Source organism: Phalacrocorax aristotelis, chromosome 22 (genome assembly GCF_949628215.1).
Source record: "Phalacrocorax aristotelis chromosome 22, bGulAri2.1, whole genome shotgun sequence".
NCBI lineage: Eukaryota > Metazoa > Chordata > Aves > Suliformes > Phalacrocoracidae > Phalacrocorax > Phalacrocorax aristotelis.
Window position 1 is genome coordinate 2,173,284 of NC_134297.1, and position 280,103 is coordinate 2,453,386.

General features: G+C 45.4%; 16 protein-coding genes and 2 long non-coding RNA genes across 39 annotated transcripts in view; 8 read left to right on the forward strand and 10 right to left on the reverse strand.

Moving 5' to 3' along the window:
• Window positions 1-21,100: 21,100 nt before the first annotated feature.
• On the forward strand, window positions 21,101-25,531 carry LOC142067578 (placenta-expressed transcript 1 protein-like). 3 transcript variants are annotated; one of them, XM_075116345.1, is made up of 5 exons: window positions 21,139-21,343; window positions 22,830-23,040; window positions 23,664-23,722; window positions 23,974-24,063; window positions 24,328-25,525. In XM_075116345.1, the coding sequence occupies exons 1-5, from the start codon at window positions 21,181-21,183 to the stop codon at window positions 24,453-24,455; spliced, it is 651 nt and encodes a 216-aa protein (XP_074972446.1). In that variant the 5' UTR covers window positions 21,139-21,180; the 3' UTR covers window positions 24,456-25,525. The 3 variants fall into 3 exon arrangements, with proteins under 3 accessions (XP_074972448.1, XP_074972446.1, XP_074972447.1); XM_075116346.1 differs by having other exon boundaries at window positions 23,974-24,022; XM_075116347.1 differs by lacking the exon at window positions 23,974-24,063 and having other exon boundaries at window positions 21,101-21,343; window positions 24,328-25,531.
• A 12,094-nt stretch (window positions 25,532-37,625) lies between these two features.
• Window positions 37,626-41,681, reverse strand: PTS (6-pyruvoyltetrahydropterin synthase). The gene is made up of 6 exons (XM_075116348.1): window positions 41,531-41,681; window positions 40,567-40,646; window positions 40,094-40,116; window positions 39,080-39,136; window positions 38,689-38,759; window positions 37,626-38,168 (listed from the first exon to the last, which is right to left on the reverse strand). The coding sequence occupies exons 1-6, from the start codon at window positions 41,602-41,604 to the stop codon at window positions 38,027-38,029; spliced, it is 447 nt and encodes a 148-aa protein (XP_074972449.1). The 5' UTR covers window positions 41,605-41,681; the 3' UTR covers window positions 37,626-38,026.
• A 3,832-nt stretch (window positions 41,682-45,513) lies between these two features.
• LOC142067580 (succinate dehydrogenase [ubiquinone] cytochrome b small subunit, mitochondrial-like) lies at window positions 45,514-100,124 on the reverse strand. Of its 3 annotated transcripts, XM_075116350.1 has the most exons (13): window positions 99,983-100,124; window positions 99,799-99,903; window positions 59,067-59,271; window positions 57,772-57,983; window positions 56,175-56,290; window positions 54,121-54,223; window positions 52,796-52,924; window positions 52,493-52,653; window positions 51,766-51,933; window positions 48,599-48,736; window positions 47,716-47,898; window positions 46,583-46,693; window positions 45,514-46,208 (listed from the first exon to the last, which is right to left on the reverse strand). In XM_075116350.1, exons 1-13 carry the CDS (start codon window positions 100,038-100,040, stop codon window positions 46,095-46,097), a joined length of 1,803 nt encoding a protein of 600 aa, XP_074972451.1. In that variant the 5' UTR covers window positions 100,041-100,124; the 3' UTR covers window positions 45,514-46,094. The 3 variants fall into 3 exon arrangements, with proteins under 3 accessions (XP_074972451.1, XP_074972452.1, XP_074972453.1); XM_075116351.1 differs by lacking the exons at window positions 99,799-99,903; window positions 99,983-100,124 and adding an exon at window positions 67,115-67,242; XM_075116352.1 differs by lacking the exons at window positions 45,514-46,208; window positions 46,583-46,693; window positions 47,716-47,898; ... (6 more) ...; window positions 57,772-57,983; window positions 59,067-59,271 and adding exons at window positions 94,024-94,708; window positions 97,544-97,688.
• TEX12 (testis expressed 12) lies at window positions 72,526-73,709 on the reverse strand. The gene is made up of 5 exons (XM_075116362.1): window positions 73,620-73,709; window positions 73,462-73,527; window positions 73,172-73,283; window positions 73,014-73,065; window positions 72,526-72,760 (listed from the first exon to the last, which is right to left on the reverse strand). Exons 2-5 carry the CDS (start codon window positions 73,519-73,521, stop codon window positions 72,616-72,618), a joined length of 369 nt encoding a protein of 122 aa, XP_074972463.1. The 5' UTR covers window positions 73,522-73,527; window positions 73,620-73,709; the 3' UTR covers window positions 72,526-72,615.
• On the forward strand, window positions 84,837-94,306 carry IL18 (interleukin 18). Its single transcript, XM_075116360.1, has 5 exons — window positions 84,837-84,959; window positions 88,304-88,377; window positions 89,901-90,038; window positions 90,852-90,997; window positions 91,130-94,306. The coding sequence occupies exons 2-5, from the start codon at window positions 88,311-88,313 to the stop codon at window positions 91,343-91,345; spliced, it is 567 nt and encodes a 188-aa protein (XP_074972461.1). The 5' UTR covers window positions 84,837-84,959; window positions 88,304-88,310; the 3' UTR covers window positions 91,346-94,306.
• Window positions 100,125-100,844: 720 nt separating the features above from the next.
• On the reverse strand, window positions 100,845-106,317 carry NKAPD1 (NKAP domain containing 1). The gene is made up of 5 exons (XM_075116361.1): window positions 106,121-106,317; window positions 104,943-105,043; window positions 103,655-103,810; window positions 103,035-103,088; window positions 100,845-102,195 (listed from the first exon to the last, which is right to left on the reverse strand). Exons 1-5 carry the CDS (start codon window positions 106,187-106,189, stop codon window positions 101,679-101,681), a joined length of 897 nt encoding a protein of 298 aa, XP_074972462.1. The 5' UTR covers window positions 106,190-106,317; the 3' UTR covers window positions 100,845-101,678.
• A 14-nt stretch (window positions 106,318-106,331) lies between these two features.
• PIH1D2 (PIH1 domain containing 2) lies at window positions 106,332-108,922 on the forward strand. Of its 5 annotated transcripts, none has more exons than XM_075116355.1 (5): window positions 106,333-106,554; window positions 106,675-106,798; window positions 107,237-107,482; window positions 108,039-108,304; window positions 108,421-108,922. In XM_075116355.1, exons 1-5 carry the CDS (start codon window positions 106,387-106,389, stop codon window positions 108,565-108,567), a joined length of 951 nt encoding a protein of 316 aa, XP_074972456.1. In that variant the 5' UTR covers window positions 106,333-106,386; the 3' UTR covers window positions 108,568-108,922. The 5 variants fall into 5 exon arrangements, with proteins under 5 accessions (XP_074972455.1, XP_074972457.1, XP_074972456.1 ...); XM_075116358.1 differs by having other exon boundaries at window positions 107,405-107,482; XM_075116354.1 differs by having other exon boundaries at window positions 106,332-106,798.
• A 1,273-nt stretch (window positions 108,923-110,195) lies between these two features.
• DLAT (dihydrolipoamide S-acetyltransferase) lies at window positions 110,196-119,353 on the reverse strand. The gene is made up of 14 exons (XM_075116353.1): window positions 119,060-119,353; window positions 118,422-118,523; window positions 117,948-118,072; window positions 117,675-117,831; window positions 116,386-116,512; window positions 115,828-116,015; window positions 115,170-115,332; window positions 114,873-114,940; window positions 114,030-114,122; window positions 113,829-113,936; window positions 113,149-113,264; window positions 112,707-112,869; window positions 112,413-112,549; window positions 110,196-111,658 (listed from the first exon to the last, which is right to left on the reverse strand). The coding sequence occupies exons 1-14, from the start codon at window positions 119,291-119,293 to the stop codon at window positions 111,529-111,531; spliced, it is 1,911 nt and encodes a 636-aa protein (XP_074972454.1). The 5' UTR covers window positions 119,294-119,353; the 3' UTR covers window positions 110,196-111,528.
• A 1,162-nt stretch (window positions 119,354-120,515) lies between these two features.
• DIXDC1 (DIX domain containing 1) lies at window positions 120,516-165,630 on the reverse strand. 4 transcript variants are annotated; one of them, XM_075116232.1, is made up of 21 exons: window positions 165,554-165,630; window positions 164,358-164,484; window positions 147,577-147,706; window positions 146,176-146,301; window positions 144,556-144,805; window positions 143,132-143,239; window positions 137,278-137,390; window positions 135,607-135,755; window positions 132,361-132,450; window positions 132,201-132,254; window positions 131,404-131,454; window positions 130,196-130,300; window positions 129,006-129,059; window positions 128,349-128,441; window positions 128,187-128,258; window positions 127,436-127,522; window positions 127,106-127,267; window positions 126,912-126,978; window positions 125,261-125,369; window positions 124,612-124,720; window positions 120,516-123,693 (listed from the first exon to the last, which is right to left on the reverse strand). In XM_075116232.1, exons 2-21 carry the CDS (start codon window positions 164,430-164,432, stop codon window positions 123,613-123,615), a joined length of 2,085 nt encoding a protein of 694 aa, XP_074972333.1. In that variant the 5' UTR covers window positions 164,433-164,484; window positions 165,554-165,630; the 3' UTR covers window positions 120,516-123,612. The 4 variants fall into 4 exon arrangements, with proteins under 4 accessions (XP_074972333.1, XP_074972335.1, XP_074972334.1 ...); XM_075116234.1 differs by lacking the exons at window positions 164,358-164,484; window positions 165,554-165,630 and adding exons at window positions 151,799-151,935; window positions 160,164-160,225; XM_075116233.1 differs by lacking the exons at window positions 164,358-164,484; window positions 165,554-165,630 and adding an exon at window positions 160,164-160,409.
• Window positions 165,631-165,919: 289 nt separating this feature from the next.
• C22H11orf52 (chromosome 22 C11orf52 homolog) lies at window positions 165,920-174,849 on the reverse strand. 2 transcript variants are annotated; one of them, XM_075116227.1, is made up of 4 exons: window positions 174,478-174,849; window positions 170,073-170,113; window positions 169,239-169,285; window positions 165,920-168,887 (listed from the first exon to the last, which is right to left on the reverse strand). In XM_075116227.1, the coding sequence occupies exons 1-4, from the start codon at window positions 174,507-174,509 to the stop codon at window positions 168,651-168,653; spliced, it is 357 nt and encodes a 118-aa protein (XP_074972328.1). In that variant the 5' UTR covers window positions 174,510-174,849; the 3' UTR covers window positions 165,920-168,650. The 2 variants fall into 2 exon arrangements, with proteins under 2 accessions (XP_074972328.1, XP_074972327.1); XM_075116226.1 differs by lacking the exon at window positions 170,073-170,113 and having other exon boundaries at window positions 174,478-174,748.
• Window positions 174,850-177,415: 2,566 nt separating this feature from the next.
• HSPB2 (heat shock protein family B (small) member 2) lies at window positions 177,416-180,621 on the reverse strand. Its single transcript, XM_075116249.1, has 2 exons — window positions 180,460-180,621; window positions 177,416-179,579 (listed from the first exon to the last, which is right to left on the reverse strand). Exons 1-2 carry the CDS (start codon window positions 180,551-180,553, stop codon window positions 179,128-179,130), a joined length of 546 nt encoding a protein of 181 aa, XP_074972350.1. The 5' UTR covers window positions 180,554-180,621; the 3' UTR covers window positions 177,416-179,127.
• A 1,963-nt stretch (window positions 180,622-182,584) lies between these two features.
• On the forward strand, window positions 182,585-186,194 carry CRYAB (crystallin alpha B). Its single transcript, XM_075116214.1, has 3 exons — window positions 182,585-182,930; window positions 184,525-184,647; window positions 185,866-186,194. The coding sequence occupies exons 1-3, from the start codon at window positions 182,733-182,735 to the stop codon at window positions 186,067-186,069; spliced, it is 525 nt and encodes a 174-aa protein (XP_074972315.1). The 5' UTR covers window positions 182,585-182,732; the 3' UTR covers window positions 186,070-186,194.
• Window positions 186,195-187,209: 1,015 nt separating this feature from the next.
• Window positions 187,210-188,874, reverse strand: CFAP68 (cilia and flagella associated protein 68). Its single transcript, XM_075116038.1, is given in 4 exon segments — window positions 187,210-187,508; window positions 187,511-187,623; window positions 187,856-187,860; window positions 188,580-188,874. Coding segments are annotated over 4 exon segments (543 nt in total). The 5' UTR covers window positions 188,801-188,874; the 3' UTR covers window positions 187,210-187,304.
• An 845-nt stretch (window positions 188,875-189,719) lies between these two features.
• FDXACB1 (ferredoxin-fold anticodon binding domain containing 1) lies at window positions 189,720-193,950 on the forward strand. 2 transcript variants are annotated; one of them, XM_075116211.1, is made up of 5 exons: window positions 189,720-190,018; window positions 190,533-190,689; window positions 190,829-191,032; window positions 191,677-191,835; window positions 192,569-193,950. In XM_075116211.1, exons 1-5 carry the CDS (start codon window positions 189,850-189,852, stop codon window positions 193,755-193,757), a joined length of 1,878 nt encoding a protein of 625 aa, XP_074972312.1. In that variant the 5' UTR covers window positions 189,720-189,849; the 3' UTR covers window positions 193,758-193,950. The 2 variants fall into 2 exon arrangements, with proteins under 2 accessions (XP_074972312.1, XP_074972313.1); XM_075116212.1 differs by lacking the exon at window positions 190,829-191,032 and having other exon boundaries at window positions 189,773-190,018.
• A 4,990-nt stretch (window positions 193,951-198,940) lies between these two features.
• LOC142067620 (uncharacterized) lies at window positions 198,941-200,301 on the forward strand. Its single transcript, XR_012664108.1, has 3 exons — window positions 198,941-199,465; window positions 199,623-199,734; window positions 200,072-200,301. It is a non-coding gene; the product is annotated as an uncharacterized LOC142067620 (long non-coding RNA).
• A 131-nt stretch (window positions 200,302-200,432) lies between these two features.
• ALG9 (ALG9 alpha-1,2-mannosyltransferase) lies at window positions 200,433-235,918 on the forward strand. Of its 3 annotated transcripts, none has more exons than XM_075116437.1 (15): window positions 200,433-200,629; window positions 201,299-201,437; window positions 201,633-201,767; window positions 202,578-202,648; window positions 203,592-203,680; window positions 204,691-204,826; window positions 205,182-205,269; window positions 205,410-205,515; window positions 210,656-210,778; window positions 213,569-213,723; window positions 215,982-216,111; window positions 216,846-216,993; window positions 217,320-217,449; window positions 225,068-225,198; window positions 235,665-235,918. In XM_075116437.1, the coding sequence occupies exons 1-15, from the start codon at window positions 200,529-200,531 to the stop codon at window positions 235,786-235,788; spliced, it is 1,806 nt and encodes a 601-aa protein (XP_074972538.1). In that variant the 5' UTR covers window positions 200,433-200,528; the 3' UTR covers window positions 235,789-235,918. The 3 variants fall into 3 exon arrangements, with proteins under 3 accessions (XP_074972538.1, XP_074972539.1, XP_074972540.1); XM_075116439.1 differs by lacking the exon at window positions 200,433-200,629 and adding an exon at window positions 200,743-200,992; XM_075116438.1 differs by lacking the exon at window positions 225,068-225,198.
• A 7,872-nt stretch (window positions 235,919-243,790) lies between these two features.
• The window catches only part of LOC142067631 (uncharacterized), a 52,310-nt gene continuing 15,997 nt past the window's right edge, over window positions 243,791-280,103 (forward strand). For 3 of the 4 annotated variants that reach the window (XR_012664110.1, XR_012664112.1, XR_012664113.1), the window contains exon 1: window positions 244,132-245,421. This is a non-coding gene — a long non-coding RNA (uncharacterized LOC142067631). Of the gene's footprint in view, window positions 243,902-244,131; window positions 245,422-280,103 lie in introns of those variants that run through there. The other variant, XR_012664111.1, reaches the window with a different exon arrangement.
• SIK2 (salt inducible kinase 2) overlaps window positions 271,576-280,103 on the reverse strand; it is a 57,045-nt gene continuing 48,517 nt past the window's right edge. For 3 of the 4 annotated variants that reach the window (XM_075116446.1, XM_075116443.1, XM_075116444.1), the window contains exons 10-15: window positions 277,433-277,661; window positions 276,445-276,729; window positions 276,099-276,262; window positions 274,915-275,031; window positions 274,154-274,245; window positions 271,576-272,579 (exon numbers count right to left, since the gene is read on the reverse strand). In XM_075116446.1, coding sequence (XP_074972547.1) covers window positions 271,994-272,579; window positions 274,154-274,245; window positions 274,915-275,031; window positions 276,099-276,262; window positions 276,445-276,729; window positions 277,433-277,661 — 1,473 coding nt within the window. In that variant the 3' untranslated portion in view covers window positions 271,576-271,993. The remainder of the gene's footprint in view (window positions 272,580-274,153; window positions 274,246-274,914; window positions 275,032-276,098; window positions 276,263-276,444; window positions 276,730-277,432; window positions 277,662-280,103) is intronic. The other variant, XM_075116445.1, reaches the window with a different exon arrangement.

Genomic DNA, 280,103 nt, shown 5'->3' on the forward strand with positions numbered 1-280,103 from the left:
GTTGATGCAAAAGCTGGAGAAGTCACCTGGCAAGTGGCAGGCAGACCCCATGGCAGGGACTCTCCCTCCTGTTTCTGTAGCTGGTCATCTTCAGCAGCAGAGTGGTCCCTTCTGGCACTATTTCTGTCAGTGCTAAAAAAGAAATCAGTGCATGGGCTTAAATTTTTATTTACCCTGATAGAAATGCAACCTTCTGTGCTTCATGCCAGACCAAAAGTCCTTACCATTCACTATCACATTTTCAGACCATTTACCTCAAATTCCAGTTTTAAGAATCAATGTGGCTCATGAAACTCACAATAGGGTTGATGAGCTGGGCCAGCACCTCAGCTCGTGCAAGCGGCTTCCAAGCATGCATCTGCACTGGTTTTCCCCCAGCACAGACCTAAATTATTAGCTACCAAAGAGGTAACACCAACACCCTGGGTCTCTGTGCAGTACACTAAACTGGCATGCCAGTCTCAGCTTTGCTGGCTTGTTACTTCAGCTTCATGTGCTCCGATTTCCCAAGCTGTACTAAGCCATCGTACACCACCCAAACAACACTAACCCTATCTACAAAGAAGGGGAGACAGACTCTGGGTTATGTTGCCTGAAAAGGTTTGGAGAGACAGAATGGAACTAGCTAAGGTGTAAAATTATACAGATGTTGACTTAAGGGCCTTACCTACCGTAAAGCTAGGCTAAATGCTGTGAGAAAAGAGCTAGCTCCATTATGTGCTACTAAGGAGAAAAAATACCCCAGTTTAGTCTTACATGCTCTTGCTTAGAGTGAACCTTTACTCCCTCTTATGTCAAGATCAGACACGAGTGCAAGCAGGAGTTGGAGGCGGCAGAGGGGAAGATATAGACCTCTGCTGACATCAGACTGCTTTAGGGAACAGTTATAAAGAATAATCTGATTCCACACGGCAGTTCTTATTAGAACGGGGAAAGGAAAAAAGAGTAGATTTTAAAACAAAGAGAGCACTGAGGCTTTCTAACTTCCCTCAGAGAAGGGAAGGCTGTTATCATCATGACTCCAGCTGGAGGAGGTAGGGGGTCTCCTGAGTCATGGCTGTCCAACTGTGAAATTACCTCCTGCTGCCCATTTTGTGCAGATGTTTTTGCTCATGGCAAGGTGGGGAGGTTAAAGTCCAGTAATTGCTTAAAGGCCTTTCATGCCAAGGCAGGAGGAAGATGACTGAGGGAGGCAGCACCTATTGCATAGAACCCATGTTGCTGATGGGAAAGCAGCCTGCCTTTGGGCCATGCTGGCATTAAGATAACTAATCTTTCCTTCAGATCACTCCACCAGCCCATTCTCCAAACTGAATGGCTGCAGCAGGAACACTTCAGAGCTTGGTTTCATAATTGGAGAACTTGCTGAGAGAAATCAGTGATTACTTCTCCCAAGGAAAGGAGGCTTATGCCCATCTCTCACATTGTGCTCAGAGATTACCAGCAGCACAGCTGTGAGCACCCTCTTCTATTTATTGGCCTCTTTCAGGCACAGAATTAACTTCCACGTTTCATCAGCATATGGCTCCCTTTTCACGCTTCCACGGCACACCCAGGCTAAGGATATCTCCCTCGGTACATCTAGCTAGGTTTGGGGAAGGCGGCAGGGACAATTCCCTGTCAGTGAAGAGCAGCATCCCACAAGACGCAATCACTCATACAACTGCTGGTCCAGGGTAGAAGACACTGCAATGCATATACTCAAGAGTAAGCCACGGGCCCAACATGAACAGAGCATGACACAACCCAGATCCTGAATTTGGGTGCGTATACACAACCTTTTGCGCATTTTCCTAAATGGGCTTGAGCAACCCTCTTGGTGGAAGTTATTACAACAGATACATTTCCAGGAAAATCTTCCAGCACATCAAATTGGTATTTACCAACAAAAAAGCCAATGAGGGCTGAAAAATCCCCAAACACTTCTAGCTCCCCTCTGGTCTTTTTAAGCACAGCTCTTCCTGCCTCCCTGATCTCATAATGAAGTTACCATATAAAGTTACCACAGAGAAGACCTGATTGAAGAACGGATGTAAGAAGGGATGTTTGTTATGGTTTTAAAACAAAAAAGGTACGTTTGATAGGTGTGATGAAAACATTTATCCGCAACCTACTTACGTGAGAACAGGGTAAACGTGTCTTCACATCACAGTAATATGTGAACATGCGGACTGTCCCTTGCGTTTGGCAGGATTACAAGGCACACAATTAATCAGCACAGCCAAAAATTGTTCCCCAGCCCATTAAGTCCTTTGTGAGCTGATAAAAAAGAAATGCATGCTAAGGAATAACACAAAAGCTTGTTGAGACGGGACCAAGTATGAGGTCTCTAATGAAATGGGCTTTTGCCAACATCCACTCCCACAGGTTCTCATTCAGCAATACACTGTTTCAAGCTGCATCTGGGCAGATGGATGTGGCTGCACAGCTCAATAGGACAGTGGTTACCAGAAATGTACTCATTTTAAATTATGTAATTTATTTCCATGACAAACGCCTGATAATTTCCAGCAGCTGAAACACATTCTACCATCCCCCACAGCAGAGGCAGCCAAGCATCCCTGCACTGGGGCACCAGCAGTCAACTGGCATGAAGGGAAACTCATCACAGCAGCCCAGGCCTTATAGATGCATGGACAGCTGACTCAAGATGGAGTTTTTGGACAGTCCAAAAGTGTCCAGTGGACTCACAGATGATGTTTGCTCCTGACTTGCTCACTAGGAGGCTATGTACAGGCTGTTCTTCATTATTGGATTTGAGTCCTCTTCCAGTCATCTTTTCCACTGAGACTTCAAGGTCCTTCTATGATGAGTTTATACATGAATTAAAAAAAAAAAATCACACTGATGCCTTTCTTTACTTGGTACATAAAAGGAGGTATCTCAACTAATAACAGTGAAGCTAATGTTCCTGAAAAAAGAAGGTGGTGCCACAAAAGAGCATGAGGTCTGGCCCCAGGTAACAAAGGGACCTAACATAGCATCAGTGTTTTGACATCACCACATTCCAGACTTTCCACTGTTCCCACAAGCTGAGCTGAACTGATCCTGATTATACCACTTAGTAGTAGAAGCAGTGTTGTGCCTTTGGATTAGTCTGTGTCTGGGGAGCTTAACCACCAATTTTATGTGCTTCACTGCTGTAGACCTGATAACAACAACAATAATCATCATCATTTATAGGGGTCTTTGCATTTTCAGAGCTTTTTGCAACCGTTAACTAATTGACACCATTGAAATTTTTGTTTAATTTAGAGTATCTTTAGATGGAAGTCACTCCTCCAGCACATAGCCACTAACATCAGATGCCTCTAGAAGCAGCCCTTTCATTTGATCCATATGCACATCCATGTGTTCCCATTTTAGAAGAGAGAAAGAAGAAAGATGGCCAACAGGTTCAGATACAGCTGAGATGAGAACATACACTGCTTTTTGATGTTTTTCTCTGGACTTCTCTCTAGTGCTCGATGCTCACTGACTAACCATTAAGGTTCTTTTACGGTAAACCAATGCCTTTGCAATGTATTTAGCTGAAGAAATCTCCCAAACAATTCCTCTTGAAGCTGTTCCAAGAAACAGGAGCTAAGCCAGGCTGTTTTATGGGAATGGGGGTTGACTCTCATCTCAGTACAAATGCAGAAACATGCTGATTTCAGCCCTTTACTGCATTAGGAAAGAGTCTTGAGCCAATAAAAAAAAATTACATTCAAGGACCATCCTCATCTGTGCACAGGCCCTCCACAGACAAGCTCTCCTCATACTTCTCCTCTACTACACTTACCACAAAGAGGCTATCAACAGCTTCAAGCTTTCATTACAGCCTTCTGCACACAGGAAAAGCCCCACTTCTCTGCTCTGGTATCTCCTGAGAATACGTGGCTTGGCACTGAATTTGTAGTGGCATCTCATAGCCAGAGCACCTGGCAGGAGCCTACCTCTGCTTTCTGCCTGCCTGGGTGTGAAAAAAGTCAGGAGGAAGGAGTCACTGGATTTGCAAAGGACTTGAAAGGAGGAAGCTTGCCTTAGAAACCTTAGATATAATCCAGGTAAATTTAGCATCTGTTCTTACCAAACAGCATTAGGATAAGTCTTCCAACCATTATAAATAACAGGAGTTATCCCAGGGCATGTGTAGCTTAGCAGATAGTCCAGTATGGTATACAGATAAAAGAAATCATCTGCATAGTATGGGATGTGTATGGACAATAGATGAGGGAGCGTCACAGGAAAATGGGATGGATGAGCAAATTGAGTGGCTTGAAAATTAAGTTTTTTTCAAGAAAGAGAAAGGCACACAAATCCAACGCAGAGACTATAGTGAAAATCCCTACAGGAGGAGCAAGTGGCCTGGAGTTGGGTTACATGTGATGAGTATCATCTCCATTTCAGCCCAGATAGCTAACTGACAAACATCTGAGTGGGACCAGCCATGTTTGTACAAATCCCAGAGCACTTCATCACACATGCTCCACTTTGACTCCATGCCTTGTTTTCCTCCTGCTCAGGCATCATGCCAGCTATTTCCTTCAACATACATTCTCCCCTTTCTCTATCCTGCATGATTTATATGGCATTTAAATATTAAATTGCATTGACATTGTGGCATTTATATCATTCAAAGTAGGTCATAAAATAAATCACTGTATAATTCATATAAATGAACCTGGATCTTGCAGTGGAAGGATTTCATTGGAAAAATCAATCCAGAGAGTTTATAAAATTGAAGAATTGTCAGGGATTTGCAATATTTAAGTACTGTGTATATTTACAGTAAGAATATGAGAGTGATTTATGTAGGATGACACCTTGGTTACACTCACTCAGCTGGACATCTCTGGCCCTGTCCCCCAGCCTTACCTCTGAAGGATTCTCATCTGGGGAAATCAATGCCCTCCGAGGGAAAGAAAATCTTCCTCCCTAAATTCTCCAGCAGGAATCTTACAGTAGGCCTTATTAGACCTGTATCGAATCAGTAAGGCACAGTAAATTAGTGTTTTGACAGAGAGCTAACTCTGGGATGTGACTTCACCATGAGCCCATTGGGTGATAAGCTCCAGAAGACACCACTGAAAAGTCTGGACACTATCCTCAGGAAAGGGTCAGTGCAAGTGCCACAGTAGGCCAGGCCAGGGGCTAGAGACAAATTGCCTTTAATGACACAGAAATGAAGCCACAGAGCACTCAACACAGAAGTTGCACTTAAACATAACTTGCAAGAAACAAGCCTGCATCTAGAAGCAGCTTAGTAAAGGTCACTGAAACACAAAGAAATAGTAAGAGCTAGTTTAAATAAGCACGTCTAGGAAGAAAGAACTGATTTACCTGCCCAAAAGCAACAGGAAAGAAAACCTGAGAAAAGGCAAGCTCTTTACTTTCCTCTAGGACATGACAGCAAGTAAGAAAGATTTGCATCCCAGACAACTAACAGGATCCAACACCTCCACATTGAACGACCAGGCTGTGAGACACTTAACTAAAGCCCTTCATGTTATATTAATATAATTCTTGGTATATAATTAACTCTGGTCCCTCTTCACCTTTGATAAATGGAGCACTGGTGCCCATATGTACTCTCCAAATAGCACTATTCATTAGCTTGTCATTCCTGGATGCTACTATTTCAGAGGAGATGTTAAATCTTACCCACAGGCAGAAGGATCAGGCACAGCCAAATCTGACTGGCCAGAGCTGCTGAACTAGAGCAAAGAAACTGATCACACTAGGCCAGGCAAACAGCAGGAGAGAGACCAGGTTAAATCTCTAAGCTGGGGAATCCCACAGCCCCCAAAAATGAGTGAAAGACAGGAATGCCTCCCCTAATTATTCACCAGGTTTTGAAGTTGCAGAAGTGTCCTTCTCTTGTGCAAAATATGGAGGTATTTATTTATTGGCTTTATGCTCTCAGTTGTTCTTCCTGAGCCAGATCTCCCTTTATTCATGGTTGTTACTGTTGAGGTTAACTGCCAGCTCCCTTTGGTGTGCTTAGAGTTGCTCAGAGCTTAGCTGAAAGTTGGTTGTGCAATTAAAGTACAGGACTGGGAATTAGGAGGCAATTCTTGGCTCTGCTATAGATCCTTTTTATGGCCGTAGCACATTACTTAATCCGTCTGCCCCATGCTTCCATCTCTGAAAAAGGTGAGAATAGACATTTTTTCCTCCTTTGTAACTCTCATATTCAGATGGAAGCACTTAAAGGAAAAGACAAGCCTTGTTTCTTTCAGGACAGCAACTAACAGTGACTTCAGGAGAGACTTTTAATGTTTACCATAATAATAAAAGTAGGTGATGGTGAATGGCAAACCAAGCAACTTCATTTTCCCTGATCAGGACAAGGCAGCTGTGTTCTGTTGATTTCCTCAGTTTGTATGCTGGCACTGGCACAATGCCAGGCATTTGCAGAGCTCACAGAGCAGACTACATTGATCTGGTGGGGGCTCTTGAATAAAAACATTAAAGAAAAGGTTTCTTCATGACAGAGTAGACATTCACAGAATCCACAAAGCCTGCTTATCAGAGTACATGCCATTTTAAGGAACATTAAATTTAAGAGTTAAACCTAAATCACGTTAGGCTCTCCTGAAGCACGGCATTCTTGAAGTACAACACTGCATAATGTCTCACAAGTGGTTTGCCTAGAAAGGGTCAGAAATTTTAGGAGTTCTGATCTCCATAAAGGTCTCGGATCCTGTTCTCACCATTAGCTGGGTCAACCCAGAAGGAAATATGCAAACAGATAAAATTCTTATTCCCGTTAGGAAGCTGAAATGTGAATCGAGCAAGAGGTCCACTGTGCTCTCCTGTAATGTGATGAAAAGCAAGCTCTATGCCCCCCTCCTTACACCCTCCACTCCAGTAAATCTTATGACTACAATTTATGCCTGGATTTGCCCGGCTCAGTCAGTTGTGCCTGGAGTCCTCCTCCATCAGAGCCTTGACAGAGGCTTCATGTTTCTCAAGAGCCTTAGCTTCCCCTCTGAAGATAGCAGAACAGTGGGCATAAGTACTGATCTGTGGATATAAACCTCCTCTTTACTTGCTGCACATGCAGGCTATATTTGAGGAGCTTGGAGACCGGGGATTCACCTGCTGTAGCATATCATCTGCCTCTCACTGCTCATAACTGAGTATCAAGACAGGCTTTTGGATTCATTCTTGGTTGCCCATGCTGCTTCTTTTCAACAGCATTGGACTATGCTGATAGAGGGAGGGAGGGGAAAAGGAGAGAGAATGAATAAATAGAATAAATGAATGCAGAGTAAGTTATTTACCAAAGTACTGGCCCAGGCACAGATCCCAGGGATTAGCACTGAAAAAAGCTTTGTATTGTACCAATAGCTCCCCACCCCCACGGGTGCCCAATTTAAGTAAACACAGCAAGTGAAATAATAGGAGAGGGGCAATGAGTATTTTAACCAGCCTTTACTGCATTTGTGTAACTTTGAAATTACCATTGGAACACAGCACTTTCCTCAAATGAGCCTTTATCAAACATCAGTGTTTAAAGCAAGAGAAAGCAGAGCATCTTACTCATATTCACAGGGTGGTAAAGTATTTTTGTGCCTTTTTTAACGTTAGCACCTAAGAAATAGCAGGTAACTTACATGCATTAACAATGAGCAGAAGTGTTCTCTGGTTGGAGAAGGGAGCGCACATTGTTCTGTTCCAGCAATTTACTCAATCAGTATTGTCAATATGTATGCCAATATGTCAATATGGGCAGTGCCCAAAGAGGAAACAGAAGAGACTCACAGGAGACAGGACAGTTGAGAAATACTGCAGTGATATTGGCTCCCCATGCTGGACTTTCCATTACTGAAGATTGATTTGCTACTCGTGGTTAAAATACAGTTTAAAAAAAATGACTGTGATTTCATCAGCTAAAATGTGTTTAGCCACACCATAAAAGAAGATACATCATTGCACCGTATATTCCATCTTGCCCTGCGTTCAACCCAAAGACAGGCTATGGATCTTCAGGAAGGTAAACCAGGCCTTCCTAACACTGCCAGGGATTGGGCTAATCAGGTTAAAGCTAGCTCTTGTATATCCTGAAGGGTTTATGCTGTTGTGCACTATGAAGAGAACCCCATCCATAACTTTACAATTTGGGTACTCTTTTAACATATTTTGAGTAATCGATATGGTTGTTTTGGGACTCTCCATCCCTGTACCAGAGCCACCTTAGAAGGCCAGATGGAGCAGAGATGGAGTGGACAGTCCATGCAGCATTTACCTTCACTCAGTTGGTTATGCCTTGCCTTTCCTCCCCGGTGCTAATCTGACCTGGGGCTCCTCTCAGCACTGCGCCCGAGAGCTCCTTCTGCTGGCAGCAAAGAGCAGAGGTTTTCCTCTGTGTAGTACCACTGAGAGTATTTTTGTGATGATCGAGGTCTCCCCAGTGCCTGCACCTCTCCAGGCTGCCCCACAACAGATAGGCAGCTGTGGAGGGTCAAGCTTGCCTATATGCTTACTACCCGCAGAAATCAAATTACTCATCCTTTCCATGTACCAATAATGACCTTGTCACATGGTGAGAGGAACATGCTAGCATTCCTCCAAAACAGGTACTGTAACCTGTACTTGGCTTCCTGCCACCCTAGTGGAAAATTGCCGGGTTTTTAATATGAAGAAGTAATGTGTTTCACATAATCAGAGATGCTGGAAAATCCTGTGTCAGAGGGGGTGGAAACAAGCAAGAAAGGATATGAACCTGCTGCATTTTTCCTGAAGAGAATAAACACATCTCTCTAAATCAGGGTCCAAAAGATTACTGGGACAGCAGCTGTAGGAACAGAAACATCCCTGGGGGTGTGTTGTCTCATATGAACAGTCCAGTGTTGATCAGCAGAGATTTACTGAAGAAAAAAGCAGCTCTCTGTTTTCCCCCTGCTGAAGGATTTCTTTCTATGGTGTCTTTCCCACCCTAGGCCTGCATCCATCACTGACAGGTCAGCAGATCTGCCCATACCATTGGCCCATTCTGTAGTCATCCACATCATTCATGCACATTCCAGGCACTTGCACCCTGGTGACAGAGAGCGTGCCCCAGACCTTAGTGCAATCAGACAGGCTGAGATGGGAAAGGCTGACCAGGCTGCATGCAGTGAACCCACCTCAGCCTTCCTGCAGCTGCAGTATGCCAGGAAATCTGTTTTGTCTATGGCTTCATCCCTTCCATTTTCTATTTGTAGATCAGTGTGAGCAGTTCCACATCTGGTTTGACTTTAGGACATTTTCATTAATACCCGTTGCATGTGTTATTAGTCCTGGACTTCCATAGATACAAAAGTCTGAGACAAGACCTGAAGTCTGTGCATCTGTAAATCCTCTTTTTTTTTTTTTCTTACATCTTTCTGAGTATAAAAACAGGCAAGACTGAGACCAGGCCTGTCTATGGATTGATGAGTCTCAGTCATTTAAGAATCCACCTGGTTACATTAGAATAAATCACCAATGTCTACATGATCATATGGACCAGTGAACAGCACATGCCTCACAGTGATTTCTGCTGTCTCAGGTGCTGGATGTCTCTCTGCCTCTGCTTCACCAGATGTAAAATGGGAAGACTCATGCCCACTGCTTTATAAAGCACCTCAAACTCTACAAATGAAAAGTATCACTGCAGCACTGGACAACATTACACAAATGAAGCAAATTAAATGAGGGTTAAGCTTATTTAAGTGTTCCTAACAAAGACCAGCACTGAGGTGAGTGCTGCATCCTATGCAGCTGAAGCAGCATCCCCACATTTCTGTTCCCTCAGCTTGATTGCTCATGCTGGCATCAACTAAGACATTCACCTTACTGAACTCCAGCTCCTCATCATCTTTGGGAGTCTCAACATCAGGGCACCACTGCGGGGCTGACAACTCCTCAAAGGCGGGCCCTTGAGACCCACCCAGACCCTATCCCACTGCACACAGAGAGCAAGGCTGCTTCTGCCAGACAACACAGACTATAGCTCCTGCTGACAATAACTGTTTTGCCACTCTTGCTAAAAGAGATTGGCAGCGATTGTGCTTCCCCTTACAGTCAGCCCTGACCTTGCTGTTCTCCATATCTGGGCAGACATATGTATGTGTAACTGTACACATGTGTAAGCATAATCTGCATCCAAATATGCCCTCACGCACCTCTGGATCAGTTCTGTTCTGGAGCATATTTGTCCCTAAACACAAACAGCTCCACAGCCAGGCAGTCTGCAGGACAATAGGGAGGAGGGGTGGAGGATAAGAAGCTAAGATTGAATAGTGATCTTTTAAGTCAGCTTTTGATATACATTCTCATGTTTAGCTGCATGGTAAGCCTGGGAGTCCAGGAGCCCCTGGCATACTGCAAAGATCTAAGTGCCTTTATTACACCCATTTTAGAAAAATGTTTTATTTGCAATGCCAGCTTGCTTTCATGGCTGTGCTGCTCCTCTGGGACTGAGGTCCTTGCCACTTTGAAGATTCTAGCTATTTGACTGCTTTGAATTCATTTGTTTAATGAACCTCAGGGGCCACTGCACTACAGCATTCCCAAACACGTTCAGAGCTCTTCAGTTTCTCCACTAATTAGGGACTCCTTTGGGGCTAAACACAAGAGGTTCTGCTGCTGTGTTTGAGGCCAGCAGTAAACCAGCCAAGACAGTGCTGAATCTCCATCTCAAGTGAAGCATTTTTAATATTTTTTCATCCTCTATTTTTCTTGTCCCCAATCAGCGCAAAGTTGCCAGCCACAAAAACAAATAACTCAGGCCAAAACGCTCTTAGACAGAACAAAGCATTTTATCAAATCATGAAGAAAACAACCAAAGTTCTTCACTGCGCTTTTTTGCACATGTGCACTTTCTTGCACATGTGCACTTTCCTCAGCAAACATTACACAGCCCTCACTCTTACACAAACCCTTTCCTCAGGGCCTGTTAACCTACTTACTTACTATTAAAGGCTCCTAGCAGCTAAAACTGAAGATGAGATTGCTCATTAGTCACTATTCAGGCACATGTCAACCTCAACATTTGCAAGGTCAGAGCATGGCCCAGGTGGCCAACCTCATACAGCCAAGCAGAGGCCACACACTGCATTACTTACAGCGGCTTAGGGTGGGAAAACAGGGCAAAGATCTCCTTCTATAGTGCCTCAAGGATGTGGGACTGTCATGGCTGAGAGGTGCAAGACAAAATCCACTCATAGCAGGTTTTCTTAGTGCAAGAGCTTTCTCTTTCCCTTCCTTTCTTTGTAGTGCCTGGCCCTTTGCAGCTTGCTTACCTAACAGTGAAATGCACATGTCCTCATTTAAAAAAATAAGGATACATACTTGTCAGAAGGAACCAGGAAAGAAACTGGTATCTTTTGCAATTCAGTACAGCAACTTTATCACTCCTCATTATTTCCCAACAGTAAAAAAGGTTTGCTCAGAACCCACTGCACAGTACTCAGGGCACCAAGAATCCTGCAGAATTAATTGCTAGGACTTTAATTACTGATTAAATAGGAAATCCCCCTTAGAAAGTGATGATTAGACATGTACCACTGATTGGATGCATCCTCTCTCCAGTCTCACTGTAAGTCACCTTCCTGTTGATAAGGTTCAGAAGGACAAAGGTGCAATAGGATGCAGCAGTGGTAAATAAATATAATCTCACCAGAGAGCTGGAAACAACCTTCTTGGAATAAAGTTGCAGATACCTTATTCAGGACTCCACATACCAGCCTGAGTTGATCTGAAGCCAGCAGAATTGCTTATTGCTCACCTTCAGTTTGGCAGCTGTATCAACAGCATCAGGTGATGCCTCCTGTCTCAGGTATCAGCTTTTGGTATGTCTCATCTGCCCTATCAAGCGCTGCCAGAAAACGTAACAAGGCAGAAGGAAACTACTCAGGTTCTTAAAACATCTGTGCCCACAGAGGGCAAATCTGGAGCTGTGAATGGGCTCACAGTTAAGGCTTATGTTTGGGAGGACAAATCCTGCCCCAAGAGCTCACTGTTAGAAGGGAAAGCAGAGCACAACCAAGCCAAGGAGATGTGCTTGCTCACACAGCTCTTCCTAAAGGCAGATACAAGGGGCTACAAAGCAGGATCAGTGGCTTCTACTAGAGCTATTTAACTTGCTCCCCTCCTAAGCAGAGAGTCAGGATCTCAGCATGCGTTTTACACCCAAAAACACAAGGTTGAGCAATGCCCTCCGCAGCAGAGCTTCCTCAGGTCCAGACACTGTCCCCAGACACCTGCAGTCCTCCCCATCTCCCCGTGCTAGCAATCGTGGCATTTCCACAGGCTTCAGCCTGCTGTCCAGCCTGGCAAAGCCTTTGTCAAGCACCAGGCACTAACGGGAGGCCCTCCATTCAGCCACCATCTCCCAGGCTGGAAAGAGCAAGCCTAGGAAGCTGCCAGGGTGGATTGTAATCCTCACAGCTCTCACAAGAGGTCACTGCTGCCTAGTTAAAGCTATTCGCGCAACCGTGCTACTAAGTACAAGACTCTAAGCAGCCTTCCAGGCAGAGCCTGCAAGCCCTTGGACCAATCTTCAAACCTGCCAACTCGTGGGACCTATAACATCTATACAACTGGCCACCGTGGCCTAAACCATCTCCAGCACATTCTGAGACTTCCTTACCACCTCCAGAAATAGCTTCTTTTTAACAAAAAAAACCTGCCAGATCAATACAGCTTCCCACACCATTCTGTCTCCCTGTACATACCCTTCTTTACTCCCTCCACATGAAGTTTGACCATCAAGGACGTTAATAAACTTGGGGATGCACCCTTGGGAGGCAGGAAGGGACCACAATGACTAACAGAGATACTGTCTTCCCCAGACCTTTATAGCAAAGCTAGTTATAGCAGGAGCAGGGGAGCAAGCTAGGCAAATTCCAGCCCAAGATTGCAGTCCCCAGACCACCACATCCACATCCTCTCATTTCAAAGCCCCTCTTGCTTCATCCCCCTTACCTTCAGACCAGATTTCCCCCATATATTTCCCATAACAACACAAAAAACAGTACTTCTAATTCTCCCACTGCCACAGGGGTAGAAACAGCACAGCTGTCCCAGCCCCACTTGTATTCTCAGCAGCACTCACACCTGTGAAGTTCAGCCTCAGCCCTCTTAACCCTTTCAGGCCCTCACCCAACCACAGCACCCTTCAGAGTCTGCAATGATTATGAAATAGAAATCCCCCTTCCCAACTACAGCCTGCACCCAACCCAGCACCCCAGGCATTTGGCCATTGATGGAAATGTGGATATGGATGACATGAGGGCTGTGGACCGCCCATATAAGGAAGAGGGTGCACAAGAAACAGAGCTGGCCGAAGACACATCCTCTCTTTCTCCTTTGCTCCTTCCCGAGGGTTGTTTGTGTGCAGTCATAGCTGGGCTTATCAGAATCCCTGCCTCCTCCAGCCCAATGCTGCCTGCTCCTGCCACCGTGTGACAGGGTGTACGTAAAATGAAAATCAGGCCACAGGTGAAAATGGCTTTCTAGAAGGGGGGAGGCAGTGGGGCTGGATCAGAGCCATGGTGCAACCTGGCACCCAGGTTCCCTGCAGCTTGTCCTGCCCCCCACTCCCTGCCAGCACCCCAACTCCCCCTCCCATGGGACAGAGGGGGAGCAGCCAGTGTGTGGGGAGAAACCTGGGGGCTGGTAGGGTTTCCCTACACCTCCTCTCACTGAGTTGCATCAGACACTCACTATTGGGGTTAGCATTTGCCTTAACAAATTGTGTGAGTTCCCACACAGGCACCAAAGAAAGGAAGATAGTTTCTAGGACCAGCACTGACATGATTCCCCACAGGACAGTGTGGCCCACGTTCCCAGGTGTGCTGTGCCTAGCCAGGGTGGTTGCTGAGCCCCTCTGCAGTGGGGCTGGCAGATGCAGGGCAGGTTTTTACCTGCTATTCTTGGCCTTGTGCCAGCACACACCAGAACCAGGACAGCCAACCCAGGCACAGCTGGTGGAAAGCTGCTGCCATCTCCTGGGCAGCCTGTCCCCATCTGGCTCCCTTTTCCCATCAACTGCTTTTCTCAAGGGCTATTCTCAAGTGCTCCCTCCTGTCCCAGATCCCTAAGCCTGGGGCTACCTGCCTTTCCCTGCAGCTCCCCCACAGCGTAGGAGCCTGATAGCTGCCTGTGCCTGTGGCACTGAGGAAGAAGCCATCACCCCTGCAAAAAGGGTGTACCCTCTGTATTGCGCGATAATGCTTCTGTACAAACATGCTTCCTTCCAAATGCAAATAACCATGTGACACAGTGGCAGGGTGCCAGCTGAGCTCCTGCTATGCTCTGTTTCGACCTGCAGGGCTCAGATCCCACCTAGGGAAACTCCATTCCCCAAGAAGGTGTCACAAATACTTGCACCCCAGTACTGACGTCTGTCGTCACACCAGACCTGCTAGAAACAGCACTGATACACCTGCACTGCTCTGGACAGATTTCTCTCCCTTTGCCATGGACAGGTTTGGGGACAGAAGGGACTGCAGTGGAAGCCCCAGGAAACCATCCAAATGCTGAAACAGGAGGGACTGCAGTAGTGGCACATGGACAGCCAACAAGGCTTTCTTTCCAGAAAGGCTCAGCAGAAGCAGACGTAAAGAGAGGACAGGAACCACTATGGTCCGGAGGGGTTGCAGGCGACAGCAGAGACCTCATCTCCATTTTGGTGAGAGAGGAGATAAAGGAGACAAGTAGACCCAGTCACTGTTCTGTAGACCTTCAGGTCGCAAAGAGAGCAAACTCCTGGCTGCTATTTCTCCTATCTCTTGTGATCAAAGATCGTTTGGGGACCAAACCTTCTGGGGGGTCCACAGTGCAAAACAAGAGATTTGCAGTGACCTGTGCACACCTGCCAGGAGAGCTGCGTCACCTGGGCTGTCTCACCTTTCTGACTTAGGCAAGTTTGCATGAGCAAACAGTGTCCATTTGCATAAGGATATGACAAGCCTATTCCTCCAGAATGGCCAGGCTCCATTTGCCCAAGTGCTTACACGTACCATTCAGCAACAGGCCCTGCCTTCCAGCACGATGGGATGTAACTTCATGCATGTTTTGTCTCATAGGTCAAGACATACTAAAGTCTGCCTATCTTTCCCTGCCACCCAGGCAATCCCACCCTGCACTGCCTCACAGCCTCTCAAAGCAAGCATCTCGTGGGTTCAGGGCAGGAGCAGGGGGAGTTGGCTGAGGAGGTGGCCAGGCTGGCAAATGGTCAACATGATGGGAAGCTGTATCTGTAAAATCCCACAGGAGGAGGGGACAAATAGCTAGAATTTTACATGAGGAAGTACAAACAAACAATGGAGGCCGACCAGGAAAATTCCCTTGTTAAACCGCACACTTCAGGGAAGTACCCTTATGCAAAATGTTTGTCCTTCAAACCAGATTTCTCCTTTGTAAACTGTGAGAGAAAACCTGCCCTCCCTCTCCCTGCAGTGGACAGCCCTTCTCATGTAGACAACAAGGAGGCTTTTAGGACCTTATCCTTCACAGGCAAATGCAGAGAACAATCCACCTTTTCTTATTCAAGCCTGGATAAAGCCCCTACGGGGCTAACATACTAGGATAAAGTGCCTTAAAACTGAAGGTTCTTTCTGCTGTTTGTCTGCTGGAAATCCCATGCCAGTGATACCCTGAAAGCCTAGCTGGCAGAGGACCAGGACTAGGTGTTTCCCTGCAGCAATCCTGGGACATGTGGGGGACTGGCAGCCTCCCAGCTCCCTCCTGATGTTATCCTGAAAAGTGCGTTCGTTCGCCTGGTGTGCAAAACGCCAAACTACACACAGAGTGGAGGTATTTTATTCATCTTTATGCAAAGATTGGTGCTATGTGGTAATCCCACAAAGCTAGCACCCCGCACCAAGAAACTACTCGGAATTTATACATTTAAATGTATCAATCACAGCTAATATTCACATGCCTCAGCTAATAATTGGTTAATTTCCTTCTCACTTCGATGTAACAGTACAGCTCACTTCTAATTTACTACACATGCTCATAGATTAAGGGATTTACTGGGGGGGGGTGCAGTTCCTGGACTCTGGGCCTGATTTTTAGTATTATAATGAGGATAGTTCCCCTACTGGGCACTTTTTTTAGTTCTTATCTACATGCCAATTAGTTGTTCTCTTTGACTATACACTTTTTCACCCCTTTCTCAACGGCTTCTGAGGCAGGATGTTTGCTTTAATCGGTCTCTCAGCTCTTCTCAAGATTATCGTCATAAAACAAGTGCTCCCCTAGCTCTCAGTTTCTGCCTCTGGCCCTCAACTTCTGTTTTGCCAGGCTTCCATACTTCATTGTTATGCCTTTAGCAGACAGTTCCAAAATTTCCATTTTCTTAGGGATATCACTGATGCAAAGCACATTCCTCCTCCAATCTGCAGCTCCAGCAGGCCACAAGGCCTTGCCTGCCCTACTCCCTCCCTCTCTGTTTTTCTCTCCTCTCCTGTATGGAGCAGGAGGTGGTGTGTGGCAGGGCCCTCCATCTGCTTCCTGGAAGCTGTAGAGAACTTCTGTGACACTGGTGGCTCTAAAGCCCCTGGACAGACCAGAGCAGCAGAGTCCATCCCAGCAGTGGTAAATCATGCCACACCACAAGCAGGACAAGGAATCTTTTAAAGCCAGCTCAGCAGTCCACGCAGTGAAAAACATCCTCCATTTACAAAACACATTGTTTACGAAACAGGCCGGTAAATCTCAACTTCCTTCAGTTATTCCCCCAGAGCAAAAAGTCCAATAAACCCAGGTAGCTCAGAGCAAACATACCTCTCCTTGCCCTGAGCTGGGCAGCCGGGTAGAGAGGATGCCTGAGTCACGGAGGGAGTGTTGTGCTGGGGCCAAAGCTGTGCTGCCCTGTTGTACAGGGTAATTGCAGCACAGACCAGAATGACCCATCCAGCACTAGGACAAGGAATATACATATCCCAGTGTTTGCTGCCTCTGTTCCTTTCTTTCCTCAGCACCCTGCCCTGGCCCTAACTTAGCCGCTGCTTGACACAAATAGTTCTGCTTACTGCAACCACAGGGCCAGAGAGACAGTCCAGTTTAGCTGTGACTCATCTTCTCTGCAAGACTGCTGCAGTTTTGCCAAAAAGACAGCCCCTCACTTGCCATCTCCTCCTACTGGGTTGCATGTGGGAGAAGGTTTCGCTTTCCTGGCTTCTGGTCTTCCCCAGACCATTAACTCTCAGCCAATATGCTGAAGGTTTCATCTCCATGCCTGAAGCAGAGCCCTGAATTCAAAGGGCTGCTGTTTGCCTGTGGACTTCTGTCCTCTACCCACAAAAAGGAAGATTCATTTAACTCTGGGGAAGACAAAAAGGAGTGGATTCGCTGCAGGGAAATGGAGAAGGGACCTGACACCCTCTGCACCAATCAGTACAGAAGGCTCTGAGCTTAGCCAAGCTGCAGTGCCTCCACACCCATGCCCAGTGATGCCTGGCACCATGAGGCCCCACTGTTTGAATGACACAGCATCAGGCTTCCAGGCACTCCTAGTCTGTAGAGATGGATGGAGCCTTTTCAGAAGCTCAAAGTGCTGTGTGGACATCCCCCAGAGACCAGCAGACCCAGAAGTCTGGTTGTACATGGCAAGGATGAGTCTGAGACACTTCTCTTCTAACTCCTAGGAGCAAGATCACCATCTCAAGCCTTCAGGAAGCCCTGGAAGACATGAGCCATGGGGGCTGCAGCTTCCAAGTTACTCCCTGGGTCACTTCCCTAGGGAATACAGAGAAGTGCAATGCAGAGTCTGTATCTTCTGTGCTCATACGTTCTCCCTCAGCACGTGAGTGGTGGTGGGGAGTACTGTAGCCTGAGGTCTCCTCACTGCTCCTGTCCACCTCCCCCTGCATGGCATTGACAGGAACACACAGAGGAAGAGTGGAGACTACCCACAAAAACAAGGCAAAGGGCCTTGTTCCAAATGGCTGTCCCTGCTGGTTCTGGGGGACAGAAACCACCTGTTGCAAGGAAGCAGAGAACAGCACAAGTTCTCTTGGAAATGGCCACAACTTGACTTTGAAAGAAGCTTGTGGAAATTATAGCTCTAGCTTAAGTTTTGCCCACAAAAACACAGGATAGGGAAGGAACCATACCACTCGTGCTAGCAAGGAGAAAGCCAAGAGAATAACTTCTGTCTGCTTGCCAAGAGGGAATAAACCCCAAGTCATTCCATATGATGTAACAGCTGTAGTGTGGGTGGGAGACAGGGAAACACCCCTAAATCATTTCCAAATCACCCCTGAGTTTACTAAGGAACTGCATATTTGAACTGTGGCTGGGGAGCGCAGTGGTTGCTTGTTACCTGGAGGCGGTATTTATTTTGGCATCTGAAAAGCAGACTTCTGAGCTGCCAGCCTGGAAGGGGCCAGCTCCTCCTTTCTCCACCCTGGGTCTGTTTCTGTTATAGCCGGAGGAGCCACAAGGTGTGCTAGGCTTCTGCATGCCCCAGTCAGGGTCCTGCAGCTCCTTGGGGACATCTTCCGATGCTGCTCCGAGCACAGCTGAGCAGTCTAGGCCCTGCCCGTTTCTGCTCCATCCATCCTACTGCTCTGTCCAAAGCTCAGACTCCTTCTGAGTCCTGTGATTCCATGCCTCTTTGTAACACATGTGTGAGTCTCCCAGAGTAATTTCAACTCCCTGCCCTTCCTTCATTGGATTTCAGCCCACTTGATTTGCTTCATTACATGGGCTTATCCTTGGCTACATTAATGACTATGAAGTCACATTTTGTCCTAAAAATATGAACCTCCTCCTGACAGAGCTTTCTGGCTATATCCCCTCCCAAAAGCAGGCCTCAGCTCCCGCTTTCCCATGGCAAGTTCAACTTCAAGAACTGATGAGGAACAAAAATGAAAAGCCCCACTGAGTGTACATCATGTAATAAACATTGTAACTTGCAGCATCACTTACAAAGATATCTTTCGCCTTGGGTAAGTTTTTGTGGCAGTCTTCCTTGTTATATATGTGACATGATCCCATCCTGCCTCTTCTTTTCCAAAATTAATTCTCTCTGAGAGGCAAACGTGTCTATTTTCAACTCTGGTTGTTTCAGTGACGTGATGTTGAGTCAATCTCACCGACTGAGAGATGGCACAGAGCTTTTGCAAGGAGACTTCAGATGAAACTGTCAAGGGCAAATAGCGTCAGCAGTGAAGTTGTGCTTGTAAAATCCTCTGCTTCCATTTTTATAAGCTTTTCCCCCATTCCATTTGCTCTCATTTTGCTAACTTACTTTCCATGTTCCTTAAGGTGCTTGCAGAAAAGGTTGTGCAACAGTAGGGGAGAACAGTTCCTATTTCCAGGGGACTTGCAGCCCCACAGTCCCTTTGGAGCGCTCTATGTTGCTTCTCTGCACTTGTGGGGAACATGCAGGGTGTTTCTGAACTCACCACTGTGCTGCCCACTGACCCTGGGCATCAGTGGGGCTGCAGACACCGCCCAGAGAAGCTCCCAGTAGGGCAGAAGGCAAGGAAGAAAGCCACAAGGAAATGAGGGCATGCCAGAGTATTTGATTCTGTGAATTTAACAAGCCAGAAAGCTCAGTTTCTCACTTCCTCCACACTCCCTGCGTTAGGGTCAAGTTTACCTCTGGCCAATGTTAGCAACACTGAACATATATCAGCTCTTCCAACACATCCTCTCTTTCTCTGGCCTCTTTTCTGCCGCTCTCCTTTTACCCTGCTTGTCCTGAGCTCAGCTATTCTTTTTCTTGCACTTGCCCTTCTTCTTCCACTTCAGTTCATCAACTTTTATTTGAAACATTTAACACAACAGCTTCTTTCTAAACCTGTGGGCCACTGGCAGGGTGGTGAGGCCTGCCTGGGCGAGGTGCTTTGGGGATGGAAAAAGGGAAGATGAGCACAGTGAGGCAAATCCAAACCTCCTACTCGCTCAGCCACACGAGTGACTCAGCAGAGCCTGGGACAAAGCGGAGGAGGTGGGGTTGACAAAACTATAGCACAAGGGCATCAAAAACACCTCCAGAAGCTTCCTGTGGGCTACCAATGATACGTCTGCAAATGTAAAGCAGATAGGGGAAAGAAAGGGTATACCCTTCTCCTTTCTGAGGACCCACCTCATCCGGAGTACCTATGCATTCAGCATATTGCTCATTTGACTGCTGGAAATAACTGCCCTCAGTGGAATTAGCTCTGCAAACAGCCTCTGGAGCGATCTCCATTTCAGGCGAACCAGTTCAGGATCATCATAATCTCTAATTACTGGGTGTCACACACATTGGGTTTCACTCTGGACTATACCAGCTGCTCCTTTCCCAACAAGGCAGAAGGCATGCGGGAGGAACCCTTACTGTACACAGAAATGGGGCAATGCTCCATTTCTCACCAGCGTCTATATAACTCACCCCACATCAGCACCACCCCAATGGCTCAAAGAGCACTTGCAAAATCAACTGAAAATGGCAGCCAATGGCCTGCAGGGGAGAATGAGGAAATCCAGGCAAAAGGAAGGAGTGAAAACTCTATTGTTTTTTCATATATTTTTTGAGGGGTACAGCCAAAATGACTTGTCGTGCTCAAGAAGAATCACATAAGTGATCTGCCCCCTAACAAGAATGTGCTGTGTTCATCAGTGAAGTGCTGTGAAAGGGTCAGAGAGACCATCTTTTCACGGGCTGTTGGCCCTTCACCACCCAGCTTTCTCCAAGCAGGAGTAGAGGCTATATTTGAACATCTCTACAAGGATGTACCCCTGATAGGTTTTCCACACTTTCTGGAATTGTTTGACCTTTAAGAAAAGCCTGGACCAGCGCTGGAAACAGGACTGCAGATGCTCCTCCGCATTTTCAGAATGTAGGCTTCTGCAAAAGATTACAGGGACTATAAGTGTGCAAGCACAAATCACAGTGTTCCCCATGCAAAGGGATGTTGTCATGCAGAGGTTTGATTTCCAGCCCATGGGTTCCTGAGTGACATGCACACTGTCCATTTTAATCCCTCACAGCTGGTCACCCCTTTATTTTAATCCATTTACTCAGAGGCTAAGCAGGTAGAAGGAAGTGATCTCTAAAAGCATGAGTGAAACCTCCCATCATGGGTGTGTACATGTGAGCTGGATGGGGAGGAGGAGATATTTGCATGTACCTCATCAAAAAATGGAATATAAATAGTCTGGAAAGTGTGAGGCTTTCTCAGTTCCCAGGTGCAGGTGCGTGAAGCAGAGACATTGAAGTGGATCATGACAACTTTCCTCTTCTTGGTACAACTCCTCTTCATTGGGACACTAATCATCCCAGCATATGCACAGACAGAAAGATGTAATTTGCTCCTGAATGCAACTTCAAGCAATTTCACTGTAATCGTGACACCTGAGGCATACAAGGCAAACACAGCCTACACAGGTAAGCCATCTCTGTCTACATCTCAGAGTTTTCACACTGAACAGGAATGTGTCTCCTCTGCCCCTAACCCAAGCTGGTTTCTTAAGCCTTGTGGTGTTCTTAGATGTGTTTCAAACATGTGAGTTCTAACACTGTTTTGTTGTAAAGAATTTCAGCAGGATATAGGTAAATGGCACTAGTTGTTAACTCTTTGTTCCTATTTCATGTTCATGTCTACAGGGTCAGTCCCAAATTCTCTTTCCTTCCTTATGGTGCTTTTTTCTCCTTTAATCTTTTTGCTTAAACTTGCATAGGAGGACTTGAATGCTCTTGAAAACACAGAATTTGGGGGAATTTGTTTCGTGGTTTTGTTCCCTTTCCTTCTTCCTGAGAATTTGTCCTTCTCAGTGGTAATGGCTATAAAGACAAAGTGAAAAGGTTACTTTGATGCTGACAGATATTCAGCATCAATCATACAACGTGGATTTTAATACTACAAAGTACATAGCTGCAGGGTAAACAGCAGTTTGACCCTGTTTCCCAGACCTGACAAAAATTCTCCCTTTGCCTTGAGGTTGAGCAAAACCTAAGTCCTGAGAAAATAGTGTAGGAGAGACATCCCCATCACTTTCTGCAAGGGTGGAGCTAGTCTGCTGGTGTAAATTGTCACAGATCCTTTCACATCTCACCCAAGGAGCATCCACTGCAGTTCGTTGTTGTTTTTAATAGAGGTGTTTTGTTCACTACTGTTATTTCATTTTTTCAGCACAGAATTCAAGTTTGATGATAGCTACTGTCTCACGTCAGCTCCTGTAGCTTCTGACAGTCTAGGCAGCTTTCATTAGAAACAGTCCTGACCTGAAGGGTGCTAAAAGCCAAGAGGGCCATGGCAGTACAGCACACACAGCAACCTGGGATGGGAGGCACAGCTGGGGAGTCACTTGTTCCTGGCAAGCAGCTCCTCTTGCTTCATTTGCTTGTGTCCAACTTCTGCTTGCAACAAAAGCATGATACATAGCAACGCTGTGCAGACTAGTCACAGTTGTGAAACAGCAACCCAGAGCAGATATGTGGGGGAGAAAGTGTGGCATCTGGCACACTCAGCTATCAGCTGAAGGGAGGAACTGACTGCCCAAAAGCTTGTCCACTTTAGCTTTTCCACCGCTGCCATTTACATGGAATGCAGAAGAGATTTACGCCAAAGGAGCTCAGTTTGGCTTACAGATATGGTACCCACAATAACAGGGGCCGAATCTGGTGACTGAGGAGTTCCTCCTAGTCTATCCCCTATCTGGGGAGGGAGCAGATAAGGGGGTTTTTCTTCCTGTGGATGGGGGAGGACTTAGTACATCACCTTCTCTTTCCAGGCTTCTGGTGCACTCAGGTCACATAGAGAGCACTGTGCGAGCAAATACTTCCTTTGCTGAAAACCCTGAAGTCATGAAGTCTGGAGATGGCTGTCTTAAAGAATAGACAACTTACTTTGTCTAACTTGCTCTGTTTCCAGTTAAAATAGATGACGACAGAAACCTCACCAACAGCAACAATGTGACCAAGTATTTACTGCAAGCCTTATCCCCACAAAATGTCTCTGTGGGAGAATGGGATGTGGTAGACACGGACAACTGCAGTTCTATTGACACAGCAGTATTAAATGCCACTCAGAAAACAGCAAACTGGACATCTCCAGGCAGTAATGTATCTTCTGTGGAAATAAGGTAAGACTATACTCCACCTTTAAGTATTTTGTTGGGACCCTACTTGTCTGTGTAAGCTCTTGGCAATGCCCAGATCAAAAGCCCACCCCTAGCACAGGGGCTGAAACAAACCTCTTGAGCCTTCTCCAGGTTTTGTCTTGATAATACCAAGGAAATATTTTCTGCAAAGCCATAACACACAGACAGTCTCATAGTTTAAAGACTTGCTCACATTAGTAAGGATGTAGATTAATTCTATGGAAATTAATGGATTGAACACCCCTCTTATTTCCATTAACACTAATAGAGTTGCATCAGTGGGAAATATTTGTCAAAGAAAACCATAGCCATTAGCCTGATTGGCCTTATCTGTGGGAAGAATAGTTCATTACAATAGTGATTCTAATTACAAGGAGCAGATGGTCACAGTAACTTGCCACGCTGTTACAAGTTATTCCTATCCCTTGCAGTAAAGCAGCCAAAGCATAATGACGGCGGAAGTGCTTCAGATGTTAAAAAGAAAAAAAAAAAAAGCAACATGGCTGGAGGGCAATATAAGTGAGCTGAGGATGACTTCATAGTTCCTGTCTCTTCATCTGCTCTTAATGTCCCCCTTATATCCTCTCTCTTCCCTCCTTCCACAGGGCATATATCATCTTCGCTGATAAATACGCCACGTTTAAGACCGTGCCTCTGAACAAAGGTAAATAAGCTTCAGTTGGGCAGTTTAAACAGCAGGGTGAATTACACACCAAGCAAGGGCTTCGTTTGTGGTCTGCTGAGCACAATGGGATTGGGGGAAGATGGACTCAGTCTACCTCCAGCTGAAGAATATCTCATCTCTCCAGTAGTCAGGAGACAAGGCAAAGACACTAGAGTGCTAGAGCTAGCTAGAGGTTTTTCAGGTTATAATGTTGAACTAAAACCTTTTCAAGCTTCCTTTTTCCTTTAAAGGGACATTAAACAGCTACAAACAAGAGGACAGGCTTATTTATTTCTGCAGGTATTGCCACAGGCTTCATCCCCCTATTCACTGTCATGCAGGTACAAAGTGGAAACCATGGCTTTACCATCACAGATAATGTTTCTGGTATTCCAAAGAATCCCCTACCACCTGGGAACCTTGAGGCTATACTGATGATGCTCCATTGATATCAGTGGATATATTCAGACATCCCATTCCCCTATCATGGGTTTGAGCCCTCATTTCTGAGAAATCAGAGTTAAATGCAGCCCCTTGGAGTAGATCTGTAGCTCAGCTGGTCCTCTGGACTTCTAATCAACACTGGGGGTTTCCTTCCATTTCAGAATCAGAGACAACCACAGCACCACCGAACACCACCCCCAACTCCGTCCCTGTGGTTCAGAGCAGCTCCTTCTTCATAGCTGTCATTCAGTTGCCACTGCTCCTTGTCACAAGCAAACTACTCTCCTAGAAGTCAGGAAGAGATGACCCAGCTGCCCTGCAACTCTCCTCCTTGCTTGTGATATGCATAGGATGGCAGGCAGCTCATCTACTCAGGAAAACTATTCATTTCTTCTGTGTATTAGGATGGTAATTGCACTTCTACATTAAATTATAAAGGTCTATTTGACCACAGAACTGATGCTCCCCTTACTCCCCTTGCCCAGGGCCATCAATTTCAGCAAGATGAACTGTTTCATAGCAAGTCAGAGATCACTCTGTTCTAGCTTTTCAGCTAGAAAAGCATAACATGGTCAAGAGCAGACCCCGTCTAACAAAGGAACACCACATGAATTAATTCCTTCCTCATCCCCTGGGGTTCTGTGATGCACAAAAAAGCAGGAAAATGCTTGAGGGCAAAAAAGGTCCTCTTCTCATCAGGGTACCAGGGTCTGCTGAGAAGCTCAAGGAGAGGTCTGCTTTTGGCTGTGCAACCTGGAACCTGAACCCACCACATGCGTTTCTGTGTATGCATACGTGCCTCAGTGACAGTTTGACACAGTCCCCCACAGAATATTCACCAAAACTGCTGGACACAGAACTGAGACTGGGAGGAGAAATTATGGGTTTAGGATTCACATGCCTCAGCCAATTTAAAATTTCCAGTGCAAGCACGGAGAAAATAAGTGCCCCCACCAACCCTTCACCTGGGGAGGAGACCTCCTCACCAGGATAAGCTGGAGATCCTGCTGGCAGGGTATCCTCCATAAAGGCCCAGGCATTGGGAATTTATGCTCCATATTGTTGCTTGGCCCAGCATCTCCTAAATTTTGTTATTTCAGTGTATGTCTTATCAAATTTCTCTGGTTTTCATCTGGCTTTCTGGAATGGTGGGGTGGATATTTTTCACTCTCATTTTTTAATCAACAGCTGATTTTGCTGTAGGGCAAGATTGTATGGGCAATTGAATGTCTTGATTTTATTATTATTGTTTGTATTTTTATATGCGTAATGTTTATTTAGGAATTTTCAAACTTCTGGAAAGTAATTTTTTCTTACTAATCTAAATAAATTAAACTACAAAAGTTGGCTCTTGCACTTAACATTATTTCCTGGCTTCATCGTGATGTGGCAGGAGGATTGAAATGAATCTGAATACTGTGAAATATTTGGCTTTGACCCCAGAGATGAGCACATAAAGACACAAATAAAAGTGAGGCCTGTACACTGCAATCCTGTACAGGGTGAGCCAGAAGGCTTTTTGGAGGGAAGAGTCAGAAAGGCATCCTCACCCTCCTAATCCTCTTGCTGTTTCCTCTTCAGAAAACTGAGCTCCAGATCATAACAGTATTTCAATGGTCACAGATGAGAGATCTAACTTTACCTGGCCTTACTAGCCCAGAGTTTGTGATGTCGCTACAAATAGCCCTTATTTCTGTGGAATAAATTCTAACTGCCAAGTGATGAAAGGTTCACTCCAGAGCACCGAGAGCCTGACAGTAGAGGAGCCTTCATATTCTTGAGAACTTAACACAGGAGCTGGGCACAACAGGAAGAAATTGTCCCTGACCATCTGTACTTCTCAGGCATTCAGATGTTAGGTGTGGTTTAAGAGGGATTTTTTTCCTTCCTACAGAATTGTCTGAAAAATTAATAGCTGAAACTGGACAGTTGTGATTAATACCTGGTTCTCATTTGTTACGAACCATGCCAACAAACCTGTCTTGCTTCCTAGATCTGCTTTTGTTACCCCAATTTTTCAATGGATGTTCCATTATCCTCTGTCAGCATCAGACCCCCCCCAGGGCCACCAGCACAAGGGCTGCTCCCCTGTGTCAATCCTTTGCCCTTTTCATTTCTCTGCTCTTTTGGCATCCCATCCTCCCAAACAGTGCTGGGGATGGGATAAATGGATATCTCCTCTCACTCCTGCCTTTCTCTGATAATACTACAGGTTTAAGTGAAACTCTCTACTGTTTAAGTAGGCAAGTTCAACATGCAGGGTGGCTGCTGGCTTTGACCTCACCCTTAGTGCTCCAGGTCTACAGGGTGAGCAGGTGCTACGTGCCTGTATGCCCTGCTCTGAGCAGTGCTTTGGCTGGGAAGCCCTTGGCCACAGCAGACAGCAATGAGGGCAAAAGAAGGCCAGAGTGGTCCTGCCAAGCCCTTCCAGGGTCTCAGCTCCAGGCCAGAGGATTATCTACCCTTTAAAGTTTATGGGAATGACAGGAAGCTTTAAAAGGAAAGCTCCTGCTTTAACACCACGTGCAGACTCTCTGGGTCCGGTTAAGCATATGTACCCAGCAAGGATGACAGGAACCAACCCAGCATATAAACAAGCCTGCAGGGTTTGCATTCAGAGCCCTTCTCCTCCAAAGAGCATTTGCCCACACACAATTCAAAGGGAGGAAGGAGAAAGGACTCAAAACTGTGTCATATTTCATGCTTACCAGAAGAGTCATTAGGAACAGGCCGTCTGTCCCATTAAGTATTGGTGTAAGGCCAACTCAGAACAATATCTGAGGTGCAGCTCCAGTGCTCAGGGTCAGGCTGCCCGCAGAGACTCTGGCCCCAGCATTAGACACATAGATACAGATACACATACCCACAGACACTCTCTCACTCTCTCTTCCTGAACCTCTGCACAGTCTGAGCCAGGAAAAGCAAACAATAAACTGTGAGGTGTAGTTTATTTGGAAATACTAAAAACAACCACTGCATTACCTAATTTTTCCATCTGGTTCGGGCATCTGATCCTTTCTTCAGCACTGTCCTGTTTTCTCAGCGCTTTGCATCTGCCAGGGCAGCTGCTGGGACAGGGACTAGCAGTCTGTACTCAGCCTTACATGGAGGCAGTGGATGCCCTGGTCTGCCTCCTGGGACTCCTCTCTTCAGAAGTCTGCTCTCACAAAAGGCAGGCATGATATCAGATAGCCCTGTCTTTACTACAGCTGTCTTCTTTAGACTGTTTTGTTTTCTGCAGCTGTTCAGAGCTGATGCTACCCATCAGCCTGAGTTGGTTGGCACTCACCAGTTTGGCAACTCAGAGGCACGGATGCAAGCCAGGGCAGGTGCAATCTGCAATAGCTGTGCTCAGCTCTGTTCCAAGAAGGGAGAAGGTATGCAGTAGCAAATTTGCCTACACTTATCCTTGGACCCAATGCAAGATGACTCAAGAGTGGTCTGTGACTGTTGACTCCAGAGATCAGTCCCCTTCACTCTCTCCTGGGAAGAGTACAGGGATGCTGCCCAGTTGTGTAGGGATGGGGTCAGGAGGGCCAAGGCACGGCTGGAGCTGAGTTTGGCAAGGGATGCAAAGAATAACAAGAAGGGATTCCTCAGGTACGTCAACCAGAAAAGGAAAGTCAAAGAAAGCGCACACCCCCAATGAACAAGAATGGTGCCCTAGTATCAACAAATGAGGAGAAGGCTGAGGTGCTCAACAACTTTTTTGCCTCAGCCTTCACTGGTAACCTCTCTCCTCACCCCTCCTGAGTCAATGGACCACAAGATGGGGACCGGGGGGGGGTGGGGGCGGGGGTTAAAGCCCCTCCCACTGTAAGGGAAGATAAGGTTCATGACCACCTGAGGAACCTGGATATACACAAGTCTATGGGACCTGATGAGATGCATCCAAGAGTCCTGAGGGAATTGGCTGATGTAGTGGCCAAGCCATTCTCCATGACATCTGAGAAGTCATGGCTGTCAGGTGAAGTCCCTGGGGACCAGAGAAGGGAAACATTGTGCCAATCTTTAAAAAGGGTAGAAAGGAGGACTCAGGGAACTCCCGTCCTGTCAGCCTCGCCTCCGTGCCGGGGAAGATCACGGAACAGATCCTCCTAGAAGCTATGCTAAGGCACATGGAGTACAGGGAGGTGATCCGAAGCAGCCAGCACAGCTTCACCAAGGGCAAGTCCTCCCTGACCAGCCTAGTGGCCTATGATGGAGTGACCGCATCAGCGGACAAGGGAGGAGCTATGGATGTCATCTATCTGGACTTCTGTAAGGCCTTTGACACGGTCCCCCACAGCATCCTTCTCACTAAACTGGGGAGATACGGATTTGATGGGTGGGCTGTTCGGTGGATAAGGAACTGGTTGGACGGTTGCATCGAGATAGCAGTGGACAACGGCTTGATGTCCAGATGGAGACCAGTGACGAGTGGTGTGCCTCAGGGGTCTGTACTGGGACCAGTACTATTTAATATCTTCATCAATGACATAGTGGGATCAGGTGTACCCTCAGCAAGTTTGCAGATGACGCCAAGCTGAGCAGTACAGTTGACAGACTGTTGTCCAGAGAGACCTGGACAAGCTGGAGAGGTGGGCCTGTGAGAACCTCAAGAGGTTCAACAAGGCCAAATGCACCTGGGTCAGGGCAAGCCCTGTTATCAATACAGGCTGGGGGATGAAGGAATGGAGAGCAGCCCTGCAGAGAAGGGCTTGGGGGTGTTGGTTGAGGAGAAACTCAACATGACCCGGCAATGTGCACTCACAGCCTAGAAGGCCAACCATACCCTGGGCTGCATCAAAAGCAGCGTGGACAGCAGGTCAAGGGAGGTGATTCTGCCCCTCTACTCCGCCCTTGTGGCACCACACATGGGGTGCTGCATCCAGCTCTGGAGCCCCCAGCACAAGAAGGACAGGGACCTGTTGAGGCAGGTCCAGAGGAGGGCCACAAAATTGATACAGGGGCTGGAGAACCTCTCTTATGAAGACAGGCTGAGAGAGTTGGGGTTGTTCAGCCTGGAGAAGAGAAGGCTGCAGGGAGACCTTATTGCAGCCTTCCAGTACTTAAAGAAGGACTATAGGAGGGATGGGGGCAATCTCTTTAACAAGGCCTGCTGTGACAGGACAAGGGGTGATGGTTTTAAACTAAAGGAGGGTAGATTTAGACTAGATATAAGGAAGAAGTGTTTTACTATGAGGGTGGTGAAACACTGGCCCAGGTTGCCCAGAGAGGTGGTAGATGTCCCATCTCTAGAAACATTCAAGGTCAGGTTGGACGGGGCTCTGAGCAACCCGATCTAGCTGAAGATGTCCCTGCGCACTGCAGGGGGGTTGGACTAGATGACCTCTAAAGGCCCCTTGCAACCTAAACCATTCTGTTTTTCTCCCCCTGAGCCATGCCCTTTTTCTCCCTGCTAAGGCTGATTCTGCTTTAAAATGGGAGCATCTTACTCAACTCTGTTGCTTGTTCAAATTTCATCTATCTCAAAAAGCCATGGTTTGCTTCAAAGAAAATTATTCCTCTCTCTCATACTGTTAGGCTTCTGAATACAAGTATAATCTTTCACTTGTTTCATACTAATCTCCACTGCTTTTCCTGTTTCCTGGTGGATTGTAGAGTGATTGATTTGTAAAGTCAGGAGTCCAAAGCACAATTTCACAGATGACATTTTAACCACCTAGTGCCTGGAGTGATGCACTAATGGAGTATTTCTGCAGAATTTAGTATAAATAAATTTTGAGGGTCCAGCTATTAAAATTGGCATCTGTTTCCAGGCAGGGTAATTCGCAAAGGTCTGAATATGTTGTATCTTCTGCTATTGCAGCGCACAACACAGTAAAATTCTAATCAGTGCTATAACTTACTTTCCAATTTTGATCTCACTATTGATAAGTCTATCTTGTAAGATTACAGCTCTTTGCCTTGGATAATATATATGAAATTTATTTTAAATATCTTTGTGGCAACTCCCATTTACGGCATCATCTATGAGTGCAGGGCATTCAGAGCAATGCAGTTCACCTCCTGCTGGCTTTAACTCACTGATAAGCCTTATCAGTGGCATTCTCATTAACTTTCACACTGTTCAGCAGCAAATACTAGCATTTCCTTTTACATCCCTGTCTAATTTCCCTGGTAAAACTTATTTCACACATGTAACAGGAAAAGGAGTGTAAAGGGTACTGCACTGCAACTGGGAATTTGAACCCAACATACTGGAATTCCCTTGCTTTAGCAGGAAGAGAAATAAGGGTGAAGCCTGCAACGCCCAAGAAACTCACATCACTGGGTAAAAGACATTGCTGAGACTAAAACATGTGCAATTGCTGTAGATAATAAAAAAAAAGCCAAACATAGTAGCTGTCAAGAACACTAAGAAAAGAACTAGCATCACCTAGGTTTCCAACCCTGAAGTGCAGGCAAAGTAAGACACTCATTTGATTCAGAGCTAAATGTCCCAAGAGACAAGAACATGCCACATTATCTGGCCCTGCCACCAGGACAGCTGCCTCTGTCTTCCCTTTTTGCCCCAAAGGCAGTCATGGAGCCACTCCACCACAGAATCTGGATCAGGATGTCAAGTATTTTGCTGAACTTGTGAGTTCTGCAGCAGAAACATACAGCAGAGACCAACGAGGTCCTACAGCTGTGTGCATGCATGTAGAGGACAAATGAGTAATTATCACATATGAGACAGCCCTTTTTCCTAGAAAATGCCCCCTTAGCAGCTCTCCAGCCCACCTTCACTTCAGAGAAAGCCGCAATGCTTTCATGCGTGGCCAGGTACACTGATATGAGGAAGGTCCGTGGAAACAAGACAGTTTGTCTCCCTGGCCCATTTCCAACACTTGCCAGAGAGCTGCCAGTAAAGAGCAGCCAGTATTAAAAGCGCATTGCTGGGGTGCTGGGAGGTCAGGACTCATTGGTGCAGTCAGCCAGGTCTGCTAAACCCAGAGCTCTGCGGTCTCTCAGTCCTGGGCTTCCTTCTGCTAACTCTAATTCATCCAGGCCCCAAAATCTGGTCACTTAGTTCAACCTTCATTCCTGTGACAGTCTCTGGGTCTCACACTGGGGAAACTTCAGATCATTGTTTGAAAGACTCCAGAGCCAGCAGCCAATATGGACTGACACTCTGATTCACAGCCTGAAACAAGCCTGGGACAAACATATTTCTTCTTTTCCTTAGTGTTGTAAATCAGTCAGTTCCATTTGCAGCTCAGCATAGAGCCTTGCTCTGCACACACGGAACAACCTCTGGGAGACCCTGCCAGATGGAGGGTGGTACAAAGTCAACAACATGGCATCTGACAGGGACTTCATTGTATACAGAGACAGAGAAGAGTCTCTGAAGTCTATCAGATGAACCCTGAAGCCCGATTCTTCAGGACATACCTATGAAATCTTGAGATAATCACGAGTAGGAATCTGTAACTGAAAGTATTTAGCTTTAAAACAATGGTTAATAATTTAACAGAGTGATTACAGCAAACAGATAAAGCTCCGTTAAAATTTTTCCCACCCTTTCACTGACTTCCAGTAGTTCCTGAACTTTGAATAGCTGTTGGGCTATCCCAGGTGATGCATACTACCTCAAAAAAAAAAAATCAGCAGAACGGCCCCAACCTCCTGGACCACAGATTTCACTTCTCATTAATATATTTTACCACAGATACAGCAGGATGAAGTGCATCGCTCACCCTGGAAGTAACCCAACAATCAGGAATAAACATTATTTTCTTAATTTACATCACTCCAAAATCCCACTGCTGCAGAACAAGATGTAGTTTTAGCCCAGGGTCTCTTATTCACTGTACCCATCCCTTCTGGTGGAAATATGGCAATATTTACTCTCTCAGCAGCTCACTGGGGAGGGATAGGAATAACAGGAGAGAGGCAAGTAATACCTACAAATCTGCAGCAGAAACATTTGGCACAGAGGTGCCTTGTCTTGGGACAGCATTGTTTAGTCCTTTGCCACATCCACAGACATTTCTATGCAACTTTCAGAGCAGCTGTTGAGTCTTCCAAACCAGTGCTTCAGTAGCATCTGAATAAACAAATCCTACCCCGGTACAGTAAAAGCTTGCTTTCCCTCCCATTCTAATGACTCTGTTGTAATTATGGACACCCACACACACACCAATAAAAAGAACATTGGAGTGGGCAAAGCACGCAAACATCCGAAAATGCCCCAACCACAGCTTTGCCATAAAACAGCTCCCCTTTCACTTATATGGTATGATCACACCCTCTTTCACTCAGGCCCTGGCCTCACTGACTACTCAGGAGAAATAATACTCATTGCAGGGGGAGAGCCACAAAATGCCCCTTAACCCCCACAGTTGTTCTTTTCACTAGCACCACTTTCCCTGTGGCTTTATGCTCTACTTCTGATTAGTCCCCCCATTGCTGCTGGGACACGAAGACTGCTGCTAATTAGAGCCAGGGATGGAGCAAACCTCCTAATGAGCTTTAAAGTACAATTTGATTCATTACTGCACAGCCTAAATGACGACTGCCTACAGGAGGAGGGAACTGTGTTTGAGGGCCCCTAGGCTTCCTCTCATTTCCAGCCTGTGCCTCTGCAGACACCCACCCCAGGCAGGGCCCCTGAAAAATGAGGAACGTGCAGTGAGCAGCTAGGAAAATGTTAGCCCTCCTGCCCTCAGCTGCGAACTCTGAGGCAGAGACAGGGATGAGCCCTCTCTCTCGGCAGCTCAGCAGCTCCTACTGACAGCAGCATCTTCTCTCCCAACAGCCCACAGCTCTGTTCACAGTGACCTTCCCAACCTCTTTGCAAGACAAAGCTGGGGACTCCCTGTTGCTTCATTCAACCTCTCATTCCCTCCCAAGGCACTGCCAGTCTGGGGCACCGAAGCAGGCACAGGTCCTGTGAAAACCCCTGCAGCCTTCCTTGCCTTCCAGGCACTGTGCACATACAGAAAGAAGCCACATTACAGGGGCAAACCTCAATTCAGGAATTGTAAGATATTGCCAGTTGCCTGAACTCAGAGGAACAGCTCCTGGTGTGGGCTCCATGTCCCATACACGGTCCCTTATCAGAACTGATGCCTGGATTATTTATTAACTCAGCCATTGTTGGGGCTACAATGAACTATAAATAACAGCCTAGGGAGTGGAACGTAAGACTGAGTGGCAGAACTTGGCTCAGTCCCAGCTGCTGTTTTTCACTTTGCTGATCCTTTCGTAATAGTGCCCCTTTTGCTCTGTGCTGTTTCAAAATTTCAGAAGTCATGGGAAAATTATCAGCTCCCACTCCCCACACTGCAAAAGCAGGGGCTGAACGCACAGTCTTCCTGTGGTCACTGTGTTTCAAGTACAGAAAAGAGAATAAGACTTTTTCTCCTTGCAGTGAGGCAGAATGGGAAAATGTTCCCTAGAAACAATTAATAAAAAAAGAAGAGCTGCTGGTAAACAGCTTTCCTTAGAAACTGGGCAGCTTCAAACTTTGCTTTGCTTCTAGTTGGCAGAACCAAATGATTATGTTAGCTGAAGCACAACATGAGCATAAGTGCAGTGCAGGCAACTGAGCTGGCCAGCTTCTTGCACAGGCTCCCTATTCACTCAGTCCCTGCCTTGGCACTACTCCTCTTCTATATACCCTGGTGATTTATCTTTCCATGTGACAGGAAGGCAGAACTGGGGTTTCCCTCTCAGTCCCTACTAAAACTGCACAGCACTTTCCTGGTCTTGGTGTCACTATACTGCTATTGACTTTTACGGGCACTAAAGCGGGAAGTCTTGCTCCTACAGTAACTCCCCTGGGATCAGCTTTGACCTTTTAATTGCTGCCTTGTACCCCACCATCACCTGAACAGTTCTACTGTGAACAATTTCATCATTCAGTATCGAAGTTACAGCACAGAGATGCTTAACATTTAATTATGAGTTAATTTTCTCCTTATATAACTCTCCCTTCCTAACCTGTGAATCTGAAGGCTGATTCCTACAGAGATTTCCCTACAGGCAGCTCACACGCACCTGCAAAGATCAACACCCTCCTGAGCAAGAAAAGGGACAGAATACACTGTAATTTCTCAGGACGTGAACAATTATGATTCCAGCTCTGATATTGCTGACCCCCTTCACCCAAGTCACTATCCAGTCAACCAGTTTATTTCCAGCTCCCCAGATCTGCTGCCATGTAAACTGGAGAGATCAGAATAAAGGATATGAATACATCTCCAATATGCAAGACAGCAATAAATATAAATGCCCAAGCTATCGTGGGACTTCGTCAGGGTTATGTTGCAATGCAATAAAATATAATAAATTTCGGCTAGTTCTTTCTGGGCTAGCACCTGACTTTATGGTAGTAACAACAATGGGCTGTGCTACATATAACCATTTCTTTGCTTGTTTTTTGTCAACAATGTCAACAGCTAAATTACCTTTCTGGTAAAGACATCACATGATACGTTTTAGTCTCCATGACTCACTGAAGAGACCAAATGCTTTGTGAATCAGCAGCAGCAGCTATCATTCAGTATGATTTATATAACTTAAGCAAACCAGAATGACCTATCAAATTAGTGAAATACAGATGAGCAGGAGCATTCAGATAAGCTGCAAAGCCTCCCTGGCCAGAGCCCACACTGAAAAAAGCTGACTGGTTCCACACCTGGGAGGAGGAAAAAGGTGAGAAGGGGCAACAGTGTGTCAACAGCGCGTTCCTTTTATCCGACGCACTGAGCACTCTCTACTTGCATGACACTGGAATGAACCTTCAGCCAATTATTCACCAAAGCATAGCATCATAGAATCGTTAAGGTTGGAAAAGACCCTTAAGATCATCGAGTCCAAACACTAACCTATCACTGCCCTGTCCACCACTAAACCACATCCTCAAGCACCACATCTGCACGTCTTTTAAATACCTCCAGGGATGGAGACTCCACCACCTCTCTGGACAGCCTGTTCCAATGCTTGAAAACCCTTTTGGTGAAGAATTTTTTCCTAATATCCAACCTAAACTTCCCCTGGCGCACCTTGAGGCCGTTTCCTCTCGTCCTATCGCTTGTTACTTGGGAGAAGAGACCAACCCGCGCCTCGCTACAGCCTCCTTTCAGGCAGTTGCAGAGAGCGATAAGGTCTCCCCTCAGCCTCTTCTCCAGGCTAAACAACCCCAATTCCCTCAGCTGCTCCTCATAAGATTTGTTCTCCAGACCCTTCATCAACTTCACTGCCCATCTCTGGACACGCCCCAGCACCTCGATGTCCTTCTTGTAGTGAGGGGCCCAAAACTACACACAGTGCTTGAGATGGGGCCTCACCAGTGCCGAGTACAGGGGCACTATCACCTCCCTGCTCCTGCTGGCCACACTATTGCTGATACAAGCCAGGATGCCATTGGCCTTCTTGGCCACCTGGGGGCACTGCTGGCTCATGCTGTCAGCCAGCAACCCCAGGGCCTTTTCCTCAAGGCAGCTCTCCAACCACTCCTCCCCAAGCCTGTAGTGTTGCATGGGGTTGTTGTGACCCAAGTGCAGACCCGGCACTTGGCCTTGTTGAATCTCATACCGTTGGCTCCGGCCCAACAATCCAGCCTGTCAAGATCCCTGTGTAGAGCCTTCCTACCCTCAAGCAGATCAACACTCCTGCCCAACTTGGTGTCATCTGCAAACTTACTGAGGGTGGACTCAATCCCCTCATTCAGATCATCAATGAAGATACTGAACAGGACCAGCCCCAACACTGAGCCCTGGGGAACACCACTCATGACTGGTCGCCAACCAGATTTGACTCCATTCACTACTGCTATTTGGGCTCGGCCGACCAGCCAGTTTTTAACCCAGCGCAGCGCCATCTTTAAGAGGGGGGAAAAAACAAAAACCACAATGTTGGAGCTTCCATGACAGTGGTTTTGCTCTGCCAAAGAGACACGGTTGGAATATCCTTCATCTCCAGCCTTTTCTTATTATTCCCTTTCAGAATCTCATCCAGAAAGTTGGAGCAAAGATGGATCAAGGCAGGAGACAGCACAGAATTGTCCTCATATAAAGTAGCCATAGTTTAAAAGAAAGCAGTCAAAGTATTTCTTGGCACTGTAAAAACTAATTTCTAGCAGAACTGGTACCTATAGGAGGATACTTTACCCTCAGCCTGTAGTAGAATGTGGACAAGGTTAACTGTTAGGCAAGCTTCATTAAACCTTTCTAAATGGTGCTGTTTGCTACCATTATTCAGATGCATAATTTCCTTGCAGAGCAAGGGAACTATTACCCTGGATATCATTTTTTTTATAATATGCATTAAGTTGTTCTTTGTGGCCATACCTAATTACTCTTCAAGAAGTTGCTCTTGTGATAAAGAGAATCACCGCACCGCACTATCACTTCTGCCTCTGGCGGACAGGTTGATCTTATAGCTCTTAACCACAGCAATTGTACAATAACTGTTCCCCAACTGTTTTTACATGCATTCCTCTTCCAGTACTTCGCTTCCACAGTATGCATACAATTTCAGAAATCTTCAGAATAATTTGGTTAGTGTTCATTTAAACTCATTCCACAGCCTCACCCTTTGGTAACAACCTCTGGTGAACAGTGCTGCATCTCCTGATCTGCAAGCGACAGCAGGAACCTGCAGCCCTGATGACTGGTGCATACTAAGTGCTTCTTTTGCCTACAAGGCCTTCCCGACATGGGATTCTGATGACTTAAGTACCAAGTAACTGTTGATCATCACAGCAGGAACACAAGCTGACTACATTCTCCAGAAAGATCAGAGAGTTTGATCCTGTTCCTACAGAACTTATAAAAACTTCCCTAAGAAAAACATGCTTGATATGGCTGCTTGTGCTAACAAGCTTTCAGGGGGCTCCAATGGATATGGGACTGAGGTATCACAGGTCCTTCCCTACTATTTTAGCTGTCTATGATCAGATGCAGAATGGAAAATCTCCTGTAGCAGCGATGACTCCTCAGCAAGGTAAGGATTATGTCTACATGTCTGTACTTACTGTGAGTTGACATAGAACCACAGGGTATCTAAAAGTGACTACGTGCACTACAATGAGACAAAATCCACCAGAACTTTCTAAGATGAAAAGCATCTTCTCAGCAAAACTTCACAAGAGTGGTATCTTTGGGACACCAGCTGGATAACCAGTATTTAAGGGTTTATACTCACCTACTTCCACTTTCACCCATGCATCAGGGCACTCTGACACCACTGGGGCTACGATGTTCCAACTTTGCATTTTCCTCAGCTTCCCATGCCAATTCTCAACAATATACTGTTCTCTTTAGCTCTGCAGTTTGGATTGGGAATTGCTTTGCAAACAACTATATTGCTCACTATACCAGTTCCTTATACAGAGAAAGACCTGCTAGCCACAAGAAAAAATGACCCTGTAACATGGGGGGGGGGGAGGGGGGAAGAGAATCGTGTAGTTCTCATTCTCAAGAATGTTCCCCTATTTGATCAAGAACCAAAACAACACCAAAGCCCAGGTTATTGAAAATCATAAATTAATCCAACATTTAATTAGAGAAAAATCAGAACCTTTTGTGACTGGACAGGACATACATTTTGCCAGGCCATCTCCTCTCTAGGAAGCTGCTTTATTTAACAAGGCACAATTGTAAATTTCACATCAGCTTGGTGATTTGGGTTTGCAAAACAGATGATGTTTTGCAAAGAAAATGTCTTGAGAAAAAGCAGAAAATCAACAAATTCTGAGAACCCAAATTGCTAGATTGCTGCAACAATTCATGTGAAACACCTGTATTTGTCCTTACGTAATACATAACCAATGTCTAGATGTAGGAAATACAGTGAGCAGGGTTGAAGTAATCCACTGATTTGATTATACAGCAGACTTTCTGACCAACTGAGCTGAAGCTCATTTCACTTCTCAGAGATTGTTTCTTCTCCTTTATAAATGACAATGTTCTGGTCCGTTTCATACACTTTGACTTTATAAAGGGTTCCCATGGGCAGGAGCTTCTTGAGGTTTTCCCAGATGAATACTGCAACATTCTCTGTGGTGCTAAGAGTGAAACATGAGCAGATTCAGAACTGACAGCAATGATTTGAGGCTGTACCCAGCATCGGCCAGGGGAGATGCTAGAGGCTACAGGGAACCATGCAGCAACTTTCACATGACACCCTGAATGTAAATGGGGCTTGAACCATTTTCAGAAGACATGGGTGAAAAGAGGTCTAATTAACAGGTCATATCTGTCTCCCCAAGCTGTCCACAAAGCAGGCTCATGTGACAAGTGTCAGTCTACAAAGGGCTCCTCAGGTGCAAGCAAGTGGTGCCTTCCTGGGTATGTGGGACAGCAGCTGCCCCAGCAGGCCTGCACCCAGCCCAGCAGAGTGAGGCAGGCTGCATGGCAGCAGGGCTGGAAGGTAGGCAGGGCACCCAGCACCTGACATGCTCAAGTGTGTGTCATAGGTGTGTTACACACACAGGTATCAAGGCTGCTCTTTCAGATGTAGGACTAAGCCTTGAAGACTGTCCCTTGACCCTGCAACCAATGCCACAAGGAGTCCCCATCACCCACCTCACAACCTCAGCAAAGTACGGCACATCCTTATCCAGGTTTTTGTGATCAAGTGGTTCCATGATTGCTTCCTGCAGAAACAAAACAGTGACAATCTTGTCCAGGTTGGTGAGTGGAGTTGGGGTTCAAATTACCACGCAAATGGGATTAAAGCAAGGCAACAGTATGTAAAAAAAGGATAAGAGCCCTACATATACCTGTTAACCTCCTAGCTGGAGACATAGGACTGCTTCACATCACAGTGCTAAAGCATTCTAGCCTTAAATCATTCCTTAATTTCTTCTTTATTTTCTACCATCATCAACTCACCGTGTCTCCACCCTGGTACTAGACAAATTGCTAAGCTCTAACCAATTCTCCCAGAGGATGTGTAGGAAAAGAGTGCTATTACCTGCATATATTCTTTCAGGTCTGTCAGGTTTATAACCATTCCTGAGATTGGGTCAATCTGCAGAAAAAAAAAAAAGGGAGATTAGTAGCCTAGCTACACATCCTTATTACCAAGGCTGCCGTGAGCCTGTACAAATGAGACTGTGGATGTCTCTGCACTCAGGACACCTGAGCCACAAGAAAAACATCTTTCCACCTTCACACACTGAGTTCCAGCTCTACTCCTGTGATGTTCCCATAAGGTAGATACAGCATACAAACAACTCATAAAAGCTGACACCAGGGAGGAAAAACTCACTGAAACACTCAGTGTTCAAACAACAATCTACCATGCATTAAACTGCTGGGTTGAACAACCAGGGGCAAAACAGAGACCAGCCTAAGCTCAGGGTATCCTCCATATGGAGAAGGCACAGCTCCAGGAACAAAATCAGGTTGTGTACTTCACAGCATATTTGGGGAATGTAGAAGGGAGAAGCTTTAAAATTTTAGTTTCAAATCTGAATAGAAACCCCCCTTCCTATGAACTGGGAATCTTCAAAAAGTTGTTTGGAAAACATCAAAACCGAAGTGCTACCTAAAAAACTCTGAAGAATACACCAAACAATGACAGGATGAAGGGTGAAGAAGTGGAAAAGCAGAATTTCCGTTTAGATTTGCAGCAAAGCACCTCAATAAAACACCAGAGAGAATCAGTTACTGGAAGTGCGAAGCCTCCCTGTGGCTCAGCAGTCATCCAAAGGTGCCCCACAGATCTGACCAGAGCCCATACATTCTGCAGGGAGGCTCTGGCAGACTTACATTAAATATGGTCACCTGCAAATCCTTGTTAGACGCAAGGTGAATAGGACAGTGATTACAGAAAACCTTCTTCTATAGTGATCTGTACAGAGTTTCCACAAACACCCTGGGAAACCTAGCAACTGAGCTAGAACTTCAGTACTGTGGAAGAAGGGGACACATCTATCCTGCCACCCTAAGGAACGTAAAAAAAAAAAAGTTAAATCACACTTACCTCTCCACGTACAGTGACTATAACTGAAAAAAAGAAAATATTCGGTCACAATGACACCATGAACCTAACAACAAAGTACACTACTGATTGGGACAGACAAGCCATTCATCACTAATCCACAAGGACTGGTGCAGGCTTCCCAGCACTTAAAAGTGGAACTGTTTTTATAAAATGGGTATCCACTCCATAAAGAATAATGACTCAGAGTCACCCAGCTCATCAGAGAAGTAATTCTCCAAGGTCTGATGCCCAGAGACACAAACTATCCCTGAAGTGCCCCTTGCAGGCAGAGATAAGACTAGATGACCTCTCAAGTACCTACTCCCTGTGGCAGCCTGCACCCTACACTCTCAAGATCAGAGTCTCTTGATCAGCAAAGGCTTCTGGACAATGCAGACACCCTATGTGCCCGTACAAGCACCAAACCCCTGAGATCATAAGATGTGGAGTCAGCTTGTAAGTCAACTCCTTACCTTTATAGTTGTGTCCATGGCCATTTGGATTGTTGCATTTCCCAAACAGCTTCAGGTTTTCTTCATCACTCAATAATTTACTGTGAGAAATACAGACATGGCATTTCAGGATGCATTACAGATGTTCATGGCTTCACTTCAACTGTTACTGCTTTCTAGCTCTTCCATCTCTTCACTCTCCCAAATTTAACCCACTACCTTTTCCTACTCAGGAGGCACAAACAGAACTGGAGAAGTATTTGGCCCATTTAAAAATGTTGTTGACAATGGGGTTTTTTTTTCCCCCTGTGGTTTTGTATTTATACATTCAGGTTTCATAACAACTGCCTAATACCACTGCTGTATAAACACCAACAGCTACTCACTTACTAACGTGGCAAGATCACCTGGGCTCCTAGGAGGAAGTGCCTGGAGCAAACTACTCATATTATTATCAACTAAGAAAGCTTAGGGAGCTTCCCCAGGTAGTATAAAGGACAACCACCCTCTTTGAAGCTTTCCTTTGAAGGAATTCAAGCGCCTACTCCGAGGAGTATTTCAGGTCAAGGCACTCTTTAGGAATACGTAAGTTTTGAGAAAAAGGTGACAGATTGGGGACACGGCAAGTTACTTAAAAGCTGCGAGCTCTAATAACCTGCACCATGTGAAAACAAAACTTCAGTTCTCATTAAACCTAATTAGGCACTGATGTCTAAAATCAGGATCGGCCACCACAGGCTGCAGAAAACGGACTAGAGCAAAGAGGACCGGGAAGCGCCGGACAGCACGCACACCGGCCGAGCTGGGCCCCCGCCTCCGGAGAGGTCACCTGCAACGCGCTAACGCAAACGCCCCGCAGCTCTGCGAGGCCTCTCTGCCTTTCCACCCGGGACGGCTCCCAGGGCCAGGGGGCGAGGTGCAGCCGGGCTGCCGCGGGTGTGCCCGCGTCCCGGGCGGCGGGGCCGGGCGTGCCGCGGCCGCTCACCTGTGCAGCCGGTGGCAGGCGCTAAAGGAGACGGCGCGGGAGAGCCGCGCCAGCCGGGCTGCGGGCGGTGCCATGGCAGGGCCGCGGCGGGCGGCGCTTCCGCGCTGGCGTGGCCGCCTCCATCCGGGCCCCGGGACGGAGCGGCGGCTCGGCAGCGCCGCCCGCGGGAGCCGAGCGCCGGGCCGCGGGCGGTGCCTGAGCCCTGGCCCCGCCCTGCCAGCCGAGGTACCTGCGTGTTCCGTGGGGCGCAGGGCTGAGCTCCTCGGGCTGCTCCCCCGGGGCGCTGCGGCGGGGTCTCCCTTGGGCCCGCCGCATCTTGCCCAGACCCGCAAGCAAAACGCCTTTTGTTCCGTGCCGTAGCGCGGCTGCTCCTCCGTGTCCCCGGCTAATGTCTCACAGAATCACAAAATGGTCTGGGTTGGAAGGGACCTTAAAGACCATCTAGTTCCAACCCCCTGCCGTGGGCAGGGACACCTTCCGCTAGACCAGGTTGCTCAAAGCCCCGTCCAACCTGGCCTTGAACACTTCCAGGGATGGGGCAGCCACAGCCTCTCTGGGCAGCCTGTGCCAGCGCCACACCGCCCTCACAGTGAAGGACTTCCTCCTTACAGCTAATCTGAATCTACCCTCTTCCCGTTTAAAGCCATCACCCCTTGTCCTGTCGCTACATGTCCTTGTAAAAAGCCCCTCTCCGGCTTTCTTGTTGGCCCCATTCAGGTACTGGAAGGCTGCTAAAAGGTCTGCCTGGAGCCTTCTCTTCTCCAGGCTGAACAACCCCAACTCTCTCAGCCCATCTTCATAGGAGAGGGGCTCCAGCCCTCGGATCATCTTCGTGGCCCTCCTCCGGACCCGCCTCAACAGGTCCCTGTCCTTCTTGCGCTGGGGGCTCCAGAGCTGGATGCAGCACCCCATGCGGGGTGCCACTAGAGCGGAGTAGAGGGGAACCATCACTTCCCTCGACCTGCTGGTCACACTTCTTTTGGTGCAGCCCAGGGTATGGTTGGCTTTCTGGGCTGCAAGCGCACATTGCCGGGTCATGTTGAGCTTCTCCTCAACCAACACCCCCAAGTCCTTCTCCTCAGGGCTGCTCTCCATCCATTCGCTTCCCAACCTGTGTTTGTGCTTGGGATTGCCCCGACTCATGTGCAGGACCTTACCCTTGGCCTCCACACATACTACAACATTGTATGAGCCAGTGATACAGAGAGAATATAAAAAAGGCTGTTACGTGCCACTGTGTCAGCTCTACCAAACGCAGGTATGATAACAGCGCCAATGGACCATCAGTGTGATCCGCTGTAGCGAATGCTTTCCTACACCAGCTGTTTACTAGCTCACTTTTCACTAAATCACTGAGTGATGCAGAAAACTGGGAGCTTTCTGAGAACAGCAATCAAAATCATGGGGATCACCATGACGATAAGAAGCAGCTGTTAAAACATTTCTACATGGGCTTCCAGGGGAGAGAAGGATCAGTTCTGAAGGACTGAATGTGAATCTGAAAAATATGCATTGCATTTTCTAGTTCAAATTGCTGTTGTTCATCTGTGTCTAAGTGGGCATGGTACGATGGTACAGGGAGAAGTGATGCTCTGTGTGTGTGTGTGTGTGATGAGCTAACCTTTCAGCTTAGTTCAAATTCTGCTTTAGAGAACATACACAAAAACTCTCTTGGACTACATCAAAGCTCCTCATTTGCATTATCTAGGCTGCTGGGCTGGTAAATGTGAGGCCCAGGAACAGAATGAGCTGAGATGTGCACCAAAAAAAGTGCATCAGTGAAACAAAACAAGCTCAAAAAGCAGGGGAGCTTTCTACAGTGTGGACTGGGGTTTGTTGCAGAACCAGATCAGAGACGTGAAATTTGTGCATCCAAGACAAAAGGTCTTTTCATTGAAGTTCCTCTTTCAAGGCATTTCATCCTCTCATTTGTTATGTAGAAGTAATGCTAGCAATATTTTGGCCTGTGGGCTAACAGTTTGACTTGCTTTTGTTTTCTTATATGACAATTGCAAGAAGTGTGTTTATAAATGCATCAGTAGCCAGCGGCGTGTCTGCCAAAGGAAAGCCCTCAGGCTTTGAATGCACTTGTAAGGTGTTTACACAGTAATCCAAGGAGAAGCAGTTCACAAAGCAATACTCATCTGAAGGTATCTAATTCCTATCTGCCTAAAATAACGGAGCTCTGTCCACTCCATACACTGTGGTATCTGAGGAGCCATTGTTAAAACTTTGAAAATGCCTTGCTCCCTGGTCATATGCCTGATTTGAGGTGGTTTATATAAAGTAAGCATACACAGCAGTCCTTCCCTGCACCAGTCATAGGAAGGGGCTGCCAGGCCTGTAGATTTCCTTTTCTATCCTGGCAAACTAATTTGACTTCTAGGATGGTTATGAACCTGACAGACTTGAGGGAGTGCACTCTGGTAATAGCATTCATGGGTGTTCAAACAGAGGAATCCATAAAGGGTGGTGATTTTCAGAAAGCTTTGGGAGAGGGGGTGGAACTGGGATTTCTCAGTGCTGCAGGCATTTGAATGGATGCAGCTGCATCAGTATATTCCTTTAATTTCTGGAAATCCTTGGTGCCTCAGGAATAACAGAGTGCACCTGCCAGTACATCAGCGTGGGAAAACTCCAAGCCTCAGGGCAGGATATCAAAAGTTCTGTATAACAGGAACAGGAGCAAAAACCAGCTCTTAAGGTAGTGGAGTACAGCCTCTGTGCACACAACAAAGGCCAGGGCTAGGATTGCATGCTGTTGGAGTACAGCTTTATAAACACAGCATGGATTTTGCACTGCAGGGCATCTTTCTCCCCCTGCACTACTGATCTACAGCCCTGCCTTGGTTACTCTGGCTGGTTGCAATTAACACAGGGCTCCACATGAACCTCTGAACCTTCCCCTTTCCCGCCTCACCAAGGAAAAAAGTTTAAAAAAGAACAAAAATGGTGATCAACTCTACCCGCCTTGATTAAGGACTTCCAGAACATCATTCAGCTTCCAGTCCTGGGGATGTGACCTCGCTGGGGGTTGTTTCCTCCCCACGTGGGTGACAGGCTACGGGAGGGCAATTCCACTGGCTGACATGGCAAGTTACAGACAGGGGACCGGCTGCAGCAGAGGAGGCAGCAGGTTGGCAGGGCTGGAGCACCAGCAAAGGGAGGTGTTTGCCATCTAGTGGCTTTGTGAGATAAGCTTTGACATGAGCCTCTTCCTCTGCCTTCTCAGTGCTGCAGCCCTGGTGTGTACAATCCTTATTTCTCCCCCTTGCCTTTTCCCAAGACCTGTAAGGAAGGTGAAGAAAGGTCAGAGAGGAGATAAAGCTGGGTTGCTTGGTTAGAGTGAGTTGGCTTTAATTTGTTCTGTTCTGGCTGCACTGGCCTCCAGAACAGCAGGAGCAAGTTTGCAAATAGGAAGCAAGGGCTTTCCTTCAAACCCTAGCACACAGGGGCTCATTTTTGCTCAAGGAAGTGGTTCAAAACATTCTCCAGGCTCCTCATAATGAAGCAATACAAAAAGTCCTTAATCCAGGAGGGGAATCCATTCACATGGAAGCCTTCAGTTTTCACAGTGGCCTTAAAGGCAGAGCCTGCAAGTGAAATGCCATAGAGGGCTTCTCTCAACACACCTATCCACCTACACCTCAGAGTTCAATAACTTTAAGAGCCTGGATGAGGAAGCAAGCATATAAGAGGGTGTTTGAATTTGATATGCTCAGCCTAACAGCAAAGGGGTATCAAGGCCACAATGGAGTTCAACATGTTTCATACTAATTGAATTAGAAGGAAAGCAGGAAATATTAGCTATCAGAGCTGTATCTAGCTATGCTGTTTAAGCAGGAGCATGGAGAAGATGTGTCATGCATCTCTACAAGACCAGGTAACATAATAAGGTGTGTGTCAGAGTTGCAGCCATTGCCTCTTGCGGCACAGCACAAAGTTGGCCATGGGTCTGGTGAAGGCAGGGAAAGAAAGGAAGATACTTCACAACGTTTTATTTGAGGGCACCATTAGTGTACAGAGAAAAGCACTACAAGGACAGCTTCTGTGAGTGTTTGCATCTGCTTGCTGGGCTTCACTGAAGGCAATCTTTATGCAATGGGGGTGAAATTACATCCCTTCATTGGGCCTACATGTTGCTAGCTGGTTTTACTCCTCTCTTCTGCTTTACACGTTTCAGCCAAAGTCACTGCCCTAAGTACCGATACTCTCTTCCCTTCAGAGCACGTTGCTACCAAGGGAAGGTAATGGTCATCTTAGATTCCATTTTCACCCTTCCAAGACTTATGCATGGCAGCCTTTGTGAACTGCTGCTATTTGGCCTATCAAGATAGTCAGAAAATTAAGATAAAGCAGTGGGCTCTTTGAGTGAGGGGGCTTCTGTCTTTCTCAACCCTTTGCTGTATATTGTTAGGAATATAGCAGGAACTCAGAGGATATGATAGAGAAAAAGTAGTTCCTTCGTCCAGAGCATAATGCAAAGGTGGGAGGTAAAAGAAAGCAGAGTTTTCTTTCTGAGCCTGACCCAGCCCTGAGTTACAGAAGGTGACAAGGTCTTCAGTCAGTGGGAAGTAAAGATGCCATGGAATCCATAAGGCATTTGCACTGCAACTTCCGCTCGCCCCAATTCTCTGAAGGTCTCTGCATCCAAGAGAAGCAGAAAAGCACTTCGGTTCTGCAGGATGAAAAGAAAGCCAGAATGAATGCCCAGCCTGAGCTTCATTCTACTGACCAACCCACTACATCTGTTGCCCACAAGGGAGCCCAAACATACAATCAGGCCATACGGTCAGGTACAACAAGACCACACAGACTAAGCCTGTAAGACAGGTGGCCAGGTGCGCTGATAGTTACAGGTGCCACTCAAGAAACACTGACGTTCCACGGTACACTCCGACTTGAAGTTTACTTGGCTGTGCTTGGCAGTTGCAGAGACACACACCTAGAGGGGCACGGTGCTAGAACTATCTGCCAGAGAGTCTCACACTCATTTTTCTGGTTTAGAAAGTAATACTATGTGACTTTGATGAACTGGTAGCAATAAGTTACCTCAGTCAGGGAGACCACAACAGACAAGATGACTCCACTGTCTTCTGTCATGGCATTAGGCACTGGCACAAACACAGGCTCTGATGGGTAGGATCCATCCTCCTGCCAAATCTAGCAAGCACAGTAACATATGGACGTGTTTCATTTCATTAATACTTGTCACTATATTTAGCAGAGTTGCAAGTTGGAATGCTCCCTGCAAAGATACCTAGGCATACTCTGTGCTCCAAGAAACCTACAGTTCAATGTTTTAATTCATTCTTTTTATTCCAGTAGCATGATGGTGCCAGCATTGTGACAGCATGACCATTGTGCCAGGCATCATGTGAAGAGGGAGTGAAAAGGATTCCTGTTATTCATTTCATCCAACAATTCGCACTGGCACAGGTATAAGCTACAAGCTCAGAAAACACCACCATCCTAGCCAGCACAGCCACCTTCACACCACCCTAGTGCAGACCATGTTGTGCCCTGCAGGCAATGTAGAGAGAGAGGTGCCATGCCAGCAGAGAGGAGATATATCACAATCACCACCTGATGGCATAGCTGCTGTTCCTATTGGAGGCAGAGCCATAGCATCCCAAAGCTGTGCTAAAGGAGGGCATTCTTACTGCAAAATCAGTATCCAGAGCAGAGCAATTAAAATGGATGTCTCTTTCTGAGGATTCCTAACTCTTTCTAGCCTCCAAGAAAGACTCTGGAGATCATTATTCCCTGCTTAATGGAGACACAGGAAAAATCCCAGCTTGTGTTTGCAGTCAGAAATATCCTAAACCTTGTTTCTTGCCTGAGTCATAAATACTTCGGCCATTTATCTCCACCTGCATATGCTACTTGGGTATTTTCTGTACTGTCTGGTAAGAGATTACTTTTCTTTGACCTGGAAGACACATGCATACTTTATCAAACCCTTTCTGTTCTGTCATCTGTCTAGGAACCTGAATGATATCCTCTTCTGTTCAGTAAGTGTGCCACATTCATAAGGTGCTAGGTGAGAGATGAAATTAGGAACCTCTGACCCATTTGAACAAAGACCCCTGAAGAGTAAAGTGCCTAGTAAATTACATATCTTCAAGGCCAGTTCAGTGGAATGACTCCCATTGCTGAAAAAGGATAATCGCACTTCACCTCACCTTGAAATTCTTGGTCTCCACGTCAACCTTGATCAAGGAATCTCCAACCAAATGCCGAAAACCACATCCATAGAAGTAACGGTACCTCCTACCATTGTACCGAGAGTAGTTGATCTGGGGGAACTCCAAGCCCCCTACCTTTTCAAAGCCCTCAGGGTGGAGGTTTTCATGTGTGCACCAGACCTAAAAGTATGCATTACATGTGTGTCAGTTTAGTTTTGACTAGGCAGAAGACCTGACTGGTCCCACAAACCGACTGCACAACCATCGTGGAGAAGAAATGTTTAAAGATGAGCCTGACATTGTGCTGAGGCAGGTGGAAGCACTAATTCTGTCTCCCATATGCGTTTCACCCAAAGAACTGACTCATATTAGCAGACCTTGGAAATGTCAAGGATCAGTCTAATGTGAAAAACAGGAGCAAGTCCATGTAGTCCTGCACTCCTAGCTCAGAAAATCCCAGGTCCAGCACTCAGCAATCTGATGTACCAAGTACACACAGAGATGACTCCACTCATAGTGGACAACGTGTTCAATGCCATACTGTAGAGCTGTTCAGAGCTGGAAGCAAAGAGCAGTTCTGTACCCAGGTGAAAGCATGGAGGATTTTGTCAATGAAGAAGCTGAAGTTTGGCCAATTATCATAAAGGCTCATAATCCACTTGGGCATTTTTTGTAAGTCACAATCTGTCTTTGCTCTCTCATTTAAGGCAACATGGTAGTCTTTTACTAAAACACTATGTCCCATCTTAGTAACAACCAAACTTTGCTTCCTTGCTTGCTTGGTGGACAAGATCTGAGAAGATAACAGCACAGGATGATAACTATTGCAGGCAATCTCACCACAGCCATAAATGCAGTTATGTCGGTTTTTAATACATACCTTGCCATCTGCATCTTTCACAGCCCTTGCCAATGTATAAGACAGTGGGTTCAGATTCTTCCCCACAGGTGTGTCTGAATTCACATTCAGTGGGAGAACAAAGCGACGAGGGAAAGCTCGGGATATTGAGTCATAAACCTATTACGGAGACAGAAAGTTATTGTGGTGGAGAGAGAAGAGTGGCATTTCAGTCTAAGTGCCCTATTTAGGAACAGTTCAGAAGTTTTAGACATAAGTCCCACCCCTGAAATCATCATCTTCTTTCTATTACATGTTTTACCAAGTTCTGGTAAGGGCTCTGTTTGTTTTATTACTTCACTGTAGAAAACAAAAAGACAGCCAATTAAACGGGTCAGTATTGCTTTCACAGTAATTAAAGCTGAGCTGGGTATGCAAATCACCCAGTTATCCTCTAAACCCAGCACTGGGCCATATGCTGCACTATATTTTATTCAGTTACAACAGACTTACATTGATCTTTTTTACAGCCTATCCACATATGCCCCACTGACTGTGTGACTTAGGCCCTTCCTGCCCAGCCAAGATCGTGAGCTAATACGGGGATTACAGAAAATGGGACCTCCATAGCACTGAGCAAGCAGAAGGGATACCCTTGCTGGAAACCCACCCTCTACCTACCCTCTATTAGTGATTAGTGGCAGTCCCACTTTGGAAGCCTGAGGCTGAAAAAAGCACTGAGAAATCTGCCCATTATTTTAAGTAACATGAACCATGCATGGAAAAAGAACTTTATAAGTATATAAGCTGCACGTGGTTACAAAGCTTCAGAAGAAAAACTGCTTGATTGTAGACTGTCTCAGATCTTTGTGGGATGACAGCACAATACAGACATCAACCATACTGCTTGCTGTTAATCTAGGAGTGTAAATGTTGGCTGTCTGTGAAATTAACAGAAGGAGGGTCTTGTCCAGATGATGACTGGAAATATCTGACTAAATGCTCTACATCAGTCTCTGGAGGAGCTTCCCTCTCCCCCGGATGATAAGGAGAGCAGAAGGAGACTACTGTACGTCAGTTCGGTGCTGGAAGTTAGCCTGCATGATCTTCCTCTTCCGTTCTCAGGTACGCATGGACTTCATGTCTGGAAGTCTAGGGTTATGGTGGATTTACTTGGGGAGCAAATTAGCAGCCCCCCGTAAGGCAGACATTCAGCAGGTTGTGTGAGAGGAATAATTCCACCATTGCCACTAAAGTTCTGTTCAAGCCAAGTTTAGAACCAATAATACTTCAAAATATTAGCCTTCTGAGTAAAATAGGTGGCAAGGACCCTGTTTTGGTGGTTTTCAGTTACTTCAATCTGTAACTCACCACCTCAACATGAAACTTCACTTTAATCATATGTGTTAATCTTGAAACCCTATTTTCAAAGTTTTTATGTTTTATGTAGGCACAGTAAACTCATTGGCTGAGGAACTCTGCCAGAAAAAGTATGGTTTAGTCAGCAAGCAAAAGCACTAAGCATGATTTGGGGAAAACAGACAAATCATGCTCAGGCATGCCTTAGTCTTTAGGTGCAGCATAAATTTAAGATTCTGTTTCGAAATGACTCGCACTCATGCGTGTGTATACAGTTTAATGGCTATGCTACTTGTCAGTTAAAGAATGTGGGTATTGGAAACATATGCCTAACGTTGACATAAGGACACCTTCAGATAGATCAAATTATAGCTCTTTTGTGCTCGGAGAAAGCTAAACAAAAGCTGGTCGTATTAATGCTATGCTATATTTGAATTCATGCTCACTGCATCTTTGAAAAAAAAACAGCAAAAGGAAAGCAGAACAAAATGACCCTATGGGGACACAACTATACACTTTTCAGATCGGAATTGACTTGCTTCTAGACAGCTCAGAACACAGACAGAGGAAGTTCAGATTTGTCTGAACATGTTGTAGAAATGCCTGCCCTTCACCCACAGTATGGTGGGTTTCCAATAAACACATCTGCAGTACAAGAAACTGAAAGCACCCCCACTTTTCCAATGTTTGACCTATGCAAAATAATGCCTCTCACATGGCTTTAAACGGTGCTTTGGACAGAGTTGGACCTAAGTGATTTATGAGTACATGCTGTTGTGAGGTGAATGTGAGGAACAGTGTAGGTGTTTCTGTGATGTTTTTATGGGATTTACATAATAAAGGCTGGTTTTCTGAACTATTGCCTTTAAACAACAGCGTTTCTTTCTCTTTTGCCCTTTAAAAGTCATGCAAAAACTTATTTTTGCATACTTGCTCGGGGGAAAGCTCTTATTACACGGGATATGGAAAATGAGTATCATAAAAACGAGATTTTTTTAAAAAAGTACATTCTGCCAGGCTGACGGAGATGTGTGTCACACACCAGTTTTAAAAGTTTCAAGAAATTTAAAAGGAAAGAAAAATACCAACATATCTATAGATCATAATTTCAGTTTTTCCATATAGTCACGGTTCCCTTCCCCAGTTCACATCCTCTGCCTTGTGGTCCCTATCCTGGTTTCGGCTGCGATAGTTACTTTTCTTTCTAGTAGCTGATATAGTGCTGTTGTTTGGATTTAGTATAAAAATAATGTTGATAACACAGCGCTGTTTTAGTTGTTGCTAAGTAGGGCTTACACTAGTCAAGGACTTTTCCAGCTTCCATGCTCTGCCAGGTGCACAAGAAGATGGGAGGGAGCACAGCTAAGAGAGTGGATTCAAACTGGCCAAAGGGATCTTCCATATCATGTGATGTCATGCTTAGTATATTAACTGGGGGGAGCTGGCTGGGGGGCAGTGATTACAGCTCAGGGACTAGTGGGGTGTCAGTTGGCAGGTGGTGACCCAAGAGGTTTTTCCTGGGTTTCGCTTCTCTCTCTTTTTGTTTTCCTTTAATTACATCATCATCATTACTATTATTGTTATTATTACCTTCTATTTTAATTATTAAACTGTTCTTATCTCGACCCATGAGTTTTCTTACTTTTGTCTTTCCGATTCTCTCCCCCATCCCACTGGAGTGGGGAGAGTAAGTGAGCTGCTGTGTGGTGCTTGGTTGCTGACTGGGGCTAAACCATGACAGTCCCCCATTGTGTTTTCCATTCTACCAACCTGAAACTTGCTTCAGAAAAGTAACTAAACTGACATGGGGCCCCATCAGATCCTATGCAATGCAAATGCAGAGACCTTACCTGATCTAGACCTTCCCCACTCCTCCGCAGATTCTGAAGTTTGTAAGTAGCCAGAGTCGTTCCATCATCCTGGCAGCACAGATCAAGGACCACACAGCCATGATCTTCAAAAGCATTGATTTGATGGAAAGTAGCAAAGGGCTTACTGTACCACTGCCCTGGCAGCACCTATAGTGACCAAAAGAGAGGCTAAATTTCCTCTCTAAAGATCCTGGCCACACCTCAAAGAGTCTTCTCTCTCCTCCCCCATTTCATTCCCCACTCATTCCTTGGTATTTGTCTTGTGCCCTGTGTTTCTAGAGAACAGCTGGTTTAAGCCAGTAAGTAGGCAAAAACAGATGAAGAAAAGCCAAAATGTAAAGCACCCCAGGATAGGCCCCTTGCTGTCATGAGTCCATCCCTATAGCATCATTCCCAGGCTATGAGTGACCTTTTTATACTCCATAGTACTTGGGAAATGCATTTCAATCCCTGTGCTGCAGTCCCCAAACTGCTTATTTCTGCCTGTTCTTTTAGGGCTGGCAAAGAAATGAATCAATAGAGAGGAAAATGCATGAAGTAATCCCGTTTTTAATAAACCTACACCTATGCTTATAAAGCCTATGCTGCAAGAAATTCTGGATTGATTCATACAGCTATCTTTAGTTGCTACCCAGCATTCTTCTCTTGCTATCTAAGTTTCCAGCTACAGCTGCACAGCTCCTGGAAAGGCCAAGGATCCGCCTACCTCCCCAGTGTGCTTATTCACCACATGAAAGCAAGTATTGTACTGAGGCTCCCAGCTTATCCCTTCAGAAATGGCTTTCCCACGGAGCTTGGAAGTGATAATCTGCAACAGATTCAGCTTGATGGGTTGCTCAATGAAAATTATGTAGTTTTCACTCATTCCTGAAAAGAGGAGGAAGGAGTTATCATCCGAGGATCAAGCAAATGAGACAACAAAACATCTCGGGGGCAGAAGGCAGTGAACAGCCCTTTCTGCCTTACAGTAGGCTAAATTCACAGAGTTTGAGACAGAAAGTATTCTTACCAAAGCTGTGGTAGTAGGAGGGTTTCATCTTATCCATTGGAGCAATGGAACACAGCACTTTCGCTCCCTCTAACGTGTCACTACAGTTTGACTTTTGTGGAGGGACCTGAATGATATTATACCTAGACCCTGGAAAGGAGAAAGGGTGTTCAACACCACGAAGATGTGAGACTGTCCACATTCATGAAACCAAAGTCAGGCTCTGTTCCTTTCTGTTTCCCTAGAGTAGTAGGAACTATGGTCATAGCTAAATGGAGCAGAAAACAAAAAGCCAGTTATCAAGTCAATAAAACAATCAACAGAGGATTGCCTAGCAAAAAAAAAGAAGCTTGAAAGGAAGTAGGAGGATCTTCTCGGTCTGGTAGACTGCCATTTAATTTTACTATCTGCAATGCATTCCTTATGTTAACTTAGAGTATCCTACAATAACAGGATCAGGAAGAAAACCAAATTCATAGCTTGTATATCAAAGGAAGTGAAAACTTTGAGCCTTAGTGGTGACTGATGCTCATTTAATAAAACTGAAAATCAGAAAAGAATGTCACATTTGAATAAAAATCTGCAGTTTGGTCTCTCCAGCTGAAAACAGCATGTGCTGCAAAGCTAGATATTGTTAAAGCCAAAAGGAAATGAAAACAGCAAGAACAAAAAATTATCAAAACTGGATGACTGTTCAGTGAACTGGAACCAGCCTGAGGTATCATAATAAAGAGCAGAGGCTGTTTTCACAGGCATCAGGAACCTGAAAAAGAAGGCTTTCATGTAACTAACAGTGAAGGCAAGCTCTGAGCAGCCATGTTAATGTAACTACATCCCAACTAGATGCAATGCTTATAGTTTTCGGAAGAATATCCCATAAAATTCAGCTTTGCTGTAAGGTAGCCAGGTCACTGTAATAAATTCCACCATCTCTCCTATATAAAAGCTTACGGTCCTTATCAAACGCAAATTATTCTAAGTGGAAAATGTGTGGCTAATTGTCAAAATTCTTCAGATGAGACTTCAACACTGGATGGCACTTGAAAAATTATTCTCCTGTTTTCCATCAAAGCTTGGGAGAGGAAGAGTGGAATCTGTAGGATATTCACAGGCCAAAGACAGAAACACTTGAAACTAATTGCTGAGAGAAGCCATTTTTATGGGACAGACTGACACCCTGAAATAAGAACTAATCTAGTTTGCCATCATTTTGACACAAAGAGAAACAGCAATTGCAAGATCTCTTTAGACACTGAAGTTTCTTCAACAATTGCTCCTTGAAGCAGCAGCAAGAAGCAGCCTGTACACCCTGGCCACAAGCTAGGCCTGTTCATGGCCAGTCTTACCGTGTTTCCCATAGGAATTGCCCATGTTGTATGCTGTCCCATCAGACTCATAATGAGGATGAGCAGTGGCCCCATTCACTGCAACAAATTTGCTCCAGTCTACCTGCAAATGCCAAAGATTTTCAGTCAGTATAGAAGTTTCCCATTGCTTTGTAGCAAGGCACAGCCTTTCTAAATGCTGGTTTTGTGAAAGTCTGAGGAAGAATAACTTCATGATTTTGGCCCTACAGTGGGATCTGGGCTTAAGCCTTCATTTTGCTGGCAATCTTCCCGAAATCCTTGAAAATTAACAATGTTTCTCTCTGTGTTAGTCCTACCAGTAAAATGGGACTAATAACACTAGCCATTTCTCTGGCTGAGACTATGGCTGATCACGGAGACATGAACATTACTAACGGCAGGAAGTGCTGACACAGTGGGAGTATTGCCCATATAAGCATTTTAGCTAGGATCCCGTGTAATAAACACAGACAGACATGCATGAATAAACAGTAACTGCTCCAAAAAAATCTCCAAGTTTTTTGAAAGTACCCATAGCTAATTAACAGTCAGTATTTATTTTTCTCACAGAGAAAACAGTTTGACTTCACTGCCTACAGCTAGAATGAACAGTTAGGGCAAAGGTGCAATTGTGAGTACTGCTAACATGTATTCCTAGTTCCTGGGTTAGGGTGTAGTTTGGGATCAGGTAGTGGATAGGATGTGTTGGGAAGAAAGTCTGAAGGAAAAAGCTGGAGGAAGAATCAATCCATGCATTGAAGCATGATATGCTTCTTTTCCAAAAGTTTAAAAAATGGCTTTCAGGTATCCAACCTGAGACCCTTTGGAGGGCTCCAGTAGAAAAAGAGTACCATGCCACCGGCAGCTTAGAAAACCATGTCCTTTCAAGGCATCTCAAATCGGAGAGTTTGAATGTGAAATCGTCCCTTCCATTTCTTCACTTAGCCAAAAAAATACCAGTCTGCATCTAAAAAGCAGGTTAAGGGGATTTTTTTTAAATGCAAGATGGCTCAACAGAGCTGAACATTCAAACTAAAAATACACATACATCTTTTCATCACTGCATTATGGTTTACAAAACAGATAAAATAGCAAATCGTCAAACTCTCCATTTCAATATGCAAGCAGCACGCTATACTTCATAAATAGAGTTTCTTCATGACTCACGACTGATCCTGTAGAGCTGAAGGGACTCCTGGAACGGCTCCCTTGAGAACTGAGGGTGTGCTGAGCCTGGTACTTTGTGGTATTAAATAGTCTGTGGCAATATACAGGCACAGTAGTTAATACTGACTCAGGACTGGCAGAATCCTTCCTCAGTCCTTCTCACAGTTGTCCAGCCCAGCAAATACCCAATCCCCTCTAAGGGTGCAGGCAGGGGGACATACAGCTTATGCTGTCATTTCATAAGTCATATTCTTCCCTCAAATACAGCCACACTCCTGTGAGATTATGTACAGGACCTATGGGAAGACTTCTACTCTGACTTTTTGTTCATTTGCTAGCATTGGAAAAAATAAAGTGGCACCTGAACTTCGACTTGACTTCACCACCCATTTGCACCAGAGGTTTTAGTCAAGACTTTGAAAGGCCATTTTGGGGTGTTTAAAGCTGGGGGTGTAAGAAGGAGATAAAGGGAACAGATAAGAACAATGAAGAGACAGGGCAAGAATACAGATCTGAGATCAGTGATGTTAACTTCTTCCTGTATGCACTTTTATTCTTCACACACTAGTAGGTACAGACAAGTCCAGACAAGTAGTGAGTGCACTGGAAGAATGCCAGCTGTACCCAAACGGAAGTGAGTCTACATCTGTCTCTCCCCTTGCTTGCTACAGTGGGCAGTGGCTAAATCTTCACTCATGGGAGCTGCCTTATTGCTAAACAGAGTTTTCAGGGACTCGAGCGCACCATGAAGAGATGCTTGTGGCTATGGCCCAGAGCTGCACTGATCATTTCTTTTGGAATCCGGGTTCCACCTTTCTGCTCTTAGAAACAGTGAGGAGTGATTCTCCTGTACCATAAGATAACCCCCTTATCCCATCAGCCCACACCTTTTCCTTTGTTTCAAGTGTTTCTGGGTCCACTTTGTACATGAAGGTGTTCTCATTGCTGACATAATAGTCTCCTTTATACACAACGTAGTTCACGCTGGCATTGTCACTTGTCTCTGAAACGAAATCCCAGAGTTGTATATAGCTCTGTTTAAGCTCACATCACATTATAGCAACTTAGACATGTTTAAACAAATAAACCCATTTGCAATGACACTAATCCCTCTGTGACTGAGTAGAAATATCTCACTAATCTATAAAGGTACTCAGGGAACTCTGCACAGGTGTGCTCAGGATAAAAGGACAAGGAAAAACACTGCAGTGAAGCCAAGATAATCTTCATACTTCCATATGCCCTTTGTTCCTGACCTCTTATTTAATCGTACCCTTCTCCCTTTCTCCCCTAGGCAAAGTCCTCTCCTCTGACAGCCATATGAAGCGCGCTATGTTTGATTTGCAGCCTTGGAAAAAAAAAAGAGGCAAGACTTGAAGCCACAACTTGGGCTGAGGGGAGGGCAGGGATGCTATTTGTGTGACAGGGCTTGGACAGGGAAGGCTGCTTCTTCCCTGTTCTCTTTCTCTGTAAAGCTGAGTCAGGGAGATGCCTTTTGAGAGCTACACGTGCACAGCAGCCAGAGCTGTTCTTGCTGCTCCTAGAGGAGCTGAGACTCACTAGCCAGGTGGCTGAGAAGAGCTGAGGAAAAAGCTATTCCCTCAACGGAACATTGTGTGCATGGTGAACACAGAGCCTGAAGTTGGTACAGGAAAAGCCTGGAGAACAGGCCTTCTTGTAGTGAGGAATAGCCTACATGTGTGGAAGAAGTCAAATAGGCAAGGGTGTGCAGGAACAACCTGCTGGAGCTTGGAAAAGATCAGCGGTGTAAATGGTTCTGAAATGTATTGAGAGAGCTGGGGTGGGTGGGGAGTTGGGGAGCAGGCTAATGAGTGAAGGTATAAGCACCTTTGAACAGAACAGAAGATGGCAGGACAGGACCCATCTCCTCAGGGAAGATAAGCAGAAGATGGTCACACACATGAGCAACAAGTTGCGAACTCTAGGTCTCTTCTGGTTTTAGTGGAAAGTACTTTGCTTGCCTATTTCTTTCCTGACATACAAAGAATCCTATAGGTAATGGTACTTCCATTCCTGTGCAATACCGTCTCTCACCCTACTCATATCATCTCCTGCACCTTAGTACAGGAAGGGAAGGATTAGCCCACTTACCCTACAAGCTTAGCAAGGCAAGGTGTTTAAAGGGCAAAGCTGTGTCTCAGGTAGAATGGCAGACTGTAATGCTCATTATCAGGACTGCACAGGGTGTTCTTCAGGGAAAGATTTCTGCTGGAAATCTATAACAAACTCTGGAATCTAGTGAGCTGAAGTGGCACCGAAACATTAAGCTGAATGTGCCTCTCCCAACTAAGTCTGACACCAACTTGCATTTTTGTTGTGGTTTTTGTTCCAAGGGGTCATCTTCTAAGAAAAACATGGGCTCCAAATAGGCCTGCCAGACTTCCTTACATCTCCCTTTAAACCTAACTACAAGTTCCCCAAGAAAATCTCAGAACATTTGTTATTTCTTAGAAACCCTCTTACGTGGCATCTCAAAGCGTGACATGAAGCGCCCGAAGACACTCTTGCATGGGTCTGGCATTGCCAACGTCCCAAATTCTGAGACCACGATGCGGTTGTGCTGGCTGTTGGTCAGGTAGGAGCTGCTCTGCAGAAACTTGCTACGGTATGTCACTGTGCCATTCTCCAAATGGAACTGATGCAACAGGGCCATTCCATCAAACCAATGGTTAAATCTTCAAGAAGAGATAAATAAGAGAACAAGAGTTGGGCACTATATGATGTTCTCCTATACTGTTTCCTCTTGCCTTTAGGTTTATTATTGTTTGTATAAAGGTAATGCCCAGATCCCATGAATACTTAAACACACATAGCTTCTGAGGAGTCTGGGAAAACATTTGAATTGAGTGAAACAAATCAGGTGCAATTGCAGCTGTGGGATCTGAAGTCAAACGCCGACTTTCAGTGAGATTTGGGTTCCCTGTCTTACTTTTGAAAGTGGACCTCAGGGACTTCTGAAAATGCTATATATAAGCTTTTGGGGGAAATAATCTATACTGGTAAACCAATCAGTCTGCAGACCTGCATAGGGAATAGAAATTGTGCTTTACTATGCAACAAGAATAGGAATTATTACTGAAAGCCCAACTGCACAATAAGGACCCTTTAGCTCTCAGCTGTTTGCACAATGATATTCTTTCTGAAATGAGAAATCTCTGAGAAATTTTGAGAAAACATTATGGTCTACCTCTGGAAATATAAGATGATCCCCTTTGGCCAATTGCTGCCATCAGCTTTGTTAGAGGAAGAGCTAGGTTTGTCGCTAGCTAGAATGGCAGATTCCAAGCCAAAGGCAGTAGTTGTCTTCTTGAAATATTTTAATATGTTATTTTTAAAATGAGAGGGATTGGCTTCTAAAGCAACTCACATAATTTAGTGCAATCAACTTTATAAATTCTGCCCCAGATTTCAAGTGCTCATGGGATGGACTTTTGTTAATAACAAAGGGCTAGGGCCATGGATGTTTTAATACCCGGCTCTGTTCCCTCATTATATATTGAGAGAAGGTCACAGTCTCTCCATGACTCAGCTTCTCCAACCTTAAAAAGTTAACAATGCTCCTATTTTCAGAGAGCCCACTGGGAGTTTCCAGATGAGGTAGCAACTGTTCTTAAAAGAATGAAAACATATGCATTTCTTCCTTGCCTTACTTAAAAAGAAACTACAAGGAGCTCCAAACAGTGGTGAGATATCTGGGTTTAGGTTTAGGCAGAGCTCAGGCCAGAATCATTTAACAAACTCAGCAAACCTGGACTTACTTGTCCTCGCCAAACTCAAACTTCCCAGGACCGTTCCTCAGAAGACTGCCATTAATCCACTTAGGAATAAGTCCTTTGATCTTCGCTGGGATGGGCTGAGGGGTCTCCTCTACTGTCTGCATTAAGAGCGAGATGCATTGCAAACCCTTGGGGCTCTGGCATGTGATTTGCTCTTCTGATGGGCTGGGTAGGGAATTTTTTAAACCTGCCAAGAAAGCCGTGAGAACAAAAAGCAGGTAACTAAGATTTTCACTTGAATAAACAGACAATTGCTAGAGTTTGAGTTTTGATGTCTAGGAGAATAGCACTCAGCATTCTACAAGCAGCCAAGCTGTAATGGATATTCATACTAAAACTGTGTTCCCATAACATCCCACACATCCACAGGGACCTGAAAATCCAGTGGATTTAACTCTACTGTAGTTAATCCATTAGAGACACCAGTTCTGCAGTCCAAAGGAGGTAATAAAATATATGATGATAGGAAAGAAAAGAACTTTTAATTACAGAAGCTTATAGTTGGAATTTATTTCAATAAGTAACTAAGAGCAAGCGACATATGGATATTTATCATAAGAGTCTGTGAGGTTGCAAAAATAAATCTGTTCCAAGTTAGGATGATACACAGAGTAATGTTGAGGAGAAGCCCTAAAAATAATCTCCCAGTGGTTTCTGACAAGCAGTCTGCTGAAGTAAGTAATGGAAAGAAGCTAGTCTGACTGTTGCAGACCAAAGCTACAAGCAGAAAGATGTAATTAGGTACCTTGCAAAGCAGTGCATGGTGCCTCTATACAATAATGTTTCCGAAAGCAAGGCAGAGCAGGGCACACCTCAGATAGAAGAACTGCGTTCTAAAACACCCTCGAACTCCACCTTTGGTATCACAATCATGGGTGAGTTAAAGAGACAGAAGAGAGTGTACATACTGTGACATTTTCCCATGATTTGTAATCTAATCAGTCATCACCCGAGGTGTTTCCAAACATAAAGCAGAGCACAGAACAACAACACAGAACACATCAAAAAGAGACCGTGGTACTCAAGCAGTATATGCTGCTGACTTTTTTACTTCTGCTGCATTTGAAGTCTTTCTAAGGTCCTTCTACTGTTCAGTCACTAGTGTGTGGCCTTTAATCTTTATAGCCATATTCATTATTGATTCTTCTGTAGACCCAGATTTTCTTCCTTTTTGTTTGCAAAGTAGAAAAGTTTTTCATAAAGCCCTTGACTGCAAAAGCTTTTGCAGTAAAGCATACATGGGAAAGAAAAATCAATACAGCATAGAGCTAGCTGAAGACAGAGGACAGGGACAAGCACTGTCCATGCTTTGAGGTTTGGAGCATTGCAATTAAAGATACAGTTCATTTCAACTCCATGCTATCAGATCAGATGCCAGGATGGCTGTGTATGGCCTCTAGCATGCACTATGGCATCACAACCCTCGCTGTGCTTACGCTCACTGCTGCTTAAGGATGAATTCACCAGCACACAGCGACATACAATTTAACAAGCAATATCCAGGTCAAACGTGGTCAGTGCTGCCTCAGACACTTCTGGCTAGGACTTAATCTGAGCTGGGTTTAAACAAGGGTTTTTGAAACAGTGTTGAAAAATCGTGCTATAAGGTTGCTCACAGTACGAAGCAGCATTTCACAGTGAAGAAATTTTATGCCACCGATATTCCTTTTAACTTGAATAGTGAGCCAAAATTCAGGATCTCCCAGCTTGGGAGTTTAGGGGAGGGGATGTATTGTGGCGTTAGGTGCCTTCAAAACAATGCCCTATTTTTAACAAAACTGTACAACATCCTCTACTGAATTAAAAAAAGAAAAAAAAACACAACCAAAACCCAGCCGGTTTTTTCTGCCCATAGTACAAAGGCTCTTCTAGAAAAAGAAGAGGAAAAAAAAGCAGCTCATTAGGAAGAACATGCCACAGAACAATCCACTGGAGTCCCAGTGGACTAATCTAAATCCAGGCAAGCCATACCTTGTTACGCAACATATGTTACGAACATGATGTTGAAGACCCCAAAGTATTGGAATATAGATTGTCATGTTTTCCTTACACTGTACATGGAGGACTCTGCTAAGCTGGCATTATCTGAAATGCAGTAGACTAGAAGCTTATAGGCTATTGAAAGCTGTACAGTTCGATTCTTAAACTCACCAGTACTATCTGATTTCAGAAGCTCAAAGGGGCAATTGCTGGCTTTTCCACTTGCACAAAAAAACACGAAACAGAAAATAACTGCACTCTCCTCCAAAAAAATGGAAGTCAGGAAGAACACAAATGAAACTGCACTGAAATATATTTACAGGACAGGACAAAAGAGATCCAACAGATTTACCTGGTAAGTAAATAAGCAATAGCAGAAAAGGAGAATTTCTGATGGAGCCTCTTGTTTAAATGCAATATGCCCCTGATTAAGCACAGCTGTAGCACAAAAGCGTCAAGAAAGCAGGAACTGATTGGAATGCTGTGTGCTAACAGCAGACACTTATTGGCTCCAGTAGCCTGGCTTGCAAAGCCTCATCAACACAAGGATTGTTTTAGCAATCCATTTAGCTGCAGAGGTGGATTTACCTAGAAGGTATGCACGCTATTGCCTTCTCTCCCAATGCTAGCACCTCCTCATCTGTCGCAGGCTTCACACCCACAGGCCAGTGGAGTTGCTTTGCTGCACTGCTCCACCCTCACCGTAAGACCGTTGAGCCCTGAGCTAAACTAGAACTGATGAAGATTTAGGTATAAATGAAACACTGCTAAAAAAAGGACCGCATGGCACACAGAAATCTACTCCTGAACAGGATCTAGTAGAGACAAGACCATGCACTGAACAGATACCAGACTGATACTGAACTTCATTCTGATTTTTTGATGCAGCAATTTGTTCTGGTTATACTAGTCACTTTCACCACTGCTTCTTCTAGCCTACGTTCTTTAATCCAGGTGATTAAGTGAAGCTGCTGCACAATTTACCTGTGAGTCTCTGAAATCATGTGTTCACATCTACAGAGGAAATTTGTTATTTCAGACAGGAGAACATCTGCAAAAGAACTGAGTTGGGAGACAGCATTTTTCTGAGCTTGCTTCTTTAGAACAGCCACAGACAGAATGGGTGTTAGACATGCAGGAAGGTAAATTGCAAGATCCCTTCAATGTAGTTCTCTGGCTTGCCAATCCTCAAATCCTTCTTTAGATCTCTAATATGGTAAGTCAGCGAGATAAAGAATTCAGGCTGCAGGGCTAAAGCAATTAACCTCAAACCACCAACATCCTCTCCCTCTTAAAATTCAATTAAGTTCTGATTAAATCCTATATGAAGCACTCAATCTGATCCCAACACTCCTGCTTCAGAGTATTTCCTTTGACATAAGGAAGTAGAGGCATTTCATACAAACCAACACCTGACAGGTTTAGCAACTGCCATCAGTATTTGCAGAAATGTAGCCTTAGTAGGCCAAGCTGAAGTTTGTAAAGATGTAAAATATGCAGAAAAAATAAGAGCAACCTGTCCCTAAGGAGACATTTTTGCATCCAAGCAGAAACAAAGATGGCATGACCAAGGATGGTACTAAATAGAAACTTTCTGGAGAGCAGCGTAATTACATACAGGTATTTAGAAAGATAAACTTCACAAAAGAGCCTGAACAGGACTGGAAAGACCTCGTGTGTCATCTCCTCCCAACTGCTGTCCCAGAAAGTCATATATATGAACTCTGTCTTAAAAGTTACTACGTTTCCTGGCACTTATCCCCTCTTTGGAAGACTGCTCATTGCCCAGATGATTAGAAAAATCCTCTGAATTACAGAAGGACTTTATTCATAGGGGACTTTGTCCCCCTTGCTCTTCTGTCAGCACTGTTATGTGGCTTCGGTAGTTCTCCCTGTCTTGTGTTTACCACATGTTGTATTTAGAGTGAGCAATCATGTAACTTCCTAAGCTAAACAAGACAAGTTCTTTTCCTTTTCATTCTCCTGCAATAACCTTGCCATTCACATGATCATCTTAGTAATCCTTCCTGAAATCTGATCTAGTTAGAATTCATCTAGTTATAATCCATTTCAAGTCGTAGTCAACAGGCTATATACAACAAGAACGTGTAAGCTAATACCCTGTCCTATCAGACCAGAAAGAAACAAGCATAGTGAGATAATGTGCTATCTTTCCCTCTGGGAACCACCCGAATGAGCTGAAGATCCTGACAATAATGCATGCAAAATATAATCAAATCATGACACCCAGTTGAGTCAAAACAGAAGTTTTCAGAAACATGGCAAGCCATTCTAGGACAATTTTGAAAAGCCAGGAGGAGGGGAGGGGCGCAAGGGAAATTTTTTTTTTAAAAAAAAAAAAGCAGGTTTGCTCTGGTAAGTTTGCTCTGAAGACATTCAGGACAAGAAACAGAAGACAAAAATATGCAATGACCTCCTCTAAACTCAACACAACACACAAAAAATGTGCTTTTTACTTGCATTACTTAAACTGCCTCAGTATTGCAGATCACTACTCTGATCTGGAAATAAGATGTCAGGGAACTCCTTAGTGACAGATTCCTTGCTGACCAGCAATGCAGCATTTGAACACTGCAAGGGTGGTTGGGCGGGTGTGGTCAGACAGGTTCTTTGCAGGGACTTTATACACCCTGTCCTTTTGTTTCTTTTTTTTTAAGGAATCGTTATCTGTGCAATGTACTGAGATTGATCAGTAGCACCAGGGGCAAACAATACATGCTAATTAGCCCATGGACTTAAGACCAGAAGGGCCTAGTGTAATTCATTCCCCTGTCAGCACAGAAAGGCTTGCAGTCAAATAAAAAAAAAATCAAGCTTCTGCAATATGTATGCAGGACAGTACAATACAGAATAAACATCTCAAAGGAAATAATTTTGTTGCTAAGCTGTAAGTGATCACAGCAGTGCTTAAAAAAAGAAAAAAAAAAACAGAACAAAACACCACAGCTGTACATCCTACACTTCTCTATTAAAAAAAAACAAAACTGAATAACATCTACCCTCCAAATGTAACCACAGTTCAATACTAAAAACTTAAATTTATCTGCACCGACTCTGAAATGCACTGAGCAGGTAGAACACAAATACTTCTTACTTGAATGCACTGGTCATGAGCAATTGTAATAAAGGTGTATCACCTTCAGATAAAAGCTCAGTCATAAAGCCTAACTTATTGTAACATCTAGCTACTCAAGAAGGCACTAATCTCTGCAGAAGACAGAAGACAAACTGTTTTTTTAAGCAATATGTAAATAAAATTAAATACTGACTCTGCTGTACTGTTTTGGCTACACTCCAAGACGGAAGAACTTGAATAAGCAGTAAATCAAAGACACTACAGTCCCAATGGCCTTACTGCATTTGCCTGAATAAAATACCTGAAAATCAGCACAAGGTTACAATCTGCCAGCTCAAAAATCTCATTTCTGGACAGTAATTCCCATTTTACCTCAAACCTTTAAAAGTAAGCTTAAGATTTAATCTTCCTTTGGCATATCAGAGCAGAGGCAGTGCCAAATACAGCATTGTAATTTTTCCTCAAATCTTTTCTAAAGATTGTAAGCAATTACTAGACTTATCATAGCCTGGCATTGTTCGTTCCTGTACTGTTTCCATTCAAAGAGCAGCATGCCATGATTTCTCTGCCTGTCACAAACTGACATCCTAGGATCGATTATTTATATCCAGAAAGAGTGGAACCAATGACAAGGATCTTGAAAAAGTTTCTGTACCAAAGAAGTCACTGAGTCAGACATTAAATTGTACTTAAACAGCAATGGGTGAGACAGAAAATCTTAACAGTGGAGGCAGGAAACACAGAAGCTGTTTCCTAGCTGCGAAATTGAAATCGCATTGAATATAGCACATCCACTTTGATTTTAACCTACATATTCCAATCCAAGGCACAGGGAGCACCAACATTTGTCTCCACATGCAACTGCACGGTCTAGTATCTTGACTCAGAAGGACATCCAATACCAGACTTAAGAGCAGACTTTAGGAAACAGAATGCTCACAGCTGGTATTCTTCAAGCAGTGAGAGTGAAGCAAGAATTCTATTTCCCCTGAGGATTCAAGTAAATTCAGAATAACCATACAGCTGATTTGGAAATCCTCTATTACAAGATATGGGCCATGTTATGGTCCCTGAAAATCACAGACTGGAACAACAGGGCATGGAAACCAGCTTTCCCCATCCCCCCACTCTGAACTGAAGTTGCTGTAGTTACTGACTGCTGCCATCCAGACTCCAGCCTTCACCCTCTGCCTTCGCCAGGGTTGAACACCTCAGCTCACCCAAGTGTCCCACACTGATTTGAACTGAAGTTGTTGCACTTGCCTTGTGTCTGCTGGGAAGTCCCCGTATTTGACTCCTTGTTCCATCTAGCTTGTTGATTTCCCATTGTCAGGGGCTCAGCCGCCCACTTCCTTACTAACAGGCAAAGAAGCAAAGAACATAAAAGTGACAGAAAACACAGGGAAAAAGAAATGGATAAAAGGAGTAGAGAAAGGCTTGTCAAAGGGAGGTAAGGGAGAAAAGCACCTGTGAACTCTGCATACTCTTACATATGAAATGAAATATCTGTTGATTTCCCAAAGACACCTGTAGAAATAGATTCTACACTTCAGGGGTGTTTTTTTGATGACATGAAGAAAGTTATTTCTTTATTAAATACCGATTTACACAACCAAGTCCCTGCAACACTTATCCTAGAAAGGCACCCTGAACAACTGGTGAGTTAGGAAAATTTTGCCGGTGTCACAGGAAACATATCAGATGGAAGAAATTTTATTCACACTTTTTTCTTTTATTATCACTGTTTCACTCAAATGCCTGAACAAATAATAGAGGGGTTTCTTTTTCATGATCCAACATTCTCACCTTTTAGCTAAACTGAGACAATTCTACAGCAGCAAGCTTTTTAAAGAAGACCTTAGTAAATGTCAGGGAAAATCCGTAATTTTCAAACAGATACAGAAAACGAGGTAATCATCACTCAGGTAGTCAAGACAATAAACACAGCTCTTTACGTTCCTTATTCCTTTATGTTCTTTATGTTCCTTTTTATGTTCAGCTTCAAAGCATAATGAAAGAGGTAGAGTGCAAGAGAATTTACATTTAGCAGATAGCCCCAGTTTAAACATTATACAGTTTTTGCAATCTGCTAGCAGATCAAAAGAACATCACAAATGTATGTCTATAGGTTTTTTTCCCAGCAAGAGAGTATTTTGACACCTTGAAATGCTAATACCATAGGTTGTTTTATATAACATTCCCAATGCCAGACTTAATATCTGGTCATTTAGTTTGCATTAATTAATTACTCTGTCTCTGAATTTTCTGTCTTCCATCTCACAGAGGTAGTTGATCTTACTCCAGCTTAGTAACATGCACAGTGAAAAAGAAACCTCCTGGACTGTTCCTAAATTTGTATCCATGGATGTGTTCTGGTGGCACAACAAGGCAGGTTTGAGAACCTGTCACATCTTTCATACCCCAGAAGCAATCCTTTGATCTAACCACCACCACCAAAAAGCAGAGATTCTGGTGAATTAAGTCATGATCTTTAGTGGTTCCTATTTTGCGATAACAGATCTCACTCTCTTGGACCAAAAAAAAAAAAAACAAACCTTGGGGTAGTTTTCCACTTGTATGTTCAGATCAAAGCCTCAGTAATGTCACTGCTCTAAACAATCTTCTCCCTTTCACATCCTGCTCACACGTTTCACAGCAGACTCCCTTGCAGGCAGAATCCGCTGCCTACTGGTTTTCCAGCTCTAAACCATCAGTATCTGCTCGTAATCCGAGGGCATCTGTGCAATGTACTTGCCTCTGCTGTTTATCTTTTCGATAAGTAACAGAGAATTCCTGGCTTCTAACAAACACTACAAATTGCTTAGTTCCCAATTTCTGACCAATAGAAATGAAATCGCTCTACCGACCTGTGACAGCAGCAGCTCTTAACAGCAACAGAAAACCCCTCTCCAAGATGATGGGATAGGAGGATTTGTTTGTTTATGCATTTTACCTGGAATGAATTGCATCAAAGAGCAGAGGAAATGCCGCAAATGAGCAAGCAGGAGGCTGATGGCAGACAAAAGGATTTTGGAAAACATATTCCGCTCGGCAGAAGGCATCAAATCGGAGATGGTCAGGCAAAGGTACCGGTGCCAGGACGATAGTGTGCAGCCAGCACTGATGGATCGGTTGGAGAGAACTGCCTGACACCACCATTTCAGAATAAAAGCCAGGAAGGTCTGCCCTAGCAGGGCAGGATGGATAAGCCAGCCTGCCAGCACTCCGCTCCACGGCTACAGCCAGGCCAGGCAGTCGCAGGGCGTGCGGGCGACCTGCCTCGAGCCCCAGCGGCGCGGCAGCCGGGCCAGGTGAGTTGCTGAAGTGCCAAGACAGCTAAAGCATACGTTACCACTGGTGCAAAAAGTATTTTTTCACTATTAGCCGGCTGTAGCTAGAGAAACTGGAAGAGAGGAGAGTATCTGCGCCCTGCGGCAGCCAGGCTTCAAGGCAATTCCTTTAAAAATTCTTGTCATCTTGTCTTCTCTTTTTCACCTGTCAAAAATACTTTTTCCTTGTTTTGTTTCAAAATCTGAGTAACCCATTTTGTACCTCAAAGAATCAAAAGGCTTTAGGAATATTGGTTGCCACACCACATAAGCCCATCCAATCAGATAGGGAAGGACCAGTGACAGGTCGTGCTCTGCTGTTTCAAACTAAGATGGACTTTAGATGGGCCCTTTTCTTCAGGATGCTCTGCGGAAGCTGCTAGCGCTTTGCAAATGCACCGTGAGGGCTATGTTTGTTTCCTGTTATTAAGCAGCTCTTAAAAGCTGCCCTGTCCCTTGAGAGAGAGCAAGGCAGCATACACAGTACTCTAGGTAGCCCATTCCACTGGGCTTAAGATGGGACAGATGATTACTCATCCTAAATCTTCTGATGCAAATTGAGCTGATTTCTTGTCCTTTCTGCAAGGCACAGCAAACACCTGACTACTGTCCTTTCTATAACTTACCTGTTATCCTGCCCTCCCTTGATTTGTGCTTTCTCTAAGTTACACAAACACAACTGCTTCAACCTTTCCTCACAGATCATGTTTTCTTCACCCTTTATTACTCCTGTTTCCCACACTGCCCTCTTGTTTTTTAATAAGCAGACCATCCTCCAGCTAAGACCAAAGTAGCACAGAGTAAAGGAGAACACTATGTTTTTACGTCTTATCTGCTGTCCTACATCTAACACATCCCAGCTCTGTTTTTTTCACCACCCAACAACGTCGTACCAACGATAGCTGTTGTTCTGGTTTGTAAGTAACTTATATGATTCCCCTTGCTAAGCATAGTGTTTTTCCCTTGTCTTTTTTGAATTTTATCTTGATTTCAGATTGGCCCTTCATCTTATGGAGATTATAGGGAATTTTCAATGTGTGTTATTGATAGCATTTGCAACTGCTCCTAGCTTGCTGCCATGTGAAAAATTAACTCTATTCTCTAATGTCCTCCTTCTAAACCATTCAGGACAATATGGAATAAGCAAGGCTTGAAGGAGAACACTACAGGATGCCACCTAGGGTGACCTTTCAGAAAAAATTAGTATTCCTTTTGTTGACTTTTTAACTCATTCATGTAGCCCCTACTTCCTGATTACTCTCATTTTTATATAATATCATACAGAGCAGTGTCAATTACAACAAACTATAGCCTATCTATATTTTTTCCATATTAAGTCAACTACTCTGATAAAGGAATTTTTTCAAAGTTATTTATTTATTGCTCCCCAGGTGTTTATAAAATCTTTGTTAAGAAATTTACTTCAGACTCTCTACAAGATGTGAGATAGGCTGATTGGCCTATGATTCTTTGCCCTATTTTTCTGGCTGTTCACCGTGATGATGTAAAACACCCACTCTGCTGCTCCTTTCCAATGCTGCCTTCATCATCAGGTTTTCAAAGACAATTCAAAGACAAAAAGATTCTGCAATTAGCAAAACTGAGTTCTGATGAACTCTAGACAGAACATCATGAGCCTTTAACACATATATTACCTACTCAATCTGGTGTTTTTCTATTATAATCCACATTTCCACATCTATGCTAAAAGGCAGTTTCATTTTAAGTAAACAGTCACAATTAGCCTTTTCTCGGGGAAGATTTCTCTTTGCTGAATACATAAGTTGTCTCTGCATCATCTGCTATTTTCCATTTTTAGTTCTTAGAAAATAGAAGAGCTATGAGAGGAACTGAGTATTAGTTTGTCATCACTTACACTTTCCAGACTGTGGAGGTACTCACAGCAAGCTCAGAAATGCAGAAGACTCACTGTCAAAAATGCCTTTGACCTCAAAGAGGGTTGGAACTTTGTCTAAGGTGTTTCCACATTTTTTTTTAAAAATCCATTCATTTTTTGTTACGGTTCTTGTTAATTTACTAAGGCACTGCAGCTTAAACAACAGGAGGAGAAGCTTAAAGAAAACGTAGTTACCAGCTGAGCTTTGCTGATCAGATTTGGCAGCTTTAAAGCCAATTAATTTTCTGTTCAAACCTCCTTCAGTAAAACTGGAAAGCGGATAGTGATGGGATGGGTGCCAGTTGGATTTAATGTGTAGCTCATTCCTCAGAGACAGAACACATAAACTTTTAGTTTCATATCAGAAGAAGAAAGTAAAAATTTTGGTTTGTTTCTCCCAATAAATACCAAAATACATGAGAGACGCAATTAGTGCAGAAACATCATTAGCAGAGTAGACAAATAGGAAAACAATAACTTTTTATTTTCTAACAGTTTAGAATAAAACAGTGTGTGATGAGTATTCCCATATATATAGATATTGAGTCAAACACTGAAGGGCGGCCAACAGAAAAATGCTCTGTATTTTTAGCCAGCAAAGTAACTATGGAAGGCTGCCTTTTAAACAGGAAGATACCTATGTATGAAATCAACCAGTGAGTGGGTATTTCCATTGCTGAAGTATTTTTAACCTCAAAAGAAGAGAGACTGGTTTATTTTCATTTGATGTTTTAAACTTTCTGAACTTACCATTTCAAGCTGGAACTTTATAAAACTACGTATTTTTATTCATTTTACTTGGTCAGTGTTTATTTTTATATATAGCCTCACATAGATTTGTGCAGCAAAACCAGCAGCTTTGTTGCTCTTAGTAATTTAAAAATGATTTTTTAAAATTCCTGTTTCAAAACCTTACAAAGCTTTGAATGACTTCCCTTTAGTAAGCATAACCACACAGTTCATAATCTCAGCTAGGTTACTATGGCCGTACTTACTGACTTGACTCTCACTGCCTTTTCAAATTCTAAAATCCCCTTACTACCACAGAGATCCCACTCTAAATTCTAACATGTAATGACAACCAACTGCATGAGGAGAAATCACCGTAGAAACATAAGAGGCATCATTTAGAGAGGTAAGTCCTGAATTTAACTGCACTTGAATGCGAGACTAAGCAGTTGCTCAGTCTTCTAAATATAGTTTTACTAAATTTTACTGGATTTTATGAAGTTTTTAAATGGAGCAAACTGCTGGAACAGTAACACTATGGGTCTGTGCCCTCCTGATCCCCGAAGGGAAGAAACTTAGATTATGTGATCCAATAGTTTTCTAAGTTCTGCTTCTTAATAATACTTAATATAAGAGCCAAAGGTTTGCAGCTTGGATATATTAGCCTCATAAACTAAATCAGGATGATCTAAATCCAGGTGATCTCAATCGGTTGCATTTTCCTAAGCACAGAGAAAATGCAGCAAGCTTCTGATTCTGATAACAGGCAGATATTTAACAGTAATGAAAGTGGTGTAACTTTTCTTTGAAGGCTTACATAAATAACTATCCATAAATTTCTGAATTTAGACATAGATGACAATTTAATACTCTGCATTTTTTCATCATTACAGATGATTGTAGATTTTAGAAATACTGAGCACAATAGTCTAGAAAATGTAACTTCAAAAATATTCTCTTTTTCTCTCACTTCCTTCTGTTTAAACAGCATTATCAAAACTGATTACAAAATGACATACGATTATTAGGAAAAAGTAAGAGACTGGTAAAATATGAGGCAGACTTGTGGTGAGATTTTTGAAAGTCTTTAGATGCTGAAGATGCAGATAGGCACCTTATGGGATTTAAAAAAAATTCCTAAGTATGTAAGGCGCTTACATCCTTAGGCACTTTGAAAATCCTACTAAGTACATATCTGCATCTTTAGGCATCCAAATACCTTGAAAAATCTCACCCTAGATGTCCAGTTTCTCTCATTATTTTTAAGTAGTACCAGTCTGACTGGTAACAGATTTGCTTGTGACTTTTATCTAATAAAAAAAGGGGGAAAGAGGTACTGATTACATCTGAAAGGATTAAAAGAGAAAATTAATACAAAGTACTGGGGTAAAGATATATAAATATATCTTATGCTAGCAACAGGACTATCTAGCACTTTTCTTTATTACATTAGCCTCACAATTTGTACAAATAATGCTTTGTACATTTTATGTTTCAACTTTTTTAACAGAGTCAAATGACGAGAAAGAAAAAGTGCTTACAAAACTCCACCAGCATCCTTAAATAAATTAGATATACAGCAAATGACACTGATGTCTCTAAATAACAAAACAAAAACCAGGAATGTAATTCTAAATTATGTTAACATTATCTAGTTATTTATTGACATTACTAGCAAAGTTTTTATTATGTGCTTTTATGTTTATATCAAAATGGCCTTGGTTTCATTTGAAAAGCTGTAGAAGTATTAAAATGTATTTTAAAATTAAAACTACGTACCTCTTTACACATTTCCCAAAGTAGTATTCTTAATAGAACTCTCCTATTCCTATGCTCATCTTTTCAATCTATTTATATTCTGAGACAAAATGTAAATAAGATTGCAAGTACATTCTACTAAGCTTTAGCACCAAAATATTTTCTAGAGTAGAATGAAAAAAAAAAAAGAAAAATGTTAATATGAAATAATCTGAGGTCTCTCCTTATATTTCAAAATTCTACGTTTCATGGAAATGTTTCTATACTATGTTCTAGGGCGAAAGATTGGCTGTGACAATAAAAACATCCTTTGCAGTGGCATTAGAAATACCATGGCTGCATCTGAGCTCAGTTGTACTGAACTTCCACAGCCTTAAAGCCAACAAATGCAAAATTCATTCTAAATTATTTTTCAAATGCTCCCAGTATTTTCTAGGGATGGAAGCACAGCGTCAGCCAAAGCAATGGGTCAACAAGTAAAAAAAGATGTTTTAATGTGTAGAATCCCTTGGGATCATAGGATTTAAAATGGATGTTTAGTATTGTTTTTAACTAATTTCCACTACCCTATGTATTGTATCTGCTTATTAAAAAAAGTTGCTGCTTAAGTTGTTGAAGGTTTCCTGAACTGCTAGAAATATTTACATAAAACATTCATGAAACATTCATCATCGTTTATATTTTAATACGTAAAATTTACACAAGTTTTACTCTGCATTTCTGCAATCTAACAAACTCCATTTAGCTTTGCAGAGTAGTTGCGATCACAGTGAACCTCTGTTTTAGACTCTCCCTTTTCTGTTTTAAGTGGTTTTCTATGGTCCTTGCTTCTTTTAAGATTCCATCAAGTTCTTGGACGTAGGAAGCATCCATCGCTGCTCTCTCACTTAATTGAAAAAATCTGTAGTTAAAATCAATCCTAAAGCCATTAATTTTCTCACTACTTAGAACTGATTTTATGCTTTACTTAAAAATGTGTTGCCTATCAATACTCAGTTTCTGACCAAATTAGTTCTCTGTTGTAACAGAAAACAGCATTTTTATTTCAGGATCTGTATTTGATAGTTTTCAGTGCTAATTTCTCTAAAATGCAGCCACGGTTAGAAAAGTGCTGTACAGACAGGACAATGTTAACTTGCCTCAGAATGTGGGCATATTTTGATAACAAGCTCTTAATTTCTTTGTTCATCTCTGTTAAAAGAAAAAAAGTAATTTTATTTAAACATTTTAATGAATTTTCATCTCAACATCCAATTAGGTAATTACATAGTTACTTTCAGTACATTTAATACATCACCATTTAAAACTTTTTCCAGTGGTTCAGGTTTGTAAAGCGACTGCGAGCCCTCAGTAAAAGCCAAATCTGTTTTGTCAAGCGAGGACAACTGAAGATTTTCTGAAGCTTCATTCTGGTAACAGAGCACACACAAAAAAAATGCAGGTTCTAGGACTTTTAGCACAGATAGAGTTTAACTGAAAAAAAGGAGTTTTAACAAGATCTTGAGAGACTGTTTTCAAAGAAAGTCCAAGTGTTATTGGCTTCACAGCATCAACACCACCCCTCATCAACAGGCAGGTACTGCTCACCTCCATCTCTTTTTTACGTTTACTTCTATTTTCATCAGATTTTGGGGTGTTGCTTGTCATCGTTGCCTGATAAAAAGTACAACATATTTGGTAAGCCGTTATCCTGTGCGACAGGAAAACGTATCTCTATAAAGGCATGTAAAACCTATAAGCAGTACCTCTGTAAGCTCCTCTGCAAAGGGGCTCTCCTCACTGGAGAGAGGCAGAGCCTTGAAGCACGGCGAGAGCACCGATCGGGGCTAGAGGCAGCGGGTCCCAGCCCCAGGCCGGCCTTGGCCAGCCTGGGGAGGGCCGGGGCTCACCGCCCAGGTGCTCTCCGAGTTGGCGGAGGGCGCAGAAGGCCGTCCTAGGGCCGGCGAGGCCGACTCTGCCCTGTCCGAAAGGGATCTCTCCCCCTCTCCAGCTCTACCTACGTTGCCCCCGTTCCCTCCGCCCTTCAGGACATCGGGGCGCCCCCCGCCCAGGAGGTCCCCACCCGCCTCGGACCTCTCTCCTCAGGCAGCGCGGGCCCGGGACGCTTTGCGGGCCTCGGCAGCCGTTAGCGGCCAGCGCGCGAGAGCGTGGCCGCAGCGGGGGCGACGCCCGCGCCCCACACGGCCGGCCCGGGGGAGCTGCCGGGCAGGGGGCGACCCCCGCGCCCCACACGGCCGGCCCGGGGGAGCTGCCGGGCAGGGGGCGACCCCCCGCGCCCCACACGGCCGGCCCGGGGGAGCTGCCGGGCAGGGGGCGACCCCCGCGCCCCCCACGGCCGGCAGCAGAGGCTGGCTGGAACCCGCCCAGCGGCCCTATTCTGGCCGCTAGCAGTCCTCGCCTTGCCCGGGCGGGGCGGCTGCAGGAAGGGCGGGAGGTGAATCAGTAAAAATCTGGGAGATCGGTGCCGTTAAAAGTAGAGAGCTGCCGAGATCAACTTTTTTTTTTCCTGGACAATGGAAAATACTATTAAGTTTTCCTTTTGTATCCTGTGCTTCACTTCTGTACGTAAACTGTCTTTGGTTTCATCAGCTGAGAGATTACGTGATGAGGTGGCTTGCTTAAAACGGGAAGAAACTAGACACAGCGATTCAGGAGAGCTCTTTCAGCGTTACACTTCACGTTGTTAACCAAAAATATTAAACGCTGCATCAAGTTACTACTTTCCTAAACTAAATCTCGGCTTCGTTAGCTACGGTGAAGAAAATCATTGCAAGATTTTCAGTTGTGAGTAAAGGCAATTTTTCCTTTTTTTTTTAATGCTGTTTTTGTGTTGTGGGGTTTATTTTTGTTTGGTTTGGTTTTTGTTTTGGGTTTTTTATTTTTTTATCTTTTTATTTCTGTTTTTAAGAGAACAAAGGATCTTAACTTTACACCTGTTATCCGAATAGGCTCTGAAAGTCAAAATTCAGATTTTTATGTTTCTAGCAATACTATCTAAACATTAAGAAATGGATATGAAAGAATACGCTAAAAAAATATTCTTAAAGTGTTTACCTAATTGAGTTACTATGACTATGTTATTTTTGTTAACAAACCACCTGAATGAAAAGAAATGAAACGTTGGAACTGTTTCACCACTTTCAGTACCTTATTGATGTGACAGTCTATGGAGACAGCTCAGACTGAAAAAAAAAAAAAGCAATTACTCTAAAAGTAGTTCCAGTTCTTTTAAGGTTGGAGATGTTAAAATGCCAGGAGTAAACAAAGCTTAAAACCTACAATAGCAGCAATTGTATGAGTTAGACCCAGACCCTTATAAATGTAAGCAGGTACAGACTAAGAGAGGAAAACTCCTTTTATTCAATGTGCTAAATGATCCTATTGAATTTTTAGGATCTCAAAGGTTGAGAAGAAGGACCAAGTCCTCCTTTTTGATAGTTCATATACAATGTCAATAGACCAAAAAATACTAGTGCCAGCAGTTAATACAAAAACCCCTCCAATATTGGCTGGCTGGCATTGGTTTTGATGCTTTCACATAAATTTTGGTACCAAGTACCATATCATTTAATGTTTCACTAGTCATCTGAATGTAACTTTAAAGTTAATGAGAAAAGAATGGCTACATGATAAATAATTACTACAGCTTTAATATTTTTTTTTTTTTGCAGTGACATGAAAAATTAGGTATTCTGGGAACAAGAAATGCAAGCAGCTATCGCCCAAATGGGGAACACTCCCGAATAAAGCCCTGGTGCCCATATGCCCATATTTTGAAAAAAATGTTAAGCGTCAGTTGGAGTGAAGAAAAGAAACATTTATATTCTTTTGAAGCTGAAGAAAATTATTCAGGGGTAGAAACTTACAAGGCTGAAGTTGTTTATCTTAGCTGAAAAAGACCAAGAAGCAATTTGATCGTACTTTGCAGGAAGGAACTATTTGTTACGAAATGGCTATCAGGAAAATGTACAGACATGGGTGACCAGACCCACAAGCCAGTTAAATTTAGAAAGATTTCCCGCCCCCCCTGTAAGAACCAACTATTAAAATAAAGTACTAAGAGGAACAGCAGAGTTACAGTCGTTGAATATAAAAATCTGCTAGATCTAGGTGTTTAAATAAAATTTAGATCTCTCTGGTATACAGGTTTAGGTAAACACAACTCCACACACATAATGCCATGTAAGAAAACAGGAAATCGAAAGGGGATGATATAATATTGCTATCTGGCTAGAATTCATTGTGAGTGTCTGTAAATAGGGGTATATACTACTTCTCTGAAAGCAGTAGCTGCCAAAAATCTGTTTTTCTTTGTCAGTCGGAAAGGGGATTTTACTCTGTTGCTGAATTCTTCTGCTTTTTAAAATTCTTCTGAATCAATTTCGTTAGTTTCTTTCAACAAATTTAAAGAAGAGAAATTTCTGGAGCAGACATACTCCCTGGTTGCTTTTAACATGTCAGTGCAATACGCTGCTCCCTGTGGGTAGAATTGTCAAAATTAGTTGTTGTCAGTAAAATGAACAGTATTTTTATTTATAGGATTATTATTTCAGATGAGGGTGAAAGATGCACCTTTGACCTCAAAATTATCTCCCTAGTTTTATGATGTAGACATTAAAGCATTCCCTACAGACATTATTGCGCTTTTTTCCCCGTTTGTTTTCCTCTAGGAGCAGTAAGAGGCATGCAGACAGGCAAGGTCTTAGCTTTCGTCTTCGTTGGGGGGTTGGTGGGCGTTTAGGAGGGGATTCCCCCTACAGTCCAGTGCTAAAACTTTTAAGTGCCCTGTGCTGGTTTTGGCTGAGAAGGGGTTAATTCTCCTCACTGTGGGGGTCGGCTACCTTTCCAGCTTCCCGCGCTCTGCCGCGTGGCGGGGGGGGGGCTGGGAGGGGCAGGGCCGTGGTGGGGACGGCTGACCCCGACTGGCCAATGGCAGGTTCATTCCATACCATGTGACACCATGACCAGTATATTGAGGGGGGGCAGCGGCAGCGCGGGGGCGGCGCGGCGTCGGGGCGGCGGGCGGCGAGCGGCTGCGGCGCGTGCGGTTTGTTCCGGCGGTTCGTTCCCCCTCTCCCCTCCCTTCCCCCCTCCCCTGGGGCTTTGCGCCTCTCGTTGTTCTCCTTTACATTGCATTTCTACTGTTGTTTCTTCTAATTTTAATTATTAAACTGTTCTTATCCCAACCCACGAGCGTTACCCTTCTGATTCTCTCCCCCATCTACCGGTGGGGGAGTGAGTGAGCGACTGTGTGGGGCTGAGCTGCCGCTTGTTATAATTAATTTAGCCTTCAACGGAATTTCAATCAAAGTTTACAATTTATTGAATAGAGACAAGCAAGCAGCGCTGGATGCACGGGGGATCCTTCCGCCTAACGTGCATACCGTCATACAAAATTACAGGGTTTATAGAACAATTAGTAAAAACACGCCTAAGTTTACACTCATTGGTCAGTGATAAGCATCCCACTTGCCGTTGGTCAGCCGTCACTCTCCTTTGTAGCAGGGTGTTTCCACTGTTAGTCCTTGAAGTTCTACTGAATTGTATCTTTTTAGGAGGCTTCTTGTCAATGCAGCATTCATTGCTAACGCCCTCTTGACTGGCCTAAGCAGGTGTTAGTTTCTACTCCTAACTAAAATTCTTTCTTAACAATTAACTTAAATCGCCAATCAACATTCCAACCATTAAGACAATTGAACGGCCCTCGGTTACACAAGCACAAACCCATTAAGACAGTTAACAAGTCAATTGAACGGTCAAATGCTAGAGGGTCACACTTCACCGTGTGACTCTAGCATTGTTCCATATTGACACGAATCAGATGAACACATTTTACACCGCTAAACCACGACAGTCTTTTTGGCGCCCAACGTGGGGCTCGAGGGTTGGACGTAACAACAGCTGCTGGTCACAGCACCATGTTGTCCTTTTTGCAGTTGGTGTTAAAAATCGGTGTTGGTTTGTTGAGTCTGCTGTGTTATGCTGTGATTAGTAATGTTTTGCCTACAAGATTTGTTATACAAACACTCGTTTTCAGCTTTATCTGGTATTTGGGGTTTTTGCTGAAACCATTACTGTACTTCGGATACCACCTTGTTGAGGCAATTAGCAATTATACCTCCTCCTCTGAGAGATTTTATATGGAGGAAATACAGAATAATACCTTTGCAACTTTGTTCTATGATGTCTGTGCCTTTGTTACAACAACGTTTTTGTATCTTGAACATCCTTGGGTGGTTAAGGTGCACTTATTGTTAGGTTTTGGGCATGTTGTTTTGGTTTTGACTAAGCAACTTAAGAATATCACCCAGAAATCTGCCCCGAGGCTTGATAGTTACGAGTGGCAGGGCATGTGGGATAGCATGGGCAAGTACCTAGGGCAGTGGGCACCCCCAGTGTTTTGGAGTTTCACCCCCGAACAAGTGCAGAATCCTAAAAAACTAGTAGAATATTTGGAGAAAGTATGTTGTTACGCTGGGAACTCCAGAGAGACACAGGTAACTGCAACATGCTGGGGTCTGGCCCATGCATACCGAGCCCTGCTCAATAGTATTCAGTGCCCCCAGGGGGAAGAGAATGTCTCTGGATTGAAATGCAAAGTGACTGGCACTGTAGACAATCCAGCCCTGACAACAGGCACTGCAGCCACTCAAACCCCCACAACAAGTACCGGAGCTAGCTCAGAAAATAAACCCGCACCAGTATCAGTTGCCCCCATACACAAGGCGAAATATTGGAAGCGGACATCAACTCGTTTAGAACGGGATGATGAAGAACCAGGGCCATCGCGGGGAGAGGAGGGAGAAGTAATAAATGAAATAGAGACCACCCGATCCCTGTCCTTAAGCGAGATATGCGAAAAGATTGTAGCCGTCGTTCAGGTGAGCACATTGTCACCTGGCTGCTCCGATGCTGGGATAATGGGGCCAGTAGCCTGGAACTAGAGGGGAAAGAAGCCAAACAATTGGGATCCCTTTCTGGGGAAGGGGGCGTTGACAAAGCAATTGGAAAAAAACCACAAGCCCTCAGCCTCTGGAGGCGACTCCTGTCTGGAGTGAAGGAAAGGTATCCCTTTAAAGAAGATGTTACATATCGCCCAGGAAAATGGACAACTATGGAGAAAGGCATCCAGTATCTCAGGGAATTAGCTGTGTTTGAGGTGATTTATGGTGACCTGGACGATCAACGGTCATCCAAATATCCAGATGAAGCCGAGTGCACATGACCCATGTGGCGGAAGTTTGTACGGAGCGCACCATCTTCGCATGCAAACTCATTGGCAGTGATGTCCTGGAAAGATGACGAGACACCAACGGTGGCAGAGGTGATAGATAGACTCCGGGATTACGACGCAAGTATCTCTTCCTCGCTTGTCTCTGCTGTGGAGAAACTATCCCAAGAGGTCCAGCAACTCAAAGAAGATCTGTCCTACTCCCCACCTCGACAGAGCAGTGTCTCAGCTGTTAGGAATAAGCGTCCTTTGGCTCAAAGAAGGGGATACACACCACGGGCCACCCTATGGTTCTACCTGCGTGACCACGGAGAGGACATGATGAGGTGGGATGGCAAGCCTACTTCGACCCTATAGGCACGAGTACATGAACTGCAAGGAAGAACAGTCACTCAGGGAGGCTCTTCCAGGAAAGCTGCTGCTCCAGTTTCCAGCGAGCAAGTCCCCAGACAGAGGAGTAGAAGCGCAGATTTTATTTCTAAGTGTAATAGAGGGACTCCTGGTTCACATTTACAGGAAGTGAGTTGTGACTGCCATGATCAGGACTAGAGGGGCCCTGCCTCCAGCCGGGTGGAGGAAAGGGATAACCGGGCTTACTGGACTGTGTGGATCCGATGGCCTGGCATGTCCGACCCACAGGAGTATAAAGCTTTAGTGGACACCGGCGCACAGTGCACCTTAATGCCATCAAACTATATAGGGGCAGAACCCATCAGCATTGCTGGAGTGACAGGGGGATCCCAAGAGCTAACTGTATTGGAGGCCGAAGTGAGCCTAACTGGCAATGAGTGGCAGAAGCACCCCATTGTGACTGGCCCAGAGGCTCCGTGCATCCTTGGCATAGACTACCTCAGGAGAGGGTATTTCAAGGACCCAAAAGGTTACAAGTGGGCTTTTGGTGTAGCTGCCTTGGAGACGGAGGAAACTGAACAGCTGTCTACCTTGCCCGGTCTCTCAAAGGACCCTTCTGTGGTGGGGTTGCTGAAGGTCAAAGAACAACAGGTGCCAATCGCCACCACAACAGTGCACCGGCGGCAATATCGCACCAACAGAGACTCTCTGATCCCCATCCATAAACTCATTCACCAACTGAGGAGCCAAGGAGTCATCAGTAAGACCCACTCACCCTTTAACAGTCCCATATGGCCAGTCCGGAAGTCTAATGGAGAGTGGAGACTAACAGTAGACTATCGTGGCCTGAATGAAGTCACTCCACCGTTGAGTGCTGCTGTGCCAGACATGCTAGAACTTCAATACGAACTGGAGTCAAAGGCGGCCAAGTGGTATGCCACAATTGATATCACTAATGCATTCTTCTCAATCCCTCTGGCAGCAGAGTGCAGGCCACAGTTTGCTTTCACATGGAGGGGCGTCCAGTACACCTGGAATCGACTGCCCCAGGGGTGGAAACACAGTCCTACCATTTGCCATGGACTGATTCAGACTGTACTGGAACAGGGAGAAGCTCCAGAACACCTTCAACACATTGATGACATCATTGTGTGGGGCAACACAGCGGAAGAAGTTTTTGAGAAAGGAGAGAAAATAGTCCAAATCCTTCTGAAAGCTGGTTTTGCCATAAAACAAAGTAAGGTAAAGGGACCTGCACGAGAAATCCAGTTCTTAGGAATCAAATGGCAAGACGGTCGTCGTCAGATCCCAATGGATGTGATCAACAAAATAGCAGCCATGTCTCCACCAACTAGCAAAAAGGAAACACAAGCTTTATTGGGCGTTGTGGGTTTTTGGAGAATGCATATTCCAAATTACAGTCTGATCGTAAGCCCTCTCTATCAAGTGACCCGGAAAAAGAATGATTTCAAATGGGGCCCTGAGCAACGACAAGCCTTTGAACAGATTAAACGAGAAATAGTCCATGCAGTAGCTCTTGGGCCAGTCCGGGCAGGACAAGATGTAAAAAATGTGCTCTACACTGCAGCCGGGGAGAATGGCCCTACGTGGAGCCTCTGGCAGAAAGCACCTGGGGAGACCCGGGGTCGACCCCTAGGGTTTTGGAGTCGGGGATACAGAGGGTCTGAAGCCCGCTATACTCCAACTGAAAAAGAGATATTGGCAGCATATGAAGGGGTTCGAGCTGCTTCAGAAGTGGTTGGTACTGAAGCACAGTTGCTCCTGGCACCCCGACTGCCAGTGCTGGGCTGGATGTTCAAAGGAAACATCCCCTCTACACACCATGCAACTGATGCTACGTGGAGTAAATGGGTTGCACTGATCACCCAGCGGGCTCGAGTAGGAAACCCCAGTCGCCCAGGAATCTTGGAAGTGATTATGGACTGGCCAGAAGGCAAAGATTTTGGATTATCACCAGAGGAGGAGGTGACACGTGCTGAAGAAGCCCCACTGTATAACAAACTGCCAGAAGATGAGAAGCAATATGCCCTGTTCACTGATGGGTCCTGTCGCCTTGTGGGAAAGCACCGGAGATGGAAGGCTGCTGTATGGAGTCCTACACGACAAGTAGCAGAAACTGCTGAAGGAGAAGGTGAATCGAGCCAGTTTGCAGAGGTAAAGGCCATCCAGCTGGCCTTAGACATCGCTGAACGGGAAAAGTGGCCAGTGCTCTATCTCTATACTGACTCCTGGATGGTGGCAAATGCCTTGTGGGGCTGGCTGCAGCAATGGAAGCAAAGCAACTGGCAGCGCAGAGGCAAACCCATCTGGGCTGCCACATTGTGGCAAGATATTGCTGCCCGGGTAGAGAAACTGGTTGTAAAGGTACGGCATGTGGATGCTCACGTCCCCAAGAGTCGGGCCACTGAAGAACATCGAAACAACCAGCAGGTGGATCAGGCTGCCAAGATTGAAGTGGCTGAGGTGGATCTGGACTGGCAGCATAAGGGTGAACTATTTCTAGCTCGGTGGGCCCATGACACCTCAGGCCATCAAGGGAGAGATGCAACATACAGGTGGGCTTGTGATCGAGGGGTGGACTTGACCATGGATGTTATTGCACAGGCTATCCACGAATGTGACACATGCGCTGCAATCAAGCAAGCAAAGCGGGTAAAGCCTCTGTGGTATGGGGGACGATGGCTGAAATATAAATATGGGGAGGCCTGGCAAATTGACTATATCACACTCCCACAGACCCGCCAAGGCAAGCGCCATGTGCTTACAATGGTAGAAACAACGACTGGCTGGCTGGAAACATATCCTGTCCCCCACGCCACTGCCCCGAACACTATCCTGGGTCTTGAGAAACAAGTCCTGTGGCGACATGGCACCCCAGAGAGAATTGAGTCAGACAACGGGACTCATTTCCGAAATAGCCTCATAGACACCTGGGCCAAAGAGCACGGCACTGAGCGGGTGTATCACACCCCCTATCACGCACCAGCCTCTGGGAAAATTGAACGGTACAATGGACTGTTAAAAACTACACTGAGAGCAACGGGGGGTGGAACATTCAAGCACTGGGATACACATTTAGCAAAAGCCACGTGGTTAGTCAACACGAGGGGATCTGCCAACCGAGCTGGTCCTGCCCAGTCAGAAATCCTACATACTGTGGAAGGGGATAGAGTCCCTGTAGTGCACACAAAAAGTATGCTGGGCAACACAGTCTGGGTTCTTCCTGCCTCTGGCAAAGGCAAACCCATTCGTGGGATTGCTTTTGCTCGAGGACCTGGGTGCACTTGGTGGGTGATGCGGGAGGATGGAGAAATCCGATGTGTGCCTCAAGGGGATTTGATTTTGGGTGAAAACAGTCAATGAACTGAATGCCACAATGTGAACTGCTATATAATACTGTGTGTCACCTCTGTGTTGTATCAATGATATCAGAGTACGAGCCTCCCAACCCATGGAAGATCAACTATGAAACAAGCTGTGCAGCAGTGATGGAACGATGACTGACTCGGTATGCAGCAACCCAACGCCACACACCATCTCTCCCACCCGGAAAGACTGATACAACAGATGGAGCCCAGAGTCATGGACTGGGTGAACTCAATGGACATTTTAATGGACATTTTACAGGGAAGGTCCATGAACTAAGGGAATGATGTCTGTGTATTATGTTAAAGGATGGGAAGGGGAGGGGTGGTGGTTGGTACGGTTGTATTGCATCATATGGGACCTGGGCATGGTGTAAATGGTATGGAATAAGGGGTGGAGAATGTGCTGGTTTTGGCTGAGAAGGGGTTAATTCTCCTCACTGTGGGGGTCGGCTGCCTCTCCAGCTTCCCGCGCTCTGCCGCGTGGCGGGGGGGGGCTGGGAGGGGCAGGGCTGTGGTGGGGGCGGCTGACCCCGACTGGCCAATGGCAGGTTCATTCCATACCATGTGACACCATGACCAGTATATTGAGGGGGGGCAGTGGCAGCGCGGGGGCGGCGCGGCGTCGGGTCGGCGGGCGGCGAGCGGCTGCGGCGCGTGCGGTTTGTTCCGGCGGTTCGTTCCCCCTCTCCCCTCCCTTCCCCCCTCCCCCGGGGCTTTGCGCCCCTCGTTGTTCTCCTTTACATTGCATTTCTACTGTTGTTTCTTTTAATTTTAATTATTAAACTGTTCTTATCCCAACCCACGAGCGTTACCCTTCTGATTCTCTCCCCCATCTACCGGTGGGGGAGTGAGCGAGCGGCTGTGTGGGGCTGAGCTGCCGCTAAACCACAACATGCCCTAATGCCTAGTCAGCATTATAAACAAAAAATCAAAGCATGGAGATTCCACTTAACATTGCCAAACCCTACGAACTGTACAAAATATTCCAAAGTTCGCTTTTCTGTTTTTTTAATGGCCTTAGTGTCCCATCACCAGAGAGTGCTTGCCACTGCAGTTAGAGCAGCATGTGGAGCATGAAGCAGTCCACAGTCACCAAAGGCAGTGCTCACATTCCGGAAAGCATCACGCTTTGGGGCTGCAGCAGTTAGAAATGAGTAATTGCTCTCGCCATTTTATTTATTTGCAATTAGTACGTACCTGGGGAACAATTTACAGCCAGTAAATTAGCTCTCCATTAGCCTGGCTTCGACTACTAGCCAGAGTTTTGGCTGTCTGTTCTCGTGAGAGGAGCGTGAATTCCTCCTCTGGAGCAACTTATGTACAAAGGGATGGAAGATAATTTGGAGGTTTCCCCCCAGGCACCAGTGATTTATTGCTCAGTAATGTTGTTTTAAAGAACTAGACACGCACAAACGCTGCTTTCAATTCTAACCGGGCTTCCCCCGAGGCAGACGCAATCTTTACGGGCAACTTGCAAGCGTGCGGAGAAGGGGAAGTCTACGTGCCGCCGGCTTGTACCTGTTTCAAAACTGCTACTTGAGATTTTACGGACCAAACAAACGAACTGCAACATGCTGGTGTAGAAACAAGACAAGTCCTCTGATGACATCTATGTGAGATAACGGGAGTCGCAAAAAGCTTCCTTTCTAACCTCAGATTTGCATGATTTGCTTTCGCCACCGAGGAGGGGAAGTACCGCGGAATAAATGCAGACGTAGACAGATATCTTGGGAAAGAGTCCCAATTTCCTCCACAGTTTGTTCAGGCGGTTTATTTTGTCGTACGGTGATGCAAGCCGCTATAACCCTCCCTATCCGTAAATCGCGCGAACAGCCGCCAGCTCCCGCCGCAGAGACCGCTCTCCTCCCTGTTGGCAGAACCGCACGAAGGCGCCCGGCAGCGGCGCCGGCCTCGGGAAAGCCTTCGCCGTAGCCCAGCCGCGACCCTGCCGCCCGAGATACGCCTGCACGGGGGCGGCCGGCAGCGGGCCAGGCCGGGGTCCGAGCGGGCGGGCTCCGGCGGCGGGAGCAGGCGCCGGCCGTCCCCGCCCCTCCGCCGGCTGCGTTCGCCCCTTCCGTCTCGCAGCGCTCGGCTGCAGCCCGCCGAGGAGCGAGGTAGGACCGGCGCCGCCTCTGTGCCCCGCTCTCCCCGGGAGCCGCCCGCCCGCCCCCGCCGCGCAGCTGGAAGCTGCGGGAGCAGCCCGGCCGGGAGCGCAGGCTGCGCCCGGGTCTGCCTGCGTTAGGCCGGGGGGTGGGGAGGCGGGGAAGGAGGGTAGGGGACCCTGCACTACTGCCTCCCGGCGCGGAGCAGCGGCGGGGGCCGGGACAGAGCAGAGCAGCCCAGCAGGCGCGGGGGGACGCCGCTCCCCGCGCGTTTGCGACTCGGGCGGGACATCCCGCCGCGGGACCTGCAGCTGTCCCTTCCCCGCGGCTGCAGCCAGCGGCGGAGCGTTGCCCTGCGCCCGGGCTGGCGATGGAGGGCATCCCTGGGGCGGCCCGCAGGCCGGCTGCGGCAGCGGCCCGCCCGCTGGCAGCCCCGCGCCGCGCCGCGCCCTCCCGGTACCCGCGCTGCCGCGGGCTCCGCTCCAGCGGGGCCGCGAGTGGGGCTCGCCCGCTCCGCTTCCCTGCACCCCTCCTCCGCGGGGCGACGCGTTACAGTCTTTTTAGCTTCGACCGCTCCTTTCAGACGTGCTTGGTGAGAGATGTAACTATGGTTTACTACGCATCAGGGCAAGAAGCGTCGTCATTTTATACTTTTTACCCATTGAACCAAGGGCCACCTCTAATCCTTTATCAATAGCTCCTGCCCATGCCTTCCCCGCTGCTTTAGAACAGCAGCCTAGTCCTTGACTTCTTGGTTTACGTCATTACACGTGAGGCATGCACTGTTTGGTGGTGCGGTACTTCGTTTCAAAGGCTCGGGTATGCGTGTTTGGGAACAAAGATGTCGTCCTCTGCTGTGAACCTGAGGGTCTTCTCTGCACAGACCAGCTAGAACTATAGACCATATGAAAAATGGGATGAGAAAAAAAAAATCACTCTGAAATACATTCCTCAAAGTGCTTTACGAGAGGGACAAGGAAATGGCTGTGATTTCCTCACCCCAAGCCCTAAGGCTGATGAACGTCATTATTTACTTGAGTGGGCATTGCTCAGTTGTTGGGTGTAGTAAGTCTTTGCCAAGTGGTGAAAAAGCCTTGGAGGCAAGATAAATGTTTTGACTGCATAATAAATTCACAGTGCAAGGGACAGTTCTTCTCATGGTTTACCTAGCTTTAACACATTTGTTACGCTTACTATTTCTGTGGCTAGTGCAAGGGGAAAGAATCCATTGACAGGAGTTGGTAGGTTTGAGTGAAGCACTTCATATTCTAGACTATTTATAAAAAGTGATTTCGGTGTTTTTATAATCAGTGGTGTTGGCTTTGCTTATTTGATGCTGTATGATCAAGTTCTTGTGCATTTTGCTGTGACTGTCTCCTCCTGGGTATTGTATGCAGAGGCTAGGGACGTAGCTCCAGGCTGAAGGCTTCATACAGATGCTGGGCTCCTAAAGATTAGGTGAAGTGATGGTGAATGTCAGTGTGCGTGTTCCTTTGTGCATCTGGCCAGAAATTCTACACCAGTCACAAAGCTGAGCAAATCAGGTCTTGTAGATAGTAAAGTAACTAGTTGTTATTTCTGGAAAGTTAAACGCATTTATTTCTAAAAACGTAGATAAAAGTAAGAACATTCATAGACAGAAAGCATTTTAGGAAAATCAACAAAAAAATTACTAAGATACAGATCAAAATGAAACAGGAAGGAAAGTGACAACTTTCATTTCAGAAAATTAGTGGCATAGAAGAGGACATTTTAGAACTGTTTACTGCCAGAGAAAGAATGACCTTTTTTCCCACATCTTCCTCTGTCATAAGAATACGACAGGAAACCTTATTCTTATTCTCGCTTTTCTCCTACCTTCATGCTATCTTAATTTTGAAGAGGATCTCATAATCAGTTTTAAAATAAAAACATTTTAGTGTGTGTTTTTTAGAATTATTCCTTCCAATGGCAACCGTCCCAACAGCAATAAAATTACTGAAATACTAGACTTTACAGTTCAACTACGAGTCAATACAGGTGACCCCACATAACTTTTATTTTGTAATTTTTTTCCACTGGTGCAGTGCTAAAACTGAAGATACAGAGACATTTGTGGCCTGCAAAGCAATACAATCTGTTCAGATATATCTCTTTTCTGCCAGCATAAACAGAAACTTTATGATAGAAGAAAACAGATGGGTGCGCTTATAGAAATGGAATGGCTATAGCAAGTTTATGACCATCACTGTTCTTGTGTTTTACATGTTAAACGTATACATTGTTTTATCCATTAAACAGATTGAGAGTGTGACATACGCTCAGTCACTATGTCAGAAAGCTAAAGAATATGAAGTTTATCTGTCTGGCTCTTAACTGTATGAGGATGAGGATACAAATGAAGCTAAACCCAGTTATTCTTCTGGAGTTCTTGGAGGGGGTTGTGTATTGACATAAGTGGCAAAGTGCAGCCCTGGTCTAGTTCTAAATTAACCCTGAAGTGTGTAGAAAAGGGGCTGGAACCTCTCAGGTGCAGAAGCTGTCTTGTCTTCAATGATCAGTTCAGGTTTGTGGTGGTTGTTTTTTTTTTTGTAAAATGACTTGTTATTCCCAAGGGAAATACATCATCTTCACTTTTCTCTGTCACTCTTGAAAGAGAACAGCTGTGAAATCAAGCTCGTAATTCAGCCTGAGTTAAAGTTAAAACACCATAAGCAAATCCCTGCTACTGCAAAATAAACTACATCCCAACTTCTCTAGGAACCTAAACAATTCCAGCTCAAGATGCAAAAGATACAGGCGTTCCGAAGGGGAAGTCAAAGGTGGACTAAGTTCTGGGTATTTTGGAAGCTCTCTCTTTATAGAGGGAACCTGGAAAGATCAGTCTTTGTAGACAATATAACTTTTATGGCTTAATGGCCAGTAACAGGGTGCTTAGTCCAGTCTTAGTCACCTCCTTATTTGAAAACTAGAAACAGAAAAATTGAATGACCATACGATAGTAAGATAATTTTTGCAGGCCCAAGAGAAGAGAACTAATGTGATGAAGTATGTTCATGAAGCTACTTACTAGCATTTTCACAGAAAGATAAAATAGTAATGAATAATTATTTATTCCCGTGTAACACCGTGTAAGTCAATGAAAAATTTTGTAAAATAACAGAACTTGAAGAATGCTCTGTGTTGTTCTAAATAATTATAAAAGGCAACAGGAGGAAACCAGTTATTGAAAAAAGCAATTTTTCAACAGGTGGTGAAACATGCCAGCCTTTTAATGTTACTGTGCACTAGAAGAGAGCTAGCCCAAGAACTCCCTTGCCTTATATAGTAAGAAGCATTGTTCTTAACTCTGAATCCTCTCCATGTGTTTTTGGCAGAGTGAAGATGAGCGATGAAGAGATTCTTCTGTGTGCAGTACGACTTGGAGAAAACTTCTGCCTCTATTTTGCAGGTAATTACTACCACTGCTGAAATAGACGCACTGTGTCTTATTTCTGCATATAAGGTCAAAAGCTGATGTACAATTCAACCCTTTCCTTGTGTTGGCATCCCTGGTTTTGTGGAATCCGGTTTTCCAGGCCCATGTTACCTGAGCAATCCTCAAACCAGTTATAATCCCCACCTACTTAGAAGAATGATAGTTCTTAGATTATGGAGCCAGGCTGTTCACTGCAAAAAGAATGCGGGTTTGAGACAGCTGTCCCAATGTGTTAACAGGTCAGTACCATATTAGTGCTGAACACCTTAAGCAATTGGTAACTTTCTGTTTGAATACTGATTAAAAACAATTCCTTTATCAGTCTGATTTAACCTAATTTACCCATAAGCTTCAGTTTGAAGTACTGTGAGCCAAGTACCTGACTAAGCGGAATATGTGTTGTTTCATACAATACATTCCTGTAAAGGACACTCAGAAGGGTTGGAATGCTGTGGGGTGGACTTCGAGTAAGTGCATAATTTCCCAATCTTATAGGATATAGTTAGGAAACTGTCTCTTCTTTAGAAGCAATCAATTTGCGATGACTGTTTCTGTCCTTTTGCTCACTTAGAATAAAGGTGCTGATGAAAATAAAAATTTGCATGGCATTTTTTCCTTGGTTGTAGGCTTAAGCTGGTGTGAGCTGCTCACCCTTAAGTAACCCTAAAACATTTTGCATGACTCTTGGTTTGGTGGTAACTCCAGTTCTCAAATGACTGGTGGTTTCATCATTCTGTTGGGTTTGTTATGCTCGCAAAACCCACTCTCAAGTTAGAACAGCTCAGCTTGGTGAGTTAGTGATACTGGGGAGTACAAGTGGAAATGCGTAGGTGGCTGGCTGGCTGGCTTCCAATCTTGCAGAACAAAAGTGGGTAGAAAGTGGTTTCTTTTTTGGGCGTAGAGCTTAATGTTCTTTTTTCTTTCCTTTTTTTTTCATTGTTCGCTTGGAACCAAGATGATGATGGTAAGCTCAAAGTTCCTTGTTTATTAACTTCATTATCAGTTTTACATGAACTAACCTACTCATGCTTACTAACCCACAAATGCTTTGTGTGCCTTCGAGAACAAGTTTTCAAACTGATAATGGCTACCATGAAAAAGAGAGCTACAGATCTCTTTCTTCTGAAGCTGATGTTGCTTTGCTTCCTCCTAAGGTACAGGGTATTGGCTTCCCTAACAGAAGGACCTCTTAACGCATTCTCATTGTTGGGCAAAAGAGAGATCTGTTGCTTCTGAACTCTCATTAGCGGATACAGTAGCTTCTCTTGCTTATACATCCAGACTGCTGTATTCTGGGAGGTCCTTCTGTCTTGCCTGGGTTGCTACAAGCGAGGGGTGGAAAGAATGACATAGCCTTCATTTTGTTTGAGATTGCCATTCTAAGAATTTATTTCACCCGATATCCTTAATAACAGTTTGGTACAGGCTTAATCTTGTCAAGATCTGAGGAGAATACAGCTAAAATATTTGACCCTCTTCACTTAATATTTCTACAGGGCTGGAATGCGATGCCTTTTGTCAGGAAAAAACTCTCGCCCAAGTCCTTCGAAATGTAAATAGCCAGTTGCTTGTGGTTCGACCAGATTTAAACATGGCAGCTTTTGAAGATGTGACAGATCAGGAGATGAAATCTGGTATACCACTTTTCAAATATATACTCTAACTACTACACTGTTTCTTTATTCTAGATGTGCTTTTGTTCTTTGCAATCACTGACTCTATATTATGAGACAGCGTGAAGGCTTAAACTTCATTTATAAAAATAAAGCTAAGCTAAGCAAGCTGAAATTTTGTGCCTTGTGCATTGGTAAGGGATTAGATACCTGGATTAGGCTGAGGCCTGCAGGGTGTCCCGTGCAGGAAAGGGCTGCTGAGATTTTTGGTTAGCTCTGATCACAAATTAAGTTCCTACACAGAAACGTATTGTTTGATTACAAAAAATCATTTTTATGTTTAAACAGAGAATGTATTTAGCACTAAAAGCTGTTACTTTCTTCTAATAGCAGTAGTTAACAATATACTTATGGTTTTGGCTTTGATTTTTTTTGGGGGGGGACACACACGACCCTCAGCAATTCCTTTAGAACTATATTTGCTGAACACTTATTTACAGATCACATATATACAGATGTAATCTGATTTACAGATGAGTGTTTACAAATCCAGTTCTCACTTTATGCATGCATGTAAATGGATCTGCACATCCTACCCATACTAACTGGTAACTTCATATGCTTTCTTGCAAATTCAAAATCTTGGTTATTGAATGATTGCAAAAAGTCAAACCTATGATACCAGCAGTCATAAAAATTTGAGTCCTGGCTGTCCCGTCAGGAAGAGTGTCCTGGGAAGACAGCAGTAGCCAGTGGAACAGTAAGACATAGTACGGTGAAGTTGTTGCAGCTCTCTCCTGAGCAGACTATTAATAATAAACACTTTATATTTAGGCAACGGAATGCACTTCAACATTCACTATTACAAAACCACCACTCCTTCAGCAGGGATGCCTGTTGCATTCAGCATCCGGGTAGAAGATAAAAGTTATTACATGTGTTGTGAGAAAGAATGTGGGAAAATGATAGTTCGATTTAGGGTAAGTATCTCCTTTCCATACCTTATGTATATATAAGTAGTAGGCAAAATTAAGAATTCAAATGTGTGTGAGCTGAAACAAAACTGCTCAGGTCGTGTGCTAGGACTAACCCATTCTTTTTTTCTTCCTCAGGAAGGAGAAGTTCCCAAAGAAATTCCTGGTGAAAGTAATGTAATCTTTTTCAAAAAGACATTTACACCTTGTAGCTCCAGAGCGTTTAAGTTTGAATACTCACTAGAAAAAGGAATGTTCTTGGCCTTTGAGGAAGAAGGTTGCTTAAGAAAATTAATTCTAAAGAAAATATCACGAGAAGATGAAGTGGATGAAACCATGAAGATAAGTTTCTAACTTCAGTCAGAATGAAAGTCACAAGCTATGACATACTTCAGCAGTCTTAAAATATATTTTGGCTTTTTATAAAAGAAATCTTATTGTTTCTTCATTTAAGGCAAGCCAGTTTTATGTTTTTTAGCTACCATAAATCAGTACAAATTATCGGCAAAAAGCAGAAGGATGTTTTCCAGTCAGATAAGAGGAAAGAGAATTACAGAATGGAGAAACAAGAATGTGCATGCCTACATTGTCCTGTATAGTCTGATGCCTAAAATCTTTACTGCCTGTTGATGAAACAGCTTTCGGATTGTGTGTCTCGCAGGTGAAATAGAGCTATTTTGGGGAGAGAGAAAACCACTTAAAATAACAGATTTCATAAGCAGACCATGCACCTGGCCAATAACCACCTTATTAGTTTTTTGTATGAAGATTATTTCCTGAGAGCATTAATCTGTTATACAGTGACATTCTCACCCTCAGCTAAAGTAGAAAGAGACAATTTTTAACTTACTGGAAACTGTTGCTTAGAAAACTGTTAACTTACCTGAACAATTAAAGTTCTAATAAAGCAGTTTGTCCTCAGAGGGCCCAAGAAAAAAAAATTATGCTTTTATGTAAAGTTAACAGTAAATTGTAGGGTAGTGATGGAATGAAACAGCGATGGCTGGCTCCCATAAGGACCTTATCTTCGCCTGTGTATGTAGCAATGCAGCATACATTGGGGTCAAGCTGTGAACTCCATTTCACATTCGGAGCTGAGCAAGCACTGGATCTCACCAAAACCAAAATTAATGTAATGCATTCTGAATATTTAATATTGAGGAAATGGATAGGGCACATATTAGTCTTTTTTTCTACTTAAAAGCATTGGTCTTCCTCTTTTATTCCGACTGCAGGTAGCAATAACCTGGACATTGGTTGCAGCTAGGGTCCTGGGTCTTCAGCTTGCCATGCAGAAGAGCTGGTACAGTTGTCATACCCCACACAGGCAGAAGTAATCAGACAAAACAGGAAGTCCTCTATCTGCCATGAAATGGAGGAAAATCCTCACACTTGCAGAAGAGATAAGACAACTCTCAAGACTTGTTTTGGTAAAAACCAAACCTAAGCTATAATTTCAGGGGCTTTAAAAAAGCACAGAGACATGAAACTGCTGTGATACCCCTGACTGTCTCAGCTTTTCATGTTATGCTGCTCCTGCCATTTCACCTACCTAGCTGCTACAGGAGCACCTAGAGGCCGTAAGAAACCAATTACTTGGAATCAGGTACAGCCCCCACTGAGTGCACTATCGCTTAGGAAGAATTCACTGGCAGGGCCTAAACTCAAGAATATAACACATCTGGATACCCAGTAGGACTGAGTCATAGTTTAATATGTCTGATGAATGTTCAAAAACGGGATTAGACCAAATGGTTACTGCCATCACAATAATTAAGAGCAAAAGTTAACAGTAGGTACAGGGAACTGATTCAGTTTCAGTAGGACTGATGAACCCATGGAATTCATAGAGAAAGGTTGTGATCATTACATTTTAATTCTTGCCTCAAAACCACAATGAACTGGTCTCAGAGGTGCTAGCCCTTAACATCATAGGTCTGTACTACTACGTTCTGTTCTTAAATAACTCATTTTTCACAGAAGGTGTCTTAAAAACCACATAGATATACCTCTTGCGTTTGGCCTCAAAAGAGGAAATATTAAACGCTTTCTATGTTACATGCTCCGATTGTATAGCGGTACTTACCAATGACTCATACATATGCATCTTCCTCACTATAACAAAATAATGAATGTCACATTGATCTCTAAACCAGACCACGTCAGATGGAAGCAACCGTCTTAATTCTGATCACAAGATTAGCAAAACAGAAGCGGCCAGCTACATGATATTTTCCATGAATACATGAATAAGTAAAAAATAAATAAAAATTTCCAATCCCGATTTTAAAAAATTAAAAGTCTTGGAGAATTCAAACAGCAACTTATTAATTCTGTGTATTGCATAACCAGACTGATGGTAACGCAAAATTGTGTTCCTCTTACTGTTAATAGTACCACAGAAGTACCATTAGAATGTGGAAACCGTTAACCACTCCTTACTACTATGGAAGTCAGAAAAGACAAAGGAGATAAAGGAGAGAACAAAGTTAAGCAGATTCTCATTTCCCCCCTAAAATGCTTTAAACCCTAAAGACATAGAGAAGAATGCTGCCACAGTCTCATGTCAAGCTATGACAGAAAAGATATGTTTGTTGTCTTTTCAGTCACAAAAGAAAACGTGTACCAGTGCTTATTCAGAAAACAAACCCCAAAAAATCTTGCAGGTGAACATACAGGTTCCAGGAAAACTAGGAAAACTATATGGTATTTATGCCTCCACGAATTAATGTACAGAAGTCTTTTTTTCTTTTAGGTCAATTATTGCTGTATTTCTAATGGACATTACTCTTGTATTAAGTCTAAGTTACCTCTTTAAGTATTGAGGACAATACATATTGATAAGAATATTTTTTGGTTTGTAACACCTAAATGAAGTAACATCTAAATGAAGTCCTGTTGCAGAGCAACAGTATGAACCGTAACATAACAGTGTGAATTAGTATTTTAACTTGATTTTAGGGAAAAAAATTATCTGCAGAGAAAACATTTTAAGTAACCAAAAAGTAATAAAAACCGTTCAGAAGCACACACACATTTCTGTAAATTTTTTATTTTATGGATTAAGAAAAAAGTATTCCCATTTCTACATCAACTCTCAGGGTCCAAAGAGTTACAGGGTGTGCCTTACATACAGTTCAGTTGTTGTGATGTCAGAAATAACAGCTAAATTTTCCGCAAGACAAGTTTGTTTTACAAAATAGGAAACCAAACAGTTACTTTAGAAACACACTCATTAAAGCTGCCATTACAAGGAAAGTTACCTTCAGCTACCTAAGTCTGTCATTGATGTAATTAATTTCTCCCAATTTACAGTGCAGCTTAAATCAATTCACTCTCACCTGGACATTATCCACTTTAAATAGACTTTTTCTTTTCTAACACTTCTGCTGTTGGATATTTATTTCTAAAAGACTAACTCTGAACTTGCAGCAATATGTACATACTCTGGACCCTTGGTTATTAATTTGTTTCGCATGAAACGTTGGTAAAAATATGACGAAGCAGAGGCAACGGTGAACAATTGAGTTTGTCAAGGACTCGGTTACATGTTAGAGGCTCCACAGCATGGCCACAGCCTTGCAGATACCAACATCGTAATAGTTGAAGTAGCAGAGGCCAGCAAAGGTAACGGTGGACAGTACATACAGGCCTGCATTGGCCAGTTTAATGGGTGTATCTCCGTGGACGTAGTCAGTTATAACCTGTCCAAGACCCCTACAGAGTAAGAGGGAAAAAAAAAGATGAAATCAGGAAAGATCATTCCTCAGTGAAATCCACCCAGTTTATGTGAGCATTCTACTAAAACAGCTCGAACATGTAATTTTTTTCACCTGCTATCATCAACCTTTCCTAAAGAATGCCCAGTTTCCACTCAAAAAGAAGATGCATCTGTTTAAAAAAAAAAAAACAACAAAAGAACATTCTACATATTCTACTAAACTAATAAATGGCCCTGAGTTTTCTTGATGGTACTGAGGAAACAAGGTGTTGAGCACAGAACAAACAATAGAATCTGCCTCCAAGAAACAGTGGGCAGCTTATCTGACTTCCAAAGACTGAAGAAAAGTAACAGGAAATATCCTTGCTTCAACAGCAAGGTGTGGCTCTGAGACCAGCCATTGCCAGAAATGCACAGAAGACTCTGGGATGAGCATGTAGATTAGAAAATAGTGGCAAAAGATTAGCATACTGGTTTATTTTCTACATCTGTTGGACTGGAAGCAAACTATTGTCCAGATTTAAACTACCCAGCAACAGGAAGACAGAGGACACTATTAAACTAATATGGTAGTTCTCTTCCCAAAAGTACAATTATATTTGCAACAGATGTCAACTTGGTAAAAAAGAGAACTGTATTTAATGCAACTGTTTTCTTCCTAGGATTTTGCCTTGGTCTAGCCAGAAGCTAAAGGACCTGTGTCCCACAAATTAAGACACACTAGTGACCTATCAAGGTTCAAAGCCTTGCAGCAGATACCACAGCAAGTGAACACTGGGCTCAGTTTCACTTGGATGGAGTTCTAATACCATAAGGATGTCAAAAGCGAGAAAAGGGGTGCAAGGAACCCCTAGATACACAGAAGACAAGCAGAAAGCGGAAGCAGGCTGAAAGGCAACTGCTCCTCAACTACTACAGCTATTTTTTACAATCGGACAGTGGAATAAGGTCAGGAGTGCAAGCAGCACTTACCCGCACTTCAAGCCTTCCAAAGTGCAGATAAGTAAGGCACACTCAACTTGGTATTCACTAGTTGCCCTTCAACTGTAGTGTTGATAAGGGATTTTCTTTGCATGGCACAATAAGACTGAGCCATGCTAAGACTTCTCAGAAAATCGTGTGTGTGACTTTAAAGCACACTAATTCATTCACACAAAGTCCTTATGGCAAAAGACCTGTGACCCTGGGAACAAGGAAGGGATTTGTGAGAAATAGCTGATGTGTGGCAGACGCACACTCTAGCTCACAAGACAGAAGCTTCACTGGGCAGAGAAAACTATTACATGCCAGCAAAACTGGTACAAGATAAACACAGCTTCAGGTATCTTGAGGAAGTCTACTGACAGGTTAATGTTTGGACTGATAGCCATCTAAATATCTGAAGCACTATTTCCAACAAATTTTAGGACAAGATTTCCTAAGGAAAAACACAGCAAAAAGTGACAGAAAACTCCTCAAAATGATATGCAATATTTCTCTGCAGTTTCTGCTCAGCTACCAGAGGGATGATCTGATCTGTTATGGCAATCAAATTAACGTTTGTGGCAATCAAACCATCTTTTTTCTTTTAAAGATATTCTAGCACTGCATACCTGTGAAAGTACAAGAGAAGAATTTTCCTACATCAGAACACCTTTAGGTTTTTAAGACAATGTTTTACAAGATAAGAGTTTAATACTGGAGAAACTTTCCAGCTCAGAAAGAGAACAAAAACCCCACGCAAGTGGGGGAGGAATTCACTCTGATGAAAGTTATAAGCAGAGCTGCAAACAAGCAGCAAAGTATTTTTCTCAGGGGGCAAATCCCCACCCTGTTTATGGAAAAGGGATTTCTACAATCCTGATGTGATGCTTTCGTCAACAAGAGACATTCACTAAAGAATCAAATGTGTGTGCATTGACATAAAACATCATCCAGAGAACCCACTTCAACACATCTACCTGCAACAACCTGTTCCACTGCCTGGAATTTTCCAACATGGTCACATCCAGTCCGGCCCCAACACGCACATACCAAACAAGTGAAGAAACGCTCCACAGGCAGGCAAAACTGAGGTTTAAGAAAACAGTTTGACATCCCAAAGTACCATGAAGTTGCTTATCTGCTTTATCCCTGTGACAATGAACTACAAACCAGTATCACCTCAAGAATATAAATGCTCCCAGTTAGGCCAACCATGCAGCTGGATCCACTCCTAACTCGACTTGTCTAGCCTACTCACATTAAAGATCACAGCAGAAGTACACTTAAGAAGAACACAAGCAAGCATCCACTTCCCAGAAATGGAGAAAATCATGATCAAGGTCTCAGCTTCTTTAGTGGAATCTTTCCTATGGACTCTTCATTATGTAGGATCTCATCACCATTGAGAGGTACAAAGCCAGCCCACAGCACAGAACCTGAGAATAACAACTTGTTTTATATAGATCTGTCCTGTTTCTCTTCCCTCTCTTCATACAACATTGATTTTTCTACAAGATAAAAACATCCAAGATTCTGCATAGCCAATGGCAAGGAAGTCCTCCTAAGATAAGATACTGTGTAGAAGAACACTAGAGAATGTTTATGGATTCCTTAACAGTAATGTGTATCCTACCTTCTGACTGAGAGAACAGTGTGACAAAGGAAGACCATGGTACAACTAGTCAAAGATCAAAACTGTCACAGAACTTGGAGTAAGGACTTTGTTTGCATCTCTTTCCAGGCACTTTACACTGCATCAGGAAATAAGTCAGTAGACTTCCTGCCATATACAGACTTAAGACCTACAGCGTGGAGCCATCCCGACTATCAGACTTCATTCTAAATTCTGAGGGACCTATTGTGCTTACCAGTGGCCATGGAGAGTGAGGGCTGCAGCCAGTGAATAGTCCATGGCTGGTCCAGGATACAGGTAGGCTGCAGGAAGGAGACCCAGCAAGAGGACACTGACAGCTCGCTCACCTGTCCAGTGCAAAGATGCAGCCTTGGAACTGCCTGTAAGGAGAAGTATTTTTCAGTGCAGAGTTCCTGTTTGAAGTGCTGTAACCCTAAAAACAGGTACCTCATGCTGATCAGCATCACACAATTACGCGTTTTCTCTGACCTGATTACTAAACTTTCATCCAAGCAAAACCTAGATGCCTTTGAATTACTGCTATGGAATAGACATCTATTGTATAATGTCTAAAATGTTAATTTTAAGTACTCCTCTCTCTCCTGCTGCTAAGAAAGAGAAGCTTCTTTTACTACAAAAGAATAGAAGTTCAACAGGTAAAGTCAAAACAAATACCAGTCCTACTTTCACAACCTGCGGTTCAGGCCCAAGTCAACCATCACAGGAAAGAAGCTCCTCTGAAGGCAAAGCCTTTTTGTCTGGTGAATTTCCTGACTGTTACGTACTATTTACTACTCCTGCACTCCTGCCTTTTGAGTTCCCGGTGGACACAACTACCAGTTCCAGTAAATGGCACATCGTGATAACTCTGTGCATAGTTCTGCCCAGGAACCAATATTGCTATTTCTAACTGTAAATAGCAGATTAAACTTCTGGGACCATCACAGAGATATATGGGCTAGAAGCAGACTGAAGGCCAAAGGATTTCAATCCTCCATTGACACTCAGTTGGGTACAATTTGAACCATGTAACAAATGTCTCTAAAAACAGAAATACCACTTAGGGAGCTCTGTAACAGACCCTTACTCTTTAGAAGCATGCAAATACTATTTTGGTAGGAAAAAAAATATCTAGAAAGTTCTGGAGCGAACCAAAACCCTAACACCATAATCGCTACTTGGAACCAGAATGTCAACATCAGCCCAGGCTGAAAACATCAAGAATTGACTCTGTGACATTATAATACAATACCCCAAAGTGCTTACCTAACACACAGATATTATCCATCCATCTAAACCAAAATGCAAATGTTTTTCTTCATTTTTGCACAGAAAAAGACATTTAGAAAAGTAACAAGGTAAGGAAAGCAAAGAACCTGAAGTAACACATGAAAGGGACCTGGGCTGTGGAATAGTAAGCTGTCCATGTAGAACTCCACAGCTAGGAACGCTTCATAGCACGTGCATGAAGTCTGTTGTTAATATGAGGTCCAGAATAGAAAGGAAACCGCTTAGCTGTGTTTAAGCCAATTTCTTTTACACATGTTTCACCATCTTTTCCGCTTCTAAGTTGCACTAATGGCTACAAAACATCCCTAAGCTACTGTCACAACATTGCTCATATTTAATTTTGCAACTGACAGACCAGAACTTGGTCTTGGCACGGTTATCTTTCAACACCTCTGTGTAGTCTTACCACATGCAGAGAGGAAAAAATAATCTAAGAAATACTCTCTGCCTGCAGATGAGGCTTCTCAGATTACCTCTAGTGAATCAAAAGCTCTATTGTTTGAGAAAGAAGTCACAACTGCAGTGCTACTGAACCACAAGAAATGTTAAATCTTGATTTAATATCTTTCAATCTTTTTCCACACTTGAAAAAATTACCACCTTTGTTAATAAGCAGAGATTTACTTTTTTAACATTCAGTTGATATTTCCTACTTAAAGACCTGCAGCATTCACAACGTTGATACCAACGTCACAAATGTCAGTTTCTCATTCAAACAGTGTAAAGTCCTTGTAAAGTCTTTGTAAATACCTTGTTTTACATCAGAGCCGGGCAGAATGCAAATCAACAGCCGTGCTACCAACCGAGAAGAGTACTGTCATGGGTGACGGTACCGCACTGTGGTCACGTCACTGACCCTACCTCACCCGCGAAACGAAAAACGGCCTGTGCCATCGTCAATTTGCTCTGCCCTTGGTTACTCGCACCCGCCGTGGCAAATCTCCTACCACTCGGCTCCAAAAACCGGCATCCCTGATCAGACGTGGGTGTAACGGGCAGGCGAAGAACGCGCCGTTCGGCTGGACCGGAGCGATCTCTTCGAGGGCCGGGAAATAACGGCTCAGGGCCGCCTGACAAACACGGCGCCAGCCCCGGGGCCGAGGCCGAGGCCGAGGCGGCGCCCCGCACGGGGGCACACGCAGACAGCACCCCCCACCCTCCTCGCACACGGCGGGGGCCGCCCCGGGGCGCGGGACCTACCGTGGCCCCGCTGCGGGGGACTGTGGCTTTGCCGAGCCGGAGCGCTCGGATGGGCGACGGCCCCGAGGACGGCGGGGCGGCGGAGAAGGGTCCTCCCGAGGAGAGCTGCGGAGAGAACGGGGAGGGGGTGTCAGGGCCGGGCAGGGTGACGGGGCAGCAAGGCGCGGGGCCGGCGGGCACTCACCCATCTGGGCGCCGCGGGGCCGCGCCAGCCCCGCCCGCAGCAACCCCAGCGCCGCCATCGTCCCCGGCCAGCCCAAGGGCACCGCGCACCGGAGCTGGAAGCAGCTTCCGCCGCAGGCCTTCCGCTTCCGGGCTGCGGCGCAGCCCGGCCGCCTCTGCTGCGGGGGCGAGGCGGGGCGGAGAGGGGAGAAACGGCGGCCTGGAGCCGTTTCCCCGAGGAGTTGCGGCTGCGAGCTCCGGGCCGGCCCCGACGCAGCAGCGGCCGGGCAAAAGCTTCTGAGGAGGGCGGGAGCGCTGCTTCGGAGGGCCGCAACAGCGGCCGCAGCGCATCCAGGCACTCCTCACCCGCGCGTTTGCTAATTAAAAGCCTCTGTGCGAGGGGAGCTATATAAAATACACCTTCCTGAACGTTTCCTATGAGGTACATAAAGCAGTTGCACTGTTGCTGCACGATGGACCGACGGAGAAGCGGCTGCAACGAAGGAGCCAGCAGCTGAAAGCAAGCTGAGGCTGCATGCAGCACGGCTTTCTCCAAGTCTGCATTAGCCAGCAGAAAAGAGGGGCAGTAAGCAGGACTTGGAATGAGGACCTAGGGGCATCAACAGTTTTGTTCTTATCCAGGTGTAGACTAAAGCTGGAGCTGTGCTCGGTCACCAACAGGCACCATTCACATCAGCGCAGCCCATTTCCCCAGTGGCTGCTTTCCACTCCAGCTTCCCTTCATCTCCTCTACGCCCTCCAGAGCCACCTGCTCTGATCAGGCAGAAGCACGTGGCACAGGGAGAACACAAGGACCACCTAGTCTTCTCAGGCCTGTGCTCTGTCCCTGGGCTTTACTCCAGAACAATGACAAAAGCATTGAATGTGTCTGGATTTATTTATTTTTTTAAAAGGCTTGGCTATTCAACTGCAGGGAGAACAGCCCAATACCAATTTCTCCAATAATACATTGGGCAGACCAGAGACAGAACACAACACCCACCAAGGCTTCTCTGTCAGTACAAATGGTTTCAGCATCCCCCTAGAGAGAATGAAGGAAAGGTAGACACAGCGGCCAGCCCATACCAGGATTTGGAGAGAAGTCTAAAGCAAACGCACTGGTGTCTTGTCTTCATCATTATGGAAGGAATTACTGCACCTTCACATGGAACGAGAGTCTTCCCTCATGCTCCCTTCTGGGTCAAGCTGACCATGTGCATGCCACCACACAGGTCTGCTTTTGTTGTAGGAGGGGAAGACAAAGCTACCGTAGGGTTAAATCCAGTGACATTTCCTGTCATCACACTTCTTGTCTTTCCCCTCTCCTATTGCAAGTTCTTGGTCATTGATTTGGTAACCCAAAAAAGCAATCTGTTAAAACTTAATTTAAAAAAAATAAAAGTGGTGCAAACATGCCTGTTTTCCCCTGCAGATAGCCTACAACATTTTTGTGCATCAGAGGTCAACCTGGTCACAGAAAGAGTCTGCAGTTGGCAGGACTAGCCAACCAGTGAGGCAGGCAGCTGCTCGCGTGGTTTTCTGAATGTCAAGTCAATGAAAAGCAGAGGGGCACCTACCAAGGCTCAGTTTCGCCACTGTGGGTTGGCAGGATGTGTATAAACCACAGTGCTGAAACAAGTTGTACCATGGGGCAGTGCTGAAAGATAAATACCTGCCTCTGTTCTCTACCTTATTGTTTGAGCTGCAGCCTAGATTCATCAGTCCTCATCTGAGCTATCCTCTGATTTTTCATCAGCAGCCACTTTCCAGTTCTTCCTCTTGCTCTTCTTCTCTGGTATTTCACTGTGCCTCTCTGACACAGAATTGTGGCTTCTCTTTCTCTTCTTTGGGGGCCGTTTCTCTTTTTTCTCAGATTCACTGTCCTCAGAGCTGCTGGTGGTTGGGCTGCTTGCATGAGAAAAGTCACTTTCCTGCCCAGAAGAGGTAGGTTCCCTGGCAGGCACTTTCCTGGTCTTTTTCTTGTGCTTGTGTTTCCCTTTCCGGGTGCTTGAAGTCTCCTCTTCTGAGCACTCACTCTCCCAGGAAGAATCTGATGACATTCTCCCCTGCTCCTTTTTCTTTTTCTTTCGCTTTTTGTGTGATCGCTTTTTTTGCTTCTTCTTGTGTGATTTCTTTGTTTTTTTCCGTTTGTGCGACTCACGGGTAGTTTGTTTTCCCAGATGAGATTTCTTCTTCCCATTGATATTATTTTGTTCATCTCTTCCTTGCTGGTCACTGTAAAATGAACAAAGAACAACCTAAAGGAAGCAGACAGGCAGGCACATAGCAGTTGAGCCTTTTCTGTCTCAAAGTTTTAAGCAAGCCTGTCAATTAATTTGGCTAGAGCAGGGAAGCAAATGCTTTGGCAGATGAGGTAGCTGCATTTTTGTTTCAAGTGCTTATTAACAGCTGGGGTCCTCACCTTACCCCGTTAATACCCCGTTTAAGGTATTTGAGCCAGAACTGAGGACGATATTTACTTAAAGCCACTGAGTGATGAAAACTCATTTATAGCAAGTTACTTGAAATCTGTAGGCCTGATAAATATTGTACTTGATGATTGTTAGATGTAGTTTAAAAATAATTAATTCTGTCTAAGATCTTATTTTACAGCTAAGTCTCCACTCTCCAAGGTACTACAAGAATTTACATTCTCCAAATAAGGAGAAATGCAGAAAATACAAGTACACTACAACGGAAAGGAGAACCTCCAGCTAATATTTGACGAGGGTGTATACTGAGCTGATTTGGATTCAGGCTACTACTCTGGCTCTGTGCTGGCTCAGACAGACCTTTCAGATTCATGGCATTTTAGTAACTCAGGCTAAAGCTGAATGTCTAATTACTATAAAAGATGCAATCCTCTCCTAAGATTCAGACCAGGGGGAACCACATTAATGGACTAGGTATTTTTTCAGTGGGTGTCTGTAAATAAACAGTGCTGCTTTACATTTAAGGCTGATCTTTATTCAAAACTTAAAACTCAGTTTGTAAAATTCCCTGCGTAACCTGACAGAAGTAAGATTCTCTATCCCAGCCAAAATTATTACAATTAGTAAGCCTGCTTGCCTTACCTATCTGTATCAAATTCTTCAGGGTACAACTCTCTATAGCCACTGTGACCCCACCTGTAAGAAAGCAGAACCATCTATTAGAAACAGACAAGGTGTCTAAGGAAAAGATACAATTCTGAAAAGACAGAGCCACAGAATGAACATGAGTTTAGATAGCAAAGAAAAAGGGCTATCAGAACCTTCCCAACAAAGGAGGAAGGACATGTGACTGATTTGGTTTGTACTACTGAAATACACCTTATGTTCTCAGTCTCTCCTCCATTTCTAACTAGGGAAAACTACAACTTAGAACTCACATTTCTTTAAGTAACCCTGGAGAGCACTAACTTGCATTTCTCAAGATTTTTTTTTAAGTTCCTTGGGCAAAGTAATAAATACTAAGCTTAGTTGCAAAGCTTAGCGCTGAGCTTTTGCTGCGTACTGACTTAGGCACTCTATAGATGAACTCAAGTATTCTGTGACACTGCAAAAGTTTGTGCATGTTACTTATTCGTCCTCAAAATGAGATCAAGGGTTATTTTACAGGAGTACGGAAAAGTCAAATATACTAACTTTTTGTCACACCACTCCAGCAAGGTGTTTTAATGACAGTTACAACCACCGAACATTCCCCCACAGACCTGTCTGGCATGTTGGCTTCACATTCATACAGCTTTTTATTCCAGGATCGGGTCCTAAGGAGATCATCTTCGACGGGGTCAAGAAATTGTGAGTTCTTTGTTTTCCAGTCAGCCCTGTGGCCCTCCTCATCAAAGCCATCACTGCGCATCCGACTGCTGCAGAAAGAGAACAGTTCTCCTTCAGCTGTCAGCTCTGATGGAGAAACTTTCTGAGCAAGGGGTTAGCCCAGCAAGAGGAACAAAATTCCAGCAAGACTTGGATGTCCATCTATAAGACCAGCTATCATTTTAACAGACAGTCACCATTAACAGCTCTCACAAAACCAGTTGAGTAGCTAACGCTGGTTTTCAAAACTTTCTGTGGGCCTCTGTGCACCACAAAATTCTTGACAGAGATGCTCACAGCGTAAAAATAGAGGAAGGTGTTATCTTTCCTGTCAAAACAAATGCAGTTATCTTCCTCGAGAATACTCTGCAGGAGCAGACTAACAATATGCAGTGAGACACAGGCTAGTAAAAGCAGCAAAGGGGAAACTGAAGAAATAGGACTGACTTACTAGAATTGCAATTTGATCAGGTACCAGGACTAAGACTCCAAATCCACAGAAAGCACCAACAGTTTTGAGTGATCTCATAAGCCAGTGACTCTAATTTTGCTTCTCACTTGAAATGCCACACTTGCTGAGCAAAGCAGCAGCCGTGTACTGAAAGGTGGATTCCCCGAAGATACTAAAACCACTTCCTGCAACATTCACAGTCTTCAGAGTAGTAAGCCCCACTCCCCCCACCCCACAAAAACCCAAACCACCCCCAAATCCAGCTTGTTTTCATGTAGCTTCTGAGATCCTCTGGCATGTCAGAATGATTTAACACATACCACAAAAGCAGCAGTCAATACTGGTGTGTTATAACAGTGCAGGACTCCACACCACAATAGGTGGGGTTTTTTTGCTGCTAACCTAAATGGCAATACGTTAGACTTTCCTCAAAACATTCTGACATATTACTTAAGCGCTTCCTAACCCCGTTGCTTCTGAGAGCCCGGCCTACTTAATTTTGTATTTTGAAGACTATACATCTAGACAAAGAGATAAAAGGTCAGACTTAAGCACAGGCCTGACCTCGTTCCAGGGACTATTTAAGGAGAAAATAAATACATCTGTAGTGTACGTAGTCTTCATATATAGTGAAGACATAGTCACCACAGAATGCTCTTAAAGTGTTAAAACACAAAAGGCTTCAGCAACTAAGTCAAAACAATTATCTCCTCCACATGACTAAAACCCACCTGGAGGTGTCTGACAGCATTCTGCTTTGCCTTTTCCAGTAAGTCTCTTCTGTCTGCTTTTCCCACTCCCTTATTTTCCACATTTCTGTCTCTTCCTGGATCTGAAAGTCACAGAAAGGAAACAAGTGAAACTTTGCAGACATGCACCATGTAACATCAGCTCCTAGCTCAACCCTCCTGCTAACAAAATTCACAGCAAGCTTTCCTACCATACTGAAACAAGTTATTATTCCTAGCTATAACTAAGGTAACAAAAAAGAGAATCTCTTGATGGTAAACTCTAACAAAGCACATAAGGATAACGGCATCAGAAACAGTGGTTTACCTGATTTTTCTACTTCAGCTGTTCTGGCTACCCTACCTTGTCATTCATTACCATCCCAAATGTAAGCGCTGTTAGAGAATTCAGTATAAAAATATCATTGGAAAGGACCAAGCCAAAATGAGAATTTACACTACAGGCTGAAAAAACACACCATGCAACATTAAGTGGTTTGGCACAGATTTATGTTTATGGACACGGACCGTAACTGAGTGATTTTATAACCATATGAAATGAATGAGTTGGACCTGCTGAATTATGTCAGGAATTAATTAGTTTGCTAAGGTTAATGGGGTTTTTTAATCTCACACTAAATATTGACTGTACACATTAACAAAGTTCAAATTTTCTGATGCAAGTAGAAGTACATAAGCAGCACAGCAAGAGAAAAGAAAACCCCCGAACTATCGAAGGTTTGCTGGTTTTAAAAGGACAGATCATAATTTTAATGAAAGCCCTGAGAGAAGAGGCTTGTCATAGAGCAAACTTTATAGGTATGCACCTATACACACGTCCCCACACTCAGGAAAAACGGGGTCAAACTGAAAGTGAGACTACCGGTGTTCACGTAGCTGGTTTCAACAGGCGCCTCTCCTCTCCGAAAGGCGCACCTGCCCTCCGCACCGGCAGGTCCCAGCTCAGGCACCCCGCCCGCCCCGCACCACCGGCGAGGCACCGGCCGCCCCGGGCCTCGCGTGCGCCGCACGGCACCGCCGGGCCATGCCCAGGGCGTCCCCCTCGGGCCCGCGGACACGAGCCGCCCGCGGAAGCGGGGACGGGGCGAAGCCATGCGGAGGAGCCGCCGCATCGGGGAGGGAGGACGAGGGGCCGCCGCAGCCGGCAGCCCCGGCCGTACCTTGTTGTGCGCGCCCGTGTGCCGGATGACGTTCCGCAGCAGCACCTTCCCCACCGGCACCCGGGACATCCTCTCGCCCTCGGCGGTCCCAGCGGCACCCCGTGGCCCCGCCGCGGACGGGAAGCCGCGGACAGGGAGAGACGGGCGAGGCCGCGCCTGCCCTCGGCTGCCGGCCGGAAGCGCTCCCCGAGGAGAACGGGGGGGGAGCGGGCGGAGCCGCAGAGCGCCGTACTTCCGGTTGCCGTCGCTAGGCGACGGCTGTCCCCATGGCGGGCGCGGCGCTGGAGCGGGTCGCGCAGCTCTGGTCGCTGCTGGACGACATGGCGGAGAACGATCCCCAGGCCTACCGCCAGCTCCTGCGGCAGCAGCGCGCCGAGGCCGAGCGGCTCCGCGCCCCGCCGGAGCCTCACCTGTGCCTGCGGGCCCGGCCCGCGGTGTGTGCTCGGGGTTGGGGCTCGGGCTCCCGCCCGGGTGCGGGAGCGGGTACGAGGGCGACCGGTGGGCCGGAGGGACCAGGGCGGGCAGGGCGCTCAGCGCGGCTCGGTCTCTTGCAGGGCGCGGTCGGGGGGCCGCTGTTCGTCAACGTCTGCGGGTGGAAAAGGGTTCCGGCGCCCGCGGCCCCCACTGACCCCACGCCCGTCAGTGCCGGGCCGCTTGAAGAGGTGCCTGGCGAAGGAGGTACGTCCCGAAAGAGGTGCGCCTCGGCCCGAATGCATTTCTCGTGACACTCACGCAGATCCCCGCTGCTACACCGCATGGTGCTGTGCCGCAGCCAGCTCGGGGCGGGGGCGGCAAGGGCTCCGAGTCCCTCCTTTTTGATAAAAAGCTGAACAAACACAAAAATTGGACGCCTCTAAATCCTGGAAGGAATATAGTCACCAGGCATCTCTTTGACCACATACACTCATGCCCCCTTGGATCATGTTCCTATGCTTCTTGAACAGAGGGGCTGCAGGGTCAGCACACGGAGAGGTTTCGTTTCTAGACGAGGTTGATAGCTTCTGGGCAGAAAGCTAATTCTATAAATTAATTTCCTTTGCTTTTAAATCAAGAGATTATAAAAAACACCAGCACGTGGTTTCATAGCAACAATTCTGACACACAACTTTTCTCTAGACCTTTACAGTATTATAGATGTTGCATATAACCCAGATGTTCTTCAGAGGGGAGAAGAAAACCCACAAAAAATGGAACACTTGATCCATTTGACACTTAAAGTTGTTGAAAAACGATGCGACCTTATTCTTTCTCCTTTGTACACCATCGAATCATTCAAATTGAAAGGAAGCCTGGAAGCAATGCAGCAACGCCTGAAAGGAAGGCAGATGCCAGCCCCGCAGCTCAGTCAGAACATAAAGAAAGGTATGTAGAGATCTGTTGCCGCTTTTCTTTGAGGACCTATCAGAATCTCCAGAAAATTTTCTCAGGCCTTATCTCTCTAACCCCAGTTCTTTCCATAAGCATAAACCAAATGCTTCTCTCTAAAAATTCAGAATAAGGCAGCAGTGGTTATACCAATCATCAGTTTAACCCTGCTGGCCTATCTGCAGTCATCTCTGGTGCTTTACAATTAAGAAACTGTAGTGACACTGGAATAACAATTTCCCGTTTTCCTATATCCACTAAACATGGGAACTCTGCTAGGGTTTGATCCTTTGAGATGCTAACTTTCCTTTGCTCTAACCTGAGTAAAAGGAATTGCTGCTCTAAGTAGTAATCTGAAAACAACTTTTGTCCCATCGGCAGTAAAAGCAAATCATAGACAAAGGAGAAATTGCCAGTAACAGTCTTCAGCTGACAAAATTGCTAATTACAATTAATTACTGTTGAAACTTTAGCGATATATTTGCCAAGTGGCATAACGTTACAGTTCTTAGTAACCGAGTGATATGTGTGAAAAACTTATTTTTCTTGAAAGAACTGACACTTGATCAGCTGCTACACACTATGGAAGCCGAGGACTGCAGCAACGGTCCTGTGCTCCTGAAGGAAGAAAGCGTGACACAGTCTAAAGGGCGTCTGATAGAGGAAATTACCAGTAATGAAATGTCAGAGAAGCTAAATCCCCCTGTTTATGAAATGATCACCGTGAAGGATGCAAACAAGAAACCACTCAGAATTGAACTCAAAGTTGAATTGCCTAAGGTTAGCTCTGTTTCTGAGTGTGACCTGAGAATTTCAAAGGTAAGATGGCAGAACGAATAACATTGTGTTTTCTGTCTAGTATCAAATTCCTAGAAATGCTCACTGCAAGGTCATCATCAAATAGTTAACCAAATATTTTCACTTTCTTTGTTTAGGATGACATAACCATTGAAGTCCCTGAAAAATACAAATTACAACTAGATCTGCCAGAATTGGTGGACGCAGAAACAACTACAGCAGCATTTCACAAAGGAAAACGGGTATTGTTTATCACAGTGCCAGTTGCCAAGCCAGACCCTTAAAGACTGCATTCTGCTCAGTCTGTGTTCACAGATGACAGAACAAAACAAAAGCCCAGAATGAGAATCCTAACTTTTAGATGATGAGGTTTTTTTATTGACCTTCTAATCATCAGGGGTGAATAGGTCAGATGTATTCAGAAGATGCATGTTAGAAAAGGAAGCCTGAAGGAATACTAACACCACCAAACTTAGGGGGGAAAAAAAAAAAAAGTAAATACACAAGGTGTACTGGAGTACGTTAACAGCTGTAGTAAAGAACCATAAATGCATACATGCTTTATGATTCATTGTACCTCAAGGTACAGCAATAACAGTTGTGAAGTCTTTTTGCTAAATAAATTGGTTACTGGATTCACATGGTTAGAGCAGCTCTCACATGTATTTAATGCTGGAACAACCAGTAGAGGTGTGTCACACACAGTTGCCCTGCGTGCTCCTGCTGTTCTCTTCAGGACAAGCTCTGCTGATCTTAACTGGCATAGGCTTTGTAGTCTTTTCAGTCACTGAATACGCTTGATCTCACTTCTTACCACTTCGGTCATCTCTCAGTGAGACCATAAAACAACAGACCTATTCTGTACTATTCAAAATAGCATATAGAGATTCAAAGCCCAGGAACACTTAGTGTGACACTAGCAACCAAAAAACAATCTTGAAGCACTTCAACTAGGAAAACTATCTGCATTGGTTTACACTAATACCCAAAATACAAAGTAATACAAAGTCACACAAAACAACTTCAAGGATTACTAAGCATTACTATAATTAATTGGGAAGGGAGCAAACAAAAGTTTAAGTGATCTTAGCTTCATGATTGGTGTCGTAGTATGTCATTCTTACAGCTTCTATGACATTTGCACTACAACTGTGTTTCTGCACCAATGTTCGTCAGGTCAGAAATGGAAACAGACAAATTGGTTTTGAATTGCAACTTCAAAATACAGGCCTACAAAAGAGCAGTAACTCCTGGCTTTCCCCCTTCTTTGTTTCAAAGCAACTTAGAAGGCTGCACTGAAGTACTGTTCAGTGGTTAGAGTTACAAGTTCAAGGTGAAATTCTATCACTGCATGAGCCGAGCTGGCTTGTTGCAGGATGCAAGCAGCACCAGAAGTCACTATCAGCGCTCCAAGCAGAAGCACTGGATAAGATTTTGAGTTGCAAGTGTTCCAGAGTCTGACAGTCATTCAGAGAGCATTTCCATAGGTAAGCTGTTTAGTGTTTTTACTGCAGGAAGAACGTGAAAGGTCGCTGTAACTAGAATTTGAGGTTCTGGTGAGCAAGGAAGATTGAAGTTCACTGCTGCATGACAGTAATAAAGCATGTACGATTGTGCAACATTTGTCATTACAGATTAAGGTTAATAGGGTGAGTTTCACTATCACACTGAAAGGCTAAACAGCTCTGATTCTGCTGTAGCAGTACAGTAAGCCACACATGACTGAATAGAAAAAAGCACTGGAACGTGTTTTAGTAGTTGTCAATTCCAAACATTTAATAGAATGTAGGTTCACTAGAGCGAGTCTGGAACCACAATATTTTAGATCATTAAAGAAAACCCAAAACCTTAATGCACTTTTTTTGCTTAAGCCAGGCATGAAAACCAGGTATCACAGCAACCAGACATTAAATAGTCCCACAAAAATATTTAATTTCCACAGTATTTTCTTTCAATGTCTTCAGTGAATTTTGTAGAACTTTACAGGAGACAATACTTAATGCAATATACAGAGTAACAGATCCACTTTAACTTTTTCTTTCTTTTTTGTAAACTTCTTGCCCCCTATTTAATTCTCCTGGTCACTTTGTAATTACTACACAGTCATCCTCTTTACATTAACATTTCCATGTGGAAAGTGGAATTTAAGAATGTTCAGCACCACACCCCTTTCAGGATACAATGACTGGAGTAACTGGACAAAAGTCCAACAAACTACGGAAGCATTTTACATACAATATATACATGGATAGCACGTTCTGCAGCTTACTGAGGCTGAGACAACACAGAGAATTCGGGGAAGAACTACCATACCAGTGACTAACTCAGAGCTCTCTATGTTAGAATGTCTGAAAAAAGGAATCCCAAACATTCAAGTCATCACACGATTAATATCCACTGATAGGATTATCAGTGTGTGTGATTTGCCTATATTGGATTCCAACACACAGATTCTCTTGAACATTCTGCAAAACAGTTACTTCCATGGCACCATAGTCTGACTTAGCAAGAGGAATAGCAATTAAAGAGAGTTTTCATACAAAAAGCACATGTAAGTGAAAGTCCACAAGAAGACAGCACATTCCCTGTGGTATCTGAGAGCTGTGACCCCACAGATATCAGTGTTCTTTCACCTTACTTTAAAGTGCTCAAAAGGGATCACGTAGCTGAGAAGGTCCAGACCAGTGCCAAATTCCAAGAGAGATTTGGAGTGCTAGCACTTGGCCTTTGAGAAACTATTCCCAGGCGCTTCAGTCCCTTAGTGCATCTCTCATACTTGCCCACCCCAGCAGAACAGGATAATGAGGGAATTCACCTTCTATTAACTTGTACGTTTCAGTTACGATCTCATCTGAACTCCTGTGAAGAGATGTTTATAATTCAAATTTCTGAGAACACCGAGGTCATGAAATCATTTTGTATGCACCCCCCTGTTCACCATAGTTGAGAAGCAGATAGCAGTATGCATACTGCCTGGATCATGTTTAAGTCTGGGATGCTTAACTCTGTTTTGGAAGAGTTTGCAAGTTAACTAACTGTATAAAAATACAGTATAGCTGTAATATTGCTCTGAAAAGCACTTCTGCAAACTTTTTCTGTACAGACTGGTAATAACATTACCAGATAATATAATACATCTTTAAAATAAAAAAGGAACTATTTTAATAAGTCTGAACACTAAAGTCTAAATAGCTTGTTTAAAACAAAACAGTGTGACCCAGGAAAATGTTGCTTGCATGGTTAAATTATAGCAGCATGGTTACTGGCTTTTCAAGAAAATTCTTGAATTCAGCAAGCCACTGGGCTCCAACTGCTCCATCTACAACACGATGGTCACAGCTAAGTGTAACAGACATCATACTGGCCACATCAAATCTGAAAGAAAAAAAAGGGGGGGGGGGGGAAAGGTTAACACAATCCCCTGCAAGTCGGTGCCACTAATAAAGCTTTTATCAGAAAACCAGCAAAAGCAGTTGGTGCTTGATAACAGATATTTCTCCCTGTGGACTTCTAAAAAAAGATTATGTTGAAGAGCAGATCACAAATTCCTTTTCCACAATTAAGAAACACATTTGTATGTTCCCTTTAGGACATGAAGGTCATCTTTCTTTGTAGCACAAGAACAGCCCCACATAAATTAAAAGAGCCATTTTACCCAGTAATCTAGAGTTTCCCATGTGTCAGTGAAAGACACTTAGGACTATTAACAAGTTTAAATAATCCTAAATGTTTTTCCGGGGTCTATGTTAGTTCAAGCTCCCAGGCAAGGCAATACTATATACAGGATGCTCGAATTCCTTAGGTTTTCCTTATATGCAAATTTACGCAAGTTGGTACAGAGGAACAGGTGCCTCAATTGTTGTACATCCCAGACTCTTCCACAGCTTAACCCTAGCCCTGAAAGAAAGAAACAGCCTTTCCTTAACTTGCAGAGAAGTTGCAAGAATGAAAGTATGGCAGATCATTCATCAGTCACTGCATTTCTCTAACATGTGTGTGACTCTCTTATACTGTACTTCTTCAGAAGGTACTGAAAGCATTATTTTGAAAATTATAATGTGATGGAAGTGGTAGAAAACTAGCTAACAATTCAGAAGCTCAGTATCTGCATATTCAGATGAATACTTACCCTTTCTCATTATCAGCTGGCACTAGCCTTTTCTCTGAGGAACCAACTGCAAGGATACAGGCTTGAGGTGGATTGATGATGGCAGAGAAATTCTTAATCCCATACATTCCTAAATTGGAAATTGTGAAAGTACCACCCTACAAGAAAAACACATTCATAGTCAAATTCACAAAAAGTTGTTTTGTGTGGGATATTTAAGAACATGGCTGAAACATCACAAAATAGGCCCCTGAACAGGGCTTCTGAACAGAAGTCAAGGACAGCAATGTTTAATAGCAATCTTGAGTTTCTCACCTGGAATTCATGAGGCTGAAGTTTACCCTCTCGGGCTTTAGTTGCCAAAGAAACCACATCCTTACTAATGGAAGCCAGACCCTTTATGTGTGCATTAAACACAATAGGGGTTATAAGCCCTGCGGGAGTACTAACTGCAACACTGACATCCACTACGTGATTTCTGCAAGACACAAAGGAGATGCCAGTTACTCTAGCAAGATAAAAAAAAATTCAGAACTGTTTAAACAACTCTAAATTAATATTAATTTTGCAACAATTATTTCACCTTACATGCTAGCCTGAGACACAAGGTTCTTAGCACTTTAACAAAAGCCCCTCAACCTTTGCATTATACCTGTTCCCCTCCCTCCTCAAAATCCCAGCAGAAGGTCTACTATTTTGCCATGAACTCTCTAGCGAACAAAGAAAGTTTCTGGCTTCGACCGTACCATAAACTTACTGCCTAATAACTGTGTCCATCCATGAAGAATTTGCCTCAGGCACCTTCAAGCATGCCAGAGCAGAAGCTTTAATTATGAAGTCATTGACAGAAAGCTTAATGTTATCCGAGACCTCCTGTAAATAAAGAGATTTGAGGCATCAGTTTGTCTCTTACACATTACCTCAGTTAACTTGGATAGTCACTGCCATGAGCCTTGTTCAGAGAAAATATTAGAAAACCATCACAATACTTCTAAACATTAATATTTGAAGTGCCAAGATAATATAGGAGGTGATTACATCTCTTTCATAATTTAAGGAGGTATGTCTAATGTCTGTTTTTTCCCAAACTTCGCTTAGAATTATTATTTTTCTTAAATTTTCTACCCTTTTTACTCTTCAAAACTTGTTTTACTCTTTTGCTCTACTTCCCAGCTGGAAGAACTGAACATCACCAAGTAGAGTACAAAGCGGCCCTCTTAAGGAAGTCAGAAATCAGTGCACAGTACCTGGGTAAAAGGTCTTATTCTGTCACAGACAGACCAGAACCGATTCACAACAAATAGAAGAGACACTGAAAAGACTATTTTTTCCAAGCCAAAATGGCATATCACTAAAAAGCAGGGTAGGCAAACCTGTGAGAGAATGCAGCTTTCTCCACACAAACACACACACTCTTACCATGCTTAAATGCTTTACCTGATTGAGTTCTTTCCTTAGCACCAGTACTTCTCCCATGTTTACATCAACGGAAAGGTAGTAGTGAGGTATTGTTTGTTTAGACTGCATCAACCGCTGAGCAATGACCTATGGGTATACAACAGAAGCAATGAAAATAAATCAATTTGGAAAATTCATAACTGCAAATAACGATCTCAGAAAGGAATAAAATCTTCTTACCCTCCGAATGTTGCTGATAGGGATATCTGTGAAGGTCCCCACTGGTGCAGCTGCAACTGCAGCAGCTGCAGGAACTGCTTCTAGTGCTGGAGCCTGCAGAGAAGGGCGGCATAATTCACAGTACTACACAAATATCAATTGTACAGGGTAATGCACTATGTGGGACAAGTGCTGAGGCTAAGCTGCCTCTTGCTAAAGGGCAGCAGACAATTCTACGCTCTAGCCTCATCTCTCCAGTACCTACTAGGTTCTTTGTAAGTCCTATACTCGATTTTTAAATTGTAGTACTTGAGCAATTTAGAAATGCAACACTGAAATACACTGCTATGAAGCTCCCAGAATAGCAAGTCCTGCTAGATGGTGTTTTGCAATACAGCAGAGAGGTATGCTAGAGGGACTCTCACCTGCCACATCCCCTCCAGCATTACACAAAGCAACGCTTCCAGCACCTCATGTAAAAGACAAGGAATGGTGTAACAACAGATTTGTGGCAACAATGACATCAGGCTGTTGGTTCCTAAGTCTGGCTTTCATTCTGATCGCCTCTTTTCAGCAATGTTAGATCAGTTGGGTCTGGCCTTATCTCAGTCCCTAACAACGTAGCAACCAAATGACGAGTTGGGAGCGCACAATTTTTTTTCCCCCTCAGTGAAACACCAAAGGGAAAAATGAAGGGCGAAAACTTCATCTGTGTTTCTGACAACCTAACAGTCACCATAGCCCACACAGTGTCGTACCCCAACCAATCCAGCAATAACAGTTCCATATAGTAATTGCATTTCTACAGAGCATTTCCATCACTATAATAAAATATCCATTCTTACAGATCTCAAGCCAACTTACTGGAGCAACTTTTGGGGGCACAAATGACTCCACATCTTTCTTTGTGATTCTGCCATCTGGTCCAGTACCTAAAAGGGTCAAAAGAAAACATAAAGGGATTTAAATTATTTGCAAAAGGGCATTGGTTCTGAAGGTACCAGTTTTATTCAACAGAGAGAAGTCACTTAACACAACCTCTGTTGAGGACAGCTGCACAGTCAGGATGCTCCCAACGGAGGAAAGAAAAGAATAGGCAAGTATGTATCTAGAGGGACAGCCACTTGATAGCTGAGAGCAAGGAAGCAGAGGGCAACCTACCTTTAACTTGGGCAAGGTCAATTCCTTTTTCTGCTGCCAATTTCTTTGCAAGAGGACTAACCAGGATCCTTCCTTTGCGGGGAGGTGGTCCAGCTGTCGGGACTGCTGGAGTGGAAGGAACAGCAGGCTGGGGAGGAGGAGGAGCAGCAGGAGTTGCCACAACCTTAACAGAAGGATCAAAGCCGTTAGCTTCAGGATCATTCAGCAAAAGCTTTGAAGGTACAGTAAGTGAACAGGACAATCTAATTACCAGTCAAAAGAATAGGAAAAATAGTCACTAATCTGAAAGAATTTCACATTCAGAGAGATTTTCAAGTGCCAGAAATTAAATCAGAAACTTCCTGGGAAGGAAGCCAACTAAGCTGTTGAACCATACACCAAAAAAAGTTCAATAACTAACTTATGCTCCCAGTTTTCAAGGATGAGGCATTAGAACTGGCAAAAGCAACAGGCTGGAGAAGATATCTTAATGAATGACTATCTGCTCCCATTTTTGGAGGGCAAACTAGCCATCACTTCTTAAGTCACCTATCACCAACAGAATCATAAGCATTCTTGTTGGAGCCAGGGCTTCACACTGTCAAACCAGCAGAACAGTTCAGAGCAGACCTCTTAATGGTCCCCATAACTTCTCTAATGTGCTAAGAATGGTCCTTACTAGCGGAGGAGGAGGAGGAGGAGCTTGTGCCTTTACATCAGCTACCGCAGTCTCTTCGTAGTCAGCAAAGGCTGGAATATCAGACTCTTTCTCCACAATGATGCAGAGAGCTGTTCCTAATGGCACATCTCTCGTTCCTTCAGGCACCAAGATTTTTGCCAAGTAGCCTTCCTCCTGCACTTCAAAGCCTGTAAGGGAAAGAAACAAAACTGTTTTGATGCCTGATGCAGCTGAAGGGTTCCACTAAATGCTGCTTCTGAAGACTTCAGTTGCTAAAGCTCTGTGCAACATTTAGTAGGCAAGAGAATCCTTTCCAGTGCACCTAGTAGGGAAACATCTCCATGCACTGTACATTGCTAAGAAGGATTGATGAATAGAAGCGTTTTTAGGAGCTCTGACGTTTAGTTCTCCAATGGAATGAGAACTTAACAAAACTTGTTTTAGTTGTCCCACAGCATCACATCCTGAGCAGCCAGGAGAACAGCTGGCACAGAGGCTACTCTGGACCCTCTCCTTTTAAGGGCACCTCATCCATTCTTGGCTTTGGAGTTAGCTCACCTATTGTGGCTTTATCCGTCTCAATTTCTGCCAGTAAGTCTCCCTCATTCAGTTTCTCCCCGACCTTCTTTTCCCATCTCTGCACTGTGCCCATAGTCATGGTAGGTGACAGGGCAGGGAGAGTGACCTGTGAAGCCAGAGAATGCAAGAGAATCAGATTCTGGTAACCCAAAAGGAACAGGAACACAGTTTTAACTCCTCACTAAATGATGCCAACCTAAAGGAGCAGCAAGCCTTTAATGCACTCCTAGATCTGACTCCATTCCAGCAAAGCACAGTGCTGTCCTATATGGCTAGTTTGGCTTCTTTTATCAAGGCCTAAGCAAGGAAAAGCAAAGAACAAGAAACCTGTATATGAAAATAATTATTACCACCATCACATTGGGAGTGTCTTGCAGCTGCTATCTGCAAGGCTAAAAGGGAAGACTGAAGCAAGTCACTTTGTGATGAACAGGTATGGCCCCTTTAAAAGCTATACAGACTTGTCTTCCAATAAGTACTCAAAGATGCTGTAGGTTTGCACACGCATATTGCTGTGCAACATACACAGCACATGAGAAGACAGCTTCAGAGCAAAACTAGAGAGAGAAGGCAAGCAGTGGGAAGTACGCAAATTTAGTAGCTAAAACACAAGTCAGATTAAGAAGCCTTTAATTAATGCTTTGTTCAATAACTGACTTTGCATACGTCTCAGACAAATCAGTTCCCACATATATCATATGTGGAATGAGATTTAGTACTTCAAATTTTCATCTTCAAAGGGATGTCACAGAAATACCCCACTACAAAGTGCTTAAATACAAAACAGTGGATGCACACTTAAACATGTAAGCAAGGTAAAAAGATTATCCACAAATACAACTCATTATTAGTCACCCACAAACACATCTTGTGTGTTCACCAGAGTATCACAGACTTGAGTTCTGCTCTGAGATGTAAGCAGGGCCTTCAGAGCTTATTCACACTTAGTACAAGGTCTTTTTACACCAGAACTGTCCAAATAATGCAAATGTAGTAGGTTTTTCTAGACTGCATAACAATCCTGGAGGGACAAGTCTCTCCTCTAGAAGCAGCTAGGATTCTAAAATAATTTTCTGAAAAAAGCCTTCTGGGACCTTCCCAAACACCTGCTTTAAGCATGCAACAACTTAAGTGGCACACACTCCTGCAATTGTCGCTAGTAACTTCCCACTCCAGGTACTATCTATGGCAAAATGCCCTGGAGCTAGCTGTGTTAAAGACAGAAAAAGAGTGTAACAAGCCTTAAATAATCACCAGTGCTCTCTTACCTGCATATGAGGAGGATAAGAGCTGCCAGGAGCCTGAGGAGAAAGCTGAGTTGGTGGTGAGGGAGCTGCAGCTTGAGGGGGAGGCACTGAGGCTGCAGGGGGGGCAGAAGCTGCAGAATCCAGAGTATAATTTTTAAAGGCATCAATATATTCAGGCCTAGAAGAAAACACAGAACCACAAACCCAACCAGATGACTGTCTAAGCCTTTCACACAAGGCACCCAAAAAGCCCCAAGAGAGAAAATTCAACTGAAGGGTTAGCAAAATACGTACTTTTCTACTGTGATACATATTATGGCCCCAATAGGAACATCTCTTGTTCCTTCTGGCACCAGGATCTTGGCCAAGTAGCATTCCTCGAGGCTCTCAAAGCCAACTGTTGCTTTGTCTGTCTCCACCTTTGACAGAGAACAGGATATCATTATGGCAATAGAAAAGACCAGCGAGTTCAGAGCCTTCCAGTCTGATAGTGTAGGGTCACAACACACACAGTTCTGGAGAAATCACCCTGTAGCACCAGCTCTAGGAAGGCATGCTCTCCACCAGGTTAAGTGCTGCTCCTACTCAGAAAGAGGAAAAGCAGCAACCAGCTTTGAAAGGCTGTTAGCCACTTGTTCCCAACAGCAACTGTCGGGATCTGTGATCTCAAACCCAAGATCTGCATTCAAGTGAGAGCAACCAAGAACAGAACCCAGGATACACATGCAGCTCATCAGAAATGCAGCACAGCCTGTGCCCCCAGGATACCTCTGCTATGAGCTCCCCTTCACCAATCTTGTCACCCTCCTTCTTTTCCCAGCGCGCAATGGTGCCCATCTGCATTGTGGGGGACAGAGCTGGCAAGGCCACCTGTGAGAAATAGGGTAATGTTACAACCCAGACAGCCCTGACAGTAGGAACCCCACACACAGGGCAGAGGCTGATCCCCAGTACAGGCTGGGACAGGGGGGCACAAAACAGCCTCTCTGCAAATCCCTAGCAGGTCAGGACTGCTGGTAAGACCCCTGGGCAAACCAGCACTGGGGTGCTGAGATGGAGCTGACCAAAAAAGGGAGGAGCTACGCCAGGGGACGAAGAGAGGTACAGGGGAAAGGACTAGTGGTGGAGGAGGTGGTGCCCAACGGCGGCACAGAGGCTGCGGGCAGGGTGGCGGCAAGGGTACGAGAACCGCGGCAGCAGGAAGAGACCTGCGGTTCCTCGGGGGAAACTGAGCTGTCCGGTGAGGGGAAGCAAGACCCGAAAAGAGAAAGCGAAGGGGCTGCCCCCGAGGCAGCGGGAAGAACGCGAGCCTGCCCTCCAGGGGTCCCCAGCAGCTACAGGGGCACGAACACCGGCGGGGGGGGCACTAGGGCTGCCTGGGACGGGAGGCGAAGGGGGCCGCTCACCTTCTGGTGTGCTGGGAGGCTGCAGCAGCGGCAGGGGACGAGCCGGGGCCCCGCGGGAGGCGGCAGGAGCCCGCCAGGCCGGTGCATGGAGCCGCCCCACGCTGGGCCGCGGCCCAGCGGCACAGCCCCGGCCCCCACCGCGGCCCCAGCGGCACTGAGCGCTCGGCAGCTCCGCACCAGACCAGGGACTCCCGCCGCGCCCCAGGCCACGCGTCGCGCCAACACCCGCCACATGCCGGAGCCGGAGCCGCGCCGCGCCGCGCCGCCGCCACCGCTCGGTGACCTCCTCCGTCCGGGCACGGCGCCGCACGACACTGCCGCGCTGCCGTAAAGCGCGGCGGAGAGATGGTGGGCGGGGTCGTCGTGTAATGGCGGCGGGAGGCCTGCGGGGCCGCACTGCGCAGCGGCGGGACGGACGGGAGCGGTGCGGGGGCTGCAGAGGCACTGGGAGCCCGGCCCGGGCAGCGGGCTACCGGGGGGACGGCCCCGGCGGCCGCCCGCTCTCTGCCCCACGGCCGCGGCGCATAGCGGGCCCGCTGTGCCCCCGCGGAGAGCAGGGCTGCCGGAGGCTCCGCGGGGACAGGCGCTCCGCGTGGTGCCGCACGCCGGCGCGGCCCGGCGCTCCCGCGGCAGCGGGTGGAGGAGCCCGGTAGGTGGAGGGCTCACGTCAGCGACGGGAACTCGCCCAGAGTCAGAAAATCGGGCTGTTGCCAAAGCGATACATCGTATCTTCGTGGAATACCCACCCGATACTGCAACGGCCCCTCTGGGTTTCTCCTGGTCGCTATCACACGGCCCAGGTTTAAAGCCAGGTCCCAGTTCAATATGGGGACACGTGAATCCAGAAGGTATTCCATGGAGCTGTTGTGATGATAGCTTCTGCCGGGGAGCCAGCAGCACAGGCTCCCCCAAAGACTTCCCCCATGCTTTGGAAGGAACGGAGTTTTCTCAGGGGGTTGGAAAGCTCAGGGGCAGAGGGCTTAGGTGGCTAGCACCATATGCAGTAAAATCCCATCACGGGCATTGCTGCTGTTTTAGCCATGCTAAATGATTTAGGAGCGGCTGCTCCTAAGTGTATGGGACTGGCCTTGACTGAGCTCAGCCAGTTGCAGCACTTTACACAACTCTGGTGGTGGAAGCAGTAAAATTTGCTATCACCCAGGTACCTGAGCAGAGCTTGTGTTTTGATTTTTTTATTGTTCATACCAATTTTAAAAGTAAATGTAGATTTTACTAACACTCTGAGCCTGCTCTGCAGTGCATGTGATTCTAAGTCTCCCAAGTCTCAGAAAACACAAGCTTTCCTAAAACATTGTGGTTAAGTGATAGAAAAGGTTTTCTCTAGGACCAATGGGAGGCTAACCGTAAGCACCCCAAGTGATTTATGTGCTGTAACCCTACCCATGCATTCTCATGTCAAAGCCATCTTCCCCTTCAGTAGCACTGAACAGACTCAAGTTTGCAAACCCCATTTTATTAAGATAACTGTTTGGTCCACTAATCCTAGGCTTATCCAGTCAGGTAATGTCTGGTTTAGATGTACAGATGAAACCCCACCTTCCTACAGAACAGGTGTTAGAATAACTGCCCTAAGTGACAAATGCAAACATCAGAGTTTCTATGAAAATAGAATTTTACACATAGCATGTATGTTACATATGTAAGTTACAAGTATAGGAATAGGAAAGTAACTTTGAAGAAAGTTTGAAAGAAATAAAGATTCAAGAAAGTGAAAAATACAAGTCCGGGATATGGTATTAAGAGCGCATCCCCAGTGTTAGAGCAGTGCCAAACTGATTTAAAAGCAACATCTTTTGCTTTTATCAGAAAGACACACCTGGCCACTGCCTTTTCCACCTGATACCTCTTATCCCCATGCCTAATATTCCTTACCTCCTCCAGACCCCTTTCTGTCTATCATGCAAAGGTAAAAAGTCTGAAGAAGGCTGCAGTATGAGTAGAGAAATAAAGCTGAACCCAAACTGCTGTGGGATACAGCTCATCAGAGCAGCAGCCCTTCAGCTTCAGTGACAGCAATTGCAGCAATTCTACCTTTGCTATCACAGAGGGGAGCTCCATATAGGAACCCAAGAACAGAGCACTGCTATCCGGTCCGTCTCAGGGGATGTCTTCTTTTGTCCTAGCTTACAGGTGGTGTTAGCATGGATGAAAGGTACATGACTGCCAGCCCCCAAAAGCAAGCTTTTTGTCCAGTCTTGCTCCTTCCCAAATACAGCCCATTGTTGCTCTGGAGATCGTGTTTCCATACAGGGTTCAGTTCTTGGCTCTTTGGTGGCAGTAAGCATATTAAATGTGACCACGGCTAGTTATCTGAATTGATCTAAGAACAACAGGCTGTTTTCTGTGTTAGTTAACAACTATTTTCTTCATGGGAAAACTGGATAGCTAGGGCAAGGCTGGATTGAAGCCTTATCCATTAGAAGCTCTGAACATATTAACAGCCTCCTGTGTCTTCAATACTCCAAAAACAAACTGCTCATCTTTGAGTGGCAGAGAAGGATATGGAACTGGCAACTACAGACCTTGAAAACTGTCTTAATTTTCTCCATAAAATTCTAGCCTGGGTGCGTGGCTCTTGCTGAAGTAAAATTCATGAGTAAAACCTGAAGAAATAAACACTTGAGAAAAATTTGCAATTCAAATACAGTTGATTTCTGTATAACAACCCCACGCTCTCTTTACCAAACCACTAGAGATCATGCAACGAGAAACTATTTCCAGGGAAGAAGAAAATATTTGTTTCTTTTCCAAAGGAGATTTATTCCCCCCCTGTAGCCCATTGATGAACTTGTTCATTGAGGAACTCTTCTACTGCTGTTTGTAAGGAGAAAGTCACCATAACCAATTGTCCAGAACAGGAGGTATGTTGAGTTGTGCCAATGTGGCACAGTGCCACGTAAGAGCCTCGAGTTACTTCCTGGACAGCGAAGCAGTGAGAAAATAAATAATATCCTTGGTGCCTATCAAAGCTGGCAAAAATATAAAACCCAGTAGGAACTAGCTGGATTTCCATAGTAAAATCAAGTTATGAGCCCAGTGCTGTGTTAACAGGAGACAATACAAAACATCTCAGCATCCACTAGAAAATGCGTAAAACACAGTATAATGCGTGCAGAAATATACAGAAAGTACTTGCACTAGTATAAAAATATCCACAGTCCTCAGACAAATGTAAACCGGTACAAAATAATTCCAGGAACAGGAACATGTTTTCAAAAGGACATGTTAATATAAAACAGTAAAACCAGGTTCACCCTCTCAGGTTCAGCCTCACGCACAGCACAGACACACAGGTAGTCCACGGAAGGGCGACATGTACCAAGAATGAGTAGAGCCTTGACTTGCTGTTTGACCTTGACAGTGTCTGCTGCACATCGCAGCCAGCACTCTGGAAGTACAGCTGACTGGCAGCAGAAGGGCAGAGACAGGCAATGCAGAAACAAACAAACAAATCCCATAAAACAAAAAAGAAAAACCCATCCTAAAGGATTTTAGGGCTTGTTCTTTCCCAAGCAGTCATTTATTTCCTGATCCTTCAGGCATACCAGGAACTGGTGGTGTAACTGACGGGATTTATCCTGCTGGTGTGGCTAAGTGTTTGGTGGCCCTGATAATGAATGGACAGCAGCACACAGTGATGCCTGTGCACAGGAGGTGACTAACTGTCTGCCTTGCTGAAAGAGGAGAGGGCAGGAGTGCAGGGAAAGAGGCTCAGCAAGGAGAGGGGTTGTAAGTACCTCAGGAAATCAGCTGATTTCAGCTCCCCCACAAATGAAATCCTTCAGCAAATAAGCAAGCACCAAGATCCCACAGTCCCCATGGCAACCAAGCAAACCCAGAGGGCCTCAGAAGTGAGTACAGCTTTGCAGAGAAAGTGGGAAAAGCAGGCCTAGGAAATGGAAGTCTGAGTTTGGGAGAAAGGGAGCTTTGCCAAGCTGGTGATCTTTGCTTTAGAACATGCGTAAAACCTCCAGAAGGCTATCTTCCCTCCCCAGGTCAGATTTCTATACTGTCATTCTGGAATGTCCAGAAAGTTCACTCTGCTCCTGCAACACGTACAAGTCCAGGACCAAAGTTGGTCACACCTTCAGCTCGCATAATCTGGTGGCTTCTTCTGACTCATGAAGGCAAAGCTTCACATTTTTGCCATCAGTGTAGATTTATGTAATACTACCTACAAGAAACCAAACTTGAAATGCCCAGATCACAGTCTGCAGCACATATTGCAGGAATGAAGAAGGGGAAGGGAACAATGCATCATTAAGGCCTTCAGGGCTTAGCTGACGGGACAAAGCAAGGTGTTTCTTTCCCACAGACCTGTCATTTCAGTCTCGGAACACTGTCCGCGTTTGGCCACGGAAAGTCAGATGCCAGGCATCCGTGCATACAACACACATTACCCGTCGTTTGCAGAGAAGCCCTCTTTTTTGGCAGCTTAAATTGGACTCCTTCCAGCACACATGCTTTTTGGTCATTCTTTGAGCTAAGCAGCCAGTTACAGGTTTCCATAGTGACAAGACTTAAAAGCTTGATTAATTCTCCCCATGGTCTTCTTCCACCCAGGCCACAATTTTCCCCTCCCAACCAGGAATGATGTCATCATCATGGAACACCTACAAAGAAAAAAAAAGTCAGTCCAGTCATTTCTGGAGTCTGGACACCACTTTTCTACAGTGCCAGTAGCATAAGAGGCAGGCATCAAGTCAGAGATCCCAGCTCAGATTTCACTACGCAGCCCAGAGAACATGCACTTCATCCATCATTCACATGTCTGAGTAAACTCTTGAGGTTTTAGGTAAAAAAAACCACAGATTAGGCCCTTTCTTTAACCAGTAACCATCAAGATTATTATTGGCATGTTCTTGACAGGAAAGGGAAAATAGAGACAGGAAACATGCCTTTTTTGATTTACTCTACAATCTCCAGCTGTTTCTGCAGAACAAGTACCTTGTCAGCTGACTGCTCCCCAAGAGGGTAACCCTTTGCACTTGTCTTAATCTGTGAAACAGGAACTATCCCAATAACCTTTAATGAATCCAATCCACGCCAACATAAACAAACAAGGCTGTAATGGAGTACACAAAGGAAAAGATGCCACAAAGTTATCTCTGAAAAACCTTTAAAGAGAAAGTAGGAGAATGTTTTCTGGATAAACCACATTTGCATTAAATGTGTCTCAGGTTGCAGCAGGTTTTATAAAGCCACTTGAAAGGCTTCAAGTATAGTCCTGGTTTTTGCCCAGTGTCCCAGCTCTGTAACAGACTGTCTTTGCCAATAGCAAGCTCTTTGCGCAAGGGGCTTTGTAGCCCCCAGGCAACTGAATCACATTCATGTAATTGCTATGGCTGGGGATGAAAACATCCCATTTTAGGACCTTACAAGAGGAGCTTAATCTGCAGTTGTGAAAACAGACCGTCTGTTCGGGAGCAAGTTCCAAGATTTCATTAGTTTAGAAGTAAGGAGACCACAGTCTCCAGGGTTGTGTGGTAAGACAGAACCCAAAGCAGCTGATTGCTAAATTCCACCCTTACCTCCTCCTTGACTGTGCCAAATTCTGGATCCAGGGCTTTGAAGTGGTACCGGTGGGTTCCTTCACGATCAATAGCTACCTTAAAATCCTTCAGAGTCACTTCCCCTAACCTGCAAGGGAAGAGTTCGACACTACTGCATGGTATGCCATTACTGGATTTAGCTCAAGTGTTACTATATGGCGTGCAGAGACACAGTTCAAGTCTAGCTAGGCATGAGGCACCATGGCCACAGGGATTTGAAGAGTGTGCCCCTCCAAGAACACACCTGTCAACCCCAAGGTCCTCTTCAGAGGAAGAACTGCCTTCTGATTTACTAAGAACCACCTCAGAACAGCCTCCATTGCACTGACCACCATAGTTGTTTTCACAGAGCATCCTGCACTACATGCCACAATAAAACTGCTTGGCTCCTTTCTCTTGCTCTTGGAAGTTAATAAGAGAGAGGTGAATCTCTTAGGGCTCTAAAACAAATGCATCAGCTAGGGGACTGCTTTAGGCAATTTTCCACAGACAATGTTATGAAATCCAACACCTAAGTTATTGCACAGCAAACCTGTGCTAGTGGTGACCATATCTGCACATCAGACTAATGCATTAAGGGAAACAAGCACCTCCCACATCAATGTCAGCAGTGTCAGCCAGACCTCACCTCTTTGGTATGTTGACCATGAAAGGTGTGAGGGAGCGGTCAGTGAAGTACAACACTTTGGTGCAGGCACTGGTGCTCATCACCGGTGTGCTGTGAGAATGAGGCAGTTCTGCAAAACAAAAGGAGCACAATCACTGGGGAACAACAGCCTGTCTCCTGCCACAACAGAAGACAAAAGGGGTGGTCTCATCAAATTTGCCATCACAGCAGAGAATCTGGTGAGGGGAAGAGAGTCTTATGAGAGTGGCTAATCACCCCTGTTGGGAAGGACCAGGTATTGCCCTGCTTACTGGAAAACTTTGCATTTTAAGGTAGGGTCACCATCCAACTGTGTTAGCATGGAAGATTTGCCTAGCACCATCCTCCAGGATTACTTTCCCATCCACAGAAGGGCTTGCTGCCACCATCTACTCCACCAATGCTCTATTCACTACCTGAACAGTGACAGGAGAACCTTTCTGTAGAAGAAAATTACCGTATCAGTACCAAAGCACAACATCAAGGCAAAAGGTTACCTGTCTCCTCCCCATCTTCCCATTCTAGTTGGCCAGATGGGTGTCTGTGCATGGATTTTTCTTTGCTCATTTTTGCTTCCCTCTCTCTGGTTACTGCCTTGTTTCCCATTTCCCTGCAATGCGCTGTGCCAAAAGCTGAAGCACAGGAAGGTTCACAGTGAGTGACTCTACAGTTTTAAGATTCCTACCATGCAGAAAATATTATAGAGACCCATTCCAAGGCTTCCTAATTTAAGAAGTCTTTGGAGCCACCTCTTAGAGGTCTTTACACCCAAGGCATTCTACACTTGTGGCTGCACAACTCAATTTCCCTGCTGCAGTGGAGGGGGATGCAGTCTGCTAAAGGGACAGGTACCGTCTGCACGCAGAAAACGCATGACCCTGGCTGGTCTGAAAACTGCAGTTTATGGGAGAGGAGGAAGAACCCAGCAAATCCTCCCCACAACCCACTTCAGGCTTCTGAGTTCCTCTCCTACATTCCTCTGCATCTTGTACTTTCAGGTTACCCTGCAGCTGGACCCAGCTACAATGCAACTGAAAGGTGGGGGGGCCTCTGTCTTTCCCCAGTATCTACGATCCCCTATAACGTCACAGGCTTTCTAGGTGACATTTACAACCAACATAGCCTTCATTGACAACCAAAAATAGCCTTCATGATGAAAAGCAAACGTGAAGCTTCTGAGGCTAGAGCCAGGAAGCATGGTGTCAGAAAGGGCTGTGCGTATATGAAGGGAGCTAGACTCTGCGGGAGGAACAGGGGAGGAAGCAACTGAACAGTTGTCTGTGTCCACTAGGTGGTGCAAACCAGCAGGAAAGCTAACATAACATATTATTTCCCACTCATCCCAAGGGTAATTGTCATAGTTACACTGCAGTACTACCGAAGTGGCCCAGACCGACCCTCACTGTGATAGTGCTTTACAGACAAGCAGCCATAGGTTGTCTCTGCCCTCTTTCCTTTGCAGTGAAGTTTAATCTGTACAGCAAATAACTAAAGGGAGGAAAGCAAGCTCTGGTAAAGGGAATAAGAAGCTGGAGGTGGCAGATTCCAAAGGGGATGCTATACCCTGGACTCTGGCCAGGAAACCTGAGCAGTTAATTTGACAGTGGGAGGGCAGGAGCTGAAAGGCACTTACTGGATTTGGGAGGCCAGGAGTCTCTACACTCATCTGTTGTTCTGCTTGCCGGTGATTTCCCCCAGATCTAGGGTGCAAAGCCAAAAGAGTGAGAACAAAGTGTCACTTCCTAGTTAGAGCTCTCATTGCTGATTTACTTTGGATCATGTGTGAGGGGCAGAATTTAAAAGCCAAGTGTTCTAGGAGGCCATTACCCTTCTCTCTTGCCTCTTCTGTGTTTCCATGCGGTACAGCCGTTCCATCAGGCTGGAGATGCCCTGCTCCAGGCTGTCAATGGTGTGGTGCTGTGGATCATGGCCACTGAAACTGTTCCTGAGGCTGCGAAGGGCATCACGAACCAACTGCAAGTCATTTGTCTGCCCAAGAGACCACAAGTCAGTCAGACTAACTCCAGGCTGCTTTCTTCGCATCTAAAGCCACAGGTCTTAGAAAAAAGAAATATCTTTTAACAGGATAATAGGTTCCGGAATATGTGGAGCCCTCATCTGCATCTGGCTGAGAAAATATCCCTGAGGTGCACTTACCCCTCGGTGGACTGTGGGAGCAGCTCCTTTTCCTGCTGACTGGAGGAAGCCATTGCTCTGAGCACTATGAGCACTGTAAGCCATCACCTGTTCAGGGGAAGATGCATGTGCCGCTAGGAATATAAGTGTTAGAACCTCCCCAAAGATCCCAATTTGCTACCTTCAGAATTATGAGAGGACATAAAAACTTTCCACATCAGTGATATAACTCATCTTCTACCAAGTAAATACAGGCAGTCCTATAGGTCAGAATACAAACATGATTCCTCACATACAGGTGCAGAAAGAGGCAGACAGGAAGGTCAGAGGGGTCTGCAAGCTCTTGTGAGCACAATGTTCAAGTGGCACTAGGCAGGGACAGATACTGGGGCTGGCACTCTTTCCACCAAGACAGTTCCAAGTGCTCAATAACAGGGTCAACAGGAAAATGAGATAAGAAGCTATGCCCTAGTCTAACCCATTAGTCAGAGTCAGGGCTGAAGCTAGAAGCCAAGAATCTCTGGCTTCCACTCACTCCCGTTTCATCCCTTAGGATTTTGATACAAGAGGCTAAGCCAGAGTGCTCACTGCTGAGAGCTCTGGTAAGCTGGATGCTTTGTGGAGTCTCGCTGCCTTGGTTAGGGCACCGACAATGAGATTGCAAAGCCAGGCCTCTCTGGGATGAAGTGGATGATTTCGGAGATAGGTGGCTAGAAGGTGCTGGACAGAAACATCACACCAATAGTCATGTATAGACCAAGGCTTCCCATACCTCTTCAGCTTCTCTCTTCATGCAGTGAGCTAGCAGGGCCTCTTTGTGCTCCAGCTCCCGCTCCAAGTCCACCTGTGAGGGGAGTAGAAGAATCAGCACAAACTGAGCCACTAAAGTAAGAGCCACCTCTCAGGGCCTCAGTGCAGCCCACCTGCTCCATACCTGTTGGTAGCTGGCCTCAGAAAGCTGCCTAAGCATTTCATCCAGTTTGGTCTGATGCTGCTGTAAGTGCCGATCCTTCTGGCCCAGCTCTTTCTGCAACATGGTAATCAGGAGAATCAACAGGGCAGTGAGTAAGGCTCACTATCATCTTCCCATGGCAGGAAAGGTTATATTGTCTGCCTGGACCAGGTTCCTCTACAGGCTGACTTACACAATGCATGTACTTCTAGCTAGATGTTAGAACTCAGTGTCAAAGCTTTTTTTGAAAAGATGGGTCAGGTTATTGTTGCCTGGGATCCCCTTGACAAGAAGAGATCCACTACTGAGGCCAGACAACTGTCCCAGAGAAAACAGATTCCTGAGGGATCAGTGGACAATCAGGTGACCCAACCTAACCTGACAGGTTTCTGCACAAGTGTTAGATACTCAGCAAGCCATCACAGAAAAACTATGACAATTAAAGATCTACTATAAAAAGCTGTGGGCAGAACACAAAACATCTGATCCCCCCATCTCATTACAAACATCCATGGCTATCACAACTGATTAACTATCCACAGTGCCATTCCTAGAGGTGACTGCAGTCATGCTCCAAAAACAGAAGAACCACCAGATGCTGCCCCCAGCAAAGCCTCCAGTGAAGGGAGATTCCATTACTTTGTATTCTGCCAGTAGCCGGTTTCTCTCTTCAACCTTCCTCTGAAGGTCAACCTGCAGAAATCATAGAATCATTAACGTTGGAAAGACCTCTAAGATCATCAAGTCCAACCGTCAACCCAATGCTACCATCCCTCCTAAACCATGCCCTGAAGTGCCACGTCTACACATTTTTTTTTTAACACCTCCAGGGATGGTGACTCCACCACCTCTCTGGGCAGCCTGTGCCAATGCCTGTCCACTCTTCCAGTGAAGACGTTTTTCCTAAAATCCAATCTAAGCTTCCCCCAATGCAACTTGAGGCTATTTCCTCTCATCCTGTCACAAGTTACCAAGAACACCAACAGCAACCTGGCTTGCATCAGCAATAGTGTAGCCAGCAGGATTAGGGAAGTGATTGTGGCCCTGTGCTCGGCACTGGTGAGGCCGCACCTCAAATGCTGGGTTCAGTTTTGTGCTCCTCAGTACAAGAAGGACATTGAGGTGCTGGAGTGTGTCCAGAGAAGGGCAACGAAGCTGGGGAAGGGTCTGGAGAACAAGTCTAATGAGGAACAGCTAAGGGAATTAGGGATTGTTTAGCCTGGAGGAGGCTGAGGGGAGACCTTATCGCTCTCTACAACTCCCTGAAAGGAGGTTGTAGCAAGGTGGGTGTTAGTCTCTTTTCCCAAGTAACACGTACGTGTGAGGTAGGTATTCCTGGAGAGTTGGCAACAACCTCTTTGCCCCTTGTGCTAAAGGGTGACCTGAGACCAAATATCTGCACAGTTCAAGGGAGCTGGTGTCTAAGGGTGGCAACCTTTTGGACAGGACAGTTCCTTCCTTGCCCTTCTCTGGCGAGACGCTGTACCTGGCATCTCCACCTGTCAAAGTGCACTTGCTAACCCAGGGAGCACAATGAGGAAGGAGGCATTCAACTGTACTGAAAACATAATGGGAAGCCCCTTCCTGTTTCAGTTGAAGGTCTCAGAGGACAGGAAGTGGTAGTGAAGAACGGGAAACTCCAGCGAGTCTCACAGATGGCTAGTAGACTGTGTGCAGTTTTTACTATGCAGAGACCTTTGACTGGTCGTTCACTATCCCACGATCCCAAGAACTCTGCTGCAACCACCAACTCCACCCTGAGGCTGCTGGAGCCCTCAGGGCCACCAAACTCCTAAAATAATCTAACCCTCAGCAGCACAGTGACTCACGTTCTGATTGTGTAATTCCTCCTTGTCCATGTTTGCTCTCAGCAGTTCCTGCTTTAGCTGAAGAACTGAAGCATCCTGTTGAATCAGTCTTTGCTGTAAAGCATCCTAGGAAAAGATGTTATCTGTAGGAAGGTGCAAGGCAGAGGCAGAGACCCTTCCCTGGGAAGTGAGTGACCTAGACCAGTGGCCATAACACAGTGGGGCCACTCACAGGGCTGAAGTGTTGCCAAGGGCCCAAGAGAGCAGGAGGTATATACACATCTGCCCAATGGGCTTTTAGCCCTTCTGCCTTTCTCTTACCCAAAAGTGATTTCCCTGTCAACATTCTAGCCATCTGGGACAGAGAGATTTCTGTGCTTCTACCTGAACTTCCTGCTCCAGAAGTGTCCTGACAATTTGCTCTTATGGAAGAAAACAGCAGTGTCTTTGGAGGGTCTTTTCAGTGGCCTACGGCTAATGTCTCCCGCCATGTGTCTGCAGCATCCAGAGGGCAGAAAGAGGCCACCACCAGCCAAGGACACAAGGAAACCTAAGCTCTCAGTGTGACCTAGTTGTGCAATAAAATCCTCCCTGAAGAGGCCAAAGTCAGGACTAATTCTGTGCCTTTCACTCAGTGTTATCCAGAAGCCGAAAGCTCTACCTTGGACAGCTACTGCTGTTTCTTCCGTCACAGGAGCCTGACAGGCAGCTCTAAATATAACTCTGCTCAGGAGTAGATTAATAGTTTTCAGAACTCCAGAGGGACAAACTGAGCAAACAGGAGCCAAAGTTGTGAAAAATGCTGCAGCTGAAGAGGACAAGGATATCCCCATGCTCTATTCTCTCTGCTGCCAAGAATGAGTTCACTGGGCCAACCCTACTGTGTGTACCCCAAGATGGGGGGCGGGGAGGGGGAAGCATGCCAAGCAGGCATCCTGTACCTCATATTTTGTTTAGGGGAAACAGACAATAAAGAGGACATTTGACCTCAATCCTACAGACAGAAACAGAACCCAGGAGACCTAACTCCTTGTGCCTGCCTTAACTGCTGTCCCTCCCCAGAGCCAGAAACAGACCATAGGATCCCCCACCTCCAAGTCCCCTAATACAATTCCCTCCACAATCTGAGATTCCTCAGAGGTGTATGGCTGCCACTGGCCCTACTCATGAGCTGCAGCAAACTCTAAAGCTTTTACTATTTATATTTGATGAAGTGCCCCTTTCCTCACCTTTATTCCCTGTAGGTTTCGAGCTTCTTGTTTGTATTTCAATAACTCTTTCTGTAAATTCAACACAGTTTGATTAAATGGCATCTTGTCACTCCTTCAGAATCAAACAAAGTCAGTGCTCTCTGTCCCCAGACACCTGCTTCAGAAGAAAGCACATCCTACCTTTTCCCACAGATCAAAGAGTATGTCAGGCCCTGAGCCATTTTGATGAGTTATAAACATGGCAAAACAGTTGAGCAGCTCCCTAAGCCCCTGCTATTAAAGCCATGAGAGAAAAAGATTGCCTACTCCCCCAGGTCTGTCCTTCAGGGCTATGTCAAATACTTCTCTCCCAGCATCAGAACTGGTCCTGGAGCCAGCACCAGCAGAAAGCTGAACTAAGGCAGGCTTGACAAAGCAGGTTCTTAGCTGCATTTATTTCCTACTTGAAAGATTGTTTATATTCAGACATGGTTACAAACTTAAGAGCTGCCCTGGATAAAGTTTTAAGAAGCTAGTACAACCTGGATCTCTCCAGCTTTAGGAGCATAGAGGGAAAAAAAAATCTGTTTCAGGGGTCATTTAAATTCCAGTAATATTTAGATATTTGTTTTACCAACAACTGACTTTACTAACATTGGCATGAGGCAGAATACGGGAACAGAATTGGAGCCCTACCACAATATATCCCCCATGCCATCTGTTGTCTTCTCCACTCCCCGCTCACCTCCCCCCCCCAAAATAACCAAATAGAGCAGAGTCTGCAAAGATGTCTTGATCCAAAACCTCTCTTTCCCTTTCATCTGCCTCCCTCTAACCTTTAGGTCTTGATTTTCTTCCACACTTTGGTCCAGGCGACTTCGGATTATGATCTGAATGTAAAATACCATGGTTACTCTTGTGCAAGACACCTGCCTGTGGCAGAAGAGTGCAAAGGACATCTTGATCAGAAAAACGTAGGTACAGCAATGTGCTCACCAGCTGCTCTTCGTGGCAGGCTCCATGTTCACAGAGTTCAAAGGACCCTTCCTGCTCATCCTCAGGTAAAGACCCATTGAGCAACAAAGCCTGGAAAGATGAAGAAAAAAATCTCCTCTTCAGGGGTTTCAAAGGAAAGTACGCTAGCTGCCGCTCTGGCACACAGTCATTCATATCAAGTGTCCTAACAGTTTCATTTTCCATTTCTCCTTATTCCCCTCAAAAATTAGTAGAATTTTTGAGGAATTAACAAGATGATATATCCTCTGAAAAAGCTATCCCAGAGACATCTGTTAGCCAGTACTCTTCCCCACAGAAAGGCACCAAACAAGGACAACTCAGGTTTTCAGGGATTGAAATCTGTCTCAGGCTTCAGTCCACGGGTAGCCTTCACCACAATAACAGATTTGAAGTCTAAAGCTGAGGCTGAACCAGGTTTATGTTGTAAGGCTTCTCTTCTGGGATGAGACTGAAGTGTCCCCTGCTGAAAGAAGCCGTTCTCCTAACCACACATCTACAAAAGATTTTAGAAACAGGATGTTCAGGGAAGCCTATTTCTGTTCTACACTAGACAAGATCGAGACACATTCAGAACTGCTGTCTAAGTGAGGGAAGAGCCCTCACCCAGACAGACAATGAAAATCTTAAGCTATGCCCTGTGCTTAAGGAAGGCTACTAGAAGCACAGTATTAACTCCTTCAGCAGCTCCAAGGCAGTCCCGATGTCTGCAGGAAGAAGACAGAATTCCCACAGGAGACTGCATCCAGCTTGAAAGAGGGAAAAGCATGTACTGTAGGAAGTGTGACTAGCAGGACCAGGCCTGATGTCCAGCAGGGTATACCACAGTGGTTTTCTCTAGCTGATGGTTTTTACATTAACCTTTCTATCTCTAACTTCTAGGACTTAGTGCACTTGGTACGTGCCAGGATGTTGCATAAAACTGGACACAGTGGAAAGAGTCATGCCTCTTTCTTTCAGTTAGCTTCCTAGTTCATTTCTATTTTAACTCCATGGCTAAAACCAAAACATCCCATTTGCAGTAATACTCCAGTTTAGCCCCTAAAGACTTCAAGGCTGACAGGTCAGGTTCTGCCTGAATTTTCCACCAAAGGTCCAGGACAGAATATTCCACAAAGGGCTGCAACAGCTGCCAAATAGCAAATAACAATCTGTATTCAGTTAATGCAAAAGCTCTTCAGAAAATTGTTTTCTGACTGCATCCCAAAGTCTTCCCAGCAGGACAATCAAGCAGGAATCACACAGGAACATAAAAAGCTACCATGGTTTTAGCGCCTTATGGAGTATACGTATATCAGGTCCCTGATACTGCAAACTCTCATGAAGTGGAGGCTCTTAGGTATTGAGCAAGAGGGGGAAAATCAATTAATCAAATCCGATTTCTTGGATAGCAACATCAGCTGCCTCTTCCTACCCCCAGGGGAAGACAGGGCAGCAATGTCAGCTGCTCACCCTTCAGAAACATGGGGCCAAGGTTGGAGGAATGGGACAGGCCAGTCCCTCCGTCTCTCCAGTGCTGCCTCTCCCTGCTCCCAGTGGGCAACTGGATTTCACCAGTGAACCGAGAATTTTATTTTTTTTTTTTTTTTTTTGAGTCTTTTGTTTCCTGCCCATTGTCCACAGGGAAAGTGCCCCTCCACCCACACCCCACTCTCCGCCCTGGCTGCCTAGCTTCTCACACAATCTCTGCTTTGTTTACTGGCACATAAATATTTACAATTCAAAGCCAGTATGGTTCCCAGCACAAACAGAAAGGAATATTCCGGAGAGAGTTCAGGGTCTTTACCATATGATCAGGGGCTCTGCTCCCAATGCAGAGTCAAACACATTGGGCTGGGGGTCATTTGGTCATGGAGGGACTGGAACAGGGCAGCAAGGAAAAGGTCCCACAAATAAATAGAGAATGTGCCAAATATTACAGTTCAGCCTAGCTTGCTGAAAGACTGATGTAAGCCTGTGTGACCCCTGATCAGCTTTGTGAATCTTGATTGATTTCCTGACATTCCTTGTCTCTCAGCATTACTTCTGATCACAAATCACAAAAAGAGTGCTCTATTCTCTCAGGCTGCTAACAAAATGTGCAGGCTGCTAAGTGCCCTGGTGAAGAAGGAGAGCCCCAGTCCCAGCATGTGGGAAAACACTGCTGCATCTTTACCATTTTGCACAATAACGTACGTGCTTTGCACAGTGACAGCGCATACAGAAGTTAGCATAGCATCACAGGACAGGGCATCAAGCCAATGAACCCAGCTAGGATCTGGACTCCAACCAAAAGACAATACAGATGTAATCACCTTCTAAACATACGCTTTGTTTCAGATTCTCTGTGGTGGTTCTGTTTTTACCTGCATTCAGTCTGCCCTTTGCCCTCTCCCAGTCCACCTAATTTACTACTAGCGAGTATCACTGATCTTCAGTCTTCATAGCAATATAATCTTCCCCCATTGCTCTCCACATCCTTCTCTCTCCCTACCTACTGAATAAGAGCCTCAAATCATGTCAACACCGGGTTTTGGAGAGACCTGAGCAAAGAGAAAGAAAAGGTTGTATCTGAATTGCACAGACAGATATTAAAATCCTTTATCTGAAACCCTGGCATATATACTGGGGCTGGGGAAGTTGCAGCCATCCTCCCTTCTTCCCTAAGCTCTCTTGGTTAAGCATGCTTGGTTAAGCATGATGGGGGACAGGCATACCCTGCCCGAAGCAAGACTGTGGATGGATCCAGCTGTATTTTAAGTTGCATCTGGGACATTGGAAAGGATGGTATTGGCATTCTCTATTCTGGAAAAAGGTGGCCAGCACCAAATCGTAATTGCAGGAGCTAAGACAGCCTAAACGTTGCAAGAAAGATGTCAGAGTGCTTAGTCAGTAGCATTCTGTTGCTGGATAAGGTCTCTGCTGGCTGCAGCCAATATACCCCAATACACACTACCCACATTATCAGAAATACTTCCTCATTCCTGAGTAACTCTTCCCTGAAGGGACTCATCCCACAGGATGAGACACAGGGAAGAGCCACTGTCCCTATTGTAACTGAGGTGACCCAAAAGACCAAGTAACTTCTTGCATAGTCACCCTGGAGACACGACTGAACCAGGCCTCTTACTCAACTCTCAAGTTCCAGACCAGTGTCTCAGTTGCAAGATCACCTGTCTTCCAGCTACAGCTAGTGGGAAAAGAAACACATGTAGAAGAGAACAACTGCCTGAAAAGAAAATCTATTACCTGCAAACCTGAAATCATCTTCTTTGCTTCCTCCATTTCCTTTTCCAAATGATCCTGTTGTTCCAAAAGCTGTTCCTCCCATGAATTCTCCAAATATGATCCAGAATTCCCTGCTTGCCACTCAGGCTGGAAATGAGATTCTGTCTCTTCTGGAAGAGAGTGCAGCTGAATGTGGTCATGACAGACAGAGGAGTCCAGAAAAGAATTGCACCACACAACAATTGCCTGCTGTCCACAATAGCTATCACTAACAAACCAGTGTATATTCTAGCTGTTATCAAGGGAGTTGCTATAGGTGTGATATCTTGTCTAATCTCATGGATTTATGCCTCATTCTTTATGCAAAGGAAGCCTTCCTGCATGAACATTTAGCAAAGATAAGCATCCTTCTCCTTCATTGATCTTACTGCCTCTGATTCCTCAGTAGTGGACATTTCAAATCATCACAGAGGACAATGCACTGCACCAAAAAGCAGCTGTGGGATTTGAAGAGCATGTTTTAGTGTTAGAGGGTGCACCAAGGACCCACTGGAGGCAACATTAAAGAGTATTTCTACTTGTCGAAAAACGTGGCTTTCTCAAGGTGGACAACACACCTAATTCTGAAACAGACACTCCTCTCAACAGCAAGTTTCATAGCCTTGCATGCCTTTTCTGATCCCCACAGCATAAGCTGGATCAGTCGTTAACTATCATCCACTGGCTGGCCCAGGAATGTAGATCTTTTTTCTTCCTTAAGGGATGAGATTTGATGAGGAATAATTGTAGGAGTGCTTGTTAGCTAGTTCACCAAAAGTTAAATTGGCCAATGCAAGCTGCTGTGCACTTGCAGACATGCATCTGCAATATTCAACTATATGGGCAGCAAGCAGACACAGTACTGCTAAGAAATTAAGGAACAGCCACAGCCTGCCAGCTACTTCAGCTGCTGAGACAGTCTGTCACATACTTTTGAAGTAGCACTAAAGCAGGACTCCACTGGCTGAGGCAGCAAAGCATTTCCTAGGAGAGCTTCTCTGTCATTTGCTTTTGGTATGGATGCTAACCAGAAAGAGTTGTTATTAGGCTGCATTCCTGAGAAGAAACAAAACCAAAAAAATCACTTGAGGAACTTCTTTGAAAACCCTTCTTTCAATATGCTTGAAAATTTTAAGTGTAAACTGACCACATCACAGGGCATTTGTGGCAATACAGCAATGACTTCTCAATGCAGACACCACAACAACACTACAAGTGTTTAGTTCCTTGCAAAGAGGCACCCGATCTATGTACAGATGTACTGTAAACACAGACCCTCACACAAAGTCAAGTTATGCATCATGGTCTTGATAAACTCACATGGACTCTTTAAAGGAATTTTAAATATTTTTCTCAACACGGCCTAATGAGGCTCTGATAAAAGTATTCACCCTACAATCAAAGTTATAGATGGCCCTTAATCCTTCTCCAGAGCTCTTTATTTTCCAAGCACTGTTCTGCAAGCCTCACAGACATTGCCATATTGTGGCATTATCGTAGCGTTACAAGTTTCTGGATTTAGTTTTATGTGAACAGATACTCAGCATCACATTCTCTAAATTCATTTCTGTCACTGGAGAAATTTTCAGCAAGTTTATGATACAAGCAAATCCTAATGAAAGTGTGAGCTGTAAAGCATTATCTGCAAGATACCTCTTTTAGTTTCTGTTTCTTCAGTGTGGATGATCACAAGTCTTTCCTTCTCCTCTGATGGGGCTACTGTGGATTCACTCTTTGCACTATGGATAGGACTCGGTGATGTAAGACTGCAGAGGAAAGGAGAAAGAGTTACTTCTAGTGCTGATCAACATCATTCTCATCTAAGATAAAATTGAATGCACAAGCAGGCTTGTTGAAACTACGAATTATCTGCATACTAGGGAAGGCGTGAAAAAACCAAACTGGGCATGTACACAGTGTCATAACAGACTAACAGATAAGTAGCACTATGTGTCTCTTCATTTTCCTCAACAGAATACAAGTTTGACACTGCCACCACAGAATTCACATACACTCACACAGGGGTAAGACCACACTCTACTGAAGATCTGCTCAGAAACAATCTACTGTGAGCCTTATGTTCATACTGCAAGCTGAACAAAAAGCCACCCTGGCTTGCTTCATCTCCTACTCTGGCTTCCAAAAGCACCACTTCACTAACTTGAAATTGAAAAGGGCAAAATGTTTTTCAAAGTCAGATACCACTCACTCATGTTCTTGGGTTAAAATTTCTTGAAAGTACCCACATATTTTCACTGGAGCCATCTTGGCTGACCGTGAGATTCAAGCAATCTTTTTGCAGAAATTCTTCCTAAATGCATTACCCAGACAATATCAAAAGGTGGCTGAAGCTCACTGACCCATTCAATGTACCTCTAAAGTCACAGGAAATAATCCTTACAAGTGTGAGCAGGAGCTAATTTTTCATTCTCCCCAACATAGAAACAAAGGACAGAACAAAAAGAAAACAGTGTGGAAGTAATATAGGTTTAGAAAAATACAAAGCTTTGACAGCTTGACTTCCGCATCTTCCCAGCACTGCTGCTACATACTGCACAGCTCTCTCACAGAATCAGAAAAGCACTGCAATAGAGATGGAAATGACTTGCTAGCAGCTCCTGTCTGGTCCACTCCCACAGCCAGTGCTGGCCTACTTCTCATTTATATTACAGACCTTCGAGCGGTCTAGTTTTAATGATCCAGACTAAATAGACTTTCACCATGTTAAAGGAAAAAATGAATGAAACTTACTAATGGTATTAATTGAAGAATAACCACCTTCTAATGGGGATCTTTTACAGCTACAGTATGTGGGTTTTCCCTGCTCAAAAAGGGTGTGCATGACTGTTAAAGGGGTCCAGGCCACCTAGCTTTGCTCAAAGATTATCTTCAGGAAGGCTAACTCCATTACAGTAGTCCCCTGTTAGGCACATTTTGTATACAACATTTGTAACCAGCCCCTTGCTCCTGCTTGTCACTGAATGGGTGCATAGTATAAACTAAAATAATTGTTTAGGAGCCCAGACAGTACTATTGGGTTTGCATTATATAGTAAGGGTCAGAAGAAAGGAAACTTTCAAACAGCACAGGTACAAACAGGAAGCCAAGCTGATGCAACATGTCTGGTAACTCTGAGAGAGATTTTACTTCCTCCTAGGAACAGATGTCAATATTCCCCCAGCATTTTCTCAGCTGATACTCTGAATGTGCCATCATCCTGATAAAGCCACTGAGAAGTGCATTGCGGTTTCTCATCCATGCAAAAGATGGAAGAATGAGGGCTGTCCTAGAAAAACAGTATGAGCAACTGTTGGGTGAGAAGGTGGTGAAACTGAGGGATGGGCAAGAGCAAGGAACTGGAAAGAATGAGCGGGACAAAAAAAAGGTGATACAGAGCCTGGAAATATAATTCCCCTCTTCCAAAGTCCAATCCTCTCAGCACTGGATCCACAGCCCAAAGCAAATACAAAGGTTCTCAGCTGGGGCAGGGGGGTGGGGTTAAGTGGTCACTACAGGCCTCCACAACACCGACAGTTTTACAGATAATTGCTTAGACATCCCAATACCCACACTCCCCTTCACGGGCAGTTTCCCTATTTTAAAAGGCCCGTGGGTTCACATGGCATAAGTGACCACCTCTCAAACCATGCCAAACAGTGAAAGAGACACTGAGATGCACTCAGATGAAGCACTAGCACAGGTCAGGTTGCCTCATATATTATGCCACAAAGTTAATGCTGGAAACATTTCTACAGTTTTTGTATCAGTCACGAAACCCACTAGATTATGAAATATCCACTGATGTAATTTGTTCTTTAAAGAACATAACAATTCTTGATTAAAGCATGCAGAAATAAGTGCCTGGGAATTAAAGCTATTTAAGACAGATTCATTATACAAACTGTTCCACTTCATTCCTTTTACCAGTTGGTTTCTTAACCCATATCCCTTCTCCACTGTGTCCCAGAGTTGCCAGTGCCTGCAGAGTCAAGACTTTAGGGCAACAGCCCCAGTGATAAGTCTGAACTCTCATAATCTTAATAAACACCCCATCCCTGCTGTTTCAAATGACAATGGCAACAATCGCTCACCATTTGACCTGCTTCCCTCCCATGATCCTACTTTAACCTTTCGCCTCACAGAATCCGTTTCCTGGGGAGCGTCAGGATTCTGGCTACAAACATGCCTTGTCTCTTCACATGCTCAGAATTCAGTGCAGAAGATGCCACCTCCTGTCAAACTACTGGATAAATATTTGCAAGCCAGACCGCTTCACATTAGCTGAAAGATTCACAGCAGAAACAAACAAAAAAAAAAAACCCAAAACCCTCAGGGTCTTTGCGATCAGAAGGCAGATCAGCAGCCCACACACGTGTATTTGATTCCAGAGTCAGGGAATTCTGCAGCCTGGGTTTTGCTTTTGCTGGTTTTCCTCTCAGGTTGTCTCTTGCTGCTGCATTTTGGTCAGCTGCACACCCAGTTGTTTTCATCACAAGGACTGCGATCTGAATTGCCAGTGGTGTTTCTCATCCCATTCTGCCCTCTTCAGACTTCAAGCACCTGCTGCAGATGCCAACGAACAGCCAAGAGAAGGTGCTCCTGCAAGCAGTAGGTTCCCTGCTCTTCCAGGCTTGGATGCGGTCTCGGAAGATGGCATGCAGCACTTCTCAGCACTCTGCACGGCTTCCTCTTCCTTGCTATATCCAGCTCCCTCTCCCTCCTGCTGTCACACAGGCTGTGCAAGGCAGAGCCTTTTCTCTGAGATGCCTGGCTTGGAGTGGGGGAGGGAAAGCCGGTGGAAGGGGAGGGGAAAGGGAGGTGGATGGGTGAGGGGTTCGGTGGCCTGGCAATCTATCTGATTTTGGCAAATTTTCCATGAATCATTCCAATTGCCTTTGCTGATTAGAGCTTTTGTCTCTGGGAATTCTGTTATTCAGGCTGTGAGCTCTCTTACTGAAGACTTAATGCAGAAATGAGCTGATGTTAGGCAGGGGATGTTGCCCTGGGACAGATACGAAAGCAGCACAATTAGATGGAGGGGGTGGCTACAGTTAATAACCACATTTCTCACTAACAAAAAAAGTGGCTTGTTTCTCCTAGCCAGTTCTCATCACTAAGCTAGTACATTTCTCTCTGGAAGGAAAGAGAAACAAGCATCTTGTTTTCATCAGGAAGCCTGGTGTCAGCAGAAAACATCCCCAGGAGCTGGAGATCAGATTACTCCGTTTCTTTGGGTAGGTCACTGATCACATACGTAAAAAGGCTCACCATATGACATCCTATCAGCAATAATACCACCATTACCATATGGTAAAAGAACTCATGACATTATGGTGAAAAACAAAACCGGAAGCTACCTAGGATGTGCAGAGAAATTTTCACTCACCACCAAAATACAGCCACATATGAGCAAACAGCAGTTGTCTGACAGTCCATTAAAGGGTAGAAGGGTACACATAAAGTTACTACAGCTACCTTAAAACGGAAGAGTGAGTGGAGGGAGCAGCGTATTTCACTTGCTGTCCTACTGGAATCACGGTCCAAGAGTCAACACCAAAGTCCTGTGACATTAGCCACAAAATCCTGTTGCCGAGACCAAGAATTTTTACATCTCCCCTGGAATGACAGCTTCAAAAGTACACTCTCTACTGACATCATGTGGAGGCAGTGGTCCAATACTGGCTAACATGGCCCACACTCTTCCAAATATTTATGTCTGTATTTACAAACACAACCTCACAATGATACACAGCTAATTCCGGGGATAAATACAAACTATTTTATTTTTTCCTCCTCTGTTGGGCCAGATAACCTTAATTCTCACATACACAGAAGCCTCTTTCTACTATGGAGCATCAAAACTGGCCTGAGAAATCTTGTGGAGCCATCCTGCCTGCTGAGAAACTGTCAGTGGCAATCTGTCCTAGGAAAAATGAACCTCCTCACCCCTGCACAAATCAGGGAGGGGGGGCTACTTGAGGCACTCTCAGGGAGCAGCCCAGGCAGGACAAGGAGACAAAGAAAAGCACAGCTGGGGCTTAAACTGGGGACAGGAACCTGAATCAAGGAGAGCTGCAGCTATGCCCATGCAGCTCTGCCCTCTTAGTCTGTTCCAGAAGAGATTAAATGGAGCAAAGCGTCATATCCAGAGGGAGATCTAAACTGTTCAGTTACACAGTCCTTTGCTTCAAGCTAGTTTCTTGTTCTCTGGGGAAAAAGGGAAAGGCTATTGTTTACTATGAAGCTATCCATGCTGGATCAGCTCCTCCACTGTACTACAGTTTTTCTTCAAAAGCCCCTTCAGCTACACCATCTCTCCTATATCCATGAAAACAAACAACAGAGCCATAAGTCTTCCCTCTCCCCTCCACAAGTTTTGCAGGAAAGGGTTTTGACTTCTGCCACAAAGCAAGGGGTGGTAAGACAAGCTTGTAAGGCACCACTGTAATGTGTTGTAACTGGCACACGCTGCTCAGGTTCACAGCTGCAAGCTGTGGCACCTCCTATTGGAAACTTCTTGTATGCTGCCATTCTAACCAATCCTGCCTTTCATTTCCTTAGAAAGCTTCCACTTGCACCAGCTTGACTCTGCCCAACTTGTGCAGTTAAGAACCGCAGTCAAGGCTGCAGGCTGTTTATAGCACAGAGCATATACTTATCAGGATCCAAGTCCTGCTTCAAATGGGAAAGTCACCTCCAAGGGAAACCATACTGAACTCTGACTTTCAGGCTTCACAGCAGTATGCAGGATATTTTTCAGTAAAATAATTAAACGCTGCACTTTAGATTGAAGGCAAAAGTCTGGGGGATGGAAGGGTAAATTAGATAACTGTAAATCTAGAGACAGTTAAAAATTATGGACGAGGGCACAAGGGCAATGAAGACACAGCTACAGATCCCACCAGGACCATATATCCGGATTAAAGACTGGTGTGTTCCTGTAACTGCTGTTCAAATCCACATGCCCCCTCATGTCCATCTCTCTAAAGGGCATGAGGTTTGTTGGTTGAAGTTCTTTTCCTCCACATCTTTTCCACCAGCTCTGAAATATTCATCCCTTGTACCCTAGCTACTCTGCCCCTTCCTCTCTGTGAAGCAAGCCACAAACTCCATTTCAGCATCCCTCAGGACAGCACTCCCTCTAAAGGCTCCACCTGTACGTTCAGGTTCCCAGTAAAGTGTTTAGCCCTGTCTTTCCTAATTCTATTCCCCCGACCAACCTGAGGAACACTCCAGAGGTTTAGAAAATTTTAACTCGGAAGTTGGTAGCTCTTATCTATGTGATGACATCATGAAGGTGATCAATTTTATCCATGGGAGAAATGTCAGTAAACCACTGCTTCACGCTGGTTTCTGAGGCTTCATTCTCCAGATCAGACAGGACACTGTATGCAGGGAATCTCTTTTCTATCAGAGCTAACCAGATCACAGTGATAAGAAAGGGCACTTTAGGGAACGTCAGACAAAGGACCACAAGCAGACATATCTTGGCAATAAAGTTCCTTACCTGGAAGAGCGGGACTCCAATGGCATGTTCTGCTGTCCTTCATACTGCTGCACCAGCGCCCGGACACTCCAGCAGGGATTTTCAATTTCCTCATCCATGCTGCTATTTCTGGAGATAATAATCATAGAATAAGGGAAGCCTCACCTGATAAGAGCAGAAATTCTTCTTGTCTCCAAGAGGTAGGGTAGGAAAGCTAATGAAAGGAAGGTAAGAAGGAGGAGACAGCTAGAAAGCTGCCAATTAAGAAAGTTCTTCTCTCAGGGAGCTCCATCCCATCTTCTTGGTGTAGGGTAAACACAGGCAAACAGGCCCTCCCCTTTTAAACTCATCCCTAATTCTGTGACTAGAAAACTACAAAAGCTCTGGGAAGGCAAGGAAGAGAACAGAATTTGCAAATAGCACAAGGACTGGCTGTTCTAAAGAACAGGCCCAAGGCCTTTTCATGAAAAACCTTTAACATTTAATTTTTCAACAAAATATAACTTTTCAACCTAATTTCCAAACTGCTTCATGGGTACTCCCTTGAGCCAATATAATATGGGCAAGTGACCTTCAGCTGTGTAAGTTAAACCTTCAATAGACCACCATCTGGCTTCCATTTAAATGTCACTACTATTACTATTATAAACCACATCACACCTTTTGCAAGTGTTAAATGTGCTTTTCAGAACAACACGTTCCTTCTGTACATGGATCATTGCCCTTCATTATCACCAGAACTCCTCTGCTTATGTGGTAGGCTGCATCAGCTGATTAACAGCACAGAACACTGCATCTGCCTATACAGCAGTAAGCATAACATTGAGGTGAACAGGAATGAGAAGACAGAATGGACTTGTACAACAAGCTCAGTGCCTCAATTCTGGAAGTAACTGCTCCCAGATCTGTAACGAGTACCTGTAGTTAATACCTTACTTTTGTTTCACTTTAAATGAGAATGTCTCCAAGTAGACAGCACCAAGGAAGGGCACTGTGCTCAGCATGAAATGGGGAAAATGAGGCAGCAGAGTTCCCTCTGGCTTGGCCATGAAGACCTGTTCTTTTCCAGTGAGATAAGAGAGATCCAGCAGTTATTTTCATAGACTCATAGAATCGTTAAGGTTGGAAAAGACCCTTAAGATCATCGAGTCCAACCGCTAACCTATCACTGCCAAGGTTTACATTTTGCTGTAAAACCTGAAAAGAACCTGTGATACTTGCAGTCTTCATCATGAGGCAGCCAGGCTAGGTCAGTACTCCCTTCTGTTAGGCCACTATTTATTTAGGTTTCAGTGAGACAGCAGCAGATTGTCTCTATTTGTTTGCACAATGGGAGAGATATCTTACACCAGGAATTATCAGGAGAAAGAGGCATCTTTTCTAAAAGAAATTCTGTCCATCTGCTAACATGCCCTGACCTCACATAACCAGGGAAAATTTATTACCTCTGTCTGTGCCAGAAAACATCCCGGCCGGATTGCAAGACATCTTGACGAACGTCTGCCAAAGCAGCCACTGCTCCTTGGGCCACTGCAGCAGCTGAGTGAGGCCTGTGACTGGCAGACGATGCTGACAAGCTCTTTCCCACCATACCAGCAGGGCTATGATTCATCGCTCTCCCAGAGCCTGGTTTGAAGTGAGCAGCTAAGGCCAGGATCAACCTCATGATAGATTTCAAGTTCCCATCAACAATATCTGCAAAATGCAAATAGCGAAAATGCCATTAACGTGAAGTCCTACCAGAGCTGTATCTGCCCAACAAGCATGAATAAAATTAAACCCAATGGGACCATGCCAGTAAACGAGGACTATGCAAAAAGGACTGCATTACAGCACCGATGCTTACCTCTGCTTGTTTTGTACAGAGCAGGAAACTGACTGCCACCTACAGGTCACAAGTTTAAATGCTCTGATTAGACCTGGGCCTGCCTTCTATGACCGTTTCCAGCTAACAATTCAGTCAGTTACGTGACAGCACATGATAATTACTGAATGCTCACTGGAAAAGTACAGCAGTTACTGAAGACTACCACTGTACTAGCAGTCACTTCAATTAGCCCATGGAATATGCATTTTCTTTTAATACTGAAGACCAGAGAACAGGAATGCATTTCTTTAGCCATCGCATCCTGTACCATAAACTGTTTGAGCACCTTGCCAATGTTACCTGGTCAGTTTTAATAACATCACACTATGCATTTCCCCCAAAATACACACTAGCTCGAAACATTGATCTCAAGTTCACTGCAAAGATCAGCCATTCTTTCAGACTAGGACTTCTCAAAACAATTTAGTCAACTGGGATACTCAAAGTCCATTAAAATAATAGGGAGAAGGTTTCCAAATATCAGAGGCAGCCTCAAAAAAAGACATCATAAGCACTAGAGGCATGGAGACTGGCTGTTATTTGCTTTAGTATCTGAAAAATTAGACAAAATAAGTCACAGCTTGTACTCTCCTGCTAACAACAAGAGCTGTGCACTCCATGTAGTCCACCTCAGAATTTTTCGCCTATGTCTCATCTGAAGGGCCACAGACAATCAGAACTGCATTCCCTCCCAGTACAGTCAGCAAACAGTAAGGATCAGGGCCTGTCTTCTACTCCACAGATCTATACCCCCACCAGCAAACCTTGTAATACCTGACTAAACCACGCCATAGACATGTGATTTTGCATATTGGGTCTCCTCCCTATTTACAAGCTATGTGAAACAGTATCACAGGCTTCCAGTGTACCAGAAATATTTTTCCCATGTCTCATTTCACAGTAGCAGGTTTATATGTCCTTTTAGTGAAATATTCTGAATCTATGTTCCTCATTCAACGTTACTTGATCTTCTGACTGCTCAGTAGCAGGCAAAAGGCCTTTTGGTTCTGTACACTGTGCTGCTACCAAAAGCAGTGAAGAACGAAGTATCATTTGACCCAAAACTTGTTACTAAACCACAGGAGGAAAAAACCAAAACTATGCACAAACCAATCCATTATCTGTCCAGTATGAAACAAAGACAGAAACAGGCCTTCAACAGATAGAATCGTCTGTGGTGACCGCCAGGGGTACATACCTTTTGCTGATGTCTGATGCATGCGGATCTTTTTTGATGCCACGAACTGTAAGACTTTCTCCACATTTTCCCTCATCTCCTGCTGGCTCGTGGGGTTGACCTGAATGCCATTCAACTTCTCACCAGCTAAAGGAGTGAAAAAACTTTACAGAAGAACTGAACCGCTTGGTGCTGTCACAGGAATTGCTACAGGTGTAGGGCCTGATACTATGCCTTGTCTGGGTACTACAAGAGGCATGCATGGCTTCTTGCCCTGCTTATAAGGTATCCAGTACCACAAATAACTAGATTGGAGACTATTGGGTTTACATGGCAAGGTTTTGGTAGTAGGGGAGCTACAGGGGTGGTTTCCGTGCGAGGTTGTCAGAAGCTTCCCCCATGTCCAACACAGCCAGTGCCAACCGGCTCCAAGACAGACATGCCACTGGCCAAGGCTGAGCCCATTAGCAACGTTGGTGGCACCTCTGGGATAACATATTTAAGAAGGTGTAGAAACTGCTGCACAACAGCAGCCAGGAGAGAGGAGTGAGACTACGTGCGAGAAACAACTCACAGACACCAAGGTCAGTGAAGAAGAAGGAGGAAGAGGTGCTCTAGGTGCCAGAGCAGAGATTCCCTTGCAGACCACGGTGAAGACCATGGTGAGGCAGGCTGTCCTCTGTAGCCCATGATGGTCCACAGTGGAGCAGGCACCGACCCAGCAGCCTGCAGAGGACCCCATGACAGAGCAGGTAGGTGTGGCCCAAAAGGGGCTGTGACCCCAAGGGGAGCTTGCGCTGGAGCCAGCTCCTGTCAGCACCTTTATCTCCATGGAGAGGAGCCCATGCTGGAGCAGTTTGTGAAGAACTGCAGCCTGTGGGAAAGACCCGTGTTGGTGACGTTCATGGAGGAACTGTCTCCTGTGCGCAGGACCCCACACAGGAGCAGAGGAACAGTGTGAGGAAGAAAAACCAGCAGACACAATGTGTGATGAACAGGCCACTGCTCAGGGGGAGGAGGTATTCAGGAGAGAATTCAGGAGTGAAGTTGAGCCTGGGAAGAAGGGAGTAGCTCAGCAAGCAGGTCACTCTTCCAAAAATGTTATACACCAACACCATTCCTCTACAAGGTAAATCCTTTTGTAACTCCATTCCAGCCTCGTGGGAGTTAATATGGTCCCTGACAGGTTTTAGGACATCTGTTTTAAGTGTCTGGTGAAACGTAAGGACTTTAATAGAATTGCATTTTTGATTCGCGTTATGATTATTTTCTTTTAAAGTCACTCCTCCTCTGTCCCCACGAGCTCTGACAATGTCATTACATCTGTCAGTACGCCTGACAGATGTCAGAGCCAAGGCCAGCCTCTTCTACACAAGATTTAAAATTGCAAGATGAAAAATAGTGCCATATGGCATTACTGACCTACAATCTCAATGAGCAAAGCAAGAATGACTCCATCTCGGAGATCTTGTCTCAGGTCTTGGACTGGCTTTATCGTTGGCTTCTTCTTCAGCTGGGAATTCACCCAGGCCACATATGCCTGTAGTTGTTGCTGAAAATAGAAAACAAGACATTTGCACATCATTGCCTTTTCAGGGGGAAGTTGCATAGCTCTCACTTTTCTCTTTACCTTCACAATCTCATTGTATTTGCCCTTGAAAACAAACACCAGCGGTCTCATCCCAAAGCCTGCTGTGCCCTAACTGACATCACTGCACCCTGTGGTGCAGCTCACTCCACGCCAGGACAGGAAGAACTAGCAGGCAGTAGGACAGGATCTAAGCACAGCTGAGAAGACAGCTTTACATTACATTTAATCTAGGTTAGTGCCAAACCAATGCTGTCATCCCCTCAGTTTTGGTGAGGGAATTAGTTCCCTCACAGCATTTAGCATCCCATCCATACTATTTTCTTCCACATATCAAGAAAGTAGAAAACCCACAACACAGAAGTGAGAAACCCTGAGTTATTTCCCATTAAACTATGCCATCTACCAAAAGAAACAACCAGGACAGATTTCCTGGAAAAGACAACAGCCTCCCTCCTTAAGAGTTCCAGCATGGTTCATTTGTAACAGTTCACGCAACAGAGACACCCTGTTGACAGCCCCCTTCCTCCATTTCCTTGAAGCTGCATCAGCATTTCTAATGGCCCAGTTTCTATTTCTCTACATGCAGAACCTGGCTTGCCACAGCACTTAACACCTGCAAGACCTGAAAGCAAGGAGCACTCCCATTGCAGCAGGTCATACTGGATGCTGCTTGATAAAACTCTGTGTTGCCACCAAGAGAAGACATGGGAAACAAACTCCTGGCTTCTGGTCAGTGTGAGGACCCATCTGACTTAAGTGACTGAACGGCAAAGAGCAGATTCACATGATCTTTCCCTTCCCATCCCCCTCTCCGTAGCACTTCCATGGCTAGTAGGAGCCCTGCTAACACTGAAATCCCTTTGGGCAGAGCTGCTGTGGTACATGGAGGGTAAACAAACTGATCCATTTATGGGATTACCTCCCTTTTCACTAAGCTTCCCATTATTCTGACAGTGCAGCAGGTTTTAAGTCTCCATTCCATTATTATCTCAGCAATGTCAGTCAGAGTTTATGCTTTTACAGCCCATCAAAGCCACAATCTGATCACAGCTTTACTCTTAATTATCCTGACATAGGAAATACAACTTTAATCACGCTATGGTTCAGTCTGCTAGTTCAGAAAGGTAACCGGACCTGTATTCAAACAGTTCCACTCACTCAGCAGAGAGCTGGAAAGCAGAACAGAGGAAATTAGCTTGGGGGACTGCCTGATGGCTTTCGGAAAAAAAAAATGTAGAAGTGGCAGATCTCATGCATGCTTGCTGGAACAGACTTGCCTTGTCATGTGGTTTGGATCTGCATGCTCTTCTTTGGCTGTAATGGCAATGATGCATGTCAGTTTTGCCTGCCCAATTTCAGAGGTCTTTATTTTCTACTTAATGCAACTGGGCGCTTTGGAGAACCAACAAGCCTTGACTTTCTGTCTCTCACACACAAGTTGATGACCCTGTTCTGATTTTCAGAACAGCAGCGGTAAATCTTGCCAGCTGCAAAAAGCACCCTATCTCTTGCAGTTGTATTTTAACTGATCACGTGGGCACTGAGGTTCAGTCTCACAACGGTCTAATGCCAAAGCCAGAGAGACCACAAGCCTTCTATTACAGAGATTCAATAAAGCTTTAATTCATTCAAACAAGTACCAGAGAAAAGAGGTAGGTTTGTTTATAGTAATACAGCATCGTAATAGAAATACCTTGATTCATAAGTAAAGATGTACCAAATAGGGTTGCAGCACAAAAGCTGCATCTGAAGTCTATGTAATTTAGGGAAATAATCTTATCACAGTAGTGTTTACTACCTTGTTATATTTTTTCAAATCATTTTACAAAGTTCTAAGCTGTTATATTTTACTAATTCCAAAAGGGCACAGCCCCTTCCAGCCTACAGAAAGTTTGCAATTTTTATAGAGTCTATATGGTTCTATTTAGACACTTCTGTTTTCCAGAAAGAGGGAAAAATAGACCCTTTCACTACACAGTTTGTTTTCCATTTCTTTTCTGTGAACATTCTTAATGTATTTGTAAGAAAGCATTTTTGGCAAACTTTTAGTCTCTCTTAAAAGCATGAGAAGGTTGACACTGTCATCAGGGAAAAACAAGTAACTCTTAAATCCCAGCGCATTTACCTTTTAAACAATGATTATTAAAAGGAGGATTTTGAGGCAACGGAATATGGATGTCACCATTACAAAATAATTTCATACCAGTAGCTGCTCTAATACTGTAGACTTGCATTTCATAGCAGACTTACATTGTTGTTTAGTTGGTTGGTTTTGCCTTTCCCCCCACCCCACTAAAGCGTAAGATTTTCCTGCAGAAGTTCAGACAGTTGGACTGATCAGCATTTCCTCATTTTGTATCCAAAACCTAGAAGACCTAATGACTTTAGCAAGAGACTTGGATTGTTGCAAAGCTAAAAACCCAGGGAGTAAGCTTTCACATCTGGCAGCTGAGGTGAGCAGGTGACTGAACTAACCAAGAAAAAAACAGATAAAAGTTTAGTGACCTAAAAACGGCAACGTGGCTTTAAATGCATTAAGGGACAAAGCTCCCAAGCTGCTCAGCAGAAGTCCCAATAGCAATTTTTAACCTAGTGAGTCAAAAATGCTTTGCTCCACCACCCTCTGTGGCTTCCCTATTAGCTGGCATGAACGGGGCAATAACAAGGACATTATGCACCATACCTTAAAGCCCTACACCTCCAACACCAGCACACGGCCACAGATTCAGTTTAATGAATCAGACCCATGAAAGAAGTAAAACACTTGTTTCACTCCCTCAGAATTCTATTTGTTTCAACACTCAAGACAGCTATCTCAATTCACAACAGAACAGCCCTAAGTACTACCACAGTAACGTGCTGCTTGGATGGACATCAATCATGGCAAGTATTCCAGAAAGTACTCCAGGTGTCATCTTCCAGCACAGAGAAAGAGTTTTGCTAGGATGTATTCTGCCATAAGAAGAACAGCTCTACACATCCTATTCCACCCCAGAAAAATACTCCCTAGCCTGTGCTTGTCACTTGTCCACAGAAATATTCACACCAAAACCACATGCTCCATCATCATTTGTGGCTACAGGCATCCCAGCTCAAACGATACATGTGCCCCCTGCAGTCTCACATAGGTCTCAGCTCCTCTTAGTCAACACAACTCCAAGGAGGAAAGAAAGAAGCTTGGGAACAAAGAAGGGGATGGATGATACATCTCCAAAGGATTCCTCCTTTCCTTACCCAAGGCTGTCCCCGCATGCTTTGACGCTGCTTCCTGACACCAGGGTAGGACATTACATTTTGTGCCTTCTAAATAATTAGCAAAAAGAAGCAGTAACCCCAGACACAAAGCAAACAGGAGAACACAACCCGGACTGAGTAAAGGATGCAGTGTGAGCCTGTGTGCCTAGGAAGCTGGACCCACTAGTCCCCCAAACCTGCTTAAGTCCCCTGGTCTGACAACTGCCCAATTCTTAGCACTTCTCTTGCTTAACTTTTGTCTTTCTAGTTGAGGCGAAAGATCCTGTGGGACCTATTACACTTATTCCTGTCATGCTGTAACTATGCTACAACAGCTTCCTATAGAACCTCCAAACTTCACAAGATTGAACAAATCCCTAGAGCTTCCCCTTGTTGCTTTATAACCTGGTATGGCTGACAGCTATATCCAAGACCAATCAGAGAGGGAACACCTATTGTTCTCTCTGTCTCATCCTCTTCCTTCATAATAATTAAATAATTAGGTGAGTAATTCTTCCTTCAACCACTGACCACTCAGGAGTTTTCTGTTTCTCCATACATTTTGCTTTGAGCTTCTGTTCAGCCAAATCTTAGACTTAACAGGGCTCACACTGCTCTACTCCCACACCAATATTTCTTTCAATATCAGGATTTTCAGAAGAAAAAATATCAGCCTAGTTTAAGATTTACTATGGAGAGCACAGGTTATTAGGATTATGGTGGAATTAAGCTTAATCCTATTTATGTTAACACAGCTTTGTGTTCCAAAAAAAGGCCAGGTTTACCTGTACCTCGCAATGGGAAGAGTAGCTCCCTTACCTGAAGGAAATTGGAGCCCAGATTGCTTCAGCTCATCAGCAGATCATTGTAGTGTGTTTATATCTAAGTCACTCTGGAAGCCTTAAAACACTTTGCAGGGCAGAAGAAGATTATTAAAACAAGGTACCAAGGACCACCTGCAATTGTAAGGTATTGAAAGGTATTTCCCAACTTGCAGGCACTTCTGCTGCAAATTACAGGTTAGCACTTCAACATGCACAACACATTTCAGAGCAGGATTTTACTTTGGATCGTTTATTCAGCACATACCCCAAAGAAGGGTGTTAGACATACTGGCTATAGGAAAACAGCTGTAGAGGTCAGAAGCATGTATCTTTGTGTTTTCCACTGACAGCCAATGATACACAGGAGGAAAACACCGTTCAGGGTCAGCACATTTTTCTCAGCAGCTGTAATCCCTTACTGATAATTAAAATTAAATGTCATTATCTAATACTTTCCACCGGTGGAAGAAAAGCAGTAGCTCTATTGCAAATCTCCTGCCAGTTGTAGGTGCCCTTGCTATTCATATTTACCACCTGCTCTTCAGGGCTCATGTTTCTCCCTTCTCAACCACCAACCAGTCCAGTCTACCTGACAGTAAATATAGGTAAATCACAATGCCTTGTTATGCTACTCTGTCCTTTATTATCAGTGCCATCTACATTACATTGTATAAGGTTGATTTTCACCTCCTCTGAGATGAGAGTATTGCACATTTTGAAGTTCACCAAACCTTCATTCTTGGACAAAATCATTCTTTAGCAGGCAGATGCCTTCAGAGAGCCTGACCTTGCTAACATGTTACAGTAGACTCCCATGACACTCTCTGCTTCTAGGAAGAGATTACTTCTCTGCATTCATTTGATGAATTTGGATCTATGCTTATTGTTGGGTTTAGGGAATCAGCCTGGAAGAATAATGTTTCTCACAGTCTTTACTCTGCCTTTCCTTTATAGCCTATGGACACTGCCCAAGCACCAGGTCTAACAGGGTCAATAATAATAGCCCTCATACTGTGAGGTTGGTCCCAGTATGAAAGGCATTTAGTGTCCTGTCTGTTCAGAGCATGGAACCAAATGTCTGCAACAGCAAAGCTCAAAGGCTAGCCTAATTGCATCGGGATGTAATGTTTAAAGCCTTGTATGATTTCTAAATTTTCTGACATTACCTTAATTAGATGGGAACCATAATTTTCTACCCAGTGTTTCTCCAGTTTGATTGTTTTTTGTTTTCCTTTGAGAAGGCCTTTGTAGAAACAAAACTCACAAGCAAAGAAAACGTTTCTCTCTGCTCTCAAAGCCAGCAGAACATTTTTTTTTTCTGAAAATTGCTGCTTAAATGTGATTCAGGCTGTTTAATGTATTGAGATAGCTCCTGATGCATCCAACAGTGAAAACCACTCAGTTATGACCAGAGTGACGCCAGAATGACCATATGCGTCCACAGGACTCCTCTTTCATAAAACTCTTACTTTAAAGCAGGAGGTGTAATTTCATGCAGAACAACTTTTGGTCTGATGTGTATTTTCAAAATCTTCTATAAACAGCTTGCCTCAAGCACAGAAGATGCCTCAGTACAGCCGCACAGTTTGGAAAAGGTAGCACCCATGCAATCTGGTGCACACCAGGAGACAAATAGTGTGTGAGCTGCAAAAGACCAGGAGTTCCTTAACCCTTCACCCATTTCTGAGTGAAAACATGGGTATTTCCAAGACCCTGCCATGTCTGGACAAGGATTTTTAACTGATTTGCTGAGACCCAGAAAGGATTAACCTGAAGTCTTGATGAAATTCTACCAGCACGTTTTCTGTAACTTCTAAGGTCAATTTCAAAGCCTCTAGCAGCACAAACCTTTCAGAAGAGCAGCCCAGTGATGCCCTTAACCTTTGCTATGTTCTAGGGACACTTAGTTGGATTTTTCTCATCTTAATATAAATCATTTATTTGGTTCAGTGAATTCACCTCAAGTAGTAGCCACCTGTTTCTCTAGCCAGACACAAGAACAGAATGGCCAGTCTTCTACTTTCTGATCTCTTAGTCCAGACCACACTCTTGAAACCACTAAGTCTGATTACCATTCATCGACTGTTCAGGTTTGTGCAAAGGTTTTAGAAAGCAAGTTCCTGCAACTTTAGAAGGCTTTGGCCAGACCTTTAGAAACACTTTAGAGACAGTCCTGTCATCCTGTGTGTTCAGAACAAACATAAAGATTTAAATTGTCCTCCCTGTACGCAGCTTCCTAAACACAGATCTCGCACAGGAACTCATTCTGCCCTTCATTCAGAGTGTCAGGATGCGAAGAACACTGTCTACATCTCCAGAGGGACAAGAGCAGTTTTTGCTCAAATCCTGGCAGTACTGCTGGGTTGAAATGACAGCTGCCTGTGGCATCCTGGCTAAACTACCACGTGTTACTGGGAGGGGAACAAGTGTCTGGTCTACTAAGATTGCAGCTCACTGTCAGACTTGCAGATGCTAGCTCAAGTGCTGGAAGGTCTGTGAAGAATGAAGTTTAGAGTTGAAGCTGTATTTCACATGTTGCCCAAGTGCAAAAAATAGCAAGAATTTCCAGAGTGCTCAGCTATGCAGCAGAACACAATTTTTGACAGCAAAGCTTTACACATCTTTCACAGTCCTTTACCCATTAACAGGAAGAGCTTAAGTGTTAAACAGCAAGGCCCAATTCCATTCAAACTCCCTAAATTCTTTCCACCATTTTGATTTTTACAACTTGTTGCACAGGCAATAGCTGTCATGCTCCATTTCAGAAACATACAAGTTCCAGGACAGGATGAAGTCATTCTTATATGTGCCTATATATACTAGTATTTTATTAATTTAGTGTTGCATTTTAAAATCCATTTGGAAGAGCTTAGTAGATGCAAATATAAGATCTTTTCAAACAGCTCATGAATCCAGCAGCACCACTCACATCTGAAAGACAGTTATGCTCAGTAGGTTGTTGCAACCTAACAATAACCTTGAGTCTCTTCTGAAGAAACTGGGCCTAGGTGGGCAAATGGCAAACACGTCTGACAGCTTTTTATCTCTGTAGAACCAGAGAGTTACTTAATTTGTGCAGAACAAAAGCCTGATGATTCGATTTGCCCTTTTAATATAAGAACCATTTGCCTTCGACTGATCTTTTGCCAAGTCATACCCTTGCTGTCAGACAGTGATCTCATTTGTGCCACCCATCTGTCATATATGGGTATTTTTGTGAGTGGCATCTATGTGTGCTTTCTTCAGACAGTAATTTTGCCTGTCACTTTCATAACACCACATGCAACCATTCTCCCTGCAATTAATCTGTTTTCTACCTATACCTCCTTTAACTCCTATCTCCTGTTTGTAAAAATCCTGGGTTTATTCAGTGTACCTTCCACACCCACAGGGGCAGTTCTATGCACCCTTTTTGTTTTCAGAAATCTGAAGATGGTATCAATTCCTTAAACAAATGCACTATCATTGCAGGCAGCAACTACTCCAGAAGTCTACCAGATAGAAAGTCATGTAAAAGGAATCTTCCTATACGCCTCAAAATGTCACTGCCATTCAAAACCAGGTTGCTGCTTTAGGGATAATTTCTGGCACTTTTGCAAGATGTTTTAGTGCCTCTGCATTTTCCCCAGTCTGGTATTTTGAGGCCCATTTCTCACACAGACAGTATTTCTATGCAAGCATACAGGCAAAAAGCTGAGCCACAAGAGATATTTTACTGTAAACTGCCAGTACTTTGGAGCACGTGATTCACCCTGAATTATCAAATCGTTCCACTACACCCAAACAAAGTCTAAGGTCTGTCTAAACAAGTTGCACTGAGACATCCCCTGATGCTCAGGAGGGAAAAGGAACATTGTTCCTTATTTAGCAGAATGCAGTCACTAGCCCTGTACAGACAAGGAAATTAAGCTTTGTGAAGAGACTGAGCACACAGTAGGTCTGAACAGCACTTTTTGCAGGTGAGAACCTTTCATATGAAGAGAAGAGGAAGTGACACCCAGTGACGTTGCCTGGTCCAGGATGAAAACAGGGAGTCAGGGAAAACGGCACATTTAGGGGACAGACTCTGTTCCTTAGTCTACCAATGACTTGCTGTGAATTTGGCAGCCCACTTTACCTCTGTGTGCCTCAGTTTCTAGCTATAAAGCAGCTGTACTAGTTTTTATGTTCCTTGTAAAATGCTTTGATAAGAATATCTTTGACTGCTACTGTGCAAATGCACTCTAATACACCCTGCCAAAGGACAGCCACTGCTGTGCAGCCTGGCTTAGGCATACAGTAAACCTCAGGCAGAGATTGAATCCTAACTGCTCAACCCCATACCCTATACAACAGCAAATACATCCTTCCCTTGCTGATAGTCCTATTGTTGATCAGGCACCAGGGCTTTGGGAAAAATGGATAAGAACTCCTTCTAGAGCAAGCAATTGCCTGCTAAAGTACGTCTCCATGTAAATTCAGGTGTGGGAAGCCCCAGCTGTGTTTTCTGATGTCTGTACTTGAGGCTTAGCAGAATTACAATGCAGCAGCTGCCCACTCTCTCGCGGACCAGACAGGCAACCTGGCAAGGTTCAGGTAGTTCTTCAGATCCCAGCCTTTCTCACTCTGGCCAAGCCTTAAACAAGTGTGCCTGACTATCCCGTGGCTGTACCAGTGTAATGGGGTGAACTGGATGAAGGAGAGCAGAGGCAAACCAGCTCTCTTCATATTGAATCTTATTATCTATAAATAGCACTTATTGCAAGGAGAGGGTAAGCGCAAGATTCTTCTGCTAAGATCACAGCAGCAGAGAGACTTTTATCACAGATCATGCATGTTACACCAAGGGGAACAGAACAGCTTCCAAAACAAGACAGTAGCAAGTCCATACTGCCAGAAAATTACTTCAACCAGAAAAGGAAACCAAAATCAAATCCAGGTCATTTCCCACAGCAAGGACTCATCTCACAGGTAGGATACCATCTAATCACCTCAAGTCCACCAACAGATACGGCAAACTTTGAAGAGTGAGGGAGAGAGACTGTATGTGTGGGAAATCCAGGAAATACCTCCTGCAGATGCCACTCAGCTAAGAACCCACTACTCAATGGAAAATATTACATTAAGCACTTGGTGAGGGGGCAGGCAATGAGCAGCCTGCTAGGGAGAGAACACAGCCCTGCCTGCACTGCACCACTTCCTGCACGCATACCGCTGGGAATTAGCAGTTCTCATATAGCAAAATGTGTAGGTATTTCCCCATGTAGACAGAGACTTATATGATAACCTTGCATTTCACTCTGCTGCTGTTGGGAGGCCCTGTTTTCAAAACAACCTCTGCTTGGGCTCTTAAAAATTCACTGCCATTTCACTCTCTGGAGAAGACCCAACCCCAGGCCTGTTGTTCACTGTAATCTCAGAGGGAAAAACAGCTACTTGAAATTACTTATTGTACACAAGCAACTACATAATTAAGACTGACAGAGGAAATTATCTTCCAACTTGAAAAAGAGAAGGTATATTATTGTTAAAATATAGACACATTAATGTCTTGGAGCTGTCAGGCCCATTTCTGACACACTTCTGTGTGCCCCATCTGTTTTAAAGAACTGACAGAAGTGTGAGTGCATATCTCACATAAACTGAGTTTCCTGATGAGAAGAGAACAAGCTGAGGCCACATGGACAGAGTCACCACAGAGGAGACTGTCCCCTCTATGATTTCCTTGCATTATAAACTACAGCTTTTAGCAGCCATACATTCCCATGCCACCATCCACCTGTGGGATTGAAATATTTAGCTGCCGCAAGAGCAGGATAACTCTCAATGAATAGCAGGGAAACATCTTCAAGGCAGGGTAGTCCTTTAATGAGAGAGGGGCAGGAGCTGTGTGATGCCCACAGCGGAGTTACCTACATTTCAACAGCAATCAAAAGTCATCTTGCTTTACATGTCTGCAGGTGACACAATGTATTTTGGCCAGGGACTCTGAAAGGGAAGGGAACTACACTGGCTTGAACTTGCAATTTACAGGGCGCCTTTAGCAATCTGAGATTATGTTAATCATGGAGGAAGCATCAATCTAACAGATCTGTGAAGAACAGGCATTAATTATAGAAGGGACAACTATGCTGCATTCTCCATCCTGCTCATGAGATAATGAGGCTGATGGGGTGTCCTTCAGCCAGCAGGACAGAGAGAGGGAAAAGAATGCAAAGGAACAAAAGAAACTTGCCTGTAGCATCTTGGCTGTGTTGGATAACTTTCCAGGCATGGATTATTTGTCAAAGGTGCAAGATAGAGACACACAATCAATATCCCTAGAGAAACTGGAGCTATACCTGGCCTCTAGGTTGCAAGCATGTGTAAGGTTGCACCTGAGCTCTGCACACACACCTAGTAGCTTGCTAGCAACTTACTACTCATATATGTTAATGCACAGATTTGGAAAGTACATCCTTGTATTTCAAGGTATCTAGTCACAGAAAGAGTCACCTGGCCAGAAAAGGTGCTCTATCAAAAGAATAGACACTGAATTAGAGAGGCAATTCCTGCAATATCCCAGTTCACTGCTTGTCTTAATTTAAGTCTGATTTTTTATCTTGCATCTGTTTTTATACCCAAAGATTAGGTTTAGTAGCCACTCACTTCCAGCCTTTTAACATCAGAATGCTGTGTTGGGATCAGACACCTTGGGACACTCTTTTACATTCAGGAACTTCTATAAATAAGCACCTAACATATAAAGCGATAGGGGAGGAAGTACAATTGGTGAATCAAAACAGAAGGCATGGAATTACAGGGTTTCTCACTCCTTTCCAGTTGTGACTGTGATGTGATGCGATGCATATCCTTGGCAAGTCACTTAACCTCTCTGTACTGTAGGTTCTGCACTTGCAAAATTGATTTTAATCTTACTTTTGTTATAATGTGAAGTGTGTGATGTGGCAGAGAGATCCCAAGTGGGAGACATGAGAGTGAATCTGTTTTTAAGGTGGGAGATGGACTTTTTTCCTACAGCTGAGCAGTCTGTACGTAAACCCAGACAGTCAGGGTGGGGCTAGCACTGAATGGAAAACTGTTCTTTGCTCCCATTATTAATTATATTATTAATATACAAGTTACTATTAGCTTATACCAGAGAAGGATAGTGCCAGAAGATGTGCTTCCTGCCCTCGAGCACAGGAAGTGTAAGCTTCAGCTAAAGCAATACCTTCGCAAGCTAAAAATGAGACTGAGATACTCTGTGGAGGAGGGGATGGAGTATTTATACAGTTACACTGAACGATTAAAGGAGACCTGTGGCTAGGGTGAAGCTGTGAGGCTTAATACCCAGTTTGTTTCCCCTGACCGGTGCTGTTAAGCACAAGAACAATATTAGTTTTCTGTGAAGAATGAAGTATGGGGGCAGAACAGTCAGGTGGGGGCTGAGCTTTGCAAGAATGAGGAACCACTAAACAAAAAAAAAAAGGCACTGTGCGCTCTAAGAAAGAATAAAACACACCAAGAGGTATCCCTGCGACCAGGTGAGAAAGCAAATAGCAGCCGCTGTTTGGATTCAGCATGAGCCCCCAGAGTTTTCCTTCCTTTTTAGCTTACAGACAGGAAATCATGCTCTAGCATGGTCTGCACGATGCACAGCCAGGCAGTAGGTGCCCTGGCATTTTGTACTGAGTCCATAGAGAGTCTAACGGAACTAATTTTTTCTTCACCCTAAAAAGGGAAGCCGACAGCAGTCTGCACTCCCCATGCAGTTACAGGATTCCCATCTCTGGAATTTCTTGATACTTCTCACTCCTCATTTTATGATTTATTACTCTTCCTAACAGCAGAGTAAGCAAATAAATAACACTTTTAAAATTATATTTTCCTGACCAAGATGAATTTCAGTCCCCTAGAGATTCAACCTACAGAACAAGACGGGGGAAAAAAACAGCCAAGCCTGCTCTTTGTCAGCCTCTCCCAAGAAATGTGTGTCCACAAAGCAGATTTACAGGCTTTCCAACAGCCTTCAGACATAGAGACTTCAATGTTACAAAATAAGCTGTGCTCCATAACCTTGCTGTAGTTTATATTATTTACTGGTACAATAGTAAAGCACTGCAAAGGGAATAAAACTCCTGAGCTAAAAACACCACCTGTAAAACAGCCACAAACACTTCAAAAAACTATCGTTGATTTGCAGATTCCTGGCTGAACTGCCCAGTATGCCCTTCTGTTAGTAAGCAGCTCTCCCACCCTGAAAACTTGCTCATTTTTCTCCTTCTCTGTTCCTCAAAGCACTGAAAGCACTGGGAGATATAAGAATTCCTGAGATGCTGCACAAAAGCATGCTACCTTGCCCCAGAAAGGTCTGTGTGAGACCTGGGACATGCATTTACCTCTGTGAAGCCCTCCTGAAGAATATCCAGTAAATTCCCCCTGGCCAAACAAGCAAGCATTCTCCACAAGCCCACCGACGGGTAAGGGTCTCAGAGGACACAGGGCAAATCCTCCAGCTTTTGGCACGACCTCTTCCTTCTTCTCCCAAAGACAAAGAGTTGGAGCTCATCAGGAACCGCATTCATAGTCCCATATGTGCAGCCTGTTATTGCACACAGATAGCTGAGCCGAAGTCAAGGCTTGCACTGGGCATGCTCGAGAAGGAGCTGCTGGGGGAGTGGCGGGAGAGATGTCATACAGTTCCTATGGAAACGCTTCAGCTTACAAGATGCAGGACGAGGACTGAAGTTAGGGAAACATCTGAAACCCATTTCCAGCAGTCGTACTCACACAAAACCTGCTGCATAAAAGACATTTTCAAACCGACCAAACACAGCAATCCCTGTATAGTATGGGGGCTGGGAGAGCGTCTAAAGAACGGCAAATAGCAAATGCCTCGCTTTGCTAGAAAAGCAAGAGGAAACGTTGTAAGAGCTGCCAGTTTTAACTCTCAGCAATGGTTCTGTGGCCCCAAAGAAACAGCAGCATCGTCAGCAACCTGGTAGAGGCAGGAAGCTGCAAACCAGGCCACAACACAGATAGTAACATTTGCACAGTACTTGGCCCTGCTCTGGCTTCGCTGGCAATGATGTCAACAGAATAAAAAAGGCAACTTTCAAACTAGAATTAAATACAATCCCCAGCAAATTTGCTAAATCAATAATTGCGTTCATTCCAGAAACAAGTATCAGATATCTCCAGGCAATCTCTCAAATTTCATCTCACCTTACAGGAAATGCCCAGGAAAAAAAAAAAAGGAAAAAAACAAACAACCAAAAAAAACCCCACAACTCTCAGAATGGATGAAAACACCGTCTGCCAGGGGCTCTGGCTGCCACATCACAGACTGACACTGCAAGTACCGCCCAGTGACATCAGACTGTGTCTTCAGATTTCAAAATAACTGGCTGAACATTTCTAAGTAAGAGACGCATTTAAAAACAAACATGTTTTTCTGCCTAAGTGTTGAAGCATCTGGAGGAAAAAGCAATTGCATAATTTTACCATTTTACCCTGTCACATATGGAGACGCAGCTAAAATACAGTAAGACAAGCAACAGGTAATTTCCCTCTATAACCAGCTCAAGTCATTCAAAAAGGAGTCAGCCCGTCAGCCCCCACACCTCCAAGACAAAAATTTAAATTATTCATGTTTGCCTTTCCTACTTTTCATAATTCAGTGGGCACTGAGATTTTTGTGTTTTAATTTATTGTAATACCACATCTGTTAAGCAAAACAACAGGTTACTGTGAGGCTTTGCATAAAGTCTTGTAAACTGGCAATGCTGGTGGCTAGTACCTCGATCCAGTTTACTTCTGACACTCGAAATGCCATTAAATAGACAGCAATAAATATCCCCATTTTTGTGATGCAATGAAGAAGCTTATGCCTTTGCAATTTCAATAAAATTTCATAGAAAAACTGAATGTGTTTTCCCCATCAGACAGAAAGTGACATAATTTTAAAAAAAAAAAAAGCAAATGAAAACCAACAACCACAAAACACACTTTGAGCCTTTTCTGCGAGCTTTATAATGCTATTCCTGACTAATAATCTGAAAGAAAAAGTTATATTTGTTATCTGGTTTTCAGTGCTACAATGTAAACATACATTCATGGAAGACTTCTAATATTAACAGGTAAGGATGCTGAAGCCATCCCTTCCCTATACCACTTAAATTTCTGGAACAAAAAAGTTAACTCCAGATCTACTGATGTAAATTCAAATGCACTCTGAATGCACAGATAGGTTGCAGATGACTGCTAGGTGTTCTCTGATTGTTTTTATAATTTGTTTTATGAATTCAACAGCAGATTAAATATTTAATGCTCATAATCCCTGCAAGCTCTAGATATTTACCCTTGTCCTTTGAGGAGCAGAGAAGCCAAAGGCAGGCAGTCCCTAGCCACAGACTTTACACTGGAGACATAACCCAAATTTACAGGTTTAAAAAAATAAATAAAAATTAGAATAAAGAGATAATCAGTTCAAACAGCATAGAAATTCAAAGCACCAACAGGTTTTAAATGTAAAATGTACTGTTTATATCATGATAAGGTGACACAGTGAGAATACCAGTTCATTTATCATGGTCCACCTCTGTGGCATTTAGGAGGCGTCCTGTTGTGTCAGTGATAGGCAACAATAAAGCAGTTTTAACACTTGTGCTCCACCCTGTCAGAACTACAACACATTTGGGCAACAGCAGGGTACAGAGACTGCCATTAAGTCACTGCTTGCAGTGCAACCTGCATTTGTTCATAAAGCTTGTATGCTAAGTCTTGGCAGGCACCTCTAGTTTGTCAGGGATGCAGACTGGCTTTGTTCATAAGTGGGACTCAGCTATTTGATCATCTGAACTTGAAACAATTCCAAGGTCCCCATACAAGCTCTCTATGGCACCACCCCCAATTACAGCTTAGCAGTCATACGAGATAGATAACACATCCTTCAATCACAGTGTGCTCCCCATGCCATTGTATAGCAAGACACATTACACAGCATGATGGTGAGGGGGCTGTCAACCACATGGATTGAGCAGCTGGCTTTGCATATAAACCATGCAGAGATTCCTGGACTTCCTTTCAGAAACATAGTGATAGATCTAGACAGATAAAATAGTCAAATGTGGTCTAGAAAAGGGCAATTTCTCCTAGGCCAACCAAATAACAGCAAATGACAAAAAAACACCCACATATTTATTAGTACCAAGAAGCACTTTTCTCATCCCTATTCCCTTTACCCCTATTTCCTGGCACGAATCAGAGGACCTAAAGCCAGATGTGTTACCCATAGTACATTAGTGCCATTCCTGAGAAATGCAGAAATACTATTGAGGGAACTGTGAAGAAGTTGGTTTGCATCAGAGAGACTATTCAAGCCAGAAGCGCTACCCTGCCTGCCTTTGTGGATCAACCAAGAAAAGCTGGGACTGAAGCCTGAAATTCAGGTGGTCCCATATCCCTGTTACAGACCTTCTACCTACAGAAACACCAATACAGTGAAAGGCAAAAGTTTTCTCATTATACGTGCCAGGTTCAGATACAGGCCTGCTTGCGGTACGTTTTCCATCAGAGATTTTGTCATCAAAGATTTGCTTCTACATGGGGTTTTTTATATTTGGAACAGAACTGCCTCATTTTGACAATATGAATGTCAGAGAATAGAAACTAGGCCATTTTTGATGGCTAGACTGAGAGGCAGAGCATGCTGAGCCATTCTTCTGTTTACTGTGGTAACACAAGAGCATTTTGGGTGTACGTGTATACTGAAAATACATTTTAAAAATTAAATTCTAGTTCTTCCATCTTTGTGCTTTACTCTTAAATTTCAAGCTTCATGTAGCAGGAATCATATTTTTGTTTCAGTTTTATAACACCATAATAGGTACCTTTGAATGTTATCTCTGCAAGAAACACCGTGTTGGTGTAATTGGGGGCGGTGCCACAGAGAGCTTGTACGGGGACCTTGGAATTGGTTTGAGTTCACGTGAAGATGATTCCAAAACGAAGAGCACAGGGCAATGGTATCAAAAGGATCTACACATCAACTGTTCCTGGTGTGAGTGACCTTCAAAACAAACATGTAGGATGGCAGTTTGCGTGGTGGTATTGCCCTCTCCTGGCCAATTTCAGCATAACCCTAACCCTTGCGCTTGCACCAGTTGAATTCCAGGCAAGGTACATGACAAAGCCCTGCTACTGCTCCATTTCCTGTTGTTGTGGTGAGCCTGTCGTCGTGTCACTGCAGCACCACCAGTGTCAACACATAAACCTTCCTTCAAACCATCCATCCAAGGATTTTAAGGCACTTCATCGCCATTCTCTGATTATTTCACTCATCAGTTCTTGAGAAAGAGAGATCAATGGCCCAGTTCAGCTCTTGCTAACAAAATTTTGGTTGGGGAAATAAAAGCAAGTGAGGCTGATTCAAAAACAAAGGCTGTGAGGCTTGTGAGGCCACAGATGCAGTACTAGCAAAAAGAGGTGCCTAATGCAACTAATGCCTTTGTGTCACTGTGTGTCCCCTCCCAACCTCTCCATCAAGTATACAAAACAGAGGTCAGACACAAAAAGGACTCCTGGAAACTCACAGAGGATGCAGCGGGCTGTGATGTGTGTCGGGGCACCATGTCCACCTCCACCATAGTTCCAGTGTCGGATGCCATAGCTCAGCTCAGTGCCAAGGGGAATGTACCAGCACTCCTTCCCCCTTGAAGCCTGAGGGGGAAAAGCAAATGTATTAACTACAAAGGAAAGCGTTTTCTTAGAGGGAGAACAGATTTAGCAATAAAATGACTGAATATAAGCAAAACAAAGGTGGAAAGTTGCCACCTTCTTTCATTGCCTGCAGAAAATATATTTAAGGGCTACAGTCTTAGTGAAATTTACACATTTTTGTGTTTTCTTCCACATATAGAATATGTATGGTGGGCAGAATTCCCCCAAAACACATGTAAAAAAAGATTCCTGATTACATTGGCTTACATCGCACATAGGATCTAATTATTTTGTCCCATTGTGGAGGGGGAGTCCAAATTCAACAGAAGTCAAATATGGCAGCCAAAGCTGTACTGGTCAAATATTCAGGGTATTGCTTGATTCAGTGCATTTAGCCCAGACAGCAAACATTCATAACTAATTTTAGGAAACAATTCCAGGTACTGACATTCGTATTTGGTAATCTATATTTTCTTTGCTTAGTCTTCCTTTAGAAGTCTGGGGTGAAGTCTGGTGAAAGTAAAGGTGGGGGAGTTTGGAAGAGTTAATGGTAATAATGGTAAGATTCCTAGAGAAAGACTGAATGACAGTGGGAATCACTGGTTTTAAGAATCATTTAAAGGTGGGCAGGAGCATAACCCTTAGGCAGATGGTCACTGTTGTCTTGGTTGTGTCATCCTGGTACATCTCTAGGGGCCAAAGGTCTCGGGTAGGATGGGACAGGTCACAGAGGCAAAGGCAAGGCGGCGTGCTGAATTTGCTCGGGGTGGGGTGTTTTGAGGCTCATTCTGCAAAGCAGGGCTGTGAGCGAGCGCTCAGGGCTGCCCGAAGCGCGGGGCATGGATCTGAGGCATCGGAGGGACTGTGTGGGCCCGGGTGTCTCTGGAACCGGGTCGGGCAGACTGAAGCACGGGGGTGCCCAGGAGCAGGGCGGTCCCGAGGCCTGAGGAGCCCCTGTGGAAGGGGTGGCACAGAGAAAACCGGGGTCCCCGTGGGGTGGGGTGGCGGGGTCTCCCCGCCGGACCCGCCCGCCCTGCGGCCCCACCTGCGGCCCTACCTGCGGCCCTACCTGCGCCCGGCGCGGGCGGGAGGGTGCAGGCCCAGCCCGGGCCCGGCCGCGGCGCGTCGCCGCTCTCCATGGGGACGGGGGCGGGACGGGGCGGCCCCGCGCAGGCCCCGCCCGGCCGGACTGGGCCCACCGGCAGCCGTGGGCGGGAAGGCGGGTCGGGGCTGCGGGCCCGGGGCGTACGGAGATCGGCGGCGGTCGGCACCCGCAGTGCCGCTCCGCTCCTGCGCGTCCGTCTGCAGCGGCGGCGCGTCCACCCGCCAGCGTGCGAGACCCTCCGGCTGGTGGGCCCGGGAGGCGCGTCTTCAGGCGCTCCTCGGGGCCGCCTGTGCGCCCCTGTGGCCCCGGTGCAGCAGGCGGGCAACGGCCTCCCCCAGAACCGCAGATTTATTGGTTAAAACTAAAAATTACATCTTTAATGTTCAAGAACCGTCGGACAGTCGTTTAACACCTAAATGTAACAACCTCGGGAAACACAGGAGATAGGCTGTTGGAAGCTTTTAATACTCAGTGCAAAACCAAATCCTTCAGAAAAATCCTTATTGCAGAACATGCGGCTTTCATGTTATCTGTTTGAGGCCTGGTAAACAGGCAAAAATTACTGTACTACTCCTGTGCCCATGCAGAGCATTTGATTATCTCTAAGATATGCAGTACTTCCAGAAACAACACCAAGTACTAGCTAGTATGGAAGCTGGAGCTCCTTAGGAAATAAACTACCATTTCAGGCTTTGAGGCACTCATTAAAAGATAGTTTCTACAGTAGCTCCCATTCATTAGAATACAAAAGGACTGATCCACAGATCAACAGAACTAAGTGAAGTGACTAAGTGAAAAAGCAAGTTCCTCTGAGCCAAACCCAGTCCTACTTATGTCCACAGCAAAACTGGTTTAACTTGATGGATGTGCAAATTTACACCACTCTGGGCCTAAGAGCTTGACCTTAGCGTCTGTGCAGCTTGCTGTCCCCACCCCCAGCTCTCCCGCTGGGTGAGGAAAAACTTCAGTACCACATGCTGTGCATGCCACTGCAATAACAGGCTGTTTCACTCAAAGTGAGTTTAGAAATGACCTGTTGGGAGTCTGCACCTTCTAGAAAACCTCCCATCTCCTGAACTATAGTCCACATTTAATACTGTTTCTGAAAAATCCCATTTATTCCTTTATTAGAACAGGCTTGATTAGAATGGAAGCCAGCATCCCTTTCTAGTTCTTGTACCAGTGTTTTGGTGCAAGGAGGTATGTAACTGCTGCCCAGCATGAACCAGATCTGGATCTGTGTCTCTAGCTGCCCCTCTGACAGCTGGGCTAGCAACAACAGAGTGCTAGAGTGTCCCATGCCTCCCTGACACACTCTTGTAAGTAAACCATGCGCCCATTCAGTCCTCCTCAGTCCAAAGGACAGGTTTTCATGCTGGGCATGGAGTACAGAAAGGAAGCTGGAAGAGCAGAACGAGGAATCCTTGGCACTCAAAAGAACCAACCCTTCCAATAACAAAATCCTGTACTCATTATAAGTGAAGGGCCTTCTGCTGCAGACTTACAATAGCCCCGCTGAGATTAGCAGGATAGCATGGGCAAAAAAAACCCTTTTCAGGTAGAAAGGGGTCTTCTGCAAACCTTACTCTGGCCTTACAGTAGCCCTGCTGAGGTCTACTGGATAGCATGGGCAAAAAAAGTAGAAAAATTGTAGGATTGGTCCTCAAAGCACTTCCAAGCTGCCCATACCAGCTTGCTTCTTTGTAATGAATAGGAAATCCTTCACATTTTTTACATTTAGCTGAACCATGATACGCAAAATTATGTATGTTTATAAAATGTACCAGTATGTCCATTTTTAAACACTGGGAATAAACAGGTTATCCCATGATCTGCATTTAGTTATGCAGACCATTATTTAGGAACAGAATGTGCCCACCATTGATTTAGTGCCTGAAGATACTCCTCGGGAGCCCTGTTCAACTGCCAGTGCTGCAGCTGCCAAATTCAGTCCAGTGGCAGAATCCTTCTGGATGATTGCTATACTACATTACTACAACTATTTTAAATCCATAAACAAACTTGCAAAGGTGTATCTGGGTGGGTTAGCAGAAAACACCACATGGTGTGTGCTCTGTGTTACTGGGTTTTATAACTAAGGCTGAGAGTATGAAATAAGAAAAAATGGAGGAAAAGCCCAAAGCTCTCTCTAAAGTTGACCAGGATTCATTCCCAGTATCTCAGGCATGAAGACAGCTGCTGTACTCTAAGGACTGGATAATTGACCTGAACATAGGCCATAGCTTTTAAATGGCTGCCTCACAGTTAAATTGCAAATTTTCCTTGTTTCATTTCCAGTCAGAGCAAAGAGCTCACTACTCACTTCTGTGCTTGTTGAGGTAGGGATGCATATCCATACAGCCCTTCAGTGAAAGAAATTGTTCTGTACCACTCAGTTAATTCTGCATTTCTGGCCTGGTTTTAGAGTGCTGTGTGTGGTTATGGAACACTGCTTTTTGAGAAAGGAGATGCACATTGCGCATGACTGCAGTTACAGTGGCAGGTGTTAGAGAAAGACATTGCAGTAGATACTGTTAAAGGTTTCATGCCATTTCTTCACAGTATCATCCACATGTCATTCTGCACATTGCAGAATTTTCTTAACATTAATGTAAAATCATGTGGCGACACCACCCTTGTCCCAGTATTGAATCCTGTATGCCAGGTTCTCAAATTCATCTGCAGAGCAGCACTCAGCTGGTCCTGTGCCACAGCAGGAACATTCTCACTGCAGCTCTGAGCTGTGGTGTTAGCCTTCATCAGCCAAGGAGCAGCTCTGTCTTCTCACAGTGCTGAGAGGAGATGGGTTGCCAGATTCAGAGTCAACTCTTCCAAGGGGAAGAGGTATATTTTGTCAGCAGAATCAGATAGGAAACTACTCATCATGTGAGAATAAATATGTCTGTGTCCTCCAAAGAGAAATGCAGGTGGAAGACACAGCCTCTCTACACCTTCCTCTGCACTTTCTCAGGAAGACTTGAGGTGTCCATGAGCTTAGCTTGCATCTACAGCATCTCTAAGCCTGTAAAATCCGTTTGCTGCTGAAGGAGGATGGGGCCTTTTATACCAGGGTCCCATTTTTACTGTCATATTTCAGCCTGGGCCGGGGGAAGTTGAGGGTGGCATATTCTGTGGCATTCTGCATTTGTAAGTTCTTCACCTCTGCTGCAGAGCGCTCCCGGACCTTGGTGAACACTTGGATGTCTGCATAATGAATGCTGTCATCCTGCTTCACACTCTTGAGTTTACTCACGGTGGCGTAGACAGGAAGCTCTGGGACATCTTCGTACGTTGGAGCCTTTGAGGAGAAAGAGCTCAGGAAGGTCAGTTCCCTGGGCTGCTGCTACACATGCCCAGGCAGAGACACCCTGCACACTTCCCCCAGCACCATCCAGCCCTCTGACATCTCAGGCTCACATAGAGATTTCATCCTACTGCTTCCACTGCACTTTAGGGGAAAATATGGGCCCTCATCACTGTGCAGCAACGCACATTGTTCCCACAGCCATTAAAGCCTACACAGGATGAGATGATTCATGGCTCTGAATAAGCTGCCCCATGTCCTCCCAACCCATCTAGCTTAGGAAGTGGTGGTCAGCTCTGTCTTCTTAATAAAGTGTTAGGAAAACAACTCTGGGAAGCTGTTTACCTTCCTGCTGGGCTGATGCTGTTGGCTCTCACATCTCACATTAGTTCCTGAAACAGAAACACCAGTGGATCAGGTTAACACAACTGTTTATTGTTCCACCTTTGAATGCAGAAATGCAGTGTATGGCCCACGGGCTCTCCCCACTGGCCACAAATCGAATTTCTACCTCTTCTGATGCCCTCAACCCTAATGCTGTCTTTGAGGCCCACCTCCAAGAAGAAAGCCCTAGGCTTGTTTCTTTGGAAAAAAAGTAAGGTTTCCCAGGATGACAACTTGCTGTGGACCACAGTGTTCTTGGCACAACCTAGGACAACAGACACAGCACAGACAGCTTCCTTGTCAGGCCCTTGGAGAAGTCAGATCCAGTTTTAACTTTGTTATTTCCTTTGCTGCCTGGCAAACATATTTTGCCCAGCATGGTCCAAAGGCCACAGGACACAACTGGGCTACTTAGTCAATGGACTTTATTCCAGGGGACTGATGTCAGACAGATGTTTGCAGCTCTTACAGGGGTTTGATGCAGCTTCTGCTATGCTGCCACTTGGGAGTACTCACATGTGTTTTGATGTGGGACTCTGGTATTTTAAAGATACTGCTGGAGTCCCTTCCCTCCCCCCGCCAAGTCCCAAGGTATATTGATTTGCTTGCTTTAAGTTTTAAAGAAATCTTGCCTATTGCTTCTACCAAACTTCTCTTGAGGAAGATTAGGTACAAAAGAGTACGGGAGGGGACCTCAGCCTCAGGGATCCAATTCACAGTCAGCACTGTCAGCTAACCAGGGGCTCAGTCACTCCACCTCTTCTTGTCCTCTAAACCATTTTCACAAATCCTTACCTTGCTTTTCTTTCTTTCTTTTAAAAGGTGAAGGACAATTCCTGAAATCAGAGAGAGATGTCAGCCCTGAGAAGCCCCAGACTCTGCTCTCAAAACATGCAAACCCAAATGCACCACCCCAGGGTACCACATCTGTGGGTAATGAGAAAGGCCCAGTAAGTGTTTCAGAGAAGAGCTGTTGAGCCAAGCCAGGACCTGAGCTACTCTTGCAGGGAGGTCGAAAGGGGAGATGTGGGGTTGTATTTCCTTCTGTGACGCACCTAGCATACCACACAGACACTCCCGAGTCTCTTTGCCTTTCAGCCCTGCCTGGCTCTCCAATATGCACATGCGTCAGAGTGAATTCACTGTAGTTTTGCACCTACATGTCCACAGCTGTATGATCAAAGAGGCAGGGTGCCGAGCATGATCTCAACTGGGACAAACCCCTTCTCTTAGTGCCAGATGCTCTGATAGCCCTGTACCCTACACTTTGGCCCCTTTGCCCAAGGAGCAGCACTGCACAGACCTTGTGCTAATTTAATATTTCAGGCAGTTTTCCTGCTCTCAGTTTTCCACTTAAAGCACACCAAACCAAACAAGCTACGCACTTAATATAAGCCAAGCCAAACCCTAATCTTGGCTGTACCTGTGTGACCAGAGAGACAAGCCAAACGCCTATGTCTATGTTCCAGCCATGGAATGAACAGGAGCCAAATTCATTCCAGCTGTAACAACAGAGGCGGGAGCTGAGCTCCTGCAGGCTGGTGCTGGCAGAGAAGCGCAGGCTGTCTGGCAGAGCATAGACATGTCACTTTCTGGGCCAGATGCATGAAGGAAATGTTATCATTGCATCATGCTCAGAGGGCCGGAGGAGAGCAGGTGCCAGCCCTTGTATGGCTCCTCCTGCATATGCATGTCTATCTGGTCCTGTCTGCCAACCAACATGAAGCTGAGGGTCACACGTGGGTCTGTGTCTCTGCTGCAGTGCAGACAGCAGCTGAAAGTAGGCAGCTAGTGATTTTAATGGGGCTACAGAGTTACCAGATGGTTCCCAAGAAGCGTTAAATGTCCCACAGCATGTGCATTTGCCAGACAGACCTGCCATAGGTGGGAACAATGCAGTGCCTGAGGCAGAGTTCTGCCTTTGCCAGCTTTTAGAGGCAGTTTCAGTGGGTGGATGAGCAGGACGGGCATGTGCAGTAAGGCCTTTGGCACCCTAATGGCAAAACAAAAAAGCGTGAATGTGGGCAAAGAACGTGGAGACCTTCAAAATGGTCAATAATGATTAACCAGACTTGCTAGACCTGGGAAGTCAAAGACAGCTTTGGGGCAGGGTGACCATGCGCCTGTGCAAAAGGATGCAACACTGCTTCTCATGTCTCTGCTGTGTGCTGCCCCACAGAGGTACCCACAGCCCTCCAGTCCTTGGCAGACAAAATCTCGATACAGCTCTTGGGCATTAGGGGCCTAGCTCAAGGTAGTATTGCTTTGTCTTGTGGTGGTTCTTACTTGGCTCTTGCAGCTCCCTCCTCCACTCTATGAGTTGCGGGATCTCCAGGGCCCTCCTTGCCAAGGCTTGTGTGCTAGAGCACTTCGGCTTTTTTACAGCATTCAGGCACATTGTGCAATGTAATTAAAATAGCACCATTTGAATCAAAATCAGCAGGGTCCATATCCTCTTTCCTGGGAGGTAGGTTGCAGTATCAGCTTTCCAAGATGCTCTTGCTTGTTTTGGTTGCCTGCCTTTGTAGAGAGAACATTAGCAGCCAGTGTGTAGGCTGAAGCTATTCTGAGGCTGTCTGCAGGCTAATCACAGCCAGGCAGGAGACGGCATCTCCCAGCCTCAGATCAGCGGTAATTAGAACGGATGTGGCAAGGGAAACAAGAGCAGGGCAAACTTCTCCCCTCTTCTCAAAACCAGGTCAGACATGTTGTAACTAACTCACAGCCCGCTAGAAGCACATTGTATTCTGCATGACAGCACACATGTCCCTGCTCCTATATTGCTTCTTCCCCTTTCCCCACGTCAATGCCAACCTGATTTCTGCCCTGCAAAAGCCTGCTTCACAGTGGGTCCTGATTTTTGCCATCTTTGCTGACAAGCGCACTGGAGGCCCTGAGTACTAAAACAAGTGGTCAGAATACCTGCGGCCTGCCCTCCACAGGGCTGTACTTGCAGAGGTACCCAGACCTGAGGGCATACTTTCCTTCATCAGTAACTTTCTTCTGTGAATAAATGCTGTAATGGCTTTTCTTTAAAAAATTCAGGAACCTCCTCAGTCTCTTGCTCTTTGCTGTGTCTCCCTTAGGGCCCATGGTTTGGTAGTAATCTTGACAAGGATCTTCCATCCAGGAGAAGGTGGGTGCCTACCTCCCCTGAGCCCTTTTGTAAGTCAGCTTTATTTAGGAAGCCCAGCTCTTTGCTGGCACGGCTGTGGTGCTGAGAAAATATCCAGAAATAAAAGCAGTATTGGTGCCTGGAAACACCTGAACTAAAATTAAGTACCTTTTTATTTTTTACCTCTGTCACCAAGGCAATGCTATGAATCATGCAAACTTCTGCAGTGGGCTTCAGTACACGAGTCTGCTCTTGACTGTGTTCCTCTCTGTCTCCCAAGCCCATGTTACCAACAGCACACTCCCATTTGCCTTCCTCTATCCTTGCTTGGAGCCTGTTTGAATAACCTGTGCAGCACAGGGACAGCCTGGGAGCCTGAGGTCCTTCTTCACCCATGTGTTTCCATGTACAGGACAGGGAATGATCCTTCTGGGGAGAGAGCTCTGCTTTTTCCTAGCTGCACAGTCTATAGGGCAGATGCTAGCACTTGAGTCCCACGGGGATGCTGGGGTCAAAAGGGTCTTTGGCCAGAGCTTTGCCCTCTGCTGCAGAAATATGCCAGAAGGTAGTAGTGACACCACCAGCAGAAATACCATCCCAGCTTCTTAATTTCTGTGCAGCCCCTGGGAAAAAAATCAAGTGGGACACAGGAGTCTTTGTCCAGTAGCCTTGGGGAACAGAATTTGACATTGCCCCAGAGGAGCCAGCCTGCCACCATGCTGCTCCCCAAATGGGGTCAGAAAGCTGCTCTCCTGCCTGGTCCTGTATAGATGAGTGACCTTGGAGGCAGAAGTGTTTGTGCGTGGGATTGTCTGGTCCTGAAAGTGCCACCACAGATACACTGTAATGGTGTTGTTTGTATTCCGGAGTCTCTGGCTTTGCCAGTCCGTGCTGTGGCACGACTCTCCCTGCCACACAGCAACAATACAGTGCCCAGCAACTGCACCTCTGCGCAGGGAAACCAGCCTGTGCCCCAGGCATTCCCCCATTAAGCCCTTGCCTGCTGCAGTAATGAAGCTGATGCCCTGAGTGCTTCATTTATCTTCTGCCAGAGGGCAGAGGAAGTAGAAAATGTGACTCTTGCTGGGGAACATGCCAAGAACCAGCCTTACACCTTCCACCTGCAGTTCCTATTCCTAAATCCCGAACAACTCTGCCCTCCAGCTCAGGGCTCGAGTTGGAAGGACCTCGGTGTCCTGAACCTCCTCCTCTGCTCCAGCCACTAGGTGATGCTGTGCCTCTTGTAATTATTAAAAAGCGCTGATGGATTTCTAATACTTTTAACAAATGTAGTCTTGGAGAGAATGTGCTCGGAGTTCCATCTGATACTCATGCCTCTCCCCCCGTACGACTCTCAGAGCTGAAAATATTCCCACTTGGCACTGAATGATGCTCCACTGTGCCCTTTTTCTGTAAGCACGAGGTCCAGGGCACTACATGAGCCAGCAGCCAGGGAGAAAGAGCAACATCATCTGAAAAACATGGCCAGGATTTCCCAAGCGCAACTAAAGCCCAGACGGACGCAGGCAGGGAGAGAGGCTGGATGAGCTGAGAGCAGGATGGGGTAGCTGACCCATGAGCCCTTAGTGCCAGCACTGCCCCAGGGGCCCCTCCCTGCAGTATGCCAAAGGGACAGCTTACAGCCTGCACCTGGCCAGAGACCACTGGGGCAAGGACAGGGATTTTAACTAGATCCTTCCTAGAAATGAGCTATTCTCAGCTGCTGGCGTGGCTGTGGGAACCCAAGCTGCCGGCCCTAGGAGGTGTCACAGCCCATCTGTGTTGAGACATGAGCAATAAAGCCCCTTCGCCTCCCCCTATCCAGCCTTTGGCAGGCAGGGGCTGCCTCAGGCTCCTGCCCCAGTCCCCATCCCCACCCTGGCACCTGCACAGCAGCGACCCAATGCCCCTGCTCACTTGCTCTCAGTTTCTGTGTGAGCTGGCAAGGTGCAGCGCTGAAAGCCACGCAGGAGCCTTGGCAAACACAGCACATGGAAACAAAGCTTGCAGAGTCCACCCAAACTTCTGCTCAGGCTGCCTGGAGCTTTGTCTGCCATCCCCATACCTGGTGGATACCATACTCACCATGGTCGCCCACAGCTGCAGACGTTGCCCATGTCGCTCCTTCCTCCATGAAGCAGAACTGTTTTCTGGACAGGGAGAGCTTGTATTTCCTGGTTCCTGCTCGGCCCCTGACTATTCCCAGGGAGTGTCTGGAAGTGTCAGATTTCTCTCCATTGCTGCAGTGACGCTTTGCTAGGCCCGTGCGTGCCATCTACTGGAGGGCTTGCCCTGGGCTCTCCGTGCCCCCAGGGCCTGCTCTCACCACTTGCTACCCGGGGAGGAGATGGCATGGTAGCAGCATGCCTTCAGGCCTCAGCCCTGGGGCTAAAGTTCTGCTTTACGATTTGTACCGTGAATGCCCCTCCTCTATCCCTCTCTCCCACGAGCGCTGTCCTGCTGATGCCAGCAGTGTTGCAAAAGAGGATGGAGGAGGGACTTCAAAGGTTCCTGAACAAAAGGAGAGGCACCAGGGCTGGAGCTCTCAGTGCTGATCCTGCTGTTCGTCATTGCATCTCAAGCAGGATGCTGGAAAAATGTGTGGCACGGGCTGGCATGACGTGGGAAAGAGGACGTACCTTGGGAGGGAGGTGATGCCCCAGCGAAGGTGAGAGCAGGCTTGCAGGTCTACTCTCAGCTGAGCTCTAGTGCTGCTGCTTCTACTGCAAACAGAAAGGCATAGGCAACCTCAGGGACATTACTGGGAATCCATTTTTTTTAAAGCTACCTAGATGAAAGTGTACAGATTTGTGCTTTTGAGAGTGACAGAATTCCACAAGGGTCCTCACATCATTAAGGACCTGTAATACAGCCCTTAGGCTCACGCCTCAGCCTGTCAAACAGGTACATTAATGTGCATTTTACCTCTCTACCCCCGTTGAGAGGTCTTCAGACTGTGGCTGGTCATTCCGGGCCTGAACGACAGGTTGCTGATCTCTGGCAGCCCTAAGACAGCTGATATTCAATACTGAAAGGTAGCATGTTAATGTAGTCCTCCAGCAGAAATTGGGCTCCCCAGTTCTCTGCAGGCCTGAATGCCTCATGGTATGTTCTGACAAGTGGGTAAGTTTTAATTCACTCTTCTGGCAGACTATCCCAGGAACTTGCCCTGTTCTACTCCAGCTGTACTCATGCTCTCAGCCAGGCTCAGAGCATCATTTATGATCTGCCCAAGTGCAGAGCAAGGCTTGTACCTGTCCAGAAGTGGCAGGAGGAGAAGAGTTGTGCTTTGGAAGGACCACAAGGCACAGCTGCTCTCTTAGCTGAATCCTGGATTAGCTGCACTCTGACCTGCAGAACCTGAGTCTTGCTCTGAAACAGTTCCTCAGTATGTAGCTGAAGAAATTGCACAGCTCAGCCTGCACCACAGCACCCTGGGGAGAATTTAGGATCAGATTTATGCAAGCAGATGGAGTTCAGTCCTGGTCCCAACAGGACCATGTTCTCAGGGTCCTGCAAAGACTGGGTGGTCTCAGGAGTCTGTCCCTGCTTGGGAAGTTGCAGGCTGTGTGTCTCTGGACTTGCCACAGACACTGTTGATTTAGTAAGCCAGTGTCTGTTTTGATTTCTGGGATAACTTGGGCTTTGCTGCTTTGTGGAGAAGGGGGAAAAAAAAGGCTGTGAGCCTGTTTCCCTCAGCCCCTTTCATAAATACTGGAGCTGTTGCTTTGAGCTCCATCAGAGAAACAGAAAGGCATCAAAAACTTTGGCAGAGCTGGAGAGCACTTGGCTGCCACTCTGCATTCCCTCCTCAGTCTGTGTCTGCAGGGATGAAAGAGAGCATGGCTTCCAGCACTCCTGCTCAGCAAGCCGATCAGGCTGTTTTGTGCAAAGCCTGCCAGGGTGCAGAGGAACTGCCCAGTGGCTAACACCAGGCAGTGCCAGTCCCTCTCACTGCATCACTGCTCAGGGCAGCTGTCTTCATGCACTCAGGGACATCGTCTGGGTAACAAGCTGTGCAACTGGCACAGGATGAGCCTGCAAGTGCCCAGCAATAGAGAATGAACTCATTGGAAAGCAAAGACATGGCTAATAAAAGCCGGAGTGGGAACAGAACTGTGTAATGACTACTAATGCTGTGCGTTTCTATTGCAACGGTGTAAAGGTACCTCAGATATTGAAGGACTGGGAGCACACTGTTATAGGTGTGTGGTACAGGCATGCAACAAGCTGGCACTGTCTACAAAAAATGAAGGAGAGAGAGCTCTGAACTGTTTTGGGCTCTTTTGCCTTAGAATCCGTTCCCTGTGCAGCCTCAGCCCTGGCCACATGCTATTTTCAGCCCCCAGTGGCTCAGCAACCCACAGCCTTTGTGTTGCAGAATCAGAGCAGGGCCAGATGGCATTTCATGCTCTAGCGTGTGCCATGTCTGCATTGTGTGTGTATGTGCACTCCTTCAGCCAAGCACCCTTTGCCCCGTTTGCAGGACATATGCTGTCCCTGCTCCCTATCCCAAATCCAGTGAAGATGTTTATCTCAGTGACAGGAGGCCTGCAGTGAGCAAGGGGACCATTGATCTTCTTACCAGCACAGAAGATGCCAGGTCAGAGACAAAGAAAATCCTTTTATAACAGCTGCTCTGAAGTGGCTGTGAGTTTGAGGAATCCTTTTATGGCAAGGGACTAAGGAAATTAGGCCAACGTCTGAGCCCACACACAGACACAGGTCTCTGCCCTCACCACAGGGATATGGGCTCAGGAACTCAGGCCTCCAGGGACATGGGATTCAGGTGGCTGCTGCTGCAAACAGGATGCGGTATGTATCTGGTGAAGTGCATGAGGCTGGTGTGGTGTGCACTGACGAGCAGAAAGAGGCTTGTACACAGGGGAGCATTTAAGGACTGGGCTGTTCCTGCCCTTACAAGCAGCTGCTTCAGGTGATTGAAAGTCACTAGCCCAGGATTATCTCTGAAATTATTATTAAAGGCTTAGACAAAGCCTGCTGTAAAGGTGATTTTTATTTTGACAGTGTCTGAATACTTACTGGCAGCAGTTTATCTGGCCCTACTTCATGACTAAGGACATCCCTCAGCAGTACAGACTGTAAATGTGGGTATCTGATCTGCAGCAGGAGGTGAGGTGAGGCTTAGCCATCCTCCTGCTTGCTCACATGAGGCTGGCAGGCAGTGCTGCTCTTATTTTGACTCTGGTCCTCATTGCTGTCAGGGCCCCTGAGAAGTAGAAAACAGCTGCACAGTGGTTCACTCTGGTCTGGATCCCACTTTGCCTGGCAAGGGTGAAAGAGCAGCCTTATACAAGTGTTTCAGCAACCGAGGAGGTACGCTGCATGCGATAGACTCCTAAGCAGGGCGTTTCTGGCCCTATGTATTCATGGAGGCAGAGTGCAGTAGCCTGCAGGTCACATCCCAGCAGGGAGAGGGAGAAGATCTGTCCACAGGGACCTTGGAACCTCCTGTCTCTTCTGTGGGAGGGCTGCACTGAGGCATGCCAGAGACCCCCATATTTGGCCAGTGACACAGCATTTTGGCTGCTTTAATTGGCTCTGACAAGACAAGGATTGCAACTGGCACCTGCTAAGCCCTCAGGGCCATCCGAGGCAGCAGCTGCCACTGACAGCAGCACATACGATCTCTGGCCCAACATCACAAGACTATGGAGACGTTTCTCATGTAGCCGGTAGCATCATGGTGTCTGCAAAAAGAGAGTGCTGGGATACCAGCAAGGCACTTGGGATCTGAGCAGAGCCTTTCCCTTCAGCATTTTGATGTTCACTTCCCTCAAGAGGGCTGAAAAGGTCTGTGTGTGAACAAGCCTTATATCCCACAAACTAGAGGGCTGAAGCAAGCAGACTGTGCCTTGGCATTTGTTTAATTGGGCTGACACCAGCTCCAGGTCTGGAAATGCATAGTGAGCCTCCAAGAGCCCATGACTCTACATCTCTTCTCCTTGAGGCTACTGCCCACTGTGGGCTCCCTACAACAGCAAGAAACTCCAGCTGCATCTGAGCCAGGAGGGCCAACCACAGAGGTCTCCCTGGCTGCCCCATTGACAGAGTCCTTCCAAGTCCCCACTCATGCCATTTCCACAGATGTGAACTCAGTGTGAACCCTCCACTGCTCTGCTCCCCACATCTGGAGCAGCTAAGGCACTGTCCATCGTTCCTGCTGCAGAGTAGCTTGGCCAGAAGCAACACGAATCCAAGGCAAACAATAGAAGATAAGAGGCAGATTTATTCCTCTTTCCACCTCAGAGCTGCAGGCACTTTTACAGACCAATAAGCACCTTCCATCTCCACAAAGGTCAGCCACCAGCTCAGAAGTGAGGCACTGGGATCATCTCTTCCCTCTTCCCAGTACCCTCTGGGCTAGAGCACAGCAGCTGTTTAAAAGCCTACTGCGACACAGCCTCACAGTTTAGGGTAAGAGTGACCCTTGCCATTTGGGGTGAGTGAAGAGCACTCTGTGTGGTGCTCAATGAGCACCTGACCTAGGAGAAAACTTGCATTACAGTCCCTCACACTAACACTTTAGTCCCCTTCTTTTTTCAGTTCCAGGTCCCTTTTTCCAGCCATCAGCTTTAATAAGCCAAAGTCTGGCATATATATGGCTGCCTCACAGCCCTGTTAAACACTGATGGTGAGAAATAAGGGTCTGGCACAGTGGATTCCCCATCCCTGTCCCCCCGCCCTCCCTGCTCAAGCCCAGATCTGGGGCCTTTAGGACTCTTCCTTCCCTTTTCCTTCCTCAGACTGTTCTTCTTTCCCCACTGGCTGCTCCTCTTGGGTTATCTTCACCTCGTTGACTCTGGCCTTCACCTCCTTCCCTGTCCGGGGTGCCACAATACTTAAGATGCCATCGTGGGACAACGTGGCTCTCACCAGCAAGGGATCGACATCCAGAGGGAGGATGTAGGTCCTGGTGAACTCTCGGGAGATGAAGCCATGGCGATCAGCCTTCTGTGGATGCTGCCCCATCACCTCCAACAGGTTGTCTACAGTGCGGACAGTGAGCTCATCCGGCAGGAAGTGACAGACATCCAGGAACACCTGGAATTTGTGCTCATTGAGGCTGATCTCAGAGGTGCCTCGATCCAGCTGCTTATTGATCCGAGGCCTGATGTAGTAGCCATGGTACAGGGCAGGGGCTAAAATCTCACATGGGGACACACCTGAAAATGAGACTCAGTGAGGAGTGTGTGGTTTTCAGGGCAAGAGTTGGATAAGGATGGTTGGTAGCAGGAAGGGGAGGGTGACAGGCGGAGGCTGTGACCTGGCAAACACCTTGGTTTTGCCACCACATCAGTACAATATGGATGGAGTCTCTTGCAGTTCTTACCTTTGTGTCTCCAAAACACATACAGACCCAGATGCTCACTAGCCGCTGCCTCCCACCACACAGCTAGCAGCTGCCAGCAAGCCAAGGGCTGGCATCCAGCTTTTGCATGTCTGCTGGGGGGACAGGGAGGGAATGGTAGGTGCACTGGGTGCTCTGCAGTGCAAAGCCCACAGCCAGGGATGGGCATGGAAAATGCTGATGGTGAAGAAACTGCCCTGAAGAACTAAAGGCCTTTTGTGTGCCATTGTCCAGGGGGCTTTCCTTGGAGCTTTTTGCCTTTTGACGCTGTTGTGCTGGTGCTGAATGGTTCTGCTGCTGCCCACATTCCTTCCCCTCCACCAGCCACTGCCCGGCTTTGTGCTGAATACCCCAGCTCAGCTTTTCTCCACTGCCCCCGGCTGCAAAAACTCCCCCCTTGGCACATTTTGCTCCATGTTTGCACAGCATATGCATGAATGCCAGACCACTGGGGGCATGAGGGAGGGACAGGAGAGACAGCAGTAGGCATGGACGGAGGAAGTGAACCTGAAGAGAGAGACCCTGGCTATTCCCTGGATATTACCCCCTGATTTGACCTGGGTTCTTATGCTCAGAATTCCTTGGCTCCAGCTTTCCTGGCCTGCTCTGGAGCTCAGTCGCCCCAGGGGGACTCCACCAGCCCTCCTGCACCAGAGGAGAGAAAGGTGCTGGGGGGATCCCATCTCCTTTCTTACCTTCTCCAAAGTTCTGGTCGTAGATCTTGCTAGGGTTGGCAAACTCGTACTCCGAGCTCATGGGGTAGGCATGGGGGACAGTCCGTGCAGCCATAGCGTGTCTGGGAAGGGGATCTTCCAAGCACTCACTGCCTCTGAGAGTGAAGGCTGCAGATTGCAAGGTTTTAATTGGGCGAATTCCACAGGGAGGAGTGTGTGATAAAAAGATGGACCAAAATAGCCACGCACACAGGCCCCAGGATGCCTCGCCAGGGTGACGAGGGAAGCTTCTCACTGCATTCCAGCAGGGAGTGCAGGCACTGCCTGCAGTCAGGGACACCTCGGGAAAATACCACACCTTCTCCCAGCCTCGGAGATCCTTTCCTCAAGCAGGGGGTGCAGGAGGCAAATGGGTAGCCAAATAGAGCAGGGAGGCACAGATGTGAGCCGAGGGCAGCTGAAGTAGGAGAAAGCAGGACAGACCCCAGGCTCTGCTGCCTGTGGTGCCCCCAAAGGCAAGGGCCATCAAGAAGCTTCATTGAAAGCAGGCTCAAGGAGTCCCTGACACTGTGGACTGATCCTGAAGCACCCCATGGGGACAGGACCGTAGCTAATGCTGGCTGGTGCTTGATTAGGTGATGCAAAGTCATGTGAAGTCACTATCACATCTATCATCCCACTGTGAGCTTAGGGCCCAAATCATCCCCTCCTGTGCCCTACACAAAGGAGCTTGATTTTCCCAGAAGGTGAGTGGATGATGCAAGCCTTTTGTTCCTGTGAGTGGTGAAGTGCTTCAGGTAGTTAAGCAGGGCTAGACAGAATCCAGATCCCACTGCTGACACCTCCACATCCCAAACTGTGCTGCTGCAAGCCGGCTGTCGAGACTGTCCCCTCGACAGGGCTTTGGCACAATGTAATGAGACCGGGAGAAATGCCTGTGCCAGAGATCATGAGTTAAACAGGGATCTGAAACTGGCAAAGGTCCAGTTTTATTGGGGTGGGGGGTGGGGGGGAGGAGGGAAGTAGTGCCCAGTTAAGCTCCTTGTACCCTGAAACGAGAGATTTCCTTGACTCTGTGTCCCTGCAGTATGAGAGAGCAGGTGCACTGCTGTTGATGTAATGGGGAATTAGAGAAGGTATTTATGGCCTGAGCTTTCACAGAAAATTCTGCTCCCTATTCTTGCAGGCAAGCTGAGAGGAAGAGCGTCAGACCCTTTTGCCAGGGTCTGGTGGTGCTAGCAGTAAGAATGATGTGCCTCTGAGCCAGTAATTATATTTAAGTTCTGAGCTCTCAGAGGCAGAGACTAGCTCTTGCCCTTTAAGGACAGTTGCTAGGCTGAACCCATTCCCATGATCTAAGTTCACAGGTGAGGCAAGAATTAAAATAAATGTGTGAATTAAGATGTATTGGGAGTGTAATTACAGGAAATCAGCTTAATGCAGGGGCACAGGAAGACAGAGGTAGCCTGCATCCCTGAGAAGGCATGTTGCAGTGGAGCACCATGGAGGCCATTGACACGCCGGGTTTATTTCTGCTCACAGCCCTCTGGGGTACTCTGGGCTCTTCTGCTCTCTCCAGCAAAGTGGTTTCTGTAGTGGGCAAAGGACGAGAGGTGTTGGGCTGAAGCACGTTGGAGAAATTGTCCTTCATTCGCGCACACACCAATGGGTGTGCACTAAGGCAGCGAGGCTTACTGCCCTGCAGAGAGCCGCACTGCCAGGGGCACCTCAGCAAAGACCACCTGGAATCTTGCCTGCCCTCTGACTAAAGCAGGCCTGTGGCTTCCTTTGCCTTAAGGAGAGGCAAAGGAAGTCTCTAGTCTCTTCCTAGACTGGTGGGTGATGTGGAGAGCTGAAGTCTCAGTGCTGGCAGTGGGAACAACAGCCCCTTGTCATTTTCCCTGTGAGCCAAAGATAGGAGCTGCATTGATCCTGCTGGCATCCAAAGCAGCTGGGAACATCCGCCAAGCCTGCCTTGGACTCTGCAGATAAACAGCACGTGGGGAGTGGGGCGGGTGGCTGGGCAGTTTGGCTTCTTGCTGCCCCATTAGACTCCTTTTCTTCTTCTCCCCTTCCCCCTCCTCCTCAGCAGCATGTTTAAATCCCCCAGACAGCTACTGGGCACCGATGAAGGGACCAGCCCAGGAGTGGGACAATAAAATCCCTGACACCACTGTTCAAGAGGCCTCAGGCGGGGGGGAAGGCCAGGCCAGCTGCATGGGTATAAAGCTGTCCCCTGCTCCCGGCACAGCACTGCAGCACAGTTGTTTGCCAGGCTCCTCCAGCGCACTCCAATGGATATCACCATTCATAACCCCCTGATCCGCAGACCCCTGTTGTCTTGGTTGGCACCGAGTCGTATCTTTGACCAGATTTTCGGAGAGCACCTGCAGGAGTCAGAGCTGCTCCCTGTTTCCCCCAGCCTCAGTCCCTTTCTGATGAGATCCCCCATTCTTCGGATGCCCAGTTGGCTAGAGACGGGACTCTCTGAGGTAATCTTCCCTTCTTAATGCTCTTTGTTATTGCTGTGTGCACATCGTGATGGGTCTGGAACTGGAGACCCATGAGAGCTGAGAGCTTGGAAGCTGCTTGTAGGTGGTTATTAGGAAAAGGCTGGGGAAAAAGGGTGCTGTGTTTGTGCCTCTGTTCCTCTGCACTGGGCAAGAACCTCTGCATATTCTGCTAATCATTTGTGACTGAAAGCAAGTATCGCCATAGTGCTAGGAATAGAGGCAAACTGAGCTGTATGTGGGAAATGACTGATGGAAGAAAGGAGGAAGCCTAATTTCCCTGTCTTCTCTGTGAAACTTTCAATCCCGCTCCGTCTTGAGAAGCAAACAGCACAGGGCAGTGGGCAAGGGTAGCAGGATCCTCATGTCAGGCAGTGTAGGAGCTCATGGTTGCCAAGGAAAAAGGGGCCTATTTTAATGAGTCACCGCTGAGGAGAGCAGCATTTTATGTAAGATACAGGACCCAGAGGGTCATGAAGCAGCCATCTGCTTGCTTCAATGGCTGAGCCAAGAGGCACGCAGTTCAGACAACCTTACCTGTTCTGTGAGTCAACTGTCTTATTTACAAGTAACTTGTAGTGCTATTCTAAGCCGAAGGAGTGAGAGGAAAGTATTTTTTTTAATCTTTGCATAACGTTTCCCTTGATTTAGTGACCTGGGTCTGAGTGTCTACTGAAGCAGCCATAATAAGCACCACAGATAACAACATGTGACTATCTCAGTGGAGAAATCTTCACAAATAATCTAGAAGGAAAAGGAAGCACTTAGACTCCCAGGTCAAACTGTGGAAACCAGTAAGCCTAGACCTGGCACAAAGGCTGCCTCCACATCCCAGAGCAGAGCTCCAGGAGGCTCACATGATTGCTGACTACGAATGCAGCAGGAAGGCACAGACAGCCAGTTCGTATAGCTAAGTCCCACAAACATGTCCAAGACAGGCAGAAAATGCAAAATCAACCTCAGGAAGCAGCAAAAAGCAGTATTTGTTAGGGGCAATAAAGTGTTAAATGGAAGGGAAGGAGGTGAGACTACCAGCAGGTTACTCAGAGTTTCAGCAGAAGTCCTCCTGCTCAGAAAACAGAGGTGAGCAGTGAGGCAGTACTGCTTGCCAGTGACACATTATTTTGGTTACTAAAGAGTGACGATGCAGGGGAAAGCCTCAGAGCCAGCAGATGAGTTGCCGTCAGCTGCACAATCAGGGTTCCTTTTGCTTGAAAGACTTTGCAAAATCCAGTCATGGAAACTGGAAACTTCCAGACATTCTGTAAAAATAATTGGATATGAAACCTGTAGGCCAACAAAAGAGTCAGTTTTATCAAAGTCAGATTAAGAGAATCTCTTCCTCACACCCAAGGAAAACATTTATCCCATGTGATCAAGAGAAGGCGTTCACATTTTACATACTGTAGTGATGGGCATTAATGTAACAGGCCAGCAAGGCAAAAAGCCACCCAGATCAGAATCCCATGAACAAATGAAGGTTAGACAGTTTGAGTCTTGAACTGCTGTTTCTGAAAGCCTTTTTAAGCTGAAACCCTCACCTGCTCTTTTCTGAAGTCACCTCCTTGTTTTGCAGATGCGACTGGAGAAGGACAAATTTTCTGTGAATCTTGATGTGAAGCATTTCTCCCCTGAGGAGCTAAAAGTGAAGGTGCTTGGGGACATGATAGAAATTCACGGGAAACACGAGGAGCGCCAGGTACTTCTACTTTAACTGTGCAACTGATAGAGTCAGTGTGAACTTCCTCATCTGTGGTTAAACAAGGAAACTGCAAAACAATCCACTCCTGTGCTCATCTCTAAATCTTCTAATGTTTTTTATCAGCCAATCCTAATGGAAGATGCTCTGTGCAACCCCCCAGCTGATTCCAGACTGGGCAGCAACAGAGTGGAGATTTATTGCTGATATTACATGAACTGTGAACTGAACTGGAAAATCATCTTTGAAATGGGCATTTCTGGTCCTCCCTCTTTCTGGGAAGAGATGAGGAATGCAGGGAGGCATTCAACTAACAACGTACATAGCTACATAAGCTAACAATGTACTGTAATGATTAAACCACATAATGAATCAGTGCATTCCTCTGTTCCACTACCATGAGGCTACCTCTTCCTGAAAAAGGCCCATCTATCAGTATGCAATCCTTAACGGCTGTGTTCTGCTGTCAGTCACCCCACTGCTTTCTGGCTCTGGAGACCTGTGTGGCAGCTGGGCAGAGAGAAGTCAACAGCCAAGTCAAAAGCCAAGTCCAAAGCTGTATGTACAGGGTTTGCCAGCCCCCATCTCCCTCCTCCCATCCCCACCCCCCACCTCCTTGCCAGAAGCAAACAAATCTGCATGATAAAGTAGCTATGTCACTGGAATTGTCAGCTCTAAGAGCTTCTGGCAGCACAGGTCTGTCAGTCAGGAAATACAGCATTATCTGTAGCTGGTGGAAGCCTGTAATCCTGACACAGCTTCCACAGTTGTTTTTTTTTTTGGCTAAGAAAGTAATCAAGTACTATAGAAGAGATCAGCTCATTAGAAAGCTGCATATTACAAGAGCTCTGGAGACCCTCAGGAACAGGCGTGGTTGGCACTGCATGTAGGTCTAGCTGCTGTATCTTAGGAATGACAGCACACCACTGTGCAATGAAGCCAGTCCCTGGCTGGCATAAGAGCTGCAACATAAAGCTTCCTCCTGCAAACAGTGTACCTACAGGCACCTGCAGCCTAGGCAAAGCACTGTCTCACTTTGCCCAGTCTTGGCTCTTTAAAAAGGGCATCTCATAATAAAAACTCTTTTAACTTTCTGAAAAGTTTTCCTTTGAGAGCTGGAGCTTCCGCATCTCAGACTTAATGCAAAGGGCCCGTGGTTTAGGTGGAACTGTGTGAACATTTCTAATCCGGGCTGTTCCTTCTCTTCTCCTTTTGAAGGATGAGCATGGCTTTATTGCCCGGGAGTTCAACAGGAAATACAGGATTCCAGATGATGTGGACCCTCTGACCATAACCTCATCACTCTCTCTGGATGGTGTCCTGACAGTGAGCGCACCGAGGAAACAAAGTGACATCCCTGAGCGCACTATCCCTATCACCCATGAAGAGAAGCCTGCCATTGCAGGAGCTCAAAGGAAGTAGGCTGCTATTTAGTCACCCTGGGGGGCCATTCAAGAGCACATTTCATCAGATGCCACCTATACTGAATGGCTATTCTTATTATTTATGCTGAGTAAGTTTACTAACAAATAAAACATGAATAAGCAGTTTGTATTTTTTTGTTTCGAGCACTGAGTACAAGAGAAGTGTTGAGTCAAGAAAGCTGTGTAAAGTTGCTGTGCAGGGAAACGTAACTGGCGTCATTCTTGCTTACAGCCTGAGTGGCAGATGTGTCCAAGAGAGCTTGTCTTGGTGTTCAGAAACACTTTGCTAGTTTCCTTTCGTGTGCTCTAATGTTTTGCAAACATCTAATTGCATGAGCCTTTACCTTCAGCGTTGCCAGAGGATTTCAATGTTTCACAAGCAACAGAAAAGTTTTTCCAGTGGAGATTAGACTGGTAAAACAACTACATGACAATCGAAACCCATTCAAAGTGTGACTATTAGATAACAACTAAATGGAAGACAACTGTATCTTAAATCTCTCGAATGACTCATGTTATGGAGAAGCATGAAAGTGCTGTAACCAATTCAGAGCAGTTGCAGATAGCTGCAGTAACATAGATATATCCAGAGAGGAGAAAAATGTCCTGCTCTCGTGGTGCAAATCACACCACTTTGAAACTCAGTGGTCAGTGCCCTTCAAACAGTAAACAGGATCTGACATCTACACTATTAATCTGATTTATGCAAACACTGTTGAGCAGTACAAAACACTACTAAGTTCTTCTCAGGTGTCATGATCTGCTTAGCACCTCTCTTCAAAGGGATATGAGCATAAAGGAAAGTCTATATTACTGGAACTGAATTTCTAAAATTCATCTCCAAAAAGGACAGAATGCCATAGATCTGTCACACAAATCATCAGACTCAGTTATGACCTAGCCTATTTTCTATGTTCCTTATACCTGCTAAGACAAATATTATATTAGAAGGGATCAGCTTAAATCTCAAATGAACCGAGAGGGCATCCTTCTTCCATGGCTTTAAGTCAGAAAAATAAAATGAGCACCCAGTGATGTGAGGTCATTATCAAATACCCAAATCCCACCTAATTGTCAAGGTCTACTGTTTCCTATTAGCTGGTTCTAATAAAATCTTCCAGTTAAGGTGTTAGTTGGGCTTGACTGACAAGGGACAGAGTGACTGGTGACTTGCAGTCACCTCTGCACACAAAACAAATGACAGAAACACACACAGGTTACAAACAATACAGCTTAGAAAGCGGGAAGAACGTTTTTTCGCATGATGCTACATTTTGTGTGACTGATCTTTTTGCTTGAAGGATATCCTTGTAGCACTGCTAGCAGACAGGCTTCCTGTTTTTCTGAAGGCATAGTCTGCAGATTCTCTCCATCTCTGTGCTTTTCCTGCATCCTTCTCGTTCCTTCTCTGAGTGTTGGACACAAGCAAAGAAAATGCTGCCATATGGAGACCTGTAGTCTATGGTGTAGCAGGATTGAGCAGTTGGGTTGAAGGAAGGAGGTTCCAACTCAGGGTGGTGGCTCATAAATCAATGAGGTTCTCATTCAAATCCTTAAAGAATAAACACAAAAAACCCTTGAGGAATTAAGTGCAAAATAGCAAGAATATATCCAGAAAGTGCAACTGTGGGAAATCTTTTCTATAGAGCAGAGTTTTGTTAGGCTCAAACTCAGGGGAAGAAATGGGAATTTTGAGTGAAAGCTCCTTGGGGATAAACATGATTAGGTTTGCTAGACAAGAACACTTGAAATGCAAATACTACTCCGTGTATGACTCGAAATACCTGTTCTGTGGTGGCACAGGAGCACAACTCAACAATGAGAAAACGACAGAAAACAATTCTGTCATCACTAAGCACAAATGTAATTCAGAAGCTCCTCTTCAGCTACACTACAGATCCAACACGCTCTGTTTCAGTTCTGTGCACATACTTTTTATTATTTGATGATTTCCCTTGTTGTAGTCTCAAGAGTAAGCTGTTTCAAAACAGTGAGTATGCTGAAAAGAAAAACTCACATTCAGCATGGCTAAATATAAGTAAAAAACTGTAACATTTTATATCTTACAGGAAGACCAAAGTATCTGCAATTGCACTACTATATTCAAATCAGTCTAACCTAAGATCACAAAGCTTTGGTAATGACTTTTGATTCACCATCTGAACAGCAAAGGAAAGAGCTGCACTGGGGCAACTGTTACAAGGAGTAAGACTGAGTTTGAACAAAAAAGCATGCCTCACATCTTTACTCCTGTAGTGGGACTGTTGTAGGGCACTCAGATAAAAGGGTGCTGGCTGTTGCCTTTCTGCATTTTTAAAAAACAGTAGAAAAGATTAGGAACAGGGCTGCACACAGGGAAGCTACTCACGGGAGGCTTAGCTCTGATGTATTCATAGCTGGGGATGGAAAGAATAATGCCCTGAGTGCATGACAAATTAAATGACCAGTGGTCATCTCAGCTGAGATTTGCTATATCCACAATAAGGAAAAGCACAAGGACTTACCTGGGAAGAAAGTGGCTTGCCCTGCACAGTTCTGTGCATAATCGTACGCACTTCATTCCAGTTTGCCATATGGGTTTTCACTGAGTGATCATTTTCATTGGCGGTGCACCTCCAGCCGTACTGGGAAGATTTAGAAGTGCTGGCCCAGTCTATCCACAGTTCCCGATGGCCAGCAGCATGCATTAAGAAGCCATGGAGGGAGTTGTACAAACACATCTTGGACATGATCTGGCAATAGAAATCAACAACACCCTAGGATCAGGCTGGATCTCAATAGCAGGTAATATGACATGGAAAGTTGTCCCTTGCACCTCCCTGGTGATGGGAGAGGGACCTCCTATACTTCCATGTGACAGAGGGCATCAGAGAATTGTGTTCCTTCCTGATGTTAAAGGAGAAGCCGCAGCCTGAGCGTTCACACACCAGTGAGTCGCACACACACCACCCGAGACTTTAACTGCTAGGACGGGAGTCCCTTCACAGTGGGCAGCTCCACTGAGCTGACGGGTGCCCCTTTTTGACTCCTCGGTCACACACACTCACTCTCGGATGCTTTTTCTCCCCTCAGGCTCAACCCTAGGTTTCCCTGAAGCAGAATCTCAACACGACATATGCCAGATGAATTTATTGAGTGGCACAGTGGTAAAGAGCAGCTCGAGTTGGGTGTCTCTGGAGAGGGACCCTGAACAAAGAAAACCCTGGGCAATGATACCCTTACAATCTAAGTTCCCCTCCCCTCACATGATGGTTTGGTTCAATAGTGATATTTGAGTCTGGGGTCTTCTTGTTCCTTATTGGATGCTTTCTCTGTCTCCAGGTGGTACATTCCTTTTCTTATCTTAGTGGATGCAGCTTCTGCTGATGGTTTTGGCTATTTATCGAACATATATAATTGTATACATGTTCCTTTCACACGTGACAGTCGAAACCCATTGGAAGCGTGACTACTTTAAGCCTTCCGCTGTCTTTACCCATGTCACCCCTCTGAAACACCGTCCTCGCCCCGTGCAGCAGCGGAGGGCACACAATGGAACAGCCGACGGTGACAGGAAAGCACGGCTACTCTCTCTCAAGCCCTAACTTGCAGTCGTGGGGCTGCAGCCGCCCCGCGCAGAGGGTCCGTCGGGGGGAGCTGCTGCCGCCAAAGCAGCGGGGGGGCCGCGGCCTGACGCCACCAAGAGGCCACGAGCGCATCAGCGGCACACCGGCCGGCGGCCACGTCATGACGGAGCGCCGGCGGCCCGCCAGCGCCGGCCGCGGGGCCGCCCGCCGCGATGGGCCCGGCGCGCCGCGTCCTGCTGCTCGGGGAGGGCAACTTCTCCTTCGCGGCCTCCCTCTGCGGGGCCGCAGGGACACACGTCGTGGCCACTTGCTACGAGAGCGAAGAGGAGGTGTCGGGCTGGGGGCGAGCCGCCGAGAGCATCCGGCGGCTGCGGGACAGAGGTGGGTCGGCGGCGGCGGGGCTCGGAGGGAGGGGGGCCGGTACCGGGGCCCCTCGGGCAAAGCGGCGTGGGAGGCCGGGACGGGGAGAGAAACGGTGTCGCTTTTCTCGTAAGGGCCGGAGCACGGCTCTAGCGAGGCGTGCCTTCCTTGCACCGGCGACGCGGCGCTGCCGTGCCTCCGTGGGAGCCGCCCGGTCACTTCGCAGCGCCTCACCGCTCCAGGCGTCTCGGAAAACCCGCTTTTGCCACGAGGAATTGGATTTGTCCACGAGGCGAAATCAAATACCCTAAAATCTAATCAGGCTGAAACAAGTAGCCGGTTAGCAGAAGTCTCTGCAAGAAGCAAAGGGAGCCTAGGCTTTCTGTTTTTTCTAATGTGCATGAGTGGGAAGATGCCTGGCAGCTGCTGCTCTGATACATTAAAAATTGAACTAGAGGCCTTTAATTGCTACCATGCTTTAAATTTTTTCCATAACGATAAACACCAGGGTCTTGTTTGTCATTTACTTTTGAAGGAGCTGAGGTTGTGTTTTCTGTGGACTGCACCAAGCTGAAGGACTATTTTTTACCAGAAAAACCAGAATTTGATTGTATTTATTTCAACTTCCCTCACTGTGGGAGAAAGGCTGGGGTAGTGAAGAACAGAGAGCTTCTTGCCCGCTTTTTCCGTAGGTGAGTAAACTGGGAGTAGTTCTCTGCTAATTGACTGCGGTGGTACACATTTCTAGCTGTGTTACTGGTGTTTTTCTGGGACTGTGAACTTTCTGGGTGTGCTAGCAGGATTTTTGTTGTTGCCTGTCTTTCCTTCCAGCTCTGCAGAAGTGCTGACAGAGGAGGGGGAGGTCCATGTGGCTCTTTGCAATGGACAGGGTGGGACCCCTGCTGATCAGCCAAGGAGAGAATGGCACAACAGCTGGCAGATAGTGGCTGTGGCAGCAGGAGCTGGATTTATCTTGAGTAATGTTCATCCTTTTAAAGCAGAGACTATCCATGGATATAAGTGTACAGGCTACAGGTAACCATCATGTGGCAAAACTGAAAAGTTGGTGTTTGTGCTTGTGTAATGCCTAGCACTAGTTCTTTCAGTATATTGTTTGTTGGAGAGAGGAACTCCCTTTAATTTTCCTTAAAATAGCTGTAGTTCTTTTTCACCTCTAAGCAGAATAGCCAAGATAAAAATGCAAGCTTCTTGACAAATTGCCCTCTAAAAAATAAGATTATCTTAGGATTTTAAAGGTCAAAAGGGTCCATTTCAGAATACATGTCAATCTTGGCCTAAAGGCAGCAGGAGGACTGCTGTATGTGTATCTGCTTAGCAGACAATCACAGAATCACAGCATGGTTCATGTTGGCAGGGACCTCCAGCAACCATCTAGTCCTACCCCAGAGCTTAAAGCAGAGCCAGCTAGAGCAAGTCGCTCACAGCCACATTCAGTCTCCAGGGATGGAGACTGTACAGCCTTTCTGTGCAACCTGTTCCAACGTTGGACCACCTGCCCAGTAAAAATATGGTAGTGTTGCATTTTTGTCACCTTGTTAAAAGGCCTGGGATTCAACAAGAAGCGTGTTAGTGTTACACAGAGTTATCTAATGCTTGATTGTGACACGCTAAATACAGGAAATGATCGGTAACTTTGCTCTGCTTTTGTGTATTGTCAGGAGTCAAGATAAACCTTTCTGTGTAGAGGGTGCTTTAAACCACATTTTCACACGAAGCATGCCGCTTCCACGTTTCAAACCTATGATCTGCGAGATAGAACTGGAAAGCCGAAAAGTTTCTTTCCATGTACCACAAGTACTTGTGGATAAAATTAATAGGTAAGTTGTATAATTAGTTTCTGTTTGGCAATAACACACACTCCTGCTCTTGGTGGGAATGACCAGGGCAGGTGTCAGATAAAATGGAGTTGCTTCCCTTGCCCTCCTTTCCCCTTTAAAGAATTACCTGCTCCATTTCTTATTCAAGTCTGCTTCATGTTGGCTTGTGGTTATGGCCTACTTAAAAACAAGACTACAAAACAAAACGAAACGTGGTTGAGACGAAACTGCTGTATACTTGAACACACAAATAAAGAAGAAAACTTTAATCTGTTTTATTGTACTGTGGAAAGAATTCAGGAGCTGACTTGGTGTCTGCTAATACCACAGTGCTAAGGCCAGCTAGGATAAAAATGCTACCCTCTTCGGCGAACTGTTGCATACTTGAGAGGCTATCCAGGGCTAGCATAATTTGAACCATTTCTGTAGTTTGGTAATGCCTGTGCTGAGTAGAAATGGAGGTGTTGACTGTTAAGTCCCATTCCTTTTTTACCAGTAAAAGCACAGTTAATTCTTGATTGCCATCTGGAGACATACACCACTGTCCTGAAAATGTTTTAGCTACTGCAACACCTTTGATGAAAGCCGTGGCTTGTTCGGGTAGTTAGTAGAAACCGACTTAGTATGTGTGATTGTTTTGGCTAAATTGCTGCACTCAAATTATGATCACAGGAAGGCATTTCAAGGAAATCTGTTTAGTGGTGTCTGTAATTTGCACTTTTATTTTTCACAGGGGTTTCCTAGAACTAAATTCAAATCATCCAGTACAGACAGTAAAGGAGAGGCTCACTGAAGAGCTCAGCCAAGCCTTTCCATCACAAAACACTGACTACTGCCTTTCTCTGCTCCACCAAGGTCACCTCAGCGGTGTTTGTCACTCAAATATCTTTTGGATCATTCTGAGCGCAGAGGAGACTCCAAGCACGGAAGAAATGTCTAGTGGACTGGCAAATGCAGTTTTATTTTCCCATGTTGATTTTTGCAGGAACACAGATAAGAATGGCTGGGAGAATGTACAACAGGGATGCCACATTTCAAAACAGTGTTATCTTAGACCTTCCCTTCTACCTTATGCTCAGGCCATAATACAAAAAGGAGCCTTTCTCCCGGGGACGCTTCATGTTCTTTCTGGCCCAGTTTTCAGGAAGTGTCTTATTGGTCCTTACTCCATGCCTGTTTTTCATGAGATGGTTTTTGTATGTGCCGTTAACAGGGGTACAGAGAACAGCTGTATCCAGATATTGGTGAATAACATTAAAACCAGCATACATTCTCTCCACCAGACTGTTTCTGGCTCTAAAGTGAACATCAATCTTCAGGAAGCAATGAGCTTTGAAACAACTGAGCTAAATGACTTTGCTGCTTTTGAATCTCAGCTTAGTAAAATTCAGTACTTCATCTGTATGGAGACAGGTACTTCAGGCTCCTGTGAGAAGGGCTCCTGTGTGGGAATTATAAGGACAGCTCATTACGAACTGTTAAGCAGTGAGTTGGTTGTTGTCTTTGTGTCACTGAATCTTGACCTCCTAGCCATGCTGATCTGTGGAATAACTGACTGGCGAATGCTCTGGACATCAGACACACGGTTCCTTTGTCAATTTCCTAGAGGAGAGTTAAAGCTTTTCAAGAGTTTTTCTCTCTATCCACCTTCCTATGTGCATGATGTGAGCTTTTGGGTTCCTGATGGAGGACAATTTGATGAAGTTGCTTTTCACACCATTGCTAGGCGGGTGTCAGGTGAAATGGTCATATCCATCCAGTTAATCGACAGTTTCCAGCAATCGGAGACTGGACAGAAGAGCCTCTGCTACAGGCTGACCTTTCAGTCCTGTGACAAGGCACTGAGCCGTCAGGAGGTGGCAGAGATGCAGCTGCTCTTTCGGAAGGAAATAGACCAACGCTTGGGTGTAACCCTTCGGTAGCGCGTTCTATGTTGTTTTCAGGTGCTCGAGCAGCATCTGCGCTTGTTGCCGGTCTGGAAAACGTGACCTACATCTTGTTGGACCTAACACTGTGTGTTATTGCAGTGCCTCTTACAAACGCAGCGTGGACTTGCAAGTACCTGCACGCGTTCTAAATGTGGAAATTCCTGTTAATGAAGACCTTCGTCCTCTGCGTGTGTGTAATGAAACCTCATTTTAAAAAGCGGAGCCTTTCTTTGCTAGGTTCCTGTGAGACCGGACTGGATCTCCTGACTGATGCCAATTCACTTTTCCTATTCTTGCTTGTGTTTGCCCAGCGCCTTGTACCGGTAGTGATTGTACCGAGTGCACCGAAAGAGGGAGGATCTTGCTGTTTCCAAAGGGTTGTGTGTTGTGTACAGTTTGAGCGCTGAAAACCCTCTGCGCAGGTGCTCAGTCCCTCTGGGAGGACGGTGCGCGCTGGGCTGCCGGTGCAGGTGTGCACTGGGTAGGGCCCCAGCCGCGTGCACCAGCAGACTATTTTCTGAGTAGCAATACAGGCGGTGATCACAAATGGTAACGCTGTTACTAGGTTCCACGGGACACTAACTCATCCTAAAAGATAGCTGTACCACCAGTAGTGCATGAATAGCTACAGCAGGTGTAACTGCCGCCAGAGAACTCCAGTAACAGACCGAGTTACTGGAAGCTGTAGGATTGCACTGGGGAAAGGTAGCAATAGCACGGCAGATACTCCTAGGCCTTTCTTTTAACAGATGTTGAAGACTGTAAGACCTGAGGTCTTTGCCGACGCTAGCGGCTCCCAGATCGCGCTGGGTAACTCACGGCCGCGCGCCGGGGCTGCGCCGCCGGCCGGCGCGTGCAGACGGTCCCCGCTGCGGGGCGGGCGACGAGGCGCGCGGGCTGCAGGGACGCGTGACGCTCCCGCGGGCGGCGCGCGGGGGTCGGGGCGCGGGCGGGCGGGAGCGGCCGTCGCGCGCTGCTGTCGCCGACGGTGGCGCGCGGCTGTGAGGGGGCGCGTGGCCGTCTGAGGGGACGGGGAGCGGGACCCGCCTGGTGAAGGGGCGGGTGGGCGGGCGGGGGCCGGCGCCGCCTTCTGGGGAGGGTCCGCCGTCGCCTCGGGGCGGGCGGGGGTCGCCCATCGCCTTCGGGGGAGCGTCCGCGGTCGCCTCGGGGCGGGCTGGGGCCGGCGCCGCCTTCGGGGGAACGTCCGCGGTCGCCTCGGGGCGGGCGGGGGTCGCCCATCGCCTTCGGGGGAGCGTCCGCGGTCGCCTCGGGGCGGGCTGGGGCCGGCGCCGCCTTCGGGGGAGCGTCCGGGGTCGCCTCGGGGCGGGCGGGGGTCGCTCATCGCCTTCGGGGGAGGGTCCGCCGTCGCCTCGGGGCGGGCGGGGGTCGCCCATCGCCTTCGGGGGAGCGTCGGCGGTCGCCTCGGGGCGGGCGGAGGTCGCCCATCGCCTTCGGGGGAGCGTCCGCGGTCGCCTCGGGGCGGGCTGGGGCCGGCGCCGCCTTCGGGGGAACGTCCGCGGTCGCCTCGGGGCGGGCGGGGGTCGCTCATCGCCTTCGGGGGAGCGTCCGCGGTCGCCTCGGGGCGGGCTGGGGCCGGCGCCGCCTTCGGGGGAGCGTCCGGGGTCGCCTCGGGGCGGGCGGGGGTCGCTCATCGCCTTCGGGGGAGCGTCGGCGGTCGCCTCGGGGCGGGCGGGGGTCGCCCATCGCCTTCGGGGGAGCGTCCGGGGTCGCCTCGGGGCGGGCGGGGGTCGCTCATCGCCTTCGGGGGAGCGTCGGCGGTCGCCTCGGGGCGGGCGGGGGTCGCCCATCGCCTTCGGGGGAGCGTCCGCGGTTGCCTCGGGGCGGGCAGGGGTCGCCCATCGCCTTCGGGGGAGCGTCCGCGATCGCCTCGGGGCGGGCGGGGGTCGCCCATCGCCTTCTGGGGGTCTGGGAGCGCCGTGGCTCCGGCGCCGGCCCGGGGAAGCGCGGTCAGCCATCGCCGCAGGGCGTGCGGGGGGCCCTGCCCCTGCCGGGAGCAGCCAGGAGCCCGGAGCAGCAGAGGGTCCCTCCCACTCGTGAGCCCCGGAGCACCAATTCGGTGAGAAAAGCCGATCTGCAAGCCTTTTTTGGGGGGAGAGGGAGGGAGCAGAGCGTCGGGGCTACGGGGTAGGGGCGGGAGGACGGCCGGGGCTCGGGTGGTGCTGTGGCGAGCTCCCTCCGGGGGCCGGCGTCCCTCTTGGTCCTGACCGCGTACTCCTGCCTTGGCAGCAGCTGGTGGAGCAGACGGAGGAGGCATCATCCATCGTGTGGCACTGCGGGGCAAGGGCAAGCGAGAAGAGGAGCGGAGGAAGCCCGGGAGGCTGAATTTGGAGGAATGAGAAAGGCACTCTGGGCAAAGGGACCTCCCTGTCACTGGGACTGTGGTCACATTAGGGCATTACCAGCACCTCTGGACTTCAGCGACCTCCCTGTAACCAGGGCTTGGGTCTTTGCTTTTGCTGGCCTTTTGCCACATTGCCCCATGCTTAGGCTGCCTGGAGAGAGTGGTGACCCTGTAAGGAGGGTGAGAGCCAGCGTCTCTGCACCTGGGGGGGGAAGTGGAGCTCCTGAACTGTTAGGGGGTGGTGGGTGGTGTGCTGCAGCCAGGATGGCCAGCCTGTAAGTCAGGCGCAGGTCAGAGCCTTGGGCTCCGTGGGGCTTGTGGGGAGCGAGTGCCGAGCCGAGGGGGACTGCCCGTAAGTAGGGCTGTGCATGTCCCCTGTGCTCAGCGGGAGGTGCTGGGAGGGACCACCTGTAAGCAGGCGGGTGTCCCTGGCCCCGGCCTGTCAGAGGCATGGGGCTGAGATGTGTGGGGCTGGGCGTGCCCTGCCCTAGCCCTCTTCCTCTCTGCCCTCAGCCCCAGGAGCAGCTTGGAAGAGAGAGGAGCACCAGGGAAGGCGGGAGGCTGGGGGGAAGGGGCCCCCTCCGGGTATTGCATAGTGCCTGTGAGTAGGGCCCAGCTCCTGCCCGGGCAGCCCTGGCATTGGGAAGCCCTTTTAAAGCCTTGAGCTGGGCCATTGCCCCGGAAGCAGGGCTGGGGTCTCTGATCTTTGGCCTCCCTCCAGGCCGCGGGGAACCACGGTGGTGAGAAAGGTGGGTCTAAGATGGCTGAGCCTGGGCGGGGAGAAGGTAGGAGGGAGAAAGGGTGGCTGGGGGTCAGGGAGTTCTGTGGGGACCTCCCTCCGGGGACTGGCACCCTTCTGTCCTCCCGGCGGAGGACCTGGTGCTTGACTGTGCCCTTGTTCCTTGGGAGCAGCTCCTGGAGAAGAAACACAAGGCATCATGTGGAACGGCGAGGCGAGAGTGAGCGAGAAGAGGAGTGGCGGGCTGAAGTGGGGGAAAGAGAAAGGTGCTCTGAGCAAAGGGATCTCCCTGTCACGGGGACTGTGGTCACACAAAAGCATTGCCAGCACCTTTGGTGTCCTGGCTAGCTTTGTGCTGGGTGACCTCCCTGTAACCAGGGCTCAGGTCTTTGGCCTTTTCCCATGGTACCCCATGGCCGGAGAGAGTGGTGACCCTGTAAGGAGGGTGAGAGCCACCATCATTGCACCTGAGGGGGAAATGGAGCTCGCTGGACCCCAAGCCCACCCTGTAAGCAGGGGAGGGCCATATTCCCACCCCACCTCCTCCAGCCCCGGCAGTGGCTTTCGGCCTGCCGGCGGCCTGGCCAGCGTGACCCCCCCAGAGTCGGGGCTTGTCACGGCATTTGCCCCTTGGCCACCCGTGAGGCCCCTTGGCACGTTGAGGCCCCCCCGCCCCCCTCGGCCTCCGTGCAGCCCGGGGGGCAGGTCTGAGCCTCTCCTCTCCTGCTCGGGGGTAGGGATGGCTCCCCAGACATTGGCTGCACAGAGCTCGCGCTCTCTCTTCCGGGAAGTTCTGGTTTTCCCTGTCCGAGTCAGTGTCTGTGTCTGTGTCTGCATCCATGTGAGCGAGCGAGTGAATGAGCTTCTTGTTTAGGCCCTTGTTAAAAGTGCTGCAGCGTACTTAGCTCAACTTCCCGGGAGGGAAAGAGGGGCTCTGTGCAGCAACAGGGGGGTCCCCTCTGAGCCCACGAGCGGAGGGGGAGTCTGGGCTTGCCCTTTTCCCTTCTCTCTAAGGACGGAGCAAAGCCGCTTAGTCGTAGCGCGGGCAAGGCGACCAGCCTGTAGTCAGGGCCTGCGTCTCTGCCTGCGTGGCTGCCTGTCCTGCTGGCGAGCTGCCAGCGTGCCAGCCCCGAGCCGTGGAGCCCTCTGTCCTGTCCCCAGGAGCAGCCCGAGCCGCTGTAAGCAGGGCTGGGGAGGCTGCTTTAGCCAGCCAACAGGAACGAGCCCTCCCTCGCCCTTTAGAGGGTGCAGGTTGAGGGAGAGCTGTGCCCAAGGGCGCAGTCCCGCCTTTGGCGCTGCTTTTGGAAGTTGCGTCTTCTTAACACAGAAGTGGAAAGGATTCTAAAAATCTAGGGAACGGCATTGAGCCAGGTACCTCCCCCAGACGCATAAAAACCATCCCAGATGCGCCAAGGATGCTCTTCTGTGACTGCAGCCCCCGTGGCAGGGAGGTCCCTTTGCCCAGAGCACCTTTCTCTTTCCCCTTCTTCAGCCCGCCGCCCCTCCTCTTGCTCGCTCTTGCCCTGCAGTTCCACACACAATGGATGCCTCTTTCTTTCCTTCTTTCTTCTCCAGGAGCTGTTGCCAAGGAAGGAGGGCGCGGTCAAGCGCCAGCTCCTCCGCCTGGGGGACAGAGTGGTGCCGGTCCCCAGAGGGACCTCCCCGCAGCGCTTCCTGACCCCCGGCCATCCTTCCCCCCCCCCGCCCCCTGCCCCCCCCGGCTCAGCCATCTTAGACCCGCTTTTCTCACCCTTGGGCACTGTGGTGCCCGGCAGCCTGGAGGCTTAAAGGGCAGAGGCCCCAGCCCTGCTTCTGGGGTGGCGGCCCAGCTCAGGGCAATAAAAGGGCTTCCCAGTGCTAGGGCTGCCCGGGAAGGACCTGGGCCCTGCTTGCAGGCACATCCCCGATGCCCGGAACGGGCCCCTTCCCCCCAGCCTCCCGCCTTCCCTGGTGCTTCTCTCTCTCCCAAGCTGCTTTTGGGGCTGAGGGCAGAGGGAAAGGGGACCAGGGCATGGCAGGGCAGGGCATGGCAGGGCAGGGCAGCACAGCAGATTTAGGGTGGCAAGCACCACTTGCAGGCCCCAGACACCAGCCACTTTCCAACCAGCTGCTCCGCACTGAAGCAGCAGCTTCTCTCAAGTGATGAGGAACCCACCTCAGGAAGTTTTTCCGCCCAAGCCCCCAAAACCCCACAGGAAAAGCCCTTGCCAAAGTCACCAACCACCGCTGCCGATTCACCTGCCTCCAGGGCAGAAAGTGCCCAGCACTCTTGATAGTGCTCATCTGGCAGCCTGCGTGGGGTGACCGCCCCGTTAGCGGGGTGTGGGTTAGGGTGCCCCTGAATCGGAGAGAAGGAGCCTCCGTGGGCCTTTGGGACTAGGGCCACCCTGTAAGCCGGGGCCCGGCCAGTGCCCTGGAGTCCCGGGCGCTTTGTGGTCCAGGCGGCGGCTCGAGCCCCCTGTAAGCAGGGGCGCAGCCTCTTTGGCCGCCGCCTTGCGTGCCCAGCTTGCTTTGCCCGGGGTGCCCGCCTCCGAGCCCAGCTCCAGCACCGGCCAGAACTCCACAGGTGGCAGCAGTGATGCCCAGGGGAGCACCAATTCGGTGAGAAAAGCCAATCGGATCAGTGATGTTTTTGCGGGGGGTGGGAGGATGGCCTGGGACCGGGTGGTGCTGTGCAGAGCCCTCTCAGTGTCCCCCTCTCCTCTAGGTGGAGGAGCAGCAGTTTCTCAGTCCTGACAGCGTCCTCCTGCTTTTGCAGCAGCTGCTGGTGGAGAAGGAAGAAGAGGCATCCATTGTGTGTGGAAGGAACTGCAAGGCAAGAGGAAGTGAGAGGAAGACCAGCAGCAGGCTGAAGAAGGGGCAAAGGAAAGGTACTCCTGGGAAGGGGATCTCTGAGTTCAGGCTGCAGTTACCTAAAGCATACCTGGCCCTTTGGGGATGTTTTCTTGGCCTCTGGAGCAGGTACTTGGCTAGTTGCAGTTCCCGAGATTTTTAGAAGCTCCTTCGATTGTGCATTAAGATGACATGACTTCCCAAAGTTGTCTCAAAACCACATTTTGTACATTGATGTTGCTGCACTAGTTGTGGGGAGGGGAAGGGCTCTGCAGGCACCTGAATGTCTTCTGAGGCTTGGTGCATGCTGAGGAATGGGTACTGGAGAGCAGGGATTTTGAAGTGGTTTCCCTGTTCTGAATGCTTCTCTTTCAGCACCTGTGCAGGGGAGGAAGCTGCTGGGCCTCAGCCTCTGGAGGAACGCATTTCTCCTTTCTATCTGGGAACAGCTTCTGTCCACATCCTTTTCCAAGCTATTGAGTTCTGGGGGTACCCAATAAAATGCGTTCTCCAGCTGCAAGTTCTCCGTTTCGCTCTTTCCTCCTCGGGCACGACGTGCAGGCTGGCAGAGCACCCACCACCGCGGCGCTACCACGGTCACGCAGGTGTGTGATAGGGAGAGCCGCGAACAGTCCTGCCGCCGCGGGTGGGCGAGGGCATTTTCCTCCGGGCCAAGCGCCTGCGCGCACCAGCACCCCCGTTCCCGGGAGGAGCGCGTGGCCGAGGCGCGCGCCTGTGCCCACACCCGGCATGGCGGCCGGCGGCTTCGGCACCACTCTCGTTCCGTCCGCGGGGACGGTAGCGAGCGGGCGCTCGGCTTCCCGTACTCGGCATGGCCGCCAAGGGGGCCCGGCAGCGGCCGCGGGCTGGCGGCTGCGGGGAGCCGGGCCGGCCGCGGTCGGAGGCGGCGGGCGCGGAGGAGGCCCGCCTAGAGTAGGTGTCGGAACGGGCGGCGGGGAGCCAGGGCCGGGCTGCGCGGGGCTCCTCCGGGCTCCTGCCCTCTTCCCCGCGCGGCGTGCGTCTCGCGGGGGCGGGCTCTGCAACCGTCACTCGGGCGGGGTCGTAGCTGCCCTGCGGGGCCCGGCAGCCCCCAGGCCTGCGGGGCGGTGTGAGGTGCGAGCGGCCGCCCAGGCGTTTCGTAGCTGCTGGGTTTTTGTCGGTCATACGTATTCACGGCCGCGAGCGAGCCCCGCGTCGGGGTGCTGTGGTGCGTGCCCAGCCGGGTTGGCGTGTGTTGTGGAAGTGGGTCTCCCCGGTCTCTTTTCGGCGGAGCTCCTCCCGGGCCTGCGGTAGCTAGTGCGTGGCCTTGCTCTCTGTTGCTGGGGGAAGAGGGGAAGGTCCTGGGCGGCTGTCTTGCAGCGGTGGGTTCATCACTCAGGGCCGTTGCTTTGGAGCGGTGAGGGGGGATGATGTTGCTTCCTTGGGAGGGGACTGCTGTCCCCCAGAGAAAGCAGTGAATGAAAGACTCATCTGTGTTTATACAGTGCTTAAATGACAGACGTGCAAATACACTTGTCAGTTCTTTGCTGAACGTCACATTGTTAGTCTTGATCTTGTTACTGAGTCTTCTTGGTGCATATTTGTATTTTTTCTTTGGACTAGATCATCTAGGAGCAAAGCAGGGCAAGTTTGGGCCCCTGAAGGATCAACAGCTTTCAAGTGTCTCATCTCAGCCAGGTTTTGTGCAGCTCTCTTAAGTAACATCTCTGATTGTGATGAGACGTTTAACTATTGGGAACCGGTAAGTGGCTTTCTTTCCTTGGAGACACTTGGGAATTTGTAGTTGGCCTGTGCAAATGCAGATTTATCTAGAACCTTATGCTAATCTCTGTGTTTCAAAGAGAAATTCTCGTATTCAATAACTCAAAGATGGGAAATGCAAGACTGTCTACTCTGTGTGATGCATATTTATTTATTTATTTGATCTCCATTGTAGACGCACTACCTCATTTATGGACAGGGGTTTCAGACGTGGGAATACTCCCCAGCCTATGCCATCCGCTCCTATGCTTACCTGTGGCTTCATGCCTTACCAGCCTTGTTCCATGCTAGAGTTCTACAAACTAACAAGGTAAATCAGATATGTGAAAGCTTCTTTAGTGGTGAATAAACATGCATTTAGTCTGTGTCAAACAGCTGCTTTGTTTGTTGTTAGGGGTAAGAGAATTAGTGTTTACAAAACACTAAATTGTTTACAAATGCTAAGCTCCCTGTAAGGATTTGCAAGGGTTTGTGAGCTGACTTAATGAGATCCAAGTAAAAGTGATTGGGAAGTTTCAGGGCAATGCTGTCAGGCTCTGGTTTGACTGAGAAGCTGTACCAGGGAGGCTGGTAGGTCTTGGCCTTTTGGGTGTGTGCAGGCCTGGGGACACTTACCTGGCAGCCACGGACTCTCATTCACCCCTGTGAATTTCACCCTGATGCTTTAGGAGCTTGTACTGGTTTCTATGCTAGCTATCAGTGACTGTTTTGTTTTGTTTTGTTTTTCAATAACCTGTAAAAAATAAATCAGTGTTTTGCAAACTGAACTCAGAAATGTAAGAGGAAAAGCACTGAATGTGCGTTCTGCTTGTGTATCCATTGACATACTTGGCATCTTTCTGCACAACAGAAAACAAAAAGGGGGGTAGTTCTGGTAAGTTCAGTAGGCTGTGTTCGCTTCCTGTGTTGTAAAGGACTTCAGTGTTAAAGGCTAGGCTTTGAGCTGCTGGGATCTTCAGCATCCCTTGATGTGGGATCTGGGTCTACAAGAACAGGCTCATTCACCACTGCCAAACTTTCTCCATCCTGTTCAGAACTTTTGTCCTTGGGACTGACTTGTTAGTAATAGGTGCGTAAGCTTCATTGCAAACCTTGTTCTGACTCTGAGTGTGTCTCCTAGGTTCTTATCTTCTATTTCCTCCGATGCTTCCTGGCCTTCCTGAGCTGTATTTGTGAGCTCTATTTCTACAAGTGAGTATTAGACTCTGTCTACAGTGAAAGTTTTGGAGTAATGTGAGTAACTTATTCAGTTACTGCCACAGGAAATACACCCTGAAGCTCACGTTTAGATGTGTCTGGTAAATTGGGCTGCTTCACAGTGAACCTCAAAAATATGTGTTCTCATGATAACTTAATGAAATATTGGTCAGAATTCCACTGTTAGGACAAAATTGTGTTCTCAGATCAGCCACCCACATCGCCACTACAGCATTTTGTTGAGTACGCTCATTTTCTCACTGATAACCAGCAAGCAGGGTGGAAGTGTTGTGAATTGAGCTCTGCTGGAGGAGAGGCTGGTGTTGTGTTTGCTTATCATGGTGAATTTTAGTGGAATACATTGATTGTTGCTCTCTCTAATGTGTCTGCCAATGGTGTTTACATCCACTAAAAGCAGTAGCCTGAACATACAATTATCTTGTTTAAGCTGGATATTTATTTTTACTTGCTGCCTTTTCATTTGTGACTTTCAAACTATTACCTTGCATGACTTTTCTGTTGGCAGTAGTCTGGTTTTAGGGAAGTGACCATCATGTGAGCATGATGGGGTTTTGTGAGGGGTGAAAATCTTAGGTAGATTGATGTTGCTACAGCGCTGCAGACTCCCTGAGTTCCTGAGATTTGCACAAGCATAACTGACACTGGTAAAAGCCAAGTTTCTTCTAGAGTTTCGCATTAGTGTAACTTGTGAGGGTCTGAAATCCCAGGCCAGAGGCAGTCATACTGCTCTTCAGGTTGCCTTCAGTGGCTGAGTAACAAGAAACACCCACCTTAAAGCTCTCAGGATGCTCCATGGATTGTTTGTGGTTCTGCATGCATTGGGTACTGTTCTTTTATGTTTATTACTGAGAATACTTTATTACTGTTTATTACTGAGAATACTTTTGTGGTCTCTAATGCTCTCTTGCTTCCTTAGGGCTGTGTGTAAGAAGTTTGGCCTACATGTCAGCCGGCTGATGTTGGCCTTCTTAGTACTCAGTACTGGGATGTTTTGCTCATCTGCAGGTAAGTTTGCTTATCAATGACTCTAGCAGTTACTTTGTCCATAGCAAACCAAAGACAGGTCCAGAGAGAAGAAAATCCACAGCACTGAGATATCTCTCTAGCTCTAGTTTGTTGTATTCTGTTGCGGGTATTTGTTATGGCAGGTGTGATGACAGAGTAAGTGTTGATTCAAATGATGCTCCCTGCGTCACTGTCTTGTACCTTTCCATTTCCAGGGCATGTTGCTGCCTCCAGCCTCTCTGCAATGGGCCGTGCCTTTTAAACATGGGTCTCGGCCTACCATCCTTGAACATATTTTAATCCAAGAAAAGAGGGTCATGTTTTGGTATTGTCATTTGCCTTTGCATCCTGTTCCCGCTGGCTGGTTGTACCTGTTTGCCTAGCCAACCACTGTAAGATTTATAAAACACCTGCTGTAGGTATTGAGTAAAGTGCAAAGAGAGCCTTTGAGCAAAGGTTTTCTGTGTTGTGTGCATATATAAACTAAAAGGGAAATGCCACAACTTATGAATGCTGAGATTTCCTGTTTTATCCTTTTTTGTTTATGGTGAGTGGAGAAAGGATTTTTCCTTCATTGTTTTTGCAGTGTCATAGGTCTCCGCATTCTTCACTTCCCACCAGTCTCTGCCGAATTGTTTCAGAGACTGTACCCAGCCAGCTCACACTTTCTGCTGTCAGTTCAGCAGGTGCGTTTCATTTTTTTCAACATAGCAGAATATAGAGGGTGCAGCAAGTGTCACAAGTGGTAACTGTGGATGCTGTCAACTGGTTACCACTGCTAAGTGCCACCGAAGAAAAAGGCCTTCATACATAAAAGATGTATTTCTGGTCTTGGCAGAACAAAAAATAAATTAAATTTTTTTTTTTTTACTTTCACTGGAATGAGAGTGTCCAGTATAACATCCCAGCTCCAGTGGAATGAATGAGAGATGATTAGCCTTATCTTGGCCTCATGCATTTTTCCTGCTGTGGGAGAGCTATGCTAACCCCTTTCTTTCCTTGTGTTGCAGCCTTCCTCCCAAGCAGTTTCTGCATGTACACCACAGTGATTGCCATGACTGGCTGGTATATGGACAAGACTTCTGTAGCAGTGCTGGGGGTGGCTGCTGGAGCTCTTCTGGGCTGGCCTTTCAGTGCGGCTCTTGGGTAAGGAGAGGAGGGCTCAGGAATTTTGCACCTTGTCAAACGTTTCTTGCCTGATTGGGGAGAATGTAAGGGCTGGAGGAGGAAATTAGCAGCTGAGCTGCCAGTTTAGTCCAGGATCATTGATACAGGCTTCCATAGCCTGATTTCTTTGCTTTTGAAAATTAGGTTGGGAAGACTTCCTGACCCTGATACACTGAGAGTAAGACCTGAGTTGGATGACTGGGATATGGAGTAGAAGCAGAGCCCAGTGAAGTGATGGTTCTCTTCCAGCTACTGCCCTGCTTGTTTTGAAGGGGCAGGAAAACCTGCAGTGGGAAAGACAAAGTCTTCAGTTGATACCTGGTCTCTCTTTCAGGCTTCCTATTGCCTTTGACTTGTTGATAGTGAAGCAGAGGTGGAAAAGCTTCCTGAACTGGTGTGTTGTGTCATTGATCCTGTTTTTGGTAAGTGCCTGTAAAAATGCAGAGGGCATGGATTGGCCTTGCAATAGAAGGGGTGGGTTCCCTTAAGATTATCACATGGCGTTTTTGGGCAGCCCAGCCAAAAGTTTCTGGCACTTTAAATAATAGATGCTTTCTTCCAGGTGCCCTTGGTAGTTGTGGACAGCTATTACTATGGGAAGCTGGTAGTTGCACCTCTCAACATTGTTTTATACAATGTCTTCACCTCTCACGGACCTGATCTCTATGGTGAGTTTAAGATAACAAGCCAGGAATGGTGTCAGCGGTTTTCTTGCTACTGACTTGCTACCGAGACCCACCAGGTCTTTATTGCCAGTCCTTTTTTTGACATACTCTAAAGCAAAAGCAGCCCGTTCCAAAGGGCTGCAGTTCCAGTTTTTGCCACAGGATGTTTCTCTCGAGCTGGGAATCTGCAGGCTATTGGCAGATTTCTCCATGCTGTAAGTGAAGCTGCTTGTGGTCACTTTCAAGTTCTGTAAACCGTTCTGAGTTGTCTCAGAGTCACAGCAGAGAACTGTTAGTAGCAAACGTGTCTGGATGCTTTGAGTGCAGTGGGCACAAGTGACACGTGTGTGTCAGCTTTAATCGACTTCTTGGCTGTTCTTCACAGTCAGGGTGCAGAACCTTGGGAAAGTAGGTAACAGAAACTGCAGAATCCATAGTTCACATTTGGTCTTTGCAGACTTCCTGAGTCCATGCTGACCCTTGGGAATCTCCTTGCTTCTTGGCAGCCTATGGCCTGGGCTTTGCTGGCAGCAGAATCTGAGGTTACCATAAAGGCATCTAATCTGCAGGCAAATCATCTGCTTATGAGGGGTTCCCTGGTACTGGCCATTTAGCATACTGTGTGACCCAAATCTCTGGTCTGAACCTTAATGGTAATGCTGTGGTTTTTGTTTGGAAGCTGCCACTGCACTACGTTGTTCATATCATGTAATTCTAAAGCTGAAGAGAACAACAGTGTGTTATTTCTAGCAGGCCTTCAGAGGGTCTGCTGGTGGAGACTTCAGAGAGCTCAGGGTGCAGGGTCCCTGCATCACGTCTGTCATCTGTTTAAGCCCTGTCGAGATACTCTAGGAGGGATTCAGCAGTGGTTAGCAGCAAGGCTTCCTCTGGCCACATCCTGCAGGCCATATTTGTTGGTTCATTTGAAGGGCTGTTTTGGGTGGTGCTGAGTGGTGATTTGTTACTTGTGCTGTGGCACAGCAGGGCAACAGCTGCTTTGCCATGGTTCTTCATCTCTGCAGGAAGGCTCTGAAGTCTGTTGCTGTCAATTTTCAGTAAGGAAGCTTCAGGCTCTGTCTCTGATAGGTTTTGGCATGGGCCTTGTGCCTGACCTTTTCCACACTGGTGCATGAGTTATTTCCAGAAGCCTCCAGGGACCAATCTATTCTGAAGTGTTTTATTCATAGTGACATTCATATAACATCCTCAGGCTAGTAAAAGAGCTTGCTTGAAATTTTTCTTGAATGCAATGTGGCCAGGACAACGCTGTGTGTTTAGAGAGCTTCAAAACACTTGGGAAAAATAACACCACCAGGGGAGATGAAAGGCTGGCCAATCCCTTTTGGCTTCGGAGCTGGCATTTCCCAACTTTCACATGATGGGAGCAGGAACTACTGGAGGTTGCAGTCATCAACCCATATCGTCTTCAATGTAAGCATTGCAGTATGTTTCCTTTGCCTGCAGACTGGAGTTCTGGAGACTTAGTTTGATTTTTTTCTTTTTTTTTGTCTTTAGAAATACACTGCTTCTGGATAAATACAGTCTGTGCGATGAAAATTTCCATGGGGTGATTAAGTTCCGGTAGCCTAGGAACTAGGCTGTAGTAGCTTCTAAGCATATATCCCTAAGCCTGACTCTGAGACTTTGGGATGTTTCTGTTTACATATGTTCTAAGAAAGCACAATTTGTGACAAAAGTTTTGTCCCGGTTCCTGTGATCAGAGCCTTGGCTGTGACCTGCAGTGCAATGGCACTTTGGGAGGCTTTGTTCAGCTTGGGTGGAATGTGCTGGAGCTGTTAATCTGACACCTTGCTGTGCTGAGTCCTGCTTCTTAAGTAGAGTGAAAATAAATGAAACGCAGAAAACAGACTGTTTGTTATACTAGCACTGAATTGGACTTGCTTAGAATGAGGGCTGTGGCTCAGGATCAAATTATTGCTGCTTAGCTACTGCTTAACAGCTGAGCTACAGTTTCTGTCTGCATGCAGGCTTTTAGCCTGTGACAAACACAGGGTGGGGTACCTTAGTTTGAGCCTATTTTACAACTACTCTCCTTTGTCCTGAGCTGCCCTCACTGTTCTGTGGTCAAGCTGTAGCATGGTAGCTTGTTAAGTTCTATTAGCTTATGTGTGAGTTTGATTTCTAGAATTGCTCCCAGAGCCTATCACAGAGCACAAAATTCAAACTAGGTTCTGGCTCAGTGTCTGACAGTGCTTCCAGCTGGTTATCCCCATAGTGCCATGAACTGACTGGGCCACAGTGTTCTTCCCACTTTCGTCAGTCTCTCTCCTACAGCCCATATCCGCTCAGCTCGAGCACGTGGGATACTTGCAGGAAGGTAAATCCTCTGTCATGGTCTGAAGGCAATTATGTGGGAGCATGTTGCCATCAGTACTGTGCATGGAGAGTTCTTTAGTGTCCCTCCCCACTCGAAAGACTTGGTTCTGGGTCAGGACTTCTTGTATGCCATGGGGTTGTTCTTTTTCTATGTTGCATTTCTTTCTGAGACCACCTTGAGTTGTTGTGGATAACAATAATAAAAGCATTTTGCCCTCAGAGGCATTGAGACTGAATGCGTCTGGATGAGTCATCACATTGACCAAGCGTATTGCTTTTTGCCTGGTGTCTGTGAATTATTCAACTTGCCTGTGTAATGCACTGTTCTCTCACTTTTTTTTTTCTCCTCATCCAGAGAAGAAAATTGGAGAAGGAGGGGAGGTTCCAGTGCTTAATCTTAAGGGCAATTCAGGTGCACTGCAAAAAACCATGAGAAATTAGCCTTTTGTTTAAAGCTGTGCTTCAGACCAGCTGACCTCTTTATTAGCAGAGTCCCTCAGGACACCTCTGGGCCTTTAAGGATGTAGCTAGATTGTGGAAGAAGTGTGGTTCATGAAGTGTCCTTTGTTTCTGAGTCCCAAGCTACCAAGTGAGAGACCAGACTAGAGAGGGCCATAGTTGATTTCCTTTATTTTCCATAGCAGCAGAAGGGTGACAATATGGTCCCTGGTACTATCCTTTAAAGATCTGGGACTTGGCTGTGCTGTGCAGCTTAATTGTAGCCAGAGAACACTGGAGGGTGACAGTTTGTATCAGTTTAAGAAGCTTTCTGTCTCATCCTGGCACCCTCTTTGTTAAAGTGGCTGTTGTTTATAGCAGTGGGAGTGGGGAAGCAGGCTACAGAACCCAGGTCCGGTCCTTTTTTGTATAAGGAGAGGTCTTGGTACTCTACAGAAGTAGTTACTAGAGTGGGCTATCCAGTGTTAATCCTGCTGTAAGTCTTTAGAAACCTGTACTGTTGCCTCAGAAGAGAATCTGGAGATGTCAGGGCTGAGAAGAAATGAAAACCCCCTTTACATGCACTTTTTTCTAGATGTCCGCTGGAAGATTTACAGTGTGATATCCGAAACTGCCTCAGGTTTTCCTTAGCAGACATCCCAGTCAGCAGTCCTGATTTCTAGGAAAGGTAGTACGCTTCAGTCCTAAAATGATCTGCTTTCTGCACGTGTTCAAGATCTGTCACAGTAATTATTTAGAATTGCAGTCCTTAAATATGGAGAGTCACCAACAGTGTCAAGAGAAGCAGGAAGGTATATTTGCTCTATTGCACTGTTGCTTACAGATAGCTCTGTTGTGTCCATCACTTCACATGATCTTTCAATCTACCGTATCCCATATTTAGCCTTTCACAGGCTGAGGATTGTGCTTATGTGGGACTTGCAGGAATTAAGAGGCAGGTAGAGGGACAGAGAAGGTGAATATCTAATAATTCACACCCTTGAGGCCCCCTACTCCCCAAAATCCAAATCTGTAATTGCTATTTGCTTTCAGTGCTAATAGCTAAAGGTTGCCTAAATGAACCTCAGTTGCTTGGACTTGGCCTTAGTAACTCCAACGACATGTTTCTGACATTACTAGTGTAGTTTCTAATCATATTTAGCTGTAGGAGCTGCAGAGATTTCAGGTTTTCTTTGCTGGTTTTCAGTTGTCTGATTAATTTCAACATGGACCCTATTTAAGTGGCTCTGATTGCAGGAAATTGCTGCAGCATGTGACAAATGTCACAACAGTGCAGTGATTAAAGCCCCCGCTTGTCATTTACTGACTGATTGAGCTAATCACACTGAGAGAGTGGCAAATGTATGGAGAGGAACTGGCATTCCTTATTGTTCAGGACTTTAAGCATCCTGAATTAAGAGTCCAAATAAATGACAGCTGGACTGGAATTTCTTTCAATTTATATCCTTAGAAGCTTGCAACCAATACCCAAATATGTCATGTTAGGAGGCAGAGTTGGCTTGCTTCTGTCTGAAGCTACACTGTCAGAACAAATTGAAGTAGGGACATTTTAAATAGTGTTGACTCTAAGGAGGTACCAAAACTAGCATCTGGATTAACTTCAGTGGCAGAGTGTTTGTTGCAGTGAAGCGTGAATGTCAGCTCTTTTTCTTGTTCCTTTTCAGTAAATTTTCTATTTCTTCCAACATGGAGTGTATATCATCACTCCAGAATTATAATTATCTCTTATTAACATTGTGTGTTTTTGTGTTACTCCTCTGTTTCTTCTCTGCAATTAGAAATAATTAATTTGGAGTAAAATTTCCTAGTTTTACAATTTTTCACCTCTACTTTCTTGCTGTGTGGTCTTTCTTAATGCAAGGGCAAGTTGTGTGTTACAGAACTCTGCTGGGCAAGGCTGATTGTAAGAGTGACCTGTGATTCCTGAGCAGCAGATGTGATGTTGACTGTGGCCCAGTGAAAAAGGAATGAGAAAAATAGTTGCTGAAAAGAAAGACAATGAAGTTTCTTGGGCAGACTTGATTGTGAGAACGCTGGTGCAGCTGTATGGCTATTGACTAACTCTCATGGCACTGTTATGGCAGTTGTATGGGTGAGAGGCGGCACCATGAGACTGCTTTGAGATGGCTCAGACCCATTCCATGGGCTTGCATCCTATGTCCAGCTGCAAGATCTTCTGTCCACACCCTTTCCATTCTTTGGTTCCAACAGGTGTGCAACACGGAGAATTGATGTCTGCTGCTGATTATCTCAGTCTGTGTCAGGCAGAGAAGGGACAAAGCTGCTGTCACATCTAGATCTCATACATGCTTGCATTTAAAAACTGTTTCCTTTTCTCATCCTTTAGGTACGGAACCCTGGTCCTTCTATTTCATCAACGGCTTTCTGAATTTCAACGTGGCATTTATCTTAGCACTGCTTGTGCTGCCACTGACTTGTCTCATGGAGTGTCTGCTTCAGAAATTTCATGGTGAGTGCAAGACAGCTGTGAGAACCAAGCACAGACAGCCCAGATCTCAGCCTTGTTACTGAAGGGAGAGCTTGCTTGCCAAAGAGCAGCTTTCCCTTATTGGAAGTGAAACTAGGTTCAGGGAGTGTCTTTGGTGTAATAGGAAAGTTCCTAGAGCTCAATACTAAGTTCAGTATTGATCGCACAATGGAGTTGCTGTGTAGAAAGGACTTGCAGTGAGATGCATCTACTTATGTGCTGTCTGCAAAAGGGCAGGAACATGTTTTTCTCTGAAAGGACGATTCCTCTGTGTTCCCTCCATGTCAAGAACAATCAAGGCTGAACTACCCATACCCAGGGTAAGCTTAACAAGTTGTATGGTATATAACCTTCAGCCAGACATGCAACTGCATTAGAAATAGCCCTGTCAGAAATCTTAAGGGGGAAGTAAACGATGTACCCATTGTTGTTTCCATCTTATCTGCAGCTGGAAATGGTAGCATTTAGGAGTTATTTGGGGAACCTTTGGCTGGCTCTTCCATTGTTACTCTTTCATACCGCTGCCATATGTTTTCTGCAGCAGCTTAAGAGAGCAGAGTTATTATTTCCTTTTAGCTTGTTGGGGATGAGCATACAAAGACGCATCCTGTGGTCTCTGCTGGTGCCGTCCGTGTTGGGATTGAACCTGGACTTCCTGTGCACTATGAAAGGCACTCTTCAACTCACAGGACGGAGACCTGGCAGGACAGTCTTGCTTTGGGAAGTGTCCCCATAGGTGTGGATATATTAAGAGTAGAGAAAGGAGGAACCAGAATATTCCCTACTTCACATTGGGCTTTCTCTTAAATCAGAGATTCTCTTACATCTCTGACATCAGTTTAAACATGTGACATTCAGCAGGTGACTCTAGGGATGGAAAAGTTGTTGAGGAAGCGTGACTTCTTCTCTGCTGTTTTCCTAAGGAAGATTCATTAAGCAGCAGCAGCAGCCTCCAGATTCATCAGTCCAGTTAGTGCTTTGCTCTGTTGTGTTCTTTTTTTAACTGAGTGCAAGAAACAATAACGTCATAATCCTTGCTGAAAATATTTTAATGTGTATTTGCTTATATCTGTTCCTTGGATATGACTGACATACTGTCAGAAGCATACAGTAGAAGCTCAGTAGGAGAATCTGTAAATGCAAGATTTCCCGCTGTTCACTTGGTGTTCTTGTACATAACAGCAGGAGCAATTCTGCCAGGTGCTTTGTTCTTATTGTCTGTGAAATGCTGTTAGCTTAATTGCTTAACTCTGCTCTTGGGAGTAGCAAGGGGGCAGAGAAGGGACTGCAGATTGTCAGGCACTGTAGAACCCTCCTCAGTGTGACTACAGTTCAGAGTAATTGTTGTTATTTTTGAATCAGTTATTTCCTCTGTTAAGCAGAAGGTGCCTGAGAGACCTCTCACGCTGTTATTTTTGTAATGAAGCAATGAAGGTTGTGGAAACTTCAGTTGCTTAACAACCATTTGTAAGTGGAAGGGTAGGTCCAAATGAGATCCTTTATGATCTTTGTATGTATAGCATAATACACAGCAGGAATTCTAGTAGTTTTGACTAATGGTTTAGATGTCAGTTCTTGATGGATTTTGTGCCTTGCTTGGATTCAGTAATGTAGTCTCTTATCCTCTGCTTTTGGTCTTCTAAAGTCTGTTGAAATTGTTGGTATTGTAGGAATCTACAAAAATTCTCTAATAAAGTCTCTACTGTCTGTTTGGACGTGTTACCTGGATTTTGGCAACATGGCTGCTCAGAACATGCTGTGTTTGTGTCTGAAGGCAATGGTTTGGGTCTGAAGAATCACAGAATAGTGGGGGTTGGAAGGACCTCTGGAGATCATCTCATCCAAACAACGCCCTTGCTTGAGCAGGCACACCTAGAGCAGGGTACACAGGACCATGTCCAGGCAGGTTTTGAATATTTCCAGAGGAAGAGACTCCACAGCCTCTCTGCGCAGCCTGTGCCACTGCTCCGGCACCCTGAAAGTGAAGAATTGTTTCCTCATATGCAGGTGGAACTTCCTCTGTTCCAACTTGTGCCCATTGCCCCTTGGCCTGTTGTTGGGCACCACTGAAAAGAGTCCGGCCCCATCCTCCTGACACCCACCCTTTAGCTATTTATAAGCATTGGTAAGTTCCCCCCTCAGTCTTCTCTTCTCCAGGCTGAACAAACCCAGGTGTCTCAGTCTTTCCTCATAAGAGAGATGCTCCCGTTACCTGATCATCTTAGTAGCTCTCTGCTAAACTCTCCCCAGTAGTTCCCAGTCTTTCTTGAACTGGGGGGCCCAGAACTGAACGCAGCACTCCAGATGTGGCCTCGCTAAGGCAGAGTAGAGGGGGAGGGTAACCTCCCTTGACTTCCTGGACAAACTCCTTTTTAACGCACCCCAGGACACCGTTGGCCTTCTTGCCCCCAAGGGCACGTTGCTGGCTCATGGTCAACTTGCTGCCCACCAGCACTGCCAGGGCCTTCTCAGCAGAGTTGCTTTCCAGCAGGTCACCCCCAGCCTGTACTGGTGTGGGGGTTGTTCGTCCCCAGGGGCAGGACCTTACAATGGCTTTTTTTTTGAATTTCAAGAGATTCCCCATGGCCCAGCTCTCTAGCCTGTTCAGGTTTCCCTGAATGGCAGCACAACCTTCTGGTGTGTCAGCTACTCCTCCCAGTTTTGTACCAAAAGAATGGGCTTTTGAATGTGAGATATGATTGGGCCAGATGGGGAATAGGATAAATCTCTCATTCTTACATTACTGCTTTGCTGAGTGTTTGTTTCTTTCAGTTCAGAATCTGGGCCGCCCCTACTGGCTGACACTAGCTCCTATGTACATTTGGATCATGATTTTCTTCAGTCAGCCCCACAAAGAAGAGAGGTTTCTTTTTCCCATCTATCCCCTCATCTGTCTCTGTGGTGCTGTGGCTCTGTCTGCTCTTCAGGTAAGTTTTAGTGGAACATATGTTTCTAATGAGCTCATACCTATAGAAAGCATAACTGCTAGTTGACTTCTTTAACACTGTTTCCCAAAGTTTGGAACATCTGCAGAATATCTGTGTCTGTGACACAATCTACAGTGATTACACAGTTCAGGAGTGTCCTATGCATAACTTACCATCATTGTCTTTAATCTGTTAGCTGGTACCATTTTCATTTTTGAACTGTGTTTCATGGATAGGTGTTGAGGATCTGGAAGCAAAATGACCAGCCGTTCTAAAACTGAATTGCATGTGTGTGTTGCTGATTTTAGAAGTTAAACCATAATCTTCCTGTACAGGTTGTTTTAGAGTATGTGGAAAACTATTAGCCCTCTGTAAGATGTGACATAAAAGCAAAAATATTTGGGATTTACCTCCTGAGTGTCATACAGAATGAACTCATCAATTAATCTTGGACTTCAGTGCAGACTGCTTAACAGCCCAGCAAAAAAAGATCAAATTTCATGGCATTATAAGGTGATCACATTAGGAGCTTGTCCCAGATTGTGTGAAGTGATAACTGGTTGAGAATATTTCCTTGCCCCTAATTATTTCATGATGACTTTGAGTTGTTCTCCCATCCCAAGTGGGAATTTCTGGTGAGGAGCAGTTGTGTGGTAGTGCTGATACAACACAATGTCCAAGAGATGTTATGAGGATTAGTAACTTGCTTATTGCATTGTGCCTCCTTTGTCTGCTGTTAAGCAAGCTTTAGTGGGTAGGAGAGTGTGTGTGTAGGAAATGCATTTTGTTATATCTTAGTAGGAATCCTTCACTGATTTGAAAGGGGAAAAGTGATCTTGTTTAGGCATCAGGAAATTGCATTGGACGTTGGGAAGAGCCAAAATTGGATATTTAGTAAATATCACCTGAAACACTTCAGAGTAAAGCACTAGTATAGATTGATACAAACCTTCCCAAAGCTCAAAATCATTAATCTTTCTTCTGTTTAAGAGGCGCAGGAATGCAGTCACTAATCCCTGTTAGAGCCTGTTCCAGTTGTTTGGCCTCATTCTGCTGTTACTCCTCTGCCCTGCGATGTACCACTGCTGGCTGTTCCTGTCCTGGGCTCTCCCTCAGCATTGCCCACACCCCTTGAATCACTCACTTCCCCTGGTCGGTTGCTGTTCTGACTGTTACCTCCCATCACTGCTGAAGCCTTGCATGCTTAGCTGGAGCACCTCAGCTGAGTTTCAGTCCTTGCATTTGTACATGACCAAGCTCTGCAATGTCAGCAATTTTATGGCTCTGGCTGAGAATTGCTAAGTGCTGTCAGAACATTCATCAGAGGGCCATGGTTTAGGACCTTTGCCAAATATGGCTTCAGGAAAATCTAGTGTATATTTCTGTCCTGCATATTTTAACACTGACATTTTGTCCAGTATTCAGTATCCAGCTGAGAATTTTAAACAGATTGCCCACGAGTAGTAGAAGCTTGTCAGAACCTATTCCTCCAAACCACATGGATCTGGGTGTTATGAGAAAAATGCAAACAAGTCAAGAGGAACAGAAACCAGATTAGGATAGGAGATGAATAATTACTCCTGCAGAAAGGCAGAGCAGGAGGGGAGGGAGCAAGGCCAGTATTGGATATAGTTCCTCCTGTGTGTTCCCAGGAAGGCTTTTAAATTAGGAAAACCAAAAGGGATTTTCTTTTAACAGTTTCAGAGTGGCTTGTGTTTCAAGGTGCCTGCAGAATGTGCTGTGTGTTCTTTTGTCCACTGCAAAGCTGTAGTTTGTGCGGATAGGGTAAACAACCATAGGTCACTTAGTAAATCTGGGTCATGGAACTTTGTTAGAGAGGAAGTTGGAGAGAACTGAACAGAAGAGAAGGAACTTCTGTTAGAGAAGTCTGTCCAGCATTGAAAATGAGGTCTGTCTGTCTAGGGAAGTTCTACAGAAGTGTCTGAAAGGGACAGTTGGTGCTGGTTCACCTGGGAATAACCAAGCTGGAGCCCTGGTAGAGAGGACTTTATAGCCTTCTGAAGGAAAAGAGCTGAAAATGTCTTTAAATAACCTAGATTATTGGTTAAGAATTGTGACTGAACCATGTGAGTTTCTCTGCGTTTTTTTCTGGGTCAGAATGAAAAAATGAAGACCAAAGATCTGGTGGGAGATGTAGGCACTACTATAAGGACCTTAGGAAAAAAAAGAGTTGTGCTAAACATAGCAGAATTTGAGTAATTTTACATTGTCTTTTTTTTTTTTTAATCTTTCCTCAGAAATGTTACCACTTCATATTTCAGCGCTACCGCCTGGAACACTACACAGTCTCCTCCAACTGGCTGGCTCTGGGGACTGTCTTTCTCTTTGGCCTTTTGTCATTGTCACGCTCTGTTGCCTTATTCAGAGGTTGGTGCTTTAGACTTGTTCTGTGCTTTCCTGGTTATTGGTCTTGGCAAGTCTTAAGGCCTGGCAAACTTGTGTTGCTTTGATATAGCAGCACAGTAGAAATAAGGAACATTGAAAGTTTGGATGTCATTGTTGCAGGGAAAGGAATAAGTTCTAATGGCCACCCTTAATAAATGTTTATATATGTGTGTATGCATGTTTATGCATATATGTATGAACATATGTATGTTATCCATGTATCACTAGAATTACATCAGTTAAAAATATGCTGCCCTTCACCTTCAGCCAGTACAACTCTACTGATATAAAATCTGTACTTAGACGCATATTAAAGCAGGTACTTTAACTTTCAAACATACGATCCCACTGGAAGAAGCATTTTCCCATGTAAAATCTGTGATCAGTTGCATGCGTCCTTAATGGGGATGGATTAGATACGGTTCTTAAATACTTTCTTGAATCAGAGCCGTGCAGTAAACCTTCCCACCACATAGTAAATTCCCAATTGACAATCAGGACAGGAGAATGTGAATAAAGGTGGTAGGGTACAAGCACTTCTAAAAGGAGCGGGAGTTTTGGAATCCAGCCACTTTTTAGCATAGACCAATTCATTTTTATTCAAGAAGTTATCCGTTAAAAAGTTATGTATGAACAATTTTTTGTAGTCTTTCAGAAGCAGTCATGTAAATATCACCTATTTCTTAGCCTTATTTACAACTTTCTTCCTTCCATAGGCTACCATGGGCCCCTGGACCTGTACCCAGAATTTCACAGGATTGCTACTGACCCAAGTATTCACACTGTGCCAGAGGGGAGACCGGTTAATGTCTGTGTGGGAAAGGAGTGGCACAGATTTCCAAGCAGCTTTCTCCTGCCAGATAAGTAAGTTGTTTAACGTAAGGAGTACAATTTGATGGGATTCATAAGGAGGGACACTTCTCATAAGTAGTATTTATGGGAGTAACCTTCAAGACCTTGTATCTCTGTTGACTGTTGACACCTGCACATCCAAAACAAAGGATTCTGAAGTTTGTTGTCAGCAGATTATGCTGGCTGCAAGCTAATGAAAATTTGTAGTGTGACTGCTCCTCTACCAGGGCTGTCTACCTTCAGGAATGAAATGTCCTTTATGCTTTTGGTTTTCTCCACACAAAATGTTACTAGCTCCTGCATTTTATTGCTGGGCTTTCTGACACTGTTCTCTGCAGTTGGCAGCTCCAGTTCATCCTGTCAGAATTCAGGGGCCAGTTACCAAAACCATTTGCCAAGGGACCAATGGCCACACGGATCATTCCCGCTGACATGAATGACCAAAACAAGGAAGAGCCATCTCGATATGTAAGGATTATATTCCTGTTTTCTTTTCCTTACCTTACTATATCATTTGTATTAATATAATGCCTATGATTGGGTGTCCCCATTTTGTTTCATGGGGACCGTACAAGTTACAGAACGAAAAATGGGCTCTCTACAGCACTTGGAAATTTCCCCATTTATGTGAGTGGTTTCTGTTTGCATTTCATCTGTCTGTTTTTCATTTAAAGACATAATAATAAAAAGAAACAGAAGAAGTAGTAATTCCTAGTTATTGCAATTTTGGGTTTAGAATAATGTGTTACTGTGATCACAGGAAAGTGAACTGAATGAGTAGTTTTAAATTTTCCTTTGTACTTTTCTTTCTTTTTAAATATAAATATATTAATCATATTTGCAACTGAGGAGGAACTTAATTTGGAACTTCACTGAAACAATTGCATCAGTGATTTCAATGTGAATCTGTTAAGATAATGTATACTGTTTACTTTTCCTGGTTGTATTGTGTTACGTAAACAAAACCAGTGCACATATATGAATATTTTAAAATTATTGGCAGCTAACTTCTTTAAAATCATTTAGCAGGGTAAATTGTAGCAGTGCACTATGTATTCTTTGCAGTGCACTAAATATTTAGTCATCCTTTCTTTTTTGTCCTAAGGGTTGAACGAGAGGAACTGCCAAGAAATGCATAGTCCTTTCTTTATTGTCTCTTAGCACCTTGGAGGATAGCTTTGGTATGTCCATCAGTATATAGGAAGCAGTCACGTGTAATGGAGCAGGTGTCTGGTTTAGATGAGCGGGTCTATCCTTGCTGAAGACAGTAGACATATGCTTGTTTATGTGGCTCATGACTTTGGCCTGTTAGACATTGTGCATGCACTTGTGATCTGCTTGCAGAAGTGGATGGAAAGCAGTACTATAACACAGGAGCAAACTGGGTAAAAGCAGGGGTCAGTCTTCTGGGTTAAAGCTCTCTTATTTTGAGCCTCATTATGTAGTTACTGGAAATGGGAAGGAGGCATGCTCTCACCTGAAAGAAGCTGTCTGTTGTAGTGCATTTAATTTATGAAATCTTTTACTGTGGCATATTTTTAGCACAGACAGCTGGCTGGTGCACAGCTTGTGACTAATGGAGTAAACCACACTTTAGTTTCATGGTTGTTTCTTAATGTCACCCTACATTTTTGTCATTTCTCATGCAAGCAAAAGGGCCTAGGACATTAGAAATTAGCTACTAAATGTGACTTTTAAGTGGGGTTTTAAAACTTCTGATTGGCTAATAATACCGAGAGAACAAGATCTTTTCACAAGTTTAGTGAGCTTATGAGTGCAAGCATACCCAGATTTAAAAAAAAAAAAAGTTAGCAAGCACTTGAAAGGACCATCATAGTAAATAAATCTACATAGCATGAGTCTGTTGGTCAGTCCAAGGGGAGAAAATAAATGGTTCAAAAGGATTATCTGAGCCATGGAGAGCTTAAAACCAATTAATGGGTGCAGAAATGGGACTGATCTGTTTCATGTGTAAGTATCTATTACTGCTCTGCTTGAAAAATAAAGAGTAAATCTCAGTGTTTCTGTTGCTATGAGACACTTGAGGAAAAGATTGATTTGATCATCTTGTTTTGCAATTCTTCCTTCCTTAATCATGTTGAACAGCACTTAACTTGTACTTGTCCTACGGTGAGACGCATTTGTCTCTGAAACTGCTAAGAAAGAGATAAGGAGTATTATCTCTTACAAAGATGTATCCAAGCAGGAACAGCAGATGAGGCCTAAAATCTGAAACTATTAAAAACTTCTGACTGCAGAGGAAGATTTTTTTTTTAGCCACTTTATTTTCACTTCATTTCCAATTTCCTTTAGCTCTGTTTTGAACCGAGGAACCACCTGAAGCTTGGCCTCATTTTTTAAATATGTGTTTGAGTCAGCAGTAGAAACATCTCTGGTTTTGCTTGAAACAGTTGAACTTATCTGTGATAAACCAGACAAGCTCCTGTTGTGCCCTACGTCGCCAGGCTAACATCCATCCGGATTACAGTGAGAGACACGTGGCTGCAGCAGTACAGCAGCAGCCTGTGCCCTTAGCTTCATCTCTATACTACACTGTGCCCACTACTGTTATTCAGGATGTCATCAAATGTAGTTCACCACTTAGCATAGCAGTTGCATCAAATAAAAAAGGAGTGGGAGGAGGAAAAGGAAAGGAGAACAGAAGAGGATAGGATGTACTTTAGAAATTCCGTGCAGCTCTGTTCACTAAGACTGACTTCTTCCTACAGAGAAACATTTCAAGGTCTGTATACCACCAAAGTCTTGTGTAAATCCCCAAATAAATGTATAGGTCCTGTGTTGACTCTCTGACCTGGGTGAATATTATGCTTAGCTTCAGTGTAACTTGGAAGAATGCACTGTGCTCTACTTGGAATAGTAGAACGGAAATCTTTCACCTGGCAGATAATTCATATGCATTGGAAGTGCCAGCCCTTTTAGGGGAGCATTTAGAATGAGAAAAGCGAGATCAGTGTTAGTGCTTGCAACAGTAACTTGACTTTCTCTGAATGATTCTACAGCACTTATGGAAAACCTTGGTTAGTGGTTTGGGAGTCTTTCTGCTAATGAGCCAGAACCTCTCTCACGGTCTGGAATGTTCTTCTACACAGTGCAAGAACTGTATTGAACACTCTGCTCAGCTGAGTTTCCTACAGTGTCATTTCATTTGCCACTCAGTTGTGATGCCACAGAGCCATCTGGTATCTTCCTAATTAAATTGTTTTCAGCCTAAATTGTTACAAAAAAACCCCAATGGTGCTTCAGAAAAGTGAATTTGTGCATGTCCAAGGAAGTTTGCAATAAAATTTTGTGGGAGAGCAAACTGAAATGTGGGATACATGAAGGAAGTGTTTGAGGGAGTAAAAAAGAAAAAGACATAGTCATCCTGGGGAATCTCAGTTGCCTGCATATAAGGTAACTGATGGGTGGAGGCCTTTGCTAACCTGTCTTAAGGGGCCTTAGCTTTTCATTTGACTACTCCAGCTATAGCTGCCTTGCCTTTTTCTTCACCTTTTCAATGTTGCAAACTTCCGTGGTGGCTCTAAGGAAATTTGTTTCCTCATTAAAACACCTGGTCATCACACGTTACCTCTTTCTTCTGACTTGATGAAATGTACACACCGTTGTGTAATCAGCAAGACACAATTGTATATGCTGTGTTCTGCCCTTGGTAATTAAAGGGAAAACTGCCACTTGGAAGAGCTGGCCTCTGAAAGGGTGCATATAGACTTCTCATGAATCACAGAATGGTAGGGGTTGGAAGGGACCTCTGGAGATCATTTTTTCCAACCCCCCTGCTTGAGCAGGTACACCTAGAGCAGGGGGCACAGGACCGTGTCCAGGCAGGTTTTGAAGGTCAGTGAAACGAAATGGACCAGAACTTGTTGTAGTTGCTCCCCAAACTTTATCATGTTCCTTCCATCAGGCACATAAATTATTAATGTGAGTCCTCCTCCTGATAGGGTCCCTAGTCTTTCCTGCCAGCCCCTGTTGCAAAAAAAAAAAAAAAAAAGGAAGTAAATCTGGAGGGGTCTTTTATTTTACAAAGGTCAGTGATGGTCTGGCCTTGCAAGAACTTCCCCGTAGCTCTCACATCGATAAGTTTGTGTATGAAAAAGACAAGACTGTAATCTACATTCTGTTCAGAGATCCTGAGGGATGAATGAGGACTAAGAGCTGAGGGAGAATTTTTGTTGATGGGATCTGATTATGGTACTCTGTGATGTTGGGGCCATGGAGCCTGTTTCCAGACAATAATTCAGCACGATGATTTGGTTTTGTTGCTGTCTTCAGAAAAAAACTTGTAACCAGTTTACACCAAGACGTATGCTGGGAAGTTCTTAGCCCTGGCACAAAATTTCCTTACTGGTCAATTTGTCTCCTCATGAATTTCCTTCCTGAAAGTGCAGTGGATTGCTCAGTGGAAGGTGTCCTTGTTTATACCTGGGAGGGGGAAGGAAGAATGTTTAGAAGCATGCACCTGTCCTCCTGTTCATGCAGTTGGGAGGTCAAACACAGGCTTGGCAGCAGCATGACGTTTGGAAGGAGCTGATTGGACCTTTTATTTGCTGGCCAGTTTCCTTGGTGTTTGCTTATCTAACAGGGCTAGGATTAGATGGCACAAGAAGGCCTGGCACTCTGATAACCCTGTCCTGCTGGATGCAGGGATCGGTGGCAGCTGTCAACTGAGATATCACAGTTGAGAACTTGGTATTTTTCCTAAATTCCCATGTTAAGTCTCTTCCTTTTCACCCTTGTATTCCACCTGGGTGAAACACCTGCAAAACTAATGAGACTCATGTTACAATCTGCAAATATTTATTGATCAGAAGTTATGCCTTGTCTTCTGTTCCACTTAACCTGAGGAAAGACTCTGGTGATGTAATTTTTAAAAATCTAAATACAAGTATTCTTGTTCCCTGATGTCTCCCAGATCAGAATATCTAGATTATTGAAGGAACGCACCAATAATTACTAGGATGTGCTGTACTTCACTGGTGTCTTTTCTCCGAAATTTCAAAATACTGTACTACATTTTAATGTACAATGTTCTAATAACATATCGGAGGTAGAGGTGGGAATCATTAGTCCCCTTTGGCAGTTGGGAATACTGGAGTGGCACAAGGGTGGCTTGCAGACCAACAGAGCCAGAAAAAGCACCCAAGAATTCTCTGTGTTCTGTGTTTGCAGAAAGAAATAGTGGAGATAGAACTTTCAGATTAATCTGGTTTGAAGTGGCATAAGGGCATAAGATAGTTACAGGCATCAGTTCTGTTGACTTCTAGTGCCTCTCAGGTCACTACTGTGAGCTTTTGCTGGAAAACTCTCCCAGTGCCAGATGTGAGAAAGTGTGACCCTTGGCTGACAAAACCTAGTGTCAGCAAAATACAGCAAGTACAGAGGCAATAACTGATAGAACTTGCTTTGCTCTGGTGGCTGAAAATTATTATGCCAGCAAGAGCTCAGCCTTGCTGCTGTACGCTGCATCCATCAGGGGCTTATTTTTCTGGTGTATTTTAATGATATAACTACTCTGGTAAAATTTAAACATGGCCTTAGGCTTGGGATTATTTCACTTTTGAAAATGTGACTTGAATCACTTAAAGACAATTAGATCTTCAGCGGGATATCAGCCCTTATTTGTCACGTGTCCTCTCCTCTAGATCTTTTACCCTTAATGCAGAGGTTTCTACACAATGTAGCGTCTTGTTGGGCTACCTTGTATGAAACTTTTCTCACATCTGATGGTTATTATTAAAAGGAAATTTGTCCTGGTAGGCACTCAAGTCTTCAATGAAGCTGACAGTTCACATTTATCTCGGCAGAGTTTTTATTCCTCAGCAGCTCAAGTACACATCTGTAGGGGTACCTGTGAGGAGCAGGGAGAAGAGGGCAGGAGGTGGGGGCTGTTAGCCAGAAAGGACACGGGATGTTCGTGTAAGTGAATAGTACAGCCTGTTCATACCCAAGAGCACTCTCCCCAGCAGGAAGGAGAAGGTTGCATAATGCGAGTCTCCTGAGGACATTGCCCACCTGTTTAACTGGGAGGTCACACACATAATTAATTTCTGTGGCGTTGCTTCCTCGAATGCATTTTCATAAATTGGCAGGGTGTCACCAAGCATTTTGGTCAGGGCAGAGCAGTTACTTGCATCATAGGCAGCTGATAAAGCCATAATACCAAGTCCACGTGGTCTGAGTGGTACAGTGTGATGTCCATCTGCTGCAACTGAGGCAGTGAGGGTCATCGGTGCTACAGGACAGGTTATTCATACACAAACCCCACCATAATTTGTGCCAGACAACAAGCTTACTCTCCTGGAACTACTTACTGTTTTCCATGATTCTCCTTAAGCCCTGCCATGAGATGACAAGACTGGTACCACGAGGTTTGCAGAGTTAACAGGCTGTGGAGCCTGTGTGATCATTGTGGGTAACCCTTATTGGTCTGTATGTGTTCCAAGCCAAATGTGCTGGAATTGTGTGCAACTGATTGTAAAAGCACTTCCAATGAAGGCATGAAAAATTAGGTGAGTGAGGGGATTTCTTTTGCAGAAAGTTGGCAGATACACTGCTTCTTACAGGAGGATAAAGGGGGGAGTGTGAGGCAGCAGCTGCCCTTAGCCTGGTGTAGCATGTACTTTGTTGTCTTTTTTGGGCAGCGGAGTCAAGCCTTTATTATGTGAACCTAACAGTACATTCTTTAGGGCCAGGACAGCACCTACACAAGGTGTTAATTGGCAGTGTCTTTGGATGTTTATACATTTCAAACAGCTCATGACAAACGAGTGCTGAGTTGGTACACTTCCCAGCATCCATCTTTAGTATTCCTCTGGTCTACAGAAATATTGCTCTGGATGTGCCTTGACGGAAGGTGCGCTTCTCACTCTTGTACATGCACTTTGGAGCAGAGTTCATTAATTGCTGTTAGAGTAGTGACAGTAATAGTTATCCATAGATCACTCAAAATGAAAGGATGTACTGGAAACTGTAAAAGTCTGTCCTTTTCAGAGTTTTTGTCAATGATTTGCAGGGGGGAAGGAAAATAGGCAATAGGCTTATTAAAATACAAACTATGTGGGAGAAAGTATGTTATTAGAATTCAAAGCGATTTTGACAAATTGGAGAAAGGATCTGAAAAAAAGAAGGATGAAATTAGTATGGACAGTGCACTAGACAGAAATAATTAGGTGAATACATGTAGGTTGAAGACTAGCCAGTTAGTTAGGCACGAGTCCTTCAGGAAAGGATCCAGGGGTGCTGTGAATCACTGGATGAATACAGCTTAGTAATGCCATGCTGCTGTATAAAGAGATGAGCCTCATAGGGTTTTATGCCCAGGAGCATGTTGTGCAACAGTTACTTTGCTGCTCTGCATTAGGAAGTCCTTTATTAAAAGTGCTACATCCTGATTTGGGCACTGCATTCAGGATAGATGTGACTAATTGAAGACCCACGAGAAAAATGACTACTAGAAAACACGACTATAGAGTAAAATGGAGTTGTAGAGAAGACAAGAGCCATCTTTGGATAACAGAACTCTAGTATGTAAAGACTATCACAAAGAAAATTATCTTTTCCTTGTTCATGATGTAAAACAAGTAGGAACAGGCATGAACAGAGACAGAAAAAAAAAGATTCAGTGTAGACATTCGGGAAACCTTTCTAACAATCAAGATAGTGAAGCCTCTTGCCTGGGGAGCTTGTGGAGCCAGCATTGTAAGAAGTCATTAATAGCTAGTTAGGCAACCCCCAGGAAAAACGTCAACAGAATTGGTTCCACCATCTCAGATTCCCCTCTGTGACTTGATAGCTCCTCAGTAGGAGAGCTGGCAGTGGTACTTCCTCAGAGAGGGTCCCTAGGACTCTCCTCTGCTGATCAGAACGGTAGGGGTAGCTTGTGTTCCCCCATAAAGGTTTTACTTGGAAACATTCAAAATATTTAGCATGTATACTGCATGAAGCATTTCACATGTTGCTAGAAATTTAACCCCCTTCTCATTGATAAGTAACAGCCTGGCTAAATGAACACAAAGAGCCAGAAGCCTACAGGGAATAAACCACAAGAATGTCTGTCTTTCTGCAGATTGACATTTCCAGATGCCACTATCTGGTGGACTTGGATACAGCAGCCGAGACTCTAAGGGAGCCAAGGTATTCCTCCAACAAAGAAGAGTGGGTAACCATTGCCTACAAGCCATTCCTAGATGCTTCCAGGTATGCTTTACGTGTTTGAGAGGGAGAGAGAGAGGCTGGCAGGTCTGTGAACTAATTCTGTTCAATATCTGCTTGCAAATGTAGCTGTATACAGGGAGGAAAGGTACACTGGCAAATGCCAGCTTGCAATCCAGTTTCCAGTAAAGGCAACTTGCTGGCTACAGTGGAATCATTGTCAAACTTGTACTTGTAATATGTATTATCTAGGTTGCTTTAGAGGGTGAAGCTAGCTGAGAAGCATGGTGAAAGGATTATTCTTAAAAAGAATCCTCCCTGTGCATTTCTTGCTAAAGTAATGTTTTTTGTTTTGCTTTCTAAAGAAATGAGGTGTATGTCATCTCTTCCCAACAGACTTTTGAATCTGCTGTCTTATTTCAGCCAAATTCAAGACAGGTCTAAGTCAGTCTCAAAGAGCATGAACTCTTACAAATTTTATGAAAGCTGGCAGAGAGAGAGGAGGCAGGCTCATCGAGTGAAAAGTCAGCAAGGTCACACCTTTATTAGGCATCAGATAATCCATGGAAGAGACCTCTGTTAGAATTCTTTCTTTGTTAGTTCTGCTGTTTACTGAACAACTTGCTTGTGTGTCTGAATGGGAATTTCTGAGAGGAGCAGATACTGAAACTGCTCTCCTCCAGGCTAACGGGGTGGAATCAGGGTTGTCAAACTGGGAATGCTGTTACTACATTCCTGCAGATACAGAAACCCTCAGCTGTAAGGGGATGGTTATTTAGTCATTTAAAGCTCTGGTCATGTAGCCGTTACAACAGGACAGAGAGGTTGACTGGAAAAATCTCTGTGAAAAACTAACAGAGAGTTCAGTGCCCTCCTGTATTCTGTGTGAGACCTCATTACTTCCTCTGCAGGGAGGGGTGGGCTAGTAAATGCAGTTTAACAGTGAGAAAGAATGGTAATGTTAGAGCAACTCCCAGGAGTGCTCTAGTGTTCCCAGCTTGCTGACGCAAACAAGTTTTCTTGACAAGGTTTTTCATGAACTATCTTTTATGAGAGACCTGCTGTTACATTTGGGCAGGACTTTAGGAAGGGAGAATGAGATGGTCAATGAGTTTTAATAATGAGGCAATAGAAGCATCTGCTTCTGTTTTGCCAAGGGCTCCTTGTGCAGAGCATATAACCCTGAATATATATTTCTACTTTGAAGAGACATTCATGTGTTTTTAAAGCTGGTTTATCTTGCTATCCTCTGCTGAACAGCCAAGCTTTGATTGTATGGACCTGGTCTGAAGTCCTTTGAAGTCAATCAGAGGCACTGAGACAGGTCCAAATGAGCCTTTAAGACACGTTGGGGTGTCTTAAAACCATGGGGGTGTAATTTGCTAGGGGTAATTTTCCCTTTGAGAGGTAGTGTCTGTCTGCCGCAGAGATGCTAGTCTGCCTAATGAAAGCAAAGTGAATTATTCTGGTATGGCTGTACATCTCTTAGACTTCTCCAGAATGTCCTGGATTCTCCATGGCTTCTTTCCACTTTTGCTCATTTTTCCTGTACTTAAATGATGTTTGGTAGAGAAGGAGTTGGTGTGCCTCATGGGGCTCTTTGAGTTATTGCACTTTGAGTCCCTGCTCATAGCCTCTGAGCTTTTGATTAAAGCTCATGAGAGACACACCGCTGCTCTCTCTTCTGAACCCATTTCATATCCCCTTAGATGCTGTGCCCTGCTGAATACAAACCAGCATCTGTCTGGAAGCGACAGCACAGTGTATCTGCCCCTTTTGTGGGGAGGCAGTTGAGTCTGCAACTGTGGGCCTTGCCACAGGACAGACAGGAGTGCTTTGAATCCTCCACTTCCATGCAGCCTTTTTTGTTCATTCCTAACTCTGCTGGGGATTTTTCCTGTAAGGTGCATGTACATCTGATGCCATCTCAATCCTGACCCTACTGCAGCCTGCAGTGCTTACCAGAATCAGTGCAAGGAGTTAAGCTAGAGCCAAACGCATAGCTCAGTACTGAGATGAGTCCTTGTCACTCTCTTCACTGCTTTAATGCTGTTTCTACATGAGTCACGCTATGTCATTTTTCTTTCTTCTTTCTTCCCCTCCTTCTTATTAGGGGAAATTTATAGGATTAAGGAATGTCCTTATTTACAGCTAAGCCACTGCATCCTGCCAAGCATAAATATCTGGCTGGCTTCTCAGGAATTTGGCTAAATACATAGGTAGATATGGTGTTGCAGCTCTGTGCTTCCAGGGGAAATGCTGTCAAAGTACTTCCTGCCAGGCTGAGGCTGGTAGCTTATTCCCAAGCTTGGCAGTGAAAACCTGTGCAATCATTTTGATTTGATACATGATACTGTGGGTTACGTTTAGATCATCTAAATCTCAGCGAGATTCCTAAGGTGAATGTTTCTGGTTGGCTAAGTATGTCTGCAAGCCTGCAGCCAAACTGGTAACCCACTCAGTACAGGGGTGTAGATTTCTGTGTGTGGTCCTTCATGTCTGGCTTGTGAAGGGAGAGTGCATGTGGCTGTTACCCCTGGAAGTAATGGCTTGGCTTGTTGTAGCAAAGGTGGTATCTCACCATGGAGCAGCAGCTTGTTGTGAGAAGCCAGGAGTCACAGAGAGATCCTGAAACTTCAGAGCATATTGACCCCAGTAATGATGAGATCTAAATGTAGAATACTGGGGGTGGGGAAAGGGGAGCATACTCACTGGCTAAGCAGTCATCACGACCTTAGAACAGATCATCTAAAGGTGGTGGGGCAGGGAAAGGGATCTTTCTGGCTGCTGTGTCCTCCTTAACAAAAGACGCTGTTGCGTTAGTGGGAGACTGGAATAGAAGAGGGTTTGCAGAGAATGTCCCAAGAGGAGATCAGGCAGTCAGATCCTTAGGCCTGCTGGTGTCACCTGTCAGCCTCCTCCACTCTTGTTCTTGTGCTGCATGGAAATTCTCCATGCTGTTCCTTATCAATGCCTCACAGCTGGAGCAGAGGGGAGGTGTGGTGCTCTCACTGGTGGAGGAGGCCAGGTTGCCATAGCAGCAGGTCTGATTTCCATCCCTGCTGTTAGTACATCCAGAGCTCCCGCAGTCTGGAGCGCTGGGCTCTGTCCCTTCAGCAGACCTTCCGCAGTCTGCAGGTGGGGCAGCTCGAGTGCACAGTGCTGGTGAAGGGTGCGTACTTACCTGCCGGATATCACTGATGCTGAAGGAGAGAACCAGCAGTGTCTCCCTGTCTTGTCACCCTGCTTGTCTGACGGATTCCCTGTTCCCCCTGAAGAACAGTAAGCCACGAACCATGGCCTGCCTAGCAGGGCAAATGCGTAGCAGTGGGCACAGCTTCCCAAGAAAACGCATGGTACTCATGGAAGAGCAAAGAGAACCAAGCCACGCAAAGTCTGCTCTGCTCTGTTTTTAGCCAGTGTGTCATTTAAAGTATCACATCTAAAATTGGATACTGCAGATAAGGTCAAGGCCCCTTTTGTCAGTCCGTCCACAACAGTATGAGCAAGAGAAATTTCAGAAAGGCTCTTTTTAGATTGCCTGCTTCATAATTTTTTGTCATATATTTTAAATTTCTTTCTGTAATTTGACCCTTGGAGAAGGGGTAGGGTGGATGAGTGATAAGGGGCTTAGCTGGAACTTGGTGCTCCCATGACTCTGTTCAGGTCTCTTAAACTCTTCCTGTGTTGCAGTTTGTGACCAATTTGGGTCAAAAGTTTGTTAGCTCCCCACTTATCTCCAGGAGTTTGTTGGCAATGAATGAGAGAGTGAGGAGCTTCAACTTCATAATAGCAGTGGCAGGTATATGCCTTTGCATTGTTTTGCATCCAACAATTGGAATTTTGCTGCAACATCAATATCAAGGTTTCCCATGGCAAATGTTCATAATCGGTCTGTTGAGCTCCTTGCTCTGAATGCGTCATAGCATTTCTAAGATAAGTTTGCTTTGTTTTTTTTTCCCTAAGTGTGACTGAGTTGTAACTTGCATAAAATAATGGGGCTCAAGCAATTCTCAAAAGGGGAAATGACACAAGTTTTGCAGTAGATCGGTGGCTGACAGATGAATTAGCTAGAGGCAGTTGCCGATCTGCCTAGCAACTAAATGAGATGTGAGGGTCTGTCTCACCCTGCAGACCCAGGCATTAGCTACTGTCCTTTTGTTGAGATTGGAAAACCTCATTTGCAAAGCAAGTGTTACTGGTGAGTGTTTCTATCTGTTGCTGCAGCAGTCTCGCTGCTAGTCAGCCCTTGCTTTGCTTGCTTCTGTCCTTATCCCAGTCTGTAGAGTACCAAGCCTTCTAGAGTAGGCACTGCAGAACCTCAGGAGGAGGACACTGAATCTCAAGAGGATGCCACTTCATCCAGCTGGGAGGCTCTCTAAGGGCATCAATGATGCCCTGAGACTCTTTCAGGGATGCAGCAAGTACTTATATAGTCCAGAAAGTTGTTGGCAGGCCTGATAGTGCAAAAGGTATGGAAATCCCAGCAAAAACACTTCTGTGTTTTTGTTTCATTTTTATGTGAGACAACAAAGCTAGGCAGTGCTGTCTTTCTTAGAGTTGAGAAATTGATCATTCTGGGGAGTTTAGCTGCAGGAGAGCAGCAGTAACACAGTTGTAACAGCATGTTAGGTGCTAGAAATTGGTAAGCTGAAAGGATCCCAGAGCTAGTAGATCTGTGGTGAGAGTTCTTCCTGGGGTCAGACACACAGGACTGTGGGTAGAGTCAGTGAAGATGCATCAAGAACTCCTGTAATGATCCAGGCTGCTTGTATTTCTGAGCATGTACTTCCCCCCCACCCCCCAGCTCAGGAGAATGATGTATGTCTCAAATCCGGGACCTGCTTGCACACAGTGATTTGGAGATGTCCCCTGCTACCTATGACGTCAGTGTAAAAACACTATGAAAATGCAGCTTTTGTTATAAAAGGGAAGGAGGAACAGAAGAAGTGTAACTTTGAACTGAGCTGTGAAGGAAACTGCCAGTGTAGATTTCAGGTCTGCAGCTCAGTGGCTGCAGAGCAAGGCGCATTTGGGGAAAAAAACCATCAAACTCCTTCCCACCCAAACCCAAACTCCAGCTCTTGTTCTCTGAAAATAAATGACCCCAGCAGTTCAATTCACTCTTGGTGAACTGGAGGCTTCTGGGACTCACTGTGAGTCTCACATTGACGTCAGCAAGTGCAAATGTAAATCTCAGCTGGCTCCGATAAATGGTGCTGCTAATTGAATTAGAGAGTACTCCAAGCCGCCAGCTAATTACGCTCCTCAGGAAGCTGCTTTGTCCAGGTCCATTTATTTCTATACTGGCTGAGCACTCTGAATCTGGCATAGAAAAGGGGAAATATATTACAGCTCCCCACTGAGGAGCACATATTTTCCAGCTCTTTAGGCTGAGCTGTCTGCTTGCTCCAAACGCTTAGGTTTTCCATCTAGAAGAAATATTCTTAGTGCAAAATTAATTATTCGGTCACCTTGTTCTAGCATATCATTACCCTGGTTTGGTAAGAGACCGTCTCATTCCCTTTAATGGTGCTTTCCTCCCTGTTACATGAAATGTTTTCCCTACTTCTGTTTTACAAGTAACTAAATTATTTTGTAGGTGCATGGTTGGTACAAAACTGAACACCTAGAGGAAGTGCAAATGTTAATGGGTTTTCAGAGAGCTTTGATCATGATCTTCCTGTGCGTGCCTGTAGCTAGAAGGTACTAGGTCCTGCCCACATGGCAAAGATTCAACTTCCTCCTGCCTCTTCTTTCTGCCATTCCCTTCTTTTCTTCCTTCTCATGCTTCTTTCTGAACTCTGCTGTCACTGGGGTAAGAAGTTGAGGTTACAAGATGAAGTTAGGAAGAATCTTCCCCCGCTACATGTATCAAACTGCTTCCATTCCATGTCAGTCCATGAGCTTGGGAGGCTGGACTTGAACATCTTCGCTTAGCAGTCCTTGCTCCCATTCCAGAAGAGCCTCCAATGGCATTAATAGAACAGGACTGTTGAGTTGCTTTCTCCTGAAGTCCAGTAGGTAATTTACAGAAATACGCTTAGCACCAAACAGCACTGTGGTTCCAGCTCTGCCGGGCATACTGGTAACTATGCACTTCTGTCTAAACTGGGAGCTGCTCTGGGTGCTGCAGCAGTTGCTCCCCTAGAAACAAAAAAACTGGAAAAGAATTCAGACCCCCCTTGGAATGTGCGATATCTCCCATGTCTGGAGCACAGCAAGAGCTGGGCAGAATTTGCCTGTTGCCTGGCTCTGGCCTGGAGCCCTCCACTGAAAGAGCCTTGCTGCATCAGTGTTCCAGTAGCACTGCACTAGACTCTTGGCTACCCAGCTTGGAGTGACTGTGGCCTTGACCTTGCTACCAACATGCTGCTTGGGAAATCTATGCTGGTTAAGACTACACAGAGTACACAGCCTCTGGGGGACAAATTTAGAAGCAAATGCAAATAGAATATTATATATATATTCACTGTAATCTGTCGTCCCAGCCCCTTCATGTGCCATCTGTTGTCTGAGGTTGCTGAGCCTGGTGAAGCGAGGTGACAGGAGGTAAAGGTTCCCTGTCTGAATTTAAAGGTCTGTCATGACTTCCTGAGCTGTAGGTGCATCAGCAGCCGTGGTTCTCTCACGGATGCTGATAAGAGCAGGCATCCAGGGCTTTGCTACTGTGTAGTTGCCAGCAGCAGAGAGAGTAGCCTTGTTTTTGTGTCCAGTCTGGACCTCTTTTTAGTGAGAAAGTTGCTGCTGGACAAATACAAAGGTTGACCTTAAAGCTGTGGGGCAGATATGTTGGTGCTACCATTTTCCATGCCATATTCAGGGTTTCATGTTTTTATATCTGAGATGTGATTCTCTGAGCACATTAATGTTATTATTTTTAACGCCTCTTCTATTTTCTGTTGCCGTTTTTAATCTGTGTCCTTAGAGTGGGTGACTGGAACCAATGTAAACTGTTCCCTTTTCACCTTTATAGGCCTTGTTAGTGAAGAGTCATTTTGCTATGGCACCAGCAGCCCGACTAGCTAACATCTGGTGGAAACCAAGGACTTCTCATGGACTTGGCAGTTTGAGTAATACATCATTTCACCTTGAGAGCAGGGTGAAGTTCACTTTTGGGGTCTTCTGTGGCTAAATGAGATTTACAGCTCTCCATTCTTGGACCACGTACTTCTTGTTTTGCGGGAGGAGTAGAGGAATGTAGATCAGTTGTGGCCTTTATACACCAATTCACTGTATTGTTATTTGTCATGAGTGCCTTGACATTATGTATGACATGCACTGGTGGGAAGAGCAGCTATCTTCTGCTCCGAGTTCCTCATAATTTTCCACCCTCAGTATTTTTTTCCATCAATCATTCCTGGCTCTTTTTTGCTTTTCTTTTTACCAACAATTTTTTCTCCTTCCATTTCACTGCTGATATAAACTGTGAAATAGTGAACACTTCCATTTAAACTGCTGCTAATAAGGGCTGAGTTGCCGGCAAAGTTGAGGGCACGCGGAGAGCTTTCATTGCTCAGAGTTGTTGTTTCAGGCTGTCTGCAAACTCAGGATGCTTACACTGAGCTGTCTTATTTTGGAGATTTTTGCTACTACCAGCTCCTGGAACATGCTTTTGTTCTAGAAAGCAAAGCTGAATCCTGCACATTCTGAACATATGCTGTAAAGACCGTATGAGCACAACTGTGTGAGCTGCATTGGGCCAATATTTTAGAATAGCAACAAGTAAAAGGTATAGGGAGTATTTCTCACAAAAGGTATAAAGAAGAGGAAGTACAGACAAGATAGTAGTGTTTCTGCAGAGCTGTGAGAGGCACCAGCACTGAGGGTAAACGCAGGGCCTTAGTTCTGTTGCTCCAGCAATCAGACCCACCATTACGGGGTGCCCACTGCATCATACAGTGCTCGCCTGGGCAGGCTGTCAATATGTATATGCATCTAGGTCAAGGGGAGGATGGGAGCTAGGTGCTGTTGTCTGACTGCTGTCAGTTCTATGTCTGGACTGAGGGACTGAAAGCATTTTTAGTGCTAGACTGTATACTCAGCCATCAGCTGAAGGTGCTACCTTCCTCTCTGTTCCTGAACTAAACAGCACAAAGCTAGTTCAACAAATTGTTTCATCTTAACCCAAGCACACACCCTGAGCTCTGGGGAATTATGCTAATTTCTGTCCCCTTCTTAAAAGGTAGCAGCAAGCTGGTACTCTGCCTTATTTCTCATTTTCCGTGTTTTAAACAGCATCCCAAGCAGCTTGAACACATTTTCTTTTTCTTGTTTTCTTTTTTCTTGTTTTTCTTTCCTTTTTCTTTGCTAAAGGGAATTGACACGAAACCACACCATTCACAGAGAACAGCCTTGGTAGCAATGCTGGGTTGTCAGGCTCAGAGGAGGAGATGCCAGAATAAGTTCAGCAATGACATGATGTTCATTAGCCACAAGAGATGGAGGAGGAAAATCAAGCACTTGTTTTCAAAGGGATGCTGTTGCTTCTAGTGACTGGAGGGAGGGCTGCCCTCCAATTTCCAAGTGCAAGGAAATGACAGCTGCAAAAATGTTCCTTGTTCAGAATACACCGAAATTACCATCTTCTGCCTAGTTATTTGCTCGTAAGAGATTATGCTTTGAACATGTTCTCGATTCCAGCACCTCAGGAATTCACAAAGAGCAACCATTTCCAGTGATTGTTTTATTTAGGAACTTTGCTGGGTGCTTTACAATTTGTATGGGGCCTAAGTATTATCATTGAGCTTTTTGTTCTTCGAAGTAAAGCAATCAGCATTTTTATATCCTAAAGCACAAGCTGAGTGCTTGGCAAAAAGCAGGCTTAAAAGATGCTGGATGGTGAAAGGAGGCAGAGTCTCACAGCTAAAAGTGGGTCTTGTAAATTTTAGGAATACAGACTTGCTTAGTCTCTTTGAGAGTAGACAATACTTTCTGCCTCAGTTTCCCCTCTCCAGTGTGGGAAGAATACTGCTTTGCCTGTCACTTTGTCTAAAGAGGGTACATTTCAACTGAAAAATGCCTTGCTTTGTGCTTGTATGGCATCTTATGTAACAGGACCCTGCTCCTGAGTGGTGCTATGCCAGTGCAAGTAGATATCACCAGTCTTTTCCTGGATGGTCTTTTACTCCAAGTTGCAGGAGATTAGGAGCTGCTTGTTCCCAGATGATTTACAGTAAGGCGAAGAACCCTGGGAGCCTCCAGGGAGACGTAGTTCACAGCGGCAGTTCCTGCCATTGTTTTTTAGACCGCATTTTTGAAAGATATCCAGTGCTGCCTTACAATAAGCAAACAAAACACAATTCATCTTTCTTCTGAAAAAGTTACTTGAATTGGATGCCCAGAACCTTGGTTGTGTCACCAGCAAAGCTGTGTGAATTGCAGTGACCAGCAGTATATGCTGGGTCTATGTACCATCCCTGACCACTTAGCATGCTGTAAATCAGAGTGCTGCTGCTGCTTTTCCAAACTTTATGTGGATGGAGTTGGACTTTTATCTGTCAAGGGTTGATAGTTTACCGACAAGTTGATCTTAAAGAGATAAGCTTCAATGATGAGGAAGAAAGACTCTCCCCCAGCCCTGATTTTAATAAGTTGCTCAAGTTTTTGAAGCTTCTAGCAAGGTTCAGTGCTGCTGCTGCAGGATATTTGTCTACTTCACATTTAAACCTGGATTTTACTGTTAGTTTTCTCAGTAAGAATACATGCATTTAAATTGTATTCAGTTAGCACAGTTCCAGCAATTAGCAACCAAACAAAAGGTACCAATTTGATGCAGCCATTAAACCCTCCATGCTTGAGTACTCCATTGGTCCAATTGTTGCAAAATGCTGTGAAATACCAGCTCCCAGCACTAGCAGGGCATGGCGTGAATGCTGGCAGCCTGCAGCAAACTGCCTTGCAGGCTTTAGAGCAGTCCATCCCTCTTTAATTCAATACCCTCAACAGACGATCAGTACAAGAGCAAAACTTCAAAATGCCATTGCCTATCAAAGCTACTGTCCGCCCTTCAGACATGCGTGGAGGAATAGGCAGCCAGAAAGATTGGATAGAGGAGGTGCCAGGAGCTAAATGCAGCCTTGCTATCTTTCACCTTCATTGTGCGTCCTGAGGAACAGGAGCCCTGCCTATCTGTATCATACCAAAGGCCCACAGGACTGTACCGTCTGCTTTTTGGACAGTGATATCCAAGATCTAAGCTTCTTTCGATAATCGATAAGGTAGTGACCTTCCTGCCCTCTCTCTCCCCCTTAATCCTACTGGATTGGATAGTGGGCATGCTGAAGAACTGGGCAGGCTGCTGCTCTTAAATTGGTGATGCTGGCACAAACCTGCTTTGGTCCCACCAGCAAGGAGAAAATGGGACCGGGCTTTGTGTGTCTGAACCATTAGCGTTCCTCATGCTAATGACTCTCCAGCCTCAATCTTTTGCAAAGCATCATTTGTATTGCTTTGAACATACTGGCTAATGAGCGCTTTAAGGATTATTTGTTTTTCCTTTCTGGTTTCAGGTCCTCAAAGCTGCTGCGTGCATTCTACGTCCCTCTCCTCTCAGAACAGTACACATGGTATGCAAACTATACTATTCTGAAATCCCGGAGGTTGAAGCAAGCCAGGAAAAAAATGGGAGGCTAGCCACACACCTGGGCAACAAAACCAAAAGCATCTGCTGACACTCTTGGACAGCTGCCTAAGCCATCTTCAGTTCCCTTTTTGAAAGATTGCACTTGTTAAGATACACTAATAAAGATTTCCCATGAAGTGATTTCGCTCTGCAAGCTTCCAGCTGTAAAAAGGGTGCATCATCTGCTTTCAGTTCTTAGTGTCAGGTCTCTGGTCTGCCTACAGAGAATATATTGGTAAGAAACCATTTGAAAATCCAGCAGCCACCTACGAATGTATTATCCCTGCTGTTCCCTGTGTTATTATCTATTACACCAGAGAAGAGGAAAATGGAGAATAAAAAGGAATGACAGTATGAGGTTTTGCTCCAGGTTGCAACCTGCCACTGGGAAAATTTAGCTCAGCTGCTCTCTTTCTCCCTGCCCTTACCCCACTGTCCTCATTTGCTTCAGTAGTGCTCACCTTCTCCTAGGGAATTTTTTCAGGTAACAACGTTTAGGAAATTATTTTTTTTTTAAGGAAATTTTATTTTTTTTTAAGGAAAAGGAAAGGGAAAAGAGGAAAGCACCTGAGAGACAATTAACTGAAATGCACTGAATATCATGGAATGAAGTAGTGTGCACCATAGAGAAACAGCCTAAAATTGCTCTGTCCAGGAGATGCTTTCAAGGATAAACCTGTGCTTTTGGGAGAAAAAACCCCAAACTTAAGAGTTGAGCCCGTTATCTGTTTTAATGGGATCAGAGTGTTTTTGTTATCTGTGAAACCAAGGTTTTGTCTGGTATTTCTAATATCATTTAAAAGATACCTATAACATCCTTTGAATTCTAGACTACAGCGTCTTAAAATTTCTGGAAACATCTAGAGAGAAGAAGGATTAATTGTTTGGGTTTTGGTTTTTTTTCAGTTCTGTTTCCCAGAATAGACAGTGTGTGTTACACTGGTCCAATATGCTTCAGGGCAATGCTGTAATTATTGTATCTCAATTTTTAAAACATGCAGTATCAAAAGCTAGGTGAAGGGAGCCGTTTTCACTCACATCCTTGGAACTCGGTGGAGGTGGAATGGCATGAGATGGAGCAGAGAGGAAGTTCCTTTTGCAAAAAGGCTGCACAAGCTCCATGCACCACTATGACTGGGATTCGATTGGTTTGCATGTGCAGTTACAGAGTGCCAGAGCAGGTGGATCAGGAAGCAGATTTGTATGTTTAGAATCTGTTGGGATCCAAACAGAAAAGCGTGTGCCTCTGAGGATGCGTGTGTTGGTCCAGGTGCAGAATGCAGTGCTAGGCAGGTCTTTTGGACAGTCTGCGGGTTAACAGCTGAGCGGGATGGGAAGGGCAGGCTGTACCAACGGGACTGTGATCTGACGTGATACTACTGGGACAAAGCAGGAGGAGCTGGATGAGGGGCAAGGCATGGGCTGAATAATAACAGCAACTTCAGAGCAATAGGGAGAGGGGTTCTGAATCCCCTGCATTTCTTTAAGTGAGAGTTTTTTCAACAGCATTGTGCTCTATTAGAAACAAAGGTTAGAAAGTGCAAAACATGATAAGAACAATCAGTGCGTGATTACAGCATGGAGAATGCCATTCTTTTCCATTGCACCCCCACTGGATGCAGGAGTAGTTTGAAGCTGAGAATCTAAATTTAAACTTTGAAGGTTTAGGGAACCGTCTGTGGTGGTCTTGACTCTCTTCAGAGAGATGGATTTCACCCTCTGCAAAGAAGAGTCAAAGTTGGAACTTCAGGGTTTTCAGCCAAGCAACTGGTGTCTTAGGTGAATTGGTCTGGAAGGGCAGAGTCACATTGCAGGTCAATGTTGTATTTTCTGTGTCCATAGTATTCCCTCACCTCCCTCCCGCAAGCTCTACCCATCATAAAAGTTTTCAAGTGTTGAGCAGGGCTCTACAGTGCCAGTAAATCAAAACCAAAACTCTTGCCCTGCTTGTTGTCTCTCCCCTTGGTAATCCCTGACCTTAAATCAAATAAAGAAACAAACGCAGTTGCCAATTGCACCTCTTTCTGGTGCTTGTTGTGTGACTGTTCCATGTTGTCATAGCTTGTAACCTCATGTTTAATGTGAAAAGACAGTACGGTCAAGATCCATTCTAAATGACTGTGGCTGCTCCACCTTCCCCTCCAGTTTGATTCCTGTTTTGGGGTGGTGGCGGGAGACATAACTTGGCAATAATTAGGAATTATCAGTGTTTTTCAGAGGAATGTCGCAAATGTTTGGTTCCTGGCAGCAAATGCAAGTGTGGCTACAGGTAGTGGACAGCTGGACAGCTTTGCATTCAAGTTTCAAACCAAGGCAGGGACTCCATTTTGCTGCTGACGGTGCAAACAGGTGGAGTCCGTCCTGCTAAATTTGCAGGCTAAAGAGATGAGGCAGAGAAAGGGAGGGTTGTTACTCTCATTGATGACAAGAGTAGATCACATTTTAATGCTGATTTCAGGGGGAAGTTGGGAGTCACATTGCTGCAAAGATCTTAACCCAACAACTCATTTAAGGCCACACGTAGAGTCTGCCTGCAAGTTGTTTCTCAGCTAGTGTCTTTGGCACAGAACCAGCCTTCCTGGCAGCAGGTAAAGGAGCCAGGGCCTCTCTTCCTTTACCCCCTGCTAATGCATAATTGTTTTCATGGGTAGCATTACTGGGCAGCCAGAATGTAGCACAGAGGCAATCTATCGATCCCAGCTGAAGCCACTGGGAATGAGAAGGTGAAGTTGCTGCTAATGGTGTTTCTATGATAAAGACTGAGCTGTAGGTGAGATTTCTGATAAGAAATGCTAAGGCTCCCCATATCTTTTCATAATTCACAAGTCAGGACTGCTGGGACTCTGCAGTCCTGAGATTAAGCAAAAAGCCATCAATAGTGAGAAGATTACTCGTAAATAAACAGACTCGATGAAGTGAGCAGTAGAAGTCCAAGGAGTCTGTGCATCAGAGCCTGAGGAAGAGACTGCGAGAACTGCCTACCTGGCTGAGGTTTAGGTGGATGAAGGATCTTGCTTTTTCAGTGCAGATGTGGATGCAAAGACGTTTGTGCCAAAAGGTGGAGCTACATCCAAAAAAAATATTTTTAAAGGCATTTTGTAGTTTGCTTTTCTAGTTTTGTTAGGAAGCTTGAGGGAGGGGCTTCTGATTTTTTTTTTTCCTTCCTTTTCTTTTTGCTTTGACCCTAATTAAAGCATATGTATGATCTCATTGTGAGGAGGCAGGTTTGAGACAGCTAATTTATGATCTCTGTTAAAAAAATAAATAAAGTCTTGTGGTTTGTCAGCTTGTGGGTAAAGGGTCAAACCACAAATTTCTGATCTGCTGCAGCTGGATTCCCTGCCTAGAGTTGCCTTGGGCAGAGAGGGATGTTGTGATAAAACCTGTTGGGTAGCACATCAGGATTGTGTACGCAATCCACATTTGTCTCCTTTCTGTCTCTGGAGAAAGAGCTCTTCTATTATTCTGGCTAGTTCTGGAAAAGAAGGTATCTAGACGGCTTTCTGCAGTGCTGCTAGCATCTGACCCGACACACTGACAGAAGCTGGTTTCTTGACAGAACCATAGATGGGCATAAACTTGCACTCATGACTGTGATTAGATCAGGTGTCTTGCATGAAGCTGGGAGATGGCACGAGACACTCACAGTTGGCGAATGTACAGGGGTTACAGTATGCCTAGCTCCTTCTTTGCTGACAGTATTTCTCCACCTTTAAACTGAGGCTGAGAGTGCTGCAGGTTGGACAACTGCTGCTGTGAAATACTGGGTCCCAGTAAATTTCATCTTGTCTGAGCTCATCCAGTCTTCACAGCAAGGAGCACTGAGGTGGAGAGTCCCTGAGGAAGTGCCAGCAATAAGACAAATTGACACTCTCAGAAATAGCCTGGGGGAAGTCACGATTTCCACAGTACTATTTTTCCTCTCTTGTCTGCTGCAGCAGGATTTAAGCTCCATTTCAGTTTCGCTCCTGCTTTTTCTGCCTGTTCCTGGGGTTCAGCTGCAGCATGCTCCAAAGGCGGGCATATGTGTCAGCTGGTCATCTCCGCCTAGGGCTCTGCCTGGGCTCAGTGCATGTCAGAAGAGGGTATTCCTGGACTCAAACATGTTTCCAAGGATGTTCAATGCAAATCTGTTCTTTTTTGAAAGGAAAACAAAAAGGACACTGCATCTCCACTGAGGTGATGCTTCAGCTTTCCTTGACTCAGTGTTTTTTTCCTGTTCAAAATTTTTTGTCTTCTTTCTGTAGTAAAACTATTTGAAATAATCTACTCTCTTAGAACCCAGGAGCTGAGAGTGTGTGTGAAGAAGTAGGGGCAAAGGAGTTGAGGTGTGTGGAACATGGACATCAATAACAGTGAATAAAATGTTGAGGGCTGCATGTAGGCTTGGAAGGCTTTAGGCTGGCCTAGCTGGGAATGCCACAGGCCGGCTTTCAGGTGTGGCTGGCAGATCTGCATGGGAGCTGGTTGTTCTAGGACAGATTTATAGTGTGTTGGCAGCTGGTCTGTCATATCACAGCACAGCTGCTGTTTGACAACTCTTCATAGGAATGGGGAAACATTTACACTTGCCATGTTACATTGCCAACATACTGGAGATTTCTGTAAAGCGTGGTAGGGGAGTGTTACTTCCAAAGCAGACTGGGCAGCCTGTGAATGATACTGACCAAAGGTCAGTAGTTGGTCAGGACCGAAGTTTGGTACCTAGGACAGTGATGGTCAGTGTCAAAAGGTCAGTGTCAAAAGGAAACAGCAACCAACTGCTGTTTCCTCTCTGCTATTCCCTTGCCTTGTCTCTAGTGAACCTAATGCTTAGACAGTTCTTAGTTGTGGCCTTACTGGTAATATCTCTTTCCTTGCCACTTGCACTAACCTCAGAAGTAGGGACTATCTTAGCATTTGTGTCCACCCCACATCCAACAAAAGGTAACGAGTTAGTAGGTTGTATGTTTATTTTGTTAATGTAAGGAGGGCTCAAAGTAGCAGTGGAGAGAGGCCCTGATAGTGAAATTATGTGGCTTTGAGTCCATAGCTCTCCAGGCACTTTTGCAGGAAAGAGCTGTGACTTTCTCCCCCAGCATTTGTCAGAACCTGACTATCATCCCAGCCCTGCTGCGATTCAGTGCATGTCCCAGTGAAAAACTGCATGTGTCTATATCCACTTGCTTGGAGAGGTACTAATAAGGCCCCTTCTGTCTGCTTTTCCAACTCCAGCTGTGTCTGCTAAGCAGCAAAAAAAGGTCAGGGTGGATGTGCAGGGTGAGAGAGCATCATAGCCTAGCAGGACTCTTGATGAATGCAGTCCTCTGCTGTCTTCCTGCCCAGTTGTTCATCCAGAGGGTAACTGCTGTGCAAGACTGGAGAACTGCAGCCAGGACTGGGGGATCCATGAAGAGGCAGGGTTGAGGCTGGATGCAGAGATAGAGACTCCATGGTCTCTTCCAAACAAGTGCATGTGACTGAATGCCTGACTAGAGACTAGACTAGAGGGCCAGGAGCCTGAGTTCTTGTGCAATACTGTCACTCACTTGTCCTGTAACTCTGTGAATCCTGCCTGGGAGGTGAATTAGTAAAAAAAGGGTAAGTGTTTAAACATGATTGACAAAACAGGCTTTAAACAACATTTTCTAGAAAAGGGCAAGCTTCTGCATGTGACACCCAGCACAGAGAAGGCTGCTCTGGCCTTCTCTGGTTTCTAATAGTCCATGTGACATTGTTGTAGTACTTGTCCTGCCTGGAGTGAGCAAAGAGGCACTCTCTGGGAAGTTTCCTCTGTTCTCAGTTGAAATGGGTTGGTTGGAGAGAGTGTCTGGAAAAGAGCTGGGTGGGGAGCTGATCACTGCAATTATTCTGCCTCAGAACATGCTGTCCAGGTGCTGCCCTGTGCTGCAGAGTCCAGCCCTGTTTTCTCCTCATACAAAGAGGAGGCTGTTTTGACCTTTCCTGTTTTTAATCTTCCCCTCCTACTTGGCTGGAGGAGCTGCACCACTTTCAACACATTGTATCTGAGTCAGCAGGAAACAACAGCAGGGGCACTGGATGTGGTTTTTGTGGTGAATTCAGAAGCAGTTGCCCATACGCCCAGGTCTGCTTTGAAAACAGCCCTGTGGTCAAGGCATAGTAGTGGCAACCGGCAGACTTGAGTTTTCACCTTCATTTTGGGGACAGGTAGCTTTCCACACCCCTGACATTCTTTCCACTGCTGCAAAATATTTGAGGCAGGTGCAGCCCTTCCCGCATTTCACAGTGCATTGCACCATGGGTTCCTGGACTCTGCTCAGTGCTGCTGCAGGTGTGAGAAACCAAAGGGTCAAAGCAAGAGGTGCTGTTATCAGGCTCCTTGGCTTCTTGCCTTGCTGTTTCAAGACAGGGAGTGGGTTGTTGGCTCTCCCTGGAAGGAGGCTTTTACATTTCTTCTGCACAGCCCAGTTTGCCCCAGCACCTCTGCTGGCTCAGACTGCACCTCTGAAGAGACAGAACCTGCCTGTGCTCTGATGGCTTGAACCCGTTGTAGCTGGACTCAGGCCCTCCTCTAACTCTCAGCTTCTTGGGAATATGTTCTGGGGACAGGCAGGAGCTTTCCAGCAGCTTTATGCAACGCTGTCTGAATCACGGAATAAACAAGTCCAAGCCCTATTATTAGACTTTGGAAACTGCTGCCTTAGAGACAGGTTTGCTTATAAATATCCATTATTTTCTCTCTGGCTTTTCATTAGGGAAGCTGGCAAGAAAAAGGGATCTCTGCTTCTCCAGAATCTGCCTGCCCCTGCTGTTGTTGCTTCTTCATACCTGAGCTCATGCTCCTCGCTCTTTCAGTCTCCCAAGTTCTAGCTGTGTGAATGAGGCATCTGTTCCAATGTCAGCAGGGTGGCAAATGCCAGCTATTTTGGAGGGGGACAGGAAAAAACAGGTAATAAGCAACTGGGCAGAGCACTTGCTGTGGTCACTGCAGTGTGTAGGTATGCAAACCAGATGCCTTGGTGGCTAAAGCAGAAGTACTGGGTCTAGTTCCCTACTCAGCTTCAACACCACTGTGCATGACTGTGAGAAACCCCCAATGCTTCATGAAACAGGGATTACAGACTTCCTTTCTTTGCCTTGTTTGAGGAGGGGCAGATCTAAGGCTCACCAAAAGTCAGTGGAAATGCCAACTTAAACAAGCTTTGCAGCAGGCCTCTGGACTGCACAGGCTGTCTTGTAACACGTGAATGCATATGGCCTAATAGGACTGCTGTCTCGTTCAAGGCTGTCAGCTTTCCCATCCAGACGAAGTGGCAGTCTCCTCCCCATGCCAAATCTACCCAGCAGATTCTCCCGACCCTCCTGCCTGCCTGTGCTGCTGCTCTCTCTGCCTCTTTCAGTTGTTTGGCATGACTACTTTTAGCTGTAGGGTGGTTTATCTTCCCTTGCAAAGCTTATTTTGTATTTTGCGCTCTCAGTGGTTGCTCCAGGGTTCTGACAGAAGTCTGAACCCAGGGCTTGTCTTCCTACCTACACTTGTTAGGTAATGCTCTGCTGTACATAAAAGCCCCAAAGCTGCTCAGGCTGTACCCTGTGTCATTCTCTGTATAAACTGGGGCAGGCACAGAATAGTCAGGACATGCTGTAGGCTTGAAGAAGGGGTAAAGGAAGTATTTTTAAAGTGATTAAAGAAATGGCCAGCTCCACTCCAGTGGATGTTGCTGTTAAGGGTGTGCAGAGGGCTGGTGTGGGAGCTAAAATGTCAAAAACATTTGTCATTCTTTCTCTAGGTGACTGCCTTACAGCCCTGCATTACCTCTGTTTCTTCCAGCTATGCCTGGGAAAAGAGGTCTGTCTACCAAGTCAGGCAGTAGACTCCGCAGTGCAAACACAGTGCTTGTCATGTTGCCATGCTGCCCACACCCTACGGCTTGCTTTGCAAACAGGTGGAGCCAGTACCTGCTGCTGCATCCCTAGTGCAGTGAGGAGGTGAGAGGGAGGGGACAATATTGCATGTCTCCAATTGGCTGCCTGTTCATCTTTTTGCTGGGGCCCCCTTTCCACAGATCTTCTTTACCTGCAGATGTGTCTTCATCAGGGAAGTGTTCGGAGAACTCACAGGCTTCTTTCCTCTGACACAGGGATGGACGCAGAGGGAAACAGGTAGTGTCTTTAAGGAGATAGGATGCTTGGATCAACTCAGCAAGTGACGCTAGGGAGATTTAGAGAGAAACGTGTACAGTGCTGTGGCCTAAGCCGGTTATACCAGCTACAATGCAGAAACAAATGGCTTCTATGAAGAAGGAGAATGATGCAGGGCTACAAATCTCTGCCTCAGGCTTGCTGGTGAATTCCAGGGAGTGACAGAGCAAAGGGGGTGGCAGAGCTGAAAGAGCAAGGGGAAGACGTGTGTAGCATTTAGCATTAGGAAGAGGCATTCGTAGTTTTTCAGCCAGGTACATACAGTGAGGGTGGTGTAAGGCATAGAGACTGTAGGGGAGACATAAGAGGACAGGAGGTGGAACCATGTGGAAGCAGAGGTATGCTTGTGTGAAGAAATTATGTTGGCTGGGGCATCTGAGGGAAAGATTTGGAGGACCTGCCCCACAGAAAACATTCTCATTTCTTCTCAGTTTCCAAGCATTTTTGTGATCCTTCAGTTTTCTTGCTTTGCATACAGCATCCTCTGCAGGCTGGTGGTCAGTGCTGGCAGCTCTAGGAGATGGGGACAGCAATTTGCAAATGGAGGAATTTATTCTTCAGTTCTGTTAAGCTGGCCTGCCTTTAGAGGCTGTGGCTGACAGATGCTCATATAAGGAGGTGGGAATAACAGCTAACAGCTGGGTATCTGTTTTAAGCCCCCTTTCCTCCCTTCCAGCCCCAAGGCAGTGGGTCCCTGGTGGGAACCTTGCTGAGTTTCACCCCACTCTGGCTGGGAAACACTTTTCCAGATGCTGCCTAAGGCTCCCAGGAGAGGGCATCGTGCTCCATGAGATGTGAGAAGAGACGGGGGTCTTCAGGGCTTCCTGCTGGGCTGAAAGTCTTGGAGGGGGGTGTGGGGAATTGGCATTTTTGCTACAGGTAACAACAATTTGGGTTTCTGGACTGCAACCTTGCAGTTATGTGGCGAGGCTGACCTTGCTGGGATACCACTGGGAGCGGGTGAGGAGGTCAGTGGCCAATACCTTCGTCTTTGCTCTCCAGAGCGGCAAATTATAATAGAGTGCTCTGCCCCATGCTCTGATGGCCAGCTCCCAGCCATTAGCACCTTTGTGCTCTGGCCCCAGGAGACATCACGGGAGGGTGCAAGATGCTCCTGGAGGGGCTCAGCTGGCAGCTGGGCCCTGGTGCTCTGTGGAGACAGGGCCTGGAGTGCTTTCCCTGCACAGGTGGGCAGCAGGCTGTGCCCAGCATGCTGGGCAGTCAGGCCATTCCACCCTCCTCTGTTCTTCAGTGGGGAGGTGAAGGAGGAGGTGATGCTGACTGTTCTCCCTCTCTGCACGTGTCACGTGTTGCTATGATAACAATGGAGTTTTAGTTTAGTTGGTTCAGGTAGCTTTGTGGCAGCCAGACCTGAGTGAAGAGGATACACCAGACCTTCCACAGAAGGTGCAGAAGTGCTCACAGCTGGAGAAGGCAAACACCGCTCTTTTTACATCCCTTGGGTAGTCTGCTGCACTAAGGTCAGTGCTTCAGCTTTCCAGAACACGCTGTTCCTCCTTGTTGTTTCAGTAGCTTCTGTAAAGTCCTGTCTTTGTGATGGTCCGCCTGTGAGGCCCTCAGGTTGTAATACAGCTAGCTTGTGTGTGTGTGAGCATCCCACCAAACAGCCGCTCAGGTCTCCTGGTCCATCACAGGAATGCATCTCTGATCTTAATCAGCCAAGGTAAATAAGCACTGTGCTGCCTGTGTCCTGGGTTGGTCTGAACCTGGCCTGCATCTGGCATGCATGAGGCTAGAGGGCTGCAGACTTCTCACCTTCAAATCCTGGGTGCTGGACTGAGTGAGAGCAGAGTGCCCTGCCTGAAATCCTGCAGTCAGTGGAAAAGTTTTGAGCATATGTGCGTGCAAGTGTTGAATTCCTGTGCAAATCGGACTGCTTGCCAGGCTAGGGGAGAGCCACCTGCAGTGCCTGTGGAGTGTGTGGTGTGCTTTCCAGATTTCTACAGACATTTCTACAGACACACTATTGATAGTACAACTGGGCAGGGTGGGAGATCGAGATGCTGAACAGGCAGGGAGTGAGAAGCTTGATGCCACCCCACCATGCTGAGAGTTTCCCTTTGCCCTTGCTCAGGGGTTGCTGATGGTCCCTTTGCTGCTGTGCACAAGAAATAAGAAACTGAACCAGGGCTTTCTGGCAAAGTGAGTCCTCTTCCATTCTTAAAGCAACCCAGAAAACCTTCCTTCCTAATTGGGATTATTTCTAGATCTCATTTTCTCTAGAGAGTTGACACTTATTAACAGATAATCCATGTCAGCAAGGAAAATTAATGATTAATTGTTTCCTTTCAATTAGGCCCCCTGTCCTCTATCTTGCAGAGTTTGCTAATAAATATATTATCTTTCTGGCAGTCCAAAATAAACGGTTGTCCTCATGTGGGAGCTGGTGCAGAATCCAAGGCTGTACTTATCTTTCCCAGTGATAGGAGGCCTGGAGATGGGAGTCATTGTGAAGGAATAGATAAAATTGTCATTCACTTCTTTGGCCACGGACAGGTGAGAGGGAATTGTAGTAACTAAGGCAAGGAAGAAATGGGTGGTCTGATTTCTACATTTTGTGACAATGTGGAGAGCAAGGCAGAACTGCTAACTGTAGGACCTTTCCTTTTTTTTTTTTTTTTTTTTGAGATCATAAAAACTCCCTGGAATTTTGGCCACAACATGTATTCCATGGTATTTGGACAGGGAGGTAATTTCTCCTAAACGCATGGAAAGAAAAGATTATAGGGTGCTTGCCAAACAGTCTCAGGGTTAATGGGACTGCCTCTTAAATGTCAGTTACGGTCTAACGTGCCTGCTGCATTAATGATTTACAGGAATAGCAGCACACGTGTGTGTTTGAGCTTTCATTGTGAGAGTGGCTGTGGTGTCTGTGAGAGTCAGATGATTCCAAAGCTGTGTTACAACCCCAAAAAACCTTCTTTTTACTTCAGCTGTCTGGCAGTCACCACGAAGGGCACTCCAATTACATTAGTAAAGGACTGTGAATTTTAGAGTTTTTTATTGGTGAGTTCACAGATGCATTTCTGTGGACTGTGTACCTAACAGTGGGGTGATTGAAATTGTTGATGTGCTTTTGTGCTTGATATTCATGCCCTAAATAGCTTTGGCCAGTTCTCCTTCAGCTCACTGAAATGCTGATGGTGCTTGGACAGCAAATACTGCTAAGAAGAGGTGGTACAGGCAAGAGGGGAGTCATTCAACCTCTTGAAAGGACTCCTTTACAAAAGAGGGCAGACCAGTGTCTAGCTTCTCCCCAAGAGGATCTTCCTGCTCTGCTGGGGCACGTGCTGTTTCTGGCAATCTGTTCTAACTCTGTGGCCATCCTCCTCAGCTGGGACAGGGAGGTATGCAGAGAACCCAATCCTGCTTACCCTTAGAGTCATGTGAATTTCTTGTATGTTTTAACCTTACTTTCTAGAGGCTGCAGACGGGCTCTGGGATTCCTTTGTTCATAAACAGACCTACTGTGCAGATTAGCCATCCAGTACCACGTTCCAGAAATACTTGCTAAGAAACTTCCTTGCGGTGTTTTGTAAGCCCAGTGTGCTTGCTAACTTGTGAGGGCTCCTCCTCTGTGCTAGAACTACCCTCACCAAAAAGGAGGATTAGCTGGCTTTTTGCAGTTAACCAGTCAATATTTACTCTTCCAGGCAAGATGTTAAAATGCTGTTGCTCTCTCATTTTGGTATTTGTTTCTCCTGTCTTGCTGGAATATTGCCCCAAAGTCTCCCACACTGGCAGCTCTTGTTTGTATAGCGATGACATGTGGGCGTTCATAAAAGACAAGGTTGTGAGAGCCTTCCGATGATTGCCAGGTCATGTTCTCATTTTATTTTCTGAGTGCGGAGAGTGTTTCAGCCCATCTGCTTCAAGAAAGGCTAGAGTTTGGGAAGAGAAAGCCACAGGATCATTTATTCAATCCAAGGTGAAATCTTGCTTCCACTAAAATCCATGAGAAAACTCCTGTTGACTTCAGTGGAGTTCATTTGCATCCTCTGTTATCAGGACAGGCATCCCAGATCTGGTTTTGGCAATTCCCACCTCCCCAGTTTCTTGTCTGCTCTTTTGTTCTGTATCACTGCATCCTGGGGCTGCAGCCCTAGTGTTCCCCTGCACCTCCAAGGCACCACCCTGAAAATGATGACTGAACACATGATAAAAAGTGAGACACTGTCACCCTGGTGAGAATGAGGGGTCATCCTCCTGTGTCAGGGGCATCAGGAAAGTCCTGTCTCCTCTGTCCTCCAGTATAGTGATGCTGGAATGTGGGTGGCTTGTCCCTGTGGCCTTTTGCTGAGTTCAGTTCAGCCGAGGCAAGAGCTGTGAAGATAGTTCCACCTTAGACTGATAGAAATTAAGCTGGCACTCCGTTTCCATCTCCCCCTCACCCTAAGAATTATAGCATGGTTTTGATCTGTAGTCTTAGCATGATTTGGTAATTGCTAGATGAAAGGATACATGGCATTGAAAGGATGTACAGCTTGCATATGGTGATAAGTCTCAATCTAAAGCTCTGAACAACAGGTCCATAATTCTTCTGCACTGACCTGTTCTTGGCAGGATACTGGGGCATTCATCTTCAAAACCACAGGGTGCACATGTTTTAAAATTACATTTATTAAAGCTGTTTGTGTGTTAACACTCTCCTAATGAAAGGGAAGGAGTCTTCGGACTTTCAGATAACCATGAGCCGTCCTGGTATAGAAGGGGAACAGAGATGCCCTAAATTAAGAAAAACTCCTTTGAAGGTATCTGAACAGATCAGTACAGACAGATTTCCACTCTGATACCATTTTTCAGGCAGTTGGCATGTAAGTCAGCTCCCATACGGAAAACATAAATCAAGTTAGTGAAGTGTTGCACTGGTAGTTTTCTGAGGCAGAGTGGTTATGAAAGTTCTGGAATAGCCAGCTCACAGCATGCACCAGGGGGCTCGGTTCTGGCTGCATTTTTCTATGCCATTAAGTCCTTTGCATGTGTACTGGCCTCTGGTGGTGACAGTCCACACTTGCATTACTTACTTGCAGGGTAAAGGTAACAAGGATGCCCTCTAGCAATAGATTTCTTGGGAGTCCTGATAGACCACCTTGGCCAAAGCCCTGTCTTAATAGATTTTTTTATGTGTGCACCACTTGGGTATAGCTCGTGTGTAACATTAGCTGGAGCTTTGTCACTGCAAGTCCTTGGTCTAGCAGTCCTGTCTTTATTTTCAATTATTGTGACACTTAATTTCCTTATTACTGCAATTTCCTATAATCCCCAATCATTTTTTTAGGAGAGGAATTACATTTGCTGCCCCACCTTTCAGTGCGCTTGCTGTTGCCTTTCTGGTTCACTAACAAGAAGCTTGAAGATCTTCACTATGCAAATTATTTGGTTTGTCGAAGTTTTTTGGTTCCAGTAAGGAACTTTTGTCCTCCTCTAGTAGGGGAAGGCAGCATGGTCTTTGATTGCATTCTGCAACTTAGCCAAGTGAAATCTATCTTTATGCCCTTGGAGCATCTCCTCCTGGCACTGCTGCAGTCTAAGGGGACAAATCAGCTCAAGTCACTGCTAGCATTGCAGTAGCTACAAAGATGCTCAGGAGATGGGAGCATCTTTCTTATGAGGAAAGGCTGAGAGACCTAAGTTTGTTCAGCCTGGAGAAGAGAAGACTGAGGGGGGAACTTACCAATGCTTATAAATAGCTAAAGGGCAGGTGTCAAGAGGATGGGGCCAACTCTTTTCAGTGGTGCCCAACGACAGGCCAAGGGGCAATGGGCACAAGTTGGAACAGAGGAAGTTCTAGCTGTGTATGAGGAAACACTTCTTTACTTTCAGGGTGACAGAGCAGTGGCACAGGCTGCGCAGAGAGGCTGTGGAGTCTCCTTCTCTGGAAATACTCAAAACCTGCCTGGACATGGTCCTGTGTGCCCCCTGCTTGAGATGTGCCTGCTCAAGCGGGGGCGTTGGATGAGATAATCCCTTCCAACCCCTACCATTCTGTGATTCTGTGTAAAGCTCTGTGTGCAGGAGAGCTCCACATTGGTTTGAAGGGTGATTTACGCTAGTTTATCTTTGTTTAAAAGTCCAGGTAGACAAGACTGGAAAGAGTTTTAGTGAGAGAGGAAGAGCCTGCCCCAGACATTCTTGAAACTATATCTCATTGGTGTGCTTTACGTTTGTGTTGGTGGCTAGGTACAAGCCCCTGGCTTGTGATTAAAGGCAGTAAACTCAGGTCTAGAGTTTAAGATACAACTTTCCTCCTATGATACTGGTTTTAAGTGTATGTCCACACCATCATCTCCCATCTGTCTGAATGTACAGCAGCAATGGCATTCTTCCTTGTGATTGAGTATGAAAGCCTTATCTGAGACGTTTCTGCCTCCCTGATCATTGCAGCTCCAGTGGACTCCTCAGAACGTCCTCTACAAAGTCACTGCAGTGCATCAGTCACCTCCCATTCTGTCCTCCAAACTCCACCCCCCAGCTGCAGTCTCTGGTATCAGAGAGTGAGGTCAAGAGAGCTGTGCCTTAGTTCTGTGTCTCTGTTGGGCTAACAGTTCTGGGATGGCCCTGCCTCAGAACTGTGAAAGTAGAAATCATCCATTAAAAAAAGGTGTTCACTTGCTGGTACCTTTTGATATCAGTTCGATTAATCTCTTCTGGTGGAACTTATTTGCTCAGTTCATACCAATTTTAGTTACTTTCTGTTCTTTGCACTTTTAACTATTTTGAGAAGTTTATTCAAAATCAGTTTCATAAATTCGTACCCCTCACTGATGGATTCAAAAGTACAAGCCACACAGGGTAAAAGAGTGGGGAGAATAAATCCTAGGAAGCCTTGAACTGAGCCCTATAAACTGTGTGGAAAATCATGGAACCATTTCAGGTACTATTTATACCCTTGCAGGGGAGGGAGGGGATTAAAACCCATCCAGCCCCAAAGACAGGTTGTCATGGTTTTGTCTTTCAGTAATGCAACTGGGAATATGTTTCTGTAAACCTGTCAGAGTATTAAAGCCCCAGTTAGACTGAATTTGAAGAACACGATGAGGGCACTCTGCAGCAGTTGTGGGGCAAAGTGAAACAGGCATTGTTCGTGCAGCTGTGGACTATATAGTTCTGCTCTTGCACAACTTCTGTTGCTTTGACTGCTTTATTCCAGAGAGCTTATATACTACAGCACTGGGAGCAATTTCACAACCTAGAAAATAAGCCTCTAATGCTTGCTTCCCTCCAGCTTCCCTAGCAACATGGGGCAGATTAGTTTGGTTGGAGGGAAATGGATTCTCTGGCTCTTACAGGTGTATAGTGTTAAGAAATGCTGTGGCATGTTTTTCTTGAAGGCAGACTTTTTGATGGTTACATTCCTTTGACCGATGATAATTTTAAAAGCTTGAGTGGAATTTTTCAGGTGATTCTAGGTTGACTTGGTGTGTGATTAATGAGCAATTATGAGTAGATATAAATAATAGTGGATTTAAGTATGTATAGAAGTTATAATTAAAAACTCTGTTATAATATTTATTAATATTTAATTATAGATGACAGAGGTTGCTATATAATTCTGTAGCACTTGACTGATATTCCTGGGGAGGGAGCAGCTCCTCTGTTTAATTACAGCAGTGTTTAGGGAGTAAAACCCTGCCCAGATCACCATTGGTCTCAGCGGCTGGAGCTGAGTTACCATGCTCATGGAAGGAGGTGCTATGCACTCTGAGTAACATGTCAGACCTGGTCCTAAATGAAACATGGTGTCTTCAAAAGTGCAACAAGACAGTAAAGGTGGAGTGATGGGTAGAGGCGATCAGTAAGAATCTGGTTAGTCAATGCAGAAAATCTTTCATGTGACGGGTGCTTTATTCAGGCTGTGTGAATTCAGGTTGCTTGTTCTCTTACCTCTAGGTGGAGGGAAGAGCTCCAGATTTTCTAACCCTGTTATATTGCTCATTTCACATGACGGGAAGGGTGGGTTTTGCAGTTAAACCTGTGTCTTTGAGCCTCAAGTTTCAGCACAGGCTCTCCAGGGACAGATCAACTTCTCCCTACAAGGGAGCTAGGCTCCCAAACACCACCCGAAAAGCTTCTTTAGAGCTCTTTGTAATAATGCATCTGGCTTGGGACCAGCTCCTGAATTCAGCAGAGATTATGGTTGTGTTATTGTTGTTGGAGTTTTGTTGTTGTTTTACTGGAGCAATAACTAGTATCAAATGGCAGCCTTTTTGGTCAGGAAAGTAGAGCAAACAGACTCCCTGTTTGAAGTAAACGCTGATATATTCGGTACTCACAGTCCACAAAGTTAACACAGAAAATGTGTTGCTGGGCCCCATCAGATGTTCTCCTGGCTTGTAAAAGTTCAGCTTTTTATAGTAAAAAAATTACATTCTGAATGGTTAGGCAAGCAAGCAAGGGAGAGTGTATGACTTGTGTGTTTTCCCCCTTCCCTTGCAAAGCAGCTGCCAAAATTTGATTTAAATGTTGATGCATGCATTTATAAGAAACCATGAGCTCATTCCTTGGGAATCTAATGGCATGAAGGACCAGACCGAACCAGCCAAAATGTGATTTCCATGGTGCCCTGTTAACAATGGGCCAGACCCAGAGCTCACTGAAGGTTTTCTGATTGCTCCAGTGCAACCTCCCTTAGATGTATCTCTAAGGGAGTCCCAGGAGATGCTTAAAGTCTTATTGGTAAGAGAAATGTAAAAGGTGATAATTTTATTATTATTATTATGGAAACATGAGGAAGTCTTGTTGGGTGGATGCTCAAGTCTTGTATTCTCTCAGGGAAAACTATTTGGGAAAGTCCTAGCTTGGAAGAGGTCTCTGCAGGTTTTGCACACAACAGTAGGCTGATGTAAACCTCTCACCTTTGACCTGCTTGCACATGTAGAAGGGACATCAGCTCTATCTCCACTAGGTTTTCTACCTGCTTTGAAAGATACTTCTTGGAATGAGAAATTAATGTCAGTGAAAGACAGCCCCCCCATACAGGTAGTATTGCAGTACAGAAAAGGCAGCAAAAGAGCAGGAAGGAGGCTAATTGTGAGGGCAGGGAGGAACCATGTCTGAGGTCCCGCCAAAGGAGTAGTGGTGGCAGGGCTTGGAAAGCTGCCTTCTGTTCATAACCATGGCCATTGCAGCACTGAAACTCAGCTGTGGTAGCGCAGATGTCCGCTCAGTTCAAGTGCTTTGATTTTGGTGGAATATCAGGGTTTTTTATGCAAGCTCTTTGGTTTTGTATGAGAGGTGCCTCAGAAAACTGCCCTCGCATCCCACCACCTACTGTGCGTGAGAAGGGAAATGTTTACCTGAATCCCTGCTATAGGACTCTTTACCTGTCTCTGAGACAGCCACTAAGTGAAAACTGTGAACACCCCTGTACTCATTTTACCTCAGCTCTCTTGTTCTGCCCTTTGGTTTATCGAGCAACAGTAAAGACAAAATGTTTTTATGCTCCTTCCTTTCCAGGAAAGGGACAAAATTGCAAGTGCACTCGAAACGTCCCACTTCAGTCTTTCAGGCATGACTATATTGACTCCAGCAACTCCCCTGTAGGCAAGTCAATGCTTTTAGACCACTGCAGAGAGGGAGCAGTTGTACACCAAGCTAAAGGTGTTGTCTGTACACCCATGAAAAGTTGAAGTTACAGGATAATTCCCAAGTGAGCCATTCAACATTAGGTACCACAGCTTTCCAGAAATCCCCAGAAAGTGATTTGCCCTACAGCTAGCAGCAGTTTCTCTCTGTTGGGAACTGACAAATTCATCCTTCAAGTCCTCAGGTACAGGCCAACAGAACTGTATCATTGTTTCAGAGCCAGTATGGCAAAGCATGTGTTTCTCCCTGCTTTTACCTAACATTGACCTTACTTTGTGAATAAATGGGGGGATGGGTGGACCTTCTCCAGGGAGACCCTCAGAAATATGTAGCCAAGCCAGATTAAAGTGCCAGGCAGCAGTGGTGAATATGTGACTCTGCCAAATTTACTGTCTCACTTGTTGGGTATTTTTGCCCAACCTTGGAAATAACCTTGGAAATACCCTTGGTGCCTGGAGCTAAGCTTGTCAGTAGTGACTAGGGCCTAATCCTCACAATCTGGTTAGAAAAGTTGGATTGTTCCTACTTATATTTTTAAACCTACTCAGGACTGGTGTTGAATTTTTGGATATTTTTGTTTTGTTATAAAATAGGGAGTGTTACTTTCTGTTTTTTTTTTTTTTAAAAAAAAAACACTTTACTGAGAATTTCTATCTTTTGAGACTGCCAACTTTGTAGTATGGCCTCCAAAATTCTCTCTGACAGAACAGATCCCTCCCAGCAAACTTTGTAGCCTTGCCTGCCTTGTGACTGAGACCTACTTCAAAAACAGGCAGAAGGGCACTACTGAAAACAACATGCAGCAGCTGATCCTGGCTCCAAATACCCTGGGTGCTTGAACTGCCTGTTGGCAGCAGGAGATCAGGTGCTACTGGCCATCAGCTGCCTCTCCTCTTAAGAAACATTTTGGCTATTTTTCTTTCTGTTTAGGTACAGCCTGAATTGGCTTGCTAGCCCATTAACCCCTCACATGGTGTCGTTACTCCAGAAAAAGCACTATTGTTTCTAGAGAGCTAGAGGAGTGTGTTCTGCACTATTGTGTGAAACCCAGCATAACCCAGATAATGGGGTCCTTGCTTGTTATGGGAAGGCCTTTGCATAGGAACAGTGCCTGTGAGGGCAACATCCTGACTTTTTTCTATTTTATGAACCAAACCCTAGATGCTGGCATCACACACTGAAGGATGCTCTCCACAGACAAGGGCATTTGGTAATAAGAAAGAGCTTTTTAGGTGTGTTATGTTGCCTCTTCCTGGAGCTTTCCTTTGTGCTTGCTAAAACTGATGTTTGGATCACGTCAGCCTCACCCCAGTGACTTTTGCACGAAGAACACCACTAGGACATGTCAATTGGTGCAGGCATGTGGCAGCCAGACCACGTATAGCCTGCAAAGCATGATACCCTGCCTGTCTGGGCAGGTAGGCAGCACAGCCCTCAGCCTTCATTCTGTGCTTCTGGAGCACCTGTGCCAGCCTGGCTGCTGCTAACAAGCCCTGATGGCCACCACCTGGGTGGCACTGAAAGCACTCAAGAAGTTTCTTCTTAGCTGAGTTGGATGTAAGCAGACTATGTGGTGACTGTGTGTTCTATGGGTTTGCTGATAGCTGGAGGCATGGAAGTAAGACAGGGGGGCGGGGGGGGAGGGCTGATTGAGGGATGGAGGTGTGTTGGGGGGGGCACGGTTGACTGAGGGATGGAGGTGCATTGGGAGGGGGAAGCTTTCTGGTTGGAGGTGGTGTGGGGAGGGCAGCTGAAGTGTGGCTGAAGGCTCCAAGGGCACAGGAAGGTGCTCTGCTGATTGAAGCAGGTTGCTGCCTGACAGGATCGAGGGCTGATCTGTTGGTGGGACAGTGAGACCTGTATCTTAGGCTGCAGGGAGCCTTGGTTATTCTGAGTCTGTGTAGAGTGTGTGCTGTGTGAGATGTGGCTGTGCTTGGCAAAAAAGAGAGTGGCTGCACAGTACCACTGATTCCCTGTAACTGCAACCTGTGATGCTGGTGCTGTGTTTCTGTATCCTGTTTGTAACATGTCTTTGTTGGGCACTGTATAGACTGCAGAGTCCCTGTCCTGAGTGGGTTTTAGTCTTTCCCAGGAGCTGGTTCCTGGAAACCTGTAGTAAGATACCAATAGGTACTGCTGTCTGTTCAGGGAAAGTAGGATGCCCTTGTGTATGTAGATGATTTGATTTCAAAGGTGAGGCTTGCTGTGGAAAAGTGGCCACTAAGTGTAGGTCTTGGTTACGAAGTGAAATGTGTAGTTGTTTCCCTTTACTGCTTTATAACTGACTGTCTCTGAGCTGCTCAGTGACTACAGGAGGTCTCTTGGCCTGTAAAGTAGGTTTCCCCCATCCCCCAGTGACCCAGCTTGGAACAATGGAGGCCACACAGCACAAAGAGTGCTGTAAGAAAGCTGCCAGAAGCTGATGCTGCTTTTCCCTCCGAGTTTTTCCAGGCTTATTTTTAGGCAGTTTACAATTAATTCTTTTTTTTTTCTGGGGGTGGGGAAATGCCATTGTGGCTTCGAATAACTGTTGATATAAAAAAAATCAGCCCTTTTAAAGACTGGTATTCTGGGACAAATACCCCAGAGAAAGACAAAAATTTGGGTATGTCATGCCAGGGCTCTAGGCAACATGTTCAAAATAAAGCAAAAATGCATGGGTATTTCTTGCACTTTGTACTTTTTACTCAGCCTCCAGTTCTGAGCCAAGGATAATACATGTGCAAGCTGCTTATGAACCCTTGTTTTGTTGTTGTTTTTGTGTGTGTTTTTATCTTAATGAAATCATGTCATCTGAGCAGGTCAGAAGAGAGTTGTCAGGGCTTCTTGGAGCTCAAGAAGTGCTTGCCCAGGGAGTAAACTGTCTCTGTAGGCTCTTTGAAGTATTTCATTTGTCTTGTCATTTTAACTGCTTCTGCTGAAACCAAGTGAATGGCACTCAGAGCGTTTGCTTTCCAAGACTCTCTTCCTCTATGGAGTATAAAATACACCAGTTAATTGTCATTCATCAATATTTAGGCTAAATAGTTCTGGGGAACTGAGAAGCATCTTCTCTTTTTAGACTGGCAGTACTGAGTCAGAGCGCTGGCTTCTCTTCAAATATGTGATTACTTTAAATAAACATTAATAAAACAAAGTGAAGTGCTTGGGGCCGCAAGAGTGTCTTTGGAGCTAGAGATTAAAGGCTTGGGTTAAACTGGAACGGCAAAAAGGTTAAGGCCATGTGGTTCTAGGAGAAGGTGAGGGTCTGCTTATTTAACTGGAGCTTGGTATCAGAGTGGGTATGTGGCAACCTATTAATAAGGGGAAAAATAACCTTCTGGCTTCATGGTGTTTCGGTTGGGTTTTGCTTGCCCTCCCTCTTGTTAGAGGCTTTCTGGGGAAACAAAATGTGTTTTGACTTTCCACAGACAATGCCGTAAACATACAGGGTTAACTTACTGCTCAGCTTGGTAGGAGCTTCAGTGCCGAGTATAGCTCCTCCTTCAGGGTAGTGCAGTCTGTCAGACAGGTCCAGGGTGCTTGGTTCAGGAGTGCACAGCTAGTGTTGGTTTGACTTGGCCTAACCCAGTCCACAAGGCAGGCTTGTCTGGAGACATTGGATGGGTTTGGCTCTGTCAGAGGGTGAGGGCCTGGATACTACAGCATCATCTTGCAGCCGGTGGGGTGTGTGCTCGCAGAGACCCTTGGTTCTCTGCTGTGTCTGTTACAAAAGGGTGATTTACCTTGTGGCTAGAGATGGGGAATCCTGAGTTGATATGCCTTGTAGCAGTAAGCCTCATTGCTGAGGTCTGTGTGCGGGTGTGCTGCCTGTGGGCCTGTTTTTGTAAGGTTTAGAGTAGGATGTACAGAGTGTGCCTCTAAGCCCGCTGCTTGTGCTGAGCGGTAACTATTTGCTGCTGGGCATAAGGCTGTCTGATTTGTGACTGAGGCTCAAATTGCTGCCGGACCAGGACTCCTAGTATAGAACTGCTGGGTTTTGGGGTTTTTGTGTGTGCGTGCTTTTGTTGTTGTTGTTTGGTAACAGCAAACCAAATTGGGAAATTTGGCGGCTATTTCTATTTCTGTCAGCAGCTCTGCAAATTCTCTCTGGCTTGCTGCTGTTCTAGCCATCTTCCTGGGGAAGAGCTTGCTCACAGTGCATGAAAAAAGTTACGGTACTTCAGAACCTTCCTTAGCTTTCTGTGCTAAATTGCCCTAAACTTTTGACAAGTAGGATGGCCTAGACAGATGTGTTGACATGGCAACCGCTCCAAGGAAACACTTGTGAAGAAAGGAGAGCAGCTGGTCTTTGGTCATGACAAGGTACTGCAAGCAGGAAGCTGCAGCCACTGCCCTGGCAATGCCCCCAGATCTTGCTGTCAGTGCCCTGATTAGTGTGAATAATTTATATGTCTCTCTAACAGCCTTTAATGGAGCCGCAGTGATGTAAGCAGTGCTAACAGGACTCAACCACTAATTTGCTGCATTAATAATAATGTCCTCCTGCTTTTGCTCACAGCAAGTATATCCAGGGAAGGAGGTTAGAGCCAGGTTTTCTACGTGGTGGTGCCAGTTGTTGTTCCCCTCTTCATTCCAGACAGACTGATACCCTTGGAGCTTACAGTCTGCAAGGCTGGGAACCTGGGGTGGGAGTGCATGCCTGAACCCTGACAGGCAGGAGTGTTGGCTTTAGCTCCTTTCCTGCCTGCTCTGAAGGCAGCAGACCCAGCTTGCTGGAGAAACAGTGTGGCCTAGTGGATAGTGTGCTGGGCTGGGCTTTGGGAGATGCTGTGCACTTGTGTTTCAGCTTTGGCACTGTTTTTTGGGGGGTGGGGGTTGGGGGCGTGGGAATCTGCCTTTATAGGAATTTGAAGAACTATTTGCCTGCAGTATTTGCCGTTACTGTACATACAATTTTCTGGGTGCTGTGGTCTGAGACCCTGACAGCTTTTGTTGGTGAGCACTGCTGTGTAGATCGCCATTGGTTGCTGTGACTCCCTCGTGCAGACCATGCTTGGTGTGCTGGCTTGTTGAAGGAGAGGACCCCAAGTCTTGTGGAGCCATAAGAAGCAGCTCTACTGCCTTTGTGGACATGTAAGCTCCTGATTCCCCCAGATCAGTAGTGAAGTGGCCTGACTAAGATCTAAGCTGCTAACTGCAAACAGAACGGCTTGTCCTGGAATAGGGAAAGGTTGCCTATGCTGTCTTCTGAGAGGTTTTGCTATTTGGCAGCCGTGTATCCCAGTACCCAGTACACCCAATATACTGAGCAATGGTGCTGTATACTGTGCTTTCAAAGAAAGAGAGAACCCTGAGCCCCAAGCAGCTCAGTGTATTTATTTTCTTCTTGTGGGGTGGTGGTCCTGGAGAGTATTTACTTGATCTGATGTAGCATTTTCTATGCAAGCAGACACCTGGGCTTCCCAGACTGCTTTGCAGCACAGTGTGCTCAGCAGCCTCTGTGGAGAGGGTAATGCATACCCAGGTGATTTCAGTACATGGTATTATTTACCCTATTGACGTCAGCAGCTGCACACTCTTGGCTTCTCTCCGCTATAGAAGCCTGCAGGAGACAAGCTGCTGAGAGTTTAACTCCCTAAATGTTCTTAACCTTTCCAGAACTCGGCATATAATTCTCAGCTAAGTAAATGTCCATTTGTGAGTATTTTGGGAGCAAACCTCCTATTAGCTTTCTGTGTGCAACTCATTTTGCTCCTATTCTGCAAACCAGCACCATGTGGACTCTTATGAAAACACTGTACCCTTTATTTACTGATAAGTCAGTTCAGCAGGGACTGTTATGTAAAACCATATTATGGCATTTTCCTTGCAGAAAATTACTGCATTTCAGTACCTTTTTGAGCAAAGAGATCTATTCTCAAGCCACCATATTTAAACTCTTTCCAAACGCTGAGTGACAGCTCTATGGGAAATTGAGCCTTCCCATTAGGGATATTGTATTGAACCCTTGCTGGAAAGCCCTGGAAAAATGGACAGATAGAACTTCTGAAATAAACTGGAAAGATAAGATATGGTGTATTAGTTTCCTTTCCATGAATAGCCTTTGACTGATATCAATGCTTGTAGATAAACAAAGAGAAATCAGTGTGTCTCACAGCATAATTCCATTTTCTTTTTAGCAGCAGGTTGGGCTTAGACAGTGTTTTGGGCATCCTCCTGTTGTCTCATGGTGCTGCTGTTCTGTGCTCCAGTCTCAGCTTTGATTAAAAAGTGTGGCTCCGGCACTTTGGGTTAGAAAAAGCTGCTTTGGTGTGAGCTGAGCGTAACTGTACCAAGACAAAGCTGTCTGCCTGGGTTTGCAGACAGTTTCTGAAACAAGCCACTGTGAGCCATGTACTGAATGGCCCCTCTCACCTCTGTAGCTCTGTGAGACCAGGTGTGAGGTGACAAAGGTTTCTGTTGCACACTCCTGCAGTCTTTGGCTGGTGGGAGAGGGAAGAGCCCCACACATAGGCTCTGTTGTTTAGAAACAGTTGCAGATAATATTTTTGTTGCAATATAGCAAACCACAGTGCAAGTTCTTATAGGAGGGGAAGGTGATTTTATTTTAAAACGAGCCTGACTTGAATTGCTTACACCCTTGTACTTGCAGCCTGTGAGCATGTTGCCATGATGTGTATATATCTATGCAGTCTGGGATTTCCTACAGTGATGCTGAGGACAGGGATGGTGCCTTAGGGCATCCTGCTTGTGTCTCTGTGGTTATTTTTGGATTGGTGGTGATGTGAGGGTTTTGGATATGCCTTTTGACCCGCTTAGGAGCTGACAGGGTTCAGTTTTTCCTCAATCTTTACCTGCTTCCTGGCCCCCACCCCATGATTAATTTCTCATCCTTTGAAATATTTGTTGGTTTTCTAACATCAAACAGCAAAACTATGTCATATGTTAACTTGTGCATAGTAAATAACTGGCACTGAATGGTATTTTCTGTTGCTTAAACTGTAGGTTTGATTTTCCTCTAGGGGCCATCTCTTTTAAATAAGAGGATACTGTGAGCTAGACGTCTCTTCCCTGGTTTCAGTTTCCACTGTTTTGGGATTTTACGCTCAGAATAACCTAAAATTTCTTAATCTGTCTGGATGTCCATGCTCTGCTATAATTACTAATTTTCAGTGACTGAGAATTAGAATAGCCTGTCCAAATCAGGTTGATACCATGTTTAGTCCACACAGAGTATATTCCTTTAGACTTGGAAACCTTAGTGACACAGTGTTAATATCTAGATCTTGAGGTGTAAGTGATTGCAAATGCTTTGCAATCACCTTCTATAATCCTTAAAGCAGTGCAGGCAGAAACATTAATTATTTTGCAATTGCCATTAACAGTAAGAGGCATATCCATCCCCACTGAGAGAGAGAGAGCGAGCTTCCCTTGATTGGTGAAGCTTTCAAATTGGATCATCTTTTTTTTTTTTTTTTTTTCCTTTCCTTCCCCCATGTTTTTACCTCCCTGCTGATTGTCCTGCTCCAGTTTTTTTTCCCTTGTGTCTTCCTTTACCTGTGACATTTGTATTAAAAAGGGAGGCTCATCTGTTTATATTTACCAAAGGGCCTTCCCATTTAGCCTGTAGATTGTAGGTTGTGTCGGTGTCAATTTCAAACACACAAGTGTCTCCTACTTCTCACATATGAATACTGTAAAGCTCTGTAACCCTTCTGAAAAAGGAATTGCTACCAGGCAGTATTAATTGCTGTGGGCTATTTTTGTCCACTTATGTGTAAAATGTACTTGTAAGTGTGCACAAAATGTACTTGTAAGTGTGCACACAGTCTGACAGCCTGCTGGGGTGGCACAGGGAGGTGTCTTGTCTTTGTCTTGCCTCCTTTGCTGCACATTTCAATTTTGGATCCAATCTCTTGGCATCTGTTTCTACCTATGCTGCTCCACACTACTACTTAACTTGTCTTTTTCCAGTTATCATGTTAAATGTTATGACGTTAGTTTATCAATTCCTCTTTTTCCTGTCTGCCTTGGTCCTGTTGTTTCTGTTGTGCCAAAATCACAACCATTATGAGTTGCTCCACATGCTCCAGACTGGCTGCTGCTTTAGCACCTCAATTTGCCTTATTTCTCTATTGATTTTTGCGCCTCTTATTCCTTGGAGGTTTTGTGTGCCTAATTCATAGTTGATTTCCTGCAAGATTCACCCAAATAGCAGCTTCTTTTAATCATATTTAAGATGAGGTTTCTGTCATCTGACCTCCACTCCAAACGCGCAATATGATATTCCCATCAGAAAATTATCTGAATCAGCAAAAGTCACAACGCTTTTGTTGTCTTAACTTGCAATTCTCTACACTTGGTTGATCTGCTTGGCCATGTTCCATGTATTCTGTCCCTGTCACAGGTCAGGGCTACAGAATTTATGCACGATTTTCCAGTTTTGCACTTTAAATGCCCAGTAGTGGAGGGGGAATTAATTTCTGCTGTAATTTTATATTCTTAAAATCTTCAGTTTTATGCGTAGTCTGTTCTTATAAATGATTAAATAGTCATGTTCTACTCCCTCATTAGAAATTGCACCAATTAAGAGATTGTTCTACCCCCTGCTTGTCATATAGCATTGCATTCACTCAAATCGTCTGTAGTTGCAGCTAAGTATACTTGCAACTCTCATCTTACATTGCATGCCATGCTTCAGTATTTGTGAAATCTGATTATCATCAGTCTCTTGCTGTTGTGCCTTTTTGTTTCATCTCTCTGCTTCTGAGAATATTCTCTTCAGTGTCATGACCCTTTTAGGAGGGCATGCCATTAAAGACACAAAGATGATGCCCTTTCTCTCCATTTACTTTTATAAAGTAAAGATTCTAGAGTTACTTTGTGTCTGCATAGAACAGTGTTTACTAGAGTATGCCTCACTTTGAGATAGGTTTGCGTGTCTGAAGCCACTTTTGTGGTCCAGTGAGCAAGTCCTCCTCTTGGATCAGCTCCTTCAGAAACATCTTCAAAGAACATTTAGAGAGGTTACCCACTCTGTCCACCTTGTGGATAAATTACCTGAATCCTTGCCCTTTTTTTTTGTTTTTGTTGTGTGAACGTGACCTTAGTCGAGCCTTTTCAGATCTACTATAGTTTCCAAAATGCAGCCCTCTGCCTTTCAGGATTTGCATATCTAACTTGACTGCCAATTCTTTATTTAAGCAGTTCCAATTTAAGTAGATTCACTTGCTGTTTGATGTGGTCATTAATTGCAAAAGTAATGCAAAATACTTTTTTGTAAGTAATGCAGCCCTCTGCCCATCAGCTCCATTCTTATTTGGAAGTAACAGCCATTAGGGTAAGACTGGCTGGTTGGTTGGTGTGTTTTTCTTAAATATCTGAAAACAGCCATAGCATAAAGCCTAGCATATGTGTTCCTTTTTGTGTTGTCCAGCAATTAAGTCTATACAAATTCAGCCTTCACCTTGTGTTCTTTGGTTAACATGGAAAACAGTGTTGCAACAATGCAACATCTTACAAGAGGGGAAATTGAGACTTCAGTTTATAATAACTTTGATCTCACTTGGCACTGTCATGCTCGCATGCTCACAAGCACCAAGATGTGTGTAGCCATGTGATCTGGTCAGGATTCCTTGCAATGATGGAGGTGGAAGACAGGGGTGATGCCTATAGCATCCTTCTTATGTCTCCTGGGTTATTCTTAAACTGATGGCAAGATGCTGGTTTTGGATGTACCTTCTGACACCTTTAGGAGCTAACAGGGATCACTCTCTCAATCTGCTTCACTCCTCTACCCTCCACTTAATCCTGGCAACTGACAGAATAACTCACCATGTGCTGGCATCCGAATGTCCTGTTAATCTAGGTGCCACCTACACCTTCTATTCTTAAAGTCATTCTCCCACACTTTGTTCCTTTCAGTGCGTTCACACCTGGATGTTCCCATTCATTCTCCACTCACATCAGTCTTAATGTTTGTCATATTTCTCTAGACAGTGGGCAGCAGGAGGGGAATAGTCCCCTCATATCCTGGAGGCTGAGCTGAGAAGGAGCGAAGGACGAGAACTGAATCTAAAAAGCATATGGTCCCAATGAAAAAGGGGTAGTTGATCAGGAAATAAAATCTCTGAAGTCTCTCTTGTGGCCTGAGACAGTGCTTTGCCTGGCTTGTGTGCAGCGCTCTGGCTTCAAGCTCCGCTCTTCTGATTGCATTTGTCACCTCACAAGGGCTAGATGGCTCAGTAGTAGGCATGAAATAAACTTGTCCTTGTTTGTGCTGCAGGTGTTAGGCCCATCAGAAACAGGTGCTGGGGAAGCATTTATTATTTTGGTGTTTGCTTTTGTGTGCCTGATAATTTGCTGTGGTATGAAGTCTGCTTCTTGGGAGGAGCCTTAGGAAGGACACTAGCTTGTATTTGCATGCAAACAGTCATGCACTGGCTGTCCCTGTAAAGCAGACGACTCCTGTCAGTGCTATAATGTTTGGCTGCAAGTGACATCATTCCCTGACATGTGAGAAAAGTGCAAACCAGCATGGGTGTTGCACGCAGGCTTTGCGTGTAGTGGGTGAAGGGCTCAACACATGCTGGGTATTCCTCTGGGCAGCCCAGGACAGGGCAATGCTGTTTATCTGAAGACTACGGTGGGCTCTGCAGCTTATTTATGATGTTTGAAATAATCCCAAGTTAGCACCTCAGCAAGCAGAGGTGGGGAGGGAGGGAGACTTCATCTTCAGCTGACAAACCTGCTCTTACCTTGTAACAGGAAATTGGCCAACTTCATTTTGCAGCTGGGTAGGTGCATCCTTCCAGTGCCTAAGTCAGTATAGCTCCTGGTAAAAGTATGCAGCCTTGGTGCTGTTTGGTGCTGTTTACCTATTGTTGTGATTTAACTCCAGCTGGCAACTAAGCCCCACACAGCCCCTTGCTCACTCCCCACTGGTGGGATGGGGGAGAGAAGTAAAAGAGAAGAAGTGAGAAAACGTGTGGGTTGAGCTAAAGACGCTTTAATAGGTAAAGCAAAAGCTGCAAGTGCAAACAAAGCAAGCAATTAACTAACTTGTTCCCATCAGCAGGCAGGTATTCAGCCATCTCCAGGAAAGCAGGACTCCATCATGCGTAACAGTGACTTGGGAAGGCAAATGCCATAACATCTGTCCCTTCCTCCTTCTTCCCCAGCTTTATATACTGATCATGATGTCATATGGTATCCCTCTGGCCAGGTGGGGTCAGCTGTCCCAGCTGTGCACCCGGCAGAGCACGGGAGGCTGAGAAAGCCCTTGACTGATGTAAGCACTACTTAGCAACAACTAAAACATCAGTGTGTCATCAACGTTATTCTCATACTAAATCCAAAACACAGCACTGTACTGGCTACTAGGAAGAAAATTAACTCTATCCCACCTGAAACCAGGACACCTATCCAAGTATAAAAATCTGCCTGTACTAGAAGGAACAGTGTCTAGATTTGGCTGAAGCCCTGAAGGCTTGCAAGACGAAAGCTTCTAGCTGTTGGCTGTATCATTGTTGGAGCTTTTCTGGCCATATATCTACATCCTGGTCTGCAGAAGTCCTGCCTGCTCTCTATGTGCAGAGGGTCAGGTTTTTGCAGTGCATGTGCGGGTGGGGGTTTCTGTCTTTTTGAGCTGTAATTGAAAGTATGGGGTTGGACAAGGTGATCTCCAGAGGTCCCTTCCAACCCCTACTATTCTGTGACTCTGTGCTCTCTGGGGCTATCTACTCCTGCAAGGAGTCTTAGACCCTCAACCTTTCCCATGGAAGAACTGCTGCATCAGAAAGAGGGCTTTCTCTCCACTCTTCTATCAACTAATCCTCCCCTCCATTGCTTTGCTCTATACCAAAAGGACTTGGGGATGGAAGCTTTTCAAGGCTTATCCTGAATGTGTTTAGGGTTCTAGTAAAAGGTGAACAGAGGCTGAAGCACACACCTATAGAGATGTGATGTACCGAATTCAGACAGTTTTAAAGCTATACTGATTGTAAAAGCCTAATCAGCAGAAGATGTCTATGCATTGTGCTTTCACCCCATGCATAAACTGTGCTGATAGATGGCTGCTACTCTGTGTGTATTGTGTTCCTGTGACAGCCTTGCTACTGATCCGTCTGCCAGGGACTTAAATGAGCACTGTCAGCCAGATAACACTGAAAAAGAAAGCTCTGCTGGCTTGAGGCCCAGCAGAGAAATGCTGTGCTCTGCAACTCTGCAACGGATTTAAAGGCTCTGACCTAGTCTGTAAGTCAGAACTTATCCCAGTGAGGGGGAGGACTTTCTCCTGTCTCCGCGGGGATAAGGAGGGCTTAGCCTTTGCATTTTGCATTTCAGGGGCAGGGAGGGAGCGTCTTCCAGACAGCTTGTAAGGTTAGTTGAGGTAACCCCTTAAGGTGTGACCTTCTCTGGTTTTGCTTTGACTGTTAGCAGTGAAAGACCATGTCTGTATTGGAAAGCATGTTTGCATTCTTTTTTTCCTGTCCTGTATGTAGCCTGTTTGTGGTGCTGTTAGGGAAGGAGTGATTAACAGTCTCTGTCTCTGTGCAGCTTGAGTCATGCTGTGATCTCTGGCTGATGTCTCCAGTTGTGTGGGACATGCAAACAGATATGGCGCTTTACCCTTCTTGCTTGGATCATTGCCCAAGTCTCTCTTGGGAGTTTTAGGAGTCAGCAGAGGAGCAGGGTATGTGGGAGAGCAGCGATGAGAGATACATTGAATGTGTTGAGCTTGGTGTAGCGTTAAGGCACAGCATTACTGGGATCCTGTCTGGGTGCATGCTCTAAAGGGTTCTTGGCACTTCTGATTCATGGGAATGTGGAAGATGATCAGCTGCTTGGTCAGTAGGTACCAACCAAGCTACTAATCTGTTGCAAAGTGTTTTCTGTCCCAGTGCGTCATGATAACTGCTCAGCTGCAGCTGTTCATGGCCAGCTGTAGCCAAGGTTGCTATACAAATGTAATAGGGGACAGCAGTTTCAGTGTGGGAGGATAAGTGAATCTGGGTACTACACAAGTTTTTTGTTCAATGTCTCTAAGCATCATACTTTTCCTTCTATTGGAAGGGATTCCTCAATAAACCCTGAGGGTCACAAGAGTGATATTGAGAAAAGAGCTATTGAGAATTTTTTTCACATATAAACATACATCATGATTTTTTGCGTCCTGTAACTCTCGTTGCAGTCCTATGGAAGAACTGTAATGTTTTCCCTATGTTAGTTGTCTTCTGGTTTGACACTCCCTCTGTGAAGACCATGGCATTTTACTCTTCCATAGCGCCTCTTCTGGAGTTGCCCGTTCTCTCTGTGAATGTAAACTGTCTGCCTAAATTACCAGAGAACAGTTGTGCTTCGCTTTTAACTTTTCACCCTCAACAGGACAGTGGTTTTCACTGCTGTTGCTTATAGTTCTAGAGCAAAGATGATTCTCCTAAGACAATCTAGGCCTTTCCTCTTAGGCTAAGTCAAAGTAAGCCTATTAAATCCCAGATCAGGGTAAAAGTTTTTAAGGAAAGTACTTAACAGGACGCCACTTATGAAATCTATGTCTTTTTCTATTCTTGGGAGTGAGGCTTTACTTCTCAGGTCTCTTGCAGGCCAATTCAAAGTTGCTGCCCAAGTAGAGATGGGGGAGAGCATCAAACGTGGGCAATCTTATCGCTTCTGATTCCACAGAGGAAAAACCTTCCCCAACTTTGCCTATTGTTTCTTGATCTCATCTTAAGTAACTTTGCATGAGTCTTCTATGAACGAAAGTACCGCAGCAATCTTGTGGCAAGAAGTTTTCCAGCCTCCACAGAAGACTGCAGTGTCCCATGCAGTGCTGTGATTCTTTGGTCTGCCTTAAACTCGTGTGTATACAGACTGCAGAAATACAGACCCCTGGCAGTTGGTAACATAACTAGCTCAGTAGGACCTAGCTGTAATTTACTGTTGCATGTGCAGCTTTCCAAAACTCTCTTAATTTTAGGAACAGTCAGTAAAATCCCCAAGTGGTACTGACATTATTTCCAAGAAGACAGTCCTGTACACCTATGGAAATACAGCCGTTTTAAGGGACACTGCATGCTACAAGTATAGCTGTAGTGTTAGATTGTACTAGTCCAATTTTTTTCAAAAAGAATTAAATCAGTGGAAAGTAAGAACTTGAGAAAACTTGCTCTCAGTTCCCTAACAACTGCTCTATGCTATCAAGAATGGCTGTAACGGGGACCTATGCTATTTTTTTGCAACCTTTTCTCTACAAATAAAGAAGTAATTTAAAGAGTTTAGGACAGTGTTTTTATTTGGGTCTGTTTCTTTTAGTGAGAAATTGAGGAGCTTTTTTTTCCTCAGCAAAGAGTTGATTTAATATTTTGAGGTTCCCCATCTTGTCCCAAACAGCTTTGCATTGCAGAGCAGGAATGTTTTTACAGGTAAAGATAATGTGGAAAGTTAGTAAAGCAGGTAAGCAGATCTTTCTTGTGCGCACGCAATTTTTTTAAATTGCACTTGATGTAACAGGAGATAGACAAAAAAATCTAACCTCAAGTAATTTCACGGTAATTTTGCAGTCTTGGGGAAACTGTCCCACTATGATGTCTAAAAGAAAAATCTCATTTCTTTTTGTGAGGTAATAATTCCGATCCCAAGCAGCTCCCTCTGTTTTTTCTGGTCAAATCCAGACTGGTGCCTCTTCGTGGAGCATGGGATGACATGGTGGCATGCTGCAATTATGTTACTAGGGCAATTATGGTGGATTCCCCCCAGCAGTACCCAAACCCCATCCCCTTCACACAGTGTTCCTAGAGTTTAGCACCTGTTGGATAGTATATACTGATTAACAAGGAAAAATGTCAAAACTGATAGTTTTGAGAATAACTTTCCTCTTTCAAAGTCAAGGCGATATACGACTGACAGATGACCTTGCCCGTATCAGAGGCATGCTCCTGAAGTGTTTAACATTCCATGGCATAGCAGGCATTAAAGAAACGTAGCTTTTTCTGAAGCTATTAGAAGGCTTTGTCCATTCATATTTGCTTTCCAAAGGCAGTGTACCAACTACCCCAAATATGTAAAAATGATAGGAAGCTAACTTCAGTCTATAAAATCTAACCTTGGCAGTAGACATTAATTTCTTTTTGTCATTTGTAGCTTGGTGCCTTAGAGAGAAAATAACCTCAATGTGATACATAAAGAGGCTGCTAAGAACACAAGAGCAGCAGGCGCTGCTTTAGCTCACTAGATATTTAAAAATGAAATGCACATATTCTTTATTTTGTAATAATACACTGTAATTGCTTTACAGAGTCCAGCATATCAGTTGCGTGTAACTACTACAGATGAAGTTGCCAAACTGGAGCTCACAAAACTAGTGCATTTATTCCAAAGCAGAGACTAAACCCTCTAACTCCTTAAAAAAATACATTAAAGAACGTACCACACACACATATTGCACTTTTCTCCATATGAATTTTTACCCCATATACATCACACCAAAGTCTCTTCAAAGGAGTCTGTAATACAAGATAATAAAGATAATAATTACTCTAACAGTAGTGTACACAGTTCTCTAATGTTAGACACAACAGATTTGAACAAAAAAGCCACTTGAAAATAGTATGAAGTGGTGCCCAATGGATACTCTGCCATATTAGAAGGCGTTAGAAGCCTTTTATTATAATTGGCTTAAATGAAATTACATGAAATGTTAAATATGCTTTTGGTTGAGGGGAAGAGTCAGTCTAAACTCTGTTTAAAAAAACCACTGTAGCTTCCCCCTTAGTAGCACTGCAAAGCTCAAATGAGCTTAGACTAGTTGGCACATCCTGATAAACTGTACAACTCAAGAACAGAATTACATTTATCTTTGAGTCCTGAAATGTACAGTATCCTGGAGATGGATGGGGAAGGAAGTGGTTATAGTTACGGCAGTAACGCAGCTCCTGGAGCAGAACTAGGCCTGTCGCTGTAGGTGATGTGTGTCCTGTTAGTAGCTTTCACCGTACAGTTCCTAGAGTGCTTGGTGAGATGTTAAAATTCCAGAAAGTGTTTATTATGCTGTGGGGTAGGGAAGGAGGAACAAAAGGGCAGGACTCATTGCCTCTTTTTCTTTTTTTGCAGTAGTGAAATGCCTGGTCTGTTATGCTGCAGCACTTGTCAAGCCGTTTCCCTTCCCTTTGTTTGTCACTTAAGGTGTCATAGGGGTTTCTGTGTTCCATAGATATTTACTATGTCAGATGAGTTTCCTTTTGAAGGGAAACCACACAATAAAAACACTTATCTCAGCTATTTAGAGCTTTCTAGCCTTCTTCATCTTGCATCGCATAGGTAGTGTATGGATATGATCCCTGTTCTATAAACTCTCCTTTGCTGATGCCTTGAGGATCACTGGGATATCAGAGGTAGAAGCCGAGCACTTATGGATTGAGTAAGTCCAGCTGCATAACTGGCCCAATATCAGTGCAGGCTACATAACAACAGGGAGTTGCCTCTCTAATTTAGTATATGCTAAGCAAGGTGCCTTTTGTCAGTTGTTAAACCCTTCCCTCCTTCACACAGCGTACAATGCAGTGACTAAAGTCCTTATATTCCCCCTCTAAATGCAGTCTTATTGCTGTAAATGCTGGCTGATTATCCACCTTTCTGGTGAAGGAAAAGAGAGCAGCTTTGAGAACTCCTTTTTCTAGCTTGGTAGGATCTGTGATTTGACAAATAGGAAAGAACCAACATACCAGAACTAGTCTGTCTGTCTGTTTCTTCTGCTACGTGTTCAACCCAGTCCATTAAATGATCACATGCCCTGAATACCCAAACTTTTGAGTTCGGTGACTACACCCTCATTATTTGTAGTATCAAAGATCTTAGCTCACTAAACTTTCCAGCAAACAGTGGTGTTTTCTACATATGCAATCAGCACAGTTTCTTTGCCATTCTTTGTGCTTTAATGAATCTGCAATTGTGCTTCGTGTTTGCTCAGAATAGGGCTGAACTGTCTAGCTGTGAGCCTCATGTGTCTATCATCCTATAACGTCCCATAATACTTAAAGGCTAGAGACAAAACCCAAACTAGAGATCTAAACTTTCTGCAGATTCCTAAACAATCCTCCTATGACTTGCATTCCACGACTGAATGTTCTGGAGACACAACTGCTTGCTGAGTTTAGTATTTCTTGAAATGGTTGATTCATCAACAGTTGTGATGCTAAATATTGCTGTAATACTTTCAACGTTATATATACATGAACAATCAACACACTAAAAAAGTTAAACATTATGTTCCACATGGTGGAACATGTGCTCTGAAGGGACTTTGGCTATAGCACAGATATAAATGGGGTATTGTCTACTTTCTTCAGAAAAAAGCATATAGGCTGATAAAGAACTGAAAAAGGCACAGCACTATCACTTCACAGGGGTTTTTTTTAAGCTCATTTTTTTATCCTTAAGTTCTAAAACCCTAAATAATTGTCCAAATATACAAAGCTCAAACCACCAGCAACACATACTGCAAATTCAAAACACAGTTTGTTTGCCTGTTTTTAAAATGCAACAGAAGGACAGATGGATCCTTTCCAGCGACCGGAACTTCTCCAAGACAGAGCCCTCCAAAGGCCTGCATGCAAAAAGGGTTGATTTCAAAAGCCACCCAGGTGGATTTTATTTCTTTTTTAATACCACTGGCTGCAGCTCTTGGTTTTTCTCATGGTACTTCTTACCATCTATCTCTCTGTTAGCTTAGCCTTTAGTATTCTGATCCCCACCCAGAGGTCTCTACAAACCACTGTGGTGCCCTGTGTCAGTTCCAGGTATCTTCTGACAAAGTTTAGATGTCACTTATCAGAGATCCAGAAGATTCCCTTAGTGGACAATTTAGAGTTCCTTGGCAGGCTTGGGAAATACTGTGTACTTGCTAGCGGGAGGAAGTGGAGGCTGCCTGAGATGCCTGGTGATCTTGGAGACATACCATGACGTAGTTCCAGATCAGTAGCTTAACCAGCAATTGGATGCCAAAGTGCAACTTTCCTTTAATCCCACCTCACGCTACTGTTTCAAGAGTATTAAAGTTGCCATCAGTGCAGACCCAAATCTACCCTGAATTTCAATGAAAACTATTGCTTTTATTGCCAAGAAGTACAATACAATGTGCACTCATTCTCATTTCTCCAGGTGAATGTTTAGATGAATGCTGACAAACTCCCCTTTTTTTTTTTTTTTAGAAGGGGTTATTTCCTTCCTCTAACATTAACTTTTTTTGCCTCCTTCTATGCAAACTCGTTCTTTATGGGATGAAACTGCACTATCTGTTCTCTAGCCCCTGCCACCAGCAAGAGGAGCTAACGGCCAAACACTTCTCGCTACCTCCTGCTTTTTTCCCAGTTTGGTGGATTTTTAGTTCCCCTGTTAATTCAAGGGTTTAAAAATTACCATTAACTTTGGGGTAGGAACAAAAACCAAAAATTCACATGCTTCTCCATTTGTCCTGTCTTCCACTCTCATGTTAGTCACTCCACGGTATTAATTGACCAGGACATAGCCACTGTGCTGGGGATCTACAGTCTCCATCATTTCACAATCAAAGAGTCCAGGCAATTCTGAGAGGGTTAATGCATCATAGTTTGACTGGGACTCATGAGATGCTGAGCTGCCCTGGCTGTCAGGCAGTGCTACACTGGTCTGTTGTGCTGGGTCCGTGGAATACTGGCACTGGTCTGGGTAGTCTGGCTCAGAAGAGGTGACAACAGGCAATTCACAAGTCTGATAGGAATATTGTAAGGACTGTGGCGGCTGCTGCACCTGAACTGGTGATGACAACCGTGATGAGCTGGTGAGCTGGGAGGATGGCAGTGGATCCAGCTGTACCTTCTGGTATTGACTGAGAAAGGAGTCATATTGCATTTGTTCTGAGGAAGGCTCCATCACAGGGCTCAGAGGCTGCTGCAAGCTGAACTGGGTTGATTGCTGCTGCTGTTGTTGTTGCTCCTCCTGGCATGAAAGTGGCAGTTGACTGGACCTTGGGTATGAGCTCTCAGCTATTTGCATCTGGTTAAAATAGGCCTGCAGTTGGGACTGCTTCTGGAGAAAGAGTCTCTTCTGATGCAGCCTGAATCAAGGACACAAACAGCAATTATTTTCACCTTTTGAAGTGTTAAGGCACTAGCATGAGTCCTGTTTGCTAGTCACTCAAACAGTTCCAGCTGGGAGTGAAGTACAGAATTGGAAAATTCCTGGGCTCTCTTGTTTATTGATTTTGACAGCAGACCAGAATCTTTACCTTTCAGCAGATGGGCAGAGCTGGTTGGTAGACCTCCTTTTGATAACCTTTTTGATCGCCTAGAGAATTTTTCCTGTGCAATTAACTGCATGCATTGTTTAATTTTGTTTGCTAAGTATAAGATGCACTGTATTTGTGTGTTTAAGCCTGCCATTCACTGCTCTGTGGAACCTGGGAGCTGAGGAGTATCACTGGCTACTAACAGCAATGAACAAAGTCTCCCACACATCCCCCATTCTTTTTCTCTGAACTTTTATGAAAGTCCCATGTTTTTGACACATTACAAACAGTAAGAATTTACAACACAATGCAAGGTTATAGCTACCTTTGACAAATTCCTGTGATACAACAACGTGGAGGTCTCCTGCCAGCCAATTCCCAAAGCATGCAGAAATACAAAATCTACTACTTACGCAAGCTGACAGCATATCTATTGCTTCCCAGCTTATTTCTCTATTAAGACCTCCTAGTCTTAAAGAAGTACACCAAGCTGCTCTCAATGCTGTTAGTTAAGTTCATGATTAAGATCAATCAACTCTACAGTTATCAGGAGTGGCATAAGCTAAAAAGTAATTAGCGTGCTTGCCTTCTTGAAATCAAGTAGTATTTTTATATCTCTATTAATCAGTCTCTTTGTTCTAGACAGCATGTAGCTAGGCTGTTGTTTTCCTTTCTCTTTCTGTGATTCTCTTGGAAAACTCAGGGATAGTAACTGCCTTTAATATCTATCTTGCTTACTTGTTTGATGATTACCAAATGTTGAGCTCATAAAGAGCTTCCAGCCCTTTAATTTGGCAATTAATCTTGTCTGCTATAATGCGTACAGTTATAAGGGGACGGTTCAAGTCTATTCACTCCTGACTAACTTTTTCAGAGGAGTGCACTTCTAAACTGATATTGTAGACAAGAAAAAGATGTTTTACTTTACAGTAAAATTAATGGGTCATAGGAATGAGACAGGAAATACGCAAATGACTGCAGGGCTTCCCAGCAGGAAGAAATCCACAATTGGTGTTGTGACTTACAATAAATGTTGCAATATGTAGGTTATAAACAGTAGGTGGTTGGGAAGATGAGGGTGAAATTAAGTACAACAGTGTGAGTAGTAGGGTAGCTTCCTCCTATGCTTCTATATGCCCATTAGCACTAAATGAAGCATGCAGATATTTGTAGTTTACCTGCACCCTAGTAGCATTAGCTGATAAAGAGCTCATAGCACAGAAATTTGTCAACAGGTGGCAGGACTGTTGTCCTTTTAAAAGGAGGACTGTGTCCTTACAAATCTTAAAATGAAGCTTTCCTTTTCCAAAGAATTTCTAAGGGGACAAAGATTGTTCCAGTTCTTTTATTACTCTTGAGAGTAAGAATAAATAACTTATCTGCATAGTTTGGAAGCTTCTTACCTGTGCTCCTGTAACTGCTGTTCCAGACTCCGGGGCAATTCTTTGCAGTACAGCTGGCAAGTATTCTGAGCTTTTGATAGTAGAGTTGGTTTCTGCAAGAAAAGCAGTGCTGTTTTTAAATTGCATTTCATTTCATACATTAGTCCAGAAAGCAAGTGAAAGAAGATTGTCTACCCTTATAACAGTATAACTGCCCAGCTCCATATTTCAGAGGCTGCCACTAGAGCTACTACCTAAAATCACAGCCACTACTGCTTATTGGCTGCTAATCCTTAAACAAGGAATATCTTTGCATGATAGATTGTACCATAAAAATGCATAGAAAGATTTCTTCCCAAGTGAGAGAGAACCTGGGAAAAAAGATTTTTATAAACTAAAGCTATATGAAAATTGGTTAACAAAAAAAGGGGCGGGGGGAAGGGAGAAACAGTAAGCCCCAGGGGGTCGGAAGTGGCTCCTCAGATGCTGATGCTTAACCCTTATGGGGTGCAACACAGATAACGGGTATTCGCTAGCAGTTACTTCAAATTGCTTTAATAACACTATACAGTAACAGACTGAGTAGGAAACCAGCAGTAATATAGTATACTTTTTGTGTTATTAGGGTGTCTGATCAAAGAAAAATACAGCATAATTTCAAATTCAGCTGTTCTCCGCTACTTTAGCCTTTGACTGATTTTCCTGAATAGTAAGATCTAAAAGGCTAGTCTGCTGTGTAATAACAACAGCTGCTTTAATTCAGTGGAGGGGAGGTACAGTACCTGGAGCCTGTGTTGCAAGTACTGTGTTTCTAAGCTCTGCCGTCTGGATAATAATGAGGGACGTGCACCATCAGGGAAAGCAGGTGCAACTTCCTGCTGCTGCTGAGATGCTTCCTCCTGCAGAGGAAAGAGGAACGAGTTTCAACGCCAGAAAAGGCTTTTCTGTGTCAACCCTTTCTTTAAGGATTTCCCGACTGAGGTTTCAAAGCTGCCAGATGGACTGGTCTCTGGTATCACTCACCACTTTCACTGCATGGAGGGGAGCCTACCTTACAAAGCTTTGAACTATCTGTGCTGTAAAATGGCAAGGGCTTATATGTTTTAAGTAAAATATTATTTATAATATATTTTCTGACTTGCCCTGTGTAATAGTAAATGTACAGGGTTAGAAAGTCATCCAAACTCTGAATGTGTGGCGCTCATTTCATAGCTTCAAAATGGAAGGTGAAAAGCCTTCAACAGTGCTAGAGAGGATACCCACGGAGCAGGCATCTCTAGCAAGCTAGGGAGCGCTTACATGGGAGGGGAGTGAACTGTTATGAGAATATCATAAGCCCTGCAGCATGTTTACATCAAGTGAGAGATGCTTGTGAAAACATTCAGTTCTGATATCCACAAAGTTGTAATTTTTCCAGCAGTCAGAAAGTAACAGCTGGAGCTTTAAGAACAGTGGGCCTCCTCTGGAACATGAGGTACTTACAGTGCCTGTGCACTTCTCACCCATTTTATCCCTATGGTTTAACAGAAACTACTTATTCCTGTCTGCTGTGTCCTGTTCCATTTGAAAAAACTAACTAGGGAGCTGGTGGAAGTTATTTAGCGTAACACTATGCAAATCAGGCTAACTTATCACTTGGCTTTTAGAGTTCTTACAATTATACCAGAACAACACCAACAAGGAAAGATGCTATTGTGCTTTGTTAAATCCAAAACATCCTTCAGCTTAAAAACAGTAATAAAATGTTTGATTTAGAACGTCAACAAGGCCATCTCACTGACACCATGGGGATAGTAAAGGCTAGCCTGCAAAAGCCCGTTCTTTATTCTGTAGAAGATGGAAAGGGGAAGAGGGAACTTTATATGTAAATTTGCTCTTCTCAGATCTCCAGAACACCTTATCTTCTCGTTATCTGTCCCAAAGCATTAACACCTGAAAGATGGAGCTTGATTTCTGGGTTAAGTACCTGTGGAGGACTATTAATGAGGTCCTGCAACTGGGTGGCAGTTGATGTCAGAGAAGGTTCTTCATTTGATCCCATCTGTTCATACAGCAACTGGACTTTGTTCAGTTCCAGGATTCCTTTGGTTCGTGCCAGATTCTGGAGGTGCTGTCTAAATGCTACAATTCCTGGAGAATGGTTGAGCATAACCCGTGTCAGAAAAATGTGTTAAGTCATATCTGGTTAGCACAGAAAATGTGAGATAAGCCAGGTTAACAACCAAGTCACAAGGTGTCTTGGTGCTTCTGTGTATAGAGTACGTTTACTGCCATGTCCAGAAATAATGTGTCATGACAATGGTTATCAGTACCTTGTGTGAGGGATGTGTCCGAAGCTCTGCGCCCCTCTCGGAAACTCACAGGAGAGCGGTTGTGGGTCTCTCGCTTTTGGGAGGTGAGTGCTTGCATGGCTGGATTGGCAGGTCTCAGGCCTATGAAGGGGGTTGTCATTCTGGGTGCTTGTTGGTTAGCTAGCACCATTTCTTTCAAGGAAGGTGTGTCTTCCAGGAATTTAATATCTCTCTGAATGGATCCCATGTCATACTCTGAATCAATACTACCCAGAGATGAGTTTTCATCCAATGAGTAGACTTTCCCTGTGACAAAAACCAGAATAAGGGTGAAGTGGTAATTCAGCCAAGTAAAGGAAGTGCCACAGGCTGAAGCTATTCCTGCCACAGTGACTGTCTTAGAGGAAATGAAACAAAAAATCAAGTTTCATAAAGTAACTGTAATTTAACACTTGCAGTACCAGAATGGAGATTTGCTACTGTTTTTTTACATTATCGCAGCAATAAGACTTGGCTTGTTTGGAGAATGTTCAGTTTGGGGTTTTCTTCCTGTAGATAATCCTGACAAGACTGTAGCCTGAGCTGAAGGGCTTGGTCATCTTTCTGTCTTTGGAATAACTGAGAATCCAGAGGTTTTTGTTTCCTCACTGTCCTCACCTGCCCGCACCTCTTTAGGGGATGAATGATCTGGGGACATGTAGTTATGAGAAAAAGAACACGCCAACTTGCCCAAATTTAGTAGTTGCTACTGGGGTTGTACATGACTGTAGCCAGCTGTGTATATGCTGCTTTGGTTTTATGCTGTTTGTAGAGCAGGTTTTGTGGTGTTTTGTTGTGCAGTTTTTTTCCCCTCTGTGGCCTTTATAGGAAATGGTAAGTAATAAACCCAAAAACTCTGTCCTGCACTTGTCGCTCTTAAAACCTAGGTTGTGTTTTTCATCCTGGGTGTATTAGATTGAGTGCTGAGAGCAGGAAATTAGCTTTGAAATGTCTGTGCTAACTTCTGTACCTGTGCCTGGCATCATCACCAGCTGATTGGTAACTTCTGCCAGAGTGTGACGTCGCTTCCCACAGCGTGCTGCTTGGAGGGCTGCAAATGCCTGTGCAGGGTCATCTTCTGACTCTCCTTCTGTCTCTATTCCTTCATCAATAGAAGTTTCCATCATGCTGGTAGGCAGTGATTGGCATCCTTTCCTAATCACCACAGGAGGTACAGGATCTAGCAGGCAGCCATTTACCTAAATGGCACGAGGAGAAGATGGACAGCTTTCAATTATGTGCACAGAGCATCGTGACAAAGCGCAAGAAATTTCTACCTATCACATAGAGTGAAGGTAGCCTAGATATTTAAAATGTGCGAACCTCCCTATAATCTACTGAGGTAAGAAAGACTTGTTACAACTTCTGTGTGACAAACAAATCCCTCCAGGCAGGATTACCACTGGCATTTTCTTAGTACTCAACTCTCTAAATCTAAATACTCTTATTTCCACAGTACTATGTTCTCCAGGGCTGCTTTTTTTTTTTGAAGTTATTAAAAACCTTTGCCAGCCTAATCACAAATGTAAAATATTTATGGCATGTACCATATTATTGTTTCCCTTTACTATACCTACTGTGCTAATTTTTCATAGTGCATATATGAGCGTGACAAAAGTCATGTATGTATTCTGCAGCATTCTTGTAGAGCTGCAGAGATGTGTGTGAGTATTATACAATAAATGCACCCTTTACAGCAAAAATCCATTTGATTCATGGTGCTCCTTTGCAAACAAAGATTGCCTAGAGAGGCTGTGGAATCCCCCTCCTTGGATTCACTCAACTTGATAAAGCTCTCTGAGTAGCCTCATCTAGCTCTGAAGTTAGACCTGCTTTTATAGCAGGAGGTTGGGCTGGAGGGTCTTCAGAGGTACCCTTCCAACCTAAAATACTCCTAGGATTTTAATTCTGTTTTTAGTCTTCAAATCAGTTTGTCCTGAATCCTTCTGTACCTTAAACTAATTCTTTGCCATATGCAACTACACGGGTTTTGAGGACCAGGGCCTGCATGTGATGCAGTTTTGGGGTGGGTATTCTGTTCTGTAGTACTGTAGAAGCTCTAACTAGTGTCCTGTTCCACAAGTCATCCTACTGTTTTCATAGGATCAGGTGGGGTAAAATATGGCTGAAATGGCACATTCATTTAGCATAAAACCTGGCACTGCTACAGGTGATTTTATGTAAAACTGTCAATGAAGAACATTCAGGAACGGTTCAAAGTTCTTTGGTATTTTGAAAACAAGTGTGTTTGGAAAAGAAGCTTCAGAGCATTAACAGTAGCTGTTAACAAATGGTTTTGCAAGCAAACTATATGGTAGTACTTTAGGAAAATATTTAAAGCACTATTCAAGAAATAGCTATAAATATTTTGAGTATCAGTAAAATGATGCTTGCACAGGAAAATCCTGGCTCTCCTGCTTATATTTTAATTTAATGGATTGTATCTTTAGGCTTAACTTCTTGCACACCTTACTTTCCCATTTGTGACTCTCCCATTCAAATGCCTTCTACTGATCTGGCAGAAAAAGCACTGGAAAGACTATTTAGTGAACTGCTGGAAAGAAAAAGTAGAACTAATGCCACGTGGCCAGTTGTGCCTCTGCAGTTTACCGTGGCACACAGATCAGAGCTTGGAAGTCCTTAGCAGACATGTTCTGTAACACTTAAGACACTAACTATTCTGAAGTGAACTGTGATTCGACACCTTGTCTATCTACTCTGGCCAAACTGCATCTATAAAAGCAAAGGGGGATGCAAAGTAGAGTTTGAAATGGTAATTTCCAAATGTATTTGAACTACTTTTTGCTTTCCAGCTGTAAGAGACAACACAAGGAGTTACTTATAACAATGATGAGAATCAGGGCCACACTCTTAGTTTTGGTAGCTAACCAGTAAGTCACCAATAAAAGTTTCGAAATGGCAAGCGTGAAATCAAACCCCTAGCTAGCAACAAGCAAAATACAATATGCTAAATTATAATGTCATGTGATACGAGAGAGAAAAACAGAAGTTTCATTACAATAGTCATAAATGTAATTTTTTTAAGCTGTTTCCCCTTCCTCAGAAAAGCTCTAACTGCTAACTCCTGTGCATTTCACTTAGCTACCCTGCACAGCATTGCCACAGACCTCAAAGCTGCATGGCAAAGTGGATTAGACTACAGCTCCCTTCAGAGAGTTAAGCTGTAACCATGTATTTGTAAGGCCGTGGAGCCATCATATCCTATTAGTTGAGTTCAGTTAAGTCTGTGAAGTGTGGAGGTGTGGAAAGCCTACAGAGTCTTCCAGTCTGATTACAGGATACAAAACCCATTAGATGGAGCTGCAATTTTACGTGGTCTCCAGTGAAGATTTTATGGACTTTCCTAGTTACAGAAATGGCCTAGCTGAGAACTGCTACAACCTATTTCAGACGCTGCAGTTCGAATAGGTTTTGACACTCAGAATAGCCAAAAAGTATCTACTTCTGCTGGCTATTCACCATTCAACAAAAAAAGCAACAAAACCGGAACTCTTTTGGCTGGCTTATTATGAAATTGGCAAAGATATGGAATTTTAAGTGTATGGTATTTTAATCGCTTTAGCTGGCAATGGAAGTTTATGGTTAAGGTTCCGTTATACCTTCCTGCTCTCATTTGTCTG

Bases quoted from the DNA above. Each gene is read 5' to 3' on its own strand.
- LOC142067578 (XM_075116345.1), top strand. From the start codon at position 21,181: ATGACAACTTTCCTCTTCTTGGTACAACTCCTCTTCATTGGGACACTA. The intron at 23,723-23,973 runs GTAAATAAGCTT...TTTCCTTTAAAG, and splicing joins GACCGTGCCTCTGAACAAAG to GGACATTAAACAGCTACAAA. The intron at 24,064-24,327 runs GTACAAAGTGGA...CTTCCATTTCAG, and splicing joins CCCTATTCACTGTCATGCAG to AATCAGAGACAACCACAGCA.
- PTS (XM_075116348.1), bottom strand. From the start codon at position 41,604: ATGGCACCGCCCGCAGCCCGGCTGGCGCGGCTCTCCCGCGCCGTCTCC. The intron at 40,117-40,566 runs GTAAGGAGTTGA...TCTTTTTTTCAG, and splicing joins CCATGGACACAACTATAAAG to TTATAGTCACTGTACGTGGA. The intron at 38,760-39,079 runs GTAATAGCACTC...TTGTTTCTGCAG, and splicing joins ACCTGAAAGAATATATGCAG to GAAGCAATCATGGAACCACT.
- TEX12 (XM_075116362.1), bottom strand. From the start codon at position 73,521: ATGACAAGCAACACCCCAAAATCTGATGAAAATAGAAGTAAACGTAAA. The intron at 73,284-73,461 runs GTGAGCAGTACC...CTCTGTTACCAG, and splicing joins AACGTAAAAAAGAGATGGAG to AATGAAGCTTCAGAAAATCT. The intron at 72,761-73,013 runs GCAAGTTAACAT...TTTTCAATTAAG, and splicing joins AAATATGCCCACATTCTGAG to TGAGAGAGCAGCGATGGATG.
- IL18 (XM_075116360.1), top strand. From the start codon at position 88,311: ATGAGCGATGAAGAGATTCTTCTGTGTGCAGTACGACTTGGAGAAAAC. The intron at 90,039-90,851 runs GTATACCACTTT...CTTTATATTTAG, and splicing joins AGATCAGGAGATGAAATCTG to GCAACGGAATGCACTTCAAC. The intron at 90,998-91,129 runs GTAAGTATCTCC...TTTCTTCCTCAG, and splicing joins AAATGATAGTTCGATTTAGG to GAAGGAGAAGTTCCCAAAGA.
- LOC142067580 (XM_075116350.1), bottom strand. From the start codon at position 100,040: ATGGCGGCGCTGGGGTTGCTGCGGGCGGGGCTGGCGCGGCCCCGCGGC. The intron at 56,291-57,771 runs GTAAGAGGGTTT...ATTTCGTTTCAG, and splicing joins GTCACGCTTTGAGATGCCAC to AGACAAGTGACAATGCCAGC. The intron at 46,209-46,582 runs GTAACTTATTGC...TTCATCCTGCAG, and splicing joins TTGTGGTCTCCCTGACTGAG to AACCGAAGTGCTTTTCTGCT.
- NKAPD1 (XM_075116361.1), bottom strand. From the start codon at position 106,189: ATGTCCCGGGTGCCGGTGGGGAAGGTGCTGCTGCGGAACGTCATCCGG. The intron at 105,044-106,120 runs GTACGGCCGGGG...TGTGACTTTCAG, and splicing joins ACACGGGCGCGCACAACAAG to ATCCAGGAAGAGACAGAAAT. The intron at 102,196-103,034 runs GTAAGGCAAGCA...TTCATTTTACAG, and splicing joins GAAGAATTTGATACAGATAG to TGACCAGCAAGGAAGAGATG.
- PIH1D2 (XM_075116354.1), top strand. From the start codon at position 106,387: ATGGCGGGCGCGGCGCTGGAGCGGGTCGCGCAGCTCTGGTCGCTGCTG. The intron at 106,799-107,236 runs GTACGTCCCGAA...ACTTTTCTCTAG, and splicing joins AGAGGTGCCTGGCGAAGGAG to ACCTTTACAGTATTATAGAT. The intron at 108,305-108,420 runs GTAAGATGGCAG...TTCTTTGTTTAG, and splicing joins GTGACCTGAGAATTTCAAAG to GATGACATAACCATTGAAGT.
- DLAT (XM_075116353.1), bottom strand. From the start codon at position 119,293: ATGTGGCGGGTGTTGGCGCGACGCGTGGCCTGGGGCGCGGCGGGAGTC. The intron at 118,073-118,421 runs GTATCCTGGGGG...TCTCTGTCAAAG, and splicing joins AAGGGGAGCTCATAGCAGAG to GTGGAGACAGACAAAGCAAC. The intron at 112,550-112,706 runs GTGAGAAACTCA...TTTTTCTTGTAG, and splicing joins TTCAGCCTCATGAATTCCAG to GGTGGTACTTTCACAATTTC.
- DIXDC1 (XM_075116232.1), bottom strand. From the start codon at position 164,432: ATGGCATCCGACACTGGAACTATGGTGGAGGTGGACATGGTGCCCCGA. The intron at 143,240-144,555 runs GTAATAAATTTT...TATTATCTCCAG, and splicing joins GTTTTCTGGCACAGACAGAG to AAATAGCAGCATGGATGAGG. The intron at 125,370-126,911 runs GTAAGTGCCTTT...TTTGTTTTGCAG, and splicing joins CTCCTGGCCTCCCAAATCCA to AACTGCCTCATTCTCACAGC.
- C22H11orf52 (XM_075116226.1), bottom strand. From the start codon at position 174,667: ATGGCACGCACGGGCCTAGCAAAGCGTCACTGCAGCAATGGAGAGAAA. The intron at 169,286-174,477 runs GTGAGTATGGTA...TTTCTGTTTCAG, and splicing joins TGCAGCTGTGGGCGACCATG to GAACTAATGTGAGATGTGAG. The intron at 168,888-169,238 runs GTAAACAGCTTC...TTCTCCTCAAAG, and splicing joins AGCATCAGCCCAGCAGGAAG to GCTCCAACGTACGAAGATGT.
- HSPB2 (XM_075116249.1), bottom strand. From the start codon at position 180,553: ATGGCTGCACGGACTGTCCCCCATGCCTACCCCATGAGCTCGGAGTAC. The intron at 179,580-180,459 runs GTAAGAAAGGAG...TCTCATTTTCAG, and splicing joins CGACCAGAACTTTGGAGAAG to GTGTGTCCCCATGTGAGATT.
- CRYAB (XM_075116214.1), top strand. From the start codon at position 182,733: ATGGATATCACCATTCATAACCCCCTGATCCGCAGACCCCTGTTGTCT. The intron at 182,931-184,524 runs GTAATCTTCCCT...CTTGTTTTGCAG, and splicing joins TAGAGACGGGACTCTCTGAG to ATGCGACTGGAGAAGGACAA. The intron at 184,648-185,865 runs GTACTTCTACTT...CTCCTTTTGAAG, and splicing joins GGAAACACGAGGAGCGCCAG to GATGAGCATGGCTTTATTGC.
- FDXACB1 (XM_075116211.1), top strand. From the start codon at position 189,850: ATGGGCCCGGCGCGCCGCGTCCTGCTGCTCGGGGAGGGCAACTTCTCC. The intron at 190,690-190,828 runs GTGAGTAAACTG...CTTTCCTTCCAG, and splicing joins CTTGCCCGCTTTTTCCGTAG to CTCTGCAGAAGTGCTGACAG. The intron at 191,033-191,676 runs GTAACCATCATG...GTGTATTGTCAG, and splicing joins TATAAGTGTACAGGCTACAG to GAGTCAAGATAAACCTTTCT.
- ALG9 (XM_075116437.1), top strand. From the start codon at position 200,529: ATGGCCGCCAAGGGGGCCCGGCAGCGGCCGCGGGCTGGCGGCTGCGGG. The intron at 216,112-216,845 runs GTTGGTGCTTTA...TTCCTTCCATAG, and splicing joins CTCTGTTGCCTTATTCAGAG to GCTACCATGGGCCCCTGGAC. The intron at 217,450-225,067 runs GTAAGGATTATA...GTCTTTCTGCAG, and splicing joins AGGAAGAGCCATCTCGATAT to ATTGACATTTCCAGATGCCA.